Raw genomic sequence first — 288,358 nt, forward strand, 5'->3', positions numbered from 1 at the left:
TACTCAACTGTTATCAGGAGAAGACCCAGTGCTGCATCTTTTAGACCAGCACTGACTATGAAAAGTAATTCTAAGCGTACTTACCAGTAACTTGTACTTCCTTCCATAGGAATCCATTGTGTGCTTTTCACCTGAAAAGTTTCTAAGTGTCCATTTTTGAAATGTACAACTATTCCTCTAAAATCAGCCGAACTATGAATTTTGATTTACTCACCTGTTATCAGGAATGAACTCAAGGCTGCATCTTTTAGCCCAGCACTGACCCTGAACAGTAATCCTAATCGTACTTACCAGTAACTTGTATTTCCTTCCATAGGAATCCATTGTGTGGATTTCACCCGAAAAGTTTCTAAGTGTCGATTTTTGAAACGTACAAATATTCCTCTAAAATCACCCGAACTGCGAATTCTGATTTACTCACCTGTTATCAGGAGAAAACCCAGTGCTGCATCTTTTAGACCAGCAATGACCATGAAAAGTAATTCTAAGCGTACTTACCAGTAACTTGTACTTCATTCCATAGGAATCCATTGTGTGGTTTTCACCAGAAAAGTTTCCAAGTGTCCATTTTTTAGACTTACAAATATTCCTCTAAAATCAGCCGAACTACGAATTCCGATTTACTCACCTGTTATCAGGAGAGAACCCAGTGCTGCATCTTTTAGAGCAGAACTGACGCTGAAAAGTAATTCTAAGCGTACTTACCAGTAACTTGAATTTCCTTCCATAGGAATCCATTGTGTGGTTTTCACCAGAAAAGTTTCCAAGTGTCCATTTTTGAAACGTACAAATATTCCTCTAAAATCAGCCGAACTACGAATTCCGATTTACTCACCTGTTATCAGGAGAGAACCCAGTGCTGCATCTTTTAGAGCAGCACTGACCCTGAAAAGTAATTCTAAGCGTATTTACCAGTAACTTGTATTTCCTTCCATAGGAATCCATTGTGTGGTTTTCACCAGAAAAGTTTCCAAGTGTCCATTTTTTAGACTTACAAATATTCCTCTAAAATCAGTTGAACTACGAATTCCGATTTACTCACCTATTATCAGGAGAGAACCCAGTGCTGCATCTTTTAGAGCAGAACTGAACCTGAAAAGTAATTCTAAGCGTACTTACCAGTAACTTGTATTTCCTTCCATAGGAATCCATTGTGTGGTTTTCACCAGAAAAGTTTCCAAGTGTCCATTTTTGAAACGTACAAATATTCCTCTACAATCAGCCAAACTACAAATTCTGATTTACTCACCTATCAGGAGAGAATCCAGTGCTGCATCTTTTAGAGCAGCACTGACTCTGAAAAGTAATTCTAAGCGTATTTACCAGTAACTTGTATTTCCTTCCATAGGAATCCATTGTGTGGTTTTTACCAGAAAAGTTAACAAGTGTCCATTTTTGAAACGTACAAATATTCCTCTAAAATCAGCCGAACTACGAATTCTGATTTACTCACCTGTTATCAGGAGAAGACCCAGTGCTGCATCTTTTAGACCAGCACTGATCCTGAAAAGTAATTCTAAGCGTACTTACCAGTAACTTGTATTTCCTTCCATAGGAATCCATTGTGTGATTTTCACCAGAAAAGTTTCTAAGTGTCCATTTTTGAAATGTACAAATATTCCTCTAAAATCAGCCGAAATACGAATTCCGATTTACTCACCTGTTATCAGGGGAGAACACAGGGCTTCATCTTTTAGCCCAGCACTGACCCTGAAAAGTAATTCTAAGCGTACTTACCAGTAACTTGTATTTCCTTCTATAGGAATCCATTGTGTGGTTTTCACCAGAAAAGTTTCTAAGTGTCCAGTTTTTGAAACGCACAGATATTCCTCTAAAATCAGCCGAACTACGAATTCCGATTTACTCACCTGTTATCAGGAGAGAACCCAGTGCTGCATCTTTTAGAGCAGCACTGACCCTGAAAAGTAATTCTAAGCGTATTTACCAGTAACTTGTATTTCCTTCCATAGGAATCCATTGTGTGGCTTTCACCAGAAAAGTTTCCAAGTGTCAATTTTTTAGACTTACAAATATTCCTCTAAAATCAGTTGAACTACGAATTCCGATTTACTCACCTATTATCAGGAGAGAACCCAGTGCTGCATCTTTTAGAGCAGCACTGACCCTGAAAAGTAATTCTAAGTGTATTTACCAGTAACTTGTATTTCCTTCCATAGGAAATCATTGAGTGGTTTTCACCAGAAAAGATTCCAAGTGTCCATTTTTGAAGCGTACAAATATTCCTCTAAAATCAGCCGAACTACGAATTCTGATTTACTCACCTGTTATCAGGAGAAAACCCAGTGCTGCATCTTTTAGGCCAGCACTGACCATGAAAAGTAATTCTAAGCGTATTTACCAGTAACTTGTATTTCCTTCCATAGGAATCCATTGTGTGGTTTTCACCAGAAAAGTTTCCAAGTGTCCATTTTTTAGACTTACAAATATTCCTCTAAAATCAGTTGAACTACGAATTCCGATTTACTCACCTATTATCAGGAGAGAACCCAGTGCTGCATCTTTTAGAGCAGAACTGAACCTGAAAAGTAATTCTAAGCGTACTTACCAGTAACTTGTATTTCCTTCCATAGGAATCCATTGTGTGGTTTCACCAGAAAAGTTTCCAAGTGTCCATTTTTGAAACGTACAAATATTCCTCTACAATCAGCCAAACTACGAATTCTGATTTACTCACCTGTTATCAGGAGAGAATCCAGTGCTGCATCTTTTAGAGCAGCACTGACTCTGAAAAGTAATTCTAAGCGTATTTACCAGTAACTTGTATTTCCTTCCATAGGAATCCATTGTGTGGTTTTTACCAGAAAAGTTAACAAGTGTCCATTTTTGAAACGTACAAATATTCCTCTAAAATCAGCCGAACTACGAATTCTGATTTACTCACCTGTTATCAGGAGAAGACCCAGTGCTGCATCTTTTAGACCAGCACTGATCCTGAAAAGTAATTCTAAGCGTACTTACCAGTAACTTGTATTTCCTTCCATAGGAATCCATTGTGTGATTTTCACCAGAAAAGTTTCTAAGTGTCCATTTTTGAAACGTACAAATATTCCTCTAAAATCAGCCGAAATACGAATTCCGATTTACTCACCTGTTATCAGGGGAGAACACAGGGCTTCATCTTTTAGCCCAGCACTGACCCTGAAAAGTAATTCTAAGCGTACTTACCAGTAACTTGTATTTCCTTCTATAGGAATCCATTGTGTGGTTTTCACCAGAAAAGTTTCTAAGTGTCCAGTTTTTGAAACGCACAGATATTCCTCTAAAATCAGCCGAACTACGAATTCCGATTTACTCACCTGTTATCAGGAGAGAACCCAGTGCTGCATCTTTTAGAGCAGCACTGACCCTGAAAAGTAATTCTAAGCGTATTTACCAGTAACTTGTATTTCCTTCCATAGGAATCCATTGTGTGGCTTTCACCAGAAAAGTTTCCAAGTGTCAATTTTTTAGACTTACAAATATTCCTCTAAAATCAGTTGAACTACGAATTCCGATTTACTCACCTATTATCAGGAGAGAACCCAGTGCTGCATCTTTTAGAGCAGCACTGACCCTGAAAAGTAATTCTAAGTGTATTTACCAGTAACTTGTATTTCCTTCCATAGGAAATCATTGAGTGGTTTTCACCAGAAAAGTTTCCAAGTGTCCATTTTTGAAGCGTACAAATATTCCTCTAAAATCAGCCGAACTACGAATTCTGATTTACTCACCTGTTATCAGGAGAAAACCCAGTGCTGCATCTTTTAGGCCAGCACTGACCATGAAAAGTAATTCTAAGCGTATTTACCAGTAACTTGTATTTCCTTCCATAGGAATCCATTGTGTGGTTTTCACCAGAAAAGTTTCTAAGTGTCCATTTTTGAAACGTACAAATATTCCTCTAAAATCAGACGAAATACGAATTCCGATTTACTCACCTGTTATCAGGAGAGAACCCAGGGCTGCATCTTTTAGCCCAGCACTGACCCTGAAAAGTAATTCTAAGCGTACTTACCAGTAACTTGTATTTCCTTCCATAGGAATCCATTGTGTGGTTTTCACCAGAAAAGTTTCTAAGTGTCCATTTTTGAAACGTACAATTATTCCTCTAAAATCAGCCGAACTACGAATTCTGATTTACTCAACTGTTATCAGGAGAAGACCCAGTGCTGCATCTTTTAGACCAGCACTGACTATGAAAAGTAATTCTAAGCGTACTTACCAGTAACTTGTACTTCCTTCCATAGGAATCCATTGTGTGCTTTTCACCTGAAAAGTTTCTAAGTGTCCATTTTTGAAATGTACAACTATTCCTCTAAAATCAGCCGAACTATGAATTTTGATTTACTCACCTGTTATCAGGAATGAACTCAAGGCTGCATCTTTTAGCCCAGCACTGACCCTGAACAGTAATCCTAATCGTACTTACCAGTAACTTGTATTTCCTTCCATAGGAATCCATTGTGTGGATTTCACCCGAAAAGTTTCTAAGTGTCGATTTTTGAAACGTACAAATATTCCTCTAAAATCACCCGAACTGCGAATTCTGATTTACTCACCTGTTATCAGGAGAAAACCCAGTGCTGCATCTTTTAGACCAGCAATGACCATGAAAAGTAATTCTAAGCGTACTTACCAGTAACTTGTACTTCATTCCATAGGAATCCATTGTGTGGTTTTCACCAGAAAAGTTTCCAAGTGTCCATTTTTTAGACTTACAAATATTCCTCTAAAATCAGCCGAACTACGAATTCCGATTTACTCACCTGTTATCAGGAGAGAACCCAGTGCTGCATCTTTTAGAGCAGAACTGACCCTGAAAAGTAATTCTAAGCGTACTTACCAGTAACTTGAATTTCCTTCCATAGGAATCCATTGTGTGGTTTTCACCAGAAAAGTTTCCAAGTGTCCATTTTTGAAACGTACAAATATTCCTCTAAAATCAGCCGAACTACGAATTCCGATTTACTCACCTGTTATCAGGAGAGAACCCAGTGCTGCATCTTTTAGAGCAGCACTGACCCTGAAAAGTAATTCTAAGCGTATTTACCAGTAACTTGTATTTCCTTCCATAGGAATCCATTGTGTGGTTTTCACCAGAAAAGTTTCCAAGTGTCCATTTTTTAGACTTACAAATATTCCACTAAAATCAGTTGAACTACGAATTCCGATTTACTCACCTATTATCAGGAGAGAACCCAGTGCTGCATCTTTTAGAGCAGAACTGAACCTGAAAAGTAATTCTAAGCGTACTTACCAGTAACTTGTATTTCCTTCCATAGGAATCCATTGTGTGGTTTTCACCAGAAAAGTTTCCAAGTGTCCATTTTTGAAACGTACAAATATTCCTCTACAATCAGCCAAACTACGAATTCTGATTTACTCACCTATCAGGAGAGAATCCAGTGCTGCATCTTTTAGAGCAGCACTGACTCTGAAAAGTAATTCTAAGCGTATTTACCAGTAACTTGTATTTCCTTCCATAGGAATCCATTGTGTGGTTTTTACCAGAAAAGTTAACAAGTGTCCATTTTTGAAACGTACAAATATTCCTCTAAAATCAGCCGAACTACGAATTCTGATTTACTCACCTGTTATCAGGAGAAGACCCAGTGCTGCATCTTTTAGACCAGCACTGATCCTGAAAAGTAATTCTAAGCGTACTTACCAGTAACTTGTATTTCCTTCCATAGGAATCCATTGTGTGATTTTCACCAGAAAAGTTTCTAAGTGTCCATTTTTGAAACGTACAAATATTCCTCTAAAATCAGCCGAAATACGAATTCCGATTTACTCACCTGTTATCAGGGGAGAACACAGGGCTTCATCTTTTAGCCCAGCACTGACCCTGAAAAGTAATTCTAAGCGTACTTACCAGTAACTTGTATTTCCTTCTATAGGAATCCATTGTGTGGTTTTCACCAGAAAAGTTTCTAAGTGTCCAGTTTTTGAAACGCACAGATATTCCTCTAAAATCAGCCGAACTACGAATTCCGATTTACTCACCTGTTATCAGGAGAGAACCCAGTGCTGCATCTTTTAGAGCAGCACTGACCCTGAAAAGTAATTCTAAGCGTATTTACCAGTAACTTGTATTTCCTTCCATAGGAATCCATTGTGTGGCTTTCACCAGAAAAGTTTCCAAGTGTCAATTTTTTAGACTTACAAATATTCCTCTAAAATCAGTTGAACTACGAATTCCGATTTACTCACCTATTATCAGGAGAGAACCCAGTGCTGCATCTTTTAGAGCAGCACTGACCCTGAAAAGTAATTCTAAGTGTATTTACCAGTAACTTGTATTTCCTTCCATAGGAAATCATTGAGTGGTTTTCACCAGAAAAGATTCCAAGTGTCCATTTTTGAAGCGTACAAATATTCCTCTAAAATCAGCCGAACTACGAATTCTGATTTACTCACCTGTTATCAGGAGAAAACCCAGTGCTGCATCTTTTAGGCCAGCACTGACCATGAAAAGTAATTCTAAGCGTATTTACCAGTAACTTGTATTTCCTTCCATAGGAATCCATTGTGTGGTTTTCACCAGAAAAGTTTCTAAGTGTCCATTTTTGAAACGTACAAATATTCCTCTAAAATCAGCCGAACTACGAATTCCGATTTACTCACCTGTTATCAGGAGAGAACCCAGTGCTGCATCTTTTAGAGCAGAACTGACCCTGAAAAGTAATTCTAAGCGTACTTACCAGTAACTTGAATTTCCTTCCATAGGAATCCATTGTGTGGTTTTCACCAGAAAAGTTTCCAAGTGTCCATTTTTGAAACGTACAAATATTCCTCTAAAATCAGCCGAAAAACGAATTCCGATTTACTCACCTGTTATCAGGAGAGAACCCAGTGCTGCATCTTTTAGAGCAGCACTGACCCTGAAAAGTAATTCTAAGCGTATTTACCAGTAACTTGTATTTCCTTCCATAGGAATCCATTGTGTGGTTTTCACCAGAAAAGTTTCCAAGTGTCCATTTTTTAGACTTACAAATATTCCTCTAAAATCAGTTGAACTACGAATTCCGATTTACTCACCTATTATCAGGAGAGAACCCAGTGCTGCATCTTTTAGAGCAGAACTGAACCTGAAAAGTAATTCTAAGCGTACTTACCAGTAACTTGTATTTCCTTCCATAGGAACCATTGTGTGGTTTTCACCAGAAAAGTTTCCAAGTGTCCATTTTTGAAACGTACAAATATTCCTCTACAATCAGCCAAACTACGAATTCTGATTTACTCACCTATCAGGAGAGAATCCAGTGCTGCATCTTTTAGAGCAGCACTGACTCTGAAAAGTAATTCTAAGCGTATTTACCAGTAACTTGTATTTCCTTCCATAGGAATCCATTGTGTGGTTTTTACCAGAAAAGTTAACAAGTGTCCATTTTTGAAACGTACAAATATTCCTCTAAAATCAGCCGAACTACGAATTCTGATTTACTCACCTGTTATCAGGAGAAGACCCAGTGCTGCATCTTTTAGACCAGCACTGATCCTGAAAAGTAATTCTAAGCGTACTTACCAGTAACTTGTATTTCCTTCCATAGGAATCCATTGTGTGATTTTCACCAGAAAAGTTTCTAAGTGTCCATTTTTGAAACGTACAAATATTCCTCTAAAATCAGCCGAAATACGAATTCCGATTTACTCACCTGTTATCAGGGGAGAACACAGGGCTTCATCTTTTAGCCCAGCACTGACCCTGAAAAGTAATTCTAAGCGTACTTACCAGTAACTTGTATTTCCTTCTATAGGAATCCATTGTGTGGTTTTCACCAGAAAAGTTTCTAAGTGTCCAGTTTTTGAAACGCACAGATATTCCTCTAAAATCAGCCGAACTACGAATTCCGATTTACTCACCTGTTATCAGGAGAGAACCCAGTGCTGCATCTTTTAGAGCAGCACTGACCCTGAAAAGTAATTCTAAGCGTATTTACCAGTAACTTGTATTTCCTTCCATAGGAATCCATTGTGTGGCTTTCACCAGAAAAGTTTCCAAGTGTCAATTTTTTAGACTTACAAATATTCCTCTAAAATCAGTTGAACTACGAATTCCGATTTACTCACCTATTATCAGGAGAGAACCCAGTGCTGCATCTTTTAGAGCAGCACTGACCCTGAAAAGTAATTCTAAGTGTATTTACCAGTAACTTGTATTTCCTTCCATAGGAAATCATTGAGTGGTTTTCACCAGAAAAGATTCCAAGTGTCCATTTTTGAAGCGTACAAATATTCCTCTAAAATCAGCCGAACTACGAATTCTGATTTACTCACCTGTTATCAGGAGAAAACCCAGGGCTGCATCTTTTAGGCCAGCACTGACCATGAAAAGTAATTCTAAGCGTATTTACCAGTAACTTGTATTTCCTTCCATAGGAATCCATTGTGTGGTTTTCACCAGAAAAGTTTCCAAGTGTCCATTTTTTAGACTTACAAATATTCCTCTAAAATCAGTTGAACTACGAATTCCGATTTACTCACCTATTATCAGGAGAGAACCCAGTGCTGCGTCTTTTAGAGCAGAACTGAACCTGAAAAGTAATTCTAAGCGTACTTACCAGTAACTTGTATTTCCTTCCATAGGAATCCATTGTGTGGTTTTCACCAGAAAAGTTTCCAAGTGTCCATTTTTGAAACGTACAAATATTCCTCTACAATCAGCCAAACTACGAATTCTGATTTACTCACCTATCAGGAGAGAATCCAGTGCTGCATCTTTTAGAGCAGCACTGACTCTGAAAAGTAATTCTAAGCGTATTTACCAGTAACTTGTATTTCCTTCCATAGGAATCCATTGTGTGGTTTTTACCAGAAAAGTTAACAAGTGTCCATTTTTGAAACGTACAAATATTCCTCTAAAATCAGCCGAACTACGAATTCTGATTTACTCACCTGTTATCAGGAGAAGACCCAGTGCTGCATCTTTTAGACCAGCACTGATCCTGAAAAGTAATTCTAAGCGTACTTACCAGTAACTTGTATTTCCTTCCATAGGAATCCATTGTGTGATTTTCACCAGAAAAGTTTCTAAGTGTCCATTTTTGAAACGTACAAATATTCCTCTAAAATCAGCCGAAATACGAATTCCGATTTACTCACCTGTTATCAGGGGAGAACACAGGGCTTCATCTTTTAGCCCAGCACTGACCCTGAAAAGTAATTCTAAGCGTACTTACCAGTAACTTGTATTTCCTTCTATAGGAATCCATTGTGTGGTTTTCACCAGAAAAGTTTCTAAGTGTCCAGTTTTTGAAACGCACAGATATTCCTCTAAAATCAGCCGAACTACGAATTCCGATTTACTCACCTGTTATCAGGAGAGAACCCAGTGCTGCATCTTTTAGAGCAGCACTGACCCTGAAAAGTAATTCTAAGCGTATTTACCAGTAACTTGTATTTCCTTCCATAGGAATCCATTGTGTGGCTTTCACCAGAAAAGTTTCCAAGTGTCAATTTTTTAGACTTACAAATATTCCTCTAAAATCAGTTGAACTACGAATTCCGATTTACTCACCTATTATCAGGAGAGAACCCAGTGCTGCATCTTTTAGAGCAGCACTGACCCTGAAAAGTAATTCTAAGTGTATTTACCAGTAACTTGTATTTCCTTCCATAGGAAATCATTGAGTGGTTTTCACCAGAAAAGATTCCAAGTGTCCATTTTTGAAGCGTACAAATATTCCTCTAAAATCAGCCGAACTACGAATTCTGATTTACTCACCTGTTATCAGGAGAAAACCCAGTGCTGCATCTTTTAGGCCAGCACTGACCATGAAAAGTAATTCTAAGCGTATTTACCAGTAACTTGTATTTCCTTCCATAGGAATCCATTGTGTGGTTTTCACCAGAAAAGTTTCCAAGTGTCCATTTTTTAGACTTACAAATATTCCTCTAAAATCAGTTGAACTACGAATTCCGATTTACTCACCTGTTATCAGGAGAAAACCTAGTGCTGCATCTTTTAGGCCAGCACTGACCATGAAAAGTAATTCTAAGCGTATTTACCAGTAACTTGTATTTCCTTCCATAGGAATCCATTGTGTGGTTTTCACCAGAAAAGTTTCTAAGTGTCCATTTTTGAAACGTACAAATATTCCTCTAAAATCAGCCGAACTACGAATTCCGATTTACTCACCTGTTATCAGGAGAGAACCCAGTGCTGCATCTTTTAGAGCAGAACTGACCCTGAAAAGTAATTCTAAGCGTACTTACCAGTAACTTGAATTTCCTTCCATAGGAATCCATTGTGTGGTTTTCACCAGAAAAGTTTCCAAGTGTCCATTTTTGAAACGTACAAATATTCCTCTAAAATCAGCCGAACTACGAATTCCGATTTACTCACCTGTTATCAGGAGAGAACCCAGTGCTGCATCTTTTAGAGCAGCACTGACCCTGAAAAGTAATTCTAAGCGTATTTACCAGTAACTTGTATTTCCTTCCATAGGAATCCATTGTGTGGTTTTCACCAGAAAAGTTTCCAAGTGTCCATTTTTTAGACTTACAAATATTCCTCTAAAATCAGTTGAACTACGAATTCCGATTTACTCACCTATTATCAGGAGAGAACCCAGTGCTGCATCTTTTAGAGCAGAACTGAACCTGAAAAGTAATTCTAAGCGTACTTACCAGTAACTTGTATTTCCTTCCATAGGAATCCATTGTGTGGTTTTCACCAGAAAAGTTTCCAAGTGTCCATTTTTGAAACGTACAAATATTCCTCTACAATCAGCCAAACTACGAATTCTGATTTACTCACCTATCAGGAGAGAATCCAGTGCTGCATCTTTTAGAGCAGCACTGACTCTGAAAAGTAATTCTAAGCGTATTTACCAGTAACTTGTATTTCCTTCCATAGGAATCCATTGTGTGGTTTTTACCAGAAAAGTTAACAAGTGTCCATTTTTGAAACGTACAAATATTCCTCTAAAATCAGCCGAACTACGAATTCTGATTTACTCACCTGTTATCAGGAGAAGACCCAGTGCTGCATCTTTTAGACCAGCACTGATCCTGAAAAGTAATTCTAAGCGTACTTACCAGTAACTTGTATTTCCTTCCATAGGAATCCATTGTGTGATTTTCACCAGAAAAGTTTCTAAGTGTCCATTTTTGAAACGTACAAATATTCCTCTAAAATCAGCCGAAATACGAATTCCGATTTACTCACCTGTTATCAGGGGAGAACACAGGGCTTCATCTTTTAGCCCAGCACTGACCCTGAAAAGTAATTCTAAGCGTACTTACCAGTAACTTGTATTTCCTTCTATAGGAATCCATTGTGTGGTTTTCACCAGAAAAGTTTCTAAGTGTCCAGTTTTTGAAACGCACAGATATTCCTCTAAAATCAGCCGAACTACGAATTCCGATTTACTCACCTGTTATCAGGAGAGAACCCAGTGCTGCATCTTTTAGAGCAGCACTGACCCTGAAAAGTAATTCTAAGCGTATTTACCAGTAACTTGTATTTCCTTCCATAGGAATCCATTGTGTGGCTTTCACCAGAAAAGTTTCCAAGTGTCAATTTTTTAGACTTACAAATATTCCTCTAAAATCAGTTGAACTACGAATTCCGATTTACTCACCTATTATCAGGAGAGAACCCAGTGCTGCATCTTTTAGAGCAGCACTGACCCTGAAAAGTAATTCTAAGTGTATTTACCAGTAACTTGTATTTCCTTCCATAGGAAATCATTGAGTGGTTTTCACCAGAAAAGATTCCAAGTGTCCATTTTTGAAGCGTACAAATATTCCTCTAAAATCAGCCGAACTACGAATTCTGATTTACTCACCTGTTATCAGGAGAAAACCCAGGGCTGCATCTTTTAGGCCAGCACTGACCATGAAAAGTAATTCTAAGCGTATTTACCAGTAACTTGTATTTCCTTCCATAGGAATCCATTGTGTGGTTTTCACCAGAAAAGTTTCCAAGTGTCCATTTTTTAGACTTACAAATATTCCTCTAAAATCAGTTGAACTACGAATTCCGATTTACTCACCTATTATCAGGAGAGAACCCAGTGCTGCGTCTTTTAGAGCAGAACTGAACCTGAAAAGTAATTCTAAGCGTACTTACCAGTAACTTGTATTTCCTTCCATAGGAATCCATTGTGTGGTTTTCACCAGAAAAGTTTCCAAGTGTCCATTTTTGAAACGTACAAATATTCCTCTACAATCAGCCAAACTACGAATTCTGATTTACTCACCTATCAGGAGAGAATCCAGTGCTGCATCTTTTAGAGCAGCACTGACTCTGAAAAGTAATTCTAAGCGTATTTACCAGTAACTTGTATTTCCTTCCATAGGAATCCATTGTGTGGTTTTTACCAGAAAAGTTAACAAGTGTCCATTTTTGAAACGTACAAATATTCCTCTAAAATCAGCCGAACTACGAATTCTGATTTACTCACCTGTTATCAGGAGAAGACCCAGTGCTGCATCTTTTAGACCAGCACTGATCCTGAAAAGTAATTCTAAGCGTACTTACCAGTAACTTGTATTTCCTTCCATAGGAATCCATTGTGTGATTTTCACCAGAAAAGTTTCTAAGTGTCCATTTTTGAAACGTACAAATATTCCTCTAAAATCAGCCGAAATACGAATTCCGATTTACTCACCTGTTATCAGGGGAGAACACAGGGCTTCATCTTTTAGCCCAGCACTGACCCTGAAAAGTAATTCTAAGCGTACTTACCAGTAACTTGTATTTCCTTCTATAGGAATCCATTGTGTGGTTTTCACCAGAAAAGTTTCTAAGTGTCCAGTTTTTGAAACGCACAGATATTCCTCTAAAATCAGCCGAACTACGAATTCCGATTTACTCACCTGTTATCAGGAGAGAACCCAGTGCTGCATCTTTTAGAGCAGCACTGACCCTGAAAAGTAATTCTAAGCGTATTTACCAGTAACTTGTATTTCCTTCCATAGGAATCCATTGTGTGGCTTTCACCAGAAAAGTTTCCAAGTGTCAATTTTTTAGACTTACAAATATTCCTCTAAAATCAGTTGAACTACGAATTCCGATTTACTCACCTATTATCAGGAGAGAACCCAGTGCTGCATCTTTTAGAGCAGCACTGACCCTGAAAAGTAATTCTAAGTGTATTTACCAGTAACTTGTATTTCCTTCCATAGGAAATCATTGAGTGGTTTTCACCAGAAAAGATTTCAAGTGTCCATTTTTGAAGCGTACAAATATTCCTCTAAAATCAGCCGAACTACGAATTCTGATTTACTCACCTGTTATCAGGAGAAAACCCAGTGCTGCATCTTTTAGGCCAGCACTGACCATGAAAAGTAATTCTAAGCGTATTTACCAGTAACTTGTATTTCCTTCCATAGGAATCCATTGTGTGGTTTTCACCAGAAAAGTTTCCAAGTGTCCATTTTTTAGACTTACAAATATTCCTCTAAAATCAGTTGAACTACGAATTCCGATTTACTCACCTGTTATCAGGAGAAAACCTAGTGCTGCATCTTTTAGGCCAGCACTGACCATGAAAAGTAATTCTAAGCGTATTTACCAGTAACTTGTATTTCCTTCCATAGGAATCCATTGTGTGGTTTTCACCAGAAAAGTTTCTAAGTGTCCATTTTTGAAACGTACAAATATTCCTCTAAAATCAGCCGAACTACGAATTCCGATTTACTCACCTGTTATCAGGAGAGAACCCAGTGCTGCATCTTTTAGAGCAGAACTGACCCTGAAAAGTAATTCTAAGCGTACTTACCAGTAACTTGAATTTCCTTCCATAGGAATCCATTGTGTGGTTTTCACCAGAAAAGTTTCCAAGTGTCCATTTTTGAAACGTACAAATATTCCTCTAAAATCAGCCGAACTACGAATTCCGATTTACTCACCTGTTATCAGGAGAGAACCCAGTGCTGCATCTTTTAGAGCAGCACTGACCCTGAAAAGTAATTCTAAGCGTATTTACCAGTAACTTGTATTTCCTTCCATAGGAATCCATTGTGTGGTTTTCACCAGAAAAGTTTCCAAGTGTCCATTTTTTAGACTTACAAATATTCCTCTAAAATCAGTTGAACTACGAATTCCGATTTACTCACCTATTATCAGGAGAGAACCCAGTGCTGCATCTTTTAGAGCAGAACTGAACCTGAAAAGTAATTCTAAGCGTACTTACCAGTAACTTGTATTTCCTTCCATAGGAATCCATTGTGTGGTTTTCACCAGAAAAGTTTCCAAGTGTCCATTTTTGAAACGTACAAATATTCCTCTACAATCAGCCAAACTACGAATTCTGATTTACTCACCTATCAGGAGAGAATCCAGTGCTGCATCTTTTAGAGCAGCACTGACTCTGAAAAGTAATTCTAAGCGTATTTACCAGTAACTTGTATTTCCTTCCATAGGAATCCATTGTGTGGTTTTTACCAGAAAAGTTAACAAGTGTCCATTTTTGAAACGTACAAATATTCCTCTAAAATCAGCCGAACTACGAATTCTGATTTACTCACCTGTTATCAGGAGAAGACCCAGTGCTGCATCTTTTAGACCAGCACTGATCCTGAAAAGTAATTCTAAGCGTACTTACCAGTAACTTGTATTTCCTTCCATAGGAATCCATTGTGTGATTTTCACCAGAAAAGTTTCTAAGTGTCCATTTTTGAAACGTACAAATATTCCTCTAAAATCAGCCGAAATACGAATTCCGATTTACTCACCTGTTATCAGGGGAGAACACAGGGCTTCATCTTTTAGCCCAGCACTGACCCTGAAAAGTAATTCTAAGCGTACTTACCAGTAACTTGTATTTCCTTCTATAGGAATCCATTGTGTGGTTTTCACCAGAAAAGTTTCTAAGTGTCCAGTTTTTGAAACGCACAGATATTCCCCTAAAATCAGCCGAACTACGAATTCCGATTTACTCACCTGTTATCAGGAGAGAACCCAGTGCTGCATCTTTTAGAGCAGCACTGACCCTGAAAAGTAATTCTAAGCGTATTTACCAGTAACTTGTATTTCCTTCCATAGGAATCCATTGTGTGGCTTTCACCAGAAAAGTTTCCAAGTGTCAATTTTTTAGACTTACAAATATTCCTCTAAAATCAGTTGAACTACGAATTCCGATTTACTCACCTATTATCAGGAGAGAACCCAGTGCTGCATCTTTTAGAGCAGCACTGACCCTGAAAAGTAATTCTAAGTGTATTTACCAGTAACTTGTATTTCCTTCCATAGGAAATCATTGAGTGGTTTTCACCAGAAAAGATTCCAAGTGTCCATTTTTGAAGCGTACAAATATTCCTCTAAAATCAGCCGAACTACGAATTCTGATTTACTCACCTGTTATCAGGAGAAAACCCAGGGCTGCATCTTTTAGGCCAGCACTGACCATGAAAAGTAATTCTAAGCGTATTTACCAGTAACTTGTATTTCCTTCCATAGGAATCCATTGTGTGGTTTTCACCAGAAAAGTTTCCAAGTGTCCATTTTTTAGACTTACAAATATTCCTCTAAAATCAGTTGAACTACGAATTCCGATTTACTCACCTATTATCAGGAGAGAACCCAGTGCTGCATCTTTTAGAGCAGAACTGAACCTGAAAAGTAATTCTAAGCGTACTTACCAGTAACTTGTATTTCCTTCCATAGGAATCCATTGTGTGGTTTCACCAGAAAAGTTTCCAAGTGTCCATTTTTGAAACGTACAAATATTCCTCTACAATCAGCCAAACTACGAATTCTGATTTACTCACCTGTTATCAGGAGAGAATCCAGTGCTGCATCTTTTAGAGCAGCACTGACTCTGAAAAGTAATTCTAAGCGTATTTACCAGTAACTTGTATTTCCTTCCATAGGAATCCATTGTGTGGTTTTTACCAGAAAAGTTAACAAGTGTCCATTTTTGAAACGTACAAATATTCCTCTAAAATCAGCCGAACTACGAATTCTGATTTACTCACCTGTTATCAGGAGAAGACCCAGTGCTGCATCTTTTAGACCAGCACTGATCCTGAAAAGTAATTCTAAGCGTACTTACCAGTAACTTGTATTTCCTTCCATAGGAATCCATTGTGTGATTTTCACCAGAAAAGTTTCTAAGTGTCCATTTTTGAAACGTACAAATATTCCTCTAAAATCAGCCGAAATACGAATTCCGATTTACTCACCTGTTATCAGGGGAGAACACAGGGCTTCATCTTTTAGCCCAGCACTGACCCTGAAAAGTAATTCTAAGCGTACTTACCAGTAACTTGTATTTCCTTCTATAGGAATCCATTGTGTGGTTTTCACCAGAAAAGTTTCTAAGTGTCCAGTTTTTGAAACGCACAGATATTCCTCTAAAATCAGCCGAACTACGAATTCCGATTTACTCACCTGTTATCAGGAGAGAACCCAGTGCTGCATCTTTTAGAGCAGCACTGACCCTGAAAAGTAATTCTAAGCGTATTTACCAGTAACTTGTATTTCCTTCCATAGGAATCCATTGTGTGGCTTTCACCAGAAAAGTTTCCAAGTGTCAATTTTTTAGACTTACAAATATTCCTCTAAAATCAGTTGAACTACGAATTCCGATTTACTCACCTATTATCAGGAGAGAACCCAGTGCTGCATCTTTTAGAGCAGCACTGACCCTGAAAAGTAATTCTAAGTGTATTTACCAGTAACTTGTATTTCCTTCCATAGGAAATCATTGAGTGGTTTTCACCAGAAAAGTTTCCAAGTGTCCATTTTTGAAGCGTACAAATATTCCTCTAAGATCAGCCGAACTACGAATTCTGATTTACTCACCTGTTATCAGGAGAAAACCTAGTGCTGCATCTTTTAGGCCAGCACTGACCATGAAAAGTAATTCTAAGCGTATTTACCAGTAACTTGTATTTCCTTCCATAGGAATCCATTGTGTGGTTTTCACCAGAAAAGTTTCTAAGTGTCCATTTTTGAAACGTACAAATATTCCTCTAAAATCAGACGAAATACGAATTCCGATTTACTCACCTGTTATCAGGAGAGAACCCAGGGCTGCATCTTTTAGCCCAGCACTGACCCTGAAAAGTAATTCTAAGCGTACTTACCAGTAACCTGTATTTCCTTCCATAGGAATCCATTGTGTGGTTTTCACCAGAAAAGTTTCTAAGTGTCCATTTTTGAAACGTACAATTATTCCTCTAAAATCAGCCGAACTACGAATTCTGATTTACTCAACTGTTATCAGGAGAAGACCCAGTGCTGCATCTTTTAGACCAGCACTGACTATGAAAAGTAATTCTAAGCGTACTTACCAGTAACTTGTACTTCCTTCCATAGGAATCCATTGTGTGCTTTTCACCTGAAAAGTTTCTAAGTGTCCATTTTTGAAATGTACAACTATTCCTCTAAAATCAGCCGAACTATGAATTTTGATTTACTCACCTGTTATCAGGAATGAACTCAAGGCTGCATCTTTTAGCCCAGCACTGACCCTGAAAAGTAATCCTAATCGTACTTACCAGTAACTTGTATTTCCTTCCATAGGAATCCATTGTGTGGATTTCACCCGAAAAGTTTCTAAGTGTCGATTTTTGAAACGTACAAATATTCCTCTAAAATCACCCGAACTGCGAATTCTGATTTACTCACCTGTTATCAGGAGAAAACCCAGTGCTGCATCTTTTAGACCAGCAATGACCATGAAAAGTAATTCTAAGCGTACTTACCAGTAACTTGTACTTCATTCCATAGGAATCCATTGTGTGGTTTTCACCAGAAAAGTTTCCAAGTGTCCATTTTTTAGACTTACAAATATTCCTCTAAAATCAGCCGAACTACGAATTCCGATTTACTCACCTGTTATCAGGAGATAACCCAGTGCTGCATCTTTTAGAGCAGAACTGACCCTGAAAAGTAATTCTAAGCGTACTTACCAGTAACTTGAATTTCCTTCCTTAGGAATCCATTGTGTGGTTTTCACCAGAAAAGTTTCCAAGTGTCCATTTTTGAAACGTACAAATATTCCTCTAAAATCAGCCGAACTACGAATTCCGATTTACTCACCTGTTATCAGGAGAGAACCCAGTGCTGCATCTTTTAGAGCAGCACTGACCCTGAAAAGTAATTCTAAGCGTATTTACCAGTAACTTGTATTTCCTTCCATAGGAATCCATTGTGTGGTTTTCACCAGAAAAGTTTCCAAGTGTCCATTTTTTAGACTTACAAATATTCCTCTAAAATCAGTTGAACTACGAATTCCGATTTACTCACCTATTATCAGGAGAGAACCCAGTGCTGCATCTTTTAGAGCAGAACTGAACCTGAAAAGTAATTCTAAGCGTACTTACCAGTAACTTCTATTTCCTTCCATAGGAATCCATTGTGTGGTTTTCACCAGAAAAGTTTCCAAGTGTCCATTTTTGAAACGTACAAATATTCCTCTACAATCAGCCAAACTACGAATTCTGATTTACTCACCTGTTATCAGGAGAGAATCCAGTGCTGCATCTTTTAGAGCAGCACTGACTCTGAAAAGTAATTCTAAGCGTATTTACCAGTAACTTGTATTTCCTTCCATAGGAATCCATTGTGTGGTTTTTACCAGAAAAGTTAACAAGTGTCCATTTTTGAAACGTACAAATATTCCTCTAAAATCAGCCGAACTACGAATTCTGATTTACTCACCTGTTATCAGGAGAAGACCCAGTGCTGCATCTTTTAGACCAGCACTGATCCTGAAAAGTAATTCTAAGCGTACTTACCAGTAACTTGTATTTCCTTCCATAGGAATCCATTGTGTGATTTTCACCAGAAAAGTTTCTAAGTGTCCATTTTTGAAACGTACAAATATTCCTCTAAAATCAGCCGAAATACGAATTCCGATTTACTCACCTGTTATCAGGGGAGAACACAGGGCTTCATCTTTTAGCCCAGCACTGACCCTGAAAAGTAATTCTAAGCGTACTTACCAGTAACTTGTATTTCCTTCTATAGGAATCCATTGTGTGGTTTTCACCAGAAAAGTTTCTAAGTGTCCAGTTTTTGAAACGCACAGATATTCCTCTAAAATCAGCCGAACTACGAATTCCGATTTACTCACCTGTTATCAGGAGAGAACCCAGTGCTGCATCTTTTAGAGCAGCACTGACCCTGAAAAGTAATTCTAAGTGTATTTACCAGTAACTTGTATTTCCTTCCATAGGAAATCATTGAGTGGTTTTCACCAGAAAAGTTTCCAAGTGTCCATTTTTGAAACGTACAAATATTCCTCTAAAATCAGCCGAACTACGAATTCTGATTTACTCACCTGTTATCAGGAGAAAACCCAGTGCTGCATCTTTTAGGCTAGCACTGACCATGAAAAGTAATTCTAAGCGTACTTACCAGTAACTTGTACTTCATTCCATAGGAATCCATTGTGTGGTTTTCACCAGAAAAGTTTCAAAGTGTCCATTTTTGAAACGTACAAATATTCCTCTAAAATCAGCCGAAATACGAATTCCTGTTTACTCACCTGTTATCAGGAGAGAACCCAGAGCTGCATCTTTTAGCCCAGCACTGACCCTGAAAAGTAATTCTAAGCGTACTTACCAGTAATTTGTATTTCCTTCCATAAGAATCCATTATGTGGGTTTCACCAGAAAAGTTTCCAAGTGTCCATTTTGAAACGTACAACTATTCCTCTAAAATCAGCCGAACTATGAATTTTGATTTACTCACCTGTTATCAGGAATGAACTGAAGGCTGCATCTTTTAGCCCAGCACTGACCCTGAAAAGTAATCCTAATCGTACTTACTAGTAACTTGTATTTCCTTCCATAGTTATCCATTGTGTTGTTTTCACCAGAAAAGTTTCTAAGTGTCCATTTTTGAAACGTACAAATATTCCTCTAAGATCAGCCGAACTACAAATTCCAATTTACTCACCTGTTATCAGGAGAGAACCCAGTGCTGCATCTATTAGAGAAGCACTGACCCTGAAAAGTAATTCTAAGCGTACTTACCAGTAACTTGTATTTCCTTCCTTAGGAATCCATTGTGTGGTTTTCACCAGAAAAGGTCCAAGTGTCCATTTATGAAACGTACAAATATTCCTCTAAAATCAGCCGAACTACGAATTCCGATTTACTCACCTGTTATCAGGAGAGAACCCAGTGCTGCATCTTTTAGAGCAGCACTGACCCTGAAAAGTAATTCTAAGCGTATTTACCAGTAACTTGTATTTCCTTCCATAGGAATACATTGTGTGGTTTTCACCAGAAAAGTTTCCAAGTGTCCATTTTTTAGACTTACAAATATTCCTCTAAAATCAGTTGAACTACGAATTCTGATTTACTCACCTGATATCAGGAGAAAACCCAGTGCTGCATCTTTTAGACCAGCACTGACCATGAAAAGTAATTCTAAGCGTACTTACCAGTAACTTGTACTTCCTTCCATAGGAATCCATTGTGTGGTTTTCACCAGAAAAGTTTCCAAGTGTCCATTTTTGAAACGTACAAATATTCCTCTAAAATCAGCCGAAATACGACTTCTGATTTACTCACCTGTCATCAGGAGAGAACCCAGGGCTGCATCTTTTAGCCCAGCACTGACCCTGAAAAGTAATTCTAAGCGTATTTACCAGTAACTTGTACTTCCTTCCATAGGAATCCATTGTGTGGTTTTCACCAGAAAATTTTCTAAGTGTCCATTTTTGAAACGTACAAATATTCCTCTAAAATCAGCCGAAATATGAATTCCGATTTACTCACCTGTTATCAGGACAAAACCCAGTGCTGCATCTTTTAGACCAGCACTGACTATGAAAAGTAATCCTAATCATACTTACCAGTAACTTGTATTTCCTTCCATAGGAATCCATTGTGTGGATTTCACCAGAAAATTTTCTAAGTGTCCATTTTTGAAACGTACAAATATTCCTCTAAAATCAGCCGAAATACGAATTCCGATTTACTCACCTGTTAGCAGGAGAGAACCCAGGGCTGTATCTTTTAGCCCAGCACTGACCCTGAAAAGTAATTCTAAGCGTACTTACCAGTAACTTGTATTTCCTTCCATAGGAATCCATTGTGTGGTTTTCACCAGAAAAGTTTCCAAGTGTCCATTTTGGAAGCGTACAAATATTCCTCTATAATCAGCCGAACTACGAATTCTGATTTACTCACCTGTTATCAGGAATGAACTCAAGGCTGCATCTTTTAGCCCAGCACTGACCCTGAAAAGTAATCCTAATCGTACTTACCAGTAACTTGTATTTCCTTCCATAGGAATCCATTGTGTGGATTTCACCAGAAAAGTTTCTAAGTGACCATTTTTGAAACGTACAAATATTCCTCTAAAATCAGCCGAACTACGAATTCCAATTTACTCACCTGTTATCAGGAGAGAACCCAGTGCTGCATCTTTTAGAGCAGCACTGACCCTGAAAAGTAATTCTAAGCGTACTTACCAGTAACTTGTATTTCCATCCTTAGGAATCCATTGTGTGGTTTTCACCAGAAAAGTTTCCAAGTGTCCATTTATGAAACGTACAAATATTCCTCTAAAATCAGCCAAACTATGAATTCCGATTTACTCACCTGTTATCAGGAGAGAACCCAGTGCTGCATCTTTTAGAGCAGCACTGACCCTGAAAATTAATTCTAAGCGTATTTACCAGTAACTTGTATTTCCTTCCATAGGAATCCATTGTGTGGTTTTCACCAGAAAAGTTTCCAAGTGTCCATTTTTTAGACTTACAAATATTCCTCTAAAATCAGTTGAACTACGAATTCCGGTTTACTCACCTGTTATCAGGAGAGAACCCAGTGCTGCATCTTTTAGAGCAGCACTGACCCTGAAAAGTAATTCTAAGTGTATTTACCAGTAACTTGTATTTCCTTCCATAGGAATCCATTGTGTGGTTTTCACCAGAAAAGTTTCCAAGTGTCCATTTTTGAAGCGTACAAATATTCCTCTAAAATCACCCGAACTGCGAATTCTGATTTACTCACCTGTTATCAGGAGAAAACCCAGTGCTGCATCTTTTAGACCAGCACTGACCATGAAAAGTAATTCTAAGCGTACTTACCAGTAACTTGTACTTCTTTCCATAGGAATCCATTGTGTGGTTTTCACCAGAAAAGTTTCTAAGTGTCCATTTTTGAAACGTACAAATATTCCTCTAAAATCAGCCGAACTACGAATTCCGATTTACTCACCTGTTATCAGGAGAGAACCCAGTGCTGCATCTTTTAGAGCAGCACTGACCATGAAAAGTAATTCTAAGCGTATTTACCAGTACCTTGTATTTCCTTCCATAGGAATCCATTGTCTGGTTTTCACCAGAAAATTTTCCAAGTGTCCATTTTTGAAGCGTACAAATATTCCTCTAAAATCAGCTGAACTACGAATTCTGATTTACTCACCTGTTATCAGGACAAAACCCAGTGCTGCATCTTTTAGACCAGCACTGACTATGAAAAGTAATCCTAATCATACTTACCAGTAACTTGTATTTCCTTCCATAGGAATCCATTGTGTGGATTTCACCAGAAAAGTTTCCAAGTGTCCATTTTTGAAACGTACAAATATTCCTCTAAAATCAGCCGAAATACGACTTCTGATTTACTCACCTGTCATCAGGAGAGAACCCAGGGCTGCATCTTTTAGCCCAGCACTGACCCTGAAAAGTAATTCTAAGTGTACTTACCAGTAACTTGTATTTCCTTCCATAGGAATCCATTGTGTGGTTTTCACCAGAAAAGTTTCTAAGTGTCCATTTTTGAAACGTACAAATATTCCTCTAAAATCAGCCGAACTACGAATTCTGATTTACTCACCTGTTATCAGGAGAGAAACCAGTGCTGCATCTTTGAGAGCAGCACTGACCCTGAAAAGTAATTCTAAGCGTACTTACCAGTAACTTGTATTTCCATCCTTAGGAATCCATTGTGTGGTTTTCACCAGAAAAGTTTCCATGTGTCCATTTTTGAAGCGTACAAATATTCCTCTAAAATCAGCCGAACTACGAATTCTGATTTACTCACCTGTTATCAGGAGAAAACCCAGTGCTGCATCTTTTAGACCAGCACTGACCCTGAAAAGTAATTCTAAGCATACTTACCAGTAACTTGTATTTCCTTCCATAGGAATCCATTGTGTGGGTTTCACCAGAAAAGTTTCCAAGTGTCCATTTTGAAACGTACAACTATTCCTCTAAATCAGCCGAACTATGAATTTTGATTTACTCACCTGTTATCAGGAATGAACTCAAGGCTGCATCTTTTAGCCCAGCACTGACCCTGAAAAGTAATCCTAATCGTACTTACCAGTAACTTGTATTTCCTTCCATAGGAATCCATTGTGTGGATTTCACCAGAAAAGTTTCTAAGTGACCATTTTTGAAACGTACAAATATTCCTCTAAAATCAGCCGAACTACGAATTCCAATTTACTCACCTGTTATCAGGAGAGAACCCAGTGCTGCATCTTTTAGAGCAGCACTGACCCTGAAAAGTAATTCTAAGCGTACTTACCAGTAACTTGTATTTCCATCCTTAGGAATCCATTGTGTGGTTTTCACCAGAAAAGTTTCCAAGTGTCCATTTATGAAACGTACAAATATTCCTCTAAAATCAGCCGAACTATGAATTCCGATTTACTCACCTGTTATCAGGAGAGAACCCAGTGCTGCATCTTTTAGAGCAGCACTGACCCTGAAAATTAATTCTAAGCGTATTTACCAGTAACTTGTATTTCCTTCCATAGGAATCCATTGTGTGGTTTTCACCAGAAAAGTTTCCAAGTGTCCATTTTTTAGACTTACAAATATTCCTCTAAAATCAGTTGAACTACGAATTCCGGTTTACTCACCTGTTATCAGGAGAGAACCCAGTGCTGCATCTTTTAGAGCAGCACTGACCCTGAAAAGTAATTCTAAGTGTATTTACCAGTAACTTGTATTTCCTTCCATAGGAATCCATTGTGTGGTTTTCACCAGAAAAGTTTCCAAGTGTCCATTTTTGAAGCGTACAAATATTCCTCTAAAATCACCCGAACTGCGAATTCTGATTTACTCACCTGTTATCAGGAGAAAACCCAGTGCTGCATCTTTTAGACCAGCACTGACCATGAAAAGTAATTCTAAGCGTACTTACCAGTAACTTGTACTTCTTTCCATAGGAATCCATTGTGTGGTTTTCACCAGAAAAGTTTCTAAGTGTCCATTTTTGAAACGTACAAATATTCCTCTAAAATCAGCCGAACTACGAATTCCGATTTACTCACCTGTTATCAGGAGAGAACCCAGTGCTGCATCTTTTAGAGCAGCACTGACCCTGAAAAGTAATTCTAAGCGTATTTACCAGTACCTTGTATTTCCTTCCATAGGAATCCATTGTCTGGTTTTCACCAGAAAATTTTCCAAGTGTCCATTTTTGAAGCGTACAAATATTCCTCTAAAATCAGCTGAACTACGAATTCTGATTTACTCACCTGTTATCAGGACAAAACCCAGTGCTGCATCTTTTAGACCAGCACTGACTATGAAAAGTAATCCTAATCATACTTACCAGTAACTTGTATTTCCTTCCATAGGAATCCATTGTGTGGATTTCACCAGAAAAGTTTCCAAGTGTCCATTTTTGAAACGTACAAATATTCCTCTAAAATCAGCCGAAATACGAATTCCTGTTTACTCACCTGTTATCAGGAGAGAACCCAGAGCTGCATCTTTTAGCCCAGCACTGACCCTGAAAAGTAATTCTAAGCGTACTTACCAGTAATTTGTATTTCCTTCCATAGGAATCCATTATGTGGGTTTCACCAGAAAAGTTTCCAAGTGTCCATTTTGAAACATACAACTATTCCTCTAAAATCAGCCGAACTATGAATTTTGATTTACTCACCTGTTATCAGGAATGAACTCAAGGCTGCATCTTTTAGCCCAGCACTGACCCTGAAAAGTAATCCTAATCGTACTTACTAGTAACTTGTATTTCCTTCCATAGTTATCCATTGTGTTGTTTTCACCAGAAAAGTTTCTAAGTGTCCATTTTTGAAACGTACAAATATTCCTCTAAGATCAGCCGAACTACAAATTCCAATTTACTCACCTGTTATCAGGAGAGAACCCAGTTCTGCATCTATTAGAGAAGCACTGACCCTGAAAAGTAATTCTAAGTGTACTTACCAGTAACTTGTATTTCCTTCCATAGGAATCCATTGTGTGGTTTTCACCAGAAAAGTTTCTAAGTGTCCATTTTTGAAACGTACAAATATTCCTCTAAAATCAGTCGAAATACGACTTCTGATTTACTCACCTGTCATCAGGAGAGAACCCAGGGCTGCATCTTTTAGCCCAGCACTGACCCTGAAAAGTAATTCTAAGTGTACTTACCAGTAACTTGTATTTCCTTCCATAGGAATCCATTGTGTGGTTTTCACCAGAAAAGTTTCTAAGTGTCCATTTTTGAAATGTACAAATATTCCTCTAAAATCAGCCGAAATACGAATTCCGATTTACTCACCTGTTAGCAGGAGAGAACCCAGGGCTGCATCTTTTAGCCCAGCACTGACCCTGAAAAGTAATTCTAAGCGTACTTACCAGTAACTTGTATTTCCTTCCATAGGAATCCATTGTGTGGTTTTCACCAGAAAAGTTTCCAAGTGTCCATTTTGGAAGTGTACAAATATTCCTCTAAAATCAGCCGAACTACGAATTCTGATTTACTCACCTGTTATCAGGAATGAACTCAAGGCTGCATCTTTTAGCCCAGCACTGACCCTGAAAAGTAATCCTAATTGTACTTACCAGTAACTTGTATTTCCTTCCATAGGAATCCATTGTGTGGATTTCACCAGAAAAGTTTCTAAGTGACCATTTTTGAAACGTACAAATATTCCTCTAAAATCAGCCGAACTACGAATTCCAATTTACTCACCTGTTATCAGGAGAGAACCCAGTGCTGCATCTTTTAGAGCAGCACTGACCCTGAAAAGTAATTCTAAGCGTACTTACCAGTAACTTGTATTTCCATCCTTAGGAATCCATTGTGTGGTTTTCACCAGAAAAGTTTCCCAGTGTCCATTTATGAAACGTACAAATATTCCTCTAAAATCAGCCGAACTACCAATTCCGATTTACTCACCTGTTATCAGGAGAGAACCCAGTGCTGCATCTTTTAGAGCAGCACTGACCCTGAAAATTAATTCTAAGCGTATTTACCAGTAACTTGTATTTCCTTCCATAGGAATCCATTGTGTGGTTTTCACCAGAAAAGTTTCCAAGTGTCCATTTTTTAGACTTACAAATATTCCTCTAAAATCAGTTGAACTACGAATTCCGGTTTACTCACCTGTTATCAGGAGAGAACCCAGTGCTGCATCTTTTAGAGCAGCACTGACCCTGAAAAGTAATTCTAAGTGTATTTACCAGTACCTTGTACTTTATTCCATAGGAATCCATTGTGTGGTTTTCACCAGAAAAGTTTCTAAGTGTCCATTTTTGAAACGTACAAATATTCCTCTAAAATCAGCCGAAATACGAATTCCTGTTTACTCACCTGTTATCAGGAGAGAACCCAGAGCTGCATCTTTTAGCCCAGCACTGACCCTGAAAAGTAATTCTAAGCGTACTTACCAGTAATTTGTATTTCCTTCCATAGGAATCCATTATGTGGGTTTCACCAGAAAAGTTTCCAAGTGTCCATTTTGAAACATACAACTATTCCTCTAAAATCAGCCGAACTATGAATTTTGATTTACTCACCTGTTATCAGGAATGAACTCAAGGCTGCATCTTTTAGCCCAGCACTGACCCTGAAAAGTAATCCTAATCGTACTTACTAGTAACTTGTATTTCCTTCCATAGTTATCCATTGTGTTGTTTTCACCAGAAAAGTTTCTAAGTGTCCATTTTTGAAACGTACAAATATTCCTCTAAGATCAGCCGAACTACAAATTCCAATTTACTCACCTGTTATCAGGAGAGAACCCAGTTCTGCATCTATTAGAGAAGCACTGACCCTGAAAAGTAATTCTAAGTGTACTTACCAGTAACTTGTATTTCCTTCCATAGGAATCCATTGTGTGGTTTTCACCAGAAAAGTTTCTAAGTGTCCATTTTTGAAACGTACAAATATTCCTCTAAAATCAGTCGAAATACGACTTCTGATTTACTCACCTGTCATCAGGAGAGAACCCAGGGCTGCATCTTTTAGCCCAGCACTGACCCTGAAAAGTAATTCTAAGTGTACTTACCAGTAACTTGTATTTCCTTCCATAGGAATCCATTGTGTGGTTTTCACCAGAAAAGTTTCTAAGTGTCCATTTTTGAAATGTACAAATATTCCTCTAAAATCAGCCGAAATACGAATTCCGATTTACTCACCTGTTAGCAGGAGAGAACCCAGGGCTGCATCTTTTAGCCCAGCACTGACCCTGAAAAGTAATTCTAAGCGTACTTACCAGTAACTTGTATTTCCTTCCATAGGAATCCATTGTGTGGTTTTCACCAGAAAAGTTTCCAAGTGTCCATTTTGGAAGTGTACAAATATTCCTCTAAAATCAGCCGAACTACGAATTCTGATTTACTCACCTGTTATCAGGAATGAACTCAAGGCTGCATCTTTTAGCCCAGCACTGACCCTGAAAAGTAATCCTAATTGTACTTACCAGTAACTTGTATTTCCTTCCATAGGAATCCATTGTGTGGATTTCACCAGAAAAGTTTCTAAGTGACCATTTTTGAAACGTACAAATATTCCTCTAAAATCAGCCGAACTACGAATTCCAATTTACTCACCTGTTATCAGGAGAGAACCCAGTGCTGCATCTTTTAGAGCAGCACTGACCCTGAAAAGTAATTCTAAGCGTACTTACCAGTAACTTGTATTTCCATCCTTAGGAATCCATTGTGTGGTTTTCACCAGAAAAGTTTCCCAGTGTCCATTTATGAAACGTACAAATATTCCTCTAAAATCAGCCGAACTACCAATTCCGATTTACTCACCTGTTATCAGGAGAGAACCCAGTGCTGCATCTTTTAGAGCAGCACTGACCCTGAAAATTAATTCTAAGCGTATTTACCAGTAACTTGTATTTCCTTCCATAGGAATCCATTGTGTGGTTTTCACCAGAAAAGTTTCCAAGTGTCCATTTTTTAGACTTACAAATATTCCTCTAAAATCAGTTGAACTACGAATTCCGGTTTACTCACCTGTTATCAGGAGAGAACCCAGTGCTGCATCTTTTAGAGCAGCACTGACCCTGAAAAGTAATTCTAAGTGTATTTACCAGTAACTTGTATTTCCTTCTATAGGAATCCATTGTGTGGTTTTCACCAGAAAAGTTTCCAAGTGTCCATTTTTGAAGCGTACAAATATTCCTCTAAAATCACCCGAACTGCGAATTCTGATTTACTCACCTGTTATCAGGAGAAAACCCAGTGCTGCATCTTTTAGAGCAGCACTGACCCTGAAAAGTAATTCTAAGCGTACTTACCAGTAACTTGTATTTCCATCCTTAGGAATCCATTGTGTGGTTTTCACCAGAAAAGTTTCCAAGTGTCCATTTATGAAACGTACAAATATTCCTCTAAAATCAGCCGAACTACCAATTCCGATTTACTCACCTGTTATCAGGAGAGAACCCAGTGCTGCATCTTTTAGAGCAGCACTGACCCTGAAAATTAATTCTAAGCGTATTTACCAGTAACTTGTATTTCCTTCCATAGGAATCCATTGTGTGGTTTTCACCAGAAAAGTTTCCAAGTGTCCATTTTTTAGACTTACAAATATTCCTCTAAAATCAGTTGAACTACGAATTCCGGTTTACTCACCTGATATCAGGAGAAAACCCAGTGCTGCATCTTTTAGACCAGCACTGACCATGAAAAGTAATTCTAAGCGTACTTACCCGTAACTTGTACTTCCTTCCATAGGAATCCATTGTGTGGTTTTTACCAGAACAGTTTCTAAGTGTCCATTTTTGAAACGTACAAATATTCCTCTAAAATCAGCCGAAATACGACTTCTGATTTACTCACCTGTCATCAGGAGAGAACCCAGGGCTGCATCTTTTAGCCCAGCACTGACCCTGAAAAGTAATTCTAAGTGTACTTACCAGTAACTTGTATTTCCTTCCATAGGAATCCATTGTGTGGTTTTCACCAGAAAAGTTTCTAAGTGTCCATTTTTGAAATGTACAAATATTCCTCTAAAATCAGCCGAAATACGAATTCCGATTTACTCACCTGTTAGCAGGAGAGAACCCAGGGCTACATCTTTTAGCCCAGCACTGACCCTGAAAAGTAATTCTAAGCGTACTTACCAGTAACTTGTTTTTCCTTCCATAGGAATCCATTGTGTGGTTTTCACCAGAAAAGTTTCCAAGTGTCCATTTTGGAAGTGTACAAATATTCCTCTAAAATCAGCCGAACTACGAATTCTGATTTACTCACCTGTTATCAGGAATGAACTCAAGGCTGCATCTTTTAGCCCAGCACTGACCCTGAAAAGTAATCCTAATTGTACTTACCAGTAACTTGTATTTCCTTCCATAGGAATCCATTGTGTGGATTTCACCAGAAAAGTTTCTAAGTGACCATTTTTGAAACGTACAAATATTCCTCTAAAATCAGCTGAACTACGAATTCCAATTTACTCACCTGTTATCAGGAGAGAACCCAGTGCTGCATCTTTTAGAGCAGCACTGACCCTGAAAAGTAATTCTAAGCGTACTTACCAGTAACTTGTATTTCCATCCTTAGGAATCCATTGTGTGGTTTTCACCAGAAAAGTTTCCAAGTGTCCATTTATGAAACGTACAAATATTCCTCTAAAATCAGCCGAACTACCAATTCCGATTTACTCACCTGTTATCAGGAGAGAACCCAGTGCTGCATCTTTTAGAGCAGCACTGACCCTGAAAATTAATTCTAAGCGTATTTACCAGTAACTTGTATTTCCTTCCATAGGAATCCATTGTGTGGTTTTCACCAGAAAAGTTTCCAAGTGTCCATTTTTTAGACTTACAAATATTCCTCTAAAATCAGTTGAACTACGAATTCCGGTTTACTCACCTGTTATCAGGAGAGAACCCAGTGCTGCATCTTTTAGAGCAGCACTGACCCTGAAAAGTAATTCTAAGTGTATTTACCAGTAACTTGTAATTCCTTCTATAGGAATCCATTGTGTGGTTTTCACCAGAAAAGTTTCCAAGTGTCCATTTTTGAAGCGTACAAATATTCCTCTAAAATCACCCGAACTGCGAATTCTGATTTACTCACCTGTTATCAGGAGAAAACCCAGTGCTGCATCTTTTAGACCAGCACTGACCATGAAAAGTAATTCTAAGCGTACTTACCAGTAACTTGTACTTCCTTCCATAGGAATCCATTGTGTTGTTTTCACCAGAAAAGTTTCTAAGTGTTCATTTTTGAAACGTACAAATATTCCTCTAAAATCAGCCGAACTACGAATTCCGATTTACTCACCTGTTATCAGGAGAGAACCCAGTGCTGCATCTTTTAGCCTAGCACTGACCCTGAAAAATAATTCTCAGCGTACTTACCAGTAACTTGTATTTCCTTCCTTAAGAATCCATTGTGTGGTTTTCACCAGAAAAGTTTCCAAGTGTCCATTTATGAAACGTACAAATATTCCTCTAAAATCAGCCAAACTACGAATTCCGATTTACTCACCTGTTATCAGGAGAGAACCCAGTGCTGCATCTTTTAGCCTAGCACTGACCCTGAAAAGTATTTCTAAGCGTACTTACTAGTAACTTGTATTATCTTCCATAGGAATCCATTGTGTGGTTTTCACCAGAAAAGTTTCTAAGTGTCCATTTTTGAAACGTACAAATATTCCTCTAAAATCAGCCGAAATGCGAATTCCGATATACTCACCTGTTATCAGGAGAGAACCCAGGGCTGCATCTTTTAGCCCAGCACTGACCCTGAACAGTAATTCTAAGCGTATTTACCAGTAACTTGTATTTCATTCCATAGGAATCCATTGTGTGGGTTTCACCAGAAAAGTTTCCAAGTGTCCATTTTTGAAACGTACAACTATTCCTCTAAAATCAGCCGAACTATGAATTTTGATTTACTCACCTGTTATCAGGAATGAACTCAAGGCTGCATCTTTTAGCCCAGCACTGACCCTGAAAAGTAATCCTAATCGTACTTACCAGTAACTTGTATTTCCTTCCATAGGAATCCATTGTGTGGTTTTCACCAGAAAAGTTTCCAAGTGTCCATTTTTTAGACTTACAAATATTCCTCTAAAATCAGTTGAATTACGAATTCCGATTTACTCACCTGTTATCAGGAGAGAACCCAGTGCTGCATCTTTTAGAGCAGCACTGACCCTGAAAAGTAATTCTAAGTGTATTTACCAGTAACTTGTATTTCCTTCCATAGGAATCCATTGTGTGGTTTTCACCAGAAAAGTTTCCAAGTGTCCATTTTTGAAGCGTACAAATATTCCTCTAAAATCACCTGAACTGCGAATTCTGATTTACTCACCTGTTATCAGGAGAAAACCCAGTGCTGCATCTTTTAGGCCAGCACTGACCATGAAAAGTAATTCTAAGCGTTCTTACCAGTAACTTGTACTTCCTTCCATAGGAATCCATTGTGTGGTTTTCACCAGAAAAGTTTCTAAGTGTCCATTTTTGAAACATACAAATATTCCTCTAAAATCAGCCGAAATACAAATTCCTGTGTACTCACCTGTTATCAGGAGAGAACCCAGGGCTGCATCTTTTAGCCCAGCACTGACCCTGAAAAGTAATTCTAAGCGTACTTACCAGTAACTTGTATTTCCTTCCATAGGAATCCATTGTGTGGTTTTCACCAGAAAAGTTTCTAAGTGTCTACTTTTTTAAATGTACAAATATTCCTCTAAAATCAGCCAAACTACGAATTCCGATTTACTCACCTGTTATCAGGAGAGAACCCAGGGCTGCATCTTTTAGCCCAGCACTGACCCTGAAAAGTAATTCTAAGCGTACTTACCAGTAACTTGTACTTCCTTCCATAGGAATCCATTGTGTGGTTTTCACCAGAAAAGTTTCTAAGTGTCCATTTTTGAAACGTACAAATATTCCTCTAAAATCAGCCGAACTACGAATTCCGATTTACTCGCCTGTTATCAGGAGAGAACCCAGTGCTGCATCTTTTAGAGCAGCACTGACCCTGAAAAGTAATTCTAAGCGTATTTACCAGTAACTTGTATTTCCTTCCATAGAAATCCATTGTGTGGTTTTCACCAGAAAAATTTCCAAGTGTCCATTTTTGAAGCGTACAAATATTCCTCTAAAATCAGCCGAACTACGAATTCTGATTTACTCACCTGTTATCAGGATAAAACCCAGTGCTGCGTCTTTTAGACCAGCACTGACTATGAAAAGTAATTCTAAGCGTACTTACCAGTAACTTGTACTTCCTTTCATAGGAATCCATTGTGTGATTTTCACCAGAAAAGTTTCTAAGTGTCCATTTTTGAAACGCACAAATATTCCTCTAAAATCAGCCGAAATACGAATTCCTGTTTATTCACCTGTTATCAGGAGAGAACCCAGGGCTGCATCTTTTAGCCCAGCACTGACTATGAAAAGTAATTCTAAGCATACTTACCAGTAACTTGTATTTCCTTCCATAGGAATCCATTGTGTGGTTTTCACCGGAAAAGTTTCTAAGTGTCCATTTTTTAAATGTACAAATATTCCTCTAAAATCAGCCGAACTACGAATTCCGATTTACTCACCTGTTATCAGGAGAGAACCCAGTGCTGCATCTTTTAGAGCAGCACTGACCCTGAAAAGTAATTCTAAGCGTATTTACTAGTAACTTGTATTTCCTTCCATAGGAATCCATTGTGTGGTTTTCACCAGAAAAGTTTCCAAATGTCCATTTTTTGACTTACAAATATTCCTCTAAAATCGGTTGAACTACGAATTCCGATTTACTCACCTGATATCAGGAGAAAACCCAGTGCTGCATCTTTTAGACCAGCACTGACTATGAAAAGTAATTCTAAGCGTACTTACCAGTAACTTGTATTTCCTTCCATAGGAATCCATTGTGTGGTTTTCACCAGAAAATTTTCCAAGTGTCCATTTTTGAAGCGTACAAATATTCCTCTAACATCAGCCGAACTACGAATTCTGATTTACTCACCTGTTATCAGGAGAAAACCCAGTGCTGCATCTTTTAGACCAGCACTGACCCTGAAAAGTAATTCTAAGCATACTTACCAGTAACTTGTATTTCCTTCCATAGGAATCCATTGTGTGGGTTTCACCAGAAAAGTTTCCAAGTGTCCATTTTGAAACGTACAACTATTCCTCTAAAATCAGCCGAACTATAAATTTTGATTTACTCACCTGTTATCAGGAATTAACTCAAGGCTGCATCTTTTAGCCCAGCACTGACCCTGAAAAGTAATCCTAATCATACTTACCAGTAACTTGTATTTCCTTCCATAGGAATCCATTGTGTTGTTTTCACCAGAAAAGTTTCCAAGTGTCCATTTTTTAGACCTACAAATATTCCTCTACAATCAGTTGAACTACGAATTCCGATTTACTCACCTGTTATCAGGAGAGAACCCAGTGCTGCATCTTTTAGAGCAGCACTGACCCTGAAAAGTAATTCTAAGTGTATTTACCAGTACCTTGTATTTCCTTCCATAGGAATCCATTGTGTGGTTTTCACCAGAAAAGTTTCCAAGTGTCCATTTTTGAAGCGTACAAATATTCCTCTAAAATCACCCGAACTGCGAATTCTGAGTTACTCACCTGTTATCAGGAGAAAACCCAGTGCTGCATCTTTTAGGCCAGCACTGACCATGAAAAGTAATTCTAAGCGTACTTACCAGTAACTTGTACTTCCTTCCATAGGAATCCATTGTGTGGTTTTCACCAGAAAAGTTTCTAAGTGTCCATTTTTGAAACGTACAAATATTCCTCTAAAATCAGCCGAACTACGAATTCCTGTTTACTCACCTGTTATCAGGAGAGAACCCAGGGCTACATCTTTTAGCCCAGCACTGACTATGAAAAGTAATTCTAAACGTACTTACCAGTAACTTGTATTTCCTTCCATAGGAATCCATTGTGTGGTTTTCACCGGAAAAGTTTCCAAGTGTCCATTTATGAAACGTACAAATATTCCTCTAAAATCAGCCAAACTACGAATTCCGATTTACTCACCTGTTATCAGGAGAGAACCCAGTGCTGCATCTTTTAGCCTAGCACTGACCCTGAAAAGTATTTCTAAGCGTACTTACCAGTAACTTGTATTATCTTCCATAGGAATCCATTGTGTGGTTTTCACCAGAAAAGTTTCTAAGTGTCCATTTTTGAAACGTACAAATATTCCTCTAAAATCAGCCGAAATGCGAATTCCGATATACTCACCTGTTATCAGGAGAGAACCCAGGGCTGCATCTTTTAGCCCAGCACTGACCCTGAACAGTAATTCTAAGCGTACTTACCAGTAACCTGTATTTCCTTCCATAGGAATCCATTGTGTGGTTTTCACCAGAAAAGTTTCTAAGTGTCCATTTTTGAAACATACAAATATTCCTCTAAAATCAGCCGAACTACGAATTCCGATTTACTCACCTGTTATCAGGAGAGAACCCAGTGCTGCATCTTTTAGAGCAGCACTGACCCTGAAAAGTAATTCTAAGCGTATTTACCAGTAACTTGTATTTCATTCCATAGGAATCCATTGTGTGGGTTTCACCAGAAAAGTTTCCAAGTGTCCATTTTTGAAACGTACAACTATTCCTCTAAAATCAGCCGAACTATGAATTTTGATTTACTCACCTGTTATCAGGAATGAACTCAAGGCTGCATCTTTTAGCCCAGCACTGACCCTGAAAAGTAATCCTAATCGTACTTACCAGTAACTTGTATTTCCTTCCATAGGAATCCATTGTGTGGTTTTCACCAGAAAAGTTTCCAAGTGTCCATTTTTTAGACTTACAAATATTCCTCTAAAATCAGTTGAATTACGAATTCCGATTTACTCACCTGTTATCAGGAGAGAACCCAGTGCTGCATCTTTTAGAGCAGCACTGACCCTGAAAAGTAATTCTAAGTGTATTTACCAGTAACTTGTATTTCCTTCCATAGGAATCCATTGTGTGGTTTTCACCAGAAAAGTTTCCAAGTGACCATTTTTGAAGCGTACAAATATTCCTCTAAAATCACCTGAACTGCGAATTCTGATTTACTCACCTGTTATCAGGAGAAAACCCAGTGCTGCATCTTTTAGGCCAGCACTGACCATGAAAAGTAATTCTAAGCGTTCTTACCAGTAACTTGTACTTCCTTCCATAGGAATCCATTGTGTGGTTTTCACCAGAAAAGTTTCTAAGTGTCCATTTTTGAAACATACAAATATTCCTCTAAAATCAGCCGAAATACAAATTCCTGTGTACTCACCTGTTATCAGGAGAGAACCCAGGGCTGCATCTTTTAGCCCAGCACTGACCCTGAAAAGTAATTCTAAGCGTACTTACCAGTAACTTGTATTTCCTTCCATAGGAATCCATTGTGTGGTTTTCACCAGAAAAGTTTCTAAGTGTCTACTTTTTTAAATGTACAAATATTCCTCTAAAATCAGCCAAACTACGAATTCCGATTTACTCACCTGTTATCAGGAGAGAACCCAGGGCTGCATCTTTTAGCCCAGCACTGACCCTGAAAAGTAATTCTAAGGGTACTTACCAGTAACTTGTACTTCCTTCCATAGGAATCCATTGTGTGGTTTTCACCAGAAAAGTTTCTAAGTGTCCATTTTTGAAACGTACAAATATTCCTCTAAAATCAGCCGAACTACGAATTCCGATTTACTCGCCTGTTATCAGGAGAGAACCCAGTGCTGCATCTTTTAGAGCAGCACTGACCCTGAAAAGTAATTCTAAGCGTATTTACCAGTAACTTGTATTTCCTTCCATAGAAATCCATTGTGTGGTTTTCACCAGAAAAATTTCCAAGTGTCCATTTTTGAAGCGTACAAATATTCCTCTAAAATCAGCCGAACTACGAATTCTGATTTACTCACCTGTTATCAGGATAAAACCCAGTGCTGCGTCTTTTAGACCAGCACTGACTATGAAAAGTAATTCTAAACGTACTTACCAGTAACTTGTATTTCCTTCCATAGGAATCCATTGTGTGGTTTTCACCGGAAAAGTTTCTAAGTGTCCATTTTTTAAATGTACAAATATTCCTCTAAAATCAGCCGAACTACGAATTCCGATTTACTCACCTGTTATCAGGAGAGAACCCAGTGCTGCATCTTTTAGAGCAGCACTGACCCTGAAAAGTAATTCTAAGCGTATTTACTAGTAACTTTTATTTCCTTCCATAGGAATCCATTGTGTGGTTTTCACCAGAAAAGTTTCAAAATGTCCATTTTTTAGACTTACAAATATTCCTCTAAAATCAGTTGAACTACGAATTCCGATTTACTCACCTGATATCAGGAGAAAACCCAGTGCTGCATCTTTTAGACCAGCACTGACTATGAAAATTAATTCTAAGCATACTTACCAGTAACTTGTACTTCCTTCCATAGGAATCCATTGTGTGGTTTTCACCATTAAAGTTTCTAAGTGTCCATTTTTGAAACGTACAAATACTCCTCTAAAACCAGCCGAACTACGAATTCCAATTTACTCACCTGTTATCAGGAGAGAACCCAGTGCTGCATCTTTTAGAGCAGCACTGACCCTGAAAAGTAATTCTAAGCGTATTTACCAGTAACTTGTATTTCCTTCCATAGGAATCCATTGTGTGGTTTTCACCAGAAAATTTTCCAAGTGTCCATTTTTGAAGCGTACAAATATTCCTCTAAAATCAGCCGAACTACGAATTCTGATTTACTCACCTGTTATCAGGAGAAAACCCAGTGCTGCATCTTTTAGACCAGCACTGACTATGAAAAGTAATTCTAAGCGTACTTACCAGTAACTTGTACTTCCTTCCATGGGAATCCATTGTGTGATTTTCACCAGAAAAGTTTCTAAGTGTCCTTTTTTGAAACGTACAAATATTCCTCTAAAATCAGCCGAAATACGAATTGCTGTTTACTCACCTGTTATCAGGAGAGAACCCAGGGCTGCATCTTTTAGCCCAGCACTGACTATGAAAAGTAATTCTAAGCGTACTTACCAGTAACTTGTATTTCCTTCCATAGGAATCCATTGTGTGGTTTTCACCGGAAAAGTTTCTAAGTGTCCATTTTTTAAATGTACAAATATTCCTCTAAAATCAGCCGAACTACGAATTCCGATTTACTCACCTGTTATCAGGAGAGAACCCAGTGCTGCATCTTTTAGAGCAGCACTGACCCTGAAAAGTAATTCTAAGTGTATTTACCAGTAACTTGTATTTCCTTCCATAGGAATCCATTGTGTGGTTTTCACCAGAAAAGTTTCTAAGTGTCCATTTTTGAAACGTACAAATATTCCTCTAAAATCAGCTGAACTACAAATTCCAATTTACTCACCTGTTATCAGGAGAGAACCCAGTGCTGCATCTTTTAGAGCAGCACTGACCCTGAAAAGTAATTCTAAGCGTAGTTACCAGTAACTTGTATTTCCTTCCTTAGGAATCCATTGTGTGGTTTTTACCAGAAAAGTTTCCAAGTGTCCTTTTATGAAACGTACAAATATTCCTCTAAAATCAGCCGAACTATGAATTTTGATTTACTCACCTGTTATCAGGAATGAACTCAAGGCTGCATCTTTTAGCCCAGCACTGACAATGAAAAGTAATCCTAATCGTACTTACCAGTAACTTGTATTTCCTTCCATAGGAATCCATTATGTGGTTTTCACCAGAAAAGTTTCCAAGTGTCCATTTTTTAGACTTACAAATATTCCTCTAAAATCAGTTGAATTACGAATTCCGATTTACTCACCTGTTATCAGGAGAGAACCCAGTGCTGCATCTTTTAGAGCAGCACTGACCCGGAAAAGTAATTCTAAGTGTATTTACCAGTAACTTGTATTTCCTTCCATAGGAATCCATTGTGTGGTTTTCACCAGAAAAGTTTCCAAGTGTCCATTTTTGAAGCGTACAAATATTCCTCTAAAATCACCCGAACTGCGAATTCTGAGTTACTCACCTGTTATCAGGAGAAAACCCAGTGCTGCATCTTTTAGGCCAGCACTTACCATGAAAAGTAATTCTAAGCGTACTTACCAGTAACTTGTACTTCCTTCCATAGGAATCCATTGTGTGGTTTTCACCAGAAAAGTTTCTAAGTGTCCATTTTTGAAACGTACAAATATTCCTCTAAAATCAGCCGAAATACGAATTCCTGTTTACTCACCTGTTATCAGGAGAGAACCCAGGGCTACATCTTTTAGCCCAGCACTGACTATGAAAAGTAATTCTAAACGTACTTACCAGTAACTTGTATTTCCTTCCATAGAAATCCATTGTGTGGTTTTCACCAGAAAAATTTCCAAGTGTCCATTTTTGAAGCGTACAAATATTCCTCTAAAATCAGCCGAAGTACGAATTCTGATTTACTCACCTGTTATCAGGATAAAACCCAGTGCTGCGTCTTTTAGACCAGCACTGACTATGAAAAGTAATTCTAAGCGTACTTACCAGTAACTTGTACTTCCTTCCATAGGAATCCATTGTGTGATTTTCACCAGAAAAGTTTCTAAGTGTCCATTTTTGAAACGCACAAATATTCCTCTAAAATCAGCCGAAATACGAATTCCTGTTTATTCACCTGTTATCAGGAGAGAACCCAGGGCTGCATCTTTTAGCCCAGCACTGACTATGAAAAGTAATTCTAAGCATACTTACCAGTAACTTGTATTTCCTTCCATAGGAATCCATTGTGTGGTTTTCACCGGAAAAGTTTCTAAGTGTCCATTTTTTAAATGTACAAATATTCCTCTAAAATCAGCCGAACTACAAATTCCGATTTACTCACCTGTTATCAGGAGAGAACCCAGTGCTGCATCTTTTAGAGCAGCACTGACCCTGAAAAGTAATTCTAAGCGTATTTACTAGTAACTTGTATTTCCTTCCATAGGAATCCATTGTGTGGTTTTCACCAGAAAAGTTTCCAAATGTCCATTTTTTGACTTACAAATATTCCTCTAAAATCGGTTGAACTACAAATTCAAATTTACTCACCTGATATCAGGAGAAAACCCAGTGCTGCGTCTTTTGGACCAGCACTGACTATGAAAAGTAATTCTAAGCATACTTACCAGTAACTTGTATTTCCTTCCATAGGAATCCATTGTGTGGTTTTCACCAGAAAATTTTCCAAGTGTCCATTTTTGAAGCGTACAAATATTCCTCTAAAATCAGCCGAACTATGAATTTTGATTTACTCACCTGTTATCAGGAATGAACTCAAGGCTGCATCTTTTAGCCCAGCACTGACAATGAAAAGTAATCCTAATCGTACTTACCAGTAACTTGTATTTCCTTCCATAGGAATCCATTATGTGGTTTTCACCAGAAAAGTTTCCAAGTGTCCATTTTTTAGACTTACAAATATTCCTCTAAAATCAGTTGAATTACGAATTCCGATTTACTCACCTGTTATCAGGAGAGAACCCAGTGCTGCATCTTTTAGAGCAGCACTGACCCTGAAAAGTAATTCTAAGTGTATTTACCAGTAACTTGTATTTCCTTCCATAGGAATCCATTGTGTGGTTTTCACCAGAAAAGTTTCCAAGTGTCCATTTTTGAAGCGTACAAATATTCCTCTAAAATCACCCGAACTGCGAATTCTGAGTTACTCACCTGTTATCAGGAGAAAACCCAGTGCTGCATCTTTTAGGCCAGCACTTACCATGAAAAGTAATTCTAAGCGTACTTACCAGTAACTTGTACTTCCTTCCATAGGAATCCATTGTGTGGTTTTCACCAGAAAAGTTTCTAAGTGTCCATTTTTGAAACGTACAAATATTCCTCTAAAATCAGCCGAAATACGAATTCCTGTTTACTCACCTGTTATCAGGAGAGAACCCAGGGCTACATCTTTTAGCCCAGCACTGACTATGAAAAGTAATTCTAAACGTACTTACCAGTAACTTGTATTTCCTTCCATAGAAATCCATTGTGTGGTTTTCACCAGAAAAATTTCCAAGTGTCCATTTTTGAAGCGTACAAATATTCCTCTAAAATCAGCCGAAGTACGAATTCTGATTTACTCACCTGTTATCAGGATAAAACCCAGTGCTGCGTCTTTTAGACCAGCACTGACTATGAAAAGTAATTCTAAGCGTACTTACCAGTAACTTGTACTTCCTTCCATAGGAATCCATTGTGTGATTTTCACCAGAAAAGTTTCTAAGTGTCCATTTTTGAAACGCACAAATATTCCTCTAAAATCAGCCGAAATACGAATTCCTGTTTATTCACCTGTTATCAGGAGAGAACCCAGGGCTGCATCTTTTAGCCCAGCACTGACTATGAAAAGTAATTCTAAGCATACTTACCAGTAACTTGTATTTCCTTCCATAGGAATCCATTGTGTGGTTTTCACCGGAAAAGTTTCTAAGTGTCCATTTTTTAAATGTACAAATATTCCTCTAAAATCAGCCGAACTACAAATTCCGATTTACTCACCTGTTATCAGGAGAGAACCCAGTGCTGCATCTTTTAGAGCGTTACAGCAAACAAATGATGGACGGAATGCTGACAATGCATACATTCTCCCCCAGTCAAGAGATCTGGGTTAAATCCATCGTTCTTTTGCCCACTACACCACCCGGTCCAGGGAAGACATGGCTTGGCAGTTCGGGCTGGACTGTTCCCTTGAGGCACAGGGTCAAGACTGATTTGCATATGGCCATGTCTAAACTGGGGTGGCGTAGTGGGCAAAAGAACGATGGATTTAACCCAGATCTCTTGACTGGGGGAGAATGTCTGCATTGTCAGCATTCCGTCCATCATTTGTTTGTTGTAACGCTATTCGCCCTAAGTGGGATGGGTATTCCCAGACGTGGGACCCGTGCTCACTACGCCACTGGAGTCAAGCTATCCTGGCTGATGACGGCTGATAGCCAGAAACCGGTCCTAGGATGCGTGATTCCGGTCCAGGGAAGACATGGCTTGGCAGTTCGGGCTGGACTGTTCCCTTGAGGCACAGGGTCAAGACTGATTTGCATATGGCCATGTCTAAACTGGGGTGGCGTAGTGGGCAAAAGAACGATGGATTTAACCCAGATCTCTTGACTGGGGGAGAATGTCTGCATTGTCAGCATTCCGTCCATCATTTGTTTGTTGTAACGCTATTCGCCCTAAGTGGGATGGGTATTCCCAGACGTGGGACCCGTGCTCACTACGCCACTGGAGTCAAGCTATCCTGGCTGATGACGGCTGATAGCCAGTAACCGGTCCTAGGATGCGTGATTCCGGTCCAGGGAAGACATGGCTTGGCAGTTCGGGCTGGACTGTTCCCTTGAGGCACAGGGTCAAGACTGATTTGCATATGGCCATGTCTAAACTGGGGTGGCGTAGTGGGCAAAAGAACGATGGATTTAACCCAGATCTCTTGACTGGGGGAGAATGTCTGCATTGTCAGCATTCCGTCCATCATTTGTTTGTTGTAACGCTATTCGCCCTAAGTGGGATGGGTATTCCCAGACGTGGGACCCGTGCTCACTACGCCACTGGAGTCAAGCTATCCTGGCTGATGACGGCTGATAGCCAGAAACCGGTCCTAGGATGCGTGATTCCGGTCCAGGGAAGACATGGCTTGGCAGTTCGGGCTGGACTGTTCCCTTGAGGCACAGGGTCAAGACTGATTTGCATATGGCCATGTCTAAACTGGGGTGGCGTAGTGGGCAAAAGAACGATGGATTTAACCCAGATCTCTTGACTGGGGGAGAATGTCTGCATTGTCAGCATTCCGTCCATCATTTGTTTGTTGTAACGCTATTCGCCCTAAGTGGGATGGGTATTCCCAGACGTGGGACCCGTGCTCACTACGCCACTGGAGTCAAGCTATCCTGGCTGATGACGGCTGATAGCCAGAAACCGGTCCTAGGATGCGTGATTCCGGTCCAGGGAAGACATGGCTTGGCAGTTCGGGCTGGACTGTTCCCTTGAGGCACAGGGTCAAGACTGATTTGCATATGGCCATGTCTAAACTGGGGTGGCGTAGTGGGCAAAAGAACGATGGATTTAACCCAGATCTCTTGACTGGGGGAGAATGTCTGCATTGTCAGCATTCCGTCCATCATTTGTTTGTTGTAACGCTATTCGCCCTAAGTGGGATGGGTATTCCCAGACGTGGGACCCGTGCTCACTACGCCACTGGAGTCAAGCTATCCTGGCTGATGACGGCTGATAGCCAGAAACCGGTCCTAGGATGCGTGATTCCGGTCCAGGGAAGACATGGCTTGGCAGTTCGGGCTGGACTGTTCCCTTGAGGCACAGGGTCAAGACTGATTTGCATATGGCCATGTCTAAACTGGGGTGGCGTAGTGGGCAAAAGAACGATGGATTTAACCCAGATCTCTTGACTGGGGGAGAATGTCTGCATTGTCAGCATTCCGTCCATCATTTGTTTGTTGTAACGCTATTCGCCCTAAGTGGGATGGGTATTCCCAGACGTGGGACCCGTGCTCACTACGCCACTGGAGTCAAGCTATCCTGGCTGATGACGGCTGATAGCCAGAAACCGGTCCTAGGATGCGTGATTCCGGTCCAGGGAAGACATGGCTTGGCAGTTCGGGCTGGACTGTTCCCTTGAGGCACAGGGTCAAGACTGATTTGCATATGGCCATGTCTAAACTGGGGTGGCGTAGTGGGCAAAAGAACGATGGATTTAACCCAGATCTCTTGACTGGGGGAGAATGTCTGCCTTGTCAGCATTCCGTCCATCATTTGTTTGTTGTAACGCTATTCGCCCTAAGTGGGATGGGTATTCCCAGACGTGGGACCCGTGCTCACTACGCCACTGGAGTCAAGCTATCCTGGCTGATGACGGCTGATAGCCAGAAACCGGTCCTAGGATGCGTGATTCCGGTCCAGGGAAGACATGGCTTGGCAGTTCGGGCTGGACTGTTCCCTTGAGGCACAGGGTCAAGACTGATTTGCATATGGCCATGTCTAAACTGGGGTGGCGTAGTGGGCAAAAGAACGATGGATTTAACCCAGATCTCTTGACTGGGGGAGAATGTCTGCATTGTCAGCATTCCGTCCATCATTTGTTTGTTGTAACGCATCTTTTAGAGCAGCACTGACCCTGAAAAGTAATTCTAAGCGTATTTACTAGTAACTTGTATTTCCTTCCATAGGAATCCATTGTGTGGTTTTCACCAGAAAAGTTTCCAAATGTCCATTTTTTGACTTACAAATATTCCTCTAAAATCGGTTGAACTACAAATTCAAATTTACTCACCTGATATCAGGAGAAAACCCAGTGCTGCGTCTTTTGGACCAGCACTGACTATGAAAAGTAATTCTAAGCATACTTACCAGTAACTTGTATTTCCTTCCATAGGAATCCATTGTGTGGTTTTCACCAGAAAATTTTCCAAGTGTCCATTTTTGAAGCGTACAAATATTCCTCTAAAATCAGCCGAACTACGAATTCTGATTTACTCACCTGTTATCAGGAGAAAACCCAGTGCTGCATCTTTTAGACCAGCACTGACCCTGAAAAGTAATTCTAAGCATACTTACCAGTAACTTGTATTTCCTTCCATAGGAATCCATTGTGTGGGTTTCACCAGAAAAGTTTCCAAGTGTCCATTTTGAAACGTACAACTATTCCTCTAAAATCAGCCGAACTATAAATTTTGATTTACTCACCTGTTATCAGGAATTAACTCAAGGCTGCATCTTTTAGCCCAGCACTGACCCTGAAAAGTAATCCTAATCGTACTTACCAGTAACTTGTATTTCCTTCCATAGGAATCCATTGTGTTGTTTTCACCAGAAAAGTTTCCAAGTGTCCATTTTTTAGACCTACAAATATTCCTCTACAATCAGTTGAACTACGAATTCCGATTTACTCACCTGTTATCAGGAGAGAACCCAGTGCTGCATCTTTTAGAGCAGCACTGACCCTGAAAAGTAATTCTAAGCGTACTTACCAGTAACTTGTATTTCCATCCTTAGGAATCCATTGTGTGGTTTTCACCAGAAAAGTTTCCAAGTGTCCATTTATGAAACGTACAAATATTCCTCTAAAATCAGCCAAACTATGAATTCCGATTTACTCACCTGTTATCAGGAGAGAACCCAGTGCTGCATCTTTTAGAGCAGCACTGACCCTGAAAATTAATTCTAAGCGTATTTACCAGTAACTTGTATTTCCTTCCATAGGAATCCATTGTGTGGTTTTCACCAGAAAAGTTTCCAAGTGTCCATTTTTTAGACTTACAAATATTCCTCTAAAATCAGTTGAACTACGAATTCCGGTTTACTCACCTGTTATCAGGAGAGAACCCAGTGCTGCATCTTTTAGAGCAGCACTGACCCTGAAAAGTAATTCTAAGTGTATTTACCAGTAACTTGTATTTCCTTCCATAGGAATCCATTGTGTGGTTTTCACCAGAAAAGTTTCCAAGTGTCCATTTTTGAAGCGTACAAATATTCCTCTAAAATCACCCGAACTGCGAATTCTGATTTACTCACCTGTTATCAGGAGAAAACCCAGTGCTGCATCTTTTAGACCAGCACTGACCATGAAAAGTAATTCTAAGCGTACTTACCAGTAACTTGTACTTCTTTCCATAGGAATCCATTGTGTGGTTTTCACCAGAAAAGTTTCTAAGTGTCCATTTTTGAAACGTACAAATATTCCTCTAAAATCAGCCGAACTACGAATTCCGATTTACTCACCTGTTATCAGGAGAGAACCCAGTGCTGCATCTTTTAGAGCAGCACTGACCCTGAAAAGTAATTCTAAGCGTATTTACCAGTACCTTGTATTTCCTTCCATAGGAATCCATTGTCTGGTTTTCACCAGAAAATTTTCCAAGTGTCCATTTTTGAAGCGTACAAATATTCCTCTAAAATCAGCTGAACTACGAATTCTGATTTACTCACCTGTTATCAGGACAAAACCCAGTGCTGCATCTTTTAGACCAGCACTGACTATGAAAAGTAATCCTAATCATACTTACCAGTAACTTGTATTTCCTTCCATAGGAATCCATTGTGTGGATTTCACCAGAAAAGTTTCCAAGTGTCCATTTTTGAAACGTACAAATATTCCTCTAAAATCAGCCGAAATACGACTTCTGATTTACTCACCTGTCATCAGGAGAGAACCCAGGGCTGCATCTTTTAGCCCAGCACTGACCCTGAAAAGTAATTCTAAGTGTACTTACCAGTAACTTGTATTTCCTTCCATAGGAATCCATTGTGTGGTTTTCACCAGAAAAGTTTCTAAGTGTCCATTTTTGAAACGTACAAATATTCCTCTAAAATCAGCCGAACTACGAATTCTGATTTACTCACCTGTTATCAGGAGAGAAACCAGTGCTGCATCTTTGAGAGCAGCACTGACCCTGAAAAGTAATTCTAAGCGTACTTACCAGTAACTTGTATTTCCATCCTTAGGAATCCATTGTGTGGTTTTCACCAGAAAAGTTTCCATGTGTCCATTTTTGAAGCGTACAAATATTCCTCTAAAATCAGCCGAACTACGAATTCTGATTTACTCACCTGTTATCAGGAGAAAACCCAGTGCTGCATCTTTTAGACCAGCACTGACCCTGAAAAGTAATTCTAAGCATACTTACCAGTAACTTGTATTTCCTTCCATAGGAATCCATTGTGTGGGTTTCACCAGAAAAGTTTCCAAGTGTCCATTTTGAAACGTACAACTATTCCTCTAAATCAGCCGAACTATGAATTTTGATTTACTCACCTGTTATCAGGAATGAACTCAAGGCTGCATCTTTTAGCCCAGCACTGACCCTGAAAAGTAATCCTAATCGTACTTACCAGTAACTTGTATTTCCTTCCATAGGAATCCATTGTGTGGATTTCACCAGAAAAGTTTCTAAGTGACCATTTTTGAAACGTACAAATATTCCTCTAAAATCAGCCGAACTACGAATTCCAATTTACTCACCTGTTATCAGGAGAGAACCCAGTGCTGCATCTTTTAGAGCAGCACTGACCCTGAAAAGTAATTCTAAGCGTACTTACCAGTAACTTGTATTTCCATCCTTAGGAATCCATTGTGTGGTTTTCACCAGAAAAGTTTCCAAGTGTCCATTTATGAAACGTACAAATATTCCTCTAAAATCAGCCGAACTATGAATTCCGATTTACTCACCTGTTATCAGGAGAGAACCCAGTGCTGCATCTTTTAGAGCAGCACTGACCCTGAAAATTAATTCTAAGCGTATTTACCAGTAACTTGTATTTCCTTCCATAGGAATCCATTGTGTGGTTTTCACCAGAAAAGTTTCCAAGTGTCCATTTTTTAGACTTACAAATATTCCTCTAAAATCAGTTGAACTACGAATTCCGGTTTACTCACCTGTTATCAGGAGAGAACCCAGTGCTGCATCTTTTAGAGCAGCACTGACCCTGAAAAGTAATTCTAAGTGTATTTACCAGTAACTTGTATTTCCTTCCATAGGAATCCATTGTGTGGTTTTCACCAGAAAAGTTTCCAAGTGTCCATTTTTGAAGCGTACAAATATTCCTCTAAAATCACCCGAACTGCGAATTCTGATTTACTCACCTGTTATCAGGAGAAAACCCAGTGCTGCATCTTTTAGACCAGCACTGACCATGAAAAGTAATTCTAAGCGTACTTACCAGTAACTTGTACTTCTTTCCATAGGAATCCATTGTGTGGTTTTCACCAGAAAAGTTTCTAAGTGTCCATTTTTGAAACGTACAAATATTCCTCTAAAATCAGCCGAACTACGAATTCCGATTTACTCACCTGTTATCAGGAGAGAACCCAGTGCTGCATCTTTTAGAGCAGCACTGACCCTGAAAAGTAATTCTAAGCGTATTTACCAGTACCTTGTATTTCCTTCCATAGGAATCCATTGTCTGGTTTTCACCAGAAAATTTTCCAAGTGTCCATTTTTGAAGCGTACAAATATTCCTCTAAAATCAGCTGTACTACGAATTCTGATTTACTCACCTGTTATCAGGACAAAACCCAGTGCTGCATCTTTTAGACCAGCACTGACTATGAAAAGTAATCCTAATCATACTTACCAGTAACTTGTATTTCCTTCCATAGGAATCCATTGTGTGGATTTCACCAGAAAAGTTTCCAAGTGTCCATTTTTGAAACGTACAAATATTCCTCTAAAATCAGCCGAAATACGAATTCCTGTTTACTCACCTGTTATCAGGAGAGAACCCAGAGCTGCATCTTTTAGCCCAGCACTGACCCTGAAAAGTATTTCTAAGCGTACTTACCAGTAATTTGTATTTCCTTCCATAGGAATCCATTATGTGGGTTTCACCAGAAAAGTTTCCAAGTGTCCATTTTGAAACATACAACTATTCCTCTAAAATCAGCCGAACTATGAATTTTGATTTACTCACCTGTTATCAGGAATGAACTCAAGGCTGCATCTTTTAGCCCAGCACTGACCCTGAAAAGTAATCCTAATCGTACTTACTAGTAACTTGTATTTCCTTCCATAGTTATCCATTGTGTTGTTTTCACCAGAAAAGTTTCTAAGTGTCCATTTTTGAAACGTACAAATATTCCTCTAAGATCAGCCGAACTACAAATTCCAATTTACTCACCTGTTATCAGGAGAGAACCCAGTTCTGCATCTATTAGAGAAGCACTGACCCTGAAAAGTAATTCTAAGTGTACTTACCAGTAACTTGTATTTCCTTCCATAGGAATCCATTGTGTGGTTTTCACCAGAAAAGTTTCTAAGTGTCCATTTTTGAAACGTACAAATATTCCTCTAAAATCAGTCGAAATACGACTTCTGATTTACTCACCTGTCATCAGGAGAGAACCCAGGGCTGCATCTTTTAGCCCAGCACTGACCCTGAAAAGTAATTCTAAGTGTACTTACCAGTAACTTGTATTTCCTTCCATAGGAATCCATTGTGTGGTTTTCACCAGAAAAGTTTCTAAGTGTCCATTTTTGAAATGTACAAATATTCCTCTAAAATCAGCCGAAATACGAATTCCGATTTACTCACCTGTTAGCAGGAGAGAACCCAGGGCTGCATCTTTTAGCCCAGCACTGACCCTGAAAAGTAATTCTAAGCGTACTTACCAGTAACTTGTATTTCCTTCCATAGGAATCCATTGTGTGGTTTTCACCAGAAAAGTTTCCAAGTGTCCATTTTGGAAGTGTACAAATATTCCTCTAAAATCAGCCGAACTACGAATTCTGATTTACTCACCTGTTATCAGGAATGAACTCAAGGCTGCATCTTTTAGCCCAGCACTGACCCTGAAAAGTAATCCTAATTGTACTTACCAGTAACTTGTATTTCCTTCCATAGGAATCCATTGTGTGGATTTCACCAGAAAAGTTTCTAAGTGACCATTTTTGAAACGTACAAATATTCCTCTAAAATCAGCCGAACTACGAATTCCAATTTACTCACCTGTTATCAGGAGAGAACCCAGTGCTGCATCTTTTAGAGCAGCACTGACCCTGAAAAGTAATTCTAAGCGTACTTACCAGTAACTTGTATTTCCATCCTTAGGAATCCATTGTGTGGTTTTCACCAGAAAAGTTTCCCAGTGTCCATTTATGAAACGTACAAATATTCCTCTAAAATCAGCCGAACTACCAATTCCGATTTACTCACCTGTTATCAGGAGAGAACCCAGTGCTGCATCTTTTAGAGCAGCACTGACCCTGAAAATTAATTCTAAGCGTATTTACCAGTAACTTGTATTTCCTTCCATAGGAATCCATTGTGTGGTTTTCACCAGAAAAGTTTCCAAGTGTCCATTTTTTAGACTTACAAATATTCCTCTAAAATCAGTTGAACTACGAATTCCGGTTTACTCACCTGTTATCAGGAGAGAACCCAGTGCTGCATCTTTTAGAGCAGCACTGACCCTGAAAAGTAATTCTAAGTGTATTTACCAGTAACTTGTATTTCCTTCTATAGGAATCCATTGTGTGGTTTTCACCAGAAAAGTTTCCAAGTGTCCATTTTTGAAGCGTACAAATATTCCTCTAAAATCACCCGAACTGCGAATTCTGATTTACTCACCTGTTATCAGGAGAAAACCCAGTGCTGCATCTTTTAGAGCAGCACTGACCCTGAAAAGTAATTCTAAGCGTACTTACCAGTAACTTGTATTTCCATCCTTAGGAATCCATTGTGTGGTTTTCACCAGAAAAGTTTCCAAGTGTCCATTTATGAAACGTACAAATATTCCTCTAAAATCAGCCGAACTACCAATTCCGATTTACTCACCTGTTATCAGGAGAGAACCCAGTGCTGCATCTTTTAGAGCAGCACTGACCCTGAAAATTAATTCTAAGCGTATTTACCAGTAACTTGTATTTCCTTCCATAGGAATCCATTGTGTGGTTTTCACCAGAAAAGTTTCCAAGTGTCCATTTTTTAGACTTACAAATATTCCTCTAAAATCAGTTGAACTACGAATTCCGGTTTACTCACCTGATATCAGGAGAAAACCCAGTGCTGCATCTTTTAGACCAGCACTGACCATGAAAAGTAATTCTAAGCGTACTTACCCGTAACTTGTACTTCCTTCCATAGGAATCCATTGTGTGGTTTTCACCAGAACAGTTTCTAAGTGTCCATTTTTGAAACGTACAAATATTCCTCTAAAATCAGCCGAAATACGACTTCTGATTTACTCACCTGTCATCAGGAGAGAACCCAGGGCTGCATCTTTTAGCCCAGCACTGACCCTGAAAAGTAATTCTAAGTGTACTTACCAGTAACTTGTATTTCCTTCCATAGGAATCCATTGTGTGGTTTTCACCAGAAAAGTTTCTAAGTGTCCATTTTTGAAATGTACAAATATTCCTCTAAAATCAGCCGAAATACGAATTCCGATTTACTCACCTGTTAGCAGGAGAGAACCCAGGGCTACATCTTTTAGCCCAGCACTGACCCTGAAAAGTAATTCTAAGCGTACTTACCAGTAACTTGTTTTTCCTTCCATAGGAATCCATTGTGTGGTTTTCACCAGAAAAGTTTCCAAGTGTCCATTTTGGAAGTGTACAAATATTCCTCTAAAATCAGCCGAACTACGAATTCTGATTTACTCACCTGTTATCAGGAATGAACTCAAGGCTGCATCTTTTAGCCCAGCACTGACCCTGAAAAGTAATCCTAATTGTACTTACCAGTAACTTGTATTTCCTTCCATAGGAATCCATTGTGTGGATTTCACCAGAAAAGTTTCTAAGTGACCATTTTTGAAACGTACAAATATTCCTCTAAAATCAGCTGAACTACGAATTCCAATTTACTCACCTGTTATCAGGAGAGAACCCAGTGCTGCATCTTTTAGAGCAGCACTGACCCTGAAAAGTAATTCTAAGCGTACTTACCAGTAACTTGTATTTCCATCCTTAGGAATCCATTGTGTGGTTTTCACCAGAAAAGTTTCCAAGTGTCCATTTATGAAACGTACAAATATTCCTCTAAAATCAGCCGAACTACCAATTCCGATTTACTCACCTGTTATCAGGAGAGAACCCAGTGCTGCATCTTTTAGAGCAGCACTGACCCTGAAAATTAATTCTAAGCGTATTTACCAGTAACTTGTATTTCCTTCCATAGGAATCCATTGTGTGGTTTTCACCAGAAAAGTTTCCAAGTGTCCATTTTTTAGACTTACAAATATTCCTCTAAAATCAGTTGAACTACGAATTCCGGTTTACTCACCTGTTATCAGGAGAGAACCCAGTGCTGCATCTTTTAGAGCAGCACTGACCCTGAAAAGTAATTCTAAGTGTATTTACCAGTAACTTGTAATTCCTTCTATAGGAATCCATTGTGTGGTTTTCACCAGAAAAGTTTCCAAGTGTCCATTTTTGAAGCGTACAAATATTCCTCTAAAATCACCCGAACTGCGAATTCTGATTTACTCACCTGTTATCAGGAGAAAACCCAGTGCTGCATCTTTTAGACCAGCACTGACCATGAAAAGTAATTCTAAGCGTACTTACCAGTAACTTGTACTTCCTTCCATAGGAATCCATTGTGTTGTTTTCACCAGAAAAGTTTCTAAGTGTTCATTTTTGAAACGTACAAATATTCCTCTAAAATCAGCCGAACTACGAATTCCGATTTACTCACCTGTTATCAGGAGAGAACCCAGTGCTGCATCTTTTAGCCTAGCACTGACCCTGAAAAATAATTCTCAGCGTACTTACCAGTAACTTGTATTTCCTTCCTTAAGAATCCATTGTGTGGTTTTCACCAGAAAAGTTTCCAAGTGTCCATTTATGAAACGTACAAATATTCCTCTAAAATCAGCCAAACTACGAATTCCGATTTACTCACCTGTTATCAGGAGAGAACCCAGTGCTGCATCTTTTAGCCTAGCACTGACCCTGAAAAGTATTTCTAAGCGTACTTACCAGTAACTTGTATTATCTTCCATAGGAATCCATTGTGTGGTTTTCACCAGAAAAGTTTCTAAGTGTCCATTTTTGAAACGTACAAATATTCCTCTAAAATCAGCCGAAATGCGAATTCCGATATACTCACCTGTTATCAGGAGAGAACCCAGGGCTGCATCTTTTAGCCCAGCACTGACCCTGAACAGTAATTCTAAGCGTATTTACCAGTAACTTGTATTTCATTCCATAGGAATCCATTGTGTGGGTTTCACCAGAAAAGTTTCCAAGTGTCCATTTTTGAAACGTACAACTATTCCTCTAAAATCAGCCGAACTATGAATTTTGATTTACTCACCTGTTATCAGGAATGAACTCAAGGCTGCATCTTTTAGCCCAGCACTGACCCTGAAAAGTAATCCTAATCGTACTTACCAGTAACTTGTATTTCCTTCCATAGGAATCCATTGTGTGGTTTTCACCAGAAAAGTTTCCAAGTGTCCATTTTTTAGACTTACAAATATTCCTCTAAAATCAGTTGAATTACGAATTCCGATTTACTCACCTGTTATCAGGAGAGAACCCAGTGCTGCATCTTTTAGAGCAGCACTGACCCTGAAAAGTAATTCTAAGTGTATTTACCAGTAACTTGTATTTCCTTCCATAGGAATCCATTGTGTGGTTTTCACCAGAAAAGTTTCCAAGTGTCCATTTTTGAAGCGTACAAATATTCCTCTAAAATCACCTGAACTGCGAATTCTGATTTACTCACCTGTTATCAGGAGAAAACCCAGTGCTGCATCTTTTAGGCCAGCACTGACCATGAAAAGTAATTCTAAGCGTTCTTACCAGTAACTTGTACTTCCTTCCATAGGAATCCATTGTGTGGTTTTCACCAGAAAAGTTTCTAAGTGTCCATTTTTGAAACATACAAATATTCCTCTAAAATCAGCCGAAATACAAATTCCTGTGTACTCACCTGTTATCAGGAGAGAACCCAGGGCTGCATCTTTTAGCCCAGCACTGACCCTGAAAAGTAATTCTAAGCGTACTTACCAGTAACTTGTATTTCCTTCCATAGGAATCCATTGTGTGGTTTTCACCAGAAAAGTTTCTAAGTGTCTACTTTTTTAAATATACAAATATTCCTCTAAAATCAGCCAAACTACGAATTCCGATTTACTCACCTGTTATCAGGAGAGAACCCAGGGCTGCATCTTTTAGCCCAGCACTGACCCTGAAAAGTAATTCTAAGCGTACTTACCAGTAACTTGTACTTCCTTCCATAGGAATCCATTGTGTGGTTTTCACCAGAAAAGTTTCTAAGTGTCCATTTTTGAAACGTACAAATATTCCTCTAAAATCAGCCGAACTACGAATTCCGATTTACTCGCCTGTTATCAGGAGAGAACCCAGTGCTGCATCTTTTAGAGCAGCACTGACCCTGAAAAGTAATTCTAAGCGTATTTACCAGTAACTTGTATTTCCTTCCATAGAAATCCATTGTGTGGTTTTCACCAGAAAAATTTCCAAGTGTCCATTTTTGAAGCGTACAAATATTCCTCTAAAATCAGCCGAACTACGAATTCTGATTTACTCACCTGTTATCAGGATAAAACCCAGTGCTGCGTCTTTTAGACCAGCACTGACTATGAAAAGTAATTCTAAGCGTACTTACCAGTAACTTGTACTTCCTTTCATAGGAATCCATTGTGTGATTTTCACCAGAAAAGTTTCTAAGTGTCCATTTTTGAAACGCACAAATATTCCTCTAAAATCAGCCGAAATACGAATTCCTGTTTATTCACCTGTTATCAGGAGAGAACCCAGGGCTGCATCTTTTAGCCCAGCACTGACTATGAAAAGTAATTCTAAGCATACTTACCAGTAACTTGTATTTCCTTCCATAGGAATCCATTGTGTGGTTTTCACCGGAAAAGTTTCTAAGTGTCCATTTTTTAAATGTACAAATATTCCTCTAAAATCAGCCGAACTACGAATTCCGATTTACTCACCTGTTATCAGGAGAGAACCCAGTGCTGCATCTTTTAGAGCAGCACTGACCCTGAAAAGTAATTCTAAGCGTATTTACTAGTAACTTGTATTTCCTTCCATAGGAATCCATTGTGTGGTTTTCACCAGAAAAGTTTCCAAATGTCCATTTTTTGACTTACAAATATTCCTCTAAAATCGGTTGAACTACGAATTCCGATTTACTCACCTGATATCAGGAGAAAACCCAGTGCTGCATCTTTTAGACCAGCACTGACTATGAAAAGTAATTCTAAGCGTACTTACCAGTAACTTGTATTTCCTTCCATAGGAATCCATTGTGTGGTTTTCACCAGAAAATTTTCCAAGTGTCCATTTTTGAAGTGTACAAATATTCCTCTAACATCAGCCGAACTACGAATTCTGATTTACTCACCTGTTATCAGGAGAAAACCCAGTGCTGCATCTTTTAGACCAGCACTGACCCTGAAAAGTAATTCTAAGCATACTTACCAGTAACTTGTATTTCCTTCCATAGGAATCCATTGTGTGGGTTTCACCAGAAAAGTTTCCAAGTGTCCATTTTGAAACGTACAACTATTCCTCTAAAATCAGCCGAACTATAAATTTTGATTTACTCACCTGTTATCAGGAATTAACTCAAGGCTGCATCTTTTAGCCCAGCACTGACCCTGAAAAGTAATCCTAATCATACTTACCAGTAACTTGTATTTCCTTCCATAGGAATCCATTGTGTTGTTTTCACCAGAAAAGTTTCCAAGTGTCCATTTTTTAGACCTACAAATATTCCTCTACAATCAGTTGAACTACGAATTCCGATTTACTCACCTGTTATCAGGAGAGAACCCAGTGCTGCATCTTTTAGAGCAGCACTGACCCTGAAAAGTAATTCTAAGTGTATTTACCAGTACCTTGTATTTCCTTCCATAGGAATCCATTGTGTGGTTTTCACCAGAAAAGTTTCCAAGTGTCCATTTTTGAAGCGTACAAATATTCCTCTAAAATCACCCGAACTGCGAATTCTGAGTTACTCACCTGTTATCAGGAGAAAACCCAGTGCTGCATCTTTTAGGCCAGCACTGACCATGAAAAGTAATTCTAAGCGTACTTACCAGTAACTTGTACTTCCTTCCATAGGAATCCATTGTGTGGTTTTCACCAGAAAAGTTTCTAAGTGTCCATTTTTGAAACGTACAAATATTCCTCTAAAATCAGCCGAACTACGAATTCCTGTTTACTCACCTGTTATCAGGAGAGAACCCAGGGCTACATCTTTTAGCCCAGCACTGACTATGAAAAGTAATTCTAAACGTACTTACCAGTAACTTGTATTTCCTTCCATAGGAATCCATTGTGTGGTTTTCACCGGAAAAGTTTCCAAGTGTCCATTTATGAAACGTACAAATATTCCTCTAAAATCAGCCAAACTACGAATTCCGATTTACTCACCTGTTATCAGGAGAGAACCCAGTGCTGCATCTTTTAGCCTAGCACTGACCCTGAAAAGTATTTCTAAGCGTACTTACCAGTAACTTGTATTATCTTCCATAGGAATCCATTGTGTGGTTTTCACCAGAAAAGTTTCTAAGTGTCCATTTTTGAAACGTACAAATATTCCTCTAAAATCAGCCGAAATGCGAATTCCGATATACTCACCTGTTATCAGGAGAGAACCCAGGGCTGCATCTTTTAGCCCAGCACTGACCCTGAACAGTAATTCTAAGCGTACTTACCAGTAACCTGTATTTCCTTCCATAGGAATCCATTGTGTGGTTTTCACCAGAAAAGTTTCTAAGTGTCCATTTTTGAAACATACAAATATTCCTCTAAAATCAGCCGAACTACGAATTCCGATTTACTCACCTGTTATCAGGAGAGAACCCAGTGCTGCATCTTTTAGAGCAGCACTGACCCTGAAAAGTAATTCTAAGCGTATTTACCAGTAACTTGTATTTCATTCCATAGGAATCCATTGTGTGGGTTTCACCAGAAAAGTTTCCAAGTGTCCATTTTTGAAACGTACAACTATTCCTCTAAAATCAGCCGAACTATGAATTTTGATTTACTCACCTGTTATCAGGAATGAACTCAAGGCTGCATCTTTTAGCCCAGCACTGACCCTGAAAAGTAATCCTAATCGTACTTACCAGTAACTTGTATTTCCTTCCATAGGAATCCATTGTGTGGTTTTCACCAGAAAAGTTTCCAAGTGTCCATTTTTTAGACTTACAAATATTCCTCTAAAATCAGTTGAATTACGAATTCCGATTTACTCACCTGTTATCAGGAGAGAACCCAGTGCTGCATCTTTTAGAGCAGCACCGACCCTGAAAAGTAATTCTAAGTGTATTTACCAGTAACTTGTATTTCCTTCCATAGGAATCCATTGTGTGGTTTTCACCAGAAAAGTTTCCAAGTGACCATTTTTGAAGCGTACAAATATTCCTCTAAAATCACCTGAACTGCGAATTCTGATTTACTCACCTGTTATCAGGAGAAAACCCAGTGCTGCATCTTTTAGGCCAGCACTGACCATGAAAAGTAATTCTAAGCGTTCTTACCAGTAACTTGTACTTCCTTCCATAGGAATCCATTGTGTGGTTTTCACCAGAAAAGTTTCTAAGTGTCCATTTTTGAAACATACAAATATTCCTCTAAAATCAGCCGAAATACAAATTCCTGTGTACTCACCTGTTATCAGGAGAGAACCCAGGGCTGCATCTTTTAGCCCAGCACTGACCCTGAAAAGTAATTCTAAGCGTACTTACCAGTAACTTGTATTTCCTTCCATAGGAATCCATTGTGTGGTTTTCACCAGAAAAGTTTCTAAGTGTCTACTTTTTTAAATGTACAAATATTCCTCTAAAATCAGCCAAACTACGAATTCCGATTTACTCACCTGTTATCAGGAGAGAACCCAGGGCTGCATCTTTTAGCCCAGCACTGACCCTGAAAAGTAATTCTAAGGGTACTTACCAGTAACTTGTACTTCCTTCCATAGGAATCCATTGTGTGGTTTTCACCAGAAAAGTTTCTAAGTGTCCATTTTTGAAACGTACAAATATTCCTCTAAAATCAGCCGAACTACGAATTCCGATTTACTCGCCTGTTATCAGGAGAGAACCCAGTGCTGCATCTTTTAGAGCAGCACTGACCCTGAAAAGTAATTCTAAGCGTATTTACCAGTAACTTGTATTTCCTTCCATAGAAATCCATTGTGTGGTTTTCACCAGAAAAATTTCCAAGTGTCCATTTTTGAAGCGTACAAATATTCCTCTAAAATCAGCCGAACTACGAATTCTGATTTACTCACCTGTTATCAGGATAAAACCCAGTGCTGCGTCTTTTAGACCAGCACTGACTATGAAAAGTAATTCTAAACGTACTTACCAGTAACTTGTATTTCCTTCCATAGGAATCCATTGTGTGGTTTTCACCGGAAAAGTTTCTAAGTGTCCATTTTTTAAATGTACAAATATTCCTCTAAAATCAGCCGAACTACGAATTCCGATTTACTCACCTGTTATCAGGAGAGAACCCAGTGCTGCATCTTTTAGAGCAGCACTGACCCTGAAAAGTAATTCTAAGCGTATTTACTAGTAACTTTTATTTCCTTCCATAGGAATCCATTGTGTGGTTTTCACCAGAAAAGTTTCAAAATGTCCATTTTTTAGACTTACAAATATTCCTCTAAAATCAGTTGAACTACGAATTCCGATTTACTCACCTGATATCAGGAGAAAACCCAGTGCTGCATCTTTTAGACCAGCACTGACTATGAAAATTAATTCTAAGCATACTTACCAGTAACTTGTACTTCCTTCCATAGGAATCCATTGTGTGGTTTTCACCAGAAAAGTTTCTAAGTGTCCATTTTTGAAACGTACAAATACTCCTCTAAAACCAGCCGAACTACGAATTCCAATTTACTCACCTGTTATCAGGAGAGAACCCAGTGCTGCATCTTTTAGAGCAGCACTGACCCTGAAAAGTAATTCTAAGCGTATTTACCAGTAACTTGTATTTCCTTCCATAGGAATCCATTGTGTGGTTTTCACCAGAAAATTTTCCAAGTGTCCATTTTTGAAGCGTACAAATATTCCTCTAAAATCAGCCGAACTACGAATTCTGATTTACTCACCTGTTATCAGGAGAAAACCCAGTGCTGCATCTTTTAGACCAGCACTGACTATGAAAAGTAATTCTAAGCGTACTTACCAGTAACTTGTACTTCCTTCCATGGGAATCCATTGTGTGATTTTCACCAGAAAAGTTTCTAAGTGTCCTTTTTTGAAACGTACAAATATTCCTCTAAAATCAGCCGAAATACGAATTGCTGTTTACTCACCTGTTATCAGGAGAGAACCCAGGGCTGCATCTTTTAGCCCAGCACTGACTATGAAAAGTAATTCTAAGCGTACTTACCAGTAACTTGTATTTCCTTCCATAGGAATCCATTGTGTGGTTTTCACCGGAAAAGTTTCTAAGTGTCCATTTTTTAAATGTACAAATATTCCTCTAAAATCAGCCGAACTACGAATTCCGATTTACTCACCTGTTATCAGGAGAGAACCCAGTGCTGCATCTTTTAGAGCAGCACTGACCCTGAAAAGTAATTCTAAGCGTATTTACTAGTAACTTTTATTTCCTTACATAGGAATCCATTGTGAGGTTTTCACCAGAAAAGTTTCCAAATGTCCATTTTTTAGACATACAAATATTCCTCTAAAATCAGTTGAACTACGAATTCCGATTTACTCACCTGATATCAGGATAAAACCCAGTGCTGCATCTTTTAGACCAGCACTGACCATGAAAATTCATTCTAAGCGTACTTACCAGTAACTTGTACTTCCTTCCATAGGAATCCATTGTGTGGTTTTCACCAGAAAAGTTTCTAAGTGTCCATTTTTGAAACATACAAATATTCCTCTAAAATCAGCTGAACTACAAATTCCAATTTACTCACCTGTTATCAGGAGAGAACCCAGTGCTGCATCTTTTAGAGCAGCACTGACCCTGAAAAGTAATTCTAAGCGTAGTTACCAGTAACTTGTATTTCCTTCCTTAGGAATCCATTGTGTGGTTTTCACCAGAAAAGTTTCCAAGTGTCCTTTTATGAAACGTACAAATATTCCTCTAAAATCAGCCGAACTACGAATTCCGATTTACCCACCTGTTATCAGGAGAGAACCCAGTGCTGCATCTTTTAGAGCAGCACTGACCCTGAAAAGTAATTCTAAGCGTATTTACCAGTAACTTGTATTTCCTTCCATAGGAATCCATTGTGTGGGTTTCACCAGAAAAGTTTCCAAGTGTCCATTTTTGAAACGTACAACTATTCCTCTAAAATCAGCCGAACTATGAATTTTGATTTACTCACCTGTTATCAGGAATGAACTCAAGGCTGCATCTTTTAGCCCAGCACTGACAATGAAAAGTAATCCTAATCGTACTTACCAGTAACTTGTATTTCCTTCCATAGGAATCCATTATGTGGTTTTCACCAGAAAAGTTTCCAAGTGTCCATTTTTTAGACTTACAAATATTCCTCTAAAATCAGTTGAATTACGAATTCCGATTTACTCACCTGTTATCAGGAGAGAACCCAGTGCTGCATCTTTTAGAGCAGCACTGACCCTGAAAAGTAATTTTAAGTGTATTAACCAGTAACTTGTATTTCCTTCCATAGGAATCCATTGTGTGGTTTTCACCAGAAAAGTTTCCAAGTGTCCATTTTTGAAGCGTACAAATATTCCTCTAAAATCACCTGAACTGCGAATTCTGATTTACTCACCTGTTATCAGGAGAAAACCCAGTGCTGCATCTTTTAGGCCAGCACTGACCATGAAAAGTAATTCTAAGCGTTCTTACCAGTAACTTGTACTTCCTTCCATAGGAATCCATTGTGTTGTTTTTCACCAGAAAAGTTTCTAAGTGTCCATTTTTTAAACATACAAATATTCCTCTAAAATCAGCCGAAATACAAATTCCTGTGTACTCACCTGTTATCAGGAGAGAACCCAGGGCTGTATCTTTTAGCCCAGCACTGACCCTGAAAAGTAATTCTAAGCGTACTTACCAGTAACTTGTATTTCCTTCCATAGGAATCCATTGTGTGGTTTTCACCAGAAAAGTTTCTAAGTGTCTACTTTTTTAAATGTACAAATATTCCTCTAAAATCAGCCAAACTACGAATTCCGATTTACTCACCTGTTATCAGGAGAGAACCCAGGGCTGCATCTTTTAGCCCAGCACTGACCCTGAAAAGTAATTCTAAGCGTACTTACCAGTAACTTGTACTTCCTTCCATAGGAATCCATTGTGTGGTTTTCACCAGAAAAGTTTCTAAGTGTCCATTTTTGAAACGTACAAATATTCCTCTAAAATCAGCCGAACTACGAATTCCGATTTACTCGCCTGTTATCAGGAGAGAACCCAGTGCTGCATCTTTTAGAGCAGCACTGACCCTGAAAAGTAATTCTAAGCGTATTTACCAGTAACTTGTATTTCCTTCCATAGAAATCCATTGTGTGGTTTTCACCTGAAAAATTTCCAAGTGTCCATTTTTGAAGCGTACAAATATTCCTCTAAAATCAGCCGAACTACGAATTCTGATTTACTCACCTGTTATCAGGATAAAACCCAGTGCTGCGTCTTTTAGACCAGCACTGACTATGAAAAGTAATTCTAAGCGTACTTACCAGTAACTTGTACTTCCTTCCATAGGAATCCATTGTGTGATTTTCACCAGAAAAGTTTCTAAGTGTCCATTTTTGACACGCACAAATATTCCTCTAAAATCAGCCGAAATACGAATTCCTGTTTATTCACCTGTTATCAGGAGAGAACCCAGGGCTGCATCTTTTAGCCCAGCCCTGACTATGAAAAGTAATTCTAAGCATACTTACCAGTAACTTGTATTTCCTTCCATAGGAATCCATTGTGTGGTTTTCACCGGAAAAGTTTCTAAGTGTCCATTTTTTAAATGTACAAATATTCCTCTAAAATCAGCCGAACTACAAATTCCGATTTACTCACCTGTTATCAGGAGAGAACCCAGTGCTGCATCTTTTAGAGCAGCACTGACCCTGAAAAGTAATTCTAAGCGTATTTACTAGTAACTTGTATTTCCTTCCATAGGAATCCATTGTGTGGTTTTCACCAGAAAAGTTTCCAAATGTCCATTTTTTGACTTACAAATATTCCTCTAAAATCGGTTGAACTACAAATTCAAATTTACTCACCTGATATCAGGAGAAAACCCAGTGCTGCATCTTTTAGACCAGCACTGACTATGAAAAGTAATTCTAAGCGTACTTACCAGTAACTTGTATTTCCTTCCATAGGAATCCATTGTGTGGTTTTCACCAGAAAATTTTCCAAGTGTCCATTTTTGAAGCGTACAAATATTCCTCTAAAATCAGCCGAACTACGAATTCTGATTTACTCACCTGTTATCAGGAGAAAACCCAGTGCTGCATCTTTTAGACCAGCACTGACCCTGAAAAGTAATTCTAAGCATACTTACCAGTAACTTGTATTTCCTTCCATAGGAATCCATTGTGTGGATTTCACCAGAAAAGTTTCTAAGTGACCATTTTTGAAACGTACAAATATTCCTCTAAAATCAGCCGAACTACGAATTCCAATTTACTCACCTGTTATCAGGAGAGAACCCAGTGCTGCATCTTTTAGAGCAGCACTGACCCTGAAAACTAATTCTAAGCGTACTTACCAGTAACTTGTATTTCCATCCTTAGGAATCCATTGTGTGGTTTTCACCAGAAAAGTTTCCAAGTGTCCATTTATGAAACGTACAAATATTCCTCTAAAATCAGCCGAACTATGAATTCCGATTTACTCACCTGTTATCAGGAGAGAACCCAGTGCTGCATCTTTTAGAGCAGCACTGACCCTGAAAAGTAATTCTAAGTGTATTTACCAGTAACTTGTATTTCCTTCCATAGGAATCCATTGTGTGGTTTTCACCAGAAAAGTTTCCAAGTGTCCATTTTTGAAGCGTACAAATATTCCTCTAAAATCAGCCGAACTACGAATTCCGATTTACTCACCTGTTATCAGGAGAGAACCCAGTGCTGCATCTTTTAGAGCAGCACTGACCCTGAAAAGTAATTCTAAGCGTATTTACCAGTACCTTGTATTTCCTTCCATAGGAATCCATTGTCTGGTTTTCACCAGAAAATTTTCCAAGTGTCCATTTTTGAAGCGTACAAATATTCCTCTAAAATCAGCTGAACTACGAATTCTGATTTACTCACCTGTTATCAGGACAAAACCCAGTGCTGCATCTTTTAGACCAGCACTGACTATGAAAAGTAATCCTAATCATACTTACCAGTAACTTGTATTTCCTTCCATAGGAATCCATTGTGTGGATTTCACCAGAAAAGTTTCCAAGTGTCCATTTTTGAAACGTACAAATATTCCTCTAAAATCAGCCGAAATACGAATTCCTGTTTACTCACCTGTTATCAGGAGAGAACCCAGAGCTGCATCTTTTAGCCCAGCACTGACCCTGAAAAGTAATTCTAAGCGTACTTACCAGTAATTTGTATTTCCTTCCATAGGAATCCATTATGTGGGTTTCACCAGAAAAGTTTCCAAGTGTCCATTTTGAAACGTACAACTATTCCTCTAAAATCAGCCGAACTATGAATTTTGATTTACTCACCTGTTATCAGGAATGAACTCAAGGCTGCATCTTTTAGCCCAGCGCTGACCTTGAAAAGTAATCCTAATCGTACATACTAGTAACTTGTATTTCCTTCCATAGTTATCCATTGTGTTGTTTTCACCAGAAAAGTTTCTAAGTGTCCATTTTTGAAACGTACAAATATTCCTCTAAGATCAGCCGAACTACAAATTCCAATTTACTCACCTGTTATCAGGAGAGAACCCAGTTCTGCATCTATTAGAGAACAACTGACCCTGAAAAGTAATTCTAAGCGTACTTACCAGTAACTTGTATTTCCTTCCTTAGGAATCCATTGCGTGGTTTTCACCAGAAAAGGTCCAAGTGTCCATTTATGAAACGTACAAATATTCCTCTAAAATCAGCCGAACTACGAATTCCGATTTACTCACCTGTTATCAGGAGAGAACCCAGTGCTGCATCTTTTAGAGCAGCGCTGACCCTGAAAAGTAATTCTAAACGTATTTACCAGTAACTTGTATTTCCTTCTATAGGAATCCATTGTGTGGTTTTCACCAGAAAAGTTTCCAGGTGTCCATTTTTTAGACTTACAAATATTCCTCTAAAATCAGTTGAACTACGAATTCCGATTTACTCACCTGTTATCAGGAGAGAACTCAGTGCTGCATCTTTTAGAGCAGCACTGACCCTGAAAAGTAATTCTAAGTGTATTTACCAGTAACTTGTATTTCCTTCCATAGGAATCCATTGTGTGGTTTTCACCAGAAAAGTTTCCAAGTGTCCATTTTTGAAGCGTACAAATATTCCTCTAAAATCACCCGAACTGCGAATTCTGATTTACTCACCTGTTATCGGAGAAAACCCAGTGCTGCATCTTTTAGGCCAGCACTGACCATGAAAAGTAATTATACGCGTACTTACCAGTAGCTTGTACTTCCTTCCATAGGAATCCATTGTGTGGTTTTCACCAGAAAAGTTTCCAAATGTCCATTTTTTAGACTTACAAATATTCCTCTAAAATCAGTTGAACTACGAATTCCGATTTACTCACCTGATATCAGGAGAAAACCCAGTGCTGCATCTTTTAGACCAGCACTGACCATGAAAAGTAATTCTAAGCGTACTTACCAGTAACTTGTACTTCCTTCCATAGGAATCCATTGTGTGGTTTTCACCAGAAAAGTTTCTAAGTGTCCATTTTTGAAACGTACAAATATTCCTCTAAAATCAGCCGAAATACGACTTCTGATTTACTCACCTGTCATCAGGAGAGAACCCAGGGCTGCATCTTTTAGCCCAGCACTGACCCTGAAAAGTAATTCTAAGCGTACTTACCAGTAACTTGTATTTCCATCCTTAGGAATCCATTGTGTGGTTTTCACCAGAAAAGTTTCCAAGTGTCCATTTATGAAACGTACAAATATTCCTCTAAAATCAGCCAAACTACCAATTCCGATTTACTCACCTGTTATCAGGAGAGAACCCAGTTCTGCATCTTTTAGAGCAGCACTGACCCTGAAAATTAATTCTAAGCGTATTTACCAGTAACTTGTATTTCCTTCCATAGGAATCCATTGTGTGGTTTTCACCAGAAAAGTTTCCAAGTGTCCATTTTTTAGACTTACAAATATTCCTCTAAAATCAGTGGAACTACGAATTCCGGTTTACTCACCTGTTATCAGGAGAGAACCCAGTGCTGCATCTTTTAGAGCAGAACTGACCCTGAAAAGTAATTCTAAGTGTATTTACCAGTAACTTGTATTTCCTTCTATAGGAATCCATTGTGTGGTTTTCACCAGAAAAGTTTCCAAGTGTCCATTTTTGAAGCGTACAAATATTCCTCTAAAATCACCCGAACTGCGAATTCTGATTTACTCACCTGTTATCAGGAGAAAACCCAGTGCTGCATCTTTTAGACCAGCACTGACCATGAAAAGTAATTCTAAGCGTACTTACCAGTAACTTGTACTTCCTTCCATAGGAATCCATTGTGTTGTTTTCACCAGAAAAGTTTCTAAGTGTTCATTTTTGAAACGTACAAATATTCCTCTAAAATCAGCCGAACTACGAATTCCGATTTACTCACCTGTTATCAGGAGAGAACCCAGTGCTGCATCTTTTAGCCTAGCACTGACCCTGAAAAGTAATTCTCAGCGTACTTACCAGTAACTTGTATTTCCTTCCTTAGGAATCCATTGTGTGGTTTTCACCAGAAAAGTTTCCAAGTGTCCATTTATGAAACGTACAAATATTCCTCTAAAATCAGCCAAACTACGAATTCCGATTTACTCACCTGTTATCAGGAGAGAACCCAGTGCTGCATCTTTTAGCCTAGCACTGACCCTGAAAAGTATTTCTAAGCGTACTTACCAGTAACTTGTATTATCTTCCATAGGAATCCATTGTGTGGTTTTCACCAGAAAAGTTTCTAAGTGTCCATTTTTGAAACGTACAAATATTCCTCTAAAATCAGCCGAAATGCGAATTCCGATATACTCACCTGTTATCAGGAGAGAACCCAGGGCTGCATCTTTTAGCCCAGCACTGACCCTGAACAGTAATTCTAAGCGTACTTACCAGTAACCTGTATTTCCTTCCATAGGAATCCATTGTGTGGTTTTCACCAGAAAAGTTTCTAAGTGTCCATTTTTGAAACGTACAAATATTCCTCTAAAATCAGCCGAACTACGAATTCCGATTTACTCACCTGTTATCAGGAGAGAACCCAGTGCTGCATCTTTTAGAGCAGCACTGACCCTGAAAAGTAATTCTAAGCATATTTACCAGTAACTTGTATTTCCTTCCATAGGAATCCATTGTGTGGGTTTCACCAGAAAAGTTTCCAAGTGTCCATTTTTGAAACGTACAACTATTCCTCTAAAATCAGCCGAACTATGAATTTTGATTTACTCACCTGTTATCAGGAATGAACTCAAGGCTGCATCTTTTAGCCCAGCACTGACCCTGAAAAGTAATCCTAATCGTACTTACCAGTAACTTGTATTTCCTTCCATAGGAATCCATTGTGTGGTTTTCACCAGAAAAGTTTCCAAGTGTCCATTTTTTAGACTTACAAATATTCCTCTAAAATCAGTTGAATTACGAATTCCGATTTACTCACCTGTTATCAGGAGAGAACCCAGTGCTGCATCTTTTAGCCTAGCACTGACCCTGAAAAGTATTTCTAAGCGTACTTACCAGTAACTTGTATTATCTTCCATAGGAATCCATTGTGTGGTTTTCACCAGAAAAGTTTCTAAGTGTCCATTTTTGAAACGTACAAATATTCCTCTAAAATCAGCCGAAATGCGAATTCCGATATACTCACCTGTTATCAGGAGAGAACCCAGGGCTGCATCTTTTAGCCCAGCACTGACCCTGAACAGTAATTCTAAGCGTACTTACCAGTAACCTGTATTTCCTTCCATAGGAATCCATTGTGTGGTTTTCACCAGAAAAGTTTCTAAGTGTCCATTTTTGAAACGTACAAATATTCCTCTAAAATCAGCCGAACTACGAATTCCGATTTACTCACCTGTTATCAGGAGAGAACCCAGTGCTGCATCTTTTAGAGCAGCACTGACCCTGAAAAGTAATTCTAAGCGTATTTACCAGTAACTTGTATTTCCTTCCATAGGAATCCATTGTGTGGGTTTCACCAGAAAAGTTTCCAAGTGTCCATTTTTGAAACGTACAACTATTCCTCTAAAATCAGCCGAACTATGAATTTTGATTTACTCACCTGTTATCAGGAATGAACTCAAGGCTGCATCTTTTAGCCCAGCACTGACCCTGAAAAGTAATCCTAATCGTACTTACCAGTAACTTGTATTTCCTTCCATAGGAATCCATTGTGTGGTTTTCACCAGAAAAGTTTCCAAGTGTCCATTTTTTAGACTTACAAATATTCCTCTAAAATCAGTTGAATTACGAATTCCGATTTACTCACCTGTTATCAGGAGAGAACCCAGTGCTGCATCTTTTAGAGCAGCACTGACCCTGAAAAGTAATTCTAAGTGTATTTACCAGTAACTTGTATTTCCTTCCAAAGGAATCCATTGTGTGGTTTTCACCAGAAAAGTTTCCAAGTGTCCATTTTTGAAGCGTACAAATATTCCTCTAAAATCACCTGAACTGCGAATTCTGATTTACTCACCTGTTATCAGGAGAAAACCCAGTGCTGCATCTTTTAGGCCAGCACTGACCATGAAAAGTAATTCTAAGCGTTCTTACCAGTAACTTGTACTTCCTTCCATAGGAATCCATTGTGTGGTTTTCACAAGAAAAGTTTCTAAGTGTCCATTTTTGAAACATACAAATATTCCTCTAAAATCAGCCGAAATACAAATTCCTGTGTACTCACCTGTTATCAGGAGAGAACCCAGGGCTGCATCTTTTAGCCCAGCACTGACCCTGAAAAGTAATTCTAAGCGTACTTACAAGTAACTTGTATTTCCTTCCATAGGAATCCATTGTGTGGTTTTCACCAGAAAAGTTTCTAAGTGTCTACTTTTTTAAATGTACAAATATTCCTCTAAAATCAGCCAAACTACGAATTCCGATTTACTCACCTGTTATCAGGAGAGAACCCAGGGCTGCATCTTTTAGCCCAGCACTGACCCTGAAAAGTAATTCTAAGCGTACTTACCAGTAACTTGTACTTCCTTCCATAGGAATCCATTGTGTGGTTTTCACCAGAAAAGTTTCTAAGTGTCCATTTTTGAAACGTACAAATATTCCTCTAAAATCAGCCGAACTACGAATTCCGATTTACTCGCCTGTTATCAGGAGAGAACCCAGTGCTGCATCTTTTAGAGCAGCACTGACCCTGAAAAGTAATTCTAAGCGTATTTACCAGTAACTTGTATTTCCTTCCATAGAAATCCATTGTGTGGTTTTCACCAGAAAAATTTCCAAGTGTCCATTTTTGAAGCGTACAAATATTCCTCTAAAATCAGCCGAACTACGAATTCTGATTTACTCACCTGTTATCAGGATAAAACCCAGTGCTGTGTCTTTTAGACCAGCACTGACTATGAAAAGTAATTCTAAGCGTACTTACCAGTAACTTGTACTTCCTTCTATAGGAATCCATTGTGTGATTTTCACCAGAAAAGTTTCTAAGTGTCCATTTTTGAAACGCACAAATATTCCTCTAAAATCAGCCGAAATACGAATTCCTGTTTATTCACCTGTTATCAGGAGAGAACCCAGGGCTGCATCTTTTAGCCCAGCACTGACCCTGAAAAGTAATTCAAAGCGTACTTACAAGTAACTTGTATTTCCTTCCATAGGAATCCATTGTGTGGTTTTCACCAGAAAAGTTTCTAAGTGTCTACTTTTTTAAATGTACAAATATTCCTCTAAAATCAGCCAAACTACGAATTCCGATTTACTCACCTGTTATCAGGAGAGAACCCAGGGCTGCATCTTTTAGCCCAGCACTGACCCTGAAAAGTAATTCTAAGCGTACTTACCAGTAACTTGTACTTCCTTCCATAGGAATCCATTGTGTGGTTTTCACCAGAAAAGTTTCTAAGTGTCCATTTTTGAAACGTACAAATATTCCTCTAAAATCAGCCGAACTACGAATTCCGATTTACTCGCCTGTTATCAGGAGAGAACCCAGTGCTGCATCTTTTAGAGCAGCACTGACCCTGAAAAGTAATTCTAAGCGTATTTACCAGTAACTTGTATTTCCTTCCATAGAAATCCATTGTGTGGTTTTCACCAGAAAAATTTCCAAGTGTCCATTTTTGAAGCGTACAAATATTCCTCTAAAATCAGCCGAACTACGAATTCTGATTTACTCACCTGTTATCAGGCTAAAACCCAGTGCTGTGTCTTTTAGACCAGCACTGACTATGAAAAGTAATTCTAAGCGTACTTACCAGTAACTTGTACTTCCTTCCATAGGAATCCATTGTGTGATTTTCACCAGAAAAGTTTCTAAGTGTCCATTTTTGAAACGCACAAATATTCCTCTAAAATCAGCCGAAATACGAATTCCTGTTTATTCACCTGTTATCAGGAGAGAACCCAGGGCTGCATCTTTTAGCCCAGCACTGACTATGAAAAGTAATTCTAAGCATACTTACCAGTAACTTGTATTTCCTTCCATAGGAATCCATTGTGTGGTTTTCACCGGAAAAGTTTCTAAGTGTCCATTTTTTAAATGTACAAATATTCCTCTAAAATCAGCCGAACTACGAATTCCGATTTACTCACCTGTTATCAGGAGAGAACCCAGTGCTGCATCTTTTAGAGCAGCACTGACCCTGAAAAGTAATTCTAAGCGTATTTACTAGTAACTTGTATTTCCTTCCATAGGAATCCATTGTGTGGTTTTCACCAGAAAAGTTTCCAAATGTCCATTTTTTGACTTACAAATATTCCTCTAAAATCGGTTGAACTACGAATTCCGATTTACTCACCTGATATCAGGAGAAAACCCAGTGCTGCATCTCTTAGACCAGCACTGACTATGAAAAGTAATTCTAAGCGTACTTACCAGTAACTTGTATTTCCTTCCATAGGAATCCATTGTGTGGTTTTCACCAGAAAATTTTCCAAGTGTCCATTTTTGAAGCGTACAAATATTCCTCTAAAATCAGCCGAACTACGAATTCTGATTTACTCACCTGTTATCAGGAGAAAACCCAGTGCTGCATCTTTTAGACCAGCACTGACCCTGAAAAGTAATTCTAAGCATACTTACCAGTAACTTGTATTTCCTTCCATAGGAATCCATTGTGTGGGTTTCACCAGAAAAGTTTCCAAGTGTCCATTTTGAAACGTACAACTATTCCTCTAAAATCAGCCGAACTATAAATTTTGATTTACTCACCTGTTATCAGGAATTAACTCAAGGCTGCATCTTTTAGCCCAGCACTGACCCTGAAAAGTAATCCTAATCGTACTTACCAGTAACTTGTATTTCCTTCCATAGGAATCCATTGTGTTGTTTTCACCAGAAAAGTTTCCAAGTGTCCATTTTTTAGACCTACAAATATTCCTCTACAATCAGTTGAACTACGAATTCCGATTTACTCACCTGTTATCAGGAGAGAACCCAGTGCTGCATCTTTTAGAGCAGCACTGATCCTGAAAAGTAATTCTAAGTGTATTTACCAGTAACTTGTATTTCCTTCCATAGGAATCCATTGTGTGGTTTTCACCAGAAAAGTTTCCAAGTGTCCATTTTTGAAGCGTACAAATATTCCTCTAAAATCACCCGAACTGCGAATTCTGAGTTACTCACCTGTTATCAGGAGAAAACCCAGTGCTGCATCTTTTAGGCCAGCACTGACCATGAAAAGTAATTCTAAGCGTACTTACCAGTAACTTGTACTTCCTTCCATAGGAATCCATTGTGTGGTTTTCACCAGAAAAGTTTCTAAGTGTCCATTTTTGAAACGTACAAATATTCCTCGAAAATCAGCCGAACTACGAATTCCTGTTTACTCACCTGTTATCAGGAGAGAACCCAGGGCTACATCTTTTAGCCCAGCACTGACTATGAAAAGTAATTCTAAACGTACTTACCAGTAACTTGTATTTCCTTCCATAGGAATCCATTGTGTGGTTTTCACCGGAAAAGTTTCTAACTGTCCATTTTTTAAATGTACAAATATTCCTCTAAAATCAGCCGAACTACAAATTCTGATTTACTCACCTGTTATCAGGAGAGAACCCAGTGCTGCATCTTTTAGAGCAGCACTGACCCTGAAAAGTAATTCTAAGCGTATTTACTAGTAACTTTTATTTCCTTCCATAGGAATCCATTGTGTGGTTTTCACCAGAAAAGTTTCAAAATGTCCATTTTTTAGACTTACAAATATTCCTCTAAAATCAGTTGAACTACGAATTCCGATTTACTCACCTGATATCAGGAGAAAACCCAGTGCTGCATCTTTTAGACCAGCACTGACTATGAAAATTAATTCTAAGCATACTTACCAGTAACTTGTACTTCCTTCCATAGGAATCCATTGTGTGGTTTTCACCAGAAAAGTTTCTAAGTGTCCATTTTTGAAACGTACAAATACTCCTCTAAAACCAGCCGAACTACGAATTCCAATTTACTCACCTGTTATCAGGAGAGAACCCAGTGCTGCATCTTTTAGAGCAGCACTGACCCTGAAAAGTAATTCTAAGCGTATTTACCAGTAACTTGTATTTCCTTCCATAGGAATCCATTGTGTGGTTTTCACCAGAAAATTTTCCAAGTGTCCATTTTTGAAGCGTACAAATATTCCTCTAAAATCAGCCGAACTACGAATTCTGATTTACTCACCTGTTATCAGGAGAAAACCCAGTGCTGCATCTTTTAGACCAGCACTGACTATGAAAAGTAATTCTAAGCGTACTTACCAGTAACTTGTACTTCCTTCCATGGGAATCCATTGTGTGATTTTCACCAGAAAAGTTTCTAAGTGTCCTTTTTTGAAACGTACAAATATTCCTCTAAAATCAGCCGAAATACGAATTGCTGTTTACTCACCTGTTATCAGGAGAGAACCCAGGGCTGCATCTTTTAGCCCAGCACTGACTATGAAAAGTAATTCTAAGCGTACTTACTAGTAACTTGTATTTCCTTCCATAGGAATCCATTGTGTGGTTTTCACCGGAAAAGTTTCTAAGTGTCCATTTTTTAAATGTACAAATATTCCTCTAAAATCAGCCGAACTACGAATTCTGATTTACTCACCTGTTATCAGGAGAGAACCCAGTGCTGCATCTTTTAGAGCAGCACTGACCCTGAAAAGTAATTCTAAGCGTATTTACTAGTAACTTTTATTTCCTTACATAGGAATCCATTGTGAGGTTTTCACCAGAAAAGTTTCCAAATGTCCATTTTTTAGACATACAAATATTCCTCTAAAATCAGTTGAACTACGAATTCCGATTTACTCACCTGATATCAGGATAAAACCCAGTGCTGCATCTTTTAGACCAGCACTGACCATGAAAATTCATTCTAAGCGTACTTACCAGTAACTTGTACTTCCTTCCATAGGAATCCATTGTGTGGTTTTCACCAGAAAAGTTTCTAAGTGTCCATTTTTGAAACGTACAAATATTCCTCTAAAATCAGCTGAACTACAAATTCCAATTTACTCACCTGTTATCAGGAGAGAACCCAGTGCTGCATCTTTTAGAGCAGCACTGACCCTGAAAAGTAATTCTAAGCGTAGTTACCAGTAACTTGTATTTCCTTCCTTAGGAATCCATTGTGTGGTTTTTACCAGAAAAGTTTCCAAGTGTCCTTTTATGAAACGTACAAATATTCCTCTAAAATCAGCCGAACTACGAATTCCGATTTACCCACCTGTTATCAGGAGAGAACCCAGTGCTGCATCTTTTAGAGCAGCACTGACCCTGAAAAGTAATTCTAAGCGTATTTACCAGTAACTTGTATTTCCTTCCATAGGAATCCATTGTGTGGGTTTCACCAGAAAAGTTTCCAAGTGTCCATTTTTGAAACGTACAACTATTCCTCTAAAATCAGCCGAACTATGAATTTTGATTTACTCACCTGTTATCAGGAATGAACTCAAGGCTGCATCTTTTAGCCCAGCACTGACAATGAAAAGTAATCCTAATCGTACTTACCAGTAACTTGTATTTCCTTCCATAGGAATCCATTATGTGGTTTTCACCAGAAAAGTTTCCAAGTGTCCATTTTTTAGACTTACAAATATTCCTCTAAAATCAGTTGAATTACGAATTCCGATTTACTCACCTGTTATCAGGAGAGAACCCAGTGCTGCATCTTTTAGAGCAGCACTGACCCTGAAAAGTAATTCTAAGTGTATTTACCAGTAACTTGTATTTCCTTCCATAGGAATCCATTGTGTGGTTTTCACCAGAAAAGTTTCCAAGTGTCCATTTTTGAAGCGTACAAATATTCCTCTAAAATCACCCGAACTGCGAATTCTGAGTTACTCACCTGTTATCAGGAGAAAACCCAGTGCTGCATCTTTTAGGCCAGCACTTACCATGAAAAGTAATTCTAAGCGTACTTACCAGTAACTTGTACTTCCTTCCATAGGAATCCATTGTGTGGTTTTCACCAGAAAAGTTTCTAAGTGTCCATTTTTGAAACGTACAAATATTCCTCTAAAATCAGCCGAAATACGAATTCCTGTTTACTCACCTGTTATCAGGAGAGAACCCAGGGCTACATCTTTTAGCCCAGCACTGACTATGAAAAGTAATTCTAAACGTACTTACCAGTAACTTGTATTTCCTTCCATAGAAATCCATTGTGTGGTTTTCACCAGAAAAATTTCCAAGTGTCCATTTTTGAAGCGTACAAATATTCCTCTAAAATCAGCCGAAGTACGAATTCTGATTTACTCACCTGTTATCAGGATAAAACCCAGTGCTGCGTCTTTTAGACCAGCACTGACTATGAAAAGTAATTCTAAGCGTACTTACCAGTAACTTGTACTTCCTTCCATAGGAATCCATTGTGTGATTTTCACCAGAAAAGTTTCTAAGTGTCCATTTTTGAAACGCACAAATATTCCTCTAAAATCAGCCGAAATACGAATTCCTGTTTATTCACCTGTTATCAGGAGAGAACCCAGGGCTGCATCTTTTAGCCCAGCACTGACTATGAAAAGTAATTCTAAGCATACTTACCAGTAACTTGTATTTCCTTCCATAGGAATCCATTGTGTGGTTTTCACCGGAAAAGTTTCTAAGTGTCCATTTTTTAAATGTACAAATATTCCTCTAAAATCAGCCGAACTACAAATTCCGATTTACTCACCTGTTATCAGGAGAGAACCCAGTGCTGCATCTTTTAGAGCAGCACTGACCCTGAAAAGTAATTCTAAGCGTATTTACTAGTAACTTGTATTTCCTTCCATAGGAATCCATTGTGTGGTTTTCACCAGAAAAGTTTCCAAATGTCCATTTTTTGACTTACAAATATTCCTCTAAAATCGGTTGAACTACAAATTCAAATTTACTCACCTGATATCAGGAGAAAACCCAGTGCTGCGTCTTTTGGACCAGCACTGACTATGAAAAGTAATTCTAAGCATACTTACCAGTAACTTGTATTTCCTTCCATAGGAATCCATTGTGTGGTTTTCACCAGAAAATTTTCCAAGTGTCCATTTTTGAAGCGTACAAATATTCCTCTAAAATCAGCCGAACTACTAATTCTGATTTACTCACCTGTTATCAGGAGAAAACCCAGTGCTGCATCTTTTAGACCAGCACTGACCCTGAAAAGTAATTCTAAGCATACTTACCAGTAACTTGTATTTCCTTCCATAGGAATCCATTGTGTGGGTTTCACCAGAAAAGTTTCCAAGTGTCCATTTTGAAACGTACAACTATTCCTCTAAAATCAGCCGAACTATAAATTTTGATTTACTCACCTGTTATCAGGAATTAACTCAAGGCTGCATCTTTTAGCCCAGCACTGACCCTGAAAAGTAATCCTAATCGTACTTACCAGTAACTTGTATTTCCTTCCATAGGAATCCATTGTGTTGTTTTCACCAGAAAAGTTTCCAAGTGTCCATTTTTTAGACCTACAAATATTCCTCTACAATCAGTTGAACTACGAATTCCGATTTACTCACCTGTTATCAGGAGAGAACCCAGTGCTGCATCTTTTAGAGCAGCACTGACCCTGAAAAGTAATTCTAAGCGTACTTACCAGTAACTTGTACTTCCTTCCATAGGAATCCATTGTGTGGTTTTCACCAGAAAAGTTTCTAAGTGTCCATTTTTGAAACGTACAAATATTCCTCTAAAATCAGCCGAAATACGAATTCCTGTTTACTCACCTGTTATCAGGAGAGAACCCAGGGCTGCATCTTTTAGCCCAGCACTGACCCTGAAAAGTAATTCTAAGCGTACTTACCAGTAACTTGTATTTCCTTCCATAGGAATCCATTGTGTGGTTTTCACCAGAAAAGTTTCTAAGTGTCTACTTTTTTAAATGTACAAATATTCCTCTAAAATCAGCCGAACTACGAATTCCGATTTACTCACCTGTTATCAGGAGAGAACCCAGTGCTGCATCTTTTAGAGCAGCACTGACCCTGAAAAGTAATTCTAAGCGTATTTACCAGTAACTTGTATTTCCTTCCATAGGAATCCATTGCGTGGTTTTCACCAGAAAATTTTCCAAGTGTCCATTTTTGAAGCGTACAAATATTTCTCTAAAATCAGCCGAACTACGAATTCTGATTTACTCACCTGTTATCAGGAGAAAACCCAGTGCTGCATCTTTTAGACCAGCACTGACTATGAAAAGTAATTCTAAGCGTACTTACCAGTAACTTGTACTTCCTTCCATGGGAATCCATTGTGTGATTTTCACCAGAAAAGTTTCTAAGTGTCCTTTTTGAAATGTACAAATATTCCTCTAAAATCAGCCGAAATACGAATTGCTGTTTACTCACCTGTTATCAGGAGAGTACCCAGGGCTGCATCTTTTAGCCCAGCACTGACTATGAAAAGTAATTCTAAGCGTACTTACCAGTAACTTGTATTTCCTTCCATAGGAATCCATTGTGTGGTTTTCACCGGAAAAGTTTCTAAGTGTCCATTTTTTAAATGTACAAATATTCCTCTTAAATCAGCCGAACTACGAATTCCGATTTACTCACCTGTTATCAGGAGAGAACCCAGTGCTGCATCTTTTAGAGCAGCACTGACCCTGAAAAGTAATTCTAAGCGTATTTACTAGTAACTTTTATTTCCTTCCATAGGAATCCATTGTGAGGTTTTCACCAGAAAAGTTTCCAAATGTCCAGTTTTTAGACATACAAATATTCCTCTAAAATCAGTTGAACTACGAATTCCGATTTACTCACCTGATATCAGGATAAAACCCAGTGATGCATCTTTTAGACCAGCACTGACCATGAAAATTAATTCTAAGCGTACTTACCAGTAACTTGTACTTCCTTCCATAGGAATCCATTGTGTGGTTTTCACCAGAAAAGTTTCTAAGTGTCCATTTTTGAAACGTACAAATATTCCTCTAAAATCAGCCGAACTACAAATTCCAATTTACTCACCTGTTATCAGGAGAGAACCCAGTGCTGCATTTTTTAGAGCAGCACTGACCCTGAAAAGTAATTCTAAGCGTACTTACCAGTAACTTGTATTTCCTTCCTTAGGAATCCATTGTGTGGTTTTCACCAGAAAAGTTTCCAAGTGTCCTTTTATGAAACGTACAAATATTCCTCTAAAATCAGCCGAACTATGAATTCCGATTTACTCACCTGTTATCAGGAGAGAACCCAGTGCTGCATCTTTTAGAGCAGCACTGACCCTGAAAAGTAATTCTAAGCGTATTTACCAGTAACTTGTATTTCCTTCCATAGGAATCCATTGTGTGGGTTTCACCAGAAAAGTTTCCAAGTGTCCATTTTTGAAACGTACAACTATTCCTCTAAAATCAGCCGAACTATGAATTTTGATTTACTCACCTGTTATCAGGAATGAACTCAAGGCTGCATCTTTTAGCCCAGCACTGACCCTGAAAAGTAATCCTAATCGTACTTACCAGTAACTTGTATTTCCTTCCATAGGAATCCATTGTGTGGTTTTCACCAGAAAAGTTTCCAAGTGTCCATTTTTTAGACTTACAAATATTCCTCTAAAATCAGTTGAATTACGAATTCCGATTTACTCACCTGTTATCAGGAGAGAACCCAGTGCTGCATCTTTTAGAGCAGCACTGACCCTGAAAAGTAATTCTAAGTGTATTTACCAGTAACTTGTATTTCCTTCCATAGGAATCCATTGTGTGGTTTTCACCAGAAAAGTTTCCAAGTGTCCATTTTTGAAGCGTACAAATATTCCTCTAAAATCACCTGAACTGCGACTTCTGATTTACTCACCTGTTATCAGGAGAAAACCCAGTGCTGCATCTTTTAGGCCAGCACTGACCATGAAAAGTAATTCTAAGCGTACTTACCAGTAACTTGTACTTCCTTCCATAGGAATCCATTGTGTGGTTTTCACCAGAAAAGTTTCTAAGTGTCCATTTTTGAAACATACAAATATTCCTCTAAAATCAGCCGAAATACAAATTCCTGTGTACTCACCTGTTATCAGGAGAGAACCCAGGGCTGCATCTTTTAGCCCAGCACTGACCCTGAAAAGTAATTCTAAGCATACTTACCAGTAACTTGTACTTCATTCCATAGGAATCCATTGTGTGGTTTTCACCAGAAAAGTTTCTAAGTGTCCATTTTTGAAACGTACAAATATTCCTCTAAAATCAGCCGAACTACGAATTCCGATTTACTCGCCTGTTATCAGGAGAGAACCCAGTGCTGCATCTTTTAGAGCAGCACTGACCCTGAAAAGTAATTCTAAGCGTACTTACCAGTAACTTGTACTTCCTTCCATAGGAATCCATTGTGTGGTTTTCACCAGAAAAGTTTCTAAGTGTCCATTTTTGAAACGTACAAATATTCCTCTAAAATCAGCCGAAATACGACTTCTGATTTACTCACCTGTCATCAGGAGAGAACCCAGGGCTGCATCTTTTAGCCCAGCACTGACCCTGAAAAGTAATTCTAAGTGTACTTACCAGTAACTTGTATTTCCTTCCATAGGAATCCATTGTGTGGTTTTCACCAGAAAAGTTTCTAAGTGTCCATTTTTGAAATGTACAAATATTCCTCTAAAATCAGCCGAAATACGAATTCCGATTTACTCACCTGTTAGCAGGAGAGAACCCAGGGCTGCATCTTTTAGCCCAGCACTGACCCTGAAAAGTAATTCTAAGCGTACTTACCAGTAACTTGTATTTCCTTCCATAGGAATCCATTGTGTGGTTTTCACCAGAAAAGTTTCCAAGTGTCCATTTTGGAAGTGTACAAATATTCCTCTAAAATCAGCCGAACTACGAATTCTGATTTGCTCACCTGTTATCAGGAATGAACTCAAGGCTGCATCTTTTAGCCCAGCACTGACCCTGAAAAGTAATCCTAATTGTACTTACCAGTAACTTGTATTTCCTTCCATAGGAATCCATTGTGTGGATTTCACCAGAAAAGTTTTTAAGTGACCATTTTTGAAACGTACAAATATTCCTCTAAAATCAGCCGAACTACGAATTCCGATTTACTCACCTGTTATCAGGAGAGAACCCAGTGCTGCATCTTTTAGAGCAGCACTGACCCTGAAAAGTAATTCTAAGCGTACTTACCAGTAACTTGTATTTCCATCCTTAGGAATCCATTGTGTGGTTTTCACCAGAAAAGTTTCCAAGTGTCCATTTATGAAACGTACAAATATTCCTCTAAAATCAGCCGAACTACCAATTCCGATTTACTCACCTGTTATCAGGAGAGAACCCAGTGCTGCATCTTTTAGAGCAGCACTGACCCTGAAAATTAATTCTAAGCGTATTTACCAGTAACTTGTATTTCCTTCCATAGGAATCCATTGTGTGGTTTTCACCAGAAAAGTTTCCAAGTGTCCATTTTTTAGACTTACAAATATTCCTCTAAAATCAGTTGAACTACGAATTCCGGTTTACTCACCTGTTATCAGGAGAGAACCCAGTGCTGCATCTTTTAGAGCAGAACTGACCCTGAAAAGTAATTCTAAGTGTATTTACCAGTAACTTGTATTTCCTTCTATAGGAATCCATTGTGTGGTTTTCACCAGAAAAGTTTCCAAGTGTCCATTTTTGAAGCGTACAAATATTCCTCTAAAATCACCCGAACTGCGAATTCTGATTTACTCACCTGTTATCAGGAGAAAACCCAGTGCTGCATCTTTTAGACCAGCACTGACCATGAAAAGTAATTCTAAGCGTACTTACCAGTAACTTGTACTTCCTTCCATAGGAATCCATTGTGTTGTTTTCACCAGAAAAGTTTCTAAGTGTTCATTTTTGAAACGTACAAATATTCCTCTAAAATCAGCCGAACTACGAATTCCGATTTACTCACCTGTTATCAGGAGAGAACCCAGTGCTGCATCTTTTAGCCTAGCACTGACCCTGAAAAGTAATTCTCAGCGTACTTACCAGTAACTTGTATTTCCTTCCTTAGGAATCCATTGTGTGGTTTTCACCAGAAAAGTTTCCAAGTGTCCATTTATGAAACGTACAAATATTCCTCTAAAATCAGCCAAACTACGAATTCCGATTTACTCACCTGTTATCAGGAGAGAACCCAGTGCTGCATCTTTTAGCCTAGCACTGACCCTGAAAAGTATTTCTAAGCGTACTTACCAGTAACTTGTATTATCTTCCATAGGAATCCATTGTGTGGTTTTCACCAGAAAAGTTTCTAAGTGTTCATTTTTGAAACATACAAATATTCCTCTAAAATCAGCCGAAATGCGAATTCCGATATACTCACCTGTTATCAGGAGAGAACCCAGGGCTGCATCTTTTAGCCCAGCACTGACCCTGAACAGTAATTCTAAGCGTACTTACCAGTAACCTGTATTTCCTTCCATAGGAATCCATTGTGTGGTTTTCACCAGAAAAGTTTCTAAGTGTCCATTTTTGAAACGTACAAATATTCCTCTAAAATCAGCCGAACTACAAATTCCGATTTACTCACCTGTTATCAGGAGAGAACCCAGTGCTGCATCTTTTAGAGCAGCACTGACCCTGAAAAGTAATTCTAAGCGCATTTACCAGTAACTTGTATTTCCTTTCATAGGAATCCATTGTGTGGGTTTCACCAGAAAAGTTTCCAAGTGTCCATTTTTGAAACGTACAACTATTCCTCTAAAATCAGCCGAACTATGAATTTTGATTTACTCACCTGTTATCAGGAATGAACTCAAGGCTGCATCTTTTAGCCCAGCACTGACCCTGAAAAGTAATCCTAATCGTACTTACCAGTAACTTGTATTTCCTTCCATAGGAATCCATTGTGTGGTTTTCACCAGAAAAGTTTCCAAGTGTCCATTTTTGAAGCGTACAAATATTCCTCTAAAATCACCTGAACTGCGAATTCTGATTTACTCACCTGTTATCAGGAGAAAACCCAGTGCTGCATCTTTTAGGCCAGCACTGACCATGAAAAGTAATTCTAAGCGTTCTTACCAGTAACTTGTACTTCCTTCCATAGGAATCCATTGTGTGGTTTTCACCAGAAAAGTTTCTAAGTGTCCATTTTTGAAACATACAAATATTCCTCTAAAATCAGCCGAAATACAAATTCCTGTGTACTCACCTGTTATCAGGAGAGATCCCAGGGCTGCATCTTTTAGCCCAGCACTGACCCTGAAAAGTAATTCTAAGCGTACTTACCAGTAACTTGTATTTCCTTCCATAGGAATCCATTGTGTGGTTTTCACCAGAAAAGTTTCTAAGTGTCTACTTTTTTAAATGTACAAATATTCCTCTAAAATCAGCCAAACTACGAATTCCGATTTACTCACCTGTTATCAGGAGAGAACCCAGGGCTGCATCTTTTAGCCCAGCACTGACCCTGAAAAGTAATTCTAAGCGTACTTACCAGTAACTTGTACTTCCTTCCATAGGAATCCATTGTGTGGTTTTCACCAGAAAAGTTTCTAAGTGTCCATTTTTGAAACGTACAAATATTCCTCTAAAATCAGCCGAACTACGAATTCCGATTTACTCGCCTGTTATCAGGAGAGAACCCAGTGCTGCATCTTTTAGAGCAGCACTGACCCTGAAAAGTAATTCTAAGCGTATTTACCAGTAACTTGTATTTCCTTCCATAGAAATCCATTGTGTGGTTTTCACCAGAAAAATTTCCAAGTGTCCATTTTTGAAGCGTACAAATATTCCTCTAAAATCAGCCGAACTACGAATTCTGATTTACTCACCTGTTATCAGGATAAAACCCAGTGCTGTGTCTTTTAGACCAGCACTGACTATGAAAAGTAATTCTAAGCGTACTTACCAGTAACTTGTACTTCCTTCCATAGGAATCCATTGTGTGATTTTCACCAGAAAAGTTTCTAAGTGTCCATTTTTGAAACGCACAAATATTCCTCTAAAATCAGCCGAAATACGAATTCCTGTTTATTCACCTGTTATCAGGAGAGAACCCAGGGCTGCATCTTTTAGCCCAGCACTGACTATGAAAAGTAATTCTAAGCATACTTACCAGTAACTTGTATTTCCTTCCATAGGAATCCATTGTGTGGTTTTCACCGGAAAAGTTTCTAAGTGTCCATTTTTTAAATGTACAAATATTCCTCTAAAATCAGCCGAACTACGAATTCCGATTTACTCACCTGTTATCAGGAGAGAACCCAGTGCTGCATCGTTTAGAGCAGCACTGACCCTGAAAAGTAATTCTAAGCGTATTTACTAGTAACTTGTATTTCCTTCCATAGGAATCCATTGTGTGGTTTTCACCAGAAAAGTTTCCAAATGTCCATTTTTTGACTTACAAATATTCCTCTAAAATCGGTTGAACTACGAATTCCGATTTACTCACCTGATATCAGGAGAAAACCCAGTGCTGCATCTCTTAGACCAGCACTGACTATGAAAAGTAATTCTAAGCGTACTTACCAGTAACTTGTATTTCCTTCCATAGGAATCCATTGTGTGGTTTTCACCAGAAAATTTTCCAAGTGTCCATTTTTGAAGCGTACAAATATTCCTCTAAAATCAGCCGAACTACGAATTCTGATTTACTCACCTGTTATCAGGAGAAAACCCAGTGCTGCATCTTTTAGACCAGCACTGACCCTGAAAAGTAATTCTAAGCATACTTACCAGTAACTTGTATTTCCTTCCATAGGAATCCATTGTGTGGATTTCACCAGAAAAGTTTCTAAGTGACCATTTTTGAAACGTACAAATATTCCTCTAAAATCAGCCGAACTACGAATTCCAATTTACTCACCTGTTATCAGGAGAGAACCCAGTGCTGCATCTTTTAGAGCAGCACTGACCCTGAAAATTAATTCTAAGCGTATTTACCAGTAACTTGTATTTCCTTCCATAGGAATCCATTGTGTGGTTTTCACCAGAAAAGTTTCCAAGTGTCCATTTTTTAGACTTACAAATATTCCTCTAAAATCAGTTGAACTACGAATTCCGGTTTACTCACCTGTTATCAGGAGAGAACCCAGTGCTGCATCTTTTAGAGCAGCACTGACCCTGAAAAGTAATTCTAAGTGTATTTACCAGTAACTTGTATTTCCTTCCATAGGAATCCATTGTGTGGTTTTCACCAGAAAAGTTTCCAAGTGTCCATTTTTGAAGCGTACAAATATTCCTCTAAAATCAGCCGAACTACGAATTCCGATTTACTCACCTGTTATCAGGAGAGAACCCAGTGCTGCATCTTTTAGAGCAGCACTGACCCTGAAAAGTAATTCTAAGCGTATTTACCAGTACCTTGTATTTCCTTCCATAGGAATCCATTGTCTGGTTTTCACCAGAAAATTTTCCAAGTGTCCATTTTTGAAGCGTACAAATATTCCTCTAAAATCAGCTGAACTACGAATTCTGATTTACTCACCTGTTATCAGGACAAAACCCAGTGCTGCATCTTTTAGACCAGCACTGACTATGAAAAGTAATCCTAATCATACTTACCAGTAACTTGTATTTCCTTCCATAGGAATCCATTGTGTGGATTTCACCAGAAAGTTTCCAAGTGTCCATTTTTGAAACGTACAAATATTCCTCTAAAATCAGCCGAAATACGAATTCCTGTTTACTCACCTGTTATCAGGAGAGAACCCAGAGCTGCATCTTTTAGCCCAGCACTGACCCTGAAAAGTAATTCTAAGCGTACTTACCAGTAATTTGTATTTCCTTCCATAGGAATCCATTATGTGGGTTTCACCAGAAAAGTTTCCAAGTGTCCATTTTGAAACGTACAACTATTCCTCTAAAATCAGCCGAACTATGAATTTTGATTTACTCACCTGTTATCAGGAATGAACTCAAGGCTGCATCTTTTAGCCCAGCGCTGACCCTGAAAAGTAATCCTAATCGTACTTACTAGTAACTTGTATTTCCTTCCATAGTTATCCATTGTGTTGTTTTCACCAGAAAAGTTTCTAAGTATCCATTTTTGAAACGTACAAATATTCCTCTAAGATCAGCCGAACTACAAATTCCAATTTACTCACCTGTTATCAGGAGAGAACCCAGTTCTGCATCTATTAGAGAACAACTGACCCTGAAAAGTAATTCTAAGCGTACTTACCAGTAACTTGTATTTCCTTCCTTAGGAATCCATTGCGTGGTTTTCACCAGAAAAGGTCCAAGTGTCCATTTATGAAACGTACAAATATTCCTCTAAAATCAGCCGAACTACGAATTCCGATTTACTCACCTGTTATCAGGAGAGAACCCAGTCCTGCATCTTTTAGAGCAGCGCTGACCCTGAAAAGTAATTCTAAACGTATCTACCAGTAACTTGTATTTCCTTCTATAGGAATCCATTGTGTGGTTTTCACCAGAAAAGTTTCCAGGTGTCCATTTTTTAGACTTACAAATATTCCTCTAAAATCAGTTGAACTACGAATTCCGATTTACTCACCTGTTATCAGGAGAGAACTCAGTGCTGCATCTTTTAGAGCAGCACTGACCCTGAAAAGTAATTCTAAGTGTATTTACCAGTAACTTGTATTTCCTTCCATAGGAATCCATTGTGTGGTTTTCACCAGAAAAGTTTCAAGTGTCCATTTTTGAAGCATACAAATATTCCTCTAAAATCACCCGAACTGCAAATTCTGATTTACTCACCTGTTATCGGAGAAAACCCAGTGCTGCATCTTTTAGGCCAGCACTGACCATGAAAAGTAATTATACGCGTACTTACCAGTAGCTTGTACTTCCTTCCATAGGAATCCATTGTGTGGTTTTCACCAGAAAAGTTTCCAAATGTCCATTTTTTAGACTTACAAATATTCCTCTAAAATCAGTTGAACTAAGAATTCCGATTTACTCACCTGATATCAGGAGAAAACCCAGTGCTGCATCTTTTAGACCAGCACTGACCATGAAAAGTAATTCTAAGCGTACTTACCAGTAACTTGTACTTCCTTCCATAGGAATCCATTGTGTGGTTTTCACCAGAAAAGTTTCTAAGTGTCCATTTTTGAAACGTACAAATATTCCTCTAAAATCAGCCGAAATACGACTTCTGATTTACTCACCTGTCATCAGGAGAGAACCCAGGGCTGCATCTTTTAGCCCAGCACTGACCCTGAAAAGTAATTCTAAGTGTACTTACCAGTAACTTGTATTTCCTTCCATAGGAATCCATTGTGTGGTTTTCACCAGAAAAGTTTCTAAGTGTCCATTTTTGAAATGTACAAATATTCCTCTAAAATCAGCCGAAATACGAATTCCGATTTACTCACCTGTTAGCAGGAGAGAACCCAGGGCTGCATCTTTTAGCCCAGCGCTGACCCTAAAAAGTAATTCTAAGCGTACTTACCAGTAACTTGTATTTCCTTCCATAGGAATCCATTGTGTGGTTTTCACCAGAAAAGTTTCCAAGTGTCCATTTTGGAAGTGTACAAATATTCCTCTAAAATCAGCCGAACTACGAATTCTGATTTTCTCACCTGTTATCAGGAATGAACTCAAGGCTGCATCTTTTAGCCCAGCACTGACCCTGAAAAGTAATCCTAATTGTACTTACCAGTAACTTATATTTCCTTCCATAGGAATCCATTGTGTGGATTTCACCAGAAAAGTTTCTAAGTGACCATTTTTGAAACGTACAAATATTCCTCTAAAATCAGCCGAACTACGAATTCCAATTTACTCACCTGTTATCAGGAGAGAACCCAGTGCTGCATCTTTTAGAGCAGCACTGACCCTGAAAAGTAATTCTAAGCGTACTTACCAGTAACTTGTATTTCCATCCTTAGGAATCCATTGTGTGGTTTTCACCAGAAAAGTTTCCAAGTGTCCATTTATGAAACGTACAAATATTCCTCTAAAATCAGCCGAACTACCAATTCCGATTTACTCACCTGTTATCAGGAGAGAACCCAGTGCTGCATCTTTTAGAGCAGCACTGACCCTGAAAATTAATTCTAAGCGTATTTACCAGTAACTTGTATTTCCTTCCATAGGAATCCATTGTGTGGTTTTCACCAGAAAAGTTTCCAAGTGTCCATTTTTTAGACTTACAAATATTCCTCTAAAATCAGTTGAACTACGAATTCCGGTTTACTCACCTGTTATCAGGAGAGAACCCAGTGCTGCATCTTTTAGAGCAGAACTGACCCTGAAAAGTAATTCTAAGTGTATTTACCAGTAACTTGTATTTCCTTCTATAGGAATCCATTGTGTGGTTTTCACCAGAAAAGTTTCCAAGTGTCCATTTTTGAAGCGTACAAATATTCCTCTAAAATCACCCGAACTGCGAATTCTGATTTACTCACCTGTTATCAGGAGAAAACCCAGTGCTGCATCTTTTAGACCAGCACTGACCATGAAAAGTAATTCTAAGCGTACTTACCAGTAACTTGTACTTCCTTCCATAGGAATCCATTGTGTTGTTTTCACCAGAAAAGTTTCTAAGTGTTCATTTTTGAAACGTACAAATATTCCTCTAAAATCAGCCAAATTACGAATTCCGATTTACTCACCTGTTATCAGGAGAGAACCCAGTGCTGCATCTTTTAGCCTAGCACTGACCCTGAAAAGTAATTCTCAGCGTACTTACCAGTAACTTGTATTTCCTTCCTTAGGAATCCATTGTGTGGTTTTCACCAGAAAAGTTTCCAAGTGTCCATTTATGAAACGTACAAATATTCCTCTAAAATCAGCCAAACTACGAATTCCGATTTACTCACCTGTTATCAGGAGAGAACCCAGTGCTGCATCTTTTAGCCTAGCACTGACCCTGAAAAGTATTTCTAAGCGTACTTACCAGTAACTTGTATTATCTTCCATAGGAATCCACTGTGTGGTTTTCACCAGAAAAGTTTCTAAGTGTCCATTTTTGAAACGTACAAATATTCCTCTAAAATCAGCCGAAATGCGAATTCCGATATACTCACCTGTTATCAGGAGAGAACCCAGGGCTGCATCTTTTAGCCCAGCACTGACCCTGAACAGTAATTCTAAGCGTACTTACCAGTAACCTGTATTTCCTTCCATAGGAATCCATTGTGTGGTTTTCACCAGAAAAGTTTCTAAGTGTCCATTTTTGAAACGTACAAATATTCCTCTAAAATCAGCCGAACTACGAATTCCGATTTACTCACCTGTTATCAGGAGAGAACCCAGTGCTGCATCTTTTAGAGCAGCACTGACCCTGAAAAGTAATTCTAAGCGTATTTACCAGTAACTTGTATTTCCATCCTTAGGAATCCATTGTGTGGTTTTCACCAGAAAAGTTTCCAAGTGTCCATTTATGAAACGTACAAATATTCCTCTAAAATCATCCGAACTATGAATTCCGATTTACTCACCTGTTATCAGGAGAGAACCCAGTGCTGCATCTTTTAGAGCAGCACTGACCCTGAAAATTAATTCTAAGCGTATTTACCAGTAACTTGTATTTCCTTCCATAGGAATCCATTGTGTGGTTTTCACCAGAAAAGTTTCCAAGTGTCCATTTTTTAGACTTACAAATATTCCTCTAAAATCAGTTGAACTACGAATTCCGGTTTACTCACCTGTTATCAGGAGAGAACCCAGTGCTGCATCTTTTAGAGCAGCACTGACCCTGAAAAGTAATTCTAAGTGTATTTACCAGTAACTTGTATTTCCTTCCATAGGAATCCATTGTGTGGTTTTCACCAGAAAAGTTTCCAAGTGTCCATTTTTGAAGCGTACAAATATTCCTCTAAAATCAGCCGAACTACAAATTCCGATTTACTCACCTGTTATCAGGAGAGAACCCAGTGCTGCATCTTTTAGAGCAGCACTGACCCTGAAAAGTAATTCTAAGCGTATTTACCAGTACCTTGTATTTCCTTCCATAGGAATCCATTGTCTGGTTTTCACCAGAAAATTTTCCAAGTGTCCATCTTTGAAGCGTACAAATATTCCTCTAAAATCAGCTGAACTACGAATTCTGATTTACTCACCTGTTATCAGGACAAAACCCAGTGCTGCATCTTTTAGACCAGCACTGACTATGAAAAGTAATCCTAATCATACTTACCAGTAACTTGTATTTCCTTCCATAGGAATCCATTGTGTGGTTTTCACCAGAAAAGTTTCCAAGTGTCCATTTTTGAAGCGTACAAATATTCCTCTAAAATCAGCCGAACTACGAATTCCGATTTACTCACCTGTTATCAGGAGAGAACCCAGTGCTGCATCTTTTAGAGCAGCACTGACCCTGAAAAGTAATCCTAAGCGTATTTACCAGTACCTTGTATTTCCTTCCATAGGAATCCATTGTCTGGTTTTCACCAGAAAATTTTCCAAGTGTCCATTTTTGAAGCGTACAAATATTCCTCTAAAATCAGCTGAACTACGAATTCTGATTTACTCACCTGTTATCAGGACAAAACCCAGTGCTGCATCTTTTAGACCAGCACTGACTATGAAAAGTAATCCTAATCATACTTACCAGTAACTTGTATTTCCTTCCATAGGAATCCATTGTGTGGATTTCACCAGAAAAGTTTCCAAGTGTCCATTTTTGAAACGTACAAATATTCCTCTAAAATCAGCCGAAATACGAATTCCTGTTTACTCACCTGTTATCAGGAGAGAACCCAGAGCTGCATCTTTTAGCCCAGCACTGACCCTGAAAAGTAATTCTAAGCGTACTTACCAGTAATTTGTATTTCCTTCCATAGGAATCCATTATGTGGGTTTCACCAGAAAAGTTTCCAAGTGTCCATTTTGAAACGTACAACTATTCCTCTAAAATCAGCCGAACTATGAATTTTGATTTACTCACCTGTTATCAGGAATGAACTCAAGGCTGCATCTTTTAGCCCAGCGCTGACCCTGAAAAGTAATCCTAATCGTACTTACTAGTAACTTGTATTTCCTTCCATAGTTATCCATTGTGTTGTTTTCACCAGAAAAGTTTCTAAGTGTCCATTTTTGAAACGTACAAATATTCCTCTAAGATCAGCCGAACTACAAATTCCAATTTACTCACCTGTTATCAGGAGAGAACCCAGTTCTGCATCTATTAGAGAACAACTGACCCTGAAAAGTAATTCTAAGCGTACTTACCAGTAACTTGTATTTCCTTCCTTAGGAATCCATTGCGTGGTTTTCACCAGAAAAGGTCCAAGTGTCCATTTATGAAACGTACAAATATTCCTCTAAAATCAGCCGAACTACGAATTCCGATTTACTCACCTGTTATCAGGAGAGAACCCAGTGCTGCATCTTTTAGAGCAGCGCTGACCCTGAAAAGTAATTCTAAACGTATTTACCAGTAACTTGTATTTCCTTCTTTAGGAATCCATTGTGTGGTTTTCACCAGAAAAGTTTCCAGGTGTCCATTTTTTAGACTTACAAATATTCCTCTAAAATCAGTTGAACTACGAATTCCGATTTACTCACCTGTTATCAGGAGAGAACTCAGTGCTGCATCTTTTAGAGCAGCACTGACCCTGAAAAGTAATTCTAAGTGTATTTACCAGTAACTTGTATTTCCTTCCATAGGAATCCATTGTGTGGTTTTCACCAGAAAAGTTTCAAGTGTCCATTTTTGAAGCATACAAATATTCCTCTAAAATCACCCGAACTGCGAATTCTGATTTACTCACCTGTTATCGGAGAAAACCCAGTGCTGCATCTTTTAGGCCAGCACTGACCATGAAAAGTAATTATACGCGTACTTACCAGTAGCTTGTACTACCTTCCATAGGAATCCATTGTGTGGTTTTCACCAGAAAAGTTTCCAAATGTCCATTTTTTAGACTTACAAATATTCCTCTAAAATCAGTTGAACTACGAATTCCGATTTACTCACCTGATATCAGGAGAAAACCCAGTGCTGCATCTTTTAGACCAGCACTGACCATGAAAAGTAATTCTAAGCGTACTTACCAGTAACTTGTACTTCCTTCCATAGGAATCCATTGTGTGGTTTTCACCAGAAAAGTTTCTAAGTGTCCATTTTTGAAACGTACAAATATTCCTCTAAAATCAGCCGAAATACGACTTCTGATTTACTCACCTGTCATCAGGAGAGAACCCAGGGCTGCATCTTTTAGCCCAGCACTGACCCTGAAAAGTAATTCTAAGTGTACTTACCAGTAACTTGTATTTCCTTCCATAGGAATCCATTGTGTGGTTTTCACCAGAAAAGTTTCTAAGTGTCCATTTTTGAAATGTACAAATATTCCTCTAAAATCAGCCGAAATACGAATTCCGATTTACTCACCTGTTAGCAGGAGAGAACCCAGGGCTGCATCTTTTAGCCCAGCACTGACCCTAAAAAGTAATTCTAAGCGTACTTACCAGTAACTTGTATTTCCTTCCATAGGAATCCATTGTGTGGTTTTCACCAGAAAAGTTTCCAAGTGTCCATTTTGGAAGTGTACAAATATTCCTCTAAAATCAGCCGAACTACGAATTCTGATTTACTCACCTGTTATCAGGAATGAACTCAAGGCTGCATCTTTTAGCCCAGCACTGACCCTGAAAAGTAATCCTAATTGTACTTACCAGTAACTTGTATTTCCTTCCATAGGAATCCATTGTGTGGATTTCACCAGAAAAGTTTCTAAGTGACCATTTTTGAAACGTACAAATATTCCTCTAAAATCAGCCGAACTACGAATTCCAATTTACTCACCTGTTATCAGGAGAGAACCCAGTGCTGCATCTTTTAGAGCAGCACTGACCCTGAAAAAAAATTCTAAGCGTACTTACCAGTAACTTGTATTTCCATCCTTAGGAATCCATTGTGTGGTTTTCACCAGAAAAGTTTCCAAGTGTCCATTTATGAAACGTACAAATATTCCTCTAAAATCAGCCAAACTACCAATTCCGATTTACTCACCTGTTATCAGGAGAGAACCCAGTGCTGCATCTTTTAGAGCAGCACTGACCCTGAAAATTAATTCTAAGCGTATTTACCAGTAACTTGTATTTCCTTCCATAGGAATCCATTGTGTGGTTTTCACCAGAAAAGTTTCCATGTGTCCATTTTTTAGACTTACAAATATTCCTCTAAAATCAGTTGAACTACGAATTCCGGTTTACTCACCTGTTATCAGGAGAGAACCCAGTGCTGCATCTTTTAGAGCAGAACTGACCCTGAAAAGTAATTCTAAGTGTATTTACCAGTAACTTGTATTTCCTTCTATAGGAATCCATTGTGTGGTTTTCACCAGAAAAGTTTCCAAGTGTCCATTTTTGAAGCGTACAAATATTCCTCTAAAATCACCCGAACTGCGAATTCTAATTTACTCACCTGTTATCAGGAGAAAACCCAGTGCTGCATCTTTTAGACCAGCACTGACCATGAAAAGTAATTCTAAGCGTACTTACCAGTAACTTGTACTTCCTTCCATAGGAATCCATTGTGTTGTTTTCACCAGAAAAGTTTCTAAGTGTTCATTTTTGAAACGTACAAATATTCCTCTAAAATCAGCCGAACTACGAATTCCGATTTACTCACCTGTTATCAGGAGAGAACCCAGTGCTGCATCTTTTAGCCTAGCACTGACCCTGAAAAGTAATTCTCAGCGTACTTACCAGTAACTTGTATTTCCTTCCTTAGGAATCCATTGTGTGGTTTTCACCAGAAAAGTTTCCAAGTGTCCATTTATGAAACGTACAAATATTCCTCTAAAATCAGCCAAACTACGAATTCCGATTTACTCACCTGTTATCAGGAGAGAACCCAGTGCTGCATCTTTTAGCCTAGCACTGACCCTGAAAAGTATTTCTAAGCGTACTTACCAGTAACTTGTATTATCTTCCATAGGAATCCATTGTGTGGTTTTCACCAGAAAAGTTTCTAAGTGTCCATTTTTGAAACGTACAAATATTCCTCTAAAATCAGCCGAAATGCGAATTCCGATATACTCACCTGTTATCAGGAGAGAACCCAGGGCTGCATCTTTTAGCCCAGCACTGACCCTGAACAGTAATTCTAAGCGTACTTACCAGTAACCTGTATTTCCTTCCATAGGAATCCATTGTGTGGTTTTCACCAGAAAAGTTTCTAAGTGTCCATTTTTGAAACGTACAAATATTCCTCTAAAATCAGCCGAACTAGGCCTGGGCAAAAATTTCGTTCCGTTCGCGGAAATTGCGATAATTTGACATTTTTGCGTTCCGCGGAGAGCGCGAAAATGTCAAAAATTCCGGTTTCCGCAGCTTGGCGATAATTTGTTTCTTGCTCGCGCTGTAAAATGATACATTCTCGCGCGCGATCGCCTTACCTGAATCCCTGCGTTCGCCGACAAGTTTTCTTGATCCGGTCGCGTTCTCCATGAGATGTTGTATTGTTTTTAGCCATTTGCGCTGTCTCGCGACAGTTCGCGCCCGCAGTGACGTCATGCGTCGCGCGATCACGTCTTTCTTCTCGCGATCATGCACCGCGAGAACAACTCAAAACAAGATGGCCGCGCCCGCAAGCAACCACATGGGTAAGTTGGCGACCCGCAACCATGCAGAAAATCTCGCGAACATGCCGGAAAAAAACTTCCGCATCTTTACGATATTTCTGCTTGTTTGCGATAATTTTAAACATTCTTGCGATAATTTGCGAAGGTTAATTCCGCAAATTCCGCCCACCCCTAAGCCGAACTACGAATTCCGATTTACTCACCTGTTATCAGGAGAGAACCCAGTGCTGCATCTTTTAGAGCAGCACTGACCCTGAAAAGTAATTCTAAGCGTATTTACCAGTAACTTGTATTTCCTTCCATAGGAATCCATTGTGTGGGTTTCACCAGAAAAGTTTCCAAGTGTCCATTTTTGAAACGTACAACTATTCCTCTAAAATCAGCCGAACTATGAATTTTGATTTACTCATCTGTTATCAGGAATGAACTCAAGGCTGCATCTTTTAGCCCAGCACTGACCCTGAAAAGTAATCCTAATCGTACTTACCAGTAACTTGTATTTCCTTCCATAGGAATCCATTGTGTGGTTTTCACCAGAAAAGTTTCCAAGTGTCCATTTTTTAGACTTAAAAATATTCCTCTAAAATCAGTTGAATTACGAATTCCGATTTACTCACCTGTTATCAGGAGAGAACCCAGTGCTGCATCTTTTAGCCTAGCACTGACCCTGAAAAGTATTTCTAAGCGTACTTACCAGTAACTTGTATTATCTTCTATAGGAATCCATTGTGTGGTTTTCACCAGAAAAGTTTCCAAGTGTCCATTTTTTAGACTTAAAAATATTCCTCTAAAATCAGTTGAATTACGAATTCCGATTTACTCACCTGATATCAGGAGAAAACCCAGTGCTGCATCTTTTAGACCAGCACTGACCATGAAAAGTAATTCTAAGCGTACTTACCAGTAACTTGTACTTCCTTCCATAGGAATCCATTGTGTGGTTTTCACCAGAAAAGTTTCTAAGTGTCCATTTTTGAAACGTACAAATATTCCTCTAAAATCAGCCGAAATACGACTTCTGATTTACTCACCTGTCATCAGGAGAGAACCCAGGGCTGCATCTTTTAGCCCAGCACTGACCCTGAAAAGTAATTCTAAGTGTACTTACCAGTAACTTGTATTTCCTTCCATAGGAATCCATTGTGTGGTTTTCACCAGAAAAGTTTCTAAGTGTCCATTTTTGAAATGTACAAATATTCCTCTAAAATCAGCCGAAATACGAATTCCGATTTACTCACCTGTTAGCAGGAGAGAACCCAGGGCTGCATCTTTTAGCCCAGCACTGACCCTAAAAAGTAATTCTAAGCGTACTTACCAGTAACTTGTATTTCCTTCCATAGGAATCCATTGTGTGGTTTTCACCAGAAAAGTTTCCAAGTGTCCATTTTGGAAGTGTACAAATATTCCTCTAAAATCAGCCGAACTACGAATTCTGATTTACTCACCTGTTATCAGGAATGAACTCAAGGCTGCATCTTTTAGCCCAGCACTGACCCTGAAAAGTAATCCTAATTGTACTTACCAGTAACTTGTATTTCCTTCCATAGGAATCCATTGTGTGGATTTCACCAGAAAAGTTTCTAAGTGACCATTTTTGAAACGTACAAATATTCCTCTAAAATCAGCCGAACTACGAATTCCAATTTACTCACCTGTTATCAGGAGAGAACCCAGTGCTGCATCTTTTAGAGCAGCACTGACCCTGAAAAGTAATTCTAAGCGTACTTACCAGTAACTTGTATTTCCATCCTTAGGAATCCATTGTGTGGTTTTCACCAGAAAAGTTTCCAAGTGTCCATTTATGAAACGTACAAATATTCCTCTAAAATCAGCCAAACTACCAATTCCGATTTACTCACCTGTTATCAGGAGAGAACCCAGTGCTGCATCTTTTAGAGCAGCACTGACCCTGAAAATTAATTCTAAGCGTATTTACCAGTAACTTGTATTTCCTTCCATAGGAATCCATTGTGTGGTTTTCACCAGAAAAGTTTCCAAGTGTCCATTTTTTAGACTTACAAATATTCCTCTAAAATCAGTTGAACTACGAATTCCGGTTTACTCACCTGTTATCAGGAGAGAACCCAGTGCTGCATCTTTTAGAGCAGAACTGACCCTGAAAAGTAATTCTAAGTGTATTTACCAGTAACTTGTATTTCCTTCTATAGGAATCCATTGTGTGGTTTTCACCAGAAAAGTTTCCAAGTGTCCATTTTTGAAGCGTACAAATATTCCTCTAAAATCACCCGAACTGCAAATTCTAATTTACTCACCTGTTATCAGGAGAAAACCCAGTGCTGCATCTTTTAGACCAGCACTGACCATGAAAAGTAATTTCAAGCGTACTTACCAGTAACTTGTACTTCCTTCCATAGGAATCCATTGTGTTGTTTTCACCAGAAAAGTTTCTAAGTGTTCATTTTTGAAACGTACAAATATTCCTCTAAAATCAGCCGAACTACGAATTCCGATTTACTCACCTGTTATCAGGAGAGAACCCAGTGCTGCATCTTTTAGCCTAGCACTGACCCTGAAAAGTAATTCTCAGCGTACTTACCAGTAACTTGTATTTCCTTCCTTAGGAATCCATTGTGTGGTTTTCACCAGAAAAGTTTCCAAGTGTCCATTTATGAAACGTACAAATATTCCTCTAAAATCAGCCAAACTACGAATTCCGATTTACTCACCTGTTATCAGGAGAGAACCCAGTGCTGCATCTTTTAGCCTAGCACTGACCCTGAAAAGTATTTCTAAGCGTACTTACCAGTAACTTGTATTATCTTCCATAGGAATCCATTGTGTGGTTTTCACCAGAAAAGTTTCTAAGTGTCCATTTTTGAAACGTACAAATATTCCTCTAAAATCAGCCGAAATGCGAATTCCGATATACTCACCTGTTATCAGGAGAGAACCCAGGGCTGCATCTTTTAGCCCAGCACTGACCCTGAACAGTAATTCTAAGCGTACTTACCAGTAACCTGTATTTCCTTCCATAGGAATCCATTGTGTGGTTTTCACCAGAAAAGTTTCTTAGTGTCCATTTTTGAAACGTACAAATATTCCTCTAAAATCAGCCGAACTAGGCCTGGGCAAAAATTTCGTTCCGTTCGCGGAAATTGCGATAATTTGACATTTTTGCGTTCCGCGGAGAGCGCGAAAATGTCAAAAATTCCGGTTTCCGCAGCTTGGCGATAATTTGTTTCTTGCTCGCGCTGTAAAATGATACATTCTCTCGCGCGCGCGATCGCCTTACCTGAATCCCTGCGTTCGCCGACAAGTTTTCTTGATCCGGTCGCGTTCTCCATGAGATGTTGTATTGTTTTTAGCCATTTGCGCTGTCTCGCGACAGTTCGCGCCCGCAGTGACGTCATGCGTCGCGCGATCACGTCTTTCTTCTCGCGATCATGCACCGCGAGAACAACTCAAAACAAGATGGCCGCGCCCGCAAGCAACCACATGGGTAAGTTGGCGACCCGCAACCATGCAGAAAATCTCGCGAACATGCCGGAAAAAAACTTCCGCATCTTTACGATATTTCTGCTTGTTTGCGATAATTTTAAACATTCTCGCGATAATTTGCGAAGGTTAATTCCGCAAATTCCGCCCACCCCTAAGCCGAACTACGAATTCCGATTTACTCACCTGTTATCAGGAGAGAACCCAGTGCTGCATCTTTTAGAGCAGCACTGACCCTGAAAAGTAATTCTAAGCGTATTTACCAGTAACTTGTATTTCCTTCCATAGGAATCCATTGTGTGGGTTTCACCAGAAAAGTTTCCAAGTGTCCATTTTTGAAACGTACAACTATTCCTCTAAAATCAGCCGAACTATGAATTTTGATTTACTCACCTGTTATCAGGAATGAACTCAAGGCTGCATCTTTTAGCCCAGCACTGACCCTGAAAAGTAATCCTAATCGTACTTACCAGTAACTTGTATTTCCTTCCATAGGAATCCATTGTGTGGTTTTCACCAGAAAAGTTTCCAAGTGTCCATTTTTTAGACTTAAAAATATTCCTCTAAAATCAGTTGAATTACGAATTCCGATTTACTCACCTGTTATCAGGAGAGAACCCAGTGCTGCATCTTTTAGCCTAGCACTGACCCTGAAAAGTATTTCTAAGCGTACTTACCAGTAACTTGTATTATCTTCCATAGGAATCCATTGTGTGGTTTTCACCAGAAAAGTTTCTAAGTGTCCATTTTTGAAACGTACAAATATTCCTCTAAAATCAGCCGAAATGCGAATTCCGATATACTCACCTGTTATCAGGAGAGAACCCAGGGCTGCATCTTTTAGCCCAGCACTGACCCTGAACAGTAATTCTAAGCGTACTTACCAGTAACCTGTATTTCCTTCCATAGGAATCCATTGTGTGGTTTTCACCAGAAAAGTTTCTAAGTGTCCATTTTTGAAACGTACAAATATTCCTCTAAAATCAGCCGAACTACGAATTCCGATTTACTCACCTGTTATCAGGAGAGAACCCAGTGCTGCATCTTTTAGAGCAGCACTGACCCTGAAAAGTAATTCTAAGCGTATTTACCAGTAACTTGTATTTCCTTCCATAGGAATCCATTGTGTGGGTTTCACCAGAAAAGTTTCCAAGTGTCCATTTTTGAAACGTACAACTATTCCTCTAAAATCAGCCGAACTATGAATTTTGATTTACTCACCTGTTATCAGGAATGAACTCAAGGCTGCATCTTTTAGCCCAGCACTGACCCTGAAAAGTAATCCTAATCGTACTTACCAGTAACTTGTATTTCCTTCCATAGGAATCCATTGTGTGGTTTTCACCAGAAAAGTTTCCAAGTGTCCATTTTTTAGACTTACAAATATTCCTCTAAAATCAGTTGAATTACGAATTCCGATTTACTCACCTGTTATCAGGAGAGAACCCAGTGCTGCATCTTTTAGAGCAGCACTGACCCTGAAAAGTAATTCTAAGTGTATTTACCAGTAACTTGTATTTCCTTCCAAAGGAATCCATTGTGTGGTTTTCACCAGAAAAGTTTCCAAGTGTCCATTTTTGAAGCGTACAAATATTCCTCTAAAATCACCTGAACTGCGAATTTTGATTTACTCACCTGTTATCAGGAGAAAACCCAGTGCTGCATCTTTTAGGCCAGCACTGACCATGAAAAGTAATTCTAAGCGTTCTTACCAGTAACTTGTACTTCCTTCCATAGGAATCCATTGTGTGGTTTTCACAAGAAAAGTTTCTAAGTGTCCATTTTTGAAACATACAAATATTCCTCTAAAATCAGCCGAAATACAAATTCCTGTGTACTCACCTGTTATCAGGAGAGAACCCAGGGCTGCATCTTTTAGCCCAGCACTGACCCTGAAAAGTAATTCTAAGCGTACTTACAAGTAACTTGTATTTCCTTCCATAGGAATCCATTGTGTGGTTTTCACCAGAAAAGTTTCTAAGTGTCTACTTTTTTAAATGTACAAATATTCCTCTAAAATCAGCCAAACTACGAATTCCGATTTACTCACCTGTTATCAGGAGAGAACCCAGGGCTGCATCTTTTAGCCCAGCACTGACCCTGAAAAGTAATTCTAAGCGTACTTACCAGTAACTTGTACTTCCTTCCATAGGAATCCATTGTGTGGTTTTCACCAGAAAAGTTTCTAAGTGTCCATTTTTGAAACGTACAAATATTCCTCTAAAATCAGCCGAACTACGAATTCCGATTTACTCGCCTGTTATCAGGAGAGAACCCAGTGCTGCATATTTTAGAGCAGCACTGACCCTGAAAAGTAATTCTAAGCGTATTTACCAGTAACTTGTATTTCCTTCCATAGAAATCCATTGTGTGGTTTTCACCAGAAAAATTTCCAAGTGTCCATTTTTGAAGCGTACAAATATTCCTCTAAAATCAGCCGAACTACGAATTCTGATTTACTCACCTGTTATCAGGATAAAACCCAGTGCTGTGTCTTTTAGACCAGCACTGACTATGAAAAGTAATTCTAAGCGTACTTACCAGTAACTTGTACTTCCTTCCATAGGAATCCATTGTGTGATTTTCACCAGAAAAGTTTCTAAGTGTCCATTTTTGAAACGCACAAATATTCCTCTAAAATCAGCCGAAATACGAATTCCTGTTTATTCACCTGTTATCAGGAGAGAACCCAGGGCTGCATCTTTTAGCCCAGCACTGACTATGAAAAGTAATTCTAAGCATACTTACCAGTAACTTGTATTTCCTTCCATAGGAATCCATTGTGTGGTTTTCACCGGAAAAGTTTCTAAGTGTCCATTTTTTAAATGTACAAATATTCCTCTAAAATCAGCCGAACTACGAATTCCGATTTACTCACCTGTTATCAGGAGAGAACCCAGTGCTGCATCTTTTAGAGCAGCACTGACCCTGAAAAGTAATTCTAAGCGTATTTACTAGTAACTTGTATTTCCTTCCATAGGAATCCATTGTGTGGTTTTCACCAGAAAAGTTTCCAAATGTCCATTTTTTGACTTACAAATATTCCTCTAAAATCGGTTGAACTACGAATTCCGATTTACTCACCTGATATCAGGAGAAAACCCAGTGCTGCATCTCTTAGACCAGCACTGACTATGAAAAGTAATTCTAAGCGTACTTACCAGTAACTTGTATTTCCTTCCATAGGAATCCATTGTGTGGTTTGCACCAGAAAATTTTCCAAGTGTCCATTTTTGAAGCGTACAAATATTCCTCTAAAATCAGCCGAACTACGAATTCTGATTTACTCACCTGTTATCAGGAGAAAACCCAGTGCTGCATCTTTTAGACCAGCACTGACCCTGAAAAGTAATTCTAAGCATACTTACCAGTAACTTGTATTTCCTTCCATAGGAATCCATTGTGTGGGTTTCACCAGAAAAGTTTCCAAGTGTCCATTTTGAAACGTACAACTATTCCTCTAAAATCAGCCGAACTATAAATTTTGATTTACTCACCTGTTATCAGGAATTAACTCAAGGCTGCATCTTTTAGCCCAGCACTGACCCTGAAAAGTAATCCTAATCGTACTTACCAGTAACTTGTATTTCCTTCCATAGGAATCCATTGTGTTGTTTTCACCAGAAAAGTTTCCAAGTGTCCATTTTTTAGACCTACAAATATTCCTCTACAATCAGTTGAACTACGAATTCCGATTTACTCACCTGTTATCAGGAGAGAACCCAGTGCTGCATCTTTTAGAGCAGCACTGATCCTGAAAAGTAATTCTAAGTGTATTTACCAGTAACTTGTATTTCCTTCCATAGGAATCCATTGTGTGGTTTTCACCAGAAAAGTTTCCAAGTGTCCATTTTTGAAGCGTACAAATATTCCTCTAAAATCACCCGAACTGCGAATTCTGAGTTACTCACCTGTTATCAGGAGAAAACCCAGTGCTGCATCTTTTAGGCCAGCACTGACCATGAAAAGTAATTCTAAGCGTACTTACCAGTAACTTGTACTTCCTTCCATAGGAATCCATTGTGTGGTTTTCACCAGAAAAGTTTCTAAGAGTCCATTTTTGAAACGTACAAATATTCCTCTAAAATCAGCCGAACTACGAATTCCTGTTTACTCACCTGTTATCAGGAGAGAACCCAGGGCTACATCTTTTAGCCCAGCACTGACTATGAAAAGTAATTCTAAACGTACTTACCAGTAACTTGTATTTCCTTCCATAGGAATCCATTGTGTGGTTTTCACCGGAAAAGTTTCTAACTGTCCATTTTTTAAATGTACAAATATTCCTCTAAAATCAGCCGAACTACAAATTCTGATTTACTCACCTGTTATCAGGAGAGAACCCAGTGCTGCATCTTTTAGAGCAGCACTGACCCTGAAAAGTAATTCTAAGCGTATTTACTAGTAACTTTTATTTCCTTCCATAGGAATCCATTGTGTGGTTTTCACCAGAAAAGTTTCAAAATGTCCATTTTTTAGACTTACAAATATTCCTCTAAAATCAGTTGAACTACGAATTCCGATTTACTCACCTGATATCAGGAGAAAACCCAGTGCTGCATCTTTTAGACCAGCACTGACTATGAAAATTAATTCTAAGCATACTTACCAGTAACTTGTACTTCCTTCCATAGGAATCCATTGTGTGGTTTTCACCAGAAAAGTTTCTAAGTGTCCATTTTTGAAACGTACAAATACTCCTCTAAAACCAGCCGAACTACGAATTCCAATTTACTCACCTGTTATCAGGAGAGAACCCAGTGCTGCATCTTTTAGAGCAGCACTGACCCTGAAAAGTAATTCTAAGCGTATTTACCAGTAACTTGTATTTCCTTCCATAGGAATCCATTGTGTGGTTTTCACCAGAAAATTTTCCAAGTGTCCATTTTTGAAGCGTACAAATATTCCTCTAAAATCAGCCGAACTACGAATTCTGATTTACTCACCTGTTATCAGGAGAAAACCCAGTGCTGCATCTTTTAGACCAGCACTGACTATGAAAAGTAATTCTAAGCGTACTTACCAGTAACTTGTACTTCCTTCCATGGGAATCCATTGTGTGATTTTCACCAGAAAAGTTTCTAAGTGTCCTTTTTTGAAACGTACAAATATTCCTCTAAAATCAGCCGAAATACGAATTGCTGTTTACTCACCTGTTATCAGGAGAGAACCCAGTGCTGCATCTTTTAGAGCAGCACTGACCCTGAAAAGTAATTCTAAGCGTATTTACTAGTAACTTTTATTTCCTTACATAGGAATCCATTGTGAGGTTTTCACCAGAAAAGTTTCCAAATGTCCATTTTTTAGACATACAAATATTCCTCTAAAATCAGTTGAACTACGAATTCCGATTTACTCACCTGATATCAGGATAAAACCCAGTGCTGCATCTTTTAGACCAGCACTGACCATGAAAATTCATTCTAAGCATACTTACCAGTAACTTGTACTTCCTTCCATAGGAATCCATTGTGTGGTTTTCACCAGAAAAGTTTCCAAGTGTCCATTTTTTAGACTTACAAATATTCCTCTAAAATCAGTTGAACTACAAATTCCAATTTACTCACCTGTTATCAGGAGAGAACCCAGTGCTGCATCTTTTAGAGCAGCACTGACCCTGAAAAGTAATTCTAAGTGTATTTACCAGTAACTTGTATTTCCTTCCATAGGAATCCATTGTGTGGTTTTCACCAGAAAAGTTTCAAGTGTCCTTTTATGAAACGTACAAATATTCCTCTAAAATCAGCCGAACTACGAATTCCGATTTACCCACCTGTTATCAGGAGAGAACCCAGTGCTGCATCTTTTAGGCCAGCACTGACCATGAAAAGTAATTATACGCGTACTTACCAGTAGCTTGTACTTCCTTCCATAGGAATCCATTGTGTGGTTTTCACCAGAAAAGTTTCCAAATGTCCATTTTTTAGACTTACAAATATTCCTCTAAAATCAGTTGAACTACGAATTCCGATTTACTCACCTGATATCAGGAGAAAACCCAGTGCTGCATCTTTTAGACCAGCACTGACCATGAAAAGTAATTCTAAGCATACTTACCAGTAACTTGTACTTCCTTCCATAGGAATCCATTGTGTGGTTTTCACCAGAAAAGTTTCTAAGTGTCCATTTTTGAAACGTACAAATATTCCTCTAAAATCAGCTGAAATACGACTTCTGATTTACTCACCTGTCATCAGGAGAGAACCCAGGGCTGCATCTTTTAGCCCAGCACTGACCCTGAAAAGTAATTCTAAGTGTACTTACCAGTAACTTGTATTTCCTTCCATAGGAATCCATTGTGTGGTTTTCACCAGAAAAGTTTCTAAGTGTCCATTTTTGAAATGTACAAATATTCCTCTAAAATCAGCCGAAATACGAATTCCGATTTACTCACCTGTTAGCAGGAGAGAACCCAGGGCTGCATCTTTTAGCCCAGCACTGACCCTAAAAAGTAATTCTAAGCGTACTTACCAGTAACTTGTATTTCCTTCCATAGGAATCCATTGTGTGGTTTTCACCAGAAAAGTTTCCAAGTGTCCATTTTGGAAGTGTACAAATATTCCTCTAAAATCAGCCGAACTACGAATTCTGATTTACTCACCTGTTATCAGGAATGAACTCAAGGCTGCATCTTTTAGCCCAGCACTGACCCTGAAAAGTAATCCTAATTGTACTTACCAGTAACTTGTATTTCCTTCCATAGGAATCCATTGTGTGGATTTCACCAGAAAAGTTTCTAAGTGACCATTTTTGAAACGTACAAATATTCCTCTAAAATCAGCCGAACTACGAATTCCAATTTACTCACCTGTTATCAGGAGAGAACCCAGTGCTGCATCTTTTAGAGCAGCACTGACCCTGAAAAGTAATTCTAAGCGTACTTACCAGTAACTTGTATTTCCATCCTTAGGAATCCATTGTGTGGTTTTCACCAGAAAAGTTTCCAAGTGTCCATTTATGAAACGTACAAATATTCCTCTAAAATCAGCCGAACTACCAATTCCGATTTACTCACCTGTTATCAGGAGAGAACCCAGTGCTGCATCTTTTAGAGCAGCACTGACCCTGAAAATTAATTCTAAGCGTATTTACCAGTAACTTGTATTTCCTTCCATAGGAATCCATTGTGTGGTTTTCACCAGAAAAGTTTCCAAGTGTCCATTTTTTAGACTTACAAATATTCCTCTAAAATCAGTTGAACTACGAATTCCGGTTTACTCACCTGTTATCAGGAGAGAACCCAGTGCTGCATCTTTTAGAGCAGAACTGACCCTGAAAAGTAATTCTAAGTGTATTTACCAGTAACTTGTATTTCCTTCTATAGGAATCCATTGTGTGGTTTTCACCAGAAAAGTTTCCAAGTGTCCATTTTTGAAGCGTACAAATATTCCTCTAAAATCACCCGAACTGCGAATTCTGATTTACTCACCTGTTATCAGGAGAAAACCCAGTGCTGCATCTTTTAGACCAGCACTGACCATGAAAAGTAATTCTAAGCGTACTTACCAGTAACTTGTACTTCCTTCCATAGGAATCCATTGTGTTGTTTTCACCAGAAAAGTTTCTAAGTGTTCATTTTTGAAACGTACAAATATTCCTCTAAAATCAGCCGAACTACGAATTCCGATTTACTCACCTTTTATCAGGAGAGAACCCAGTGCTGCATCTTTTAGCCTAGCACTGACCCTGAAAAGTAATTCTCAGCGTACTTACCAGTAACTTGTATTTCCTTCCTTAGGAATCCATTGTGTGGTTTTCACCAGAAAAGTTTCCAAGTGTCCATTTATGAAACGTACAAATATTCCTCTAAAATCAGCCAAACTACGAATTCCGATTTACTCACCTGTTATCAGGAGAGAACCCAGTGCTGCATCTTTTAGCCTAGCACTGACCCTGAAAAGTATTTCTAAGCGTACTTACCAGTAACTTGTATTATCTTCCATAGGAATCCATTGTGTGGTTTTCACCAGAAAGTTTCTAAGTGTCCATTTTTGAAACGTACAAATATTCCTCTAAAATCAGCCGAAATGCGAATTCCGATATACTCACCTGTTATCAGGAGAGAACCCAGGGCTGCATCTTTTAGCCCAGCACTGACCCTGAACAGTAATTCTAAGCGTACTTACCAGTAACCTGTATTTCCTTCCATAGGAATCCATTGTGTGGTTTTCACCAGAAAAGTTTCTAAGTGTCCATTTTTGAAACGTACAAATATTCCTCTAAAATCAGCCGAACTAGGCCTGGGCAAAAATTTCGTTCCGTTCGCGGATATTGCGATAATTTGACATTTTTGCGTTCCGCGGAGAGCGCGAAAATGTCAAAAATTCCGGTTTCCGCAGCTTGGCGATAATTTGTTTCTTGCTCGCGCTGTAAAATGATACATTCTCGCGCGCGCGCGATCGCCTTACCTGAATCCCTGCGTTCGCCGACAAGTTTTCTTGATCCGGTCGCGTTCTCCATGAGATGTTGTATTGTTTTTAGCCATTTGCGCTGTCTCGCGACAGATCGCGCCCGCAGTGACGTCATGCGTCGCGCGATCACGTCTTTCTTCTCGCGATCATGCACCGCGAGAACAACTCAAAACAAGATGGCCGCGCCCGCAAGCAACCACATGGGTAAGTTGGCGACCCGCAACCATGCAGAAAATCTCGCGATCATGCCGGAAAAAAACTTCGGCATCTTTGCGATATTTCTGCTTGTTTGCGATAATTTTAAACATTCTCGCGATAATTTGCGAAGGTTAATTCCGCAAATTTTGCCCACCCCTAAGCCGAACTACGAATTCCGATTTACTCACCTGTTATCAGGAGAGAACCCAGTGCTGCATCTTTTAGAGCAGCACTGACCCTGAAAAGTAATTCTAAGCGTATTTACCAGTAACTTGTATTTCCTTCCATAGGAATCCATTGTGTGGGTTTCACCAGAAAAGTTTCCAAGTGTCCATTTTTGAAACGTACAACTATTCGTCTAAAATCAGCCGAACTATGAATTTTGATTTACTCACCTGTTATCAGGAATGAACTCAAGGCTGCATCTTTTAGCCTAGCACTGACCCTGAAAAGTAATCCTAATCGTACTTACCAGTAACTTGTATTTCCTTCCATAGGAATCCATTGTGTGGTTTTCACCAGAAAAGTTTCCAAGTGTCCATTTTTTAGACTTACAAATATTCCTCTAAAATCAGTTGAATTACGAATTCCGATTTACTCACCTGTTATCAGGAGAGAACCCAGTGCTGCATCTTTTAGCCTAGCACTGACCCTGAAAAGTATTTCTAAGCGTACTTACCAGTAACTTGTATTATCTTCCATAGGAATCCATTGTGTGGTTTTCACCAGAAAAGTTTCTAAGTGTCCATTTTTGAAACGTACAAATATTCCTCTAAAATCAGCCGAAATGCGAATTCCGATATACTCACCTGTTATCAGGAGAGAACCCAGGGCTGCATCTTTTAGCCCAGCACTGACCCTGAACAGTAATTCTAAGCGTACTTACCAGTAACCTGTATTTCCTTCCATAGGAATCCATTGTGTGGTTTTCACCAGAAAAGTTTCTAAGTGTCCATTTTTGAAACGTACAAATATTCCTCTAAAATCAGCCGAACTACGAATTCCGATTTACTCACCTGTTATCAGGAGAGAACCCAGTGCTGCATCTTTTAGAGCAGCACTGACCCTGAAAAGTAATTCTAAGCGTATTTACCAGTAACTTGTATTTCCTTCCATAGGAATCCATTGTGTGGGTTTCACCAGAAAAGTTTCCAAGTGTCCATTTTTGAAACGTACAACTATTCCTCTAAAATCAGCCGAACTATGAATTTTGATTTACTCACCTGTTATCAGGAATGAACTCAAGGCTGCATCTTTTAGCCCAGCACTGACCCTGAAAAGTAATCCTAATCGTACTTACCAGTAACTTGTATTTCCTTCCATAGGAATCCATTGTGTGGTTTTCACCAGAAAAGTATCCAAGTGTCCATTTTTTAGACTTACAAATATTCCTCTAAAATCAGTTGAATTACGAATTCCGATTTACTCACCTGTTATCAGGAGAGAACCCAGTGCTGCATCTTTTAGAGCAGCACTGACCCTGAAAAGTAATTCTAAGTGTATTTACCAGTAACTTGTATTTCCTTCCAAAGGAATCCATTGTGTGGTTTTCACCAGAAAAGTTTCCAAGTGTCCATTTTTGAAGCGTACAAATATTCCTCTAAAATCACCTGAACTGCGAATTCTGATTTACTCACCTGTTATCAGGAGAAAACCCAGTGCTGCATCTTTTAGGCCAGCACTGACCATGAAAAGTAATTCTAAGCGTTCTTACCAGTAACTTGTACTTCCTTCCATAGGAATCCATTGTGTGGTTTTCACAAGAAAAGTTTCTAAGTGTCCATTTTTGAAACATACAAATATTCCTCTAAAATCAGCCGAAATACAAATTCCTGTGTACTCACCTGTTATCAGGAGAGAACCCAGGGCTGCATCTTTTAGCCCAGCACTGACCCTGAAAAGTAATTCTAAGCGTACTTACAAGTAACTTGTATTTCCTTCCATAGGAATCCATTGTGTGGTTTTCACCAGAAAAGTTTCTAAGTGTCTACTTTTTTAAATGTACAAATATTCCTCTAAAATCAGCCAAACTACGAATTCCGATTTACTCACCTGTTATCAGGAGAGAACCCAGGGCTGCATCTTTTAGCCCAGCACTGACCCTGAAAAGTAATTCTAAGCGTACTTACCAGTAACTTGTACTTCCTTCCATAGGAATCCATTGTGTGGTTTTCACCAGAAAAGTTTCTAAGTGTCCATTTTTGAAACGTACAAATATTCCTCTAAAATCAGCCGAACTACGAATTCCGATTTACTCGCCTGTTATCAGGAGAGAACCCAGTGCTGCATCTTTTAGAGCAGCACTGACCCTGAAAAGTAATTCTAAGCGTATTTACCAGTAACTTGTATTTCCTTCCATAGAAATCCATTGTGTGGTTTTCACCAGAAAAATTTCCAAGTGTCCATTTTTGAAGCGTACAAATATTCCTCTAAAATCAGCCGAACTACGAATTCTGATTTACTCACCTGTTATCAGGATAAAACCCAGTGCTGTGTCTTTTAGACCAGCACTGACTATGAAAAGTAATTCTAAGCGTACTTACCAGTAACTTGTACTTCCTTCCATAGGAATCCATTGTGTGATTTTCACCAGAAAAGTTTCTAAGTGTCCATTTTTGAAACGCACAAATATTCCTCTAAAATCAGCCGAAATACGAATTCCTGTTTATTCACCTGTTATCAGGAGAGAACCCAGGGCTGCATCTTTTAGCCCAGCACTGACTATGAAAAGTAATTCTAAGCATACTTACCAGTAACTTGTATTTCCTTCCATAGGAATCCATTGTGTGGTTTTCACCGGAAAAGTTTCTAAGTGTCCATTTTTTAAATGTACAAATATTCCTCTAAAATCAGCCGAACTACGAATTCCGATTTACTCACCTGTTATCAGGAGAGAACCCAGTGCTACATCTTTTAGAGCAGCACTGACCCTGAAAAGTAATTCTAAGCGTATTTACTAGTAACTTGTATTTCCTTCCATAGGAATCCATTGTGTGGTTTTCACCAGAAAAGTTTCCAAATGTCCATTTTTTGACTTACAAATATTCCTCTAAAATCGGTTGAACTACGAATTCCGATTTACTCACCTGATATCAGGAGAAAACCCAGTGCTGCATCTCTTAGACCAGCACTGACTATGAAAAGTAATTCTAAGCGTACTTACCAGTAACTTGTATTTCCTTCCATAGGAATCCATTGTGTGGTTTTCACCAGAAAATTTTCCAAGTGTCCATTTTTGAAGCGTACAAATATTCCTCTAAAATCAGCCGAACTACGAATTCTGATTTACTCACCTGTTATCAGGAGAAAACCCAGTGCTGCATCTTTTAGACCAGCACTGACCCTGAAAAGTAATTCTAAGCATACTTACCAGTAACTTGTATTTCCTTCCATAGGAATCCATTGTGTGGGTTTCACCAGAAAAGTTTCCAAGTGTCCATTTTGAAACGTACAACTATTCCTCTAAAATCAGCCGAACTATAAATTTTGATTTACTCACCTGTTATCAGGAATTAACTCAAGGCTGCATCTTTTAGCCCAGCACTGACCCTGAAAAGTAATCCTAATCGTACTTACCAGTAACTTGTATTTCCTTCCATAGGAATCCATTGTGTTGTTTTCACCAGAAAAGTTTCCAAGTGTCCATTTTTTAGACCTACAAATATTCCTCTACAATCAGTTGAACTACGAATTCCGATTTACTCACCTGTTATCAGGAGAGAACCCAGTGCTGCATCTTTTAGAGCAGCACTGACCCTGAAAAGTAATTCTAAGTGTATTTACCAGTAACTTGTATTTCCTTCCATAGGAATCCATTGTGTGGTTTTCACCAGAAAAGTTTCCAAGTGTCCATTTTTGAAGCGTACAAATATTCCTCTAAAATCACCCGAACTGCGAATTCTGAGTTACTCACCTGTTATCAGGAGAAAACCCAGTGCTGCATCTTTTAGGCCAGCACTTACCATGAAAAGTAATTCTAAGCGTACTTACCAGTAACTTGTACTTCCTTCCATAGGAATCCATTGTGTGGTTTTCACCAGAAAAGTTTCTAAGTGTCCATTTTTGAAACGTACAAATATTCCTCTAAAATCAGCTGAAATACGAATTCCTGTTTACTCACCTGTTATCAGGAGAGAACCCAGGGCTACATCTTTTAGCCCAGCACTGACTATGAAAAGTAATTCTAAACGTACTTACCAGTAACTTGTATTTCCTTCCATAGAAATCCATTGTGAGGTTTTCACCAGAAAAATTTCCAAGTGTCCATTTTTGAAGCGTACAAATATTCCTCTAAAATCAGCCGAAGTACGAATTCTGATTTACTCACCTGTTATCAGGATAAAACCCAGTGCTGCGTCTTTTAGACCAGCACTGACTATGAAAAGTAATTCTAAGCGTACTTACCAGTAACTTGTACTTCCTTCCATAGGAATCCATTGTGTGATTTTCACCAGAAAAGTTTCTAAGTGTCCATTTTTGAAACGCACAAATATTCCTCTAAAATCAGCCGAAATACGAATTCCTGTTTATTCACCTGTTATCAGGAGAGAACCCAGGGCTGCATCTTTTAGCCCAGCACTGACTATGAAAAGTAATTCTAAGCATACTTACCAGTAACTTGTATTTCCTTCCATAGGAATCCATTGTGTGGTTTTCACCGGAAAAGTTTCTAAGTGTCCATTTTTTAAATGTACAAATATTCCTCTAAAATCAGCCGAACTACAAATTCCGATTTACTCACCTGTTATCAGGAGAGAACCCAGTGCTGCATCTTTTAGAGCAGCACTGACCCTGAAAAGTAATTCTAAGTGTATTTACTAGTAACTTGTATTTCCTTCCATAGGAATCCATTGTGTGGTTTTCACCAGAAAAGTTTCCAAATGTCCATTTTTTGACTTACAAATATTCCTCTAAAATCGGTTGAACTACAAATTCAAATTTACTCACCTGATATCAGGAGAAAACCCAGTGCTGCGTCTTTTGGACCAGCACTGACTATGAAAAGTAATTCTAAGCATACTTACCAGTAACTTGTATTTCCTTCCATAGGAATCCATTGTGTGGTTTTCACCAGAAAATTTTCCAAGTGTCCATTTTTGAAGCGTACAAATATTCCTCTAAAATCAGCCGAACTACGAATTCTGATTTACTCACCTGTTATCAGGAGAAAACCCAGTGCTGCATCTTTTAGACCAGCACTGACCCTGAAAAGTAATTCTAAGCATACTTACCAGTAACTTGTATTTCCTTCCATAGGAATCCATTGTGTGGGTTTCACCAGAAAAGTTTCCAAGTGTCCATTTTGAAACGTACAACTATTCCTCTAAAATCAGCCGAACTATAAATTTTGATTTACTCACCTGTTATCAGGAATTAACTCAAGGCTGCATCTTTTAGCCCAGCACTGACCCTGAAAAGTAATCCTAATCGTACTTACCAGTAACTTGTATTTCCTTCCATAGGAATCCATTGTGTTGTTTTCACCAGAAAAGTTTCCAAGTGTCCATTTTTTAGACCTACAAATATTCCTCTACAATCAGTTGAACTACGAATTCCGATTTACTCACCTGTTATCAGGAGAGAACCCAGTGCTGCATCTTTTAGAGCAGCACTGACCCTGAAAAGTAATTCTAAGTGTATTTACCAGTAACTTGTATTTCCTTCTATAGGAATCCATTGTGTGGTTTTCAACAGAAAAGTTTCCAAGTGTCCATTTTTGAAGCGTACAAATATTCCTCTAAAATCACCCGAACTGCGAATTCTGAGTTACTCACCTGTTATCAGGAGAAAACCCAGTGCTGCATCTTTTAGGCCAGCACTGACCATGAAAAGTAATTCTAAGCGTACTTACCAGTAACTTGTACTTCCTTCCATAGGAATCCATTGTGTGGTTTTCACCAGAAAAGTTTCTAAGTGTCCATTTTTGAAACGTACAAATATTCCTCTAAAATCAGCCGAAATACGAATTCCTGTTTACTCACCTGTTATCAGGAGAGAACCCAGGGCTGCATCTTTTAGCCCAGCACTGACCCTGAAAAGTAATTCTAAGCGTACTTACCAGTAACTTGTATTTCCTTCCATAGGAATCCATTGTGTGGTTTTCACCAGAAAAGTTTCTAAGTGTCTACTTTTTTAAATGTACAAATATTCCTCTAAAATCAGCCGAACTACGAATTCCGATTTACTCACCTGTTATCAGGAGAGAACCCAGTGCTGCATCTTTTAGAGCAGCACTGACCCTGAAAAGTAATTCTAAGCGTATTTACCAGTAACTTGTATTTCCTTCCATAGGAATCCATTGCGTGGTTTTCACCAGAAAATTTTCCAAGTGTCCATTTTTGAAGCGTACAAATATTTCTCTAAAATCAGCCGAACTACGAATTCTGATTTACTCACCTGTTATCAGGAGAAAACCCAGTGCTGCATCTTTTAGACCAGCACTGACTATGAAAAGTAATTCTAAGCGTACTTACCAGTAACTTGTACTTCCTTCCATGGGAATCCATTGTGTGATTTTCACCAGAAAAGTTTCTAAGTGTCCTTTTTTGAAATGTACAAATATTCCTCTAAAATCAGCCGAAATACGAATTGCTGTTTACTCACCTGTTATCAGGAGAGTACCCAGGGCTGCATCTTTTAGCCCAGCACTGACTATGAAAAGTAATTCTAAGCGTACTTACCAGTAACTTGTATTTCCTTCCATAGGAATCCATTGTGTGGTTTTCACCGGAAAAGTTTCTAAGTGTCCATTTTTTAAATGTACAAATATTCCTCTTAAATCAGCCGAACTACGAATTCCGATTTACTCACCTGTTATCAGGAGAGAACCCAGTGCTGCATCTTTTAGAGCAGCACTGACCCTGAAAAGTAATTCTAAGCGTATTTACTAGTAACTTTTATTTCCTTCCATAGGAATCCATTGTGAGGTTTTCACCAGAAAAGTTTCCAAATGTCCAGTTTTTAGACATACAAATATTCCTCTAAAATCAGTTGAACTACGAATTCCGATTTACTCACCTGATATCAGGATAAAACCCAGTGATGCATCTTTTAGACCAGCACTGACCATGAAAATTAATTCTAAGCGTACTTACCAGTAACTTGTACTTCCTTCCATAGGAATCCATTGTGTGGTTTTCACCAGAAAAGTTTCTAAGTGTCCATTTTTGAAACGTACAAATATTCCTCTAAAATCAGCCGAACTACAAATTCCAATTTACTCACCTGTTATCAGGAGAGAACCCAGTGCTGCATTTTTTAGAGCAGCACTGACCCTGAAAAGTAATTCTAAGCGTACTTACCAGTAACTTGTATTTCCTTCCTTAGGAATCCATTGTGTGGTTTTCACCAGAAAAGTTTCCAAGTGTCCTTTTATGAAACGTACAAATATTCCTCTAAAATCAGCCGAACTATGAATTCCGATTTACTCACCTGTTATCAGGAGAGAACCCAGTGCTGCATCTTTTAGAGCAGCACTGACCCTGAAAAGTAATTCTAAGCGTATTTACCAGTAACTTGTATTTCCTTCCATAGGAATCCATTGTGTGGGTTTCACCAGAAAAGTTTCCAAGTGTCCATTTTTGAAACGTACAACTATTCCTCTAAAATCAGCCGAACTATGAATTTTGATTTACTCACCTGTTATCAGGAATGAACTCAAGGCTGCATCTTTTAGCCCAGCACTGACCCTGAAAAGTAATCCTAATCGTACTTACCAGTAACTTGTATTTCCTTCCATAGGAATCCATTGTGTGGTTTTCACCAGAAAAGTTTCCAAGTGTCCATTTTTTAGACTTACAAATATTCCTCTAAAATCAGTTGAATTACGAATTCCGATTTACTCACCTGTTATCAGGAGAGAACCCAGTGCTGCATCTTTTAGAGCAGCACTGACCCTGAAAAGTAATTCTAAGTGTATTTACCAGTAACTTGTATTTCCTTCCATAGGAATCCATTGTGTGGTTTTCACCAGAAAAGTTTCCAAGTGTCCATTTTTGAAGCGTACAAATATTCCTCTAAAATCACCTGAACTGCGACTTCTGATTTACTCACCTGTTATCAGGAGAAAACCCAGTGCTGCATCTTTTAGGCCAGCACTGACCATGAAAAGTAATTCTAAGCGTACTTACCAGTAACTTGTACTTCCTTCCATAGGAATCCATTGTGTGGTTTTCACCAGAAAAGTTTCTAAGTGTCCATTTTTGAAACATACAAATATTCCTCTAAAATCAGCCGAAATACAAATTCCTGTGTACTCACCTGTTATCAGGAGAGAACCCAGGGCTGCATCTTTTAGCCCAGCACTGACCCTGAAAAGTAATTCTAAGCATACTTACCAGTAACTTGTACTTCATTCCATAGGAATCCATTGTGTGGTTTTCACCAGAAAAGTTTCTAAGTGTCCATTTTTGAAACGTACAAATATTCCTCTAAAATCAGCCGAACTACGAATTCCGATTTACTCGCCTGTTATCAGGAGAGAACCCAGTGCTGCATCTTTTAGAGCAGCACTGACCCTGAAAAGTAATTCTAAGCGTATTTATCAGTAACTTGTATTTCCTTCCATAGGAATCCATTGTGTGGTTTTCACCAGAAAAATTTCCAAGTGTCCATTTTTGAAGTGTACAAATATTCCTCTAAAATCAGCCGAACTACGAATTCTGATTTACTCACCTGTTATCAGGAGAAAACCCAGTGCTGCATCTTTTAGACCAGCACTGACTATGAAAAGTAATTCTAAGCGTACTTACCAGTAACTTGTACTTCCTTCCATAGGAATCCATTGTGTTGTTTTCACCAGAAAAGTTTCTAAGTGTCCATTTTTGAAACGTACAAATATTCCTCTAAAATCAGCCGAACTACGAATTCCGATTTACTCACCTGTTATCAAGAGAGAACCCAGTGCTGCATCTTTTAGAGCAGCACTGACCCTGAAAAGTAATTCTCAGCGTACTTACCAGTAACTTGTATTTCCTTCCTTAGGAATCCATTGTGTGGTTTTCACCAGAAAAGTTTCCAAGTGTCCATTTATGAAACGTACAAATATTCCTCTAAAATCAGCCAAACTACGAATTCCGATTTACTCACCTGTTATCAGGAGAGAACCCAGTGCTGCATCTTTTAGCCTAGCACTGACCCTGAAAAGTATTTCTAAGCGTACTTACCAGTAACTTGTATTATCTTCCATAGGAATCCATTGTGTGGTTTTCACCAGAAAAGTTTCTAAGTGTCCATTTTTGAAACGTACAAATATTCCTCTAAAATCAGCCGAACTACGAATTCCGATTTACTCACCTGTTATCAGGAGAGAACCCAGTGCTGCATCTTTTAGAGCAGCACTGACCCTGAAAAGTAATTCTAAGCGTATTTACCAGTAACTTGTATTTCCTTCCATAGGAATCCATTGTGTGGGTTTCACCAGAAAAGTTTCCAAGTGTCCATTTTTGAAACGTACATCTATTCCTCTAAAATCAGCCGAACTATGAATTTTGATTTACTCACCTGTTATCAGGAATGAACTCAAGGCTGCATCTTTTAGCCCAGCACTGACCCTGAAAAGTAATCCTAATCGTACTTACCAGTAACTTGTATTTCCTTCCATAGGAATTCATTGTGTGGTTTTCACCAGAAAAGTTTCCAAGTGTCCATTTTTTAGACTTAGAAATATTCCTCTAAAATCAGTTGAATTACGAATTCCGATTTACTCATCTGTTATCAGAAGAGAACCCAGTGCTGCATCTTTTAGAGCAGCACTGACCCTGAAAAGTAATTCTAAGTGTATTTACCAGTAACTTGTATTTCCTTCCATAGGAATCCATTGTGTGGTTTTCACCAGAAAAGTTTCCAAGTGTCCATTTTTGAAGCGTACAAATATTCCTCTAAAATCACCTGAACTGCGAATTCTGATTTACTCACCTGTTATCAGGAGAAAACTCAGTGCTGCATCTTTTAGGCCAGCACTGACCATGAAAAGTAATTCTAAGCGTACTTACCAGTAACTTGTATTTCCTTCCATAGGAATCCATTGTGTGGTTTTCACCAGAAAAGTTTCTAAGTGTCTACTTTTTTAAATGTACAAATATTCCTCTAAAATCAGCCAAACTACGAATTCCGATTTACTCACCTGTTATCAGGAGAGAACCCAGGGCTGCATCTTTTAGCCCAGCACTGACCCTGAAAAGTAATTCTAAGCGTACTTACCAGTAACTTGTACTTCCTTCCATAGGAATCCATTGTGTGGTTTTCACCAGAAAAGTTTCTAAGTGTCCATTTTTGAAACGTACAAATATTCCTCTAAAATCAGCCGAACTACGAATTCCGATTTACTCGCCTGTTATCAGGAGAGAACCCAGTGCTGCATCTTTTAGAGCAGCACTCACCCTGAAAAGTAATTCTAAGCGTATTTACCAGTAACTTGTATTTCCTTCCATAGGAATCCATTGTGTGGTTTTCACCAGAAAAATTTCCAAGTGTCCATTTTTGAAGCGTACAAATATTCCTCTAAAATCAGCCGAACTACGAATTCTGATTTACTCACCTGTTATCAGGAGAAAACCCAGTGCTGCATCTTTTAGACCAGCACTGACTATGAAAAGTAATTCTAAGCGTACTTACCAGTAACTTGTACTTCCTTCCATAGGAATCCATTGTGTGATTTTCACCAGAAAAGTTTCTAAGTGTCCATTTTTGAAACGCACAAATATTCCTCTAAAATCAGCCGAACTACGAATTCCAATTTACTCACCTGTTATCAGGAGAGAACCCAGTGCTGCATCTTTTAGAGCAGCACAGACCCTGAAAAGTAATTCTAAGCGTATTTACTTTTAACTTGTATTTCCTTCCATAGGAATCCATTGTGTGGTTTTCACCAGAAAAGTTTCCAAATGTCCATTTTTTGACTTTCAAATATTCCTCTAAAATCGGTTGAACTACGAATTCCGATTTACTCACCTGATATCAGGAGAAAACCCAGTGCTGCATCTTTTAGACCAGCACTGACTATGAAAAGTAATTCTAAGCGTACTTACCAGTAACTTGTATTTCCTTCCATAGGAATCCATTGTGTGGTTTTCACCAGAAAATTTTCCAAGTGTCCATTTTTGAAGCGTACAAATATTCCTCTAAAATCAGCCGAACTACGAATTCTGATTTACTCACCTGTTATCAGCAGAAAACCCAGTGCTGCATCTTTTAGACCAGCACTGACTATGAAAAGTAATTCTAAGCGTACTTACCAGTAACTTGTACTTCCTTCCATGGGAATCCATTGTGTGATTTTCACCAGAAAAGTTTCTAAGTGTCCTTTTTTGAAACGTACAAATATTCCTCTAAAATCAGCCGAAATACGAATTGCTGTTTACTCACCTGTTATCAGGAGAGAACCCAGGGCTGCATCTTTTAGCCCAGCACTGACTATGAAAAGTAATTCTAAGCGTACTTACCAGTAACTTGTATTTCCTTCCATAGGAATCCATTGTGTGGTTTTCACCAGAAAAGTTTCTAAGTGTCCATTTTTTAAATGTACAAATATTACTCTAAAATCAGCCGAACTACGAATTCTGATTTACTCACCTGTTATCAGGAGAGAAACCAGTGCTGCATCTTTGAGAGCAGCACTGACCCTGAAAAGTAATTCTAAGCGTATTTACCAGTGCCTTGTATTTCCTTCCATAGGAATGCATTGTGTGGATTTCACCAGAAAAGTTTCTAAGTGTCCATTTTTGAAACGTACAAATATTCCTCTAAAATCAGCCGAAATACGAATTCCGATTTACTCACCTGTTAGCAGGAGAGAACCCAGGGCTGCATCTTTTAGCCCAGCACTGACCCTGAAAAGTAATTCTAAGCGTACTTACCAGTAACTTGTATTTCCTTCCATAGGAATCCATTGTGTGGTTTTCACCAGAAAAGTTTCCAAGTGTCCATTTTGGAAGCGTACAAATATTCCTCTAAAATCAGCCGAACTACGAATTCTGATTTACTCACTTGTTATCAGGAATGAACTCAAGGCTGCATCTTTTAGCCCAGCACTGACCCTGAAAAGTAATCCTAATCGTACTTACCAGTAACTTGTATTTCCTTCCATAGGAATCCATTGTGTGGTTTTCACCGGAAAAGTTTCTAAGTGTCCATTTTTTAAATGTACAAATACTCCTCTGAAATCAGCCGAACTACGAATTCCGATTTACTCACCTGTTATCAGGAGAGAACCCAGTGCTGCATCTTTTAGAGCAGCACTGACCCTGAAAAGTAATTCTAAGCGTATTTACCAGTAACTTGTATTTCCTTCCATAGGAATCCATTGTGTGGTTTTCACCAGAAAATTTTCCAAGTGTCCATTCGTGAAGCGTACAAATATTCCTCTAAAATCAGCCGAACTACGAATTCTGATTTACTCACCTGTTATCAGGAGAAAACCCAGTGCTGCATCTTTTAGACCAGCACTGACTATGAAAAGTAATTCTAAGCGTACTTACCAGTAACTTGTACTTCCTTCCATGGGAATCCATTGTGTGATTTTCACCAGAAAAGTTTCTAAGTGTCCTTTTTTGAAACGTACAAATATTCCTCTAAAATCAGCCGAAATACGAATTGCTGTTTACTCACCTGTTATCAGGAGAGAACCCAGGGCTGCATCTTTTAGCCCAGCACTGACTATGAAAAGTAATTCTAAGCGTACTTACCAGTAACTTGTATTTCCTTCCATAGGAATCCATTGTGTGGTTTTCACCAGAAAAGTTTCTAAGTGTCCATTTTTTAAATGTACACATATTCCTCTAAAATCAGCTGAACTACGAATTCCGATTTACTCACCTGTTATCAGGAGAGAACCCAGTGCTGCATCTTTTAGAGCAGCACTGACCCTGAAAAGTAATTCTAAGCGTATTTACTAGTAACTTTTATTTCCTTCCATAGGAATCCATTGTGAGGTTTTCACCAGAAAAGTTTCCAAATGTCCATTTTTTAGACATACAAATATTCCTCTAAAATCAGTTGAACTACGAATTCCGATTTACTCACCTGATATCAGAATAAAACCCAGTGCTGCATCTTTTAGACCAGCACTGACCATGAAAATTAATTCTAAGCGTACTTACCAGTAACTTGTACTTCCTTCCATAGGAATCCATTGTGTGGTTTTCACCAGAAAAGTTTCTAAGTGTCCATTTTTGAAACGTACAAATATTCCTCTAAAATCAGCCGAACTAAAAATTCCAATTTACTCACCTGTTATCAGGAGAGAACCCAGTGCTGCATCTTTTAGAGCAGCACTGACCCTGAAAAGTAATTCTAAGTGTACTTACCAGTAACTTGTATTTCCTTCCTTAAGAATCCATTGTGTGATTTTCACCAGAAAAGTTTCCAAGTGTCCATTTATGAAACGTACAAATATTCCTCTAAAATCAGCCGAACTACGAATTCCGATTTACTCACCTGTTATCAGGAGAGAACCCAGTGCTGCATCTTTTAGAGCAGCACTGACCCTGAAAAGTAATTCTAAGCGTATTTACCAGTAACTTGTATTTCCTTCCATAGGAATCCATTGTGTGGTTTTCACCAGAAAAGTTTCCAAGTGTCCATTTTTTAGACTTACAAATATTCCTCTACAATCAGTTGAACTACGAATTCCGATTTACTCACCTGTTATCAGGAGAGAACCCAGTGCTGCATCTTTTAGAGCAGCACTGACCCTGAAAAGTAATTCTAATTGTATTTACCAGTAACTTGTATTTCCTTCCATAGGAATCCATTGTGTGGTTTTCACCGGAAAAGTTTCTAAGTGTCCATTTTTGAAATGTACAAATATTACTCTAAAATCAGCCGAACTACGAATTCTGATTTACTCACCTGTTATCAGGAGAGAAACCAGTGCTGCATCTTTGAGAGCAGCACTGACCCTGAAAAGTTCTAAGCGTATTTACCAGTACCTTGTATTTCCTTCCATAGGAATGCATTGTGTGGATTTCACCAGAAATGTTTCTAAGTGTCCATTTTTGAAACGTACAAATATTCCTCTAAAATCAGCCGAAATACGAATTCCGATTTACTCACCTGTTAGCAGGAGAGAACCCAGGGCTGCATCTTTTAGCCCAGCACTGACCCTGAAAAGTAATTCTAAGCGTACTTACCAGTAACTTGTATTTCCTTCCATAGGAATCCATTGTGTGGTTTTCACCAGAAAAGTTTCCAAGTGTCCATTTTGGAAGCGTACAAATATTCCTCTAAAATCAGCCGAACTACGAATTCTGATTTACTCACTTGTTATCAGGAATGAACTCAAGGCTGCATCTTTTAGCCCAGCACTGACCCTGAAAAGTAATTCTAAGCGTACTTACCAGTAACTTGTATTTCCTTCCATAGGAATCCATTGTGTGGTTTTCACCAGAAAAGTTTCCAAGTGTCCATTTTGGAAGCGTACAAATACTCCTCTGAAATCAGCCGAACTACGAATTCCGATTTACTCACCTGTTATCAGGAGAGAACCCAGTGCTGCATCTTTTAGAGCAGCACTGACCCTGAAAAGTAATTCTAAGTGTATTTACCAGTAACTTGTATTTCCTTCCATAGGAATCCATTGTGTGGTTTTCACCAGAAAATTTTCCAAGTGTCCATTCATGAAGCGTACAAATATTCCTCTAAAATCAGCCGAAATACGAATTGCTGTTTACTCACCTGTTATCAGGAGAGAACCCAGGGCTGCATCTTTCAGCCCAGCACTGACTATGAAAAGTAATTCTAAGCGTACTTACCAGTAACTTGTATTTCCTTCCATAGGAATCCATTGTGTGGTTTTCACCAGAAAAGTTTCTAAGTGTCCATTTTTTAAATGTACAAATATTCCTCTAAAATCAGCTGAACTACGAATTCCGATTTACTCACCTGTTATCAGGAGAGAACCCAGTGCTGCATCTTTTAGAGCAGCACTGACCCTGAAAAGTAATTCTAAGCGTATTTACTAGTAACTTTTATTTCCTTCCATAGGAATCCATTGTGAGGTTTTCACCAGAAAAGTTTCCAAATGTCCATTTTTTAGACATACAAATATTCCTCTAAAATCAGTTGAACTACGAATTCCGATTTACTCACCTGATATCAGAATAAAACCCAGTGCTGCATCTTTTAGACCAGCACTGACCATGAAAATTAATTCTAAGCGTACTTACCAGTAACTTGTACTTCCTTCCATAGGAATCCATTGTGTGGTTTTCACCAGAAAAGTTTCTAAGTGTCCATTTTTGAAACGTACAAATATTCCTCTAAAATCAGCCGAACTAAAAATTCCAATTTACTCACCTGTTATCAGGAGAGAACCCAGGGCTGCATCTTTAAGAGCAGCACTGACCCTGAAAAGTAATTCTAAGCGTACTTACCAGTAACTTGTATTTCCTTCCTTAAGAATCCATTGTGTGATTTTCACCAGAAAAGTTTCCAAGTGTCCATTTATGAAACGTACAAATATTCCTCTAAAATCAGCCGAACTACGAATTCCGATTTACTCACCTGTTATCAGGAGAGAACCCAGTGCTGCATCTTTTAGAGCAGCACTGACCCTGAAAAGTAATTCTAAGCGTATTTACCAGTAACTTGTATTTCCTTCCATAGGAATCCATTGTGTGGTTTTCACCAGAAAAGTTTCCAAGTGTCCATTTTTTAGACTTACAAATATTCCTCTACAATCAGTTGAACTACGAATTCCGATTTACTCACCTGTTATCAGGAGAGAACCCAGTGCTGCATCTTTTAGAGCAGCACTGACCCTGAAAAGTAATTCTAAGTGTATTTACCAGTAACTTGTATTTCCTTCCATAGGAATCCATTGTGTGGTTTTCACCAGAAAAGTTTCCAAGTGTCCATTTTTGAAGCGTACAAATATTCCTCTAAAATCACCCGAACTGCGAATTCTGAGTTACTCACCTGTTATCTGGAGAAAACCCAGTGCTGCATCTTTTAGGCCAGCACTGACCATGAAAAGTAATTCTAAGCGTACTTACCAGTAACATGTACTTCCTTCCATGGGAATCCATTGTGTGATTTTCACCAGAAAAGTTTCTAAGTGTCCTTTTTTGAAACGTACAAATATTCCTCTAAAATCAGCCAAAATACGAATTGCTGTTTACTCACCTGTTATCAGGAGAGAACCCAGGGCTGCATCTTTTAGCCCAGCACTGACTATGAAAAGTAATTCTAAGCGTATTTACCAGTAACTTGTATTTCCTTCCATAGGAATCCATTGTGTGGTTTTCACCGGAAAAGTTTCTAAGTGTCCATTTTTTAAATGTACAAATATTCCTCTAAAATCAGCCGAACTACGAATTCCGATTTAATCACCTGTTATCAAGAGAGAACCCAGTGCTGCATCTTTTAGAGCAGCACTGACCCTGAAAAGTAATTCTAAGCGTATTTACTAGTAACTTTTATTTCCTTCCATAGGAATCCATTGTGAGGTTTTCACCAGAAAAGTTTCCAAATGTCCATTTTTTAGACATACAAATATTCCTCTAAAATCAGTTGAACTACGAATTCCGATTTACTCACCTGATATCAGGAGAAAACCCAGTGCTGCATCTTTTAGACCAGCACTGACCATGAAAATTAATTCTAAGCGTACTTACCAGTAACTTGTACTTCCTTCCATAGGAATCCATTGTGTGGTTTTCACCAGAAAAGTTTCTATGTGTCCATTTTTGAAACGTACAAATATTCCTCTAAAATCATGCGAACTACGAATTCTGATTTACTCACCTGTTATCAGGAGAGAAACCAGTGCTGCATCTTTGAGAGCAGCACTGACCCTGAAAAGTAATTCTAAGCGTATTTACCAGTACCTTGTATTTCCTTCCATAGGAATGCATTGTGTGGATTTCACCAGAAAAGTTTCTAAGTGTCCATTTTTGAAACGTACAAATATTCCTCTAAAATCAGCCGAAATACGAATTCCGATTTACTCACCTGTTAGCAGGAGAGAACCCAGGGCTGCATCTTTTAGCCCAGCACTGACCCTGAAAAGTAATTCTGAGCGTACTTACCAGTAACTTGTATTTCCTTCCATAGGAATCCATTGTGTGGATTTCACCAGAAAAGTTTCTAAGTGACCATTTTTGAAACGTACAAATATTCCTCTAAAATCAGCCGAACTACGAATTCCGATTTACTCACCTGTTATCAGGAGAGAACCCAGTGCTGCATCTTTTAGAGCAGCACTGACCCTGAAAATTAATTCTAAGCGTATTTACCAGTAACTTGTATTTCCTTCCATAGGAATCCATTGTGTGGTTTTCACCAGAAAAGTTTCCAAGTGTCCATTTTTGAAACGTACAAATATTCCTCTAAAATCAGCCGAAATACGAATTCCAAATTACTCACCTGTTAGCAGGAGAGAACCCAGGGCTGCATCTTTTAGCCCAGCACTGACCCTGAAAAGTAATTCTAAGCGTACTTACCAGTAACTTGTATTTCCTTCCATAGGAATCCATTGTGTGGTTTTCACCAGAATAGTTTCCAAGTGTCCATTTTGGAAGCGTACAAATATTCCTCTAAAATCAGCCGAACTACGAATTCTGATTTACTCACCTGTTATCAGGAATGAACTCAAGGCTGCATCTTTTAGCCCAGCACTGACCCTGAAAAGTAATCCTAATCGTACTTACCAGTAACTTGTATTTCCTTCCATAGGAATCCATTGTGTGGATTTCACCAGAAAAGTTTCCGAGTGTCCATTTATGAAACGTACAAATATTCCTCTAAAATCAGCCGAACTACGAATTCCGATTTACTCACCTGTTATCAGGAGAGAACCCAGTGCTGCATCTTTTAGAGCAGCACTGACCCTGAAAATTAATTCTAAGCGTATTTACCAGTAACTTGTATTTCCTTCCATAGGAATCCATTGTGTGGTTTTCACCAGAAAAGTTTCAAGTGTCCATTTTTGAAGCATACAAATATTCCTCTAAAATCACCCGAACTGCGAATTCTGATTTACTCACCTGTTATCAGGAGAAAACCCAGTGCTGCATCTTTTAGGCCAGCACTGACCATGAAAAGTAATTATACGCGTACTTACCAGTAGCTTGTACTTCCTTCCATAGGAATCCATTGTGTGGTTTTCACCAGAAAAGTTTCCAAATGTCCATTTTTTAGACTTACAAATATTCCTCTAAAATCAGTTGAACTACGAATTCCGATTTACTCACCTGATATCAGGAGAGAACCCAGTGCTGCATCTATTAGAGAAGCACCGACCCTGAATAGTAATTCTAAGCGTACTTACCAGTAACTTGTACTTCCTTCCATAGGAATCCATTGTGTGGTTTTCACCAGAAAAGTTTCTAAGTGTCCATTTTTGAAACGTACAAATATTCCTCTAAAATCAGCCGAAACACGACTTCTGATTTACTCACCTGTTATCAGGAGAGAAACCAGTGCTGCATCTTTGAGAGCAGCACTGACCCTGAAAAGTAATTCTAACCGTATTTACCAGTACCTTGTATTTCCTTCCATAGGAATCCATTGTCTGGTTTTCACCAGAACATTTTCCAAGTGTCCATTTTTGAAACGTACAAATATTCCTCTAAAATCAGCTGAACTAAGAATTCTGATTTACTCACCTGTTATCAGGACAAATCCCAGTGCTGCATCTTTTAGACCAGCACTGACTATGAAAAGTAATCCTAATCATACTTACCAGTAACTTGTAATTCCTTCCATAGGAATCCATTGTGTGGATTTCACCAGAAAAGTTTCTAAGTGTCCATTTTTGAAACGTACAAATATTCCTCTAAAATCAGCCGAAATACGAATTCCGATTTACTCACCTGTTAGCAGGAGAGAACCCAGGGCTGCATCTTTTAGCCCAGCACTGACCCTGAAAAGTAATTCTGAGCGTACTTACCAGTAACTTGTATTTCCTTCCATAGGAATCCATTGTGTGGTTTTCACCAGAAAAGTTTCCAAGTGTCCATTTTGGAAGCGTACAAATATTCCTCTAAAATCAGCCGAACTACGAATTCTGATTTACTCACCTGTTATCAGGAATGAACTCAAGGCTGCATCTTTTAGCCCAGCACTGACCCTGAAAAGTAATCCTAATCGTACTTACCAGTAACTTGTATTTCCTTCCATAGGAATCCATTGTGTGGATTTCACCAGAAAAGTTTCTAAGTGACCATTTTTGAAACGTACAAATATTCCTCTAAAATCAGCCGAACTACGAATTCCAATTTACTCACCTGTTATCAGGAGAGAACCCAGTGCTGCATCTTTTAGAGCAGCACTGAACCTGAAAAGTAATTCTAAGCGTACTTACCAGTAACTTGTATTTCCATCCTTAGGAATCCATTGTGTGGTTTTCACCAGAAAAGTTTCCAAGTGTCCATTTATGAAACGTACAAATATTCCTCTAAAATCAGCCGAACTACGAATTCCGATTTACTCACCTGTTATCAGGAGAGAACCCAGTGCTGCATCTTTTAGAGCAGCACTGACCCTGAAAATTAATTCTAAGCGTATTTACCAGTAACTTGTATTTCCTTCCATAGGAATCCATTGTGTGATTTTCACCAGAAAATTTTCCAAGTGTCCATTTTTGAAGCGTACCAATATTCCTCTAAAATCAGCTGAACTAAGAATTCTGATTTACTCACCTGTTATCAGGACAAAACCCAGTGCTGCATCTTTTAGACCAGCACTGACTATGAAAAGTAATCCTAATCATACTTACCAGTAACTTGTATTTCCTTCCATAGGAATCCATTGTGTGGATTTCACCAGAAAAGTTTCTAAGTGTCCATTTTTGAAACGTACAAATATTCCTCTAAAATCAGCCGAAATACGAATTCCGATTTACTCACCTGTTAGCAGGAGAGAACCCAGGGCTGCATCTTTTAGCCCAGCACTGACCCTGAAAAGTAATTCTAAGCGCACTTACCAGTAACTTGTATTTCCTTCCATAGGAATCCATTGTGTAGTTTTCACCAGAAAAGTTTCCAAGTGTCCATTTTGGAAGCGTACAAATATTCCTCTAAAATCAGCCGAACTACGAATTCTGATTTACTCACCTGTTATCAGGAATGAACTCAAGGCTGCATCTTTTAGCCCAGCACTGACCCTGAAAAGTAATCCTAATCGTACTTACCAGTAACTTGTATTTCCTTCCATAGGAATCCATTGTGTGGATTTCACCAGAAAAGATTCTAAGTGACCATTTTTGAAACGTACAAATATTCCTCTAAAATCAGCCGAACTACAAATTCCAATTTACTCACCAGTTATCAGGAGAGAACCCAGTGCTGCATCTTTTAGAGCAGCACTGACCCCGAAAAGTAATTCTAAGCGTACTTACCAGTAACTTGTATTTCCATCCTTAGGAATCCATTGTGTGGTTTTCACCAGAAAAGTTTCCAAGTGTCCATTTATGAAACGTACAAATATTCCTCTAAAATCAGCCGAACTACGAATTCCGATTTACTCACCTGTTATCAGGAGAGAACCCAGTGCTGCATCTTTTAGAGCAGCACTGACCCTGAAAATTAATTCTAAGCGTATTTACCAGTAACTTGTATTTCCTTCCATAGGAATCCATTGTGTGGTTTTCACCAGAAAAGTTTCCAAGTGTCCATTTTTTAGACTTACAAATATTCCTCTAAAATCAGTTGAACTGCGAATTCCGGTTTACTCACCTGTTATCAGGAGAGAACCCAGTGCTGCATCTTTTAGAGCAGCACTGACCCTGAAAAGTAATTCTAAGTGTATTTACCAGTAACTTGTATTTCCTTCCATAGGAATCCATTGTGTGGTTTTCACCAGAAAAGTTTCCAAGTGTCCATTTTTGAAGCGTACAAATATTCCTCTAAAATCACCCGAACTGCGAATTCTGATTTACTCACCTGTTATCAGGAGAAAACCCAGTGCTGCATCTTTTAGACCAGCACTGACCATGAAAAGTAATTCTAAGCGTACTTACCAGTAACTTGTACTTCCTTCCATAGGAATCCATTGTGTTGTTTTCACCAGAAAAGTTTCTAAGTGTCCATTTTTGAAGCGTACCAATATTCCTCTAAAATCAGCTGAACTACGAATTCTGATTTACTCACCTGTTATCAGGACAAAACCCAGTGCTGCATCTTTTAGACCAGCACTGACTATGAAAAGTAATCCTAATCATACTTACCAGTAACTTGTATTTCCTTCCATAGGAATCCATTGTGTGGATTTCACCAGAAAAGTTTCTAAGTGTCCATTTTTGAAACGTACAAATATTCCTCTAAAATCAGCCGAAATACGAATTCCGATTTACTCACCTGTTAGCAGGAGAGAACCCAGTGCTGCATCTTTTAGCCCAGCACTGACCCTGAAAAGTAATTCTAAGCGCACTTACCAGTAACTTGTATTTCCTTCCATAGGAATCCATTGTGTAGTTTTCACCAGAAAAGTTTCCAAGTGTCCATTTTGGAAGCGTACAAATATTCCTCTAAAATCAGCCGAACTACGAATTCTGATTTACTCACCTGTTATCAGGAATGAACTCAAGGCTGCATCTTTTAGCCCAGCACTGACCCTGAAAAGTAATCCTAATCGTACTTACCAGTAACTTGTATTTCCTTCCATAGGAATCCATTGTGTGGATTTCACCAGAAAAGATTCTAAGTGACCATTTTTGAAACGTACAAATATTCCTCTAAAATCAGCCGAACTACAAATTCCAATTTACTCACCAGTTATCAGGAGAGAACCCAGTGCTGCATCTTTTAGAGCAGCACTGACCCCGAAAAGTAATTCTAAGCGTACTTACCAGTAACTTGTATTTCCATCCTTAGGAATCCATTGTGTGGTTTTCACCAGAAAAGTTTCCAAGTGTCCATTTATGAAACGTACAAATATTCCTCTAAAATCAGCCGAACTACGAATTCCGATTTACTCACCTGTTATCAGGAGAGAACCCAGTGCTGCATCTTTTAGAGCAGCACTGACCCTGAAAATTAATTCTAAGCGTATTTACCAGTAACTTGTATTTCCTTCCATAGGAATCCATTGTGTGGTTTTCACCAGAAAAGTTTCCAAGTGTCCATTTTTTAGACTTACAAATATTCCTCTAAAATCAGTTGAACTGCGAATTCCGGTTTACTCACCTGTTATCAGGAGAGAACCCAGTGCTGCATCTTTTAGAGCAGCACTGACCCTGAAAAGTAATTCTAAGTGTATTTACCAGTAACTTGTATTTCCTTCCATAGGAATCCATTGTGTGGTTTTCACCAGAAAAGTTTCCAAGTGTCCATTTTTGAAGCGTACAAATATTCCTCTAAAATCACCCGAACTGCGAATTCTGATTTACTCACCTGTTATCAGGAGAAAACCCAGTGCTGCATCTTTTAGACCAGCACTGACCATGAAAAGTAATTCTAAGCGTACTTACCAGTAACTTGTACTTCCTTCCATAGGAATCCATTGTGTTGTTTTCACCAGAAAAGTTTCTAAGTGTCCATTTTTGAAACGTACAAATATTCCTCTAAAATCAGCCGAACTACGAATTCCGATTTACTCACCTGTTATCAAGAGAGAACCCAGTGCTGCATCTTTTAGAGCAGCACTGACCCTGAAAAGTAATTCTCAGCGTACTTACCAGTAACTTGTATTTCCTTCCTTAGGAATCCATTGTGTGGTTTTCACCAGAAAAGTTTCCAAGTGTCCATTTATGAAACGTACAAATATTCCTCTAAAATCAGCCAAACTACGAATTCCGATTTACTCACCTGTTATCAGGAGAGAACCCAGTGCTGCATCTTTTAGCCTAGCACTGACCCTGAAAAGTATTTCTAAGCGTACTTACCAGTAACTTGTATTATCTTCCATAGGAATCCATTGTGTGGTTTTCACCAGAAAAGTTTCTAAGTGTCCATTTTTGAAACGTACAAATATTCCTCTAAAATCAGCCGAACTACGAATTCCGATTTACTCACCTGTTATCAGGAGAGAACCCAGTGCTGCCTCTTTTAGAGCAGCACTGACCCTGAAAAGTAATTCTAAGCGTATTTACCAGTAACTTGTATTTCCTTCCATAGGAATCCATTGTGTGGGTTTCACCAGAAAAGTTTCCAAGTGTCCATTTTTTAGACTTAGAAATATTCCTCTAAAATCAGTTGAATTACGAATTCCGATTTACTCATCTGTTATCAGAAGAGAACCCAGTGCTGCATCTTTTAGAGCAGCACTGACCCTGAAAAGTAATTCTAAGTGTATTTACCAGTAACTTGTATTTCCTTCCATAGGAATCCATTGTGTGGTTTTCACCAGAAAAGTTTCCAAGTGTCCATTTTTGAAGCGTACAAATATTCCTCTAAAATCACCTGAACTGCGAATTCTGATTTACTCACCTGTTATCAGGAGAAAACTCAGTGCTGCATCTTTTAGGCCAGCACTGACCATGAAAAGTAATTCTAAGCGTACTTACCAGTAACTTGTATTTCCTTCCATAGGAATCCATTGTGTGGTTTTCACCAGAAAAGTTTCTAAGTGTCTACTTTTTTAAATGTACAAATATTCCTCTAAAATCAGCCAAACTACGAATTCCGATTTACTCACCTGTTATCAGGAGAGAACCCAGGGCTGCATCTTTTAGCCCAGCACTGACCCTGAAAAGTAATTCTAAGCGTACTTACCAGTAACTTGTACTTCCTTCCATAGGAATCCATTGTGTGGTTTTCACCAGAAAAGTTTCTAAGTGTCCATTTTTGAAACGTACAAATATTCCTCTAAAATCAGCCGAACTACGAATTCCGATTTACTCGCCTGTTATCAGGAGAGAACCCAGTGCTGCATCTTTTAGAGCAGCACTCACCCTGAAAAGTAATTCTAAGCGTATTTACCAGTAACTTGTATTTCCTTCCATAGGAATCCATTGTGTGGTTTTCACCAGAAAAATTTCCAAGTGTCCATTTTTGAAGCGTACAAATATTCCTCTAAAATCAGCCGAACTACGAATTCTGATTTACTCACCTGTTATCAGGAGAAAACCCAGTGCTGCATCTTTTAGACCAGCACTGACTATGAAAAGTAATTCTAAGCGTACTTACCAGTAACTTGTACTTCCTTCCATAGGAATCCATTGTGTGATTTTCACCAGAAAAGTTTCTAAGTGTCCATTTTTGAAACGCACAAATATTCCTCTAAAATCAGCCGAACTACGAATTCCAATTTACTCACCTGTTATCAGGAGAGAACCCAGTGCTGCATCTTTTAGAGCAGCACAGACCCTGAAAAGTAATTCTAAGCGTATTTACTTTTAACTTGTATTTCCTTCCATAGGAATCCATTGTGTGGTTTTCACCAGAAAAGTTTCCAAATGTCCATTTTTTGACTTACAAATATTCCTCTAAAATCGGTTGAACTACGAATTCCGATTTACTCACCTGATATCAGGAGAAAACCCAGTGCTGCATCTTTTAGACCAGCACTGACTATGAAAAGTAATTCTAAGCGTACTTACCAGTAACTTGTATTTCCTTCCATAGGAATCCATTGTGTGGTTTTCACCAGAAAATTTTCCAAGTGTCCATTTTTGAAGCGTACAAATATTCCTCTAAAATCAGCCAAACTACGAATTCTGATTTACTCACCTGTTATCAGCAGAAAACCCAGTGCTGCATCTTTTAGACCAGCACTGACTATGAAAAGTAATTCTAAGCGTACTTACCAGTAACTTGTACTTCCTTCCATGGGAATCCATTGTGTGATTTTCACCAGAAAAGTTTCTAAGTGTCCTTTTTTGAAACGTACAAATATTCCTCTAAAATCAGCCGAAATACGAATTGCTGTTTACTCACCTGTTATCAGGAGAGAACCCAGGGCTGCATCTTTTAGCCCAGCACTGACTATGAAAAGTAATTCTAAGCGTACTTACCAGTAACTTGTATTTCCTTCCATAGGAATCCATTGTGTGGTTTTCACCAGAAAAGTTTCTAAGTGTCCATTTTTTAAATGTACAAATATTACTCTAAAATCAGCCGAACTACGAATTCTGATTTACTCACCTGTTATCAGGAGAGAAACCAGTGCTGCATCTTTGAGAGCAGCACTGACCCTGAAAAGTAATTCTAAGCGTATTTACCAGTGCCTTGTATTTCCTTCCATAGGAATGCATTGTGTGGATTTCACCAGAAAAGTTTCTAAGTGTCCATTTTTGAAACGTACAAATATTCCTCTAAAATCAGCCGAAATACGAATTCCGATTTACTCACCTGTTAGCAGGAGAGAACCCAGGGCTGCATCTTTTAGCCCAGCACTGACCCTGAAAAGTAATTCTAAGCGTACTTACCAGTAACTTGTATTTCCTTCCATAGGAATCCATTGTGTGGTTTTCACCAGAAAAGTTTCCAAGTGTCCATTTTGGAAGCGTACAAATATTCCTCTAAAATCAGCCGAACTACGAATTCTGATTTACTCACTTGTTATCAGGAATGAACTCAAGGCTGCATCTTTTAGCCCAGCACTGACCCTGAAAAGTAATCCTAATCGTACTTACCAGTAACTTGTATTTCCTTCCATAGGAATCCATTGTGTGGTTTTCACCGGAAAAGTTTCTAAGTGTCCATTTTTTAAATGTACAAATACTCCTCTGAAATCAGCCGAACTACGAATTCCGATTTACTCACCTGTTATCAGGAGAGAACCCAGTGCTGCATCTTTTAGAGCAGCACTGACCCTGAAAAGTAATTCTAAGCGTATTTACCAGTAACTTGTATTTCCTTCCATAGGAATCCATTGTGTGGTTTTCACCAGAAAATTTTCCAAGTGTCCATTCGTGAAGCGTACAAATATTCCTCTAAAATCAGCCGAACTACGAATTCTGATTTACTCACCTGTTATCAGGAGAAAACCCAGAGCTGCATCTTTTAGACCAGCACTGACTATGAAAAGTAATTCTAAGCGTACTTACCAGTAACTTGTACTTCCTTCCATGGGAATCCATTGTGTGATTTTCACCAGAAAAGTTTCTAAGTGTCCTTTTTTGAAACGTACAAATATTCCTCTAAAATCAGCCGAAATACGAATTGCTGTTTACTCACCTGTTATCAGGAGAGAACCCAGGGCTGCATCTTTTAGCCCAGCACTGACTATGAAAAGTAATTCTAAGCGTACTTACCAGTAACTTGTATTTCCTTCCATAGGAATCCATTGTGTGGTTTTCACCAGAAAAGTTTCTAAGTGTCCATTTTTTAAATGTACACATATTCCTCTAAAATCAGCTGAACTACGAATTCCGATTTACTCACCTGTTATCAGGAGAGAACCCAGTGCTGCATCTTTTAGAGCAGCACTGACCCTGAAAAGTAATTCTAAGCGTATTTACTAGTAACTTTTATTTCCTTCCATAGGAATCCATTGTGAGGTTTTCACCAGAAAAGTTTCCAAATGTCCATTTTTTAGACATACAAATATTCCTCTAAAATCAGTTGAACTACGAATTCCGATTTACTCACCTGATATCAGAATAAAACCCAGTGCTGCATCTTTTAGACCAGCACTGACCATGAAAATTAATTCTAAGCGTACTTACCAGTAACTTGTACTTCCTTCCATAGGAATCCATTGTGTGGTTTTCACCAGAAAAGTTTCTAAGTGTCCATTTTTGAAACGTACAAATATTCCTCTAAAATCAGCCGAACTAAAAATTCCAATTTACTCACCTGTTATCAGGAGAGAACCCAGTGCTGCATCTTTTAGAGCAGCACTGACCCTGAAAAGTAATTCTAAGCGTACTTACCAGTAACTTGTATTTCCTTCCTTAAGAATCCATTGTGTGATTTTCACCAGAAAAGTTTCCAAGTGTCCATTTATGAAACGTACAAATATTCCTCTAAAATCAGCCGAACTACGAATTCCGATTTACTCACCTGTTATCAGGAGAGAACCCAGTGCTGCATCTTTTAGAGCAGCACTGACCCTGAAAAGTAATTCTAAGCGTATTTACCAGTAACTTGTATTTCCTTCCATAGGAATCCATTGTGTGGTTTTCACCAGAAAAGTTTCCAAGTGTCCATTTTTTAGACTTACAAATATTCCTCTACAATCAGTTGAACTACGAATTCCGATTTACTCACCTGTTATCAGGAGAGAACCCAGTGCTGCATCTTTTAGAGCAGCACTGACCCTGAAAAGTAATTCTAAGTGTATTTACCAGTAACTTGTATTTCCTTCCATAGGAATCCATTGTGTGGTTTTCACCGGAAAAGTTTCTAAGTGTCCATTTTTGAAATGTACAAATATTACTCTAAAATCAGCCGAACTACGAATTCTGATTTACTCACCTGTTATCAGGAGAGAAACCAGTGCTGCATCTTTGAGAGCAGCACTGACCCTGAAAAGTTCTAAGCGTATTTACCAGTACCTTGTATTTCCTTCCATAGGAATGCATTGTGTGGATTTCACCAGAAATGTTTCTAAGTGTCCATTTTTGAAACGTACAAATATTCCTCTAAAATCAGCCGAAATACGAATTCCGATTTACTCACCTGTTAGCAGGAGAGAACCCAGGGCTGCATCTTTTAGCCCAGCACTGACCCTGAAAAGTAATTCTAAGCGTACTTACCAGTAACTTGTATTTCCTTCCATAGGAATCCATTGTGTGGTTTTCACCAGAAAAGTTTCCAAGTGTCCATTTTGGAAGCGTACAAATATTCCTCTAAAATCAGCCGAACTACGAATTCTGATTTACTCACTTGTTATCAGGAATGAACTCAAGGCTGCATCTTTTAGCCCAGCACTGACCCTGAAAAGTAATTCTAAGCGTACTTACCAGTAACTTGTATTTCCTTCCATAGGAATCCATTGTGTGGTTTTCACCAGAAAAGTTTCCAAGTGTCCATTTTGGAAGCGTACAAATACTCCTCTGAAATCAGCCGAACTACGAATTCCGATTTACTCACCTGTTATCAGGAGAGAACCCAGTGCTGCATCTTTTAGAGCAGCACTGACCCTGAAAAGTAATTCTAAGCGTATTTACCAGTAACTTGTATTTCCTTCCATAGGAATCCATTGTGTGGTTTTCACCAGAAAATTTTCCAAGTGTCCATTCATGAAGCGTACAAATATTCCTCTAAAATCAGCCGAAATACGAATTGCTGTTTACTCACCTGTTATCAGGAGAGAACCCAGGGCTGCATCTTTTAGCCCAGCACTGACTATGAAAAGTAATTCTAAGCGTACTTACCAGTAACTTGTATTTCCTTCCATAGGAATCCATTGTGTGGTTTTCACCAGAAAAGTTTCTAAGTGTCCATTTTTTAAATGTACAAATATTCCTCTAAAATCAGCTGAACTACGAATTCCGATTTACTCACCTGTTATCAGGAGAGAACCCAGTGCTGCATCTTTTAGAGCAGCACTGACCCTGAAAAGTAATTCTAAGCGTATTTACTAGTAACTTTTATTTCCTTCCATAGGAATCCATTGTGAGGTTTTCACCAGAAAAGTTTCCAAATGTCCATTTTTTAGACATACAAATATTCCTCTAAAATCAGTTGAACTACGAATTCCGATTTACTCACCTGATATCAGAATAAAACCCAGTGCTGCATCTTTTAGACCAGCACTGACCATGAAAATTAATTCTAAGCGTACTTACCAGTAACTTGTACTTCCTTCCATAGGAATCCATTGTGTGGTTTTCACCAGAAAAGTTTCTAAGTGTCCATTTTTGAAACGTACAAATATTCCTCTAAAATCAGCCGAACTAAAAATTCCAATTTACTCACCTGTTATCAGGAGAGAACCCAGGGCTGCATCTTTAAGAGCAGCACTGACCCTGAAAAGTAATTCTAAGCGTACTTACCAGTAACTTGTATTTCCTTCCTTAAGAATCCATTGTGTGATTTTCACCAGAAAAGTTTCCAAGTGTCCATTTATGAAACGTACAAATATTCCTCTAAAATCAGCCGAACTACGAATTCCGATTTACTCACCTGTTATCAGGAGAGAACCCAGTGCTGCATCTTTTAGAGCAGCACTGACCCTGAAAAGTAATTCTAAGCGTATTTACCAGTAACTTGTATTTCCTTCCATAGGAATCCATTGTGTGGTTTTCACCAGAAAAGTTTCCAAGTGTCCATTTTTTAGACTTACAAATATTCCTCTACAATCAGTTGAACTACGAATTCCGATTTACTCACCTGTTATCAGGAGAGAACCCAGTGCTGCATCTTTTAGAGCAGCACTGACCCTGAAAAGTAATTCTAAGTGTATTTACCAGTAACTTGTATTTCCTTCCATAGGAATCCATTGTGTGGTTTTCACCAGAAAAGTTTCCAAGTGTCCATTTTTGAAGCGTACAAATATTCCTCTAAAATCACCCGAACTGCGAATTCTGAGTTACTCACCTGTTATCTGGAGAAAACCCAGTGCTGCATCTTTTAGGCCAGCACTGACCATGAAAAGTAATTCTAAGCGTACTTACCAGTAACATGTACTTCCTTCCATGGGAATCCATTGTGTGATTTTCACCAGAAAAGTTTCTAAGTGTCCTTTTTTGAAACGTACAAATATTCCTCTAAAATCAGCCAAAATACGAATTGCTGTTTACTCACCTGTTATCAGGAGAGAACCCAGGGCTGCATCTTTTAGCCCAGCACTGACTATGAAAAGTAATTCTAAGCGTATTTACCAGTAACTTGTATTTCCTTCCATAGGAATCCATTGTGTGGTTTTCACCAGAAAAGTTTCCAAGTGTCCATTTTGGAAGCGTACAAATATTCCTCTAAAATCAGCCAAACTACGAATTCTGATTTACTCACTTGTTATCAGGAATGAACTCAAGGCTGCATCTTTTAGCCCAGCACTGACCCTGAAAAGTAATTCTAAGCGTACTTACCAGTAACTTGTATTTCCTTCCATAGGAATCCATTGTGTGGTTTTCACCAGAAAAGTTTCCAAGTGTCCATTTTGGAAGCGTACAAATACTCCTCTGAAATCAGCCGAACTACGAATTCCGATTTACTCACCTGTTATCAGGAGAGAACCCAGTGCTGCATCTTTTAGAGCAGCACTGACCCTGAAAAGTAATTCTAAGCGTATTTACCAGTAACTTGTATTTCCTTCCATAGGAATCCATTGTGTGGTTTTCACCAGAAAATTTTCCAAGTGTCCATTCATGAAGCGTACAAATATTCCTCTAAAATCAGCCGAAATACGAATTGCTGTTTACTCACCTGTTATCAGGAGAGAACCCAGGGCTGCATCTTTTAGCCCAGCACTGACTATGAAAAGTAATTCTAAGCGTACTTACCAGTAACTTGTATTTCCTTCCATAGGAATCCATTGTGTGGTTTTCACCAGAAAAGTTTCTAAGTGTCCATTTTTTAAATGTACAAATATTCCTCTAAAATCAGCTGAACTACGAATTCCGATTTACTCACCTGTTATCAGGAGAGAACCCAGTGCTGCATCTTTTAGAGCAGCACTGACCCTGAAAAGTAATTCTAAGCGTATTTACTAGTAACTTTTATTTCCTTCCATAGGAATCCATTGTGAGGTTTTCACCAGAAAAGTTTCCAAATGTCCATTTTTTAGACATACAAATATTCCTCTAAAATCAGTTGAACTACGAATTCCGATTTACTCACCTGATATCAGAATAAAACCCAGTGCTGCATCTTTTAGACCAGCACTGACCATGAAAATTAATTCTAAGCGTACTTACCAGTAACTTGTACTTCCTTCCATAGGAATCCATTGTGTGGTTTTCACCAGAAAAGTTTCTAAGTGTCCATTTTTGAAACGTACAAATATTCCTCTAAAATCAGCCGAACTAAAAATTCCAATTTACTCACCTGTTATCAGGAGAGAACCCAGGGCTGCATCTTTAAGAGCAGCACTGACCCTGAAAAGTAATTCTAAGCGTACTTACCAGTAACTTGTATTTCCTTCCTTAAGAATCCATTGTGTGATTTTCACCAGAAAAGTTTCCAAGTGTCCATTTATGAAACGTACAAATATTCCTCTAAAATCAGCCGAACTACGAATTCCGATTTACTCACCTGTTATCAGGAGAGAACCCAGTGCTGCATCTTTTAGAGCAGCACTGACCCTGAAAAGTAATTCTAAGCGTATTTACCAGTAACTTGTATTTCCTTCCATAGGAATCCATTGTGTGGTTTTCACCAGAAAAGTTTCCAAGTGTCCATTTTTTAGACTTACAAATATTCCTCTACAATCAGTTGAACTACGAATTCCGATTTACTCACCTGTTATCAGGAGAGAACCCAGTGCTGCATCTTTTAGAGCAGCACTGACCCTGAAAAGTAATTCTAAGTGTATTTACCAGTAACTTGTATTTCCTTCCATAGGAATCCATTGTGTGGTTTTCACCAGAAAAGTTTCCAAGTGTCCATTTTTGAAGCGTACAAATATTCCTCTAAAATCACCCGAACTGCGAATTCTGAGTTACTCACCTGTTATCTGGAGAAAACCCAGTGCTGCATCTTTTAGGCCAGCACTGACCATGAAAAGTAATTCTAAGCGTACTTACCAGTAACATGTACTTCCTTCCATGGGAATCCATTGTGTGATTTTCACCAGAAAAGTTTCTAAGTGTCCTTTTTTGAAACGTACAAATATTCCTCTAAAATCAGCCAAAATACGAATTGCTGTTTACTCACCTGTTATCAGGAGAGAACCCAGGGCTGCATCTTTTAGCCCAGCACTGACTATGAAAAGTAATTCTAAGCGTATTTACCAGTAACTTGTATTTCCTTCCATAGGAATCCATTGTGTGGTTTTCACCGGAAAAGTTTCTAAGTGTCCATTTTTTAAATGTACAAATATTCCTCTAAAATCAGCCGAACTACGAATTCCGATTTAATCACCTGTTATCAAGAGAGAACCCAGTGCTGCATCTTTTAGAGCAGCACTGACCCTGAAAAGTAATTCTAAGCGTATTTACTAGTAACTTTTATTTCCTTCCATAGGAATCCATTGTGAGGTTTTCACCAGAAAAGTTTCCAAATGTCCATTTTTTAGACATACAAATATTCCTCTAAAATCAGTTGAACTACGAATTCCGATTTACTCACCTGATATCAGGAGAAAACCCAGTGCTGCATCTTTTAGACCAGCACTGACCATGAAAATTAATTCTAAGCGTACTTACCAGTAACTTGTACTTCCTTCCATAGGAATCCATTGTGTGGTTTTCACCAGAAAAGTTTCTATGTGTCCATTTTTGAAACGTACAAATATTCCTCTAAAATCAGCCGAACTACGAATTCCGATTTACTCACCTGTTATCAGGAGAGAACCCAGTGCTGCATCTTTTAGAGCAGCACTGACCCTGAAAAGTAATTCTAAGCGTATTTACCAGTAACTTGTATTTCCTTCCATAGGAATCCATTGTGTGGTTTTCACCAGAAAAGTTTCTAAGTGTCCATTTTTGAAACGTACAAATATTCCTCTGAAATCAGCCGAAATACGAATTCCGATTTACTCACCTGTTATCAGGAGAGAACCCAGGGCTGCATCTTTTAGCCCAGCACTGACCCTGAAAAGTAATTGTAAGCGTACTTACCAGTAACTTGTATTTCCTTCCATAGGAATCCATTGTGTGGTTTTCACCGGAAAAGTTTCTAAGTGTCCATTTTTGAAATGTACAAATATTCCTCTAAAATCATGCGAACTACGAATTCTGATTTACTCACCTGTTATCAGGAGAGAAACCAGTGCTGCATCTTTGAGAGCAGCACTGACCCTGAAAAGTAATTCTAAGCGTATTTACCAGTACCTTGTATTTCCTTCCATAGGAATGCATTGTGTGGATTTCACCAGAAAAGTTTCTAAGTGTCCATTTTTGAAACGTACAAATATTCCTCTAAAATCAGCCGAAATACGAATTCCGATTTACTCACCTGTTAGCAGGAGAGAACCCAGGGCTGCATCTTTTAGCCCAGCACTGACCCTGAAAAGTAATTCTGAGCGTACTTACCAGTAACTTGTATTTCCTTCCATAGGAATCCATTGTGTGGATTTCACCAGAAAAGTTTCTAAGTGACCATTTTTGAAACGTACAAATATTCCTCTAAAATCAGCCGAACTACGAATTCCGATTTACTCACCTGTTATCAGGAGAGAACCCAGTGCTGCATCTTTTAGAGCAGCACTGACCCTGAAAATTAATTCTAAGCGTATTTACCAGTAACTTGTATTTCCTTCCATAGGAATCCATTGTGTGGTTTTCACCAGAAAAGTTTCCAAGTGTCCATTTTTGAAACGTACAAATATTCCTCTAAAATCAGCCGAAATACGAATTCCAAATTACTCACCTGTTAGCAGGAGAGAACCCAGGGCTGCATCTTTTAGCCCAGCACTGACCCTGAAAAGTAATTCTAAGCGTACTTACCAGTAACTTGTATTTCCTTCCATAGGAATCCATTGTGTGGTTTTCACCAGAATAGTTTCCAAGTGTCCATTTTGGAAGCGTACAAATATTCCTCTAAAATCAGCCGAACTACGAATTCTGATTTACTCACCTGTTATCAGGAATGAACTCAAGGCTGCATCTTTTAGCCCAGCACTGACCCTGAAAAGTAATCCTAATCGTACTTACCAGTAACTTGTATTTCCTTCCATAGGAATCCATTGTGTGGATTTCACCAGAAAAGATTCTAAGTGACCATTTTTGAAACGTACAAATATTCCTCTAAAATCAGCCGAACTACAAATTCCAATTTACTCACCAGTTATCAGGAGAGAACCCAGTGCTGCATCTTTTAGAGCAGCACTGACCCCGAAAAGTAATTCTAAGCGTACTTACCAGTAACTTGTATTTCCATCCTTAGGAATCCATTGTGTGGTTTTCACCAGAAAAGTTTCCAAGTGTCCATTTATGAAACGTACAAATATTCCTCTAAAATCAGCCGAACTACGAATTCCGATTTACTCACCTGTTATCAGGAGAGAACCCAGTGCTGCATCTTTTAGAGCAGCACTGACCCTGAAAATTAATTCTAAGCGTATTTACCAGTAACTTGTATTTCCTTCCATAGGAATCCATTGTGTGGTTTTCACCAGAAAAGTTTCCAAGTGTCCATTTTTTAGACTTACAAATATTCCTCTAAAATCAGTTGAACTGCGAATTCCGGTTTACTCACCTGTTATCAGGAGAGAACCCAGTGCTGCATCTTTTAGAGCAGCACTGACCCTGAAAAGTAATTCTAAGTGTATTTACCAGTAACTTGTATTTCCTTCCATAGGAATCCATTGTGTGGTTTTCACCAGAAAAGTTTCCAAGTGTCCATTTTTGAAGCGTACAAATATTCCTCTAAAATCACCCGAACTGCGAATTCTGATTTACTCACCTGTTATCAGGAGAAAACCCAGTGCTGCATCTTTTAGACCAGCACTGACCATGAAAAGTAATTCTAAGCGTACTTACCAGTAACTTGTACTTCCTTCCATAGGAATCCATTGTGTTGTTTTCACCAGAAAAGTTTCTAAGTGTCCATTTTTGAAACGTACAAATATTCCTCTAAAATCAGCCGAACTACGAATTCCGATTTACTCACCTGTTATCAAGAGAGAACCCAGTGCTGCATCTTTTAGAGCAGCACTGACCCTGAAAAGTAATTCTCAGCGTACTTACCAGTAACTTGTATTTCCTTCCTTAGGAATCCATTGTGTGGTTTTCACCAGAAAAGTTTCCAAGTGTCCATTTATGAAACGTACAAATATTCCTCTAAAATCAGCCAAACTACGAATTCCGATTTACTCACCTGTTATCAGGAGAGAACCCAGTGCTGCATCTTTTAGCCTAGCACTGACCCTGAAAAGTATTTCTAAGCGTACTTACCAGTAACTTGTATTATCTTCCATAGGAATCCATTGTGTGGTTTTCACCAGAAAAGTTTCTAAGTGTCCATTTTTGAAACGTACAAATATTCCTCTAAAATCAGCCGAACTACGAATTCCGATTTACTCACCTGTTATCAGGAGAGAACCCAGTGCTGCATCTTTTAGAGCAGCACTGACCCTGAAAAGTAATTCTAAGCGTATTTACCAGTAACTTGTATTTCCTTCCATAGGAATCCATTGTGTGGGTTTCACCAGAAAAGTTTCCAAGTGTCCATTTTTTAGACTTAGAAATATTCCTCTAAAATCAGTTGAATTACGAATTCCGATTTACTCATCTGTTATCAGAAGAGAACCCAGTGCTGCATCTTTTAGAGCAGCACTGACCCTGAAAAGTAATTCTAAGTGTATTTACCAGTAACTTGTATTTCCTTCCATAGGAATCCATTGTGTGGTTTTCACCAGAAAAGTTTCCAAGTGTCCATTTTTGAAGCGTACAAATATTCCTCTAAAATCACCTGAACTGCGAATTCTGATTTACTCACCTGTTATCAGGAGAAAACTCAGTGCTGCATCTTTTAGGCCAGCACTGACCATGAAAAGTAATTCTAAGCGTACTTACCAGTAACTTGTATTTCCTTCCATAGGAATCCATTGTGTGGTTTTCACCAGAAAAGTTTCTAAGTGTCTACTTTTTTAAATGTACAAATATTCCTCTAAAATCAGCCAAACTACGAATTCCGATTTACTCACCTGTTATCAGGAGAGAACCCAGGGCTGCATCTTTTAGCCCAGCACTGACCCTGAAAAGTAATTCTAAGCGTACTTACCAGTAACTTGTACTTCCTTCCATAGGAATCCATTGTGTGGTTTTCACCAGAAAAGTTTCTAAGTGTCCATTTTTGAAACGTACAAATATTCCTCTAAAATCAGCCGAACTACGAATTCCGATTTACTCGCCTGTTATCAGGAGAGAACCCAGTGCTGCATCTTTTAGAGCAGCACTCACCCTGAAAAGTAATTCTAAGCGTATTTACCAGTAACTTGTATTTCCTTCCATAGGAATCCATTGTGTGGTTTTCACCAGAAAAATTTCCAAGTGTCCATTTTTGAAGCGTACAAATATTCCTCTAAAATCAGCCGAACTACGAATTCTGATTTACTCACCTGTTATCAGGAGAAAACCCAGTGCTGCATCTTTTAGACCAGCACTGACTATGAAAAGTAATTCTAAGCGTACTTACCAGTAACTTGTACTTCCTTCCATAGGAATCCATTGTGTGATTTTCACCAGAAAAGTTTCTAAGTGTCCATTTTTGAAACGCACAAATATTCCTCTAAAATCAGCCGAACTACGAATTCCAATTTACTCACCTGTTATCAGGAGAGAACCCAGTGCTGCATCTTTTAGAGCAGCACAGACCCTGAAAAGTAATTCTAAGCGTATTTACTTTTAACTTGTATTTCCTTCCATAGGAATCCATTGTGTGGTTTTCACCAGAAAAGTTTCCAAATGTCCATTTTTTGACTTACAAATATTCCTCTAAAATCGGTTGAACTACGAATTCCGATTTACTCACCTGATATCAGGAGAAAACCCAGTGCTGCATCTTTTAGACCAGCACTGACTATGAAAAGTAATTCTAAGCGTACTTACCAGTAACTTGTATTTCCTTCCATAGGAATCCATTGTGTGGTTTTCACCAGAAAATTTTCCAAGTGTCCATTTTTGAAGCGTACAAATATTCCTCTAAAATCAGCCAAACTACGAATTCTGATTTACTCACCTGTTATCAGCAGAAAACCCAGTGCTGCATCTTTTAGACCAGCACTGACTATGAAAAGTAATTCTAAGCGTACTTACCAGTAACTTGTACTTCCTTCCATGGGAATCCATTGTGTGATTTTCACCAGAAAAGTTTCTAAGTGTCCATTTTTGAAGCATACAAATATTCCTCTAAAATCACCCGAACTGCGAATTCTGATTTACTCACCTGTTATCAGGAGAAAACCCAGTGCTGCATCTTTTAGGCCAGCACTGACCATGAAAAGTAATTATACGCGTACTTACCAGTAGCTTGTACTTCCTTCCATAGGAATCCATTGTGTGGTTTTCACCAGAAAAGTTTCCAAATGTCCATTTTTTAGACTTACAAATATTCCTCTAAAATCAGTTGAACTACGAATTCCGATTTACTCACCTGATATCAGGAGAGAACCCAGTGCTGCATCTATTAGAGAAGCACTGACCCTGAATAGTAATTCTAAGCGTACTTACCAGTAACTTGTACTTCCTTCCATAGGAATCCATTGTGTGGTTTTCACCAGAAAAGTTTCTAAGTGTCCATTTTTGAAACGTACAAATATTCCTCTAAAATCAGCCGAAACACGACTTCTGATTTACTCACCTGTTATCAGGAGAGAAACCAGTGCTGCATCTTTGAGAGCAGCACTGACCCTGAAAAGTAATTCTAACCGTATTTACCAGTACCTTGTATTTCCTTCCATAGGAATCCATTGTCTGGTTTTCACCAGAACATTTTCCAAGTGTCCATTTTTGAAGCGTACAAATATTCCTCTAAAATCAGCTGAACTAAGAATTCTGATTTACTCACCTGTTATCAGGACAAATCCCAGTGCTGCATCTTTTAGACCAGCACTGACTATGAAAAGTAATCCTAATCATACTTACCAGTAACTTGTAATTCCTTCCATAGGAATCCATTGTGTGGATTTCACCAGAAAAGTTTCTAAGTGTCCATTTTTGAAACGTACAAATATTCCTCTAAAATCAGCCGAAATACGAATTCCGATTTACTCACCTGTTAGCAGGAGAGAACCCAGGGCTGCATCTTTTAGCCCAGCACTGACCCTGAAAAGTAATTCTGAGCGTACTTACCAGTAACTTGTATTTCCTTCCATAGGAATCCATTGTGTGGTTTTCACCAGAAAAGTTTCCAAGTGTCCATTTTGGAAGCGTACAAATATTCCTCTAAAATCAGCCGAACTACGAATTCTGATTTACTCACCTGTTATCAGGAATGAACTCAAGGCTGCATCTTTTAGCCCAGCACTGACCCTGAAAAGTAATCCTAATCGTACTTACCAGTAACTTGTATTTCCTTCCATAGGAATCCATTGTGTGGATTTCACCAGAAAAGTTTCTAAGTGACCATTTTTGAAACGTACAAATATTCCTCTAAAATCAGCCGAACTACGAATTCCAATTTACTCACCTGTTATCAGGAGAGAACCCAGTGCTGCATCTTTTAGAGCAGCACTGAACCTGAAAAGTAATTCTAAGCGTACTTACCAGTAACTTGTATTTCCATCCTTAGGAATCCATTGTGTGGTTTTCACCAGAAAAGTTTCCAAGTGTCCATTTATGAAACGTACAAATATTCCTCTAAAATCAGCCGAACTACGAATTCCGATTTACTCACCTGTTATCAGGAGAGAACCCAGTGCTGCATCTTTTAGAGCAGCACTGACCCTGAAAATTAATTCTAAGCGTATTTACCAGTAACTTGTATTTCCTTCCATAGGAATCCATTGTGTGGTTTTCACCAGAAAAGTTTCCAAGTGTCCATTTTTGAAACGTACAAATATTCCTCTAAAATCAGCCGAAATACGAATTCCAAATTACTCACCTGTTAGCAGGAGAGAACCCAGGGCTGCATCTTTTAGCCCAGCACTGACCCTGAAAAGTAATTCTAAGCGTACTTACCAGTAACTTGTATTTCCTTCCATAGGAATCCATTGTGTGGTTTTCACCAGAAAAGTTTCCAAGTGTCCATTTTGGAAGCGTACAAATATTCCTCTAAAATCAGCCGAACTACGAATTCTGATTTACTCACCTGTTATCAGGAATGAACTCAAGGCTGCATCTTTTAGCCCAGTTCTGACCCTGAAAAGTAATCCTAATCGTACTTACCAGTAACTTGTATTTCCTTCCATAGGAATCCATTGTGTGGATTTCACCAGAAAAGTTTCCAAGTGTCCATTTATGAAACGTACAAATATTCCTCTAAAATCAGCCGAACTACGAATTCCGATTTACTCACCTGTTATCAGGAGAGAACCCAGTGCTGCATCTTTTACAGCAGCACTGACCCTGAAAATTAATTCTAAGCGTATTTACCAGTAACTTGTATTTCCTTCCATAGGAATCCATTGTGTGGTTTTCACCAGAAAAGTTTCAAGTGTCCATTTTGAAAGCATACAAATATTCCTCTAAAATCACCCGAACTGCGAATTCTGATTTACTCACCTGTTATCAGGAGAAAACCCAGTGCTGCATCTTTTAGGCCAGCACTGACCATGAAAAGTAATTATACGCGTACTTACCAGTAGCTTGTACTTCCTTCCATAGGAATCCATTGTGTGGTTTTCACCAGAAAAGTTTCCAAATGTCCATTTTTTATACTTACAAATATTCCTCTAAAATCAGTTGAACTACGAATTCCGATTTACTCACCTGATATCAGGAGAGAACCCAGTGCTGCATCTATTAGAGAAGCACTGACCCTGAAAAGTAATTCTAAGCATACTTACCAGTAACTTGTACTTCCTTCCATAGGAATCCATTGTGTGGTTTTCACCAGAAAAGTTTCTAAGTGTCCATTTTTGAAACGTACAAATATTCCTCTAAAATCATCCGAAATACGACTTCTGATTTACTCACCTGTTATCAGGAGAGAAACCAGTGCTGCATCTTTGAGAGCAACACTGACCCTGAAAAGTAATTCTAACCGTATTTACCAGTACCTTGTATTTCCTTCCATAGGAATCCATTGTCTGGTTTTCACCAGAAAATTTTCCAAGTGTCCATTTTTGAAGCGTACAAATATTCCTCTAAAATCAGCTGAACTAAGAATTCTGATTTACTCACCTGTTATCAGGACAAATCCCAGTGCTGCATCTTTTAGACCAGCACTGACTATGAAAAGTAATCCTAATCATACTTACCAGTAACTTGTATTTCCTTCCATAGGAATCCATTGTGTGGATTTCACCAGAAAAGTTTCTAAGTGTCCATTTTTGAAACGTACAAATATTCCTCTAAAATCAGCCGAAATACGAATTCCGATTTACTCACCTGTTAGCAGGAGAGAACCCAGGGCTGCATCTTTTAGCCCAGCACTGACCCTGAAAAGTAATTCTAAGCATACTTACCAGTAACTTGTATTTCCTTCCATAGGAATCCATTGTGTGGTTTTCACCAGAAAAGTTTCCAAGTGTCCATTTTGGAAGCGTACAAATATTCCTCTAAAATCAGCCGAACTACGAATTCTGATTTACTCACCTGTTATCAGGAATGAACTCAAGGCTGCATCTTTTAGCCCAGCACTGACCCTGAAAAGTAATCCTAATCGTACTTACCAGTAACTTGTATTTCCTTCCATAGGAATCCATTGTGTGGATTTCACCAGAAAAGTTTCTAAGTGACCATTTTTGAAACGTTCAAATATTCCTCTAAAATCAGCCGAACTACGAATTCCAATTTACTCACCTGTTATCAGGAGAGAACCCAGTGCTGCATCTTTTAGAGCAGCACTGACCCTGAAAAGTAATTCTAAGCGTACTTACCAGTAACTTGTATTTCCATCCTTAGGAATCCATTGTGTGGTTTTCACCAGAAAAGTTTCCAAGTGTCCATTTATGAAACGTACAAATATTCCTCTAAAATCAGCCGAACTACGAATTCCGATTTACTCACCTGTTATCAGGAGAGAACCCAGTGCTGCATCTTTTAGAGCAGCACTGACCCTGAAAATTAATTCTAAGCGTATTTACCAGTAACTTGTATTTCCTTCCATAGGAATCCATTGTGTGGTTTTCACCAGAAAAGTTTCCAAGTGTCCATTTTTGAAACGTACAAATATTCCTCTAAAATCAGCCGAAATACGAATTCCAAATTACTCACCTGTTAGCAGGAGAGAACCCAGGGCTGCATCTTTTATCCCAGCACTGACCCTGAAAAGTAATTCTAAGCGTACTTACCAGTAACTTGTATTTCCTTCCATAGGAATCCATTGTGTGGTTTTCACCAGAAAAGTTTCCAAGTGTCCATTTTGGAAGCGTACAAATATTCCTCTAAAATCAGACGAACTACGAATTCTGATTTACTCACCTGTTATCAGGAATGAACTCAAGGCTGCATCTTTTAGCCCAGCACTGACCCTGAAAAGTAATCCTAATCGTACTTACCAGTAACTTGTATTTCCTTCCATAGGAATCCATTGTGTGGATTTCACCAGAAAAGTTTCCAAGTGTCCATTTATGAAACGTACAAATATTCCTCTAAAATCAGCCGAACTACGAATTCCGATTTACTCACCTGTTATCAGGAGAGAACCCAGTGCTGCATCTTTTAGAGCAGCACTGACCCTGAAAATTAATTCTAAGCGTATTTACCAGTAACTTGTATTTCCTTCCATAGGAATCCATTGTGTGGTTTTCACCAGAAAAGTTTCAAGTGTCCATTTTTGAAGCATACAAATATTCCTCTAAAATCACCCGAACTGCGAATTCTGATTTACTCACCTGTTATCAGGAGAAAACCCAGTGCTGCATCTTTTAGGCCAGCACTGACCATGAAAAGTAATTATACGCGTACTTACCAGTAGCTTGTACTTCCTTCCATAGGAATCCATTGTGTGGTTTTCACCAGAAAAGTTTCCAAATGTCCATTTTTTATACTTACAAATATTCCTCTAAAATCAGTTGAACTACGAATTCCGATTTACTCACCTGATATCAGGAGAGAACCCAGTGCTGCATCTATTAGAGAAGCACTGACCCTGAAAAGTAATTCTAAGCGTACTTACCAGTAACTTGTACTTCCTTCCATAGGAATCCATTGTCTGGTTTTCACCAGAAAATTTTCCAAATGTCCATTTTTGAAGCGTACAAATATTCCTCTAAAATCAGCTGAACTAAGAATTCTGATTTACTCACCTGTTATCAGGACAAATCCCAGTGCTGCATCTTTTAGACCAGCACTGACTATGAAAAGTAATCCTAATCATACTTACCAGTAACTTGTATTTCCTTCCATAGGAATCCATTGTGTGGATTTCACCAGAAAAGTTTCTAAGTGTCCATTTTTGAAACGTACAAATATTCCTCTAAAATCAGCCGAAATACGAATTCCGATTTACTCACCTGTTAGCAGGAGAGAACCCAGGGCTGCATCTTTTAGCCCAGCACTGACCCTGAAAAGTAATTCTAAGCGTACTTACCAGTAACTTGTATTTCCTTCCATAGGAACCCATTGTGTGGTTTTCACCAGAAAAGTTTCCAAGTGTCCATTTTGGAAGCGTACAAATATTCCTCTAAAATCAGCCGAACTACGAATTCTGATTTACTCACCTGTTATCAGGAATGAACTCAAGGCTGCATCTTTTAGCCCAGCACTGACCCTGAAAAGTAATCCTAATCGTACTTACCAGTAACTTGTATTTCCTTCCATAGGAATCCATTGTGTGGATTTCACCAGAAAAGTTTCTAAGTGACCATTTTTGAAACGTACAAATATTCCTCTAAAATCAGCCGAACTACGAATTCCAATTTACTCACCTGTTATCAGGAGAGAACCCAGTGCTGCATCTTTTAGAGCAGCACTGACCCTGAAAAGTAATTCTAAGCGTACTTACCAGTAACTTGTATTTCCATCCTTAGGAATCCATTGTGTGGTTTTCACCAGAAAAGTTTCAAAGTGTCCATTTATGAAACGTACAAATATTCCTCTAAAATCAGCCGAACTACGAATTCCGATTTACTCACCTGTTATCAGGAGAGAACCCAGTGCTGCATCTTTTAGAGCAGCACTGACCCTGAAAATTAATTCTAAGCGTATTTACCAGTAACTTGTATTTCCTTCCATAGGAATCCATTGTGTGGTTTTCACCAGAAAAGTTTCCAAGTGTCCATTTTTGAAACGTACAAATATTCCTCTAAAATCAGCCGAAATACGAATTCCAAATTACTCACCTGTTAGCAGGAGAGAACCCAGGGCTGCATCTTTTAGCCCAGCACTGACCCTGAAAAGTAATTCTAAGCGTACTTACCAGTAACTTGTATTTCCTTCCATAGGAATCCATTGTGTGGTTTTCACCAGAAAAGTTTCCAAGTGTCCATTTTGGAAGCGTACAAATATTCCTCTAAAATCAGCCGAACTACGAATTCTGATTTACTCACCTGTTATCAGGAATGAACTCAAGGCTGCATCTTTTAGCCCAGCACTGACCCTGAAAAGTAATCCTAATCGTACTTACCAGTAACTTGTATTTCCTTCCATAGGAATCCATTGTGTGGTTTTCACCAGAAAAGTTTCCAAGTGTCCATTTTTGAAGCGTACAAATATTCCTCTAAAATCACCCGAACTGCGAATTCTGATTTACTCACCTGTTATCAGGAGAAAACCCAGTGCTGCATCTTTTAGACCAGCACTGACCCTGAAAAGTAATTCTAAGCGTAATTACCAGTAACTTGTATTTCCTTCCTTAGGAATCCATTGTGTGGTTTTCACCAGAAAAGATTCCAAGTGTCCATTTATGAAACGTACAAATATTCCTCTAAAATCAGCCGAACTACGAATTCCGATTTACTCACCTGTTATCAGGAGAGAACCCAGTGCTGCATCTTTTAGAGCAGCACTGACCCTGAAAATTAATTCTAAGCGTATTTACCAGTAACTTGTATTTCCTTCCATAGGAATCCATTGTGTGGTTTTCACCAGAAAAGTTTCCAAGTGTCCATTTTTGAAACGTACAAATATTCCTCTAAAATCAGCCGAAATACGAATTCCAAATTACTCACCTGTTAGCAGGAGAGAACCCAGGGCTGCATCTTTTAGCCCAGCACTGACCCTGAAAAGTAATTCTAAGCGTACTTACCAGTAACTTGTATTTCCTTCCATAGGAATCCATTGTGTGGTTTTCACCAGAAAAGTTTCCAAGTGTCCATTTTGGAAGCGTACAAATATTCCTCTAAAATCAGCCGAACTACGAATTCTGATTTACTCACCTGTTATCAGGAATGAACTCAAGGCTGCATCTTTTAGCCCAGCACTGACCCTGAAAAGTAATCCTAATCGTACTTACCAGTAACTTGTATTTCCTTCCATAGGAATCCATTGTGTGGATTTCACCAGAAAAGTTTCCAAGTGTCCATTTATGAAACGTACAAATATTCCTCTAAAATCAGCCGAACTACGAATTCCGATTTACTCACCTGTTATCAGGAGAGAACCCAGTGCTGCATCTTTTAGAGCAGCACTGACCCTGAAAATTAATTCTAAGCGTATTTACCAGTAACTTGTATTTCCTTCCATAGGAATCCATTGTGTGGTTTTCACCAGAAAAGTTTCAAGTGTCCATTTTTGAAGCATACAAATATTCCTCTAAAATCACCCGAACTGCGAATTCTGATTTACTCACCTGTTATCAGGAGAAAACCCAGTGCTGCATCTTTTAGGCCAGCACTGACCATGAAAAGTAATTATACGCGTACTTACCAGTAGCTTGTACTTCCTTCCATAGGAATCCATTGTGTGGTTTTCACCAGAAAAGTTTCCAAATGTCCATTTTTTAGACTTACAAATATTCCTCTAAAATCAGTTGAACTACGAATTCCGATTTACTCACCTGATATCAGGAGAGAACCCAGTGCTGCATCTATTAGAGAAGCACTGACCCTGAAAAGTAATTCTAAGCGTACTTACCAGTAACTTGTACTTCCTTCCATAGGAATCCATTGTGTGGTTTTCACCAGAAAAGTTTCTAAGTGTCCATTTTTGAAACGTACAAATATTCCTCTAAAATCAGCCGAAATACGACTTCTGATTTACTCACCTGTTATCAGGAGAGAAACCAGTGCTGCATCTTTGAGAGCAGCACTAACCCTGAAAAGTAATTCTAAGCGTATTTACCAGTACCTTGTATTTCCTTCCATAGGAATCCATTGTCTGGTTTTCACCAGAAAATTTTCCAAGTGTCCATTTTTGAAGCGTACAAATATTCCTCTAAAATCAGCTGAACTAAGAATTCTGATTTACTCACCTGTTATCAGGACAAAACCCAGTGCTGCATCTTTTAGACCAGCACTGACTATGAAAAGTAATCCTAATCATACTTACCAGTAACTTGTATTTCCTTCCATAGGAATCCATTGTGTGGATTTCACCAGAAAAGTTTCTAAGTGTCCATTTTTGAAACGTACAAATATTCCTCTAAAATCAGCCGAAATACGGATTCTGATTTACTCACCTGTTATCAGGAATGAACTCAAGGCTGCATCTTTTAGCCCAGCACTGACCCTGAAAAGTAATCCTAATCGTACTTACCAGTAACTTGTATTTCCTTCCATAGGAATCCATTGTGTGGATTTCACCAGAAAAGTTTCTAAGTGACCATTTTTGAAACGTACAAATATTCCTCTAAAATCAGCCGAACTACGAATTCCAATTTACTCACCTGTTATCAGGAGAGAACCCAGTGCTGCATCTTTTAGAGCAGCACTGACCCTGAAAAGTAATTCTAAGCGTACTTACCAGTAACTTGTATTTCCATCCTTAGGAATCCATTGTGTGGTTTTCACCAGAAAAGTTTCCAAGTGTCCATTTATGAAACGTACAAATATTCCTCTAAAATCAGCCGAACTACGAATTCCGATTTACTCACCTGTTATCAGGAGAGAACCCAGTGCTGCATCTTTTAGAGCAGCACTGACCCTGAAAATTAATTCTAAGCGTATTTACCAGTAACTTGTATTTCCTTCCATAGGAATCCATTGTGTGGTTTTCACCAGAAAAGTTTCCAAGTGTCCATTTTTTAGACTTACAAATATTCCTCTAAAATCAGTTGAACTACGAATTCCGGTTTACTCACCTGTTATCAGGAGAGAACCCAGTGCTGTATCTTTTAGAGCAGCACTGACCCTGAAAAGTAATTCTAAGTGTACTTACCAGTAACTTGTATTTCCTTCCATAGGAATCCATTGTGTGGTTTTCACCAGAAAAGTTTCCAAGTGTCCATTTTTGAAGCGTACAAATATTCCTCTAAAATCACCCGAACTGCGAATTCTGATTTACTCACCTGTTATCAGGAGAAAACCCAGTGCTGCATCTTTTAGACCAGCACTGACCATGAAAAGTAATTCTAAGCGTACTTACCAGTAACTTGTACTTCCTTCCATAGGAATCCATTGTGTTGTTTTCACCAGAAAAGTTTCTAAGTGTCCATTTTTGAAAGGTACAAATATTCCTCTAAAATCAGCCGAACTACGAATTCCGATTTACTCACCTGTTATCAAGAGAGAACCCAGTGCTGCATCTTTTAGAGCAGCACTGACCCTGAAAAGTAATTCTCAGCGTACTTACCAGTAACTTGTATTTCCTTCCTTAGGAATCCATTGTGTGGTTTTCACCAGAAAAGTTTCCAAGTGTCCATTTATGAAACGTACAAATATTCCTCTAAAATCAGCCAAACTACGAATTCCGATTTACTCACCTGTTATCAGGAGAGAACCCAGTGCTGCATCTTTTAGCCTAGCACTGACCCTGAAAAGTATTTCTAAGCGTACTTACCAGTAACTTGTATTATCTTCCATAGGAATCCATTGTGTGGTTTTCACCAGAAAAGTTTCTAAATGTCCATTTTTGAAACGTACAAATATTCCTCTAAAATCAGCCGAACTACGAATTCCGATTTACTCACCTGTTATCAGGAGAGAACCCAGTGCTGCATCTTTTAGAGCAGCACTGACCCTGAAAAGTAATTCTAAGCGTATTTACCAGTAACTTGTATTTCCTTCCATAGGAATCCATTGTGTGGGTTTCACCAGAAAAGTTTCCAAGTGTCCATTTTTGAAACGTACAACTATTCCTCTAAAATCAGCCGAACTATGAATTTTGATTTACTCACCTGTTATCAGGAATGAACTCAAGGCTGCATCTTTTAGCCCAGCACTGACCCTGAAAAGTAATCCTAATCGTACTTACCAGTAACTTGTATTTCCTTCCATAGGAATCCATTGTGTGGTTTTCACCAGAAAAGTTTCCAAGTGTCCATTTTTTAGACTTAGAAATATTCCTCTAAAATCAGTTGAATTACGAATTCCAATTTACTCATCTGTTATCAGAAGAGAACCCAGTGCTGCATCTTTTAGAGCAGCACTGACCCTGAAAAGTAATTCTAAGTGTATTTACCAGTAACTTGTATTTCCTTCCATAGGAATCCATTGTGTGGTTTTCACCAGAAAAGTTTCCAAGTGTCCATTTTTGAAGCGTACAAATATTCCTCTAAAATCACCTGAACTGCGAATTCTGATTTACTCACCTGTTATCAGGAGAAAACTCAGTGCTGCATCTTTTAGGCCAGCACTGACCATGAAAAGTAATTCTAAGCGTACTTACCAGTAACTTGTACTTCCTTCCATAGGAATCCATTGTGTGGTTTTCACCAGAAAAGTTTCTAAGTGTCCATTTTTGAAACATACAAATATTCCTCTAAAATCAGCCGAAATACAAATTCCTGTGTACTCACCTGTTATCAGGAGAGAACCCAGGGCTGCATCTTTTAGCCCAGCACTGACCCTGAAAAGTAATTCTAAGCGTACTTACCAGTAACTTGTATTTCCTTCCATAGGAATCCATTGTGTGGTTTTCACTAGAAAAGTTTCTAAGTGTCTACTTTTTTAAATGTACAAATATTCCTCTAAAATCAGCCAAACTATGAATTCCGATTTACTCACCTGTTATCAGGAGAGAACCCAGGGCTGCATCTTTTAGCCCAGCACTGACCCTGAAAAGTAATTCTAAGCGTACTTACCAGTAACTTGTACTTCCTTCCATAGGAATCCATTGTGTGGTTTTCACCAGAAAAGTTTCTAAGTGTCCATTTTTGAAACGTACAAATATTCCTCTAAAATCAGCCGAACTACGAATTCCGATTTACTCGCCTGTTATCAGGAGAGAACCCAGTGCTGCATCTTTTAGAGCAGCACTGACCCTGAAAAGTAATTCTAAGCGTATTTACCAGTAACTTGTATTTCCTTCCATAGGAATCCATTGTGTGGTTTTCACCAGAAAAATTTCCAAGTGTCCATTTTTGAAGCGTACAAATATTCCTCTAAAATCAGCCGAACTACGAATTCTGATTTACTCACCTGTTATCAGGAGAAACCCAGTGCTGCATCTTTTAGACCAGCACTGACTATGAAAAGTAATTCTAAGCGTACTTACCAGTAACTTGTACTTCCTTCCATAGGAATCCATTGTGTGGTTTTCACCGGAAAAGTTTCTAAGTGTCCATTTTTTAAATGTACAAATATTCCTCTAAAATCATCCGAACTACGAATTCCGATTTACTCACCTGTTATCAGGAGAGAACCCAGTGCTGCATCTTTTAGACCAGCACTGACTATGAAAAGTAATTCTAAGCGTACTTACCAGTAACTTGTATTATCTTCCATAGGAATCCATTGTGTGATTTTCACCAGAAAAGTTTCTAAGTGTCCATTTTTGAAACGCACAAATATTCCTCTAAAATCAGCCGAACTACGAATTCCTTTTTATTCCCCTGTTATCAGGGGAGACCCAGGGCTGCATCTTTTAGCCCAGCACTGACTATGAAAAGTAATTCTAAGCGTACTTACCAGTAACTTGTATTTCCTTCCATAGGAATCCATTGTGTGGTTTTCACCGGAAAAGTTTCTAAGTGTCCATTTTTTAAATGTACAAATATTCCTCTAAAATCAGCCGAACTACGAATTCCAATTTACTCACCTGTTATCAGGAGAGAACCCAGTGCTGCATCTTTTAGAGCAGCACTGACCCTGAAAAGTAATTCTAAGCGTATTTACTAGTAACTTGTATTTCCTTCCATAGGAATCCATTGTGTGGTTTTCACCAGAAAAGTTTCCAAATGTCCATTTTTTGACTTACAAATATTCCTCTAAAATCGGTTGAACTACGAATTCCGATTTACTCACCTGATATCAGGAGAAAACCCAGTGCTGCATCTTTTAGACCAGCACTGACTATGAAAAGTAATTCTAAGCGTACTTACCAGTAACTTGTATTTCCTTCCATAGGAATCCATTGTGTGGTTTTCACCAGAAAAGTTTCTAAGTGTCCATTTTTGAAATGTACAAATATTCCTCTAAAATCAGCCGAACTACGAATTCCGATTTACTTACCTGTTATCAGGAGAGAACCCAGTGTTGCATCTTTTAGAGCAGCACTGACCCTGAAAAGTAATTCTAAGCGTATTTACCAGTAACTTGTATTTCCTTCCATGGGAATCCATTGTGTGGTTTTCACCAGAAAAGTTTCTAAGTGTCCATTTTTGAAACGTACAAATATTCCTCTAAAATCAGCCGAAATACGAATTCCGATTTACTCACCTGTTATCAGGAGAGAACCCAGGGCTGCATCTTTTAGCCCAGCACTGACCCTGAAAAGTAATTGTAAGCGTACTTACCAGTAACTTGTATTTCCTTCCATAGGAATCCATTGTGTGGTTTTCACCAGAAAAGTTTCTAAGTGTCCATTTTTGAAATGTACAAATATTCCTCTAAAATCAGCCGAACTACGAATTCTGATTTACTCACCTGTTATCAGGAGAGAAACCAGTGCTGCATCTTTGAGAGCAGCACTGACCCTGAAAAGTAATTCTAAGCGTATTTACCAGTACCTTGTATTTCCTTCCATAGGAATCCATTGTCTGGTTTTCACCAGAAAATTTTCCAAGTGTCCATTTTTAAAGCGTACAAATATTCCTCTAAAATCAGCTGAACTACGAATTCTGATTTACTCACCTGTTATCAGGACAAAACCCAGTGCTGCATCTTTTAGACCAGCACTGACTATGAAAAGTAATCCTAATCATACTTACCAGTAACTTCTATTTCCTTCCATAGGAATCCATTGTGTGGATTTCACCAGAAAAGTTTCTAAGTGTCCATTTTTGAAACGTACAAATATTCCTCTAAAATCAGCCGAAATACGAATTCCGATTTACTCACCTGTTAGCAGGAGAGAACCCAGGGCTGCATCTTTTAGCCCAGCACTGACCCTGAAAAGTAATTCTAAGCGTACTTACCAGTAACTTGTATTTCCTTCCATAGGAATCCATTGTGTGGTTTTCACCAGAAAAGTTTCCAAGTGTCCATTTTGGAAGCGTACAAATATTCCTCTAAAATCAGCCGAACTACGAATTCTGATTTACTCACCTGTTCTCAGGAATGAACTCAAGGCTGCATCTTTTAGCCCAGCACTGACCCTGAAAAGTAATCCTAATCGTACTTACCAGTAACTTGTATTTCCTTCCATAGGAATCCATTGTGTGGATTTCACCAGAAAAGTTTCTAAGTGACCATTTTTGAAACGTACAAATATTCCTCTAAAATCAGCCGAACTACGAATTCCAATTTACTCACCTGTTATCAGGAGAGAACCCAGTGCTGCATCTTTTAGAGCAGCACTGACCCTGAAAAGTAATTCTAAGCGTACTTACCAGTAACTTGTATTTCCATCCTTAGGAATCCATTGTGTGGTTTTCACCAGAAAAGTTTCCAAGTGTCCATTTATGAAACGTACAAATATTCCTCTAAAATCAGCCGAACTACGAATTCCGATTTACTCACCTATTATCAGGATAGAACCCAGTGCTGCATCTTTTAGAGCAGCACTGACCCTGAAAATTAATTCTAAGCGTATTTACCAGTAACTTGTATTTCCTTCCATAGGAATCCATTGTGTGGTTTTCACCAGAAAAGTTTCCAAGTGTCCATTTTTGAAACGTACAAATATTCCTCTAAAATCAGCCGAAATACGAATTCCAAATTACTCACCTGTTAGCAGGAGAGAACCCAGGGCTGCATCTTTTAGCCCAGCACTGACCCTGAAAAGTAATTCTAAGCGTACTTACCAGTAACTTGTATTTCCTTCCATAGGAATCCATTGTGTGGCTTTCACCAGAAAAGTTTCCAAGTGTCCATTTTGGAAGCGTACAAATATTCCTCTAAAATCAGCCGAACTACGAATTCTGATTTACTCACCTGTTATCAGGAATGAACTCAAGGCTGCATCTTTTAGCCCAGCACTGACCCTGAAAAGTAATCCTAATCGTACTTACCAGTAACTTGCATTTCCTTCCATAGGAATCCATTGTGTGGATTTCACCAGAAAAGTTTCCAAGTGTCCATTTATGAAACGTACAAATATTCCTCTAAAATCAGCCGAACTACGAATTCCGATTTACTCACCTGTTATCAGGAGAGAACCCAGTGCTGCATCTTTTAGTGCAGCACTGACCCTGAAAATTAATTCTAAGCGTATTTACCAGTAACTTGTATTTCCTTTCATAGGAATCCATTGTGTGGTTTTCACCAGAAAAGTTTCCAAGTGTCCATTTTTGAAACGTACAAATATTCCTCTAAAATCAGCCGAAATACGAATTCCAAATTACTCACCTGTTAGCAGGAGAGAACCCAGGGCTGCATCTTTTAGCCCAGCACTGACCCTGAAAAGTAATTCTAAGCGTACTTACCAGTAACTTGTATTTCCTTCCATAGGAATCCATTGTGTGGTTTTCACCAGAAAAGTTTCCAAGTGTCCATTTTGGAAGCGTACAAATATTCCTCTAAAATCAGCCGAACTACGAATTCTGATTTACTCACCTGTTATCAGGAATGAACTCAAGGCTGCATCTTTTAGCCCAGCACTGACCCTGAAAAGTAATCCTAATCGTACTTACCAGTAACTTGTATTTCCTTCCATAGGAATCCATTGTGTGGATTTCACCAGAAAAGTTTCTAAGTGACCATTTTTGAAACGTACAAATATTCCTCTAAAATCAGCCGAACTATGAATTCCAATTTACTCACATGTTATCAGGAGAGAACCCAGTGCTGCATCTTTTAGAGCAGCACTGACCCTGAAAAGTAATTCTAAGCGTACTTACCAGTAACTTGTATTTCCATCCTTAGGAATCCATTGTGTGGTTTTCACCAGAAAAGTTTCCAAGTGTCCATTTTTTAGACTTACAAATATTCCTCTAAAATCAGTTGAACTACGAATTCCGGTTTACTCACCTGTTATCAGGAGAAAACCCAGTGCTGCATCTTTTAGACCAGCACTGACCATGAAAAGTAATTCTAAGCGTACTTACCAGTAACTTGTACTTCCTTCCATAGGAATCCATTGTGTTGTTTTCACCAGAAAAGTTTCTAAGTGTCCATTTTTGAAACGTACAAATATTCCTCTAAAATCAGCCGAACTACGAATTCCGATTTACTCACCTGTTATCAGGAGAGAACCCAGTGCTGCATCTTTTAGAGCAGCACTGACCCTGAAAAGTAATTCTCAGCGTACTTACCAGTAACTTGTATTTCCTTCCTTAGGAATCCATTGTGTGGTTTTCACCAGAAAAGTTTCCAAGTGTCCATTTATGAAACGTACAAATATTCCTCTAAAATCAGCCAAACTACGAATTCTGATTTACTCACCTGTTATCAGGAGAGAACCCAGTGCTGCATCTTTTAGCCTAGCACTGACCCTGAAAAGTATTTCTAAGCGTACTTACCAGTAACTTGTATTATCTTCCATAGGAATCCATTGTGTGGTTTTCACCAGAAAAGTTTCTAAGTGTCCATTTTTGAAACGTACAAATATTCCTCTAAAATCAGCCGAAATGCGAATTCCGATTTACTCACCTGTTATCAGGAGAGAACCCAGTGCTGCATCTTTTAGAGCAGCACTGACCCTGAAAAGTAATTCTAAGCGTACTTACCAGTAACTTGTATTTCCTTTCTTAGGAATCCATTGTGTGGTTTTCACCAGAAAAGTTTCCAAGTGTCCATTTATGAAACGTACAAATATTCCTCTAAAATCAGCCGAACTACGAATTCTGATTTACTCACCTGTTATCAGGAGAGAACCCAGTGCTGCATCTTTTAGAGCAGCACTGACCCTGAAAAGTAATTCTAAGCGTATTTACCAGTAACTTGTATTTCCTTCCATAGGAATCCATTGTGTGGTTTTCACCAGAAAAGTTTCCAAGTGTCCATTTTTTAGACTTACAAATATTCCTCTACAATCAGTTGAACTACGAATTCCGATTTACTCACCTGTTATCAGGAGAGAACCCAGTGCTGCATCTTTTAGAGCAGCACTGACCCTGAAAAGTAATTCTAAGTGTATTTACCAGTAACTTGTATTTCCTTCCATAGGAATCCATTCTGTGGTTTTCACCAGAAAAGTTTCCAAGTGTCCATTTTTGAAGCGTACAAATATTCCTCTAAAATCACCCGAACTGCGAATTCTGAGTTAGTCACCTGTTATCAGGAGAAAACCCAGTGCTGCATCTTTTAGGCCAGCACTGACCATGAAAAGTAATTCTAAGCGTACTTACCAGTAACTTGTACTTCCTTCCATGGGAATCCATTGTGTGATTTTCACCAGAAAAGTTTCTAAGTGTCCTTTTTTGAAACGTACAAATATTCCTCTAAAATCAGCCGAAATACGAATTGCTGTTTACTCACCTGTTATCAGGAGAGAACCCAGGGCTGCATCTTTTAGCCCAGCACTGACTATGAAAAGTAATTCTAAGCGTACTTACCAGTAACTTGTATTTCCTTCCATAGGAATCCATTGTGTGGTTTTCACCAGAAAAGTTTCTAAGTATCCATTTTTGAAACGTACAAATATTCCTCTAAAATCAGCCAAAATATGAAATCCGATTTACTCACCTGTTATCAGGAGAGAACCCAGGGCTGCATCTTTTAGCCCAGCACTGACCCTGAAAAGTAATTCTAAGCGTACTTACCAGTAACTTGTATTTCCTTCCATAGGAATCCATTGTGTGGTTTTCACCAGAAAAGTTTCTAAGTGTCCATTTTTGAAACGTACAATTATTCCTCTAAAATCAGCCGAACTACAAATTCTGATTTACTCAACTGGTATCAGGAGAAGACCCAGTGCTGCATCTTTTAGACCAGCACTGACTATGAAAAGTAATTCTAAGCGTACTTACCAGTAACTTGTACTTCCTTCCATAGGAATCCATTGTGTGATTTTCACCTGAAAAGTTTCTAAGTGTCCATTTTTGAAATGTACAACTATTCCTCTAAAATCAGCCGAACTATGAATTTTGATTTACTCACCTGTTATCAGGAATGAACTCAAGGCTGCATCTTTTAGCCCAGCACTGACCCTGAAAAGTAATCCTAATCGTACTTACCAGTAACTTGTATTTCCTTCCATAGGAATCCATTGTGTGGATTTCACCACAAAAGTTTCTAAGTGTCGATTTTTGAAACGTACAAATATTCCTATAAAATCAGCCGAACTACGAATTCTAATTTACTCACCTGTTATCAGGAGAGAACCCAGTGCTGAATCTTTTAGAGCAGCACTGACCCTGAAAAGTTATTCTAAGCGTACTTACCAGTAACTTGTATTTCCTTCCTTAGGAATCCATTGTGTGGTTTTCACCAGAAAAGTTTCCAAGTGTCCATTTATGAAACGTACAAATATTCCTCTAATATCAGCCGAACTACGAATTCCGATTTACTCACCTGTTATCAGGAGAGAACCCAGTGCTGAATCTTTTAGAGCAGCACTGACCCTGAAAAGTAATTCTAAGCGTATTTACCAGTAACTTTATTTCCTTCTTAGGAATCCATTGTGTGGTTTTCACCAGAAAAGTTTCCAAGTGTCCATTTTTTAGACTTACAAATATTCCTCTAAAATCAGTTGAACTACGAATTCCGATTTACTCACCTGTTATCAGGAGAGAACCCAGTGCTGAATCTTTTAGAGCAGCACTGACCCTGAAAAGTAATTCTAAGCGTACTTACCAGTAACTTGTATTTCCTTCCTTAGGAATCCATTGTGTGGTTTTCACCAGAAAAGTTTCCAAGTGTCCATTTATGAAACGTACAAATATTCCTCTAAAATCAGCCGAACTACGAATTCCGATTTACTCACCTGTTATCAGGAGAGAACCCAGTGCTTTATCTTTTAGAGCAGCACTGACCCTGAAAAGTAATTCTAAGCGTATTTACTAGTAACTTTTATTTCCTTCCATAGGAATCCATTGTGTGGTTTTCACCAGAAAAGTTTCAAAATGTCCATTTTTTAGACTTACAAATATTCCTCTAAAATCAGTTGAACTACGAATTCCGATTTACTCACCTGATATCAGGAGAAAACCCAGTGCTGCATCTTTTAGACCAGCACTGACTATGAAAATTAATTCTAAGCATACTTACCAGTAACTTGTACTTCCTTCCATAGGAATCCATTGTGTGGTTTTCACCAGAAAAGTTTCTAAGTGTCCATTTTTGAAACGTACAAATACTCCTCTAAAATCAGCCGAACTACGAATTCCGATTTACTCACCTGTTATCAGGAGAGAACCCAGTGCTGCATCTTTTAGAGGAGCACTGACCCTGAAAAGTAATTCTAAGCGTATTTACCAGTAACTTGTATTTCCTTCCATAGGAATCCATTGTGTGGTTTTCACCAGAAAATTTTCCAACTGTCCATTTTTGAAGCGTACAAATATTCCTCTAAAATCAGCCGAACTACGAATTCTGATTTACTCACCTGTTATCAGGAGAAAACCCAGTGCTGCATCTTTTAGACCAGCACTGACTATGAAAAGTAATTCTAAGCGTACTTACCAGTAACTTGTACTTCCTTCCATGGGAATCCATTGTGTGATTTTCACCAGAAAAGTTTCTAAGTGTCCTTTTTTGAAACGTACAAATATTCCTCTAAAATCAGCCGAAATACGAATTGCTGTTTACTCACCTGTTATCAGGAGAGAACCCAGGGCTGCATCTTTTAGCCCAGCACTGACTATGAAAAGTAATTCTAAGCGTACTCACTAGTAACTTGTATTTCCTTCCATAGGAATCCATTGTGTGGTTTTGACCGGAAAAGTTTCTAAGTGTCCATTTTTTAAATGTACAAATATTCCTCTAAAATCAGCCGAACTACGAATTCCGATTTACTCACCTGTTATCAGGAGAGAACCCAGTGCTGCATCTTTTAGAGCAGCACTGACCCTGAAAAGTAATTCTAAGCGTATTTACTAGTAACTTTTATTTCCTTCCATAGGAATCCATTGTGAGGTTTTCACCAGAAAAGTTTCCAAATGTCCATTTTTTAGACATACAAATATTCCTCTAAAATCAGTTGAACTACGAATTCCGATTTACTCACCTGATATCAGGATAAAACCCAGTGCTGCATGTTTTAGACCAGCACTGACCATGAAAATTAATTCTAAGCGTACTTACCAGTAACTTGTACTTCCTTCCATAGGAATCCATTGTGTGGTTTTCACCAGAAAAGTTTCTAAGTGTCCATTTTTGAAACGTACAAATATTCCTCTAAAATCAGCCGAACTACAAATTCCAATTTACTCACCTGTTATCAGGAGAGAACCCAGTGCTGCATCTTTTAGAGCAGCACTGACCCTGAAAAGTAATTCTAAGCGTACTTACCAGTAACTTGTATTTCCTTTCTTAGGAATCCATTGTGTGGTTTTCACCAGAAAAGTTTCCAAGTGTCCATTTATGAAACGTACAAATATTCCTCTAAAATCAGCCGAACTACGAATTCTGATTTACTCACCTGTTATCAGGAGAGAACCCAGTGCTGCATCTTTTAGAGCAGCACTGACCCTGAAAAGTAATTCTAAGCGTATTTACCAGTAACTTGTATTTCCTTCCATAGGAATCCATTGTGTGGTTTTCACCAGAAAAGTTTCCAAGTGTCCATTTTTTAGACTTACAAATATTCATCTACAATCAGTTGAACTACAAATTCCGATTTACTCACCTGTTATCAGGAGAGAACCCAGTGCTGCATCTTTTAGAGCACCACTGACCCTGAAAAGTAATTCTAAGTGTATTTACCAGTAACTTGTATTTCCTTCCATAGGAATCCATTCTGTGGTTTTCACCAGAAAAGTTTCCAAGTGTCCATTTTTGAAGCGTACAAATATTCCTCTAAAATCACCCGAACTGTGAATTCTGAGTTACTCACCTGTTATCAGGAGAAAACCCAGTGCTGCATCTTTTAGGCAAGCACTGACCATGAAAAGTAATTCTAAGCGTACTTACCAGTAACTTGTACTTCCTTCCATGGGAATCCATTGTGTGATTTTCACCAGAAAAGTTTCTAAGTGTCCTTTTTTGAAACGTACAAATATTCCTCTAAAATCAGCCGAAATACGAATTGCTGTTTACTCACCTGTTATCAGGAGAGAACCCAGGGCTGCATCTTTTAGCCCAGCACTGACTATGAAAAGTAATTCTAAGCGTACTTACCAGTAACTTGTATTTCCTTCCATAGGAATCCATTGTGTGGTTTTCACCGGAAAAGTTTCTAAGTGTCCATTTTTTAAATGTACAAATATTCCTCTAAAATCAGCCGAACTACGAATTCCGATTTACTCACCTGTTATCAGGAGAGAACCCAGTGCTGCATCTTTTAGAGCAGCACTGACCCTGAAAAGTAATTCTAAGCGTATTTACTAGTAACTTTTATTTCCTTCCATAGGAATCCATTGTGAGGTTTTCACCAGAAAAGTTTCCAAATGTCCATTTTTTAGACATACAAATATTCCTCTAAAATCAGTTGAACTACGAATTCCGATTTACTCACCTGATATCAGGAGAAAACCCAGTGCTGCATCTTTTAGACCAGCACTGACCATGAAAATTAATTCTAAGCGTACTTACCAGTAACTTGTACTTCCTTCCATAGGAATCCATTGTGTGGTTTTCACCAGAAAAGTTTCTAAGTGTCCATTTTTGAAACGTACAAATATTCCTCTAAAATCAGCCGAACTACGAATTCCGATTTACTCACCTGTTATCAGGAGAGAACCCAGTGCTGCATCTTTTAGAGCAGCACTGACCCTGAAAAGTAATTCTAAGTGTATTTACCAGTAACTTGTATTTCCTTCCATAGGAATCCATTGTGTGGTTTTCACCAGAAAAGTTTCTATGTATCCATTTTTGAAACGTACAAATATTCCTCTAAAATCAGCCAAAATATGAAATCCGATTTACTCACCTGTTATCAGGAGAGAACCCAGGGCTGCATCTTTTAGCCCAGCACTGACCCTGAAAAGTAATTCTAAGCGTACTTACCAGTAACTTGTATTTCCTTCCATAGGAATCCATTGTGTGGTTTTCACCAGAAAAGTTTCTAAGTGTCCATTTTTGAAACGTACAATTATTCCTCTAAAATCAGCCGAACTACAAATTCTGATTTACTCAACTGTTATCAGGAGAAGACCCAGTGCTGCATCTTTTAGACCAGCACTGACTATGAAAAGTAATTCTAAGCGTACTTACCAGTAACTTGTACTTCCTTCCATGGGAATCCATTGTGTGATTTTCACCAGAAAAGTTTCTAAGTGTCCATTTTTGAAACGTACAAATATTCCTCTAAAATCAGCCGAACTACGAATTCCGATTTACTCACCTGTTATCAGGAGAGAACCCAGTGCTGCATCTTTTAGAGCAGCACTGACCCTGAAAAGTAATTCTAAGCGTATTTACCAGTAACTTGTATTTCCTTCCATAGGAATCCATTGTGTGGTTTTCACCAGAAAAGTTTCTATGTATCCATTTTTGAAACGTACAAATATTCCTCTAAAATCAGCCAAAATATGAAATCCGATTTACTCACCTGTTATCAGGAGAGAACCCAGGGCTGCATCTTTTAGCCCAGCACTGACCCTGAAAAGTAATTCTAAGCGTACTTACCAGTAACTTGTATTTCCTTCCATAGGAATCCATTGTGTGGTTTTCACCAGAAAAGTTTCTAAGTGTCCATTTTTGAAACGTACAATTATTCCTCTAAAATCAGCCGAACTACAAATTCTGATTTACTCAACTGTTATCAGGAGAAGACCCAGTGCTGCATCTTTTAGACCAGCACTGACTATGAAAAGTAATTCTAAGCGTACTTACCAGTAACTTGTACTTCCTTACATAGGAATCCATTGTGTGATTTTCACCTGAAAAGTTTCTAAGTGTCCATTTTTGAAATGTACAACTATTCCTCTAAAATCAGCCGAACTATGAATTTTGATTTACTCACCTGTTATCAGGAATGAACTCAAGGCTGCATCTTTTAGCCCAGCACTGACCCTGAAAAGTAATCCTAATCGTACTTACCAGTAACTTGTATTTCCTTCCATAGGAATCCATTGTGTGGATTTCACCACAAAAGTTTCTAAGTGTCGATTTTTGAAACGTACAAATATTCCTATAAAATCAGCCGAACTACGAATTCTAATTTACTCACCTGTTATCAGGAGAGAACCCAGTGCTGCATCTTTTAGAGCAGCACTGACCCTGAAAAGTAATTCTAAGCGTACTTACCAGTAACTTGTATTTCCTTCCTTAGGAATCCATTGTGTGGTTTTCACCAGAAAAGTTTCCAAGTGTCCATTTATGAAACGTACAAATATTCCTCTAAAATCAGCCGAACTACGAATTCCGATTTACTCACCTGTTATCAGGAGAGAACCCAGTGCTGAATCTTTTAGAGCAGCACTGACCCTGAAAAGTAATTCTAAGCGTATTTACCAGTAACTTGTACTTCATTCCATAGGAATCCATTGTGTGGTTTTCACCAGAAAAGTTTCCAAGTGTCCATTTTTTAGACATACAAATATTCCTCTAAAATCAGCCGAACTACGAATTCCGATTTACTCACCTGTTATCAGGAGAGAACCCAGTGCTGCATCTTTTAGAGCAGAACTGACCCTGAAAAGTAATTCTAAGCGTACTTACCAGTAACTTGTATTTCCTTCCATAGGAATCCATTGTGTGGTTTTCACCAGAAAAGTTTCCAAGTGTCCATTTTTGAAACGTACAAATATTCCTCTACAATCAGCCGAACTACGAATTCTGATTTACTCACCTGTTATCAGGAGAGAATCCAGTGCTGCATCTTTTAGAGCAGCACTGACTCTGAAAAGTAATTCTAAGCGTATTTACCAGTAACTTGTATTTCCTTCCATAGGAATCCATTGTGTGGTTTTTACCAGAAAAGTTAACAAGTGTCCATTTTTGAAACGTACAAATATTCCTCTAAAATCAGCCGAACTACGAATTCTGATTTACTCACCTGTTATCAGGAGAAGACCCAGTGCTGCATCTTTTAGACCAGCACTGATCCTGAAAAGTAATTCTAAGCGTAATTACAAGTAACTTGTATTTCCTTCCATAGGAATCCATTGTGTGATTTTCACCAGAAAAGTTTCTAAGTGTCCATTTTTGAAACGTACAAATATTCCTCTAAAATCAGCCGAAATACGAATTCCGATTTACTCACCTGTTATCAGGGGAGAACACAGGGCTTCATCTTTTAGCCCAGCACTGACCCTGAAAAGAAATTCTAAGCGTACTTACCAGTAACTTGTATTTCCTTCTATAGGAATCCATTGTGTGGTTTTCACCAGAAAAGTTTCTAAGTGTCCAGTTTTTGAAACGCACAGATATTCCTCTAAGATCAGCCGAACTACAAATTCCAATTTACTCACCTGTTATCAGGAGAGATCCCAGTGCTGCATCTATTAGAGAAGCACTGACCCTGAAAAGTAATTCTAAGCGTACTTACCAGTAACTTGTATTTCCTTCCTTAGGAATCCATTGTGTGGTTTTCACCAGAAAAGTTTCCAAGTGTCCATTTTTGAAACGTACAAATATTCCTCTAAAATCAGCCGAAATACGACTTCTGATTTACTCACCTGTCATCAGGAGAGAACCCAGGGCTGCATCTTTTAGCCCAGCACTGACCCTGAAAAGTAATTCTAAGTGTACTTACCAGTAACTTGTATTTCCTTCCATAGGAATCCATTGTGTGGTTTTCACCAGAAAAGTTTCTAAGTGTCCATTTTTGAAACGTACAAATATTCCTCTAAAATCAGCCGAACTACGAATTCTGATTTACTCACCTGTTATCAGGAGAGAAACCAGTGCTGCATCTTTGAGAGCAGCACTGACCCTGAAAAGTAATTCTAAGCGTATTTACCAGTACCTTGTATTTCCTTCCATAGGAATCCATTGTCTGGTTTTCACCAGAAAATTTTCCAAGTGTCCATTTTTGAAACGTACAAATATTCCTCTAAAATCAGCCGAAATACGAATTCCGATTTACTCACCTGTTAGCAGGAGAGAACCCAGGGCTGCATCTTTTAGCCCAGCACTGACCCTGAAAAGTAATTCTAAGCGTACTTATTAGTAACTTGTATTTCCTTCCATAGGAATCCATTGTGTGGTTTTCACCAGAAAAGTTTCCAAGTGTCCATTTTGGAAGCGTACAAATATTCCTCTAAAATCAGCCGAACTACGAATTCTGATTTACTCACCTGTTATCAGGAATGAACTCAAGGCTGCATCTTTTAGCCCAGCACTGACCCTGAAAAGTAATCCTAATCGTACTTACCAGTAACTTGTATTTCCTTCCATAGGAATCCATTGTGTGGATTTCACCAGAAAAGTTTCTAAGTGACCATTTTTGAAACGTACAAATATTCCTCTAAAATCAGCCGAACTACGAATTCCAATTTACTCACCTGTTATCAGGAGAGAACCCAGTGCTGCATCTTTTAGAGCTGCATCTTTTAGAGCAGCACTGACCCTGAAAAGTAATTCTAAGCGTACTTACCAGTAACTTGTATTTCCATCCTTAGGAATCCATTGTGTGGTTTTCACCACAAAAGTTTCCAAGTGTCCATTTATGAAACGTACAAATATTCCTCTAAAATCAGCCGAACTACGAATTCCGATTTACACACCTGTTATCAGGAGACAACCCAGTGCTGCATCTTTTAGAGCAGCACTGACCCTGAAAATTAATTCTAAGCGTATTTACCAGTAACTTGTATTTCCTTCCATAGGAATCCATTGTGTGGTTTTCACCAGAAAAGTTTCCAAGTGTCCATTTTTTAGACTTACAAATATTCCTCTAAAATCAGTTGAACTACAAATTCCGGTTTACTCACCTGTTATCAGGAGAGAACCCAGTGCTGCATCTTTTAGAGCAGCACTGGCCCTGAAAAGTAATTCTAAGTGTATTTACCAGTAACTTGTATTTCCTTCCATAGGAATCCATTGTGTGGTTTTCACCAGAAAAGTTTCCAAGTGTCCATTTTTGAAGCGTACAAATATTCCTCTAAAATCACCCAAACTGCGAATTCGGATTTACTCACCTGTTATCAGGAGAAAACCCAGTGCTGCATCTTTTAGACCAGCACTGACCATGAAAAGTAATTCTAAGCGTACTTACCAGTAACTTGTACTTCCTTCCATAGGAATCCATTGTGTGGTTTTCACCAGAAAAGTTTCTAAGTGTCCATTTTTGAAACGTACAAATATTCCTCTAAAATCAGCCGAACTACGAATTCCGATTTACTCACCTGTTATCAGGAGAGAACCCAGTGATGCATCTTTTAGAGCAGCACTGACCCTGAAAAGTAATTCTCAGCGTACTTACCAGTAACTTGTATTTCCTTCCTTAGGAATCCATTGTGTGGTTTTCACCAGAAAAGTTTCCAAGTGTCCATTTATGAAACGTACAAATATTCCTCTAAAATCAGCCGAACTACGAATTCCGATTTACTCACCTGTTATCAGGAGAGAACCCAGTGCTGCATCTTTTAGAGCAGCACTGACCATGAAAAGTAATTCTAAGCGTTTTTACCAGTAACTTGTATTTCCTTCCATAGGAATCCATTGTGTGGTTTTCACCAGAAAAGTTTCCAAGTGTCCATTTTTTAGACTTACAAATATTCCTCTAAAATCAGCCGAACTACGAATTCCGATTTACTCACCTGTTATCAGGAGAGAACCTAGAGCTGCATCCTTTAGCCTAGCACTGACCCTAAAAAGTATTTCTAAGCGTACTTACCAGTAACTTGTATTATCTTCCATAGGAATCATTGTGTGGTTTTCACCAGAAAAGTTTCTAAGTGTCCATTTTTGAAACGTACAAATATTCCTCTAAAATCAGCCGAAATGCGAATTCCGATATACTCACCTGTTATCAGGAGAGAACCCAGGGCTGCATCTTTTAGCCCAGCACTGACCCTGAAAAGTAATTCTAAGCGTACTTACCAGTAACCTGTATTTCCTTCCATAGGAATCCATTGTGTGGTTTTCACCAGAAAAGTTTCTAAGTGTCCATTTTTGAAACATACAAATATTCCTCTAAAATCAGCCGAACTACGAATTCCGATTTACTCACCTGTTATCAGGAGAGAACCCAGTGCGGCATCTTTTAGAGCAGCACTGACCCTGAAAAGTAATTCTAAGCGTATTTACCAGTAACTTGTATTTCCTTCCATAGGAATCCATTGTGTGGGTTTCACCAGAAAAGTTTCCAAGTGTCCATTTTTGAAACGTACAACTATTCCTCTAAAATCAGCCGAACTATGAATTTTGATTTACTCACCTGTTATCAGGAATGAACTCAAGGCTGCATCTTTTAGCCCAGCACTGACCCTGAAAAGTAATCCTAATCGTACTTACCAGTAACTTGTATTTCCTTCCATAGGAATCCATTGTGTGGTTTTCACCAGAAAAGTTTCCAAGTGTCCATTTTTGAAACGTACAAATATTCCTCTAAAATCAGCCGAAATACGACTTCTGATTTACTCACCTGTCATCAGGAGAGAACCCAGGGCTGCATCTTTTAGCCCAGCACTGACCCTGAAAAGTAATTCTAAGTGTACTTACCAGTAACTTGTATTTCCTTCCATAGGAATCCATTGTGTGGTTTTCACCAGAAAAGTTTCTAAGTGTCCATTTTTGAAACGTACAAATATTCCTCTAAAATCAGCCGAACTACGAATTCTGATTTACTCACCTGTTATCAGGAGAGAAACCAGTGCTGCATCTTTGAGAGCAGCACTGACCCTGAAAAGTAATTCTAAGCGTATTTACCAGTACCTTGTATTTCCTTCCATAGGAATCCATTGTCTGGTTTTCACCAGAAAATTTTCCAAGTGTCCATTTTTGAAGCGTACAAATATTCCTCTAAAATCAGCTGAACTCCGAATTCTGATTTACTCACCTGTTATCAGGACAAAACCCAGTGCTGCATCTTTTAGACCAGCACTTACTATGAAAAGTAATCCTAATCATACTTACCAGTAACTTGTATTTCCTTCCATAGGAATCCATTGTGTGGATTTCACCAGAAAAGTTTCTAAGTGTCCATTTTTGAAACGTACAAATATTCCTCTAAAATCAGCCGAAATACGAATTCCGATTTACTCACCTGTTAGCAGGAGAGAACCCAGGGCTGCATCTTTTAGCCCAGCACTGAACCTGAAAAGTAATTCTAAGCGTACTTATTAGTAACTTGTATTTCCTTCCATAGGAATCCATTGTGTGGTTTTCACCAGAAAAGTTTCCAAGTGTCCATTTTGGAAGCGTACAAATATTCCTCTAAAATCAGCCGAACTACGAATTCTGATTTACTCACCTGTTATCAGGAATGAACTCAAGGCTGCATCTTTTAGCCCAGCACTGACCCTGAAAAGTAATCCTAATCGTACTTACCAGTAACTTGTATTTTCTTCCATAGGAATCCATTGTGTGGATTTCACCAGAAAAGTTTCTAAGTGACCATTTTTGAAACGTACAAATATTCCTCTAAAATCAGCCGAACTACGAATTCCAATTTACTCACCTGTTATCAGGAGAGAACCCAGTGCTGCATCTTTTAGAGCAGCACTGACCCTGAAAAGTAATTCTAAGCGTACTTACCAGTAACTTGTATTTCCATCCTTAGGAATCCATTGTGTGGTTTTCACCAGAAAAGTTTCCAAGTGTCCATTTATGAAACGTACAAATATTCCTCTAAAATCAGCCGAACTACGAATTCCGATTTACTCACCTGTTATCAGGAGAGAACCCAGTGCTGCATCTTTTAGAGCAGCACTGACCCTGAAAAGTAATTCTCAGCGTACTTACCAGTAACTTGAATTTCCTTCCTTTGGAATCCATTGTGTGGTTTTCACCAGAAAATTTTCCAAGTGTCCATTTTTGAAGCGTACAAATATTCCTCTAAAATCAGCCGAACTACGAATTCTGATTTACTCACCTGTTATCAGGAGAAAACCCAGTGCTGCATCTTTTAGACCAGCACTGACTATGAAAAGTAATTCTAAGCGTACTTACCAGTAACTTATACTTCCTTCCATGGGAATCCATTGTGTGATTTTCACCAGAAAAGTTTCTAAGTGTCCTTTTTTGAAACGTACAAATATTCCTCTAAAATCAGCCGAAATACGAATTGCTGTTTACTCACCTGTTATCAGGAGAGAACCCAGGGCTGCATCTTTTAGCCCAGCACTGACCCTGAAAAGTAATTCTAAGCGTATTTACCAGTAACTTGTATTTCCTTCCATAGGAATCCATTGTGTGGTTTTCACCAGAAAAGTTTCCAAGTGTCCATTTTTTAGACTTACAAATATTCCTCTACAATCAGTTGAACTACGAATTCCGATTTACTCACCTGTTATCAGGAGAGAACCCAGTGCTGCATCTTTTAGAGCAGCACTGACCCTGAAAAGTAATTCTAAGTGTATTTACCAGTAACTTGTATTTCCTTCCATAGGAATCCATTCTGTGGTTTTCACCAGAAAAGTTTCCAAGTGTCCATTTTTGAAGCGTACAAATATTCCTCTAAAATCACCCGAACTGCGAATTCTGAGTTACTCACCTGTTATCAGGAGAAAACCCAGTGCTGCATCTTTTAGGCCAGCATTGACCATGAAAAGTAATTCTAAGCGTACTTACCAGTAACTTGTACTTCCTTCCATGGGAATCCATTGTGTGATTTTCACCGGAAAAGTTTCTAAGTGTCCATTTTTTAAATGTACAAATATTCCTCTAAAATCAGCCGAACTACGAATTCCGATTTACTCACCTGTTATCAGGAGAGAACCCAGTGCTGCATCTTTTAGAGCAGCACTGACCCTGAAAAGTAATTCTAAGCGTATTTACTAGTAACTTTTATTTCCTTCCATAGGAATCCATTGTGAGGTTTTCACCAGAAAAGTTTCCAAATGTCCATTTTTTAGACATACAAATATTCCTCTAAAATCAGTTGAACTACGAATTCCGATTTACTCACCTGATATCAGGAGAAAACCCAGTGCTGCATCTTTTAGACCAGCACTGACCATGAAAATTAATTCTAAGCGTACTTACCAGTAACTTGTACTTCCTTCCATAGGAATCCATTGTGTGGTTTTCACCAGAAAAGTTTCTAAGTGTCCATTTTTGAAACGTACAAATATTCCTCTAAAATCAGCAGAACTACGAATTCCGATTTACTCACCTGTTATCAGGAGAGAACCCAGTGCTGCATCTTTTAGAGCAGCACTGACCCTGAAAAGTAATTCTAAACGTATTTACCAGTAACTTGTATTTCCTTCCATAGGAATCCATTGTGTGGTTTTCACCAGAAAAGTTTCTAAGTATCCATTTTTGAAACGTACAAATATTCCTCTAAAATCAGCCAAAATATGAAATCCGATTTACTCACCTGTTATCAGGAGAGAACCCAGGGCTGCATCTTTTAGCCCAGCACTGACCCTGAAAAGTAATTCTAAGCGTACTTACCAGTAACTTGTATTTCCTTCCATAGGAATCCATTGTGTGGTTTTCACCAGAAAAGTTTCTAAGTGTCCATTTTTGAAACGTACAATTATTCCTCTAAAATCAGCCGAACTACAAATTCTGATTTACTCAACTGTTATCAGGAGAAGACCCAGTGCTGCATCTTTTAGACCAGCACTGACTATGAAAAGTAATTCTAAGCGTACTTACCAGTAACTTGTACTTCCTTCCATAGGAATCCATTGTGTGATTTTCACCTGAAAAGTTTCTAAGTGTCCATTTTTGAAATGTACAACTATTCCTCTAAAATCAGCCGAACTATGAATTTTGATTTACTCACGTGTTATCAGGAATGAACTCAAGGCTGCATCTTTTAGCCCAGCACTGACCCTGAAAAGTAATCCTAATCGTACTTACCAGTAACTTGTATTTCCTTCCATAGGAATCCATTGTGTGGATTTCACCACAAAAGTTTCTAAGTGTCGATTTTTGAAACGTACAAATATTCCAATAAAATCAGCCGAACTACGAATTCTAATTTACTCACCTGTTATCAGGAGAGAACCCAGTGCTGCATCTTTTAGAGCAGCACTGACCCTGAAAAGTAATTCTAAGCGTACTTACCAGTAACTTGTATTTCCTTCCTTAGGAATCCATTGTGTGGTTTTCACCAGAAAAGTTTCCAAGTGTCCATTTATGAAACGTACAAATATTCCTCTAAAATCAGCCGAACTTCGAATTCCGATTTACTCACCTGTTATCAGGAGAGAACCCAGTGCTGCATCTTTTAGAGCAGCACTGAACCTGAAAAGTAATTCTAAGTGTATTTACCAGTAACTTGTATTTCCTTCCATAGGAATCCATTGTGTGGTTTTCACCAGAAAAGTTTAAAAGTGTCCATTTTTGAAGCGTACAAATATTCCTCTAAAATCACCCGAACTGCGAATTCTGATTTACTCACCTGTTATCAGGAGAAAACCCAGTGCTGCATCTTTTAGACCAGCACTGACCATGAAAAGTAATTCTAAGCGTACTTACCAGTAACTTGTACTTCATTCCATAGGAATCCATTATGTGGGTTTCACCAGAAAAGGTTCCAAGTGTCCATTTTTGAAACGTACATCTATTCCTCTAAAATCAGCCGAACTACGAATTCCGATTTACTCACCTGTTATCAGGAGAGAACCCAGTGCTGCATCTTTTAGAGCAGCACTGACCTGAAAAGTAATTCTAAGCGTACTTTCCAGAAGCTTGTATTTCCTTCCATAGGAATCCATTGTGTGGTTTTCACCAGAAAAGTTTCCAAGTGTCCATTTTTTAGACATACAAATATTCCTCTAAAATCAGCCGAACTACGAATTCCGATTTACTCACCTGTTATCAGGAGAGAACCCAGTGCTGCATCTTTTAGAGCAGAACTGACCCTGAAAAGTAATTCTAAGCGTACTTACCAGTAACTTGTATTTCCTTCCATAGGAATCCATTGTGTGGTTTTCACCAGAAAAGTTTCCAAGTGTCCATTTTTGAAACGTACAAATATTCCTCTACAATCAGCCGAACTACGAATTCTGATTTACTCACCTGTTATCAGGAGAGAATCCAGTGCTGCATCTTTTAGAGCAGCACTGACTCTGAAAAGTAATTCTAAGCGTATTTACCAGTAACTTGTATTTCCTTCCATAGGAATCCATTGTGTGGTTTTTACCAGAAAAGTTAACAAGTGTCCATTTTTGAAACGTACAAATATTCCTCTAAAATCAGCCGAACTACGAATTCTGATTTACTCACCTGTTATCAGGAGAAGACCCAGTGCTGCATCTTTTAGACCAGCACTGATCCTGAAAAGTAATTCTAAGCGTAATTACCAGTAACTTGTATTTCCTTCCATAGGAATCCATTGTGTGATTTTCACCAGAAAAGTTTCTAAGTGTCCATTTTTGAAACGTACAAATATTCCTCTAAAATCAGCCGAAATACGAATTCCGATTTACTCACCTGTTATCAGGGGAGAACACAGGGCTTCATCTTTTAGCCCAGCACTGACCCTGAAAAGTAATTCTAAGCGTACTTACCAGTAACTTGTATTTCCTTCTATAGGAATCCATTGTGTGGTTTTCACCAGAAAAGTTTCTAAGTGTCCAGTTTTTGAAACGCACAGATATTCCTCTAAAATCAGCCGAACTACGAATTCCGATTTACTCACCTGTTATCAGGAGAGAACCCAGTGCTGCATCTTTTAGAGCAGCACTGACCCTGAAAAGTAATTCTAAGCGTATTTACCAGTAACTTGTATTTCCTTCCATAGGAATCCATTGTGTGGTTTTCACCAGAAAAGTTTCCAAGTGTCCATTTTTTAGACTTACAAATATTCCTCTAAAATCAGTTGAACTACGAATTCCGATTTACTCACCTATTATCAGGAGAGAACCCAGTGCTGCATCTTTTAGAGCAGCACTGACCCTGAAAAGTAATTCTAAGTGTATTTACCAGTAACTTGTATTTCCTTCTATAGGAAATCATTGTGTGGTTTTCACCAGAAAAGTTTCCAAGTGTCAATTTTTGAAGCATACAAATATTCCTCTAAAATCAGCCGAAATGCGAATTCCTGTTTACTCACCTGTTATCAGGAGAGAACCCAGAGCTGCATCTTTTAGCACAGCACTGACCCTGAAAAGTATTTCTAAGCGTACTTACCAGTAATTTGTATTTCCTTCCATAGGAATCCATTATGTGGGTTTCACCAGAAAAGGTTCCAAGTGTCCATTTTGAAACGTACAACTATTCCTCTAAAATCAGCCGAACTATGAATTTTGATTTACACACCTGTTATCAGGAATGAACTCGAGGCTGCATCTTTTAGCCCAGCACTGACCCTGAAAAGTAATCCTAATCGTACTTACTAGTAACTTGTATTTCCTTCCATAGTTATCCATTGTGTTGTTTTCACCAGAAAAGTTTCTAAGTGTCCATTTTTGAAACGTACAAATATTCCTCTAAGATCAGCCGAACTACAAATTCCAATTTACTCACCTGTTATCAGGAGAGAACCCAGTGCTGCATCTATTAGAGAAGCACTGACCCTGAAAAGTAATTCTAAGCGTACTTACCAGTAACTTGTATTTCCTTCCTTAGGAATCCATTGTGTGGTTTTCACCAGAAAAGGTCCAAGTGTCCATTTATGAAACGTACAAATATTCCTCTAAAATCAGCTGAACTACGAATTCCGATTTACTCACCTGTTATCAGGAGAGAACCCAGTGCTGCATCTTTTAGAGCAGCACTGACCCTGAAAAGTAATTCTAAGCGTATTTACCAGTAACTTGTATTTCCTTCCATAGCAATCCATTGTGTGGTTTTCACCAGAAAAGTTTCCAAGTGTCCATTTTTTAGACTTACAAATATTCCTCTAAAATCAGTTGAACTACGAATTCCGATTTACTCACCAGTTATCAGGAGAGAACCCAGTGCTGCATCTTTTAGAGCAGCACTGACCCTGAAAAGTAATTCTAAGTGTATTTACCAGTAACTTGTATTTCCTTCCATAGGAATCCATTGTGTGGTTTTCACCAGAAAAGTTTCAAGTGACCATTTTTGAAGCATACAAATATTTCTCTAAAATCAGTTGAACTACGAATTCCGATTTACTCACCTGATATCAGGAGAAAACCCAGTGCTGCATCTTTTAGACCAGCACTGACCATGAAAAGTAATTCTAAGCGTACTTACCAGTAACTTGTACTTCCTTCCATAGGAATCCATTGTGTGGTTTTCACCAGAAAAGTTTCTAAGTGTCCATTTTTGAAACGTACAAATATTCCTCTAAAATCAGCCGAAATATGACTTCTGATTTACTCACCTGTCATCAGGAGAGAACCCAGGGCTGCATCTTTTAGCCCAGCACTGACCCTGAAAAGTAATTCTAAGTGTACTTACCAGTAACTTGTATTTCCTTCCATAGGAATCCATTGTGTGGTTTTCACCAGAAAAGTTTCTAAGTGTCCATTTTTGAAACATACAAATATTCCTCTAAAATCAGCCGAACTACGAATTCTGATTTACTCACCTGTTATCAGGAGAGAAACCAGTGCTGCATCTTTGAGAGCAGCACTGACCCTGAAAAGTAATTCTAAGCGTATTTACCAGTACCTTGTATTTCCTTCCATAGGAATCCATTGTCTGGTTTTCACCAGAAAATTTTCCAAGTGTCCATTTTTGAAGCGTACAAATATTCCTCTAAAATCAGCTGAACTCCGAATTCTGATTTACTCACCTGTTATCAGGACAAAACCCAGTGCTGCATCTTTTAGACCAGCACTTACTATGAAAAGTAATCCTAATCATACTTACCAGTAACTTGTATTTCCTTCCATAGGAATCCATTGTGTGGATTTCACCAGAAAAGTTTCTAAGTGTCCATTTTTGAAACGTACAAATATTCCTCTAAAATCAGCCGAAATACGAATTCCGATTTACTCACCTGTTAGCAGGAGAGAACCCAGTGCTGCATCTTTTAGAGCAGCACTGACCCTGAAAAGTAATTCTAAGTGTATTTACCAGTAACTTGTATTTCCTTCTATAGGAAATCATTGTGTGGTTTTCACCAGAAAAGTTTCCAAGTGTCAATTTTTGAAGCATACAAATATTCCTCTAAAATCAGCCGAAATGCGAATTCCTGTTTACTCACCTGTTATCAGGAGAGAACCCAGAGCTGCATCTTTTAGCACAGCACTGACCCTGAAAAGTATTTCTAAGCGTACTTACCAGTAATTTGTATTTCCTTCCATAGGAATCCATTATGTGGGTTTCACCAGAAAAGGTTCCAAGTGTCCATTTTGAAACGTACAACTATTCCTCTAAAATCAGCCGAACTATGAATTTTGATTTACACACCTGTTATCAGGAATGAACTCGAGGCTGCATCTTTTAGCCCAGCACTGACCCTGAAAAGTAATCCTAATCGTACTTACTAGTAACTTGTATTTCCTTCCATAGTTATCCATTGTGTTGTTTTCACCAGAAAAGTTTCTAAGTGTCCATTTTTGAAACGTACAAATATTCCTCTAAGATCAGCCGAACTACAAATTCCAATTTACTCACCTGTTATCAGGAGAGAACCCAGTGCTGCATCTATTAGAGAAGCACTGACCCTGAAAAGTAATTCTAAGCGTACTTACCAGTAACTTGTATTTCCTTCCTTAGGAATCCATTGTGTGGTTTTCACCAGAAAAGGTCCAAGTGTCCATTTATGAAACGTACAAATATTCCTCTAAAATCAGCTGAACTACGAATTCCGATTTACTCACCTGTTATCAGGAGAGAACCCAGTGCTGCATCTTTTAGAGCAGCACTGACCCTGAAAAGTAATTCTAAGCGTATTTACCAGTAACTTGTATTTCCTTCCATAGCAATCCATTGTGTGGTTTTCACCAGAAAAGTTTCCAAGTGTCCATTTTTTAGACTTACAAATATTCCTCTAAAATCAGTTGAACTACGAATTCCGATTTACTCACCTGTTATCAGGAGAGAACCCAGTGCTGCATCTTTTAGAGCAGCACTGACCCTGAAAAGTAATTCTAAGTGTATTTACCAGTAACTTGTATTTCCTTCCATAGGAATCCATTGTGTGGTTTTCACCAGAAAAGTTTCAAGTGACCATTTTTGAAGCATACAAATATTTCTCTAAAATCAGTTGAACTACGAATTCCGATTTACTCACCTGATATCAGGAGAAAACCCAGTGCTGCATCTTTTAGACCAGCACTGACCATGAAAAGTAATTCTAAGCGTACTTACCAGTAACTTGTACTTCCTTCCATAGGAATCCATTGTGTGGTTTTCACCAGAAAAGTTTCTAAGTGTCCATTTTTGAAACGTACAAATATTCCTCTAAAATCAGCCGAAATATGACTTCTGATTTACTCACCTGTCATCAGGAGAGAACCCAGGGCTGCATCTTTTAGCCCAGCACTGACCCTGAAAAGTAATTCTAAGTGTACTTACCAGTAACTTGTATTTCCTTCCATAGGAATCCATTGTGTGGTTTTCACCAGAAAAGTTTCTAAGTGTCCATTTTTGAAACATACAAATATTCCTCTAAAATCAGCCGAACTACGAATTCTGATTTACTCACCTGTTATCAGGAGAGAAACCAGTGCTGCATCTTTGAGAGCAGCACTGACCCTGAAAAGTAATTCTAAGCGTATTTACCAGTACCTTGTATTTCCTTCCATAGGAATCCATTGTCTGGTTTTCACCAGAAAATTTTCCAAGTGTCCATTTTTGAAGCGTACAAATATTCCTCTAAAATCAGCTGAACTCCGAATTCTGATTTACTCACCTGTTATCAGGACAAAACCCAGTGCTGCATCTTTTAGACCAGCACTTACTATGAAAAGTAATCCTAATCATACTTACCAGTAACTTGTATTTCCTTCCATAGGAATCCATTGTGTGGATTTCACCAGAAAAGTTTCTAAGTGTCCATTTTTGAAACGTACAAATATTCCTCTAAAATCAGCCGAAATACGAATTCCGATTTACTCACCTGTTAGCAGGAGAGAACCCAGGGCTGCATCTTTTAGCCCAGCACTGACCCTGAAAAGTAATTCTAAGCGTACTTATTAGTAACTTGTATTTCCTTCCATAGGAATCCATTGTGTGGTTTTCACCAGAAAAGTTTCCAAGTGTCCATTTTGGAAGCGTACAAATATTCCTCTAAAATCAGCCGAACTACGAATTCTGATTTACTCACCTGTTATCAGGAATGAACTCAAGGCTGCATCTTTTAACCCAGCACTGACCCTGAAAAGTAATCCTAATCGTACTTACCAGTAACTTGTATTTCCTTCCATAGGAATCCATTGTGTGGATTTCACCAGAAAAGTTTCTAAGTGACCATTTTTGAAACGTACAAATATTCCTCTAAAATCAGCCGAACTACGAATTCCAATTTACTCACCTATTATCAGGAGAGAACCCAGTGCTGCATCTTTTAGAGCAGCACTGACCCAGAAAAGTAATTCTAAGCGTACTTACCAGTAACTTGTATTTCCATCCTTAGGAATCCATTGTGTGGTTTTCACCAGAAAAGTTTCCAAGTCTCCATTTATGAAACGTACAAATATTCCTCTAAAATCAGCCGAACTACGAATTCCGATTTACACACCTGTTATCAGGAGACAACCCAGTGCTGCATCTTTTAGAGCAGCACTGACCCTGAAAATTAATTCTAAGCGTATTTACCAGTAACTTGTATTTCCTTCCATAGGAATCCATTGTGTGGTTTTCACCAGAAAAGTTTCCAAGTGTCCATTTTTTAGACTTACAAATATTCCTCTAAAATCAGTTGAACTACAAATTCCGGTTTACTCACCTGTTATCAGGAGAGAACCCAGTGCTGCATCTTTTAGAGCAGCACTGACCCTGAAAAGTAATTCTAAGTGTATTTACCAGTAACTTGTATTTCCTTCCATAGGAATCCATTGTGTGGTTTTCACCAGAAAAGTTTCCAAGTGTCCATTTTTGAAGCGTACAAATATTCCTCTAAAATCACCCGAACTGCGAATTCTGATTTACTCACCTGTTATCAGGAGAAAACCCAGTGCTGCATCTTTTAGACCAGCACTGACCATGAAAAGTAATTCTAAGCGTACTTACCAGTAACTTGTACTTCCTTCCATAGGAATCCATTGTGTGGTTTTCACCAGAAAAGTTTCTAAGTATCCATTTTTGAAACGTACAAATATTCCTCTAAAATCAGCCAAAATATGAAATCCGATTTACTCACCTGTTATCAGGAGAGAACCCAGGGCTGCATCTTTTAGCCCAGCACTGACCCTGAAAAGTAATTCTAAGCGTACTTACCAGTAACTTGTATTTCCTTCCATAGGAATCCATTGTGTGGTTTTCACCAGAAAAGTTTCTAAGTGTCCATTTTTGAAACGTACAATTATTCCTCTAAAATCAGCCGAACTACAAATTCTGATTTACTCAACTGTTATCAGGAGAAGACCCAGTGCTGCATCTTTTAGACCAGCACTGACTATGAAAAGTAATTCTAAGCGTACTTACCAGTAACTTGTACTTCCTTCCATAGGAATCCATTGTGTGATTTTCACCTGAAAAGTTTCTAAGTGTCCATTTTTGAAATGTACAACTATTCCTCTAAAATCAGCCGAACTATGAATTTTGATTTACTCACCTGTTATCAGGAATGAACTCAAGGTTGCATCTTTTAGCCCAGCACTGACCCTGAAAAGTAATCCTAATCGTACTTACCAGTAACTTGTATTTCCTTCCATAGGAATCCATTGTGTGGATTTCACCACAAAAGTTTCTAAGTGTCTATTTTTGAAACGTACAAATATTCCTATAAAATCAGCCGAACTACGAATTCTAATTTACTCACCTGTTATCAGGAGAGAACCCAGTGCTGCATCTTTTAGAGCAGCACTGACCCTGAAAAGTAATTCTAAGCGTACTTACCAGTAACTTGTATTTCCTTCCTTAGGAATCCATTGTGTGGTTTTCACCAGAAAAGTTTCCAAGTGTCCATTTATGAAACGTACAAATATTCCTCTAAAATCAGCCGAACTACGAATTCCGATTTACTCACCTGTTATCAGGAGAGAACCCAGTGCTGCATCTTTTAGAGCAGCACTGAACCTGAAAAGTAATTCTAAGTGTATTTACCAGTAACTTGTATTTCCTTCCATAGGAATCCATTGTGTGGTTTTCACCAGAAAAGTTTAAAAGTGTCCATTTTTGAAGCGTACAAATATTCCTCTAAAATCACCCGAACTGCGAATTCTGATTTACTCACCTGTTATCAGGAGAAAACCCAGTGCTGCATCTTTTAGACCAGCACTGACCATGAAAAGTAATTCTAAGCGTACTTACCAGTAACTTGTACTTCATTCCATAGGAATCCATTGTGTGGTTTTCACCAGAAAAGTTTCCAAGTGTCCATTTTTTAGACATACAAATATTCCTCTAAAATCAGCCGAACTACGAATTCCGATTTACTCACCTGTTATCAGGAGAGAACCCAGTGCTGCATCTTTTAGAGCAGAACTGACCCTGAAAAGTAATTCTAAGCGTACTTACCAGTAACTTGTATTTCCTTCCATAGGAATCCATTGTGTGGTTTTCACCAGAAAAGTTTCCAAGTGTCCATTTTTGAAACGTACAAATATTCCTCTACAATCAGCCGAACTACGAATTCTGATTTACTCACCTGTTATCAGGAGAGAATCCAGTGCTGCATCTTTTAGAGCAGCACTGACTCTGAAAAGTAATTCTAAGCGTATTTACCAGTAACTTGTATTTCCTTCCATAGGAATCCATTGTGTGGTTTTTACCAGAAAAGTTAACAAGTGTCCATTTTTGAAACGTACAAATATTCCTCTAAAATCAGCCGAACTACGAATTCTGATTTACTCACCTGTTATCAGGAGAAGACCCAGTGCTGCATCTTTTAGACCAGCACTGATCCTGGAAAGTAATTCTAAGCGTAATTACCAGTAACTTGTATTTCCTTCCATAGGAATCCATTGTGTGATTTTCACCAGAAAAGTTTCTAAGTGTCCATTTTTGAAACGTACAAATATTCCTCTAAAATCAGCCGAAATACGAATTCCGATTTACTCACCTGTTATCAGGGGAGAACACAGGGCTTCATCTTTTAGCCCAGCACTGACCCTGAAAAGTAATTCTAAGCGTACTTACCAGTAACTTGTATTTCCTTCTATAGGAATCCATTGTGTGGTTTTCACCAGAAAAGTTTCTAAGTGTCCAGTTTTTGAAACGCACAGATATTCCTCTAAAATCAGCCGAACTACGAATTCCGATTTACTCACCTGTTATCAGGAGAGAACCCAGTGCTGCATCTTTTAGAGCAGCACTGACCCTGAAAAGTAATTCTAAGCGTATTTACCAGTAACTTGTATTTCCTTCCATAGGAATCCATTGTGTGGTTTTCACCAGAAAAGTTTCCAAGTGTCCATTTTTTAGACTTACAAATATTCCTCTAAAATCAGTTGAACTACGAATTCCGATTTACTCACCTATTATCAGGAGAGAACCCAGTGCTGCATCTTTTAGAGCAGCACTGACCCTGAAAAGTAATTCTAAGTGTATTTACCAGTAACTTGTATTTCCTTCTATAGGAAATCATTGTGTGGTTTTCACCAGAAAAGTTTCCAAGTGTCCATTTTTGAAGCATACAAATATTCCTCTAAAATCAGCCGAAATACGAATTCCTGTTTACTCACCTGTTATCAGGAGAGAACCCAGAGCTGCATCTTTTAGCACAGCACTGACCCTGAAAAGTATTTCTAAGCGTACTTACCAGTAATTTGTATTTCCTTCCATAGGAATCCATTATGTGGGTTTCACCAGAAAAGGTTCCAAGTGTCCATTTTGAAACGTACAACTATTCCTCTAAAATCAGCCGAACTATGAATTTTGATTTACACACCTGTTATCAGGAATGAACTCGAGGCTGCATCTTTTAGCCCAGCACTGACCCTGAAAAGTAATCCTAATCGTACTTACTAGTAACTTGTATTTCCTTCCATAGTTATCCATTGTGTTGTTTTCACCAGAAAAGTTTCTAAGTGTCCATTTTTGAAACGTACAAATATTCCTCTAAGATCAGCCGAACTACAAATTCCAATTTACTCACCTGTTATCAGGAGAGAACCCAGTGCTGCATCTATTAGAGAAGCACTGACCCTGAAAAGTAATTCTAAGCGTACTTACCAGTAACTTGTATTTCCTTCCTTAGGAATCCATTGTGTGGTTTTCACCAGAAAAGGTCCAAGTGTCCATTTATGAAACGTACAAATATTCCTCTAAAATCAGTTGAACTACGAATTCCGATTTACTCACCTGTTATCAGGAGAGAACCCAGTGCTGCATCTTTTAGAGCAGCACTGACCCTGAAAAGTAATTCTAAGTGTATTTACCAGTAACTTGTATTTCCTTCCATAGGAATCCATTGTGTGGTTTTCACCAGAAAAGTTTCAAGTGACCATTTTTGAAGCATACAAATATTTCTCTAAAATCAGTTGAACTACGAATTCCGATTTACTCACCTGATATCAGGAGAAAACCCAGTGCTGCATCTTTTAGACCAGCACTGACCATGAAAAGTAATTCTAAGCGTACTTACCAGTAACTTGTACTTCCTTCCATAGGAATCCATTGTGTGGTTTTCACCAGAAAAGTTTCTAAGTGTCCATTTTTGAAACGTACAAATATTCCTCTAAAATCAGCCGAAATATGACTTCTGATTTACTCACCTGTCATCAGGAGAGAACCCAGGGCTGCATCTTTTAGCCCAGCACTGACCCTGAAAAGTAATTCTAAGTGTACTTACCAGTAACTTGTATTTCCTTCCATAGGAATCCATTGTGTGGTTTTCACCAGAAAAGTTTCTAAGTGTCCATTTTTGAAACGTACAAATATTCCTCTAAAATCAGCCGAACTACGAATTCTGATTTACTCACCTGTTATCAGGAGAGAAACCAGTGCTGCATCTTTGAGAGCAGCACTGACCCTGAAAAGTAATTCTAAGCGTATTTACCAGTACCTTGTATTTCCTTCCATAGGAATCCATTGTCTGGTTTTCACCAGAAAATTTTCCAAGTGTCCATTTTTGAAGCGTACAAATATTCCTCTAAAATCAGCTGAACTCCGAATTCTGATTTACTCACCTGTTATCAGGACAAAACCCAGTGCTGCATCTTTTAGACCAGCACTTACTATGAAAAGTAATCCTAATCATACTTACCAGTAACTTGTATTTCCTTCCATAGGAATCCATTGTGTGGATTTCACCAGAAAAGTTTCTAAGTGTCCATTTTTGAAACGTACAAATATTCCTCTAAAATCAGCCAAAATACGAATTCCGATTTACTCACCTGTTAGCAGGAGAGAACCCAGGGCTGCATCTTTTAGCCCAGCACTGACCCTGAAAAGTAATTCTAAGCGTACTTATTAGTAACTTGTATTTCCTTCCATAGGAATCCATTGTGTGGTTTTCACCAGAAAAGTTTCCAAGTGTCCATTTTGGAAGCGTACAAATATTCCTCTAAAATCAGCCGAACTACGAATTCTGATTTACTCACCTGTTATCAGGAATGAACTCAAGGCTGCATCTTTTAGCCCAGCACTGACCCTGAAAAGTAATCCTAATCGTACTTACCAGTAACTTGTATTTCCTTCCATAGGAATCCATTGTGTGGATTTCACCAGAAAAGTTTCTAAGTGACCATTTTTGAAACGTACAAATATTCCTCTAAAATCAGCCGAACTACGAATTCCAATTTACTCACCTGTTATCAGGAGAGAACCCAGTGCTGCATCTTTTAGAGCAGCACTGACCCAGAAAAGTCATTCTAAGCGTACTTACCAGTAACTTGTATTTCCATCCTTAGGAATCCATTGTGTGGTTTTCACCAGAAAAGTTTCCAAGTCTCCATTTATGAAACATACAAATATTCCTCTAAAATCAGCCGAACTACGAATTCCGATTTACACACCTGTTATCAGGAGACAACCCAGTGCTGCATCTTTTAGAGCAGCACTGACCCTGAAAATTAATTCTAAGCGTATTTACCAGTAACTTGTATTTCCTGCCATAGGAATCCATTGTGTGGTTTTCACCAGAAAAGTTTCCAAGTGTCCATTTTTTAGACTTACAAATATTCCTCTAAAATCAGTTGAACTACAAATTCCGGTTTACTCACCTGTTATCAGGAGAGAACCCAGTGCTGCATCTTTTAGAGCAGCACTGACCCTGAAAAGTAATTCTAAGTGTATTTACCAGTAACTTGTATTTCCTTCCATAGGAATCCATTGTGTGGTTTTCACCAGAAAAGTTTCCAAGTGTCCATTTTTGAAGCGTACAAATATTCCTCTAAAATCACCCGAACTGCGAATTCTGATTTACTCACCTGTTATCAGGAGAAAACCCAGTGCTGCATCTTTTAGACCAGCACTGACCATGAAAAGTAATTCTAAGCGTACTTACCAGTAACTTGTACTTCCTTCCATAGGAATCCATTGTGTGGTTTTCACCAGAAAAGTTTCTAAGTGTCCATTTTTGAAACGTACAAATATTCCTCTAAAATCAGCCGAACTACGAATTCCGATTTACTCACCTGTTATCAGGAGAGAACCCAGTGCTGCATCTTTTAGAGCAGCACTGACCCTGAAAAGTAATTCTCAGCGTACTTACCAGTAACTTGTATTTCCTTCCTTAGGAATCCATTGTGTGGTTTTCACCAGAAAAGTTTCCAAGTGTCCATTTATGAAACGTACAAATATTCCTCTAAAATCAGCCAAACTACGAATTCCGATTTACTCACCTGTTATCAGGAGAGAACCCAGTGCTGCATCTTTTAGAGCAGCACTGACCCTGAAAAGTAATTCTAAGCGTATTTACCAGTAACTTGTATTTCCTTCCATAGGAATCCATTGTGTGGGTTTCACCAGAAAAGTTTCCAAGTGTCCATTTTTGAAACGTACAACTCTTCCTCTAAAATCAGCCGAACTATGAATTTTGAATACTCACCTGTTATCAGGAATGAACTCAAGGCTGCATCTTTTAGCCCAGCACTGACCCTGAAAAGTAATCCTAATCGTACTTACCAGTAACTTGTATTTCCTTCCATAGGAATCCATTGTGTGGTTTTCACCAGAACAGTTTCCAAGTGTCCATTTTTTAGACTTACAAATATTCCTCTAAAATCAGTTGAATTACGAATTCCGATTTACTCACCTGTTATCAGGAGAGAACCCAGTGCTGCATCTTTTAGAGCAGCACTGACCCTGAAAAGTAATTCTAAGTGTATTTACCAGTAACTTGTATTTCCTTCCATAGGAATCCATTGTGTGGTTTTCACCAGAAAAGTTTCCAAGTGTCCATTTTTTAGACTTACAAATATTCCTCTAAAATCAGCCGAACTACAAATTCCGATTTACTCACCTGTTATCAGGAGAGAACCCAGGGCTGCATCTTTTAGCCCAGCACTGACCCTGAAAAGTAATTCTAAGCGTACTTACCAGTAACCTGTATTTCCTTCCATAGGAATCCATTGTGTGGTTTTCACCAGAAAAGTTTCTAAGTGTCCATTTTTGAAACATACAAATATTCCTCTAAAATCAGCCGAACTACGAATTCCGATTTACTCACCTGTTATCAGGAGAGAACCCAGTGCTGCATCTTTTAGAGCAGCACTGACCCTGAAAAGTAATTCTAAGCGTATTTACCAGTAACTTGTATTTCCTTCCATAGGAATCCATTGTGTGGGTTTCACCAGAAAAGTTTCCAAGTGTCCATTTTTGAAACGTACAACTCTTCCTCTAAAATCAGCCGAACTATGAATTTTGAATACTCACCTGTTATCAGGAATGAACTCAAGGCTGCATCTTTTAGCCCAGCACTGACCCTGAAAAGTAATCCTAATCGTACTTACCAGTAACTTGTATTTCCTTCCATAGGAATCCATTGTGTGGTTTTCACCAGAACAGTTTCCAAGTGTCCATTTTTTAGACTTACAAATATTCCTCTAAAATCAGTTGAATTACGAATTCCGATTTACTCACCTGTTATCAGGAGAGAACCCAGTGCTGCATCTTTTAGAGCAGCACTGACCCTGAAAAGTAATTCTAAGTGTATTTACCAGTAACTTGTATTTCCTTCCATAGGAATCCATTGTGTGGTTTTCACCAGAAAAGTTTCCAAGTGTCCATTTTTGAAGCGTACAAATATTCCTCTAAAATCACCCGAACTGCAAATTCTGATTTACTCACCTGTTATCAGGAGAAAACCCAGTGCTGCATCTTTTAGACCAGCACTGACCATGAAAAGTAATTCTAAGCGTACTTACCAGTAACGTGTACTTCCTTCCATAGGAATCCATTGTGTGGTTTTCACCAGAAAAGTTTCTAAGTGTCCATTTTTGAAACGTACAAATATTCCTCTAAAATCAGCCGAACTACGAATTCCGATTTACTCACCTGTTATCAGGAGAGAACCCAGTGCTGCATCTTTTAGAGCAGCACTGACCCTGAAAAGTAATTCTCAGCGTACTTACCAGTAACTTGTATTTCCTTCCTTAGGAATCCATTGTGTGGTTTTCACCAGAAAAGTTTCCAAGTGTCCATTTATGAAACGTACAAATATTCCTCTAAAATCAGCCGAACTACGAATTCCGATTTACTCACCTGTTATCAGGAGAGAACCCAGTGCTGCATCTTTTAGAGCAGCACTGACCATGAAAAGTAATTCTAAGCGTTTTTACTAGTAACTTGTATTTCCTTCCATAGGAATCCATTGTGTGGTTTTCACCAGAAAAGTTTCCAAGTGTCCATTTTTTAGACTTACAAATATTCCTCTAAAATCAGCCGAACTACAAATTTCGATTTACTCACCTGTTATCAGGAGAGAACCCAGAGCTGCATCTTTTAGCCTAGCACTGACCCTAAAAAGTATTTCTAAGCGTACTTACCAGTAACCTGTATTTCCTTCCATAGGAATCCATTGTGTGGTTTTCACCAGAAAAGTTTCTAAGTGTCCATTTTTGAAACATACAAATATTCCTCTAAAATCAGCCGAACTACGAATTCTGATTTACTCACCTGTTATCAGGAGAGAACCCAGTGCTGCATCTTTTAGAGCAGCACTGACCCTGAAAAGTAATTCTAAGCGTATTTACCAGTAACTTGTATTTCCTTCCATAGGAATCCATTGTGTGGGTTTCACCAGAAAAGTTTCCAAGTGTCCATTTTTGAAACGTACAACTATTCCTCTAAAATCAGGCGAACTATGAATTTTGAATACTCACCTGTTATCAGGAATGAACTCAAGGCTGCATCTTTTAGCCCAGCACTGACCCTGAAATGTAATCCTAATCGTACTTACCAGTAACTTGTATTTCCTTCCATAGGAATCCATTGTGTGGTTTTCACCAGAAAAGTTTCCAAGTGTCCATTTTTTAGACTTACAAATATTCCTCTAAAATCAGTTGAATTACGAATTCCGATTTACTCACCTGTTATCAGGAGAGAACCCAGTGCTGCATCTTTTAGAGCAGCACTGACCCTGAAAAGTAATTCTAAGTGTATTTACCAGTAACTTGTATTTCCTTCCATAGGAATCCATTGTGTGGTTTTCACCAGAAAAGTTTCCAAGTGTCCATTTTTGAAGCGTACAAATATTCCTCTAAAATCACCTGAACTGCGAATTCTGATTTACGCACCTGTTATCAGGAGAAAACCCAGTGCTGCATCTTTTAGGCCAGCACTGACCATGAAAAGTAATTCTAAGCGTACTTACCAGTAACTTGTACTTCTTTCCATAGGAATCCATTGTGTGGTTTTCACCAGAAAAGTTTCTAAGTGTCCATTTTTGAAACATACAAATATTCCTCTAAAATCAGCCAAAATACAAATTCCTGTGTACTCACCTGTTATCAGGAGAGAACCCAGGGCTGCATGTTTTAGCCCAGCACTGACCCTGAAAAGTAATTCTAAGCGTACTTACCAGTAACTTGTATTTCCTTCCATAGGAATCCATTGTGTGGTTTTCACCGGAAAAGTTTCAAGTGTCCATTTTTGAAGCATACAAATATTCCTCTAAAATCACCCGAACTGCGAATTCTGATTTACTCACCTGTTATCAGGAGAAGACCCAGTGCTGCATCTTTTAGGCCAGCACTGACCATGAAAAGTAATTATACGCGTACTTACCAGTAGCTTGTACTTCCTTCCATAGGAATCCATTGTGTGATTTTCACCAGAAAAGTTTCCAAATGTCCATTTTTTAGACTTACAAATATTCCTCTAAAATCAGTTGAACTACGAATTCCGATTTACTCACCTGATATCAGGAGAAAACCCAGTGCTGCATCTTTTAGACCAGCACTGACCATGAAAAGTAATTCTAAGCGTACTTACCAGTAACTTGTACTTCCTTCCATAGGAATCCATTGTGTGGTTTTCACCAGAAAAGTTTCTAAGTGTCCATTTTTGAAACGTACAAATATTCCTCCAAAATCAGCCGAAATACGACTTCTGATTTACTCACCTGTCATCAGGAGAGAACCCAGGGCTACATCTTTTAGCCCAGCACTGACCCTGAAAAGTAATTCTAAGTGTACTTACCAGTAACTTGTATTTCCTTCCATAGGAATCCATTGTGTGGTTTTCACCAGAAAAGTTTCTGTGTCCATTTTTGAAACGTACAAATATTCCTCTAAAATCAGCCGAACTACGAATTCTGATTTACTCACCTGTTATCAGGAGAGAAACCAGTGCTGCATCTTTGAGAGCAGCACTGACCCTGAAAAGTAATTCTAAGCGTATTTACCTGTACCTTGTATTTCCTTCCATAGGAATCCATTGTCTGGTTTTCACCAGAAAATTTTCCAAGTGTCCATTTTTGAAGCGTACAAATATTCCTCTAAAATCAGCTGAACTACAAATTCTGATTTACTCACCTGTTATCAGGACAAAACCCAGTGCTGCATCTTTTAGACCAGCACTGACTATGAAAAGTAATCCTAATCGTACTTACCAGTAACTTGTATTTCCTTCCATAGGAATCCATTGTGTGGATTTCACCAGAAAAGTTTCTAAGTGACCATTTTTGAAATGTACAAATATTCCTCTAAAATCAGCCGAACTACGAATTCCAATTTACTCACCTATTATCAGGAGAGAACCCAGTGCTGCATCTTTTAGAGCAGCACTGACCCTGAAAAGTAATTCTAAGCGTACTTACCAGTAACTTGTATTTCCATCCTTAGGAATCCATTGTGTGGTTTTCACCAGAAAAGTTTCCAAGTGTCCATTTATGAAACGTACAAATATTCCTCTAAAATCAGCCGAACTACGAATTCCGATTTACTCACCTGTTATCAGGAGACAACCCAGTGCTGCCTCTTTTAGAGCAGCACTGACCCTGAAAATTAATTCTAAGCGTATTTACCAGTAACTTGTATTTCCTTCCATAGGAATCCATTGTGTGGTTTTCACCAGAAAAGTTTCCAAGTGTCCATTTTTTAGACTTACAAATATTCCTCTAAAATCAGTTGAACTACGAATTCCGGTTTACTCACCTGTTATCAGGAGAGAACCCAGTGCTGCATCTTTTAGAGCAGACCTGACCCTGAAAAGTAATTCTAAGTGTATTTACCAGTAACTTGTATTTCCTTCCATAGGAATCCATTGTGTGGTTTTCACCAGAAAAGTTTCTAAGTGTCCATTTTTGAAACGTTCAAATATTCCTCTAAAATCAGCCGAACTACGAATTCCGATTTACTCCCCTGTTATCAGGAGAGAACCCAGTGCTGCATCTTTTAGCCCAGCACTGACCGTGAAAAGTATTTCTAAGCGTACTTACCAGTAAGTCAAGTCAAGTCAAGTCACAAAACTTATATAGCGCACTACATACCCATAGGGTTTCAAGGCGCTTAGGAAGGGGAGGAGGATTACCTTTCAAATATCCAGGTTTTAAGTTGCTTTCTGAATGCTAGGTGGTTCTGGGTGAGGCGAAGGTATGCGGGGAGAGAGTTCCATGTTTTAGCAGCCAGGTAAGAAAAGGATCTGCCTCCCATGGTGGTCTTGTTGATGCGAGGGATAGTGGCGAGGGCTTGGCTGGAAGAGCGTAGTTGGCGGGAGGGGGTGTAAAAGGACAGACGTGAGTTGAGGCATTCTGGTCCGATGTCGTAGAGTGATTTGTGTGCGTGGGTAAGCAGTCTGAAAGTGATCCTCTTATTGACGGGTAGCCAGTGGAGGTCTTTGAGGTGACCAGAGATGTGTTCGTTGCGTGGGATGTCTAATATGATTCTGGCTGAGGCGTTTTGGATTCGTTGGAGTTTCTTCTGGAGTTTTGCGGTAGTACCTGCGTAGAGGGTGTTTCCGTAGTCCAGTCGGCTCGTGACCAGAGCGTGGGTGACAGTTTTCCTTGTTTCGGTGGGGATCCAGCGAAATGTTTTTCTGAGCATGCGAAGAATGTTGAAGCAGGAAGAGGATACGGCGCTGACTTGTCTGTTCATTGAGAGTGAGGAATCCAGGATGACGCCTAGGTTCCGTGCGTGGTCCGTCGGGATGGGTGCTTTTCCTAGGGCTTCCGGCCACCAGGAGTCGTCCCATGAAGAGGGGGACGTACCTAGAATGAGTACTTCAGTTTTGTCTGAGTTCAGTTTCAGACGGCTGTGTTTCATCCATTCGGCAACTTCTTTCATTCCTTCGTGTAGGTTAGTTTTGGCGGTGCTGGGGTCATTGGTGAGAGAAAGGATAAGTTGGGTGTCATCCGCGTAAGAGATGATGTTGAGGTTGTGATGGCGTGCGATGGCCGCGAGGGGGCTCATGTATACGTTGAAGAGGGTGGGACTGAGTGAGGATCCTTGTGGTACGCCGCAGATGACTTCATAGGCCTCGGACTTGAATGGTGGAAGGCGGACTCTCTGGGTTCTTCCGGTGAGGAACGAGGTGATCCAATCAAGTGCTTTTCCTTGGATCCCGATGTTTCTGAGGCGCTGTAAAAGGGTGCTGTGGCAGACTGTGTCGAATGCTGCAGAGAGGTCAAGGAGGATGAGGGCGACTGTGTCTCCATTGTCCAGTAGAGTTCGAATGTCGTCTGTTGCTGCGATGAGGGCGGTCTCAGTGCTGTGTTTTGCTCGGAAGCCAGATTGTGAGGGGTCGAGGGATTTGTTGGCTTCGAGGAAGGCGGCGAGCTGGTTGTTGACAGCTTTCTCGATGACTTTGGCCGGAAATGGAAGAAGCGAGATGGGGCGGTAATTTTTGAGTTCGGTGGGGTCTGCTGTGGGTTTTTTCAGGAGGGCAGTGAGTTCAGCGTGTTTCCAGTCTTCTGGGAAGGTAGCGGAGTTGAAGGAGCAGTTGATGACGTCTCGGAGGTGCGGTGCTATGACGGAGTCTGCTTTGTTGAAGACGTGGTGAGGGCATGGGTCTGTGGGGGATCCTGAGTGGATGGAATTCATCAGGCGGATGGTGTCCTCAGTGGAGATTGGGTTCCAGGCGTTAAGGGTGTTCACGGGGGGAAGGTGTACAGCAGATGGTGGGGTGGGTTGGTTTCCGGGTTGGTTGTCAAAGCTGTTGTGGATGTCTGCAATCTTGTTGTGGAAAAATGAGGCTAGGGAGTCGCAGAGGGTTTGAGAGGGGGTGATGTCGTTGGAGTTGGCCGAGGGATTGGAGAATTCCTTGACGATGTTGAAAAGTTCCTTGCTGTTGTGGGCGTTGTTGTCAAGTCGATCCTTGAATGCTGTTTTCTTGGCTTTTCGGATTAGTTGGTGGTGAGTACGGGTGGCGTTTTTGAAGGCGTCCTTGGTGCTGGTGGTAGGGTCTTTTTTCCAGGCCTTTTCGAGGGAGCGGCAGAGTTTCTTGGATTTCTTAAGCTCATCGTTGAACCATGAGGCCTTCTTGTTGCCGGGTTTGTTTTGACGTTTTTTCAGTGGAGCTAAGGTATCAGCGGTGTTGGATAGCCATAGGGTGAGGTTGGCGGCGGCTTCGTTAACGTTAGAAGAGAGGGCTGGGGTGTTTTGAAGGAGTAATGCGGAGATTTGGTCCGTGGTGATTTTGTTCCAGTTTCTTTGCAGAGTTGGTTGGAGGTGGTTGGTGGGTTTGGGCTTGTTGTAGGTGAAGTGGACGCAGCTGTGGTCAGTCCAGATGAGATCCGTAGTGTGGCTGAAGGAGACATGATTGCTGGAGGTGAAGATGGGGTCGAGTGTGTGACCTGCGATGTGGGTGGGGGAAGTGACCAGTTGTTTAAGTCCGAGGTTGGCGAGGTTGTCCACGAGGGTGGCGGTGTTGTGGTCGTTGATCTTTTCGAGGTGAAAGTTTAGGTCTCCCAGAAGGATGTATTCTTTGGAGGGGAGCGCGTGTGGGGTGATGAAGTCCGTGATGTCTTCACTGAATTTTGCGCGGGGTCCTGGTGGCCTGTAGAGGAGTAACTTGTATTATCTTCCATAGGAATCCATTGTGTGGTTTTCACCAGAAAAGTTTCTAAGTGTCCATTTTTGAAACGTACAAATATTCCTCTAAAATCAGCCGAAATGCGAATTCCGATATACTCACCTGTTATCAGGAGAGAACCCAGGGCTGCATCTTTTAGCCCAGCACTGACCCTGAAAAGTAATTCTAAGCGTACTTACCAGTAACCTGTATTTCCTTCCATAGGAATCCATTGTGTGGTTTTCACCAGAAAAGTTTCTAAGTGTCCATTTTTGAAACATACAAATATTCCTCTAAAATCAACCGAACTACGAATTCCGATTTACTCACCTGTTATCAGGAGAGAACCCAGTGCTGCATCTTTTAGAGCAGCACTGACCCTGAAAAGTAATTCTAAGCGTATTTACCAGTAACTTGTATTTCCTTCCATAGGAATCCATTGTGTGGGTTTCACCAGAAAAGTTTCCAAGTGTCCATTTTTGAAACGTACAACTATTCCTCTAAAATCAGCCGAACTATGAATTTTGATTTACTCACCTGTTATCAGGAATGAACTCAAGGCTGCATCTTTTAGCCCAGCACTGACCCTGAAAAGTAATCCTAATCGTACTTACCAGTAACTTGTATTTCCTTCCATAGGAATCCATTGTGTGGTTTTCACCAGAAAAGTTTCCAAGTGTCCATTTTTTAGACTTACAAATATTCCTCTAAAATCAGTTGAATTACGAATTCCGATTTACTCACCTGTTATCAGGAGAGAACCCAGTGCTGCATCTTTTAGAGCAGCACTGACCCTGAAAAGTAATTCTAAGTGTATTTACCAGTAACTTGTATTTCCTTCCATAGGAATCCATTGTGTGGTTTTCACCAGAAAAGTTTCCAAGTGTCCATTTTTGAAGCGTACAAATATTCGTCTAAAATCACCTGAACTGCGAATTCTGATTTACGCACCTGTTATCAGGAGAAAACCCAGTGCTGCATCTTTTAGGCCAGCACTGACAATGAAAAGTAATTCTAAGCGTACTTACCAGTAACTTGTACTTCCTTCCATAGGAATCCATTGTGTGGTTTTCACCAGAAAAGTTTCTAAGTGTCCATTTTTGAAACATACAAATATTCCTCTAAAATCAGCCGAAATACAAATTCCCGTGTACTCACCTGTTATCAGGAGAGAACCCAGGGCTGCATCTTTTAGCCCAGCACTGACCCTGAAAAGTAATTCTAAGCGTACTTACCAGTAACTTGTACTTCCTTCCATAGGAATCCATTGTGTGGTTTTCACCAGAAAAGTTTCAAGTGTCCATTTTTGAAGCATACAAATATTCCTCTAAAATCACCCGAACTGCGAATTCTGATTTACTCACCTGTTATCAGGAGAAAACCCAGTGCTGCATCTTTTAGGCCAGCACTGACCATGAAAAGTAATTATACGCGTACTTACCAGTAGCTTGTACTTCCTTCCATAGGAATCCATTGTGTGATTTTCACCAGAAAAGTTTCCAAATGTCCATTTTTTAGACTTACTAATATTCCTCTAAAATCAGTTGAACTACGAATTCCGATTTACTCATCTGATATCAGGAGAAAACCCAGTGCTGCATCTTTTAGACCAGCACTGACCATGAAAAGTAATTCTAAGCATACTTACCAGTAACTTGTACTTCCTTCCATAGGAATCCATTGTGTGGTTTTCACCAGAAAAGTTTCTAAGTGTCCATTTTTGAAACGTACAAATATTCCTCTAAAATCAGCCGAAATACGACTTCTGATTTACTCACTTGTCATCAGGAGAGAACCCAGGGCTGCATCTTTTAGCCCAGCACTGACCCAGAAAAGTAATTCTAAGTGTACTTACCAGTAACTTGTATTTCCTTCCATAGGAATCCATTGTGTGGTTTTCACCAGAAAAGTTTCTAAGTGTCCATTTTTGAAACGTACAAATTTTCCTCTAAAATCAGCCGAACTACGAATTCTGATTTACTCACCTGTTATCAGGAGAGAAACCAGTGCTGCATCTTTGAGAGCAGCACTGACCCTGAAAAGTAATTCTAAGCGTATTTACCAGTACCTTGTATTTCCTTCCATAGGAATCCATTGTCTGGTTCTCACCAGAAAATTTTCCAAGTGTCCATTTTTGAAGCGTACAAATATTCCTCTAAAATCAGCCAAACTACGAATTCTTATTTACTCACCTGTTATCAGGAATGAACTCAAGGCTGCATCTTTTAGCCCAGCACTGACCCTGGAAAGTAATCCTAATTGTACTTACCAGTAACTTGTATTTCCTTCCATAGGAATCCATTGTGTGGATTTCACCAGAAAAGTTTCTAAGTGTCCATTTTTGAAACGTACAAATATTCCTCTAAAATCAGCCGAACTACGAATTCCGATTTACTCACCTGTTATCAGGAGAGAACCCAGTGCTGCATCTTTTAGAGCAGCACTGACCCTGAAAAGTAATTCTCAGCGTACTTACCAGTAACTTGTATTTCCTTCCTTAGGAATCCATTGTGTGGTTTTCACCAGAAAAGGTTCCAAGTGTCCTTTTTATGAAACGTACAAATATTCCTCTAAAATCAGCCGAACTACGAATTCCGATTTGCTCACCTGTTATCAGGAGACAACCCAGTGCTGCATCTTTTAGACCAGCACTGACCCTGAAAATTAATTCTAAGCGTATTTACCAGTAACTTGTATTTCCTTCCATAGGAATCCATTGTGTGGTTTTCACCAGAAAAGTTTCCAAGTGTCCATTTTTTAGACTTACAAATATTCCTCTAAAATCAGTTGAACTACAAATTCCGGTTTACTCACCTGTTATCAGGAGAAAACCCAGTGCTGCATCTTTTAGACAAGCACTGACCATGAAAAGTAATTCTAAGCGTACTTACCAGTAACTTGTACTTCCTTCCATAGGAATCCATTGTGTGGTTTTCACCAGAAAAGTTTCTAAGTGTCCATTTATGAAACGTACAAATATTCCTCTAAAATCAGCCAAACTACGAATTCCGATTTACTCACCTGTTATCAGGAGAGAACCCAGTGCTGCATCTTTTAGAGCAGCACTGACCATGAAAAGTAATTCTAAGCGTTTTTACCAGTAACTTTTATTTCCTTCCTTAGGAATCCATTGTGTGGTTTTCACCAGAAAAGTTTCCAAGTGTTCATTTATGAAACGTACAAATATTCCTCTAAAATCAGCCGAACTACGAATTCCGATTTACTCACCTGTTATCAGGAGAGAACCCAGTGCTGCATCTTTTAGAGCAGCACTGACCATGAAAAGTAATTTTAAGCGTTTTTACCAGTAACTTGTATTTCCTTCCATAGGAATCCATTGTGTGGTTTTCACCAGAAAAGTTTCCAAGTGTCCATTTTTTAGACTTACAAATATTCCTCTAAAATCAGCCGAACTACGAATTCCGATTTACTCACCTGTTATCAGGAGAGAACCCAGAGCTGCATCTTTTAGCCTAGCACTGACCCTAAAAAGTATTTCTAAGCGTACTTACCAGTAACTTGTATTATCTTCCATAGGAATCCATTGTGTGGTTTTCACCAGAAAAGTTTCTAAGTGTCCATTTTTGAAACGTACAAATATTCCTCTAAAATCAGCCGAAATGCGAATTCCAATATACTCACCTGTTATCAGGAGAGAACCCAGGGCTGCATCTTTTAGCCCAGCACTGACCCTGAAAAGTAATTCTAAGCGTACTTACCAGTAACCTGTATTTCCTTCCATAGGAATCCATTGTGTGGTTTTCACCAGAAAAGTTTCTAAGTGTCCATTTTTGAAACATACAAATATTCCTCTAAAATCAGCCGAACTACGAATTCCGATTTACTCACCTGTTATCAGGAGAGAACCCAGTGCTGCATCTTTTAGAGCAGCACTGACCCTGAAAAGTAATTCTAAGCGTATTTACCAGTAACTTGTATTTCCTTCCATAGGAATCCATTGTGTGGGTTTCACCAGAAAAGTTTCCAAGTGTCCATTTTTGAAACGTACAACTATTCCTCTAAAATCAGCCGAACTATGAATTTTGATTTACTCACCTGTTATCAGGAATGAACTCAAGGCTGCATCTTTTAGCCCAGCACTGACCCTGAAAAGTAATCCTAATCGTACTTACCAGTAACTTGTATTTCCTTCCATAGGAATCCATTGTGTGGTTTTCACCAGAAAAGTTTCCAAGTGTCCATTTTTTAGACTTACAAATATTCCTCTAAAATCAGTTGAATTACGAATTCCGATTTACTCACCTGTTATCAGGAGAGAACCCAGTGCTGCATCTTTTAGAGCAGCACTGACCCTGAAAAGTAATTCTAAGTGTATTTACCAGTAACTTGTATTTCCTTCCATAGGAATCCATTGTGTGGTTTTCACCAGAAAGGTTTCCAAGTGTCCATTTTTGAAGCGTACAAATATTCGTCTAAAATCACCTGAACTGCGAATTCTGATTTACGCACCTGTTATCAGGAGAAAACCCAGTGCTGCATCTTTTAGGCCAGCACTGACCATGAAAAGTAATTCTAAGCGTACTTACCAGTAACTTGTACTTCCTTCCATAGGAATCCATTGTGTGGTTTTCACAAGAAAAGTTTCTAAGTGTCCATTTTTGAAACATACAAATATTCCTCTAAAATCAGCCGAACTACGAATTCCGATTTACTCACCTGTTATCAGGAGAGAACCCAGTGCTGCATCTTTTAGGCCAGCACTGACCATGAAAAGTAATTCTAAGCGTACTTACCAGTAACTTGTACTTCCTTCCATAGGAATCCATTGTGTGGTTTTCACCAGAAAAGTTTCTAAGTGTCCATTTTTGAAACATACAAATATTCCTCTAAAATCAGCCGAAATACAAATTCCCGTGTACTCACCTGTTATCAGGAGAGAACCCAGGGCTGCATCTTTTAGCCCAGCACTGACCCTGAAAAGTAATTCTAAGCGTACTTACCAGTAACTTGTATTCCTTCCATAGGAATCCATTGTGTGGTTTTCACCAGAAAAGTTTCTAAGTGTCCATTTTTGAAACGTACAAATATTCCTCTAAAATCAGCCGAAATACGACTTCTGATTTACTCACCTGTCATCAGGAGAGAACCCAGGGCTGCATCTTTTAGCCCAGCACTGACCCTGAAAAGTAATTCTAAGTGTACTTACCAGTAACTTGTATTTCCTTCCATAGGAATCCATTGTGTGGTTTTCACCAGAAAAGTTTCTAAGTGTCCATTTTTGAAACGTACAAATATTCCTCTAAAATCAGCCGAACTACGAATTCTGATTTACTCACCTGTTATCAGGAGAGAAACCAGTGCTGCATCTTTGAGAGCAGCACTGACCCTGAAAAGTAATTCTAAGCGTATTTACCAGTACCTTGTATTTCCTTCCATAGGAATCCATTGTCTGGTTTTCATCAGAAAATTTTCCAAGTGTCCATTTTTGAAACGTACAAATATTCCTCTAAAATCAGCTGAACTACAAATTCTGATTTACTCACCTGTTATCAGGACAAAACCCAGTGCTGCATCTTTTAGACCAGCACTGACTATGAAAAGTAATCCTAATCATACTTACCAGTAACTTGTATTTCCTTCCATAGGAATCCATTGTGTGGATTTCACCAGAAAAGTTTCTAAGTGTCCATTTTTGAAACGTACAAATATTCCTCTAAAATCAGCCGAAATACAAATTCCGATTTACTCACCTGTTAGCAGGAGAGAACCCAGGGCTGCATCTTTTAGCCCAGCACTGACCCTGAAAAGTAATTCTAAGCGTACTTATCAGTAACTTGTATTTCCATCCTTAGGAATCCATTGTGTGGTTTTCACCAGAAAAGTTTCCAAGTGTCCATTTATGAAACGTACAAATATTCCTCTAAAATTAGCCGAACTACGAATTCCGATTTACTCACCTGTTATCAGGAGACAACCCAGTGCTGCATCTTTTAGAGCAGCACTGACCCTGAAAATTAATTCTAAGCGTATTTACCAGTAATTTGTATTTCCTTCCATAGGAATCCATTGTGTGGTTTTCACCAGAAAAGTTTCCAAGTGTCCATTTTTTAGACTTACAAATATTCCTCTAAAATCAGTTGAACTACGAATTCCGGTTTACTCACCTGTTATCAGGAGAAAACCCAGTGCTGCATCTTTTAGAGCAGACCTGACCCTGAAAAGTAATTCAAAGTGTATTTACCAGTAACTTGTATTTCCTTCCATAGGAATCCATTGTGTGGTTTTCACCAGAAAAGTTTCCAAGTGTCCATTTTTGAAGCGTACAAATATTCCTCTAAAATCACCCGAACTGCGAATTCTGATTTACTCACCTGTTATCAGGAGAAATTCCAGTGCTGCATCTTTTAGACCAGCACTGACCATGAAAAGTGATTCTAAGCGTACTTACCAGTAACTTGTACTTCCTTCCATAGGAATCCATTGTGTGGTTTTCACCAGAAAAGTTTCCAAGTGTCCATTTATGAAACATACAAATATTCCTCTAAAATCAGCCGAACTACGAATTCCGATTTACTCACCTGTTATCAGGAGAGAACCCAGTGCTGCATCTTTTAGAGCAGCACTGACCATGAAAAGTAATTCTAAGCGTTTTTACCAGTAACTTGTATTTCCTTCCTTAGGAATCCATTGTGTGGTTTTCACCAGAAAAGTTTCCAAGTGTCCATTTTTTAGACTTACAAATATTCCTCTAAAATCAGCCGAACTACGAATTCCGATTTACTCACCTGTTATCAGGAGAGAACCCAGAGCTGCATCTTTTAGCCTAGCACTGACCCTAAAAAGTATTTCTAAGCGTACTTACCAGTAACTTGTATTATCTTCCATAGGAATCCATTGTGTGGTTTTCACCAGAAAAGTTTCTAAGTGTCCATTTTTGAAACGTACAAATATTCCTCTAAAATCAGCCGAAATGCGAATTCCGATATACTCACCTGTTATCAGGAGAGAACCCAGGGCTGCATCTTTTAGCCCAGCACTGACCCTGAAAAGTAATTCTAAGCGTACTTACCAGTAACCTGTATTTCCTTCCATAGGAATCCATTGTGTGGTTTTCACCAGAAAAGTTTCTAAGTGTCCATTTTTGAAACATACAAATATTCCTCTAAAACCAGCCGAACTACGAATTCCGATTTACTCACCTGTTATCAGGAGAGAACCCAGTGCTGCATCTTTTAGAGCAGCACTGACCCTGAAAAGTAATTCTAAGCGTATTTACCAGTAACTTGTATTTCCTTCCATAGGAATCCATTGTGTGGGTTTCACCAGAAAAGTTTCCAAGTGTCCATTTTTGAAACGTACAACTATTCCTCTAAAATCAGCCGAACTATGAATTTTGATTTACTCACCTGTTATCAGGAATGAACTCAAGGCTGCATCTTTTAGCCCAGCACTGACCCTGAAAAGTAATCCTAATCGTACTTACCAGTAACTTGTATTTCCTTCCATAGGAATCCATTGTGTGGTTTTCACCAGAAAAGTTTCCAAGTGTCCATTTTTTAGACTTACAAATATTCCTCTAAAATCAGTTGAATTACGAATTCCGATTTACTCACCTGTTATCAGGAGAGAACCCAGTGCTGCATCTTTTAGAGCAGCACTGACCCTGAAAAGTAATTCTAAGTGTATTTACCAGTAACTTGTATTTCCTTCCATAGGAATCCATTGTGTGGTTTTCACCAGAAAAGTTTCCAAGTGTCCATTTTTGAAGCGTACAAATATTCGTCTAAAATCACCTGAACTGCGAATTCTGATTTACGCACCTGTTATCAGGAGAAAACCCAGTGCTGCATCTTTTAGGCCAGCACTGACCATGAAAAGTAATTCTAAGCGTACTTACCAGTAACTTGTACTTCCTTCCATAGGAATCCATTGTGTGGTTTTCACCAGAAAAGTTTCTAAGTGTCCATTTTTGAAACATACAAATATTCCTCTAAAATCAGCCGAACTACGAATTTCGATTTACTCACCTGTTATCAGGAGAGAACCCAGTGCTGCATCTTTTAGGCCAGCACTGACCATGAAAAGTAATTCTAAGCGTACTTACCAGTAACTTGTACTTCCTTCCATAGGAATCCGTTGTGTGGTTTTCACCAGAAAAGTTTCTAAGTGTCCATTTTTGAAACATACAAATATTCCTCTAAAATCAGCCGAAATACAAATTCCCGTGTACTCACCTGTTATCAGGAGAGAACCCAGGGCTGCATCTTTTAGCCCAGCACTGACCCTGAAAAGTAATTCTAAGCGTACTTACCAGTAACTTGTATTTCCATCCATAGGAATCCATTCTGTGGTTTTCACCAGAAAAGTTTCAAGTGTCCATTTATGAAGCATACAAATATTCCTCTAAAATCACCCGAACTGCGAATTCTGATTTACTCACCTGTTATCAGGAGAAAACCCAGTGCTGCATCTTTTAGGCCAGCACTGACCATGAAAAGTAATTATACGCGTACTTACCAGTAGCTTGTACTTCCTTCTATAGGAATCCATTGTGTGATTTTCACCAGAAAAGTTTCCAAATGTCCATTTTTTAGACTTACAAATATTCCTCTAAAATCAGTTGAACTACGAATTCCGATTTACTCACCTGTTATCAGGAGAGAACCCAGTGCTGCATCTTTTAGAGCAGCACTGACCCTGAAAAGTAATTCTAAGCGTATTTACCAGTAACTTGTATTTCCTTCCATAGGAATCCATTGCGTGGTTTTCACTAGAAAAGTTTCTAAGTGTCCATTTTTGAAACGTACAAATATTCCTCTAAAATCAGCCGAACTACAAATTCCAATTTACTCACCTGTTGTCAGGAGAGAACCCAGTGCTGTATCTTTTAGAGCAGCACTGACCCTGAAAAGTAATTCTAAGCGTACTTACCAGTAACTTGTATTTCCTTCCTTAGGAATCCATTGTGTGGTTTTCACCAGAAAAGTTTCCAAGTGTCCATTTATGAAATGTACAAATATTCCTCTAAAATCAGCCGAACTATGAATTCTGATTTACTCACCTGTTATCAGGAATGAACTCAAGGCTGGATCTTTTAGCCCAGCACTGACCCTGAAAAGTATTTCTAAGCGTACTTACCAGTAACTTGTATTATCTTCCATAGGAATCATTGTGTGGTTTTCACCAGAAAAGTTTCTAAGTGTCCATTTTTGAAACGTACAAATATTCCTCTAAAATCAGCCGAAATGCGAATTCCGATATACTCACCTGTTATCAGGAGAGAACCCAGGGCTGCATCTTTTAGCCCAGCACTGACCCTGAAAAGTAATTCTAAGCGTACTTACCAGTAACCTGTATTTCCTTCCATAGGAATCCATTGTGTGGTTTTCACCAGAAAAGTTTCTAAGTGTCCATTTTTGAAACATACAAATATTCCTCTAAAATCAGCCGAACTACGAATTCCGATTTACTCACCTGTTATCAGGAGAGAACCCAGTGCGGCATCTTTTAGAGCAGCACTGACCCTGAAAAGTAATTCTAAGCGTATTTACCAGTAACTTGTATTTCCTTCCATAGGAATCCATTTTGTGGTTTTCACCAGAAAAGTTTCTAAGTGTCCATTTTTGAAACGTACAAATATTCCTCTAAAATCAGCCGAAATACGACTTCTGATTTACTCACCTGTTATCAGGAGAGAAACCAGTGCTGCATCTTTGAGAGCAGCACTGACCCTGAAAAGTAATTCTAAGCGTATTTACCAGTACCTTGTATTTCCTTCCATAGGAATCCATTGTCTGGTTTTCACCAGAAAATTTTCCAAGTGTCCATTTTTGAAACGTACAAATATTCCTCTAAAATCAGCTGAACTACAAATTCTGATTTACTCACCTGTTATTAGGACAAAACCCAGTGCTGCTTCTTTTAGACCAGCACTGACTATGAAAAGTAATCCTAATCATACTTACCAGTAACTTGTATTTCCTTCCATAGGAATCCATTGTGTGGATTTCACCAGAAAAGTTTCTAAGTGTCCATTTTTGAAACGTACAAATATTCCTCTAAAATGAGCCGAAATACAAATTCCGATTTACTCACCTGTTAGCAGGAGAGAACCCAGGGCTGCATCTTTTAGCCCAGCACTGACCCCGAAAAGTAATTCTAAGCGTACTTATTAGTAACTTGTATTTCCTTCCATAGGAATCCATTGTGTGGTTTTCACCAGAAAAGTTTCCAAGTGTCCATTTTGGAAGCGTACAAATATTCCTCTAAAATCAGCCAAACTACGAATTCTGATTTACTCACCTGTTATCAGGAATGAACTCAAGGCTGCATCTTTTAGCCCAGCACTGACCCTGAAAAGTAATCCTAATTGTACTTAAAAGTAACTTGTATTTCCTTCCATAGGAATCCATTGTGTGGATTTCACCAGAAAAGTTTCTAAGTGACCATTTTTGAAACGTACAAATATTCCTCTAAAATCAGCCGAACTACGAATTCCAATTTACTCACCTGTTATCAGGAGAGAACCCAGTGCTGCATCTTTTAGAGCAGCACTGACCCTGAAAAGTAATTCTAAGCGTACTTATCAGTAACTTGTATTTCCATCCTTAGGAATCCATTGTGTGGTTTTCACCAGAAAAGTTTCCAAGTGTCCATTTATGAAACGTACAAATATTCCTCTAAAATCAGCCGAACTACGAATTCCGATTTACTCACCTGTTATCAGGAGACAACCCAGTGCTGCATCTTTTAGAGCAGCACTGACCCTGAAAATTAATTCTAAGCGTATTTACCAGTAACTTGTATTTCCTTCCATAGGAATCCATTGTGTGGTTTTCACCAGAAAAGTTTCCAAGTGTCCATTTTTTAGACTTACAAATATTCCTCTAAAATCAGTTGAACTACGAATTCCGGTTTACTCACCTGTTATCAGGAGAGAACCCAGTGCTGCATCTTTTAGAGCAGACCTGACCCTGAAAAGTAATTCAAAGTGTATTTACCAGTAACTTGTATTTCCTTCCATAGGAATCCATTGTGTGGTTTTCACCAGAAAAGTTTCCAAGTGTCCATTTTTGAAGCGTACAAATATTCCTCTAAAATCACCCGAACTGCGAATTCTGATTTACTCACCTGTTATCAGGAGAAATTCCAGTGCTGCATCTTTTAGACCAGCACTGACCATGAAAAGTGATTCTAAGCGTACTTACCAGTAACTTGTACTTCCTTCCATAGGAATCCATTGTGTGGTTTTCACCAGAAAAGTTTCTAAGTGTCCATTTTTGAAACGTACAAATATTCCTCTAAAATCAGCCGAACTACGAATTCCGATTTACTCACCTGTTATCAGGAGAGAACCCAGTGCTGCATCTTTTAGAGCAGCTCTGACCCTGAAAAGTAATTCTCAGCGTACTTACCAGTAACTTGTATTTCCTTCCTTAGGAATCCATTGTGTGGTTTTCACCAGAAAAGTTTCCAAGTGTCCATTTATGAAATGTACAAATATTCCTCTAAAATCAGCCGAACTACGAATTCCGATTTACTCACCTGTTATCAGGAGAGAACCCAGTGCTGCATCTTTTAGAGCAGCACTGACCCTGAAAAGTAATTCTAAGCGTTTTTACCAGTAACTTGTATTTCCTTCCATAGGAATCCATTGTGTGGTTTTCACCAGAAAAGTTTCCAAGTGTCCATTTTTTAGACTTACAAATATTCCTCTAAAATCAGCTGAACTACGAATTCCGATTTACTCACCTGTTATCAGGAGAGAACCCAGAGCTGCATCTTTTAGCCTAGCACTGACCCTGAAAAGTATTTCTAAGCGTACTTACCAGTAACTTGTATTATCTTCCATAGGAATCCATTGTGTGGTTTTCACCAGAAAAGTTTCTAAGTGTCCATTTTTGAAACATACAAATATTCCTCTAAAATCAGCCGAAATGCGAATTCCGATATACTCACCTGTTATCAGGAGAGAACCCAGGGCTGCATCTTTTAGCCCAGCACTGACCCTGAAAAGTAATTCTAAGCGTACTTACCAGTAACCTGTATTTCCTTCCATAGGAATCCATTGTGTGGTTTTCACCAGAAAAGTTTCTAAGTGTCCATTTTTGAAACGTACAAATATTCCTCTAAAATCAGCCGAACTACGAATTCCGATTTACTCACCTGTTATCAGGAGAGAACCCAGTGCTGCATCTTTTAGAGCAGCACTGACCCTGAAAAGTAATTCTAAGCGTATTTACCAGTAACTTGTATTTCCTTCCATAGGAATCCATTGTGTGGGTTTCACCAGAAAAGTTTCCAACTGTCCATTTTTGAAACGTACAACTATTCCTCTAAAATCAGCCGAACTATGAATTTTGATTTACTCACCTGTTATCAGGAATGAACTCAAGGCTGCATCTTTTAGCCCAGCACTGACCCTGAAAAGTAATCCTAATCGTACTTACCAGTAACTTGTATTTCCTTCCATAGGAATCCATTGTGTGGTTTTCACCAGAAAAGTTTCCAAGTGTCCATTTTTTAGACTTACAAATATTCCTCTAAAATCAGTCGAATTACGAATTACGATTTACTCACCTGTTATCAAGAGAGAACCCAGTGCTGCATCTTTTAGAGCAGCACTGACCCTGAAAAGTAATTCTAAGTGTATTTACCAGTAACTTGTATTTCCTTCCATAGGAATCCATTGTGTGGTTTTCACCAGAAAAGTTTCCAAGTGTCCATTTTTGAAGCGTACAAATATTCCTCTAAAATCACCTGATCTGCGAATTCTGATTTACTCACCTGTTATCAGGAGAAAACCCAGTGCTGCATCTTTTAGGCCAGCACTGACCATGAAAAGTAATTCTAAGCGTACTTACCAGTAACTTGTACTTCCTTCCATAGGAATCCATTGTGTGGTTTTCACCAGAAAAGTTTCTAAGTGTCCATTTTTGAAACATACAAATATTCCTCTAAAATCAGCCGAAATACAAATTCCTGTGTACTCACCTGTTATCAGGAGAGAACCCAGGGCTGCATCTTTTAGCCCAGCACTGACCCTGAAAAGTAATTCTAAGCGTACTTACCAGTAACTTGTATTTCCTTCCATAGGAATCCATTGTGTGGTTTTCACCAGAAAAGTTTCTAAGTGTCTACTTTTTTAAATGTACAAATATTCCTCTAAAATCAGCCAAACTACGAATTCCGATTTACTCACCTGTTATCAGGAGAGAACCCAGTGCTGCATCTTTTAGAGCAGCACTGACCCTGAAAAGTAATTCTAAGCGTATTTACCAGTAACTTGTATTTCCTTCCATAGGAATCCATTGTGTGGGTTTCACCAGAAAAGTTTCCAACTGTCCATTTTTGAAACGTACAACTATTCCTCTAAAATCAGCCGAACTATGAATTTTGATTTACTCACCTGTTATCAGGAATGAACTCAAGGCTGCATCTTTTAGCCCAGCACTGACCCTGAAAAGTAATCCTAATCGTACTTACCAGTAACTTGTATTTCCTTCCATAGGAATCCATTGTGTGGTTTTCACCAGAAAAGTTTCCAAGTGTCCATTTTTTAGACTTACAAATATTCCTCTAAAATCAGTCGAATTACGAATTACGATTTACTCACCTGTTATCAAGAGAGAACCCAGTGCTGCATCTTTTAGAGCAGCACTGACCCTGAAAAGTAATTCTAAGTGTATTTACCAGTAACTTGTATTTCCTTCCATAGGAATCCATTGTGTGGTTTTCACCAGAAAAGTTTCCAAGTGTCCATTTTTGAAGCGTACAAATATTCCTCTAAAATCACCTGATCTGCGAATTCTGATTTACTCACCTGTTATCAGGAGAAAACCCAGTGCTGCATCTTTTAGGCCAGCACTGACCATGAAAAGTAATTCTAAGCGTACTTACCAGTAACTTGTACTTCCTTCCATAGGAATCCATTGTGTGGTTTTCACCAGAAAAGTTTCTAAGTGTCCATTTTTGAAACATACAAATATTCCTCTAAAATCAGCCGAAATACAAATTCCTGTGTACTCACCTGTTATCAGGAGAGAACCCAGGGCTGCATCTTTTAGCCCAGCACTGACCCTGAAAAGTAATTCTAAGCGTACTTACCAGTAACTTGTATTTCCTTCCATAGGAATCCATTGTGTGGTTTTCACCAGAAAAGTTTCTAAGTGTCTACTTTTTTAAATGTACAAATATTCCTCTAAAATCAGCCAAACTACGAATTCCGATTTACTCACCTGTTATCAGGAGAGAACCCAGTGCTGCATCTTTTAGAGCAGCACTGACCCTGAAAAGTAATTCTAAGCGTATTTACCAGTAACTTGTATTTCCTTCCATAGGAATCCATTGTGTGGTTTTCACCAGAAAAGTTTCTAAGTGTCCATTTTTGAAACGTACAAATATTCCTCTAAAATCAGCCGAAATACGACTTCTGATTTACTCACCTGTTATCAGGAGAGAAACCAGTGCTGCATCTTTGAGAGCAGCACTGACCCTGAAAAGTAATTCTAAGCGTATTTACCAGTACCTTGTATTTCCTTCCATAGGAATCCATTGTCTGGTTTTCACCAGAAAATTTTCCAAGTGTCCATTTTTGAAACGTACAAATATTCCTCTAAAATCAGCTGAACTACAAATTCTGATTTACTCACCTGTTATTAGGACAAAACCCAGTGCTGCTTCTTTTAGACCAGCACTGACTATGAAAAGTAATCCTAATCATACTTACCAGTAACTTGTATTTCCTTCCATAGGAATCCATTGTGTGGATTTCACCAGAAAAGTTTCTAAGTGTCCATTTTTGAAACGTACAAATATTCCTCTAAAATGAGCCGAAATACAAATTCCGATTTACTCACCTGTTAGCAGGAGAGAACCCAGGGCTGCATCTTTTAGCCCAGCACTGACCCCGAAAAGTAATTCTAAGCGTACTTATTAGTAACTTGTATTTCCTTCCATAGGAATCCATTGTGTGGTTTTCACCAGAAAAGTTTCCAAGTGTCCATTTTGGAAGCGTACAAATATTCCTCTAAAATCAGCCAAACTACGAATTCTGATTTACTCACCTGTTATCAGGAATGAACTCAAGGCTGCATCTTTTAGCCCAGCACTGACCCTGAAAAGTAATCCTAATTGTACTTAAAAGTAACTTGTATTTCCTTCCATAGGAATCCATTGTGTGGATTTCACCAGAAAAGTTTCTAAGTGACCATTTTTGAAACGTACAAATATTCCTCTAAAATCAGCCGAACTACGAATTCCAATTTACTCACCTGTTATCAGGAGAGAACCCAGTGCTGCATCTTTTAGAGCAGCACTGACCCTGAAAAGTAATTCTAAGCGTACTTATCAGTAACTTGTATTTCCATCCTTAGGAATCCATTGTGTGGTTTTCACCAGAAAAGTTTCCAAGTGTCCATTTATGAAACGTACAAATATTCCTCTAAAATCAGCCGAACTACGAATTCCGATTTACTCACCTGTTATCAGGAGACAACCCAGTGCTGCATCTTTTAGAGCAGCACTGACCCTGAAAATTAATTCTAAGCGTATTTACCAGTAACTTGTATTTCCTTCCATAGGAATCCATTGTGTGGTTTTCACCAGAAAAGTTTCCAAGTGTCCATTTTTTAGACTTACAAATATTCCTCTAAAATCAGTTGAACTACGAATTCCGGTTTACTCACCTGTTATCAGGAGAGAACCCAGTGCTGCATCTTTTAGAGCAGACCTGACCCTGAAAAGTAATTCAAAGTGTATTTACCAGTAACTTGTATTTCCTTCCATAGGAATCCATTGTGTGGTTTTCACCAGAAAAGTTTCCAAGTGTCCATTTTTGAAGCGTACAAATATTCCTCTAAAATCACCCGAACTGCGAATTCTGATTTACTCACCTGTTATCAGGAGAAATTCCAGTGCTGCATCTTTTAGACCAGCACTGACCATGAAAAGTGATTCTAAGCGTACTTACCAGTAACTTGTACTTCCTTCCATAGGAATCCATTGTGTGGTTTTCACCAGAAAAGTTTCTAAGTGTCCATTTTTGAAACGTACAAATATTCCTCTAAAATCAGCCGAACTACGAATTCCGATTTACTCACCTGTTATCAGGAGAGAACCCAGTGCTGCATCTTTTAGAGCAGCACTGACCCTGAAAAGTAATTCTCAGCGTACTTACCAGTAACTTGTATTTCCTTCCTTAGGAATCCATTGTGTGGTTTTCACCAGAAAAGTTTCCAAGTGTCCATTTATGAAACGTACAAATATTCCTCTAAAATCAGCCGAACTACGAATTCCGATTTACTCACCTGTTATCAGGAGAGAACCCAGTGCTGCATCTTTTAGAGCAGCACTGACCCTGAAAAGTAATTCTAAGCGTTTTTACCAGTAACTTGTATTTCCTTCCATAGGAATCCATTGTGTGGTTTTCACCAGAAAAGTTTCCAAGTGTCCATTTTTTAGACTTACAAATATTCCTCTAAAATCAGCTGAACTACGAATTCCGATTTACTCACCTGTTATCAGGAGAGAACCCAGAGCTGCATCTTTTAGCCTAGCACTGACCCTGAAAAGTATTTCTAAGCGTACTTACCAGTAACTTGTATTATCTTCCATAGGAATCCATTGTGTGGTTTTCACCAGAAAAGTTTCCAAGTGTCCATTTTTGAAACATACAAATATTCCTCTAAAATCAGCCGAAATGCGAATTCCGATATACTCACCTGTTATCAGGAGAGAACCCAGGGCTGCATCTTTTAGCCCAGCACTGACCCTGAAAAGTAATTCTAAGCGTACTTACCAGTAACCTGTATTTCCTTCCATAGGAATCCATTGTGTGGTTTTCACCAGAAAAGTTTCTAAGTGTCAGTTTTTGAAACGTACAAATATTCCTCTAAAATCAGCCGAACTACGAATTCCGATTTACTCACCTGTTATCAGGAGAGAACCCAGTGCTGCATCTTTTAGAGCAGCACTGACCCTGAAAAGTAATTCTAAGCGTATTTACCAGTAACTTGTATTTCCTTCCATAGGAATCCATTGTGTGGGTTTCACCAGAAAAGTTTCCAACTGTCCATTTTTGAAACGTACAACTATTCCTCTAAAATCAGCCGAACTATGAATTTTGATTTACTCACCTGTTATCAGGAATGAACTCAAGGCTGCATCTTTTAGCCCAGCACTGACCCTGAAAAGTAATCCTAATCGTACTTACCAGTAACTTGTATTTCCTTCCATAGGAATCCATTGTGTGGTTTTCACCAGAAAAGTTTCCAAGTGTCCATTTTTTAGACTTACAAATATTCCTCTAAAATCAGTCGAATTACGAATTACGATTTACTCACCTGTTATCAAGAGAGAACCCAGTGCTGCATCTTTTAGAGCAGCACTGACCCTGAAAAGTAATTCTAAGTGTATTTACCAGTAACTTGTATTTCCTTCCATAGGAATCCATTGTGTGGTTTTCACCAGAAAAGTTTCCAAGTGTCCATTTTTGAAGCGTACAAATATTCCTCTAAAATCACCTGATCTGCGAATTCTGATTTACTCACCTGTTATCAGGAGAAAACCCAGTGCTGCATCTTTTAGGCCAGCACTGACCATGAAAAGTAATTCTAAGCGTACTTACCAGTAACTTGTACTTCCTTCCATAGGAATCCATTGTGTGGTTTTCACCAGAAAAGTTTCTAAGTGTCCATTTTTGAAACATACAAATATTCCTCTAAAATCAGCCGAAATACAAATTCCTGTGTACTCACCTGTTATCAGGAGAGAACCCAGGGCTGCATCTTTTAGCCCAGCACTGACCCTGAAAAGTAATTCTAAGCGTACTTACCAGTAACTTGTATTTCCTTCCATAGGAATCCATTGTGTGGTTTTCACCAGAAAAGTTTCTAAGTGTCTACTTTTTTAAATGTACAAATATTCCTCTAAAATCAGCCAAACTACGAATTCCGATTTACTCACCTGTTATCAGGAGAGAACCCAGTGCTCCATCTTTTAGAGCAGCACTGACCCTGAAAAGTAATTCTAAGCGTATTTACCAGTAACTTGTATTTCCTTCCATAGGAATCCATTGTGTGGTTTTCACCAGAAAAGTTTCCAAATGTCCATTTTTTAGACTTACAAATATTCCTCTAAAATCAGTTGAACTACGAATTCCGATTTACTCACCTGATATCAGGAGAAAACCCAGTGCTTCATCTTTTAGACCAGCACTGACCATGAAAAGTAATTCTAAGCATACTTACCATTATCTTGTACTTCCTTCCATAGGAATCCATTGTGTGGTTTTCACCAGAAAAGTTTCTAAGTGTCCATTTTTGAAACGTACAAATATTCCTCTAAAATCAGCCGAACTACGAATTCCGATTTACTCACCTGTTATCAGGAGAGAACCCAGTGCTGCATCTTTTAGAGCAGCACTGACCCTGAAAAGTAATTCTCAGCGTACTTACCAGTAACTTGTATTTCCTTCCTTAGGAATCCATTGTGTGGTTTTCACCAGAAAAGTTTCCAAGTGTCCATTTATGAAACGTACAAATATTCCTCTAAAATCAGCCGAACTACGAATTCCGATTTACTCACCTGTTATCAGGAGAGAACCCAGTGCTGCATCTTTTAGAGCAGCACTGACCCTGAAAAGTAATTCTAAGCGTTTTTACCAGTAACTTGTATTTCCTTCCATAGGAATCCATTGTGTGGTTTTCACCAGAAAAGTTTCCAAGTGTCCATTTTTTAGACTTACAAATATTCCTCTAAAATCAGCTGAACTACGAATTCCGATTTACTCACCTGTTATCAGGAGAAAACCCAGTGCTGCATCTTTTAGGCCAGCACTGACCATGAAAAGTAATTCTAAGCGTACTTACCAGTAACTTGTACTTCCTTCCATAGGAATCCATTGTGTGGTTTTCACCAGAAAAGTTTCTAAGTGTCCATTTTTGAAACATACAAATATTCCTCTAAAATCAGCCGAAATACAAATTCCTGTGTACTCACCTGTTATCAGGAGAGAACCCAGGGCTGCATCTTTTAGCCCAGCACTGACCCTGAAAAGTAATTCTAAGCGTACTTACCAGTAACTTGTATTTCCTTCCATAGGAATCCATTGTGTGGTTTTCACCAGAAAAGTTTCTAAGTGTCTACTTTTTTAAATGTACAAATATTCCTCTAAAATCAGCCAAACTACGAATTCCGATTTACTCACCTGTTATCAGGAGAGAACCCAGTGCTGCATCTTTTAGAGCAGCACTGACCCTGAAAAGTAATTCTAAGCGTATTTACCAGTAACTTGTATTTCCTTCCATAGGAATCCATTGTGTGGTTTTCACCAGAAAAGTTTCCAAATGTCCATTTTTTAGACTTACAAATATTCCTCTAAAATCAGTTGAACTACGAATTCCGATTTACTCACCTGATATCAGGAGAAAACCCAGTGCTTCATCTTTTAGACCAGCACTGACCATGAAAAGTAATTCTAAGCATACTTACCATTATCTTGTACTTCCTTCCATAGGAATCCATTGTGTGGTTTTCACCAGAAAAGTTTCTAAGTGTCCATTTTTGAAACGTACAAATATTCCTCTAAAATCAGCCGAACTACGAATTCCGATTTACTCACCTGTTATCAGGAGAGAACCCAGTGCTGCATCTTTTAGAGCAGCACTGACCCTGAAAAGTAATTCTCAGCGTACTTACCAGTAACTTGTATTTCCTTCCTTAGGAATCCATTGTGTGGTTTTCACCAGAAAAGTTTCCAAGTGTCCATTTATGAAACGTACAAATATTCCTCTAAAATCAGCCGAACTACGAATTCCGATTTACTCACCTGTTATCAGGAGAGAACCCAGTGTTGCATCTTTTAGAGCAGCACTGACCCTGAAAAGTAATTCTAAGCGTTTTTACCAGTAACTTGTATTTCCTTCCATAGGAATCCATTGTGTGGTTTTCACCAGAAAAGTTTCCAAGTGTCCATTTTTTAGACTTACAAATATTCCTCTAAAATCAGCTGAACTACGAATTCCGATTTACTCACCTGTTATCAGGAGAGAACCCAGAGCTGCATCTTTTAGCCTAGCACTGACCCTGAAAAGTATTTCTAAGCGTACTTACCAGTAACTTGTATTATCTTCCATAGGAATCCATTGTGTGGTTTTCACCAGAAAAGTTTCTAAGTGTCCATTTTTGAAACGTACAAATATTCCTCTAAAATCAGCCGAACTACGAATTCCGATTTACTCACCTGTTATCAGGAGAGAACCCAGTGCTGCATCTTTTAGGCCAGCACTGACCATGAAAAGTAATTCTAAGCGTACTTACCAGTAACTTGTACTTCCTTCCATAGGAATCCATTGTGTGGTTTTCACCAGAAAAGTTTCCAAGTGTCCATTTTTGAAACGTACAACTATTCCTCTAAAATCAGCCGAACTATGAATTTTGATTTACTCACCTGTTATCAGGAATGAACTCAAGGCTGCATCTTTTAGCCCAGCACTGACCCTGAAAAGTAATCCTAATCGTACTTACCAGTAACTTGTATTTCCTTCCATAGGAATCCATTGTGTGGTTTTCACCAGAAAAGTTTCCAAGTGTCCATTTTTTAGACTTACAAATATTCCTCTAAAATCAGTTGAATTACGAATTACGATTTACTCACCTGTTATCAGGAGAGAACCAAGTGCTGCATCTTTTAGAGCAGCACTGACCCTGAAAAGTAATTCTAAGTGTATTTACCAGTAACTTGTATTTCCTTCCATAGGAATCCATTGTGTGGTTTTCACCAGAAAAGTTTCCAAGTGTCCATTTTTGAAGCGTACAAATATTCCTCTAAAATCACCTGATCTGCGAATTCTGATTTACTCACCTGTTATCAGGAGAAAACCCAGTGCTGCATCTTTTAGGCCAGCACTGACCATGAAAAGTAATTCTAAGCGTACTTACCAGTAACTTGTACTTCCTTCCATAGGAATCCATTGTGTGGTTTTCACCAGAAAAGTTTCTAAGTGTCCATTTTTGAAACATACAAATATTCCTCTAAAATCAGCCGAAATACAAATTCCTGTGTACTCACCTGTTATCAGGAGAGAACCCAGGGCTGCATCTTTTAGCCCAGCACTGACCCTGAAAAGTAATTCTAAGCGTACTTACCAGTAACTTGTATTTCCTTCCATAGGAATCCATTGTCTGGTTTTCACCAGAAAAGTTTCTAAGTGTCTACTTTTTTAAATGTACAAATATTCCTCTAAAATCAGCCAAACTACGAATTCCGATTTACTCACCTGTTATCAGGAGAGAACCCAGTGCTGCATCTTTTAGAGCAGCACTGACCCTGAAAAGTAATTCTAAGCATATTTACCAGTAACTTGTATTTCCTTCCATAGGAATCCATTGTGTGGTTTTCACCAGAAAAGTTTCCAAATGTCCATTTTTTAGACTTACAAATATTCCTCTAAAATCAGTTGAACTACGAATTCCGATTTACTCACCTGATATCAGGAGAAAACCCAGTGCTTCATCTTTTAGACCAGCACTGACCATGAAAAGTAATTCTAAGCATACTTACCATTATCTTGTACTTCCTTCCATAGGAATCCATTGTGTGGTTTTCACCAGAATAGTTTCTAAGTGTCCATTTTTGAAACGTACAAATATTCCTCTAAAATCAGCCGAAATACGACTTCCGATTTACTCACCTGTTATCAGGAGAGAACCCAGGGCTGCATCTTTTAGCCCAGCACTGACCCTGAAAAGTAATTCTAAGCGTACTTACCAGTAACTTGTATTTCCTTCCATAGGAATCCATTGTGTGGGTTTCACCAGAAAAGTTTCCAAGTGTCCATTTTGAAACGTACAACTATTCCTCTAAAATCAGATGAACTATGAATTTTGATTTACTCACCTGTTATCAGGAATGAACTCAAGGCTGCATCTTTTAGCCCAGCACTGACCTTGAAAAGTAATCCTAATCGTACTTACCAGTAACTTGTATTTCCTTCCATAGGAATCCATTGTGTTGTTTTCACCAGAAAAGTTTCTAAGTGTCCATTTTTGAAACGTACAAATATTCCTCTAAGATCAGCCGAACTACAAATTCCAATTTACTCACCTGTTATCAGGAGAGAACCCAGTGCTGCATCTTTTAGAGCAGCACTGACCCTGAAAAGTAATTCTAAGCGTACTTACCAGTAACTTGTATTTCCTTCCTTAGGCATCCATTGTGTGGTTTTCACCAGAAAAGCTTCCAAGTGTCCATTTATGAAACGTACAGATATTCCTCTAAAATCAGCCGAACTACGAATTCCGATTTACTCACCTGTTATCAGGAGAGAACCCAGTGCTGCATCTTTTAGAGCAGCACTGACCCTGAAAAGTAATTCTAAGTGTATTTACCAGTAACTTGTATTTCCTTCCATAGGAATCCATTGTGTGGTTTTCACCAGAAAAGTTTCCAAGTGTCCATTTTTTAGACTTACAAATATTCCTCTAAAATCAGTTGAACTACAAATTCCGGTTTACTCACCTGTTATCAGGAGAGAACCCAGTGCTGCATCTTTTAGAGCAGCACTGACCCTGAAAAGTAATTCTAAGTGTATTTACCAGTAACTTGTATTTCCTTCCATAGGAATCCATTGTGTGGTTTTCACCAGAAAAGTTTCCAAGTGTCCATTTTTGAAGCGTACAAATATTCCTCTAAAATCACCCGAACTGCGAATTCTGATTTACTCACCTGTTATCAGGAGAAAACCCAGTGCTGCATCTTTTAGACCAGCACTGACCATGAAAAGTAATTCTAAGCGTACTTACCAGTAACTTGTACTTCCTTCCATAGGAATCCATTGTGTGGTTTTCACCAGAAAAGTTTCCAAGTGTCCATTTTTTAGACTTACAAATATTCCTCTAAAAGCAGCCGAAATACGACTTCCGATTTACTCACCTGTTATCAGGAGAGAACCCAGGGCTGCATCTTTTAGCCCAGCACTGACCCTGAAAAGTAATTCTAAGCGTACTTACCAGTAACTTGTATTACCTTCCATAGGAATCCATTGTGTGGGTTTCACCAGAAAAGTTTCCAAGTGTCCATTTTGAAATGTACAACTATTCCTCTAAAATCAGCCAAACTACGAATTCCGATTTACTCACCTGTTATCAGGAGAGAACCCAGTGCTGCATCTTTTAGAGCAGCACTGACCCTGAAAAGTAATTCTAAGCGTATTTACCAGTAACTTGTATTTCCTTCCATAGGAATCCATTGTGTGGTTTTCACCAGAAAAGTTTCCAAATGTCAATTTTTTAGACTTACAAATATTCCTCTAAAATCAGTTGAACTACGAATTCCGATTTACTCACCTGATATCAGGAGAAAACCCAGTGCTTCATCTTTTAGACCAGCACTGACCATGAAAAGTAATTCTAAGCATACTTACCATTATCTTGTACTTCCTTCCATAGGAATCCATTGTGTGGTTTTCACCAGAATAGTTTCTAAGTGTCCATTTTTGAAACGTACAAATATTCCTCTAAAATCAGCCGAAATACGACTTCCGATTTACTCACCTGTTATCAGGAGAGAACCCAGGGCTGCATCTTTTAGCCCAGCACTGACCCTGAAAAGTAATTCTAAGCGTACTTACCAGTAACTTGTATTTCCTTCCATAGGAATCCATTGTGTGGGTTTCACCAGAAAAGTTTCCAAGTGTCCATTTTGAAACGTACAACTATTCCTCTAAAATCAGTTGAACTACGAATTCCGATTTACTCACCTGATATCAGGAGAAAACCCAGTGCTGCATCTTTTAGACCAGCACTGACCATGAAAAGTAATTCTAAGCGTACTTACCAGTAACTTGTACTTCCTTCCATAGGAATCCATTGTGTGGTTTTCACCAGAAAAGTTTCTAAGTGTCCATTTTTGAAACGTACAAATATTCCTCTAAAATCAGCCGAAATACGACTTCTGATTTACTCACCTGTCATCAGGAGAGAACCCAGGGCTGCATCTTTTAGCCCAGCACTGACCCTGAAAAGTAATTCTAAGTGTACTTACCAGTAACTTGTATTTCCTTCCATAGGAATCCATTGTGTGGTTTTCACCAGAAAAGTTTCTAAGTGTCCATTTTTGAAACGAACAAATATTCCTCTAAAATCAGCCGAACTACGAATTCTGATTTACTCACCTGTTATCAGGAGAGAAACCAGTGCTGCATCTTTGAGAGCAGCACTGACCCTGAAAAGTAATTCTAAGCGTATTTACCAGTACCTTGTATTTCCTTCCATAGGAATCCATTGTCTGGTTTTCACCAGAAAATTTTCCAAGTGTCCATTTTTGAAACGTACAAATATTCCTCTAAAATCAGCTGAACTACAAATTCTGATTTACTCACCTGTTATCAGGACAAAACCCAGTGCTGCATCTTTTAGACCAGCACTGACTATGAAAAGTAATCCTAATCATACTTACCAGTAACTTGTATTTCCTTCCATAGGAATCCATTGTGTGGATTTCACCAGAAAAGTTTCTAAGTGTCCATTTTTGAAACGTACAAATATTCCTCTAAAATCAGCCGAAATACAAATTCCGATTTACTCACCTGTTAGCAGGAGAGAACCCAGGGCTGCATCTTTTAGCCCAGCACTGACCCTGAAAAGTAATTCTAAGCGTACTTATCAGTAACTTGTATTTCCATCCTTAGGAATCCATTGTGTGGTTTTCACCAGAAAAGTTTCCAAGTGTCCATTTTGGAAGCGTACAAATATTCCTCTAAAATCAGCCAAACTACGAATTCTGATTTACTCACCTGTTATCAGGAATGAACTCAAGGCTGCATCTTTTAGCCCAGCACTGACCCTGAAAAGTAATCCTAATTGTACTTAAAAGTAACTTGTATTTCCTTCCATAGGAATCCATTGTGTGGATTTCACCAGAAAAGTTTCTAAGTGACCATTTTTGAAACGTACAAATATTCCTCTAAAATCAGCCGAACTACGAATTCCAATTTACTCACCTGTTATCAGGAGAGAACCCAGTGCTGCATCTTTTAGAGCAGCACTGACCCTGAAAAGTAATTCTAAGCGTACTTATCAGTAACTTGTATTTCCATCCTTAGGAATCCATTGTGTGGTTTTCACCAGAAAAGTTTCCAAGTGTCCATTTATGAAACGTACAAATATTCCTCTAAAATCAGCCGAACTACGAATTCCGATTTACTCACCTGTTATCAGGAGACAACCCAGTGCTGCATCTTTTAGAGCAGCACTGACCCTGAAAATTAATTCTAAGCGTATTTACCAGTAACTTGTATTTCCTTCCATAGGAATCCATTGTGTGGTTTTCACCAGAAAAGTTTCCAAGTGTCCATTTTTTAGACTTACAAATATTCCTCTAAAATCAGTTGAACTACGAATTCCGGTTTACTCACCTGTTATCAGGAGAGAACCCAGTGCTGCATCTTTTAGAGCAGACCTGACCCTGAAAAGTAATTCAAAGTGTATTTACCAGTAACTTGTATTTCCTTCCATAGGAATCCATTGTGTGGTTTTCACCAGAAAAGTTTCCAAGTGTCCATTTTTGAAGCGTACAAATATTCCTCTAAAATCACCCGAACTGCGAATTCTGATTTACTCACCTGTTATCAGGAGAAATTCCAGTGCTGCATCTTTTAGACCAGCACTGACCATGAAAAGTGATTCTAAGCGTACTTACCAGTAACTTGTACTTCCTTCCTTAGGAATCCATTGTGTGGTTTTCACCAGAAAAGTTTCCAAGTGTCCATTTATGAAATGTACAAATATTCCTCTAAAATCAGCCGAACTACGAATTACGATTTACTCACCTGTTATCAGGAGAGAACCCAGTGCTGCATCTTTTAGAGCAGCACTGACCCTGAAAAGTAATTCTCAGCGTACTTACCAGTAACTTGTATTTCCTTCCTTAGGAATCCATTGTGTGGTTTTCACCAGAAAAGTTTCCAAGTGTCCATTTATGAAATGTACAAATATTCCTCTAAAATCAGCCGAACTACGAATTACGATTTACTCACCTGTTATCAGGAGAGAACCCAGTGCTGCATCTTTTAGAGCAGACCTGACCCTGAAAAGTAATTCAAAGTATATTTACCAGTAACTTGTATTTCCTTCCATAGGAATCCATTGTGTGGTTTTCACCAGAAAAGTTTCCAAGTGTCCATTTTTGAAGCGTACAAATATTCCTCTAAAATCACCCGAACTGCGAATTCTGATTTACTCACCTGTTATCAGGAGAAATTCCAGTGCTGCATCTTTTAGACCAGCACTGACCATGAAAAGTGATTCTAAGCGTACTTACCAGTAACTTGTACTTCCTTCCATAGGAATCCATTGTGTGGTTTTCACCAGAAAAGTTTCTAAGTGTCCATTTTTGAAACGTACAAATATTCCTCTAAAATCAGCCGAACTACGAATTCCGATTTACTCACCTGTTATCAGGAGAGAACCCAGTGCTGCATCTTTTAGAGCAGCACTGACCCTGAAAAGTAATTCTCAGCGTACTTACCAGTAACTTGTATTTCCTTCCTTAGGAATCCATTGTGTGGTTTTCACCAGAAAAGTTTCCAAGTGTCCATTTATGAAACGTACAAATATTCCTCTAAAATCAGCCGAATTACGAATTCCGATTTACTCACCTGTTATCAGGAGAGAACCCAGTGCTGCATCTTTTAGAGCAGCACTGACCCTGAAAAGTAATTCTAAGCGTATTTACCAGTAACTTGTATTTCCTTCCATAGGAATCCATTGTGTGGTTTTCACCAGAAAATTTAACAAATGTCCATTTTTTAGACTTACAAATATTCCTCTAAAATCAGTTGAACTACGAATTCCGATTTACTCACCTGATATCAGGAGAAAACCCAGTGCTTCATCTTTTAGACCAGCACTGACCATGAAAAGTAATTCTAAGCATACTTACCATTATCTTGTACTTCCTTCCATAGGAATCCATTGTGTGGCTTTCACCAGAAAAGTTTCTAAGTGTCCATTTTTGAAACGTACAAATATTCCTCTAAAATCAGCCGAACTACGAATTCTGATTTACTCACCTGTTATCAGGAGAGAAACCAGTGCTGCATCTTTGAGAGCAGCACTGACCCTGAAAAGTAATTCTAAGCGTATTTACCAGTACCTTGTATTTCCTTCCATAGGAATCCATTGTCTGGTTTTCACCAGAAAATTTTCCAAGTGTCCATTTTTGAAACGTACAAATATTCCTCTAAAATCAGCTGAACTACAAATTCTGATTTACTCACCTGTTATCAGGACAAAACCCAGTGCTGCATCTTTTAGACCAGCACTGACTATGAAAAGTAATCCTAATCATACTTACCAGTAACTTGTATTTCCTTCCATAGGAATCCATTGTGTGGATTTCACCAGAAAAGTTTCTAAGTGTCCATTTTTGAAACGTACAAATATTCCTCTAAAATCAGCCGAAATACAAATTCCGATTTACTCACCTGTTAGCAGGAGAGAACCCAGGGCTGCATCTTTTAGCCCAGCACTGACCCTGGAAAGTAATTCTAAGCGTACTTATTAGTAACTTGTATTTCCTTCCATAGGAATCCATTGTGTGGTTTTCACCAGAAAAGTTTTCAAGTGTCCATTTTGGAAGCGTACAAATATTCCTCTAAAATCAGCCAAACTACGAATTCTGATTTACTCACCTGTTATCAGGAATGAACTCAAGGCTGCATCTTTTAGCCCAGCACTGACCCTGAAAAGTAATCCTAATTGTACTTAAAAGTAACTTGTATTTCCTTCCATAGGAATCCATTGTGTGGATTTCACCAGAAAAGTTTCTAAGTGACCATTTTTGAAACGTACAAATATTCCTCTAAAATCAGCCGAACTACGAATTCCAATTTACTCACCTGTTATCAGGAGAGAACCCAGTGCTGCATCTTTTAGAGCAGCACTGACCCTGAAAAGTAATTCTAAGCGTACTTATCAGTAACTTGTATTTCCATCCTTAGGAATCCATTGTGTGGTTTTCACCAGAAAAGTTTCCAAGTGTCCATTTATGAAACGTACAAATATTCCTCTAAAATCAGCCGAACTACGAATTCCGATTTACTCACCTGTTATCAGGAGACAACCCAGTGCTGCATCTTTTAGAGCAGCACTGACCCTGAAAATTAATTCTAAGCGTATTTACCAGTAACTTGTATTTCCTTGCATAGGAATCCATTGTGTGGTTTTCACCAGAAAAGTTTCCAAGTGTCCATTTTTTAGACTTACAAATATTCCTCTAAAATCAGTTGAACTACGAATTCCGGTTTACTCACCTGTTATCAGGAGAGAACCCAGTGCTGCATCTTTTAGAGCAGACCTGACCCTGAAAAGTAATTCAAAGTGTATTTACCAGTAACTTGTATTTCCTTCCATAGGAATCCATTGTGTGGTTTTCACCAGAAAAGTTTCCAAGTGTCCATTTTTGAAGCGTACAAATATTCCTCTAAAATCACCCGAACTGCGAATTCTGATTTACTCACCTGTTATCAGGAGAAATTCCAGTGCTGCATCTTTTAGACCAGCACTGACCATGAAAAGTGATTCTAAGCGTACTTACCAGTAACTTGTACTTCCTTCCATAGGAATCCATTGTGTGGTTTTCACCAGAAAAGTTTCTAAGTGTCCATTTTTGAAACGTACAAATATTCCTCTAAAATCAGCCGAACTACGAATTCCGATTTACTCACCTGTTATCAGGAGAGAACCCAGTGCTGCATCTTTTAGAGCAGCACTGACCCTGAAAAGTAATTCTCAGCGTACTTACCAGTAACTTGTATTTCCTTCCTTAGGAATCCATTGTGTGGTTTTCACCAGAAAAGTTTCCAAGTGTCCATTTATGAAATGTACAAATATTCCTCTAAAATCAGCCGAACTACGAATTACGATTTACTCACCTGTTATCAGGAGACAACCCAGTGCTGCATCTTTTAGAGCAGCACTGACCCTGAAAATTAATTCTAAGCGTATTTACCAGTAACTTGTATTTCCTTCCATAGGAATCCATTGTGTGGTTTTCACCAGAAAAGTTTCCAAGTGTCCATTTTTTAGACTTACAAATATTCCTCTAAAATCAGTTGAACTACAAATTCCGGTTTACTCACCTGTTATCAGGAGAGAACCCAGTGCTGCATCTTTTAGAGCAGACCTGACCCTGAAAAGTAATTCAAAGTATATTTACCAGTAACTTGTATTTCCTTCCATAGGAATCCATTGTGTGGTTTTCACCAGAAAAGTTTCCAAGTGTCCATTTTTGAAGCGTACAAATATTCCTCTAAAATCACCCGAACTGCGAATTCTGATTTACTCACCTGTTATCAGGAGAAATTCCAGTGCTGCATCTTTTAGACCAGCACTGACCATGAAAAGTGATTCTAAGCGTACTTACCAGTAACTTGTACTTCCTTCCATAGGAATCCATTGTGTGGTTTTCACCAGAAAAGTTTCTAAGTGTCCATTTTTGAAACGTACAAATATTCCTCTAAAATCAGCCGAACTACGAATTCCGATTTACTCACCTGTTATCAGGAGAGAACCCAGTGCTGCATCTTTTAGAGCAGCACTGACCCTGAAAAGTAATTCTCAGCGTACTTACCAGTAACTTGTATTTCCTTCCTTAGGAATCCATTGTGTGGTTTTCACCAGAAAAGTTTCCAAGTGTCCATTTATGAAACGTACAAATATTCCTCTAAAATCAGCCGAATTACGAATTCCGATTTACTCACCTGTTATCAGGAGAGAACCCAGTGCTGCATCTTTTAGAGCAGCACTGACCCTGAAAAGTAATTCTAAGCGTATTTACCAGTAACTTGTATTTCCTTCCATAGGAATCCATTGTGTGGTTTTCACCAGAAAATTTTCCAAATGTCCATTTTTTAGACTTACAAATATTCCTCTAAAATCAGTTGAACTACGAATTCCGATTTACTCACCTGATATCAGGAGAAAACCCAGTGCTTCATCTTTTAGACCAGCACTGACCATGAAAAGTAATTCTAAGCATACTTACCATTATCTTGTACTTCCTTCCATAGGAATCCATTGTGTGGCTTTCACCAGAAAAGTTTCTAAGTGTCCATTTTTGAAACGTACAAATATTCCTCTAAAATCAGCCGAACTACGAATTCCGATTTACTCACCTGTTATCAGGAGAGAACCCAGTGCTGCATCTTTTAGAGCAGCACTGACCCTGAAAAGTAATTCTCAGCGTACTTACCAGTAACTTGTATTTCCTTCCTTAGGAATCCATTGTGTGGTTTTCACCAGAAAAGTTTCCAAGTGTCCATTTATGAAACGTACAAATATTCCTCTAAAATCAGCCGAACTACGAATTCCGATTTACTCACCTGTTATCAGGAGAGAACCCAGTGCTGCATCTTTTAGAGCAGCACTGACCCTGAAAAGTAATTCTAAGCGTTTTTACCAGTAACTTGTATTTCCTTCCATAGGAATCCATTGTGTGGTTTTCACCAGAAAAGTTTCCAAGTGTCCATTTTTTAGACTTACAAATATTCCTCTAAAATCAGCTGAACTACGAATTCCGATTTACTCACCTGTTATCAGGAGAGAACCCAGAGCTGCATCTTTTAGCCTAGCACTGACCCTGAAAAGTATTTCTAAGCGTACTTACCAGTAACTTGTATTATCTTCCATAGGAATCCATTGTGTGGTTTTCACCAGAAAAGTTTCTAAGTGTCCATTTTTGAAACATACAAATATTCCTCTAAAATCAGCCGAAATGCGAATTCCGATATACTCACCTGTTATCAGGAGAGAACCCAGGGCTGCATCTTTTAGCCCAGCACTGACCCTGAAAAGTAATTCTAAGCGTACTTACCAGTAACCTGTATTTCCTTCCATAGGAATCCATTTAGTGGTTTTCACCAGAAAAGTTTCTAAGTGTCCATTTTTGAAACGTACAAATATTCCTCTAAAATCAGCCGAACTACGAATTCCGATTTACTCACCTGTTATCAGGAGAGAACCCAGTGCTGCATCTTTTAGAGCAGCACTGACCCTGAAAAGTAATTCTAAGCGTTTTTACAAGTAACTTGTATTTCCTTCCATAGGAATCCATTGTGTGGTTTTCACCAGAAAAGTTTCCAAGTGTCCATTTTTTAGACTTACAAATATTCCTCTAAAATCAGCTGAACTACGAATTCCGATTTACTCACCTGTTATCAGGAGAGAACCCAGAGCTGCATCTTTTAGCCTAGCACTGACCCTGAAAAGTATTTCTAAGCGTACTTACCAGTAACTTGTATTATCTTCCATAGGAATCCATTGTGTGGTTTTCACCAGAAAAGTTTCTGTGTCCATTTTTGAAACGTACAAATATTCCTCTAAAATCAGCCGAACTACGAATTCCGATTTACTCACCTGTTATCAGGAGAGAACCCAGTGCTGCATCTTTTAGAGCAGCACTGACCCTGAAAAGTAATTCTAAGCGTATTTACCAGTAACTTGTATTTCCTTCCATAGGAATCCATTGTGTGGTTTTCACCAGAAAAGTTTCCAAGTGTCCATTTTTTAGACTTACAAATATTCCTCTAAAATCAGTTGAATTACGAATTCCGATTTACTCACCTGTTATCAGGAGAGAACCCAGAGCTGCATCTTTTAGCCTAGCACTGACCCTGAAAAGTATTTCTAAGCGTACTTACCAGTAACTTGTATTTCCTTCCATAGGAATCCATTGTGTGGGTTTCACCAGAAAAGTTTCCAAGTGTCCATTTTTGAAACGTACAACTATTCCTCTAAAATCAGCCGAACTATGAATTTTGATTTACTCACCTGTTATCAGGAATGAACTCAAGGCTGCATCTTTTAGCCCAGCACTGACCCTGAAAAGTAATCCTAATCGTACTTACCAGTAACTTGTATTTCCTTCCATAGGAATCCATTGTGTGGTTTTCACCAGAAAAGTTTCCAAGTGTCCATTTTTTAGACTTACAAATATTCCTCTAAAATCAGTTGAATTACGAATTACGATTTACTCACCTGTTATCAGGAGAGAACCAAGTGCTGCATCTTTTAGAGCAGCACTGACCCTGAAAAGTAATTCTAAGTGTATTTACCAGTAACTTGTATTTCCTTCCATAGGAATCCATTGTGTGGTTTTCACCAGAAAAGTTTCCAAGTGTCCATTTTTGAAGCGTACAAATATTCCTCTAAAATCACCTGATCTGCGAATTCTGATTTACTCACCTGTTATCAGGAGAAAACCCAGTGCTGCATCTTTTAGGCCAGCACTGACCATGAAAAGTAATTCTAAGCGTACTTACCAGTAACTTGTACTTCCTTCCATAGGAATCCATTGTGTGGTTTTCACCAGAAAAGTTTCTAAGTGTCCATTTTTGAAACATACAAATATTCCTCTAAAATCAGCCGAAATACAAATTCCTGTGTACTCACCTGTTATCAGGAGAGAACCCAGGGCTGCATCTTTTAGCCCAGCACTGACCCTGAAAAGTAATTCTAAGCGTACTTACCAGTAACTTGTATTTCCTTCCATAGGAATCCATTGTCTGGTTTTCACCAGAAAAGTTTCTAAGTGTCTACTTTTTTAAATGTACAAATATTCCTCTAAAATCAGCCAAACTACGAATTCCGATTTACTCACCTGTTATCAGGAGAGAACCCAGTGCTGCATCTTTTAGAGCAGCACTGACCCTGAAAAGTAATTCTAAGCGTATTTACCAGTAACTTGTATTTCCTTCCATAGGAATCCATTGTGTGGTTTTCACCGGAAAAGTTTCCAAATGTCCATTTTTTAGACTTACAAATATTCCTCTAAAATCAGTTGAACTACGAATTCCGATTTACTCACCTGATATCAGGAGAAAACCCAGTGCTTCATCTTTTAGACCAGCACTGACCATGAAAAGTAATTCTAAGCATACTTACCATTATCTTGTACTTCCTTCCATAGGAATCCATTGTGTGGGTTTCACCAGAAAAGTTTCCAAGTGTCCATTTTGAAACGCACAACTATTCCTCTAAAATCAGATGAACTATGAATTTTGATTTACTCACCTGTTATCAGGAATGAACTCAAGGCTGCATCTTTTAGCCCAGCACTGACCTTGAAAAGTAATCCTAATCGTACTTACCAGTAACTTGTATTTCCTTCCATAGGAATCCATTGTGTTGTTTTCACCAGAAAAGTTTCTAAGTGTCCATTTTTGAAACGTACAAATATTCCTCTAAGATCAGCCGAACTACAAATTCCAATTTACTCACCTGTTATCAGGAGAGAACCCAGTGCTGCATCTTTTAGAGCAGCACTGACCCTGAAAAGTAATTCTAAGCGTACTTACCAGTAACTTGTATTTCCTTCCTTAGGCATCCATTGTGTGGTTTTCACCAGAAAAGCTTCCAAGTGTCCATTTATGAAACGTACAGATATTCCTCTAAAATCAGCCGAACTACGAATTCCGATTTACTCACCTGTTATCAGGAGAGAACCCAGTGCTGCATCTTTTAGAGCAGCACTGACCCTGAAAAGTAATTCTAAGTGTATTTACCAGTAACTTGTATTTCCTTCCATAGGAATCCATTGTGTGGTTTTCACCAGAAAAGTTTCCAAGTGTCCATTTTTTAGACTTACAAATATTCCTCTAAAATCAGTTGAACTACAAATTCCGGTTTACTCACCTGTTATCAGGAGAGAACCCAGTGCTGCATCTTTTAGAGCAGCACTGACCCTGAAAAGTAATTCTAAGTGTATTTACCAGTAACTTGTATTTCCTTCCATAGGAATCCATTGTGTGGTTTTCACCAGAAAAGTTTCCAAGTGTCCATTTTTGAAGCGTACAAATATTCCTCTAAAATCACCCGAACTGCGAATTCTGATTTACTCACCTGTTATCAGGAGAAAACCCAGTGCTGCATCTTTTAGACCAGCACTGACCATGAAAAGTAATTCTAAGCGTACTTACCAGTAACTTGTACTTCCTTCCATAGGAATCCATTGTGTGGTTTTCACCAGAAAAGTTTCCAAGTGTCCATTTTTTAGACTTACAAATATTCCTCTAAAATCAGCCGAAATACGACTTCCGATTTACTCACCTGTTATCAGGAGAGAACCCAGGGCTGCATCTTTTAGCCCAGCACTGACCCTGAAAAGTATTTCTAAGCGTACTTACCAGTAACTTGTATTTCCTTCCATAGGAATCCATTGTGTGGGTTTCACCAGAAAAGTTTCCAAGTGTCCATTTTGAAATGTACAACTATTCCTCTAAAATCAGCCAAACTACGAATTCCGATTTACTCACCTGTTATCAGGAGAGAACCCAGTGCTGCATCTTTTAGAGCAGCACTGACCCTGAAAAGTAATTCTAAGCGTATTTACCAGTAACTTGTATTTCCTTCCATAGGAATCCATTGTGTGGTTTTCACCAGAAAAGTTTCCAAATGTCAATTTTTTAGACTTACAAATATTCCTCTAAAATCAGTTGAACTACGAATTCCGATTTACTCACCTGATATCAGGAGAAAACCCAGTGCTTCATCTTTTAGACCAGCACTGACCATGAAAAGTAATTCTAAGCATACTTACCATTATCTTGTACTTCCTTCCATAGGAATCCATTGTGTGGTTTTCACCAGAATAGTTTCTAAGTGTCCATTTTTGAAACGTACAAATATTCCTCTAAAATCAGCCGAAATACGACTTCCGATTTACTCACCTGTTATCAGGAGAGAACCCAGGGCTGCATCTTTTAGCCCAGCACTGACCCTGAAAAGTAATTCTAAGCGTACTTACCAGTAACTTGTATTTCCTTCCATAGGAATCCATTGTGTGGGTTTCACCAGAAAAGTTTCCAAGTGTCCATTTTGAAACGTACAACTATTCCTCTAAAATCAGTTGAACTACGAATTCCGATTTACTCACCTGATATCAGGAGAAAACCCAGTGCTGCATCTTTTAGACCAGCACTGACCATGAAAAGTAATTCTAAGCGTACTTACCAGTAACTTGTACTTCCTTCCATAGGAATCCATTGTGTGGTTTTCACCAGAAAAGTTTCTAAGTGTCCATTTTTGAAACGTACAAATATTCCTCTAAAATCAGCCGAAATACGACTTCTGATTTACTCACCTGTCATCAGGAGAGAACCCAGGGCTGCATCTTTTAGCCCAGCACTGACCCTGAAAAGTAATTCTAAGTGTACTTACCAGTAACTTGTATTTCCTTCCATAGGAATCCATTGTGTGGTTTTCACCAGAAAAGTTTCTAAGTGTCCATTTTTGAAACCTACAAATATTCCTCTAAAATCAGCCGAACTACGAATTCTGATTTACTCACCTGTTATCAGGAGAGAAACCAGTGCTGCATCTTTGAGAGCAGCACTGACCCTGAAAAGTAATTCTAAGCGTATTTACCAGTACCTTGTATTTCCTTCCATAGGAATCCATTGTCTGGTTTTCACCAGAAAATTTTCCAAGTGTCCATTTTTGAAACGTACAAATATTCCTCTAAAATCAGCTGAACTACAAATTCTGATTTACTCACCTGTTATCAGGACAAAACCCAGTGCTGCATCTTTTAGACCAGCACTGACTATGAAAAGAAATCCTAATCATACTTACCAGTAACTTGTATTTCCTTCCATAGGAATCCATTGTGTGGATTTCACCAGAAAAGTTTCTAAGTGTCCATTTTTGAAACGTACAAATATTCCTCTAAAATCAGCCGAAATACAAATTCCGATTTACTCACCTGTTAGCAGGAGAGAACCCAGGGCTGCATCTTTTAGCCCAGCACTGACCCTGAAAAGTAATTCTAAGCGTACTTATTAGTAACTTGTATTTCCTTCCATAGGAATCCATTGTGTGGTTTTCACCAGAAAAGTTTCCAAGTGTCCATTTTGGAAGCGTACAAATATTCCTCTAAAATCAGCCAAACTACGAATTCTGATTTACTCACCTGTTATCAGGAATGAACTCAAGGCTGCATCTTTTAGCCCAGCACTGACCCTGAAAAGTAATCCTAATTGTACTTAAAAGTAACTTGTATTTCCTTCCATAGGAATCCATTGTGTGGATTTCACCAGAAAAGTTTCTAAGTGACCATTTTTGAAACGTACAAATATTCCTCTAAAATCAGCCGAACTACGAATTCCAATTTACTCACCTGTTATCAGGAGAGAACCCAGTGCTGCATCTTTTAGAGCAGCACTGACCCTGAAAAGTAATTCTAAGCGTACTTATCAGTAACTTGTATTTCCATCCTTAGGAATCCATTGTGTGGTTTTCACCAGAAAAGTTTCCAAGTGTCCATTTATGAAACTTACAAATATTCCTCTAAAATCAGCCGAACTACGAATTCCGATTTACTCACCTGTTATCAGGAGACAACCCAGTGCTGCATCTTTTAGAGCAGCACTGACCCTGAAAATTAATTCTAAGCGTATTTACCAGTAACTTGTATTTCCTTCCATAGGAATCCATTGTGTGGTTTTCACCAGAAAAGTTTCCAAGTGTCCATTTTTTAGACTTACAAATATTCCTCTAAAATCAGTTGAACTACGAATTCCGGTTTACTCACCTGTTATCAGGAGAGAACCCAGTGCTGCATCTTTTAGAGCAGACCTGACCCTGAAAAGTAATTCAAAGTGTATTTACCAGTAACTTGTATTTCCTTCCATAGGAATCCATTGTGTGGTTTTCACCAGAAAAGTTTCCAAGTGTCCATTTTTGAAGCGTACAAATATTCCTCTAAAATCACCCGAACTGCGAATTCTGATTTACTCACCTGTTATCAGGAGAAATTCCAGTGCTGCATCTTTTAGACCAGCACTGACCATGAAAAGTGATTCTAAGCGTACTTACCAGTAACTTGTACTTCCTTCCATAGGAATCCATTGTGTGGTTTTCACCAGAAAAGTTTCTAAGTGTCCATTTTTGAAACGTACAAATATTCCTCTAAAATCAGCCGAACTACGAATTCCGATTTACTCACCTGTTATCAGGAGAGAACCCAGTGCTGCATCTTTTAGAGCAGCACTGACCCTGAAAAGTAATTCTCAGCGTACTTACCAGTAACTTGTATTTCCTTCCTTAGGAATCCATTGTGTGGTTTTCACCAGAAAAGTTTCCAAGTGTCCATTTATGAAATGTACAAATATTCCTCTAAAATCAGCCGAACTACGAATTACGATTTACTCACCTGTTATCAGGAGACAACCCAGTGCTGCATCTTTTAGAGCAGCACTGACCCTGAAAATTAATTCTAAGCGTATTTACCAGTAACTTGTATTTCCTTCCATAGGAATCCATTGTGTGGTTTTCACCAGAAAAGTTTCCAAGTGTCCATTTTTTAGACTTACAAATATTCCTCTAAAATCAGTTGAACTACGAATTCCGGTTTACTCACCTGTTATCAGGAGAGAACCCAGTGCTGCATCTTTTAGAGCAGACCTGACCCTGAAAAGTAATTCAAAGTGTATTTACCAGTAACTTGTATTTCCTTCCATAGGAATCCATTGTGTGGTTTTCACCAGAAAAGTTTCCAAGTGTCCATTTTTGAAGCGTACAAATATTCCTCTAAAATCACCCGAACTGCGAATTCTGATTTACTCACCTGTTATCAGGAGAAATTCCAGTGCTGCATCTTTTAGACCAGCACTGACCATGAAAAGTGATTCTAAGCGTACTTACCAGTAACTTGTACTTCCTTCCATAGGAATCCATTGTGTGGTTTTCACCAGAAAAGTTTCTAAGTGTCCATTTTTGAAACGTACAAATATTCCTCTAAAATCAGCCGAACTACGAATTCCGATTTACTCACCTGTTATCAGGAGAGAACCCAGTGCTGCATCTTTTAGAGCAGCACTGACCCTGAAAAGTAATTCTCAGCGTACTTACCAGTAACTTGTATTTCCTTCCTTAGGAATCCATTGTGTGGTTTTCACCAGAAAAGTTTCCAAGTGTCCATTTATGAAACGTACAAATATTCCTCTAAAATCAGCCGAATTACGAATTCCGATTTACTCACCTGTTATCAGGAGAGAACCCAGTGCTGCATCTTTTAGAGCAGCACTGACCCTGAAAAGTAATTCTAAGCGTATTTACCAGTAACTTGTATTTCCTTCCATAGGAATCCATTGTGTGGTTTTCACCAGAAAATTTTCCAAATGTCCATTTTTTAGACTTACAAATATTCCTCTAAAATCAGTTGAACTACGAATTCCGATTTACTCACCTGATATCAGGAGAAAATCCAGTGCTTCATCTTTTAGACCAGCACTGACCATGAAAAGTAATTCTAAGCATACTTACCATTATCTTGTACTTCCTTCCATAGGAATCCATTGTGTGGCTTTCACCAGAAAAGTTTCTAAGTGTCCATTTTTGAAACGTACAAATATTCCTCTAAAATCAGCCGAACTACGAATTCCGATTTACTCACCTGTTATCAGGAGAGAACCCAGTGCTGCATCTTTTAGAGCAGCACTGACCCTGAAAAGTAATTCTCAGCGTACTTACCAGTAACTTGTATTTCCTTCCTTAGGAATCCATTGTGTGGTTTTCACCAGAAAAGTTTCCAAGTGTCCATTTATGAAACGTACAAATATTCCTCTAAAATCAGCCGAACTACGAATTCCGATTTACTCACCTGTTATCAGGAGAGAACCCAGTGCTGCATCTTTTAGAGCAGCACTGACCCTGAAAAGTAATTCTAAGCGTTTTTACCAGTAACTTGTATTTCCTTCATAGGAATCCATTGTGTGGTTTTCACCAGAAAAGTTTCCAAGTGTCCATTTTTTAGACTTACAAATATTCCTCTAAAATCAGCTGAACTACGAATTCCGATTTACTCACCTGTTATCAGGAGAGAACCCAGAGCTGCATCTTTTAGCCTAGCACTGACCCTGAAAAGTATTTCTAAGCGTACTTACCAGTAACTTGTATTATCTTCCATAGGAATCCATTGTGTGGTTTTCACCAGAAAAGTTTCTAAGTGTCCATTTTTGAAACATACAAATATTCCTCTAAAATCAGCCGAAATGCGAATTCCGATATACTCACCTGTTATCAGGAGAGAACCCAGGGCTGCATCTTTTAGCCCAGCACTGACCCTGAAAAGTAATTCTAAGCGTACTTACCAGTAACCTGTATTTCCTTCCATAGGAATCCATTTAGTGGTTTTCACCAGAAAAGTTTCTAAGTGTCCATTTTTGAAACGTACAAATATTCCTCTAAAATCAGCCGAACTACGAATTCCGATTTACTCACCTGTTATCAGGAGAGAACCCAGTGCTGCATCTTTTAGAGCAGCACTGACCTTGAAAAGTAATTCTAAGCGTATTTACCAGTAACTTGTATTTCCTTCCATAGGAATCCATTGTGTGGGTTTCACCAGAAAAGTTTCCAAGTGTCCATTTTTGAAACGTACAACTATTCCTCTAAAATCAGCCGAACTATGAATTTTGATTTACTCACCTGTTATCAGGAATGAACTCAAGGCTGCATCTTTTAGCCCAGCACTGACCCTGAAATGTAATCCTAATCGTACTTACCAGTAACTTGTATTTCCTTCCATAGGAATCCATTGTGTGGTTTTCACCAGAAAAGTTTCTATGTGTCCATTTTTTAGACTTACAAATATTCCTCTAAAATCAGTTGAATTACGAATTACGATTTACTCACCTGTTATCAGGAGAGAACCCAGTGCTGCATCTTTTAGAGCAGCACTGACCCTGAAAAGTAATTCTAAGTGTATTTACCAGTAACTTGTATTTCCTTCCATAGGAATCCATTGTGTGGTTTTCACCAGAAAAGTTTCCAAGTGTCCATTTTTGAAGCGTACAAATATTCCTCTAAAATCACCTGATCTGCGAATTCTGATTTACTCACCTGTTATCAGGAGAAAACCCAGTGCTGCATCTTTTAGGCCAGCACTGACCATGAAAAGTAATTCTAAGCGTACTTACCAGTAACTTGTACTTCCTTCCATAGGAATCCATTGTGTGGTTTTCACCAGAAAAGTTTCTAAGTGTCCATTTTTGAAACATACAAATATTCCTCTAAAATCAGCCGAAATACAAATTCCTGTGTACTCACCTGTTATCAGGAGAGAACCCAGGGCTGCATCTTTTAGCCCAGCACTGACCCTGAAAAGTAATTCTAAGCGTACTTACCAGTAACTTGTATTTCCTTCCATAGGAATCCATTGTGTGGTTTTCACCAGAAAAGTTTCTAAGTGTCTACTTTTTTAAATGTACAAATATTCCTCTAAAATCAGCCAAACTACGAATTCCGATTTACTCACCTGTTATCAGGAGAGAACCCAGTGCTGCATCTTTTAGAGCAGCACTGACCCTGAAAAGTAATTCTAAGCGTATTTACCAGTAACTTGTATTTCCTTCCATAGGAATCCATTGTGTGGTTTTCACCAGAAAAGTTTCCAAATGTCCATTTTTTAGACTTACAAATATTCCTCTAAAATCAGTTGAACTACGAATTCCGATTTACTCACCTGATATCAGGAGAAAACCCAGTGCTTCATCTTTTAGACCAGCACTGACCATGAAAAGTAATTCTAAGCATACTTACCATTATCTTGTACTTCCTTCCATAGGAATCCATTGTGTGGTTTTCACCAGAATAGTTTCTAAGTGTCCATTTTTGAAACGTACAAATATTCCTCTAAAATCAGCCGAAATACGACTTCCGATTTACTCACCTGTTATCAGGAGAGAACCCAGGGCTGCATCTTTTAGCCCAGCACTGACCCTGAAAAGTAATTCTAAGCGTACTTACCAGTAACTTGTATTTCCTTCCATAGGAATCCATTGTGTGGGTTTCACCAGAAAAGTTTCCAAGTGTCCATTTTGAAACGTACAACTATTCCTCTAAAATCAGATGAACTATGAATTTTGATTTACTCACCTGTTATCAGGAATGAACTCAAGGCTGCATCTTTTAGCCCAGCACTGACCTTGAAAAGTAATCCTAATCGTACTTACCAGTAACTTGTATTTCCTTCCATAGGAATCCATTGTGTTGTTTTCACCAGAAAAGTTTCTAAGTGTCCATTTTTGAAACGTACAAATATTCCTCTAAGATCAGCCGAACTACAAATTCCAATTTACTCACCTGTTATCAGGAGAGAACCCAGTGCTGCATCTTTTAGAGCAGCACTGACCCTGAAAAGTAATTCTAAGCGTACTTACCAGTAACTTGTATTTCCTTCCTTAGGAATCCATTGTGTGGTTTTCACCAGAAAAGCTTCCAAGTGTCCATTTATGAAACGTACAGATATTCCTCTAAAATCAGCCGAACTACGAATTCCGATTTACTCACCTGTTATCAGGATAGAACCCAGTGCTGCATCTTTTAGAGCAGCACTGACCCTGAAAAGTAATTCTAAGTGTATTTACCAGTAACTTGTATTTCCTTCTATAGGAATCCATTGTGTGGTTTTCACCAGAAAAGTTTCCAAGTGTCCATTTTTTAGACTTACAAATATTCCTCTAAAATCAGTTGAACTACAAATTCCGGTTTACTCACCTGTTATCAGGAGAGAACCAAGTGCTGCATCTTTTAGAGCAGCACTGACCCTGAAAAGTAATTCTAAGTGTATTTACCAGTAACTTGTATTTCCTTCCATAGGAATCCATTGTGTGGTTTTCACGAGAAAAGTTTCCAAGTGTCCATTTTTGAAGCGTACAAATATTCCTCTAAAATCACCCGAACTGCGAATACTGATTTACTCACCTGTTATCAGGAGAAAACCCAGTGCTGCATCTTTTAGACCAGCACTGACCCTGAAAAGTAATTCTCAGCGTACTTACCAGTAACTTGTATTTCCTTCCTTAGGAATCCATTGTGTGGTTTTCACCAGAAAAGTTTCCAAGTGTCCATTTTTGAAGCGTACAAATATTCCTCTAAAATCACCCGAACTGCGAATTCTGATTTACTCACCTGTTATCAGGAGAAAACCCAGTGCTGCATCTTTTAGACCAGCACTGACCATGAAAAGTAATTCTAAGCGTACTTACCAGTAACTTGTACTTCCTTCCATAGGAATCCATTGTGTGGTTTTCACCAGAAAAGTTTCCAAGTGTCCATTTTTTAGACTTACAAATATTCCTCTAAAATCAGCCGAAATACGACTTCCGATTTACTCACCTGTTATCAGGAGAGAACCCAGGGCTGCATCTTTTAGCCCAGCACTGACCCTGAAAAGTAATTCTAAGCGTACTTACCAGTAACTTGTATTTCCTTCCATAGGAATCCATTGTGTGGGTTTCACCAGAAAAGTTTCCAAGTGTCCATTTTGAAACGTACAACTATTCCTCTAAAATCAGCCAAACTACGAATTCCGATTTACTCACCTGTTATCAGGAGAGAACCCAGTGCTGCATCTTTTAGAGCAGCACTGACCCTGAAAAGTAATTCTAAGCGTATTTACCAGTAACTTGTATTTCCTTCCATAGGAATCCATTGTGTGGTTTTCACCAGAAAAGTTTCCAAATGTCCATTTTTTAGACTTACAAATATTCCTCTAAAATCAGTTGAACTACGAATTCCGATTTACTCACCTGATATCAGGAGAAAACCCAGTGCTTCATCTTTTAGACCAGCACTGACCATGAAAAGTTATTCTAAGCATACTTACCATTATCTTGTACTTCCTTCCATAGGAATCCATTGTGTGGTTTTCACCAGAATAGTTTCTAAGTGTCCATTTTTGAAACGTACAAATATTCCTCTAAAATCAGCCGAAATACGACTTCCGATTTACTTACCTGTTATCAGGAGAGAACCCAGGGCTGCATCTTTTAGCCCAGCACTGACCCTGAAAAGTAATTCTAAGCGTACTTACCAGTAACTTGTATTTCCTTCCATAGGAATCCATTGTGTGGGTTTCACCAGAAAAGTTTCCAAGTGTCCATTTTGAAACGTACAACTATTCCTCTAAAATCAGATGAACTATGAATTTTGATTTACTCACCTGTTATCAGGAATGAACTCAAGGCTGCATCTTTTAGCCCAGCACTGACCTTGAAAAGTAATCCTAATCGTACTTACCAGTAACTTGTATTTCCTTCCATAGGAATCCATTGTGTTGTTTTCACCAGAAAAGTTTCTAAGTGTCCATTTTTGAAACGTACAAATATTCCTCTAAGATCAGCCAAACTACAAATTCCAATTTACTCACCTGTTATCAGGAGAGAACCCAGTGCTGCATCTTTTAGAGCAGCACTGACCCTGAAAAGTAATTCTAAGCGTACTTACCAGTAACTTGTATTTCCTTCCTTAGGAATCCATTGTGTGGTTTTCACCAGAAAAGCTTCCAAGTGTCCATTTATGAAACGTACAGATATTCCTCTAAAATCAGCCGAACTACGAATTCCGATTTACTCACCTGTTATCAGGAGAGAACCCAGTGCTGCATCTTTTAGAGCAGCACTGACCCTGAAAAGTAATTCTAAGTGTATTTACCAGTAACTTTTATTTCCTTCCATAGGAATCCATTGTGTGGTTTTCACCAGAAAAGTTTCCAAGTGTCCATTTTTTAGACTTACAAATATTCCTCTAAAATCAGCCGAAATACGACTTCCGATTTACTCACCTGTTATCAGGAGAGAACCCAGGGCTGCATCTTTTAGCCCAGCACTGACCCTGAAAAGTAATTCTAAGCGTACTTACCAGTAACTTGTATTTCCTTCCATAGGAATCCATTGTGTGGGTTTCACCAGAAAAGTTTCCAAGTGTCCATTTTGAAACGTACAACTATTCCTCTAAAATCAGATGAACTATGAATTTTGATTTACTCTTCTGTTATCAGGAATGAACTCAAGGCTGCATCTTTTAGCCCAGCACTGACCTTGAAAAGTAATCCTAATCGTACTTACCAGTAACTTGTATTTCCTTCCATAGGAATCCATTGTGTTGTTTTCACCAGAAAAGTTTCTAAGTGTCCATTTTTGAAACGTACAAATATTCCTCTAAGATCAGCCGAACTACAAATTCCAATTTACTCACCTGTTATCAGGAGAGAACCCAGTGCTGCATCTTTTAGAGCAGCACTGACCCTGAAAAGTAATTCAAAGCGTACTTACCAGTAACTTGTATTTCCTTCCTTAGGAATCCATTGTGTGGTTTTCACCAGAAAAGCTTCCAAGTGTCCTTTTATGAAACGTACAGATATTCCTCTAAAATCAGCCGAACTACGAATTCCGATTTACTCACCTGTTATCAGGAGAGAACCCAGTGCTGCATCTTTTAGAGCAGCACTGACCCTGAAAAGTAATTCTAAGTGTATTTACCAGTAACTTGTATTTCCTTCCATAGGAATCCATTGTGTGGTTTTCACCAGAAAAGTTTCCAAGTGTCCATTTTTTAGACTTTCAAATATTCCTCTAAAATCAGTTGAACTACAAATTCCGGTTTACTCACCTGTTATCAGGAGAGAACCCAGTGCTGCATCTTTTAGAGCAGCACTGACCCTGAAAAGTAATTCTAAGTGTATTTACCAGTAACTTGTATTTCCTTCCATAGGAATCCATTGTGTGGTTTTCACCAGAAAAGTTTCCAAGTGTCCATTTTTGAAGCGTACAAATATTCCTCTAAAATCACCCGAACTGCGAATTCTGATTTACTCACCTGTTATCAGGAGAAAACCCAGTGCTGCATCTTTTAGACCAGCACTGACCATGAAAAGTAATTCTAAGCGTACTTACCAGTAACGTGTACTTCCTTCCATAGGAATCCATTGTGTGGTTTTCACCAGAAAAGTTTCTAAGTGTCCATTTTTGAAACGTACAAATATTCCTCTAAAATCAGCCGAACTACGAATTCCGATTTACTCACCTGTTATCAGGAGAGAACCCAGTGCTGCATCTTTTAGAGCAGCACTGACCCTGAAAAGTAATTCTCAGCGTACTTACCAGTAACTTGTATTTCCTTCCTTAGGAATCCATTGTGTGGTTTTCACAAGAAAAGTTTCCAAGTGTCCATTTATGAAACATACAAATATTCCTCTAAAATCAGCCGAACTACGAATTCTGATTTACTCACCTGTTATCAGGAGAGAACCCAGTGCTGCATCTTTTAGAGCAGCACTGACCCTGAAAAGTAATTCTAAGTGTATTTACCAGTAACTTGTATTTCCTTCCATAGGAATCCATTGTGTGGTTTTCACCAGAAAAGTTTCCAAGTGTCCATTTTTGAAGCGTACAAATATTCCTCTAAAATCACCCGAACTGCGAATTCTGATTTACTCACCTGTTATCAGGAGAAAACCCAGTGCTGCATCTTTTAGGCCAGCACTGACCATGAAAAGTAATTCTAAGCGTACTTACCAGTAACTTGTACTTCCTTCCATAGGAATCCATCGTGTGGTTTTCACCAGAAAAGTTTTCAAGTGTCCATTTATGAAACGTACAAATATTCCTCTAAAATCAGCCGAACTACGAATTCCGATTTACTCACCTGCTATCAGGAGAGAACCCAGTGCTGCATCTTTTAGAGCACCACTGACCCTGAAAAGTAATTCTAATCGTATTTACCAGTAACTTGTATTTCCTTCCTTAGGAATCCATTGTGTGGTTTTCACCAGAAAAGTTTCCAAATGTCCATTTTTTAGACTTACAAATATTCCTCTAAAATCAGTTGAACTACGAATTCCGATTTACTCACCTGATATCAGGAGAAAACCCAGTGCTGCATCTTTTAGACCAGCACTGACCCTGAAAATGTATTCTAAGCGTACCTACCAGTAACTTGTATTTCCTTCCATAGGAATCCATTGTGTGGTTTTCACTAGAAAAATGTCTGTGTCCATTTTTGAAATGTACAAATATACCTCTAAAATCAGCCGAACTGCGAATTCCGATTTACTCACCTGTAATCAGGAGAGAACCCAGTGCTGCATCTTTTAGCCTAGCAATGACCCTGAAAAGTAATTCTAAGCGTACTTACCATTAACTTCTATTTCCTTCCATAGGAATCCATTGTGTGGTTTTCACCAGAAAACTTTCTGTGTCCATTTTTGAAACATACAAATATTCCTCTAAAATCAGCCGCAATACGAATTCTGATTTACTCACCTGTTGTCAGGAGAGAACCCAGTGCTGCATCTTTTAGAGCAGCACTGACCCTGAAAAGTAATTCTAAGCGTACTTACCAGTAACTTGTATTTCCTTCCTTAGGAATCCATTGTGTGGTTTTCACCAGAAAAGTTTCCAAGTGTCCATTTATGAAACGTACAAATATTCCTCTAAAATCAGCCAAACTACGAATTCCGATTTACTTACCTGCTATCAGGAGAGAACCCAGTGCTGCATCTTTTAGAGCAGCACTGACCCTGAAAAGTAATTCTAAGCGTATTTACCAGTAACTTGTATTTCCTTCCATAGGAATCTATTGTGTGGTTTTCACCAGAAAAGTTTCCAAGTGTCCATTTTTTAGACTTACAAATATTCCTCTAAAATCAGTTGAACTACGAATTCCGATTTACTCACCTGTTATCAGAAGAGAACCCAGTGCTGCATCTTTTAGAGCAGCACTGACCCTGAAAAGTAATTCTAAGTGTATTTACCAGTAACTTGTATTTCCTCCCAAAGGAATCCATTGTGTGGTTTTCACCAGAAAAGTTTCCAAGTGTCCATTTTTGAAGTGTACAAATATTCCTCTAAAATCAGCCGAAATACAAATTCCGATTTACTCACCTGCTATCAGGAGAGAACCCAGTGCTGCATCTTTTAGAGCACCACTGACCCTGAAAAGTAATTCTAATCGTATTTACCAGTAACTTGTATTTCCTTCCATAGGAATCCATTGTGTGGTTTTCACCAGAAAAGTTTCCAAGTGTCCATTTATGAAACGTACAGATATTCCTCTAAAATCAGCCGAACTACGAATTCCGATTTACTCACCCGTTATCAGGAGAGAACCCAGTGCTGCATCTTTTAGAGCAGCACTGACCCTGAAAAGTAATTCTAAGTGTATTTACCAGTAACTTGTATTTCCTTCCATAGGAATCCATTGTGTGGTTTTCACCAGAAAAGTTTCCAAGTGTCCATTTTTTAGACTTACAAATATTCCTCTAAAATCAGTTGAACTACAAATTCCGGTTTACTCACCTGTTATCAGGAGAGAACCCAGTGCTGCATCTTTTAGAGCAGCACTGACCCTGAAAAGTAATTCTAAGTGTATTTACCAGTAACTTGTATTTCCTTCCATAGGAATCCATTGTGTGGTTTTCACCAGAAAAGTTTCCAAGTGTCCATTTTTGAAGTGTACAAATATTCCTCTAAAATCACCCGAACTGCGAATTCTGATTTACTCACCTGTTATCAGGAGAAAACCCAGTGCTGCATCTTTTAGACCAGCACTGACCATGAAAAGTAATTCTAAGCGTACTTACCAGTAACTTGTACTTCCTTCCATAGGAATCCATTGTGTGGTTTTCACCAGAAAAGTTTCCAAGTGTCCATTTTTTAGACTTACAAATATTCCTCTAAAATCAGCCGAAATACGACTTCCGATTTACTCACCTGTTATCAGGAGAGAACCCAGGGCTGCATCTTTTAGCCCAGCACTGACCCTGAAAAGTAATTCTAAGCGTACTTACCAGTAACTTGTATTTCCTTCCATAGGAATCCATTGTGTGGGTTTCACCAGAAAAGTTTCCAAGTGTCCATTTTGAAACGTACAACTATTCCTCTAAAATCAGATGAACTATGAATTTTGATTTACTCACCTGTTATCAGTAATGAACTCAAGGCTGCATCTTTTAGCCCAGCACTGACCTTGAAAAGTATTCCTAATCGTACTTACCAGTAACTTGTATTTCCTTCCATAGGAATCCATTGTGTTGTTTTCACCAGAAAAGTTTCTAAGTGTCCATTTTTGAAACGTACAAATATTCCTCTAAGATCAGCCGAACTACAAATTCCAATTTACTCACCTGTTATCAGGAGAGAACCCAGTGCTGCATCTTTTAGAGCAGCACTGACTCTGAAAAGTAATTCTAAGTGTACTTACCAGTAACTTGTATTTCCTTCCTTAGGAATCCATTGTGTGGTTTTCACCAGAAAAGCTTCCAAGTGTCCATTTATGAAACGTACAGATATTCCTCTAAAATCAGCCGAACTACGAATTCTGATTTACTCACCTGTTATCAGGAGAGAACCCAGTGCTGCATCTTTTAGAGCAGCACTGACCCTGAAAAGTAATTCTAAGTGTATTTACCAGTAACTTGTATTTCCTTCCATAGGAATCCATTGTGTGGTTTTCACCAGAAAAGTTTCCAAGTGTCCATTTTTTAGACTTACAAATATTCCTCTAAAATCAGTTGAACTACAAATTCCGGTTTACTCACCTGTTATCAGGAGAGAACCTAGTGCTGCATCTTTTAGAGCAGCACTGACCCTGAAAAGTAATTCTAAGTGTATTTACCAGTAACTTGTATTTCCTTCCATAGGAATCCATTGTGTGGTTTTCACCAGAAAAGTTTCCAAGTGTCCATTTTTGAAGCGTACAAATATTCCTCTAAAATCACCCGAACTGCGAATTCTGATTTACTCACCTGTTATCAGGAGAAAACCCAGTGCTGCATCTTTTAGACCAGCACTGACCATGAAAAGTAATTCTAAGCGTACTTACCAGTAACTTGTACTTCCTTCCATAGGAATCCATTGTGTGGTTTTCACCAGAAAAGTTTCTAAGTGTCCATTTTTGAAACGTACAAATATTCCTTTAAAATCAGCCGAACTACGAATTCCGATTTACTCACCTGTTATCAGGAGAGAACCCAGTGCTGCATCTTTTAGAGCAGCACTGACCCTGAAAAGTAATTCTCAGCGTACTTACCAGTAACTTGTATTTCCTTCCTTAGGAATCCATTGTGTGGTTTTCACCAGAAAAGTTTCCAAGTGTCCATTTATGAAACTTACAAATATTCCTCTAAAATCAGCCGAACTACGAATTCCGATTTACTCACCTGTTATCAGGAGAGAACCCAGTGCTGCATCTTTTAGAGCAGCACTGACCATGAAAAGTAATTCTAAGCGTTTTTACCAGTAACTTGTATTTCCTTCCTTAGGAATCCATTGTGTGGTTTTCACCAGAAAAGTTTCCAAGTGTCCATTTATGAAACGTACAAATATTCCTCTAAAATCAGCCGAACTACGAATTCCGATTTACTCACCTGTTATCAGGAGAGAACCCAGTGCTGCATCTTTTAGAGCAGCACTGACCATGAAAAGTAATTCTAAGCGTTTTTACCAGTAACTTGTATTTCCTTCCATAGGAATCCATTGTGTGGTTTTCACCAGAAAAGTTTCCAAGTGTCCATTTTTTAGACTTACAAATATTCCTCTAAAATCAGCCGAACTACGAATTCCGATTTACTCACCTGTTATCAGATGAGAACCCAGAGCTGCATCTTTTAGCCTAGCACTGACCCTAAAAAGTATTTCTAAGCATACTTACCAGTAACTTGTATTATCTTCCATAGGAATCTATTGTGTGGTTTTCACCAGAAAAGTTTCTAAGTGTCCATTTTTGAAATGTACAAATATTCCTCTAAAATCAGCCGAAATGCGAATTCCGATATACTCAACTGTTATCAGGAGAGAACCCAGGGCTGCATCTTTTAGCCCAGCACTGACCCTGAAAAGTAATTCTAAGCGTACTTACCAGTAACCTGTATTTCCTTCCATAGGAATCCATTGTGTGGTTTTCACCAGAAAAGTTTCTAAGTGTCCATTTTTGAAACATACAAATATTCCTCTAAAATCAGCCGAACTACGAATTCCGATTTACTCACCTGTTATCAGGAGAGAACCCAGTGCTGCATCTTTTAGAGCAGCACTGACCCTGAAAAGTAATTCTAAGCGTATTTACCAGTAACTTGTATTTCCTTCCATAGGAATCCATTGTGTGGGTTTCACCAGAAAAGTTTGCAAGTGTCCATTTTTGAAACGTACAACTATTCCTCTAAAATCAGCCGAACTATGAATTTTGATTTACTCACCTGTTATCAGGAATGAACTCAAGGCTGCATCTTTTAGCCCAGCACTGACCCTGAAAAGTAATCCTAATCGTACTTACCAGTAACTTGTATTTCCTTCCATAGGAATCCATTGTGTGGTTTTCACCAGAAAAGTTTCCAAGTGTCCATTTTTTAGACTTACAAATATTCCTCTAAAATCAGTTGAATTACGAATTACGATTTACTCACCTGTTATCAGGAGAGAACCCAGTGCTGCATCTTTTAGAGCAGCACTGACCCTGAAAAGTAATTCTAAGTGTATTTACCAGTAACTTGTATTTCCTTCCATAGGAATTTATTGTGTGGTTTTCACTAGAAAAGTTTCCAAGTGTCCATTTTTGAAGCGTACAAATATTCGTCTAAAATCACCTGAACTGCGAATTCTGATTTACGCACCTGTTATCAGGAGAAAACCCAGTGCTGCATCTTTTAGGCCAGCACTGACCATGAAAAGTAATTCTAAGCGTACTTACCAGTAACTTGTACTTCCTTCCATAGGAATCCATTGTGTGGTTTTCACCAGAAAAGTTTCTAAGTGTCCATTTTTGAAACATACAAATATTCCTCTAAAATCAGCCGAACTACGAATTCCGATTTACTCACCTGTTATCAGGAGAGAACCCAGTGCTGCATCTTTTAGGCCAGCACTGACCATGAAAAGTAATTCTAAGCGTACTTACCAGTAACTTGTACTTCCTTCCATAGGAATCCATTGTGTGGTTTTCACCAGAAAAGTTTCTAAGTGTCCATTTTTGAAACATACAAATATTCCTCTAAAATCAGCCGAAATACAAATTCCCGTGTACTCACCTGTTATCAGGAGAGAACCCAGGGCTGCATCTTTTAGCCCAGCACTGACCCTGAAAAGTAATTCTAAGCGTACTTACCAGTAACTTGTATTTCCTTCCATAGGAATCCATTGTGTGGTTTTCACCAGAAAAGTTTCAAGTGTCCATTTTTGAAGCATACAAATATTCCTCTAAAATCACCCGAACTGCGAATTCTGATTTACTCACCTGTTATCAGGAGAAAACCCAGTGCTGCATCTTTTAGGCCAGCACTGACCATGAAAAGTAATTATACGCGTACTTACAAGTAGCGTGTACTTCCTTCTATAGGAATCCATTGTGTGATTTTCATCAGAAAAGTTTCCAAATGTCCATTTTTTAGACTTGCAAATATTCCTCTAAAATCAGTTGAACTACGAATTCCGATTTACTCACCTGATATCAGGAGAAAACCCAGTGCTGCATCTTTTAGACCAGCACTGACCATGAAAAGTAATTCTAAGCGTACTTACCAGTAACTTGTACTTCCTTCCATAGGAATCCATTGTGTGGTTTTCACCAGAAAAGTTTCTAAGTGTCTATTTTTGAAACGTACAAATATTCCTCTAAAATCAGCCGAAATACGACTTCTGATTTACTCACCTGTCATCAGGAGAGAACCCAGGGCTGCATCTTTTAGCCCAGCACTGACCCTGAAAAGTAATTCTAAGTGTACTTACCAGTAACTTGTATTTCCTTCCATAGGAATCCATTGTGTGGTTTTCACCAGAAAAGTTTCTAAGTGTCCATTTTTGAAATGTACAAATATTCCTCTAAAATCAGCCGAAATGCGAATTCCGATATACTCACCTGTTATCAGGAGAGAACCCAGGGCTGCATCTTTTAGCCCAGCACTGACCCTGAAAAGTAATTCTAAGCGTACTTACCAGTAACCTGTATTTCCTTCCATAGGAATCCATTGTGTGGTTTTCACCAGAAAAGTTTCTAAGTGTCCATTTTTGAAACATACAAATATTCCTCTAAAATCAGCCGAACTACGAATTCCGATTTACTCACCTGTTATCAGGAGAGAACCCAGTGCTGCATCTTTTAGAGCAGCACTGACCCTGAAAAGTAATTCTAAGCGTATTTACCAGTAACTTGTATTTCCTTCCATAGGAATCCATTGTGTGGGTTTCACCAGAAAAGTTTGCAAGTGTCCATTTTTGAAACGTACAACTATTCCTCTAAAATCAGCCGAACTATGAATTTTGATTTACTCACCTGTTATCAGGAATGAACTCAAGGCTGCATCTTTTAGCCCAGCACTGACCCTGAAAAGTAATCCTAATCGTACTTACCAGTAACTTGTATTTCCTTCCATAGGAATCCATTGTGTGGTTTTCACCAGAAAAGTTTCCAAGTGTCCATTTTTTAGACTTACAAATATTCCTCTAAAATCAGTTGAATTACGAATTACGATTTACTCACCTGTTATCAGGAGAGAACCCAGTGCTGCATCTTTTAGAGCAGCACTGACCCTGAAAAGTAATTCTAAGTGTATTTACCAGTAACTTGTATTTCCTTCCATAGGAATCCATTGTGTGGTTTTCACTAGAAAAGTTTCCAAGTGTCCATTTTTGAAGCGTACAAATATTCGTCTAAAATCACCTGAACTGCGAATTCTGATTTACGCACCTGTTATCAGGAGAAAACCCAGTGCTGCATCTTTTAGGCCAGCACTGACCATGAAAAGTAATTCTAAGCGTACTTACCAGTAACTTGTACTTCCTTCCATAGGAATCCATTGTGTGGTTTTCACCAGAAAAGTTTCTAAGTGTCCATTTTTGAAACATACAAATATTCCTCTAAAATCAGCCGAACTACGAATTCCGATTTACTCACCTGTTATCAGGAGAGAACCCAGTGCTGCATCTTTTAGGCCAGCACTGACCATGAAAAGTAATTCTAAGCGTACTTACCAGTAACTTGTACTTGCTTCCATAGGAATCCATTGTGTGGTTTTCACCAGAAAAGTTTCTAAGTGTCCATTTTTGAAACATACAAATATTCCTCTAAAATCAGCCGAAATACAAATTCCCGTGTACTCACCTGTTATCAGGAGAGAACCCAGGGCTGCATCTTTTAGCCCAGCACTGACCCTGAAAAGTAATTCTAAGCGTACTTACCAGTAACTTGTATTTCCTTCCATAGGAATCCATTGTGTGGTTTTCACCAGAAAAGTTTCAAGTGTCCATTTTTGAAGCATACAAATATTCCTCTAAAATCACCCGAACTGCGAATTCTGATTTACTCACCTGTTATCAGGAGAAAACCCAGTGCTGCATCTTTTAGGCCAGCACTGACCATGAAAAGTAATTATACGCGTACTTACAAGTAGCGTGTACTTCCTTCTATAGGAATCCATTGTGTGATTTTCATCAGAAAAGTTTCCAAATGTCCATTTTTTAGACTTGCAAATATTCCTCTAAAATCAGTTGAACTACTAATTCCGATTTACTCACCTGATATCAGGAGAAAACCCAGTGCTGCATCTTTTAGACCAGCACTGACCATGAAAAGTAATTCTAAGCGTACTTACCAGTAACTTGTACTTCCTTCCATAGGAATCCATTGTGTGGTTTTCACCAGAAAAGTTTCTAAGTGTCTATTTTTGAAACGTACAAATATTCCTCTAAAATCAGCCGAAATACGACTTCTGATTTACTCACCTGTCATCAGGAGAGAACCCAGGGCTGCATCTTTTAGCCCAGCACTGACCCTGAAAAGTAATTCTAAGTGTACTTACCAGTAACTTGTATTTCCTTCCATAGGAATCCATTGTGTGGTTTTCACCAGAAAAGTTTCCAAGTGTCCATTTTTTAGACTTACAAATATTCCTCTTAAATCAGTTGAACTACGAATTCCGATTTACTCACCTGTTATCAGAAGAGAACCCAGTGCTGCATCTTTTAGAGCAGCACTGACCCTGAAAAGTAATTCTAAGTGTATTTACCAGTAACTTGTATTTCCTTCCAAAGGAATCCATTGTGTGGTTTTCACCAGAAAAGTTTCCAAGTGTCCATTTTTGAAGTGTACAAATATTCCTCTAAAATCAGCCGAAATACAAATTCCGATTTACTCACCTGCTATCAGGAGAGAACCCAGTGCTGCATCTTTTAGAGCACCACTGACCCTGAAAAGTAATTCTAATCGTATTTACCAGTAACTTGTATTTCCTTCCATAGGAATCCATTGTGTGGTTTTCACCAGAAAAGTTTCCAAGTGTCCATTTATGAAACGTACAGATATTCCTCTAAAATCAGCCGAACTACGAATTCCGATTTACTCACCCGTTATCAGGAGAGAACCCAGTGCTGCATCTTTTAGAGCAGCACTGACCCTGAAAAGTAATTCTAAGTGTATTTACCAGTAACTTGTATTTCCTTCCATAGGAATCCATTGTGTGGTTTTCACCAGAAAAGTTTCCAAGTGTCCATTTTTTAGACTTACAAATATTCCTCTAAAATCAGTTGAACTACAAATTCCGGTTTACTCACCTGTTATCAGGAGAGAACCCAGTGCTGCATCTTTTAGAGCAGCACTGACCCTGAAAAGTAATTCTAAGTGTATTTACCAGTAACTTGTATTTCCTTCCATAGGAATCCATTGTGTGGTTTTCACCAGAAAAGTTTCCAAGTGTCCATTTTTGAAGTGTACAAATATTCCTCTAAAATCACCCGAACTGCGAATTCTGATTTACTCACCTGTTATCAGGAGAAAACCCAGTGCTGCATCTTTTAGACCAGCACTGACCATGAAAAGTAATTCTAAGCGTACTTACCAGTAACTTGTACTTCCTTCCATAGGAATCCATTGTGTGGTTTTCACCAGAAAAGTTTCCAAGTGTCCATTTTTTAGACTTACAAATATTCCTCTAAAATCAGCCGAAATACGACTTCCGATTTACTCACCTGTTATCAGGAGAGAACCCAGGGCTGCATCTTTTAGCCCAGCACTGACCCTGAAAAGTAATTCTAAGCGTACTTACCAGTAACTTGTATTTCCTTCCATAGGAATCCATTGTGTGGGTTTCACCAGAAAAGTTTCCAAGTGTCCATTTTGAAACGTACAACTATTCCTCTAAAATCAGATGAACTATGAATTTTGATTTACTCACCTGTTATCAGGAATGAACTCAAGGCTGCATCTTTTAGCCCAGCACTGACCTTGAAAAGTATTCCTAATCGTACTTACCAGTAACTTGTATTTCCTTCCATAGGAATCCATTGTGTTGTTTTCACCAGAAAAGTTTCTAAGTGTCCATTTTTGAAACGTACAAATATTCCTCTAAGATCAGCCGAACTACAAATTCCAATTTACTCACCTGTTATCAGGAGAGAACCCAGTGCTGCATCTTTTAGAGCAGCACTGACCCTGAAAAGTAATTCTAAGCGTACTTACCAGTAACTTGTATTTCCTTCCTTAGGAATCCATTGTGTGGTTTTCACCAGAAAAGCTTCCAAGTGTCCATTTATGAAACGTACAGATATTCCTCTAAAATCAGCCGAACTACGAATTCCGATTTACTCACCTGTTATCAGGAGAGAACCCAGTGCTGCATCTTTTAGAGCAGCACTGACCCTGAAAAGTAATTCTAAGTGTATTTACCAGTAACTTGTATTTCCTTCCATAGGAATCCATTGTGTGGTTTTCACCAGAAAAGTTTCCAAGTGTCCATTTTTGAAGCGTACAAATATTCCTCTAAAATCACCCGAACTGCGAATTCTGATTTACTCACCTGTTATCAGGAAAAAACCCAGTGCTGCATCTTTTAGACCAGCACTGACCATGAAAAGTAATTCTAAGCGTACTTACCAGTAACTTGTACTTCCTTCCATAGGAATCCATTGTGTGGTTTTCACCAGAAAAGTTTCTAAGTGTCCATTTTTGAAACGTACAAATATTCCTCTAAAATCAGCCGAACTACGAATTCCGATTTACTCACCTGTTATCAGGAGAGAACCCAGTGCTGCATCTTTTAGAGCAGCACTGACCCTGAAAAGTAATTCTCAGCGTACTTACCAGTAACTTGTATTTCCTTCCTTAGGAATCCATTGTGTGGTTTTCACCAGAAAAGTTTCCAAGTGTCCATTTATGAAACTTACAAATATTCCTCTAAAATCAGCCGAACTACGAATTCCGATTTACTCACCTGTTATCAGGAGAGAACCTAGTGCTGCATCTTTTAGAGCAGCACTGACCCTGAAAAGTAATTCTAAGTGTATTTACCAGTAACTTGTATTTCCTTCCATAGGAATCCATTGTGTGGTTTTCACCAGAAAAGTTTCCAAGTGTCCATTTTTGAAGCGTACAAATATTCCTCTAAAATCACCCGAACTGCGAATTCTGATTTACTCACCTGTTATCAGGAAAAAACCCAGTGCTGCATCTTTTAGACCAGCACTGACCATGAAAAGTAATTCTAAGCGTACTTACCAGTAACTTGTACTTCCTTCCATAGGAATCCATTGTGTGGTTTTCACCAGAAAAGTTTCTAAGTGTCCATTTTTGAAACGTACAAATATTCCTCTAAAATCAGCCGAACTACGAATTCCGATTTACTCACCTGTTATCAGGAGAGAACCCAGTGCTGCATCTTTTAGGCCAGCACTGACCATGAAAAGTAATTATACGCGTACTTACCAGTAGCGTGTACTTCCTTCTATAGGAATCCATTGTGTGATTTTCATCAGAAAAGTTTCCAAATGTCCATTTTTTAGACTTGCAAATATTCCTCTAAAATCAGTTGAACTACGAATTCCGATTTACTCACCTGATATCAGGAGAAAACCCAGTGCTGCATCTTTTAGACCAGCACTGACCATGAAAAGTAATTCTAAGCGTACTTACCAGTAACTTGTACTTCCTTCCATAGGAATCCATTGTGTGGTTTTCACCAGAAAAGTTTCTAAGTGTCTATTTTTGAAACGTACAAATATTCCTCTAAAATCAGCCGAAATACGACTTCTGATTTACTCACCTGTCATCAGGAGAGAACCCAGGGCTGCATCTTTTAGCCCAGCACTGACCCTGAAAAGTAATTCTAAGTGTACTTACCAGTAACTTGTATTTCCTTCCATAGGAATCCATTGTGTGGTTTTCACCAGAAAAGTTTCTAAGTGTCCATTTTTGAAACGTACAAATATTCCTCTAAAATCAGCCGAACTACGAATTCTGATTTACTCACCTGTTATCAGGAGAGAAACCAGTGCTGCATCTTTGAGAGCAGCACTGACCCTGAAAAGTAATTCTAAGCGTATTTACCAGTACCTTGTATTTCCTTCCATAGGAATCCATTGTCTGGTTTTCACCAGAAAATTTTCCAAGTGTCCATTTTTGAAGCGTACAAATATTCCTCTAAAATCAGCTGAACTACAAATTCTGATTTACTCACCTGTTATCAGGACAAAACCCAGTGCTGCATCTTTTAGACCAGCACTGACTATGAAAAGTAATCCTAATCATACTTACCAGTAACTTGTATTTCCTTCCATAGGAATCCATTGTGTGGATTTCACCAGAAAAGTTTCTAAGTGTCCATTTTTGAAACGTACAAATATTCCTCTAAAATCAGCCGAAATACGAATTCCGATTTACTCACCTGTTAGCAGGAGAGAAACCAGGGCTGCATCTTTTAGCCCAGCACTGACCCTGAAAAGTAATTCTAAGCGTACTTATTAGTAACTTGTATTTCCTTCCATAGGAATCCATTGTGTGGTTTTCACCAGAAAAGTTTCCAAGTGTCCATTTTGGAAGCGTACAAATATTCCTCTAAAATCAGCCAAACTACGAATTCTGATTTACTCACCTGTTATCAGGAATGAACTCAAGGCTGCATCTTTTAGCCCAGCACTGACCCTGAAAAGTAATCCTAATTGTACTTACCAGTAACTTGTATTTCCTTCCATAGGAATCCATTGTGTGGATTTCACCAGAAAAGTTTCTACGTGACCATTTTTGAAACGTACAAATATTCCTCTAAAATCAGCCGAACTACGAATTCCAATTTACTCACCTGTTATCAGGAGAGAACCCAGTGCTGCATCTTTTAGAGCAGCACTGACCCTGAAAAGTAATTCTAAGCGTACTTATCAGTAACTTGTATTTCCATCCTTAGGAATCCATTGTGTGGTTTTCACCAGAAAAGTTTCCAAGTGTCCATTCATGAAACGTACAAATATTCCTCTAAAATCAGCCGAACTACGAATTCCGATTTACTCACCTGTTATCAGGAGACAACCCAGTGCTGCATCTTTTAGAGCAGCACTGACCCTGAAAATTAATTCTAAGCGTATTTACCAGTAACTTGTATTTCCTTCCATAGGAATCCATTGTGTGGTTTTCACCAGAAAAGTTTCCAAGTGTCCATTTTTTAGACTTACAAATATTCCTCTAAAATCAGTTGAACTACGAATACCGGTTTACTCACCTGTTATCAGGAGAGAACCCAGTGCTGCATCTTTTAGAGCAGACCTGACCCTGAAAAGTAATTCTAAGTGTATTTACCAGTAACTTGTCTTTCCTTCCATAGGAATCCATTGTGTGGTTTTCACCAGAAAAGTTTCCAAGTGTCCATTTTTGAAGCGTACAAATATTCCTCTAAAATCACCCGAACTGCGAATTCTGATTTACTCACCTGTTATCAGGAGAAATTCCAGTGCTGCATCTTTTAGACCAGCACTGACAATGAAAAGTAATTCTAAGCGTACTTACCAGTAACTTGTACTTCCTTCCATAGGAATCCATTGTGTGGTTTTCACCAGAAAAGTTTCTAAGTTTCCATTTTTGAAACGTACAAATATTCCTCTAAAATCAGCCGAACTACGAATTCCGATTTACTCACCTGTTATCAGGAGAGAACCCAGTGCTGCATCTTTTAGAGCAGCACTGACCCTGAAAAGTAATTCTCAGCGTACTTACCAGTAACTTGTATTTCCTTCCTTAGGAATCCATTGTGTGGTTTTCACCAGAAAAGTTTCCAAGTGTCCATTTATGAAACGTACAAATATTCCTCTAAAATCAGCCGAACTACGAATTCCGATTTACTCACCTGTTATCAGGAGAGAACCCAGTGCTGCATCTTTTAGAGCAGCACTGACCCTGAAAAGTAATTCTAAGCGTTTTTACCAGTAACTTGTATTTCCTTCCATAGGAATCCATTGTGTGGTTTTCACCAGAAAAGTTTCCAAGTGTCCATTTTTTAGACTTACAAATATTCCTCTAAAATCAGCTGAACTACGAATTCCGATTTACTCACCTGTTATCAGGAGAGAACCCAGAGCTGCATCTTTTAGCCTAGCACTGACCCTGAAAAGTATTTCTAAGCGTACTTACCAGTAACTTGTATTATCTTCCATAGGAATCCATTGTGTGGTTTTCACCAGAAAAGTTTCTAAGTGTCCATTTTTGAAACATACAAATATTCCTCTAAAATCAGCCGAAATGCGAATTCCGATATACTCACCTGTTATCAGGAGAGAACCCAGGGCTGCATCTTTTAGCCCAGCACTGACCCTGAAAAGTAATTCTAAGCGTACTTACCAGTAACCTGTATTTCCTTCCATAGGAATCCATTGTGTGGTTTTCACCAGAAAAGTTTCTAAGTGTCCATTTTTGAAACGTACAAATATTCCTCTAAAATCAGCCGAACTACGAATTCCGATTTACTCACCTGTTATCAGGAGAGAACCCAGTGCTGCATCTTTTAGAGCAGCACTGACCCTGAAAAGTAATTCTAAGCGTATTTACCAGTAACTTGTATTTCCTTCCATAGGAATCCATTGTGTGGGTTTCACCAGAAAAGTTTGCAAGTGTCCATTTTTGAAACGTACAACTATTCCTCTAAAATCAGCCGAACTATGAATTTTGATTTACTCACCTGTTATCAGGAATGAACTCAAGGCTGCATCTTTTAGCCCAGCACTGACCCTGAAAAGTAATCCTAATCGTACTTACCAGTAACTTGTATTTCCTTCCATAGGAATCCATTGTGTGGTTTTCACCAGAAAAGTTTCCAAGTGTCCATTTTTTAGACTTTCAAATATTCCTCTAAAATCAGTTGAATTACGAATTACGATTTACTCACCTGTTATCAGCAGAGAACCCAGTGCTGCATCTTTTAGAGCAGCACTGACCCTGAAAAGTAATTCTAAGTGTATTTACCAGTAACTTGTATTTCCTTCCATAGGAATCCATTGTGTGGTTTTCACCAGAAAAGTTTCCAAGTGTCCATTTTTGAAGCGTACAAATATTCCTCTAAAATCACCTGATCTGCGAATTCTGATTTACTCACCTGTTATCAGGAAAAAACCCAGTGCTGCATCTTTTAGGCCAGCACTGACCATGAAAAGTAATTCTAAGCGTACTTACCAGTAACTTGTACTTCCTTCCATAGGAATCCATTGTGTGGTTTTCACCAGAAAAGTTTCTAAGTGTCCATTTTTGAAACATACAAATATTCCTCTAAAATCAGCCGAAATAAAAATTCCTGTGTACTCACCTGTTATCAGAAGAGAACCCAGTGCTGCATCTTTTAGAGCAGCACTGACCCTGAAAAGTAATTCTAAGCGTACTTACCAGTAACTTGTATTTCCTTCCATAGGAATCCATTGTGTGGTTTTCACCAGAAAAGTTTCTAAGTGTCTACTTTTTTAAATGTATAAATATTCCTCTAAAATCAGCCAAACTACGAATTCCGATTTACTCACCTGTTATCAGGAGAGAACCCAGTGCTGCATCTTTTAGAGCAGCACTGACCCTGAAGAGTAATTCTAAGCATATTTACCAGTAACTTGTATTTCCTTCCATAGGAATCCATTGTGTGGTTTTCACCAGAAAAGTTTCCAAGTGTCCATTTATGAAACGTACAGATATTCCTCTAAAATCAGCCGAACTACGAATTCCGATTTACTCACCTGTTATCAGGAGAGAACCCAGTGCTGCATCTTTTAGAGCAGCACTGACCCTGAAAAGTAATTCTAAGTGTATTTACCAGTAACTTGTATTTCCTTCCATAGGAATCCATTGTGTGGTTTTCACCAGAAAAGTTTCCAAGTGTCCATTTTTTAGACTTACAAATATTCCTCTAAAATCAGTTGAACTACAAATTCCGGTTTACTCACCTGTTATCAGGAGAGAACCCAGTGCTGCATCTTTTAGAGCAGCACTGACCCTGAAAAGTAATTCTAAGTGTATTTACCAGTAACTTGTATTTCCTTCCATAGGAATCCATTGTGTGGTTTTCACCGGAAAAGTTTCCAAGTGTCCATTTTTGAAGCGTACAAATATTCCTCTAAAATCACCCGAACTGCGAATTCTTATTTACTCACCTGTTATCAGGAGAAAACCCAGTGCTGCATCTTTTAGACCAGCACTGACCATGAAAAGTAATTCTAAGCGTACTTACCAGTAACTTGTATTTCCTTCCTTAGGAATCCATTGTGTGGTTTTCACCAGAAAAGTTTCCAAGTGTCCATTTATGAAACGTACAAATATTCCTCTAAAATCAGCCGAACTACGAATTCCGATTTACTCACCTGTTATCAGGAGAGAACCCAGTGCTGCATCTTTTAGAGCAGCACTGACCATGAAAAGTAATTCTAAGCGTTTTTACCAGTAACTTGTATTTCCTTCCATAGGAATCCATTGTGTGGTTTTCACCAGAAAAGTTTCCAAGTGTCCATTTTTTAGACTTACAAATATTCCTCTAAAATCAGTTGAACTACGAATACCGGTTTACTCACCTGTTATCAGGAGAGAACCCAGTGCTGCATCTTTTAGAGCAGACCTGACCCTGAAAAGTAATTCTAAGTGTATTTACCAGTAACTTGTATTTCCTTCCATAGGAATCCATTGTGTGGTTTTCACCAGAAAAGTTTCCAAGTGTCCATTTTTGAAGCGTACAAATATTCCTCTAAAATCACCCGAACTGCGAATTCTGATTTACTCACCTGTTATCAGGAGAAATTCCAGTGCTGCATCTTTTAGACCAGCACTGACAATGAAAAGTAATTCTAAGCGTACTTACCAGTAACTTGTACTTCCTTCCATAGGAATCCATTGTGTGGTTTTCACCAGAAAAGTTTCTAAGTGTCCATTTTTGAAACGTACAAATATTCCTCTAAAATCAGCCGAACTACGAATTCCGATTTACTCACCTGTTATCAGGAGAGAACCCAGTGCTGCATCTTTTAGAGCAGCACTGACCCTGAAAAGTAATTCTCAGCGTACTTACCAGTAACTTGTATTTCCTTCCTTAGGAATCCATTGTGTGGTTTTCACCAGAAAAGTTTCCAAGTGTCCATTTATGAAACGTACAAATATTCCTCTAAAATCAGCCGAACTACGAATTCCGATTTACTCACCTGTTATCAGGAGAGAACCCAGTGCTGCATCTTTTAGAGCAGCACTGACCCTGAAAAGTAATTCTAAGCGTTTTTACCAGTAACTTGTATTTCCTTCCATAGGAATCCATTGTGTGGTTTTCACCAGAAAAGTTTCCAAGTGTCCATTTTTTAGACTTACAAATATTCCTCTAAAATCAGCTGAACTACGAATTCCGATTTACTCACCTGTTATCAGGAGAGAACCCAGAGCTGCATCTTTTAGCCTAGCACTGACCCTGAAAAGTATTTCTAAGCGTACTTACCAGTAACTTGTATTATCTTCCATAGGAATCCATTGTGTGGTTTTCACCAGAAAAGTTTCTAAGTGTCCATTTTTGAAACATACAAATATTCCTCTAAAATCAGCCGAAATGCGAATTCCGATATACTCACCTGTTATCAGGAGAGAACCCAGGGCTGCATCTTTTAGCCCAGCACTGACCCTGAAAAGTAATTCTAAGCGTACTTACCAGTAACCTGTATTTCCTTCCATAGGAATCCATTGTGTGGTTTTCACCAGAAAAGTTTCTAAGTGTCCATTTTTGAAACGTACAAATATTCCTCTAAAATCAGCCGAACTACGAATTCCGATTTACTCACCTGTTATCAGGAGAGAACCCAGTGCTGCATCTTTTAGAGCAGCACTGACCCTGAAAAGTAATTCTAAGCGTATTTACCAGTAACTTGTATTTCCTTCCATAGGAATCCATTGTGTGGGTTTCACCAGAAAAGTTTCCAAGTGTCCATTTTTGAAACGTACAACTATTCCTCTAAAATCAGCCGAACTATGAATTTTGATTTACTCACCTGTTATCAGGAATGAACTCAAGGCTGCATCTTTTAGAGCAGCACTGACCCTGAAAAGTAATCCTAATCGTACTTACCAGTAACTTGTATTTCCTTCCATAGGAATCCATTGTGTGGTTTTCACCAGAAAAGTTTCCAAGTGTCCATTTTTTAGACTTACAAATATTCCTCTAAAATCAGTTGAATTACGAATTACGATTTACTCACCTGTTATCAGCAGAGAACCCAGTGCTGCATCTTTTAGAGCAGCACTGACCCTGAAAAGTAATTCTAAGTGTATTTACCAGTAACTTGTATTTCCTTCCATAGGAATCCATTGTGTGGTTTTCACCAGAAAAGTTTCCAAGTGTCCATTTTTGAAGCGTACAAATATTCCTCTAAAATCACCTGATCTGCGAATTCTGATTTACTCACCTGTTATCAGGAGAAAACCAGGTGCTGCATCTTTTAGGCCAGCACTGACCATGAAAAGTAATTCTAAGCGTACTTACCAGTAACTTGTACTTCCTTCCATAGGAATCCATTGTGTGGTTTTCACCAGAAAAGTTTCTAAGTGTCCATTTTTGAAACATACAAATATTCCTCTAAAATCAGCCGAAATAAAAATTCCTGTGTACTCACCTGTTATCAGAAGAGAACCCAGTGCTGCATCTTTTAGAGCAGCACTGACCCTGAAAAGTAATTCTAAGCGTACTTACCAGTAACTTGTATTTCCTTCCATAGGAATCCATTGTGTGGTTTTCACCAGAAAAGTTTCTAAGTGTCTACTTTTTTAAATGTATAAATATTCCTCTAAAATCAGCCAAACTACGAATTCCGATTTACTCACCTGTTATCAGGAGAGAACCCAGTGCTGCATCTTTTAGAGCAGCACTGACCCTGAAGAGTAATTCTAAGCATATTTACCAGTAACTTGTATTTCCTTCCATAGGAATCCATTGTGTGGTTTTCACCAGAAAAGTTTCCAAGTGTCCATTTATGAAACGTACAGATATTCCTCTAAAATCAGCCGAACTATGAATTCCGATTTACTCACCTGTTATCAGGAGAGAACCCAGTGCTGCATCTTTTAGAGCAGCACTGACCCTTAAAAGTAATTCTAAGTGTATTTACCAGTAACTTGTATTTCCTTCCATAGGAATCCATTGTGTGGTTTTCACCAGAAAAGTTTCCAAGTGTCCATTTTTTAGACTTACAAATATTCCTCTAAAATCAGTTGAACTACAAATTCCGGTTTACTCACCTGTTATCAGGAGAGAACCCAGTGCTGCATCTTTTAGAGCAGCACTGACACTGAAAAGTAATTCTAAGTGTATTTACCAGTAACTTGTATTTCCTTCCATAGGAATCCATTGTGTGGTTTTCACCAGAAAAGTTTCCAAGTGTCCATTTTTGAAGCGTACAAATATTCCTCTAAAATCACCCGAACTGCGAATTCTGATTTACTCACCTGTTATCAGGAGAAAACCCAGTGCTGCATCTTTTAGACCAGCACTGACCATGAAAAGTAATTCTAAGCGTACTTACCAGTAACTTGTATTTCCTTCCTTAGGAATCCATTGTGTGGTTTTCACCAGAAAAGTTTCCAAGTGTCCATTTATGAAACGTACAAATATTCCTCTAAAATCAGCCGAACTACGAATTCCGATTTACTCACCTGTTATCAGGAGAGAACCCAGTGCTGCATCTTTTAGAGCAGCACTGACCATGAAAAGTAATTCTAAGCGTTTTTACCAGTAACTTGTATTTCCTTCCTTAGGAATCCATTGTGTGGTTTTCACCAGAAAAGTTTCCAAGTGTCCATTTATGAAACGTACAAATATTCCTCTAAAATCAGCCGAACTACGAATTCCGATTTACTCACCTGTTATCAGGAGAGAACCCAGTGCTGCATCTTTTAGAGCAGCACTGACCATGAAAAGTAATTCTAAGCGTTTTTACCAGTAACTTGTATTTCCTTCCATAGGAATCCGTTGTGTGGTTTTCACCAGAAAAGTTTCCAAGTGTCCATTTTTTAGACTTACAAATATTCCTCTAAAATCAGCCGAACTACGAATTCCGATTTACTCACCTGTTATCAGGAGAGAACCCAGAGCTGCATCTTTTAGCCTAGCACTGACCCTAAAAAGTATTTCTAAGCGTACTTACCAGTAACTTGTATTATCTTCCATAGGAATCCATTGTGTGGTTTTCACCAGAAAAGTTTCTAAGTGTCCATTTTTGAAACGTACAAATATTCCTCTAAAATCAGCCGAAATGCGAATTCCGATATACTCACCTGTTATCAGGAGAGAACCCAGGGCTGCATCTTTTAGCCCAGCACTGACCCTGAAAAGTAATTCTAAGCGTACTTACCAGTAACCTGTATTTCCTTCCATAGGAATCCATTGTGTGGTTTTCACCAGAAAAGTTTCTAAGTTCCCATTTTTGAAACATACAAATATTCCTCTAAAATCAGCCGAACTACGAATTCCGATTTACTCACCTGTTATCAGGAGAGAACCCAGTGCTGCATCTTTTAGAGCAGCACTGACCCTGAAAAGTAATTCTAAGCGTATTTACCAGTAACTTGTATTTCCTTCTATAGGAATCCATTGTGTGGGTTTCACCAGAAAAGTTTGCAAGTGTCCATTTTTGAAACGTACAACTATTCCTCTAAAATCAGCCGAACTATGAATTTTGATTTACTCACCTGTTATCAGGAATGAACTCAAGGCTGCATCTTTTAGCCCAGCACTGACCCTGAAAAGTAATCCTAATCGTACTTACCAGTAACTTGTATTTCCTTCCATAGGAATCCATTGTGTGGTTTTCACCAGAAAAGTTTCCAAGTGTCCATTTTTTAGACTTACAAATATTCCTCTAAAATCAGTTGAATTACGAATTACGATTTACTCACCTGTTATCAGGAGAGAACCCAGTGCTGCATCTTTTAGAGCAGCACTGACCCTGAAAAGTATTTCTAAGTGTATTTACCAGTAACTTGTATTTCCTTCCATAGGAATCCATTGTGTGGTTTTCACTAGAAAAGTTTCCAAGTGTCCATTTTTGAAGCGTACAAATATTCGTCTAAAATCACCTGAACTGCGAATTCTGATTTACGCACCTGTTATCAGGAGAAAACCCAGTGCTGCATCTTTTAGGCCAGCACTGACCATGAAAAGTAATTCTAAGCATACTTACCAGTAACTTGTACTTCCTTCCATAGGAATCCATTGTGTGGTTTTCACCAGAAAAGTTTCTAAGTGTCCATTTTTGAAACATACAAATATTCCTCTAAAATCAGCCGAACTACGAATTCCGATTTACTCACCTGTTATCAGGAGAGAACCCAGTGCTGCATCTTTTAGGCCAGCACTGACCATGAAAAGTAATTCTAAGCGTACTTACCAGTAACTTGTACTTCCTTCCATAGGAATCCATTGTGTGGTTTTCACCAGAAAAGTTTCTAAGTGTCCATTTTTGAAACATACAAATATTCCTCTAAAATCAGCCGAAATACAAATTCCCGTGTACTCACCTGTTATCAGGAGAGAACCCAGGGCTGCATCTTTTAGCCCAGCACTGACCCTGAAAAGTAATTCTAAGCGTACTTACCAGTAACTTGTATTTCCTTCCATAGGAATCCATTGTGTGGTTTTCACCAGAAAAGTTTCAAGTGTCCATTTTTGAAGCATACAAATATTCCTCTAAAATCACCCGAACTGCGAATTCTGATTTACTCACCTGTTATCAGGAATGAACTCAAGGCTGCTTCTTTTAGCCCAGCACTGACCCTGAAAAGTAATCCTAATCGTACTTACCAGTAACTTGTATTTCCTTACATAGGAATCCATTGTGTGGTTTTCACTAGAAAAGTTTCTAAGTGTCCATTTTTGAAACATACAAATATTCCTCTAAAATCAGCCGAACTACGAATTCCAATTTCCTCACCTGTTTTCAGGAGAGAACCCAGTGCTGCATCTTTTAGAGCAACACTGACCCTGAAAAGTAATTCTAAGCGTACTTACCAGTAACTTGTATTTCCTTCCTTAGGAATCCATTGTGTGGTTTTCACCAGAAAAGTTTCCAAGTGTCCATTTATGAAACGTAAAAATATTCCTCTAAAATCAGCCGAATTACGAATTCCGATATACTCACCTGTTATCAGGAGAGAACCCAGTGCTGCATCTTTTAGAGCAGCACTGACCCTGAAAAGTAATTCTAAGCGTATTTACCAGTAATTTGTATTTCTTTCCATAGGAATCCATTGTGTGGTTTTCACCAGAAAAGTTTCCAAGTGTCCATTTTTTAGACTTACAAATATTCCTCTAAAATCAGTTGAACTACGAATTCCGATTTACTCACCTGTTATCAGGAGAGAACCCAGTGCTGCATCTTTTAGAGCAGCACTGACCCTGAAAAGTAATTCTAAGTGTATTTACCAGTAACTTGTATTTCCTTCCATAGGAATCCATTGTGTGGTTTTCACCAGAAAAGTTTCCAAGTGTCCATTTTTGAAGCATACAAATATTCCTCTAAAATCACCCGAACTGCGAATTCTGATTTACTCACCTGTTATCAGGAGAAAACCCAGTGCTGCATCTTTTAGGCCAGCACTGACCATGAAAAGTAATTCTAAGCGTACTTACCAGTAACTTGTACTTCCTTCCATAGGAATCCATTGTGTGGTTTTCACCAGAAAAGTTTCTAAGTGTCCATTTTTGAAACATACAAATATTCCTCTAAAATCAGCCGAAATACAAATTCCCGTGTACTCACCTGTTATCAGGAGAGAACCCAGGGCTGCATCTTTTAGCCCAGCACTGACCCTGAAAAGTAATTCTAAGCGTACTTACCAGTAACTTGTATTTCCTTCCATAGGAATCCATTGTGTGGTTTTCACCAGAAAAGTTTCAAGTGTCCATTTTTGAAGCATACAAATATTCCTCTAAAATCACCCGAACTGCGAATTCTGATTTACTCACCTGTTATCAGGAGAAAATCCAGTGCTGCATCTTTTAGGCCAGCACTGACCATGAAAAGTAATTATACGCGTACTTACCAGTAGCTTGTACTTCCTTCTTTAGGAATCCATTGTGTGATTTTCACCAGAAAAGTTTCCAAATGTCCTTTTTTTAGACTTGCAAATATTCCTCTAAAATCAGTTGAACTACGAATTCCGATTTACTCACCTGATATCAGGAGAAAACCCAGTGCTGCATCTTTTAGACCAGCACTGACCATGAAAAGTAATTCTAAGCATACTTACCAGTAACTTGTACTTCCTTCCATAGGAATCCATTGTGTGGTTTTCACCAGAAAAGTTTCTAAGTGTCTATTTTTGAAACGTACAAATATTCCTCTAAAATCAGCCAAAATACGACTTCTGATTTACTCACCTGTCATCAGGAGAGAACCCAGGGCTGCATCTTTTAGCCCAGCACTGACCCTGAAAAGTAATTCTAAGTGTACTTACCAGTAACTTGTATTTCCTTCCATAGGAATCCATTGTGTGGTTTTCACCAGAAAAGTTTCTAAGTGTCCATTTTTGAAACGTACAAATATTCCTCTAAAATCAGCCGAACTACGAATTCTGATTTACTCACCTGTTATCAGGAGAGAAACCAGTGCTGCATCTTTGAGAGCAGCACTGACCCTGAAAAGTAATTCTAAGCGTATTTACCAGTACCTTGTATTTCCTTCCATAGGAATCCATTGTCTGGTTTTCACCAGAAAATTTTCCAAGTGTCCATTTTTGAAGCGTACAAATATTCCTCTAAAATCAGCTGAACTACAAATTCTGATTTACTCACCTGTTATCAGGACAAAACCCAGTGCTGCATCTTTTAGACCAGCACTGACTATGAAAAGTAATCCTAATCATACTTACCAGTAACTTGTATTTCCTTCCATAGGAATCCATTGTGTGGATTTCACCAGAAAAGTTTCCAAGTGTCCATTTTGGAAGCGTACAAATATTCCTCTAAAATCAGCCAAACTACGAATTCTGATTTACTCACCTGTTATCAGGAATGAACTCAAGGCTGCATCTTTTAGCCCAGCACTGACCCTGAAAAGTAATCCTAATTGTACTTACCAGTAACTTGTATTTCCTTCCATAGGAATCCATTGTGTGGATTTCACTAGAAAAGTTTCTAAGTGACCATTTTTGAAACGTACAAATATTCCTCTAAAATCAGCCAAACTACGAATTCCAATTTACTCACCTGTTATCAGGAGAGAACCCAGTGCTGCATCTTTTAGAGCAGCACTGACCCTGAAAAGTAATTCTAAGCGTACTTATCAGTAACTTGTATTTCCATCCTTAGGAATCCATTGTGTGGTTTTCACCAGAAAAGTTTCCAAGTGTCCATTTATGAAACGTACAAATATTCCTCTAAAATCAGCCGAACTACGAATTCCGATTTACTCACCTGTTATCAGGAGACAACCCAGTGCTGCATCTTTTAGAGCAGCACTGACCCTGAAAATTAATTCTAAGCGTATTTACCAGTAACTTGTATTTCCTTCCATAGGAATCCATTGTGTGGTTTTCACCAGAAAAGTTTCCAAGTGTCCCGTTTTTTAGACTTACAAATATTCCTCTAAAATCAGTTGAACTACGAATACCGGTTTACTCACCTGTTATCAGGAGAGAACCCAGTGCTGCATCTTTTAGAGCAGACCTGACCCTGAAAAGTAATTCTAAGTGTATTTACCAGTAACTTGTATTTCCTTCCATAGGAATCCATTGTGTGGTTTTCACCAGAAAAGTTTCCAAGTGTCCATTTTTGAAACGTACAAATATTCCTCTAAAATCACCCGAACTGCGAATTCTGATTTACTCACCTGTTATCAGGAGAAATTCCAGTGCTGCATCTTTTAGACCAGCACTGACAATGAAAAGTAATTCTAAGCGTACTTACCAGTAACTTGTACTTCCTTCCATAGGAATCCATTGTGTGGTTTTCACCAGAAAAGTTTCTAAGTGTCCATTTTTGAAACGTACAAATATTCCTCTAAAATCAGCCGAACTACGAATTCCGATTTACTCACCTGTTATCAGGAGAGAACCCAGTGCTGCATCTTTTAGAGCAGCACTGACCCTGAAAAGTAATTCTCAGCGTACTTACCATTAACTTGTAATTCCTTCCTTAGGAATCCATTGTGTGGTTTTCACCAGAAAAGTTTCCAAGTGTCCATTTATGAAACGTACAAATATTCCTCTAAAATCAGCCGAACTACGAATTCCGATTTACTCACCTGTTATCAGGAGAGAACCCAGTGCTGCATCTTTTAGAGCAGCACTGACCCTGAAAAGTAATTCTAAGCGTTTTTACCAGTAACTTGTATTTCCTTCCATAGGAATCCATTGTGTGGTTTTCACCAGAAAAGTTTCCAAGTGTCCATTTTTTAGACTTACAAATATTCCTCTAAAATCAGCTGAACTACGAATTCCGATTTACTCACCTGTTATCAGGAGAGAACCCAGAGCTGCATCTTTTAGCCTAGCACTGACCCTGAAAAGTATTTCTAAGCGTACTTACCAGTAACTTGTATTATCTTCCATAGGAATCCATTGTGTGGTTTTCACCAGAAAAGTTTCTAAGTGTCCATTTTTGAAACATACAAATATTCCTCTAAAATCAGCCGAAATGCGAATTCCGATATACTCACCTGTTATCAGGAGAGAACCCAGGGCTGCATCTTTTAGCCCAGCACTGACCCTGAAAAGTAATTCTAAGCGTACTTACCAGTAACCTGTATTTCCTTCCATAGGAATCCATTGTGTGGTTTTCACCAGAAAAGTTTCTAAGTGTCCATTTTTGAAACGTACAAATATTCCTCTAAAATCAGCCGAACTACGAATTCCGATTTACTCACCTGTTATCAGGAGAGAACCCAGTGCTGCATCTTTTAGAGCAGCACTGACCCTGAAAAGTAATTCTAAGCGTATTTACCAGTAACTTGTATTTCCTTCCATAGGAATCCATTGTGTGGGTTTCACCAGAAAAGTTTCCAAGTGTCCATTTTTGAAACGTACAACTATTCCTCTAAAATCAGCCGAACTATGAATTTTGATTTACTCACCTGTTATCAGGAATGAACTCAAGGCTGCATCTTTTAGCCCAGCACTGACCCTGAAAAGTAATCCTAATCGTACTTACCAGTAACTTGTATTTCCTTCCATAGGAATCCATTGTGTGGTTTTCACCAGAAAAGTTTCCAAGTGTCCATTTTTTAGACTTACAAATATTCCTCTAAAATCAGTTGAATTACGAATTACGATTTACTCACCTGTTATCAGGAGAGAACCCAGTGCTGCATCTTTTAGAGCAGCACTGACCCTGAAAAGTAATTCTAAGTGTATTTACCAGTAACTTGTATTTCCTTCCATAGGAATCCATTGTGTGGTTTTCACCAGAAAAGTTTCCAAGTGTCCATTTTTGAAGCGTACTAATATTCCTCTAAAATCAGCCGAAATACAAATTCCTGTGTACTCACCTGTTATCAGGAGAGAACCCAGGGCTGCATCTTTTAGCCCAGCACTGACCCTGAAAAGTAATTCTAAGCGTACTTACCAGTAACTTGTATTTCCTTCCATAGGAATCCATTGTGTGGTTTTCACCAGAAAAGTTTCTAAGTGTCTACTTTTTTAAATGTACAAATATTCCTCTAAAATCAGCCAAACTACGAATTCCGATTTACTCACCTGTTATCAGGAGAGAACCCCTTGCTGCATCTTTTAGAGCAGCACTGACCCTGAAGAGTAATTCTAAGCGTATTTACCAGTAACTTGTATTTCCTTCCATAGGAATCCATTGTGTGGTTTTCACCAGAAAAGTTTCCAAATGTCCATTTTTTAGACTTACAAATATTCCTCTAAAATCAGTTGAACTACGAATTCCGATTTACTCACCTGATATCAGGAGAAAACCCAGTGCTTCATCTTTTAGACCAGCACTGACCATGAAAAGTAATTCTAAGCATACTTACCATTATCTTGTACTTCCTTCCATAGGAATCCATTGTGTGGTTTTCACCAGAAAAGTTTCTAAGTGTCCATTTTTGAAACGTACAAATATTCCTCTAAAATCAGCCGAACTACGAATTCCGATTTACTCACCTGTTATCAGGAGAGAACCCAGTGCTGCATCTTTTAGAGCAGCACTGACTCTGAAAAGTAATTCTCAGCGTACTTACCAGTAACTTGTATTTCCTTCCTTAGGAATCCATTGTGTGGTTTTCACCAGAAAAGTTTCCAAGTGTCCATTTATGAAACGTACAAATATTCCTCTAAAATCAGCCGAACTACGAATTCCGATTTACTCACCTGTTATCAGGAGAGAACCCAGTGCTGCATCTTTTAGAGCAGCACTGACCCTGAAAAGTAATTCTAAGCGTTTTTACCAGTAACTTGTATTTCCTTCCATAGGAATCCATTGTGTGGTTTTCACCAGAAAAGTTTCCAAGTGTCCATTTTTTAGACTTACAAATATTCCTCTCAAATCAGCTGAACTACGAATTCCGATTTACTCACCTGTTATCAGGAGAGAACCCAGAGCTGCATCTTTTAGCCTAGCACTGACCCTGAAAAGTATTTCTAAGCGTACTTACCAGTAACTTGTATTATCTTCCATAGGAATCCATTGTGTGGTTTTCACCAGAAAAGTTTCCAAGTGTCCATTTTTGAAACATACAAATATTCCTCTAAAATCAGCCGAAATGCGAATTCCGATATACTCACCTGTTATCAGGAGAGAACCCAGGGCTGCATCTTTTAGCCCAGCACTGACCCTGAAAAGTAATTCTAAGCGTACTTACCAGTAACCTGTATTTCCTTCCATAGGAATCCATTGTGTGGTTTTCACCAGAAAAGTTTCTAAGTGTCCATTTTTGAAACGTACAAATATTCCTCTAAAATCAGCCGAACTACGAATTCCGATTTACTCACCTGTTATCAGGAGAGAACCCAGTGCTGCATCTTTTAGAGCAGCACTGACCCTGAAAAGTAATTCTAAGCGTATTTACCAGTAACTTGTATTTCCTTCCATAGGAATCCATTGTGTGGGTTTCACCAGAAAAGTTTCCAAGTGTCCATTTTTGAAACGTACAACTATTCCTCTAAAATCAGCCGAACTATGAATTTTGATTTACTCACCTGTTATCAGGAATGAACTCAAGGCTGCATCTTTTAGCCCAGCACTGACCCTGAAAAGTAATCCTAATCGTACTTACCAGTAACTTGTATTTCCTTCCATAGGAATCCATTGTGTGGTTTTCACCAGAAAAGTTTCCAAGTGTCCATTTTTTAGACTTACAAATATTCCTCTAAAATCAGTTGAATTACGAATTACGATTTACTCACCTGTTATCAGGAGAGAACCCAGTGCTGCATCTTTTAGAGCAGCACTGACCCTGAAAAGTAATTCTAAGTGTATTTACCAGTAACTTGTATTTCCTTCCATAGGAATCCATTGTGTGGTTTTCACCAGAAAAGTTTCCAAGTGTCCATTTTTGAAGCGTACAAATATTCCTCTAAAATCACCTGATCTACGAATTCCGATTTACTCACCTGATATCAGGAGAAAACCCAGTGCTTCATCTTTTAGACCAGCACTGACCATGAAAAGTAATTCTAAGCATACTTACCATTATCTTGTACTTCCTTCCATAGGAATCCATTGTGTGGTTTTCACCAGAAAAGTTTCTAAGTGTCCATTTTTGAAACATACAAATATTCCTCTAAAATCAGCCGAAATACAAATTCCTGTGTACTCACCTGTTATCAGGAGAGAACCCAGGGCTGCATCTTTTAGCCCAGCACTGACCCTGAAAAGTAATTCTAAACGTACTTACCAGTAACTTGTATTTCCTTCCATAGGAATCCATTGTGTGGTTTTCACCAGAAAAGTTTCTAAGTGTCTACTTTTTTAAATGTACAAATATTCCTCTAAAATCAGCCAAACTACGAATTCCGATTTACTCACCTGTTATCAGGAGAGAACCCAGTGCTGCATCTTTTAGAGCAGCACTGACCCTGAAGAGTAATTCTAAGCGTATTTACCAGTAACTTGTATTTCCTTCCATAGGAATCCATTGTGTGGTTTTCACCAGAAAAGTTTCCAAATGTCCATTTTTTAGACTTACAAATATTCCTCTAAAATCAGTTGAACTACGAATTCCGATTTACTCACCTGATATCAGGAGAAAACCCAGTGCTGCATCTTTTAGACCAGCACTGACAATGAAAAGTAATTCTAAGCGTACTTACCAGTAACTTGTACTTCCTTCCATAGGAATCCATTGTGTGGTTTTCACCAGAAAAGTTTCTAAGTGTCCATTTTTGAAACGTACAAATATTCCTCTAAAATCAGCCGAACTACGAATTCCGATTTACTCACCTGTTATCAGGAGAGAACCCAGTGCTGCATCTTTTAGAGCAGCACTGACCCTGAAAAGTAATTCTCAGCGTACTTACCAGTAACTTGTATTTCCTTCCTTAGGAATCCATTGTGTGGTTTTCACCAGAAAAGTTTCCAAGTGTCCATTTATGAAACGTACAAATATTCCTCTAAAATCAGCCGAACTACGAATTCCGATTTACTCACCTGTTATCAGGAGAGAACCCAGTGCTGCATCTTTTAGAGCAGCACTGACCCTGAAAAGTAATTCTAAGCGTTTTTACCAGTAACTTGTATTTCCTTCCATAGGAATCCATTGTGTGGTTTTCACCAGAAAAGTTTCCAAGTGTCCATTTTTTAGACTTACAAATATTCCTCTAAAATCAGCTGAACTACGAATTCCGATTTACTCACCTGTTATCAGGAGAGAACCCAGAGCTGCATCTTTTAGCCTAGCACTGACCCTGAAAAGTATTTCTAAGCGTACTTACCAGTAACTTGTATTATCTTCCATAGGAATCCATTGTGTGGTTTTCACCAGAAAAGTTTCTAAGTGTCCATTTTTGAAACATACAAATATTCCTCTAAAATCAGCCGAAATGCGAATTCCGATATACTCACCTGTTATCAGGAGAGAACCCAGGGCTGCATCTTTTAGCCCAGCACTGACCCTGAAAAGTAATTCTAAGCGTACTTACCAGTAACCTGTATTTCCTTCCATAGGAATCCATTGTGTGGTTTTCACCAGAAAAGTTTCTAAGTGTCCATTTTTGAAACGTACAAATATTCCTCTAAAATCAGCCGAACTACGAATTCCGATTTACTCACCTGTTATCAGGAGAGAACCCAGTGCTGCATCTTTTAGAGCAGCACTGACCCTGAAAAGTAATTCTAAGCGTATTTACCAGTAACTTGTATTTCCTTCCATAGGAATCCATTGTGTGGGTTTCACCAGAAAAGTTTGCAAGTGTCCATTTTTGAAACGTACAACTATTCCTCTAAAATCAGCCGAACTATGAATTTTGATTTACTCACCTGTTATCAGGAATGAACTCAAGGCTGCATCTTTTAGCCCAGCACTGACCCTGAAAAGTAATCCTAATCGTACTTACCAGTAACTTGTATTTCCTTCCATAGGAATCCATTGTGTGGTTTTCACCAGAAAAGTTTCCAAGTGTCCATTTTTTAGACTTACAAATATTCCTCTAAAATCAGTTGAATTACGAATTACGATTTACTCACCTGTTATCAGCAGAGAACCCAGTGCTGCATCTTTTAGAGCAGCACTGACCCTGAAAAGTAATTCTAAGTGTATTTACCAGTAACTTGTATTTCCTTCCATAGGAATCCATTGTGTGGTTTTCACCAGAAAAGTTTCCAAGTGTCCATTTTTGAAGCGTACAAATATTCCTCTAAAATCACCTGATCTGCGAATTCTGATTTACTCACCTGTTATCAGGAAAAAACCCAGTGCTGCATCTTTTAGGCCAGCACTGACCATGAAAAGTAATTCTAAGCGTACTTACCAGTAACTTGTACTTCCTTCCATAGGAATCCATTGTGTGGTTTTCACCAGAAAAGTTTCTAAGTGTCCATTTTTGAAACATACAAATATTCCTCTAAAATCAGCCGAAATAAAAATTCCTGTGTACTCACCTGTTATCAGAAGAGAACCCAGTGCTGCATCTTTTAGAGCAGCACTGACCCTGAAAAGTAATTCTAAGCGTACTTACCAGTAACTTGTATTTCCTTCCATAGGAATCCATTGTGTGGTTTTCACCAGAAAAGTTTCTAAGTGTCTACTTTTTTAAATGTATAAATATTCCTCTAAAATCAGCCAAACTACGAATTCCGATTTACTCACCTGTTATCAGGAGAGAACCCAGTGCTGCATCTTTTAGAGCAGCACTGACCCTGAAGAGTAATTCTAAGCATATTTACCAGTAACTTGTATTTCCTTCCATAGGAATCCATTGTGTGGTTTTCACCAGAAAAGTTTCCAAGTGTCCATTTATGAAACGTACAGATATTCCTCTAAAATCAGCCGAACTACGAATTCCGATTTACTCACCTGTTATCAGGAGAGAACCCAGTGCTGCATCTTTTAGAGCAGCACTGACCCTGAAAAGTAATTCTAAGTGTATTTACCAGTAACTTGTATTTCCTTCCATAGGAATCCATTGTGTGGTTTTCACCAGAAAAGTTTCCAAGTGTCCATTTTTTAGACTTACAAATATTCCTCTAAAATCAGTTGAACTACAAATTCCGGTTTACTCACCTGTTATCAGGAGAGAACCCAGTGCTGCATCTTTTAGAGCAGCACTGACCCTGAAAAGTAATTCTAAGTGTATTTACCAGTAACTTGTATTTCCTTCCATAGGAATCCATTGTGTGGTTTTCACCGGAAAAGTTTCCAAGTGTCCATTTTTGAAGCGTACAAATATTCCTCTAAAATCACCCGAACTGCGAATTCTGATTTACTCACCTGTTATCAGGAGAAAACCCAGTGCTGCATCTTTTAGACCAGCACTGACCATGAAAAGTAATTCTAAGCGTACTTACCAGTAACTTGTATTTCCTTCCTTAGGAATCCATTGTGTGGTTTTCACCAGAAAAGTTTCCAAGTGTCCATTTATGAAACGTACAAATATTCCTCTAAAATCAGCCGAACTACGAATTCCGATTTACTCACCTGTTATCAGGAGAGAACCCAGTGCTGCATCTTTTAGAGCAGCACTGACCATGAAAAGTAATTCTAAGCGTTTTTACCAGTAACTTGTATTTCCTTCCATAGGAATCCATTGTGTGGTTTTCACCAGAAAAGTTTCCAAGTGTCCATTTTTTAGACTTACAAATATTCCTCTAAAATCAGTTGAACTACGAATACCGGTTTACTCACCTGTTATCAGGAGAGAACCCAGTGCTGCATCTTTTAGAGCAGACCTGACCCTGAAAAGTAATTCTAAGTGTATTTACCAGTAACTTGTATTTCCTTCCATAGGAATCCATTGTGTGGTTTTCACCAGAAAAGTTTCCAAGTGTCCATTTTTGAAGCGTACAAATATTCCTCTAAAATCACCCGAACTGCGAATTCTGATTTACTCACCTGTTATCAGGAGAAATTCCAGTGCTGCATCTTTTAGACCAGCACTGACAATGAAAAGTAATTCTAAGCGTACTTACCAGTAACTTGTACTTCCTTCCATAGGAATCCATTGTGTGGTTTTCACCAGAAAAGTTTCTAAGTGTCCATTTTTGAAACGTACAAATATTCCTCTAAAATCAGCCGAACTACGAATTCCGATTTACTCACCTGTTATCAGGAGAGAACCCAGTGCTGCATCTTTTAGAGCAGCACTGACCCTGAAAAGTAATTCTCAGCGTACTTACCAGTAACTTGTATTTCCTTCCTTAGGAATCCATTGTGTGGTTTTCACCAGAAAAGTTTCCAAGTGTCCATTTATGAAACGTACAAATATTCCTCTAAAATCAGCCGAACTACGAATTCCGATTTACTCACCTGTTATCAGGAGAGAACCCAGTGCTGCTTCTTTTAGAGCAGCACTGACCCTGAAAAGTAATTCTAAGCGTTTTTACCAGTAACTTGTATTTCCTTCCATAGGAATCCATTGTGTGGTTTTCACCAGAAAAGTTTCCAAGTGTCCATTTTTTAGACTTACAAATATTCCTCTAAAATCAGCTGAACTACGAATTCCGATTTACTCACCTGTTATCAGGAGAGAACCCAGAGCTGCATCTTTTAGCCTAGCACTGACCCTGAAAAGTATTTCTAAGCATACTTACCAGTAACTTGTATTATCTTCCATAGGAATCCATTGTGTGGTTTTCACCAGAAAAGTTTCTAAGTGTCCATTTTTGAAACATACAAATATTCCTCTAAAATCAGCCGAAATGCGAATTCCGATATACTCACCTGTTATCAGGAGAGAACCCAGGGCTGCATCTTTTAGCCCAGCACTGACCCTGAAAAGTAATTCTAAGCGTACTTACCAGTAACCTGTATTTCCTTCCATAGGAATCCATTGTGTGGTTTTCACCAGAAAAGTTTCTAAGTGTCCATTTTTGAAATGTACAAATATTCCTCTAAAATCAGCCGAACTACGAATTCCGATTTACTCACCTGTTATCAGGAGAGAACCCAGTGCTGCATCTTTTAGAGCAGCACTGACCCTGAAAAGTAATTCTAAGCGTATTTACCAGTAACTTGTATTTCCTTCCATAGGAATCCATTGTGTGGGTTTCACCAGAAAAGTTTCCAAGTGTCCATTTTTGAAACGTACAACTATTCCTCTAAAATCAGCCGAACTATGAATTTTGATTTACTCACCTGTTATCAGGAATGAACTCAAGGCTGCATCTTTTAGAGCAGCACTGACCCTGAAAAGTAATCCTAATCGTACTTACCAGTAACTTGTATTTCCTTCCATAGGAATCCATTGTGTGGTTTTCACCAGAAAAGTTTCCAAGTGTCCATTTTTTAGACTTACAAATATTCCTCTAAAATCAGTTGAATTACGAATTACGATTTACTCACCTGTTATCAGCAGAGAACCCAGTGCTGCATCTTTTAGAGCAGCACTGACCCTGAAAAGTAATTCTAAGTGTATTTACCAGTAACTTGTATTTCCTTCCATAGGAATCCATTGTGTGGTTTTCACCAGAAAAGTTTCCAAGTGTCCATTTTTGAAGCGTACAAATATTCCTCTAAAATCACCTGATCTGCGAATTCTGATTTACTCACCTGTTATCAGGAGAAAACCAGGTGCTGCATCTTTTAGGCCAGCACTGACCATGAAAAGTAATTCTAAGCGTACTTACCAGTAACTTGTACTTCCTTCCATAGGAATCCATTGTGTGGTTTTCACCAGAAAAGTTTCTAAGTGTCCATTTTTGAAACATACAAATATTCCTCTAAAATCAGCCGAAATAAAAATTCCTGTGTACTCACCTGTTATCAGAAGAGAACCCAGTGCTGCATCTTTTAGAGCAGCACTGACCCTGAAAAGTAATTCTAAGCGTACTTACCAGTAACTTGTATTTCCTTCCATAGGAATCCATTGTGTGGTTTTCACCAGAAAAGTTTCTAAGTGTCTACTTTTTTAAATGTATAAATATTCCTCTAAAATCAGCCAAACTACGAATTCCGATTTACTCACCTGTTATCAGGAGAGAACCCAGTGCTGCATCTTTTAGAGCAGCACTGACCCTGAAGAGTAATTCTAAGCATATTTACCAGTAACTTGTATTTCCTTCCATAGGAATCCATTGTGTGGTTTTCACCAGAAAAGTTTCCAAGTGTCCATTTATGAAACGTACAGATATTCCTCTAAAATCAGCCGAACTATGAATTCCGATTTACTCACCTGTTATCAGGAGAGAACCCAGTGCTGCATCTTTTAGAGCAGCACTGACCCTTAAAAGTAATTCTAAGTGTATTTACCAGTAACTTGTATTTCCTTCCATAGGAATCCATTGTGTGGTTTTCACCAGAAAAGTTTCCAAGTGTCCATTTTTTAGACTTACAAATATTCCTCTAAAATCAGTTGAACTACAAATTCCGGTTTACTCACCTGTTATCAGGAGAGAACCCAGTGCTGCATCTTTTAGAGCAGCACTGACACTGAAAAGTAATTCTAAGTGTATTTACCAGTAACTTGTATTTCCTTCCATAGGAATCCATTGTGTGGTTTTCACCAGAAAAGTTTCCAAGTGTCCATTTTTGAAGCGTACAAATATTCCTCTAAAATCACCCGAACTGCGAATTCTGATTTACTCACCTGTTATCAGGAGAAAACCCAGTGCTGCATCTTTTAGACCAGCACTGACCATGAAAAGTAATTCTAAGCGTACTTACCAGTAACTTGTATTTCCTTCCTTAGGAATCCATTGTGTGGTTTTCACCAGAAAAGTTTCCAAGTGTCCATTTATGAAACGTACAAATATTCCTCTAAAATCAGCCGAACTACGAATTCCGATTTACTCACCTGTTATCAGGAGAGAACCCAGTGCTGCATCTTTTAGAGCAGCACTGACCATGAAAAGTAATTCTAAGCGTTTTTACCAGTAACTTGTATTTCCTTCCTTAGGAATCCATTGTGTGGTTTTCACCAGAAAAGTTTCCAAGTGTCCATTTATGAAACGTACAAATATTCCTCTAAAATCAGCCGAACTACGAATTCCGATTTACTCACCTGTTATCAGGAGAGAACCCAGTGCTGCATCTTTTAGAGCAGCACTGACCATGAAAAGTAATTCTAAGCGTTTTTACCAGTAACTTGTATTTCCTTCCATAGGAATCCATTGTGTGGTTTTCACCAGAAAAGTTTCCAAGTGTCCATTTTTTAGACTTACAAATATTCCTCTAAAATCAGCCGAACTACGAATTCCGATTTACTCACCTGTTATCAGGAGAGAACCCAGAGCTGCATCTTTTAGCCTAGCACTGACCCTAAAAAGTATTTCTAAGCGTACTTACCAGTAACTTGTATTATCTTCCATAGGAATCCATTGTGTGGTTTTCACCAGAAAAGTTTCTAAGTGTCCATTTTTGAAACGTACAAATATTCCTCTAAAATCAGCCGAAATGCGAATTCCGATATACTCACCTGTTATCAGGAGAGAACCCAGGGCTGCATCTTTTAGCCCAGCACTGACCCTGAAAAGTAATTCTAAGCGTACTTACCAGTAACCTGTATTTCCTTCCATAGGAATCCATTGTGTGGTTTTCACCAGAAAAGTTTCTAAGTGTCCATTTTTGAAACATACAAATATTCCTCTAAAATCAGCCGAACTACGAATTCCGATTTACTCACCTGTTATCAGGAGAGAACCCAGTGCTGCATCTTTTAGAGCAGCACTGACCCTGAAAAGTAATTCTAAGCGTATTTACCAGTAACTTGTATTTCCTTCTATAGGAATCCATTGTGTGGGTTTCACCAGAAAAGTTTGCAAGTGTCCATTTTTGAAACGTACAACTATTCCTCTAAAATCAGCCGAACTATGAATTTTGATTTACTCACCTGTTATCAGGAATGAACTCAAGGCTGCATCTTTTAGCCCAGCACTGACCCTGAAAAGTAATCCTAATCGTACTTACCAGTAACTTGTATTTCCTTCCATAGGAATCCATTGTGTGGTTTTCACCAGAAAAGTTTCCAAGTGTCCATTTTTTAGACTTACAAATATTCCTCTAAAATCAGTTGAATTACGAATTACGATTTACTCACCTGTTATCAGGAGAGAACCCAGTGCTGCATCTTTTAGAGCAGCACTGACCCTGAAAAGTAATTCTAAGTGTATTTACCAGTAACTTGTATTTCCTTCCATAGGAATCCATTGTGTGGTTTTCACTAGAAAAGTTTCCAAGTGTCCATTTTTGAAGCGTACAAATATTCGTCTAAAATCACCTGAACTGCGAATTCTGATTTACGCACCTGTTATCAGGAGAAAACCCAGTGCTGCATCTTTTAGGCCAGCACTGACCATGAAAAGTAATTCTAAGCATACTTACCAGTAACTTGTACTTCCTTCCATAGGAATCCATTGTGTGGTTTTCACCAGAAAAGTTTCTAAGTGTCCATTTTTGAAACATACAAATATTCCTCTAAAATCAGCCGAACTACGAATTCCGATTTACTCACCTGTTATCAGGAGAGAACCCAGTGCTGCATCTTTTAGGCCAGCACTGACCATGAAAAGTAATTCTAAGCGTACTTACCAGTAACTTGTACTTCCTTCCATAGGAATCCATTGTGTGGTTTTCACCAGAAAAGTTTCTAAGTGTCCATTTTTGAAACATACAAATATTCCTCTAAAATCAGCCGAAATACAAATTCCCGTGTACTCACCTGTTATCAGGAGAGAACCCAGGGCTGCATCTTTTAGCCCAGCACTGACCCTGAAAAGTAATTCTAAGCGTACTTACCAGTAACTTGTATTTCCTTCCATAGGAATCCATTGTGTGGTTTTCACCAGAAAAGTTTCAAGTGTCCATTTTTGAAGCATACAAATATTCCTCTAAAATCACCCGAACTGCGAATTCTGATTTACTCACCTGTTATCAGGAATGAACTCAAGGCTGCTTCTTTTAGCCCAGCACTGACCCTGAAAAGTAATCCTAATCGTACTTACCAGTAACTTGTATTTCCTTACATAGGAATCCATTGTGTGGTTTTCACTAGAAAAGTTTCTAAGTGTCCATTTTTGAAACATACAAATATTCCTCTAAAATCAGCCGAACTACGAATTCCAATTTCCTCACCTGTTTTCAGGAGAGAACCCAGTGCTGCATCTTTTAGAGCAACACTGACCCTGAAAAGTAATTCTAAGCGTACTTACCAGTAACTTGTATTTCCTTCCTTAGGAATCCATTGTGTGGTTTTCACCAGAAAAGTTTCCAAGTGTCCATTTATGAAACGTAAAAATATTCCTCTAAAATCAGCCGAATTACGAATTCCGATATACTCACCTGTTATCAGGAGAGAACCCAGTGCTGCATCTTTTAGAGCAGCACTGACCCTGAAAAGTAATTCTAAGCGTATTTACCAGTAATTTGTATTTCTTTCCATAGGAATCCATTGTGTGGTTTTCACCAGAAAAGTTTCCAAGTGTCCATTTTTTAGACTTACAAATATTCCTCTAAAATCAGTTGAACTACGAATTCCGATTTACTCACCTGTTATCAGGAGAGAACCCAGTGCTGCATCTTTTAGAGCAGCACTGACCCTGAAAAGTAATTCTAAGTGTATTTACCAGTAACTTGTATTTCCTTCCAGAGGAATCCATTGTGTGGTTTTCACCAGAAAAGTTTCCAAGTGTCCATTTTTGAAGCATACAAATATTCCTCTAAAATCACCCGAACTGCGAATTCTGATTTACTCACCTGTTATCAGGAGAAAACCCAGTGCTGCATCTTTTAGGCCAGCACTGACCATGAAAAGTAATTCTAAGCGTACTTACCAGTAACTTGTACTTCCTTCCATAGGAATCCATTGTGTGGTTTTCACCAGAAAAGTTTCTAAGTGTCCATTTTTGAAACATACAAATATTCCTCTAAAATCAGCCGAAATACAAATTCCCGTGTACTCACCTGTTATCAGGAGAGAACCCAGGGCTGCATCTTTTAGCCCAGCACTGACCCTGAAAAGTAATTCTAAGCGTACTTACCAGTAACTTGTATTTCCTTCCATAGGAATCCATTGTGTGGTTTTCACCAGAAAAGTTTCAAGTGTCCATTTTTGAAGCATACAAATATTCCTCTAAAATCACCCGAACTGCGAATTCTGATTTACTCACCTGTTATCAGGAGAAAATCCAGTGCTGCATCTTTTAGGCCAGCACTGACCATGAAAAGTAATTATACGCGTACTTACCAGTAGCTTGTACTTCCTTCTATAGGAATCCATTGTGTGATTTTCACCAGAAAAGTTTCCAAATGTCCTTTTTTTAGACTTGCAAATATTCCTCTAAAATCAGTTGAACTACGAATTCCGATTTACTCACCTGATATCAGGAGAAAACCCAGTGCTGCATCTTTTAGACCAGCACTGACCATGAAAAGTAATTCTAAGCATACTTACCAGTAACTTGTACTTCCTTCCATAGGAATCCATTGTGTGGTTTTCACCAGAAAAGTTTCTAAGTGTCTATTTTTGAAACGTACAAATATTCCTCTAAAATCAGCCAAAATACGACTTCTGATTTACTCACCTGTCATCAGGAGAGAACCCAGGGCTGCATCTTTTAGCCCAGCACTGACCCTGAAAAGTAATTCTAAGTGTACTTACCAGTAACTTGTATTTCCTTCCATAGGAATCCATTGTGTGGTTTTCACCAGAAAAGTTTCTAAGTGTCCATTTTTGAAACGTACAAATATTCCTCTAAAATCAGCCGAACTACGAATTCTGATTTACTCACCTGTTATCAGGAGAGAAACCAGTGCTGCATCTTTGAGAGCAGCACTGACCCTGAAAAGTAATTCTAAGCGTATTTACCAGTACCTTGTATTTCCTTCCATAGGAATCCATTGTCTGGTTTTCACCAGAAAATTTTCCAAGTGTCCATTTTTGAAGCGTACAAATATTCCTCTAAAATCAGCTGAACTACAAATTCTGATTTACTCACCTGTTATCAGGACAAAACCCAGTGCTGCATCTTTTAGACCAGCACTGACTATGAAAAGTAATCCTAATCATACTTACCAGTAACTTGTATTTCCTTCCATAGGAATCCATTGTGTGGATTTCACCAGAAAAGTTTCCAAGTGTCCATTTTGGAAGCGTACAAATATTCCTCTAAAATCAGCCAAACTACGAATTCTGATTTACTCACCTGTTATCAGGAATGAACTCAAGGCTGCATCTTTTAGCCCAGCACTGACCCTGAAAAGTAATCCTAATTGTACTTACCAGTAACTTGTATTTCCTTCCATAGGAATCCATTGTGTGGATTTCACTAGAAAAGTTTCTAAGTGACCATTTTTGAAACGTACAAATATTCCTCTAAAATCAGCCAAACTACGAATTCCAATTTACTCACCTGTTATCAGGAGAGAACCCAGTGCTGCATCTTTTAGAGCAGCACTGACCCTGAAAAGTAATTCTAAGCGTACTTATCAGTAACTTGTATTTCCATCCTTAGGAATCCATTGTGTGGTTTTCACCAGAAAAGTTTCCAAGTGTCCATTTATGAAACGTACAAATATTCCTCTAAAATCAGCCGAACTACGAATTCCGATTTACTCACCTGTTATCAGGAGACAACCCAGTGCTGCATCTTTTAGAGCAGCACTGACCCTGAAAATTAATTCTAAGCGTATTTACCAGTAACTTGTATTTCCTTCCATAGGAATCCATTGTGTGGTTTTCACCAGAAAAGTTTCCAAGTGTCCCGTTTTTTAGACTTACAAATATTCCTCTAAAATCAGTTGAACTACGAATACCGGTTTACTCACCTGTTATCAGGAGAGAACCCAGTGCTGCATCTTTTAGAGCAGACCTGACCCTGAAAAGTAATTCTAAGTGTATTTACCAGTAACTTGTATTTCCTTCCATAGGAATCCATTGTGTGGTTTTCACCAGAAAAGTTTCCAAGTGTCCATTTTTGAAACGTACAAATATTCCTCTAAAATCACCCGAACTGCGAATTCTGATTTACTCACCTGTTATCAGGAGAAATTCCAGTGCTGCATCTTTTAGACCAGCACTGACAATGAAAAGTAATTCTAAGCGTACTTACCAGTAACTTGTACTTCCTTCCATAGGAATCCATTGTGTGGTTTTCACCAGAAAAGTTTCTAAGTGTCCATTTTTGAAACGTACAAATATTCCTCTAAAATCAGCCGAACTACGAATTCCGATTTACTCACCTGTTATCAGGAGAGAACCCAGTGCTGCATCTTTTAGAGCAGCACTGACCCTGAAAAGTAATTCTCAGCGTACTTACCATTAACTTGTAATTCCTTCCTTAGGAATCCATTGTGTGGTTTTCACCAGAAAAGTTTCCAAGTGTCCATTTATGAAACGTACAAATATTCCTCTAAAATCAGCCGAACTACGAATTCCGATTTACTCACCTGTTATCAGGAGAGAACCCAGTGCTGCATCTTTTAGAGCAGCACTGACCCTGAAAAGTAATTCTAAGCGTTTTTACCAGTAACTTGTATTTCCTTCCATAGGAATCCATTGTGTGGTTTTCACCAGAAAAGTTTCCAAGTGTCCATTTTTTAGACTTACAAATATTCCTCTAAAATCAGCTGAACTACGAATTCCGATTTACTCACCTGTTATCAGGAGAGAACCCAGAGCTGCATCTTTTAGCCTAGCACTGACCCTGAAAAGTATTTCTAAGCGTACTTACCAGTAACTTGTATTATCTTCCATAGGAATCCATTGTGTGGTTTTCACCAGAAAAGTTTCTAAGTGTCCATTTTTGAAACATACAAATATTCCTCTAAAATCAGCCGAAATGCGAATTCCGATATACTCACCTGTTATCAGGAGAGAACCCAGGGCTGCATCTTTTAGCCCAGCACTGACCCTGAAAAGTAATTCTAAGCGTACTTACCAGTAACCTGTATTTCCTTCCATAGGAATCCATTGTGTGGTTTTCACCAGAAAAGTTTCAAGTGTCCATTTTTGAAGCATACAAATATTCCTCTAAAATCACCCGAACTGCGAATTCTGATTTACTCACCTGTTATCAGGAATGAACTCAAGGCTGCTTCTTTTAGCCCAGCACTGACCCTGAAAAGTAATCCTAATCGTACTTACCAGTAACTTGTATTTCCTTACATAGGAATCCATTGTGTGGTTTTCACTAGAAAAGTTTCTAAGTGTCCATTTTTGAAACATACAAATATTCCTCTAAAATCAGCCGAACTACGAATTCCAATTTCCTCACCTGTTTTCAGGAGAGAACCCAGTGCTGCATCTTTTAGAGCAACACTGACCCTGAAAAGTAATTCTAAGCGTACTTACCAGTAACTTGTATTTCCTTCCTTAGGAATCCATTGTGTGGTTTTCACCAGAAAAGTTTCCAAGTGTCCATTTATGAAACGTAAAAATATTCCTCTAAAATCAGCCGAATTACGAATTCCGATATACTCACCTGTTATCAGGAGAGAACCCAGTGCTGCATCTTTTAGAGCAGCACTGACCCTGAAAAGTAATTCTAAGCGTATTTACCAGTAATTTGTATTTCTTTCCATAGGAATCCATTGTGTGGTTTTCACCAGAAAAGTTTCCAAGTGTCCATTTTTTAGACTTACAAATATTCCTCTAAAATCAGTTGAACTACGAATTCCGATTTACTCACCTGTTATCAGGAGAGAACCCAGTGCTGCATCTTTTAGAGCAGCACTGACCCTGAAAAGTAATTCTAAGTGTATTTACCAGTAACTTGTATTTCCTTCCATAGGAATCCATTGTGTGGTTTTCACCAGAAAAGTTTCCAAGTGTCCATTTTTGAAGCATACAAATATTCCTCTAAAATCACCCGAACTGCGAATTCTGATTTACTCACCTGTTATCAGGAGAAAACCCAGTGCTGCATCTTTTAGGCCAGCACTGACCATGAAAAGTAATTCTAAGCGTACTTACCAGTAACTTGTACTTCCTTCCATAGGAATCCATTGTGTGGTTTTCACCAGAAAAGTTTCTAAGTGTCCATTTTTGAAACATACAAATATTCCTCTAAAATCAGCCGAAATACAAATTCCCGTGTACTCACCTGTTATCAGGAGAGAACCCAGGGCTGCATCTTTTAGCCCAGCACTGACCCTGAAAAGTAATTCTAAGCGTACTTACCAGTAACTTGTATTTCCTTCCATAGGAATCCATTGTGTGGTTTTCACCAGAAAAGTTTCAAGTGTCCATTTTTGAAGCATACAAATATTCCTCTAAAATCACCCGAACTGCGAATTCTGATTTACTCACCTGTTATCAGGAGAAAATCCAGTGCTGCATCTTTTAGGCCAGCACTGACCATGAAAAGTAATTATACGCGTACTTACCAGTAGCTTGTACTTCCTTCTACAGGAATCCATTGTGTGATTTTCACCAGAAAAGTTTCCAAATGTCCTTTTTTTAGACTTGCAAATATTCCTCTAAAATCAGTTGAACTACGAATTCCGATTTACTCACCTGATATCAGGAGAAAACCCAGTGCTGCATCTTTTAGACCAGCACTGACCATGAAAAGTAATTCTAAGCATACTTACCAGTAACTTGTACTTCCTTCCATAGGAATCCATTGTGTGGTTTTCACCAGAAAAGTTTCTAAGTGTCTATTTTTGAAACGTACAAATATTCCTCTAAAATCAGCCAAAATACGACTTCTGATTTACTCACCTGTCATCAGGAGAGAACCCAGGGCTGCATCTTTTAGCCCAGCACTGACCCTGAAAAGTAATTCTAAGTGTACTTACCAGTAACTTGTATTTCCTTCCATAGGAATCCATTGTGTGGTTTTCACCAGAAAAGTTTCTAAGTGTCCATTTTTGAAACGTACAAATATTCCTCTAAAATCAGCCGAACTACGAATTCTGATTTACTCACCTGTTATCAGGAGAGAAACCAGTGCTGCATCTTTGAGAGCAGCACTGACCCTGAAAAGTAATTCTAAGCGTATTTACCAGTACCTTGTATTTCCTTCCATAGGAATCCATTGTCTGGTTTTCACCAGAAAATTTTCCAAGTGTCCATTTTTGAAGCGTACAAATATTCCTCTAAAATCAGCTGAACTACAAATTCTGATTTACTCACCTGTTATCAGGACAAAACCCAGTGCTGCATCTTTTAGACCAGCACTGACTATGAAAAGTAATCCTAATCATACTTACCAGTAACTTGTATTTCCTTCCATAGGAATCCATTGTGTGGATTTCACCAGAAAAGTTTCCAAGTGTCCATTTTGGAAGCGTACAAATATTCCTCTAAAATCAGCCAAACTACGAATTCTGATTTACTCACCTGTTATCAGGAATGAACTCAAGGCTGCATCTTTTAGCCCAGCACTGACCCTGAAAAGTAATCCTAATTGTACTTACCAGTAACTTGTATTTCCTTCCATAGGAATCCATTGTGTGGATTTCACTAGAAAAGTTTCTAAGTGACCATTTTTGAAACGTACAAATATTCCTCTAAAATCAGCCAAACTACGAATTCCAATTTACTCACCTGTTATCAGGAGAGAACCCAGTGCTGCATCTTTTAGAGCAGCACTGACCCTGAAAAGTAATTCTAAGCGTACTTATCAGTAACTTGTATTTCCATCCTTAGGAATCCATTGTGTGGTTTTCACCAGAAAAGTTTCCAAGTGTCCATTTATGAAACGTACAAATATTCCTCTAAAATCAGCCGAACTACGAATTCCGATTTACTCACCTGTTATCAGGAGACAACCCAGTGCTGCATCTTTTAGAGCAGCACTGACCCTGAAAATTAATTCTAAGCGTATTTACCAGTAACTTGTATTTCCTTCCATAGGAATCCATTGTGTGGTTTTCACCAGAAAAGTTTCCAAGTGTCCCGTTTTTTAGACTTACAAATATTCCTCTAAAATCAGTTGAACTACGAATACCGGTTTACTCACCTGTTATCAGGAGAGAACCCAGTGCTGCATCTTTTAGAGCAGACCTGACCCTGAAAAGTAATTCTAAGTGTATTTACCAGTAACTTGTATTTCCTTCCATAGGAATCCATTGTGTGGTTTTCACCAGAAAAGTTTCCAAGTGTCCATTTTTGAAACGTACAAATATTCCTCTAAAATCACCCGAACTGCGAATTCTGATTTACTCACCTGTTATCAGGAGAAATTCCAGTGCTGCATCTTTTAGACCAGCACTGACAATGAAAAGTAATTCTAAGCGTACTTACCAGTAACTTGTACTTCCTTCCATAGGAATCCATTGTGTGGTTTTCACCAGAAAAGTTTCTAAGTGTCCATTTTTGAAACGTACAAATATTCCTCTAAAATCAGCCGAACTACGAATTCCGATTTACTCACCTGTTATCAGGAGAGAACCCAGTGCTGCATCTTTTAGAGCAGCACTGACCCTGAAAAGTAATTCTCAGCGTACTTACCATTAACTTGTAATTCCTTCCTTAGGAATCCATTGTGTGGTTTTCACCAGAAAAGTTTCCAAGTGTCCATTTATGAAACGTACAAATATTCCTCTAAAATCAGCCGAACTACGAATTCCGATTTACTCACCTGTTATCAGGAGAGAACCCAGTGCTGCATCTTTTAGAGCAGCACTGACCCTGAAAAGTAATTCTAAGCGTTTTTACCAGTAACTTGTATTTCCTTCCATAGGAATCCATTGTGTGGTTTTCACCAGAAAAGTTTCCAAGTGTCCATTTTTTAGACTTACAAATATTCCTCTAAAATCAGCTGAACTACGAATTCCGATTTACTCACCTGTTATCAGGAGAGAACCCAGAGCTGCATCTTTTAGCCTAGCACTGACCCTGAAAAGTATTTCTAAGCGTACTTACCAGTAACTTGTATTATCTTCCATAGGAATCCATTGTGTGGTTTTCACCAGAAAAGTTTCTAAGTGTCCATTTTTGAAACATACAAATATTCCTCTAAAATCAGCCGAAATGCGAATTCCGATATACTCACCTGTTATCAGGAGAGAACCCAGGGCTGCATCTTTTAGCCCAGCACTGACCCTGAAAAGTAATTCTAAGCGTACTTACCAGTAACCTGTATTTCCTTCCATAGGAATCCATTGTGTGGTTTTCACCAGAAAAGTTTCTAAGTGTCCATTTTTGAAACGTACAAATATTCCTCTAAAATCAGCCGAACTACGAATTCCGATTTACTCACCTGTTATCAGGAGAGAACCCAGTGCTGCATCTTTTAGAGCAGCACTGACCCTGAAAAGTAATTCTAAGCGTATTTACCAGTAACTTGTATTTCCTTCCATAGGAATCCATTGTGTGGGTTTCACCAGAAAAGTTTCCAAGTGTCCATTTTTGAAACGTACAACTATTCCTCTAAAATCAGCCGAACTATGAATTTTGATTTACTCACCTGTTATCAGGAATGAACTCAAGGCTGCATCTTTTAGCCCAGCACTGACCCTGAAAAGTAATCCTAATCGTACTTACCAGTAACTTGTATTTCCTTCCATAGGAATCCATTGTGTGGTTTTCACCAGAAAAGTTTCCAAGTGTCCATTTTTTAGACTTACAAATATTCCTCTAAAATCAGTTGAATTACGAATTACAATTTACTCACCTGTTATCAGGAGAGAACCCAGTGCTGCATCTTTTAGAGCAGCACTGACCCTGAAAAGTAATTCTAAGTGTATTTACCAGTAACTTGTATTTCCTTCCATAGGAATCCATTGTGTGGTTTTCACCAGAAAAGTTTCCAAGTGTCCATTTTTGAAGCGTACTAATATTCCTCTAAAATCAGCCGAAATACAAATTCCTGTGTACTCACCTGTTATCAGGAGAGAACCCAGGGCTGCATCTTTTAGCCCAGCACTGACCCTGAAAAGTAATTCTAAGCGTACTTACCAGTAACTTGTATTTCCTTCCATAGGAATCCATTGTGTGGTTTTCACCAGAAAAGTTTCTAAGTGTCTACTTTTTTAAATGTACAAATATTCCTCTAAAATCAGCCAAACTACGAATTCCGATTTACTCACCTGTTATCAGGAGAGAACCCAGTGCTGCATCTTTTAGAGCAGCACTGACCCTGAAGAGTAATTCTAAGCGTATTTACCAGTAACTTGTATTTCCTTCCATAGGAATCCATTGTGTGGTTTTCACCAGAAAAGTTTCCAAATGTCCATTTTTTAGACTTACAAATATTCCTCTAAAATCAGTTGAACTACGAATTCCGATTTACTCACCTGATATCAGGAGAAAACCCAGTGCTTCATCTTTTAGACCAGCACTGACCATGAAAAGTAATTCTAAGCATACTTACCATTATCTTGTACTTCCTTCCATAGGAATCCATTGTGTGGTTTTCACCAGAAAAGTTTCTAAGTGTCCATTTTTGAAACGTACAAATATTCCTCTAAAATCAGCCGAACTACGAATTCCGATTTACTCACCTGTTATCAGGAGAGAACCCAGTGCTGCATCTTTTAGAGCAGCACTGACTCTGAAAAGTAATTCTCAGCGTACTTACCAGTAACTTGTATTTCCTTCCTTAGGAATCCATTGTGTGGTTTTCACCAGAAAAGTTTCCAAGTGTCCATTTATGAAACGTACAAATATTCCTCTAAAATCAGCCGAACTACGAATTCCGATTTACTCACCTGTTATCAGGAGAGAACCCAGTGCTGCATCTTTTAGAGCAGCACTGACCCTGAAAAGTAATTCTAAGCGTTTTTACCAGTAACTTGTATTTCCTTCCATAGGAATCCATTGTGTGGTTTTCACCAGAAAAGTTTCCAAGTGTCCATTTTTTAGACTTACAAATATTCCTCTCAAATCAGCTGAACTACGAATTCCGATTTACTCACCTGTTATCAGGAGAGAACCCAGAGCTGCATCTTTTAGCCTAGCACTGACCCTGAAAAGTATTTCTAAGCGTACTTACCAGTAACTTGTATTATCTTCCATAGGAATCCATTGTGTGGTTTTCACCAGAAAAGTTTCCAAGTGTCCATTTTTGAAACATACAAATATTCCTCTAAAATCAGCCGAAATGCGAATTCCGATATACTCACCTGTTATCAGGAGAGAACCCAGGGCTGCATCTTTTAGCCCAGCACTGACCCTGAAAAGTAATTCTAAGCGTACTTACCAGTAACCTGTATTTCCTTCCATAGGAATCCATTGTGTGGTTTTCACCAGAAAAGTTTCTAAGTGTCCATTTTTGAAACGTACAAATATTCCTCTAAAATCAGCCGAACTACGAATTCCGATTTACTCACCTGTTATCAGGAGAGAACCCAGTGCTGCATCTTTTAGAGCAGCACTGACCCTGAAAAGTAATTCTAAGCGTATTTACCAGTAACTTGTATTTCCTTCCATAGGAATCCATTGTGTGGGTTTCACCAGAAAAGTTTCCAAGTGTCCATTTTTGAAACGTACAACTATTCCTCTAAAATCAGCCGAACTATGAATTTTGATTTACTCACCTGTTATCAGGAATGAACTCAAGGCTGCATCTTTTAGCCCAGCACTGACCCTGAAAAGTAATCCTAATCGTACTTACCAGTAACTTGTATTTCCTTCCATAGGAATCCATTGTGTGGTTTTCACCAGAAAAGTTTCCAAGTGTCCATTTTTTAGACTTACAAATATTCCTCTAAAATCAGTTGAATTACGAATTACGATTTACTCACCTGTTATCAGGAGAGAACCCAGTGCTGCATCTTTTAGAGCAGCACTGACCCTGAAAAGTAATTCTAAGTGTATTTACCAGTAACTTGTATTTCCTTCCATAGGAATCCATTGTGTGGTTTTCACCAGAAAAGTTTCCAAGTGTCCATTTTTGAAGCGTACAAATATTCCTCTAAAATCACCTGATCTGCGAATTCTGATTTACTCACCTGTTATCAGGAGAAAACCCAGTGCTGCATCTTTTAGGCCAGCACTGACCATGAAAAGTAATTCTAAGCGTACTTACCAGTAACTTGTACTTCCTTCTATAGGAATCCATTGTGTGGTTTTCACCAGAAAAGTTTCTAAGTGTCCATTTTTGAAACATACAAATATTCCTCTAAAATCAGCCGAAATACAAATTCCTGTGTACTCACCTGTTATCAGGAGAGAACCCAGGGCTGCATCTTTTAGCCCAGCACTGACCCTGAAAAGTAATTCTAAACGTACTTACCAGTAACTTGTATTTCCTTCCATAGGAATCCATTGTGTGGTTTTCACCAGAAAAGTTTCTAAGTGTCTACTTTTTTAAATGTACAAATATTCCTCTAAAATCAGCCAAACTACGAATTCCGATTTACTCACCTGTTATCAGGAGAGAACCCAGTGCTACATCTTTTAGAGCAGCACTGACCCTGAAAAGTAATTCTAAGCGTATTTACCAGTAACTTGTATTTCCTTCCATAGGAATCCATTGTGTGGTTTTCACCAGAAAAGTTTCCAAATGTCCATTTTTTAGACTTACAAATATTCCTCTAAAATCAGTTGAACTACGAATTCCGATTTACTCACCTGATATCAGGAGAAAACCCAGTGCTTCATCTTTTAGACCAGCACTGACCATGAAAAGTAATTCTAAGCATACTTACCATTATCTTGTACTTCCTTCCATAGGAATCCATTGTGTGGTTTTCATCAGAATAGTTTCTAAGTGTCCATTTTTGAAACGTACAAATATTCCTCTAAAATCAGCCGAAATACGACTTCCGATTTACTCACCTGTTATCAGGAGAGAACCCAGGGCTGCATCTTTTAGCCCAGCACTGACCCTGAAAAGTAATTCTAAGCGTACTTACCAGTAACTTGTATTTCCTTCCATAGGAATCCATTGTGTGGGTTTCACCAGAAAAGTTTCCAAGTGTCCATTTTGAAATGTACAACTATTCCTCTAAAATCAGATGAACTATGAATTTTGATTTACTCACCTGTTATCAGGAATGAACTCAAGGCTGCATCTTTTAGCCCAGCACTGACCTTGAAAAGTAATCCTAATCGTACTTACCAGTAACTTGTATTTCCTTCCTTAGGAATCCATTGTGTGGTTTTCACCAGAAAAGCTTCTAAGTGTCCATTTATGAAACGTACAGATATTCCTCTAAAATCAGCCGAACTACGAATTCCGATTTACTCACCTGTTATCAGGAGAGAACCCAGTGCTGCATCTTTTAGAGCGGTACAAAAGGGGGTGGTGATGGACGGAGCATCAGAACCAATCAAACACTCACACCCAGTCAACAGATCTGGGTTTGATCCATCACCGTTCTTTAGCCCACTCTGCCACCCCAGTTCAGACATGGCCATATGCAAATCAGTCTGACCCTGTGCCTCATGGGAACAGTCCAGCCCGAACTGCCAAGCCATGCCTTCCCTGGACCGGAAACAAGCTTCCTAGGACCGGTTTCTGGCATTTCAGCCGTCTTCAGCCAGGCTTGCTTGAATCCAGTGGCAAAGTGAGCAAGGGACTCACGTCTGAGCATACCCTGCCAACTTATGGCGAACAAAGCGGTACAAAAGGGGGTGGTGATGGACGGAGCATCAGAACCAATCAAACACTCACACCCAGTCAACAGATCTGGGTTTGATCCATCACCGTTCTTTAGCCCACTCTGCCACCCCAGTTCAGACATGGCCATATGCAAATCAGTCTGACCCTGTGCCTCATGGGAACAGTCCAGCCCGAACTGCCAAGCCATGCCTTCCCTGGACCGGAAACAAGCTTCCTAGGACCGGTTTCTGGCATTTCAGCCATCTTCAGCCAGGCTTGCTTGAATCCAGTGGCAAAGTGAGCAAGGGACTCACGTCTGAGCATACCCTGCCAACTTATGGCGAACAAAGCGGTACAAAAGGGGGTGGTGATGGACGGAGCATCAGAACCAATCAAACACTCACACCCAGTCAACAGATCTGGGTTTGATCCATCACCGTTCTTTAGCCCACTCTGCCACCCCAGTTCAGACATGGCCATATGCAAATCAGTCTGACCCTGTGCCTCATGGGAACAGTCCAGCCCGAACTGCCAAGCCATGCCTTCCCTGGACCGGAAACAAGCTTCCTAGGACCGGTTTCTGGCATTTCAGCCGTGTTCAGCCAGGCTTGCTTGAATCCAGTGGCAAAGTGAGCAAGGGACTCACGTCTGAGCATACCCTGCCAACTTATGGCGAACAAAGCGGTACAAAAGGGGGTGGTGATGGACGGAGCATCAGAACCAATCAAACACTCACACCCTGTCAACAGATCTGGGTTTGATCCATCACCGTTCTTTAGCCCACTCTGCCACCCCAGTTCAGACATGGCCATATGCAAATCAGTCTGACCCTGTGCCTCATGGGAACAGTCCAGCCCGAACTGCCAAGCCATGCCTTCCCTGGACCGGAAACAAGCTTCCTAGGACCGGTTTCTGGCATTTCAGCCGTCTTCAGCCAGGCTTGCTTGAATCCAGTGGCAAAGTGAGCAAGGGACTCACGTCTGAGCATACCCTGCCAACTTATGGCGAACAAAGCGGTACAAAAGGGGGTGGTGATGGACGGAGCATCAGAACCAATCAAACACTCACACCCAGTCAACAGATCTGGGTTTGATCCATCACCGTTCTTTAGCCCACTCTGCCACCCCAGTTCAGACATGGCCATATGCAAATCAGTCTGACCCTGTGCCTCATGGGAACAGTCCAGCCCGAACTGCCAAGCCATGCCTTCCCTGGACCGGAAACAAGCTTCCTAGGACCGGTTTCTGGCATTTCAGCCGTCTTCAGCCAGGCTTGCTTGAATCCAGTGGCAAAGTGAGCAAGGGACTCACTTCTGAGCATACCCTGCCAACTTATGGCGAACAAAGCGGTACAAAAGGGGGTGGTGATGGACGGAGCATCAGAACCAATCAAACACTCACACCCAGTCAACAGATCTGGGTTTGATCCATCACCGTTCTTTAGCCCACTCTGCCACCCCAGTTCAGACATGGCCATATGCAAATCAGTCTGACCCTGTGCCTCATGGGAACAGTCCAGCCCGAACTGCCAAGCCATGCCTTCCCTGGACCGGAAACAAGCTTCCTAGGACCGGTTTCTGGCATTTCAGCCGTCTTCAGCCAGGCTTGCTTGAATCCAGTGGCAAAGTGAGCAAGGGACTCACGTCTGAGCATACCCTGCCAACTTATGGCGAACAAAGCGGTACAAAAGGGGGTGGTGATGGACGGAGCATCAGAACCAATCAAACACTCACACCCAGTCAACAGATCTGGGTTTGATCCATCACCGTTCTTTAGCCCACTCTGCCACCCCAGTTCAGACATGGCCATATGCAAATCAGTCTGACCCTGTGCCTCATGGGAACAGTCCAGCCCGAACTGCCAAGCCATGCCTTCCCTGGACCGGAAACAAGCTTCCTAGGACCGGTTTCTGGCATTTCAGCCGTCTTCAGCCAGGCTTGCTTGAATCCAGTGGCAAAGTGAGCAAGGGACTCACGTCTGAGCATACCCTGCCAACTTATGGCGAACAAAGCGGTACAAAAGGGGGTGGTGATGGACGGAGCATCAGAACCAATCAAACACTCACACCCAGTCAACAGATCTGGGTTTGATCCATCACCGTTCTTTAGCCCACTCTGCCACCCCAGTTCAGACATGGCCATATGCAAATCAGTCTGACCCTGTGCCTCATGGGAACAGTCCAGCCCGAACTGCCAAGCCATGCCTTCCCTGGACCGGAAACAAGCTTCCTAGGACCGGTTTCTGGCATTTCAGCCGTCTTCAGCCAGGCTTGCTTGAATCCAGTGGCAAAGTGAGCAAGGGACTCACGTCTGAGCATACCCTGCCAACTTATGGCGAACAAAGCGGTACAAAAGGGGGTGGTGATGGACGGAGCATCAGAACCAATCAAACACTCACACCCAGTCAACAGATCTGGGTTTGATCCATCACCGTTCTTTAGCCCACTCTGCCACCCCAGTTCAGACATGGCCATATGCAAATCAGTCTGACCCTGTGCCTCATGGGAACAGTCCAGCCCGAACTGCCAAGCCATGCCTTCCCTGGACCGGAAACAAGCTTCCTAGGACCGGTTTCTGGCATTTCAGCCATCTTCAGCCAGGCTTGCTTGAATCCAGTGGCAAAGTGAGCAAGGGACTCACGTCTGAGCATACCCTGCCAACTTATGGCGAACAAAGCGGTACAAAAGGGGGTGGTGATGGACGGAGCATCAGAACCAATCAAACACTCACACCCAGTCAACAGATCTGGGTTTGATCCATCACCGTTCTTTAGCCCACTCTGCCACCCCAGTTCAGACATGGCCATATGCAAATCAGTCTGACCCTGTGCCTCATGGGAACAGTCCAGCCCGAACTGCCAAGCCATGCCTTCCCTGGACCGGAAACAAGCTTCCTAGGACCGGTTTCTGGCATTTCAGCCGTGTTCAGCCAGGCTTGCTTGAATCCAGTGGCAAAGTGAGCAAGGGACTCACGTCTGAGCATACCCTGCCAACTTATGGCGAACAAAGCGGTACAAAAGGGGGTGGTGATGGACGGAGCATCAGAACCAATCAAACACTCACACCCTGTCAACAGATCTGGGTTTGATCCATCACCGTTCTTTA

The sequence above is a fragment of the Triturus cristatus genome, chromosome 1_1 (genome assembly GCF_964204655.1).
Source record: "Triturus cristatus chromosome 1_1, aTriCri1.1, whole genome shotgun sequence".
Lineage (NCBI taxonomy): Eukaryota > Metazoa > Chordata > Amphibia > Caudata > Salamandridae > Triturus > Triturus cristatus.